This window comes from Dendrobates tinctorius, unplaced genomic scaffold (genome assembly GCF_039654945.1).
Source record: "Dendrobates tinctorius isolate UK_male_01 unplaced genomic scaffold, ASM3965494v1 ptg000062l, whole genome shotgun sequence".
Lineage (NCBI taxonomy): Eukaryota > Metazoa > Chordata > Amphibia > Anura > Dendrobatidae > Dendrobates > Dendrobates tinctorius.
The window spans coordinates 3,988,706-4,245,000 of record NW_027361730.1 but is presented as its reverse complement, the minus strand read 5'-3'; the positions used below and the strand labels follow the sequence as shown (position 1 = coordinate 4,245,000).

The 256,295-nt window shown below is 45.4% G+C and overlaps 2 protein-coding genes and 1 non-coding gene across 4 annotated transcripts; 2 read left to right on the top strand and 1 right to left on the bottom strand.

Moving 5' to 3' along the window:
* Positions 1-17,389: 17,389 nt before the first annotated feature.
* TNPO3 (transportin 3) lies at positions 17,390-87,385 on the top strand. Of its 2 annotated transcripts, none has more exons than XM_073579225.1 (23): positions 17,390-17,868; positions 18,743-18,943; positions 25,361-25,434; positions 25,524-25,680; positions 26,358-26,501; positions 30,166-30,341; positions 46,992-47,130; positions 54,573-54,719; positions 55,446-55,553; positions 65,550-65,641; positions 65,826-65,965; positions 66,329-66,520; positions 67,854-67,945; positions 71,996-72,060; positions 72,186-72,246; positions 72,739-72,879; positions 73,415-73,531; positions 73,652-73,746; positions 73,989-74,145; positions 82,087-82,254; positions 82,738-82,850; positions 83,114-83,207; positions 86,726-87,385. In XM_073579225.1, the coding sequence occupies exons 1-22, from the start codon at positions 17,755-17,757 to the stop codon at positions 83,172-83,174; spliced, it is 2,754 nt and encodes a 917-aa protein (XP_073435326.1). In that variant the 5' UTR covers positions 17,390-17,754; the 3' UTR covers positions 83,175-83,207; positions 86,726-87,385. The 2 variants fall into 2 exon arrangements, with proteins under 2 accessions (XP_073435326.1, XP_073435325.1); XM_073579224.1 differs by having other exon boundaries at positions 71,984-72,060.
* A 12,624-nt stretch (positions 87,386-100,009) lies between these two features.
* On the bottom strand, positions 100,010-174,317 carry IRF5 (interferon regulatory factor 5). The gene is made up of 9 exons (XM_073579226.1): positions 174,018-174,317; positions 140,085-140,325; positions 139,475-139,664; positions 139,310-139,350; positions 131,197-131,230; positions 128,966-129,271; positions 127,444-127,833; positions 106,106-106,224; positions 100,010-102,195 (listed from the first exon to the last, which is right to left on the bottom strand). The coding sequence occupies exons 2-9, from the start codon at positions 140,256-140,258 to the stop codon at positions 101,950-101,952; spliced, it is 1,500 nt and encodes a 499-aa protein (XP_073435327.1). The 5' UTR covers positions 140,259-140,325; positions 174,018-174,317; the 3' UTR covers positions 100,010-101,949.
* TRNAQ-CUG (transfer RNA glutamine (anticodon CUG)) lies at positions 129,443-129,514 on the top strand. The gene has a single exon. It is a non-coding gene; the product is annotated as a tRNA-Gln (tRNA).
* Positions 174,318-256,295: the final 81,978 nt, after the last annotated feature.

Here is a 256,295-nt window from a genome sequence, read left to right as displayed (position 1 = left end):
TTCATCTGGTTTCAGAAGGTCTCTGCGTTTGGCATTGCAGATGCCTTCTTAATCATTCTGATGCTTTGACCCAGTGGCAACCTCCGCAGGATTCGGTTTGTCTCCAGTCTGTGGAGAGATTTTTTCTGGCTCTAGCATTAATCTATGATGACCCTGACCGAGTCTCCTTAGCTGAGTCCATGTTGCGTCGCCTTCAGTAGGGGAATCGGTCAATGGAGATGTTTAGCTCCGAATTCCACAGATGGGTAACTGATACAAAATGGCCGGGCGCTCAGAAGCCAATTTCTTCAGGGCCTTACTGAAAGGTTGAAGGATACTTTTGCAGTGTATGAAACCCCTGAGTCCTTAGAGGCTGCTATGTCATTGGCTATACGTGTTGATAGACGCCTTCGGGATAGGTGGGTAAGATCACCTTCTCCGAATCCTCTTTTTTGGGTATTGCCCCTTTGCTAAGGGAGCGGTCCGGCGGTGAACCAGTTCTGGGGAAGGTGGAGGAACCCATGCAGTTAGGGGGTGCCTCTGCAACATACATTTCCCCGCAGATTCCCAAAAAGAAGGAAGTGTGTTTTCTTTTGTGGAAAAAAGGCACATTTTATTGGGGCCTGTCCTTTGATGCCTAAGCAAAAGGAGACTCGTTTAACCCTTGGTAGTCTGGAGTTTAATAAGCAAGAGGTGCATTTATTGTCAAGCTGCAGTTCCCGGTTTGTCCTGACAGCAGAGGTGGTGCTGGAGAGCAAAACCGAGATTTCTGTGTTTGTTGACAGTGGAGCTGGAGTCAAATGATTGATGCTGAGTTTGCTAGAACTCATGGGCTGGCTTGCTGTACTTTAGCAAAACCCATTCCCATGTTGGCCATCGACTCAATACCACTTGCACAGAAATCTCTGACTCAGATTGTACATAATGTAAGACTGAGGGTGGGGTCGGTTCATTTTGAGATAATTCCTTGCTATGTCCTGGACGGTCTTCACACCCCAATTGTGTTTCTCTGGTTGGTGAAACATAATCCGTTGGTGGATTGGCAAGTCAGGGAGATCGTTGAGTGTGGAGATTACTGCCATGAGAACTGTTTAAATATTTCTCTTTCTACAGTCTTTACAATAACTTTACCTGTATTTTTGTATGGTTTTGATGTCGTTTTTTCTGAGAGGGGTGTCAGGATTTGCCTCCACACCGTAAATATGACTGTCCCATTGACCTGACCCCCAAGATAAATTTCCAAAGTCCAGACTGTATAATCTTTCTGGCCCTGACAGACAAGCCATGAAGGATTTCAATGTGGAATGTCTGGATAAGGGACATGTGCGACCCTCATCTTCACACGTGGCAGCAGGGTTCATCTTTGTGAAGAAAAAAGATGGTGGGCTACGTCCCTATTTAGATTTTCAGGAAATAAATCTGATTACCATCCGAGATCCACACGCTTTTCCTCTGATTCTGTATCTGTTCAGCCAGGTTGTATTAGCTAAGGTGTTCTCCAAGTTGGACTTAGCCTGGTTAGAATCAGAGAAGGGGATGAATGGAAAACGGCATTCAATTCCCCTCAGGGTCACGTTGAGAGTCTGGTCATGCCTTTCGGTCTGACCAATGCACCTGCAGTTTTCCAACATTTCATTAATGATATTTTCCATCATTTGGTGGGCAGGTTTGTGGTGGTCTATCTGGACAATAATTTGGTTTACTCACCGGATTTTGAGACACATTGGGGGCATGTTAAACAAGTGTTGCAAATATTAAGGGATAACATACTATATGCCAAACTAGAAAAATGTGTTTTCGACGTCGAGGAGGTACAGTTTTTGCAGTACCCGTTGTCATCTTTGGATTTTCAGATGAATCCGGAGAAGGTCCGTGCTGTCCGTGATTGGGACCGTCCCGAGAACCTGAAGGCTCTACGTTTTCTGGGCTTCACTAGTTTTTACCGGAAATTCATCTAAAATTATTCTGCAGTTGTGAAACACCTTACTGACATGACAAGGAAGGGGTCTGATTTTTCCAAATGGTCAGATGCCACCCTGCAAGCTTTTTCCTCCTTTGAGCTGTTTTGCCACGTCCCCTATACTCAGTCAACCCAAACATACTTCAAGAAGCAGCCAAAGTGGATGGAAACAAAGCACTGGAGAGTTCTGAAGTGGCCAGAAATGGGTCCAGACTAAATCCCATTGAATCCTTGTGGAGAGATCTTAAATTTGCTGTTGGGAGAAGACACCATTATAATATGAAAGACCTGGAACAGTTTGCAAAAGAAGAGTGGTCCAAAATTCCAGTTGAGTGTTGTAAGAAGCTTGTTGATGGTTGTAGGAAGCGATTGATTGCAGTTATTTATTGCAAAGGGTGTGCAACAAAATATTAAGTTGAGGGTGCCAACAATTTTGTCTAGCCCATTTTGGAGGTTTTGTGTGAAATTATGTCCACTTTGCCTTTTTTTCTGTTTTTTATTGTGTTGCTCCAATACACCCAAAGGAAATAAACATGTGTATAACAAAACAGGTAATTGCAAATTTCATTTTCTGGAACAATTTCAAGGGTGCCAACACTTTCAGCCATAACTGTAATCTTTTAACCCCTTCCCGACCAGTGACGCCACATAGGCATCATGAAAACTGGTGCCAATCTGACCAGTGACGCCTATGTGGCGTCATGACTTTAAAGCCCCCCTGCGGGTCGGGTGACCGGGGTCACTGAAAGGTCACCCGACCCGCAGATCCAGGGGGCTTTGTTCTTCACCACAGGGGGCGTGGCTTCACCCCCACGTGGTTACGATCGCTCTGATTGGCTGTTAAAAGTGAAACAGCCAATCAGAGCGATACTAATATTTCATCAATGAAAATTGATGAAATATTGCAATCCAGCCATGGCCGATGCTGAAATAGCATCGGACATGGCTGGAGACACTAAGTTAACCCCCCCTGCCGACTGACGGCGCCAATTGGGCGCCGCCACCGACTGACGGCGGCGATCGGCCGCCGCTGTCACAATCTGCACCCCTCCACCATCCGATCCCCCCCACGATACTCATTAACCCCCCCTGGCCGTCCCGGTGTCCCGCCGTCCGGCCATCCCAGTCCATGGGAGCCGCCATCTTGAAAAATGGCAGGCGCATGCGCAGTGCACCCGCTGGCATTTCCCGGCGGCAGATTCATTTTTTTTTTTATTTTGATCACTGTGATAAACTCTCACAGTGATCAAAATAAAAACAAAAGTAAATCACCGCCCCTCTTATCACCCCCCCTATTTTTCAATTAGGGTTAGAAATAGGGTTAGGGTTAGAAATAGGGCTAGGATTAGGGCAAGGACTAGGGTTAGGGCTAGGGTGAGGGCTAGGGTTAGAGCTGGGATTAGGGTTAGGTTTGTGATTAGGGTTAGAGTTGGTATTAGGGTTGGAGATAGAATTGAGGGGTTTCCACTGTTTAGGCACATCAGGGGGTCTCCAAACATGACATGGCGCCACCATTTATTCCAGCCAATTTTGCGTTCAAAAAGTCGAACAGTGCTGCCTCCATTCCGAGCTCTGACGTGTGCCCAAACAGTGGTTTACCCCCACATATGGGGTATCAGTGAACAAGAACTTTGGGGGTCTAATTTCTCCTGTTACCCTTGGAAAAATTAAAAATTGGGGGCTAAAAAATAATTGTTGTGGAGAAAAAATTATTTTTTATTTTCACGGCTCTGCGTTATAAACTTCTGTGAAGCACTTGGGGGTTCAACATGCTCACCACACATCTAGATTAGTTCCTTGGGTGGTCTAGTTTCCAAAATGGGGTCACTTGTGGGGGGTTTCCACTGTTTAGGTACATCAGGGGCTCTGCAAACATAACATGACGCCCGCAGACCATTCCATCAAGTTGACATTTCAAAACGTCACTACTTCCCTTCCGAGCCCCAACGTGTGCCCAAACATTGGTCCCCCCACTTATGGGGTACCAGCGTACTCAGGACAAACTGGACAGCAACTTTTGGGGTCCAATTTATCTTATTACCCTTGTGAAAATAAAAAATAGTGGGCTAAAAATCATTTTTTTGAGGGAAAAAAATATTTTTTATTTTCACGGCTCTGCGTTATACACTTCTGTGAAGCACTTGGGGGTTCAACGTGCTCAACACATATAGAAAAGCTCCTTAGGGGGTCTAGTTTCCAAAATGGGGTCATTTGTGGGGGGTTTCCACTGTTTCGGTACATCAGGGGCTCTGCAAACGTAACATAATGCCTGCAGACCATTCCATCAAGTTGACATTTCAAAACGTAACTACTTCCCTTCCGAGCCCCAACGTGTGCCCAAACAGTGGTTCCCACCCCACTTATGGGGTACCAGCGTACTCAGGACAAACTGGACAACAACTTTTGGGGTCCAATTTATCTTATTACCCTTGTGAAAATAAAAAATAGTGGGCTAAAAATCAGTTTTTGAGGGAAAAAAAATATTTTATATTTTCACCGGTCTGCTTTATAAACTTCTGTGAAGGACTAGGGGGTTCAGAGTGCTCACCACACATCTAGATAAGCTCCTTAGGGGGTCTAGTTTCCAAAATGGGGTCACTTGTGGGGGAGCTCCAATGTTTAGGCACACAGGGGCTCTCCAAACACGACATGGTGTCCGCTAACGATTGGAGCTAATTTTCTATTCAAAAAGTCAAATGGCGCTCCTTCCCTTCCGGGCCCTGCCGTGCGCCCAATCAGTGGTTTATGACCACATATGAGGTATCGGTGTACTCAGGAGAAATTGACCAACAAATTTTAGGATCCATTTTATCCTGTTACCCATGTGAAAATGAAAAAACTGAGGCTAAAAGAACATTTTTGTGAAAAAAAAGTACTTTTTTTTTTTACGGATCAATTTGTGAAGCAGCTGGGGGTTCAAATTGCTCATTATGCATCTAGATAAGTTCCTTGGAGGGTCTAGTTTCCAAAATGGGGTCACTTATGGGGGAGCTCCAATGTTTAGGCGCACAGGGGCTCTCCAAACGCGACATGGCAAACGCTAAATATTCCAGCATATTTTCCATTCAAAAAGTCAAATGGCACTCCTTCCCTTCTGAGCTCTGCCGTGCGCCCAAACAGTGGTTTATGACCACATATGAGGTATTGATGTACTCAGGAGAAATTGCCCAACAAATTTTATGATCTATTTTATCCTGTTACCAACGTGAAAATTAAAAAATTGATGCTAAAATAAAATTGTTGGAAAAATTAAAACGTCCATTTTTTCCTTCCACGTTACTTTAGTTCCAGTGAAGCACCTGAAGGGTTATTAATCTTCTTGAATGTAGTTTTGAGTAGCTTGAGGGTGCAGTTTTTAGAAAGGTGTCACTTTTGGGTATTTTCTGCCATATAGACCCCTCAAAGTGACTTCAAATGTGAGGTGGTCCCTAAAAAAAATGGTTTTGTAAATTTTGTTGTAAAAATGAGAAATCGCTGGTCAACTTTTAACCCTTATAACTCCCTAACAAAAAAAAATGTTGTTTCCAAAATTGTGCTGATGTAAAGTAGACATGTGGGAAATGTAATTTAGTAACTATTTTGTGTCACATACCTCTCTGGTTTAACAGAATAAAAATTCAAATTTTGAAAATTGTGAAATTTTCACCAAATTTCCATTTTTTTCACAAATAAACGCAAAAATTATCGACCTAAATTTACCACTAACATGAAGCCCAATATGTCATGAAAAAACAAACTCAGAATTGCTAGGATCCGTTGAAGAGTTCCTGAGTTATTACCTCATAAAGGGACACCGGTCAGAATTGCAAAAAATGGCCTGGTCATTAAGGTCAAAATAGGCTTGGTCATGAAGGGATTAATGTGTTTGCTTCACACAATATTAATGTCCAACTCATATAAACACAGCACACAATATCCTCTGGATCGCAGCCAGGCACATATCCTCTTGATTACAGTCACTAAACACGCTAGTCCTCCTCTGACAAGTTGCCATGGGCAACTACACTGCTGTGTTAATGTCTCTTTATCCAAAGAATTTCACAGTACACAATATCCTTTAGTTTACAGTCACTAAACACGCTAGTCCTCCCGACCTGTTGCAGTGGGCGACTGCACCACCGTGTTTCTGTGCTACTCCCAGCTATTCACAGGAGATGACATCCTTCAGTTTATAGTCACTGAACCTGCTAGTCCTCCTTTTACCAGTTGCTGTGGGTGACTACACCACCGTGTCAATGTTCTACTTACAACATTACACAGTCCATGATATCCTTCAGTTTAAACACACTAGTCCTCCTCTGACCAGTTATTGTGGGCAACTGCACCACTGTGCAAGCTGTGGGTGCCAGACGTCTCAGCTCCCCTGGCTGTTTGGCTCCGCTGGCCTGTGATGCCTCCCACAGGTGGAGCGCTGCAGAGCCGACTGCTCTGTTCTCCTCCAAACACCAGACTGACACTGACTCTGACACACCCAAACCCTTTCCTGCAGGGCTTTTAACAAAGAAACCCGTGGCCTTCAGCCACATGGAAAACCCGGCCTGGAGCGAAACGGGCTGCACGACTATCATCCTGCAGTATGTTTCAAAACATAACAGCCAGAGCATGTTTTCCCTACATCTGCCTCGGAAACTAGCATGTCCAAGACCACACTTATTTTTATTACTTCTAGTCTGCATTGCAGCCACTGTTACGCCCTTGACTGCCATGCACTCCTATGGACTTCATACGCCGGCACAACCTGGGGAGAGCACACAGTGACCCCTACCTGTGACATTGGTCACTGCTTCACCATTGCAATCACAGCTATACCTGCGACTGCAATGCCCCATCATGGCCTCACTACACCTCCGTGTGCATCCTGGGGAGAAAAAACAGCGACCCCTACCTGTGACACCGATCACTGCCTCACACATCATTTGGGAGCCGTACAAAATAATCAACTTGAAAATTGTCCTGCTATATTTGGTCAATTACCTCAACCCTAATGTGATGGCTGGAGCTGTGTCACGGGTGTATCAGATGCTACAGACAGTCGCTCTGCATCTGGCTGCAGAAGGTCTCTGCATTTGGCATTGCAGACGGCTTTTTAATCCTTCTGACTTTTGGACCCAGTGACCACCTTCCTCCAGCTCAAATTGACACAGTTGGACCTGGGGGTTTATAGATTCTCTAATACACATAGCTAGAATTGTGGATTGCAGAAAATGGCATATTCAATGCCACGAGCAACTCTCCATATAACATAGAAACATGAGAGAACATTTGGGAGCTTAAATCTCTAGTAGAAGATAAATGTGGATAGTATTGAAAATAAATTCAAAGTCTTGTTTTATAACAAGGTACAAAATGATGCTTTATTTATAATCACATAGACAAGACTTATTAGTACAAACTATTTTTACCACATGAATCAAGTATATCAAACAATTAAAATGCGGGCAGTGACACAACCATGAACCAGCAATACAGGCCAATCAGTAAATAGGGTAAGGGAAACAAAGAACAGTAACCATGGTTGCAGCTGTTAGTTTTCTTGTGTATAGTCAGGTAAGGGGAAAGAGGAATGAATACACCATACACAGCAAATCCGACAGCCTCCAATATAATAGTAAATATCTATAGGTTTATCTTATGGTATATAGAGTGCTATGCAGTCGCAAATGCTGTGTATTGCATTGAAGGACTCATTCAGGCATAGTAGCCAAGCACACCCCTAAAACATAGCCAATGTGTATGTAAGGACCTCTTACCCATGATTTGTAAAGCCTGTATACTGCGCAGGAGCCCCAACGCACGTTTAGCACTTGCTTCCTTGTGGGGCAGTGTTTATAGATTCTCAATATCCTATATAGAAAATACCAAAAAAAGAACAAACCAATCTTATATTGATGAATATAAACCATAAATATATAAGCCCAAAAGAATTTATTCTTCTTGATTTTAATTCATTTTAATAAAAGGTTCTCTGTTTTTAATGTGATATTTTGTGTCATTATGCCTCTCATATACTAATAAATACAATTATTTTTTAATGAATATTCTTTTGGGCTTATTTATTTAGAGACTCCCAGTTTGCTTCAGGGAATCGCCGGTGATATTCACATTTTCCCCTTGTGGAGGCTTGGAGCTATAGCAGTTGGCTTACTTCCTCTCTGGTGCAGTTGGGTGTTATCTCTCTGGAGTTAGCTCAAGCTAAGTTGCTTCCCCCTTGTTTGTCTCCCTTCTTGTCTTTAGTGTACAGTGGGGACTGACAACTGCTCATCACCCCTCTTCCCTATTCAGGGCCTAGCTCTAGGGATGTACAGGGCTTAAGTTCCTGCTAGCGATTGGTGTGGAACCAATATAGGGACCGTTAGGGGAGACAGGGTGCTATTAGATCTACCTAGGGGTCTCCACTTCCCCTTGCGTTTGAGTTTCCTTCCCCTTGTGTTGCACTTAGTCTTCCCACACTGTGCGTGACAAGCTGCATCTCTTTGGTGCGACGTTAGTTGGTATTGATGATGTTGCTATTCACAACTGCTTTTACACGTTTGCATTGCTCTGGAGTGAAGTTATCTGTTTGCAATGATAAGCTTTGGAAATAACTCTCAGCTGAAGGCTGGGTCTGAAGCATATACATCACATAGGATACACTAAGACTGGAGCATATACATCACAAATAAAACACTGGGGTTGGAGCATATAAATTACATAGGATATACTGGGGCAGGAGCATATACATCACATAGAAACCACTGGGGCTGGAGTGTATAAATCACATAGTGAACACTGGGGCTGACACATGTACATCACATAGAATACACTGGGGTAGGTGCATATACAGTGGGGAAAAAAAGTATTTAGTCAGTCAGCAATAGTGCAAGTTCCACCACTTAAAAAGATGAGAGGCGTCTGTAATTTACATCATAGGTAGACCTCAACTATGGGAGACAAACTGAGAAAAAAAAAAACCAGAAAATCACATTGTCTGTTTTTTTTTCATTTTATTTGCATATTATGGTGGAAAATAAGTATTTGGTCAGAAACAAGCAATCAAGATTTCTGGCTCTCACAGACCTGTAACTTCTTCTTTAAGAGTCTCCTCTTTCCTCCACTCATTACCTGTAGTAATGGCACCTGTTTAAACTTGTTATCAGTATAAAAAGACACCTGTGCACACCCTCAAACAGTCTGACTCCAAACTCCACTATGGTGAAGACCAAAGAGCTGTCAAAGGACCCCAGAAACAAAATTGTAGCCCTGCACCAGGCTGGGAAGACTGAATCTGCAATAGCCAACCAGCTTGGAGTGAAGAAATCAACTGTGGGAGCAATAATTAGAAAATGGAAGACATACAAGACCACTGATAATCTCCCTCGATCTGGTGCTCCATGCAAAATCCCACCCCGTAGGGTCAGAATGATCACAAGAACGGTGAGCAAAAATCCCAGAACCACGCGGGGGGACCTAGTGAATGAACTGCAGAGAGCTGGGACCAATGTAACAAGGCCTACCATAAGTAACACACTACGCCACCATGGACTCAGATCCTGCAGTGCCAGACGTGTCCCACTGCTTAAGCCTGTACATGTCCGGGCCCGTCTGAAGTTTGCTAGAGAGCATTTGGATGATCCAGAGGAGTTTTGGGAGAATGTCCTATGGTCTGATGAAACCAAACTGGAACTGTTTGGTAGAAACACAACTTGTCGTGTTTGGAGGAAAAAGAATACTGAGTTGCATCCATCAAACACCATACCTACTGTAAAGCATGGTGGTGGAAACATCATGCTTTGGGGCTGTTTCTCTGCAAAGGGGCCAGGACGACTGATCCGGGTACATGAAAGAATGAATGGGGCCATGTATCGTGAGATTTTGAGTGCAAACCTCCTTCCATCAGCAAGGGCATTGAAGATGAAACGTGGCTGGGTCTTTCAACATGACAATGATCCAAAGCACACCGCCAGGGCAACAAAGGAGTGGCTTCATAAGAAGCATTTCAAGGTCCTGGAGTGGCCTAGCCAGTCTCCAGATCTCAATCCTATAGAAAACCTTTGGAGGGAGTTGAAAGTCCGTGTTGCCAAGCGAAAAGCCAAAAACATCACTGCTCTAGAGATCTGCATGGAGGAATGGGCCAACATACCAACAACAGTGTGTGGCAACCTTGTGAAGACTTACAGAAAACGTTTGACCTCTGTCATTGCCAACAAAGGATATATCACAAAGTATTGAGATGAAATTTTGTTTCTGACCAAATACTTATTTTCCACCATAATATGCAAATAAAATGAAAAAAAAAACCAGACAATGTGATTTTCTGGATTTTTTTTTCTCAGTTTGTCTCCTATAGTTGAGGTCTACCTATGATGTAAATTACAGACGCCTCTCATCTTTTTAAGTGGTGGAACTTGCACTATTGCTGACTGACTAAATACTTTTTTTCCCCACTGTATCACATAGGATACACCAGGGCTGGAGCATATACATCACAAAGAAAACACTTTGGCTGGAGCATATACATCACATGGCGAACACTGGGGCTAGGGCATATAAATCACAGTGACCACTGGGGCTGGAGCATATACATCACATAGATGACACTGGGGATGAAGCATATAAATCATGTAGGAGACATCAGGGATGGAGCATACGCATCACATAGTAGACAATGAGCTTGGAGTATATACAATAAGAGACACTAGGGTTGGAGTATATACAATAGGAGACATTTGGACTGAAGTATATACATCATATAGGAGACACTGGGGCTGGAGCATATACATCACATAGGTGACACTAGGACTGAAGCATATAAATCATGTAGGAGACACCAGGAATGGAGCATATACATCACATAGGAGACAATGAGCTTGGAGGATATACAAGAACACTAGGGCTGGACTATATACAAAAAAAAAAAATCTGATTACTGGGCAGAAAGTACTGTATCTCCTAACTAATAACTAAATCATCCTATCAAAAAACGAAATATTAAAATAATAATTGACAAATCTTTATTACACACAACAAAAATTCATTATCATAAAAACACAAGAGTCCTAAGGTAGTACATGATTAGACAGCACATGGTACATATGGGTAAAAAAGTGGTATCAATTCATACTGTATCAAAGGTCTTTTATTGCATAATTATTCTCATAAAAGCTGTCTTTAGATCATATATACGAAACTTCAGAAAAAATACCCTAATAAAAAGTTATAACAAAATGTCATATTATAAAAATTAGAGACCTTATTATACCAAATAAGCACCTTTAATGGGAGAGGGAAAAGAGGGTAGATTTATATATCTCAATTGGTGTGCCCCATGAATAAGGGGGTTTCTACACAAGGTCTGTTGGTACTGAATCTGTGGCATGTTTAAGGCTTACATGTCTTGTTGTGAGGGCTGCCCTGCACTATTTGAGCATGTGATGCACCTTATTTTTGCAGTTTTTATGCAAATAATTATGCAATAAAAGATCTTTGATACTGTATGAATTGATACCAATTTTTACCCAAATGTACCATGTGCTGTCTAGTCATGTACTACCTTAGAAACCTTGTGTTTTTATGATAATGAATTGTTGCTGTAATAAAGATTTGTCAATTATTTTAAATTGAGTTCTCCAGTTTTTTGATAGGATAATCTGGAGGATATACAATAGGAGACATTGGAACTGCAGCACAAACATCATATAGGAGACACTCGGGCTGGAGTATATACAATAGGAGGATTTGGGTCTGGAACATATACATCACAAATGGGAAGCTAGAGCATATACATCACAGGAAATGATGGGGCTGGAACATGTACATTCACGGGAGACATTGGGGCTGCAAGTGCTGACTTCATCAGCATTACACGCTAATTCTGCCCACAAAGTAGATCCAGGCACTGGTACTGACCAGTCAGGGTGTAATCCTTCATTGCATATGCCACAGCATTCAATAGGGCAAAAAATTATTAAAGAGCCGGCGGCCAGCAAAACGCATCCGCCAGCTAGAGCACAGTGGAGGTTCCCCAATGCTCAATTAGACTAATGTTGGATGAACCTGCCAATAATGACAGATTTGGCAGACTGTCTAATGACTGATTATCGAGAAAGATGTTGATCGGATATGTCTGATTTTGAACTGCCAATTGGAATGTTCCCCTAGAGAGAAACCGCTGGATGACGTGTTAGGCCAGGATCACACATGCGAGAAACACGGCTGAGTCTCGCATGTTAATATCCAGCACTCGGATCAAGCGTGCGGCCGCATAGCAATACATTGAGCCGCCAGGCTCCGCTCCCGAGTGCAGGTGGCAGTGCCAGGTATTAACATGCGAGACTCGGCTGTTTCTCGCATGTGTGATCCCGGCCTTGGTTGGGCTCTTCTGTATGGAACAGTCAGGTGAAGCACCGTTTGGCTGTCATCTAATGTGTATGGTGGGCTTTAGTCTGTATGAGTTTGGTTTCCCCCAACATAGAGATCACACTGTGATAAAGCAGACACCACTAAAGGGCTATGATATACAGGAGCTTCTAACAAAATTAGAATATCATCAAAAAGTTAATTTATTTCAGTTCTTCAATACTAAAAAAATGAAACTCATTATATAGTAATTACAAACATCTATTTCACGTGTTTATTTCTGATAATGTTGATGATTATGGCTTGCAGCCAATGAAAACCCAAAAGTCATTATCTCAGTAATTTAGAATACTTTATAACACCAGCTTGAAAAATGATTATAAAATCTGAAATGTTGGCCTACTGAAATGTATGTTCAGTAAATTCTCACAATACTTAGTCTGGGCTCCTTTTGCCTTAATTTGCCATCAATACGGCGTGGCATGGAGGCGATCAGCCTGTGACACTGCTGAGGTGTTATGGAAGCCCAGGTTGCTTTGATAGCAGCCTTCAGCTCGTCTGCATTGTTGGGTCTGTAGTTTCTCATCTTCCTCTTGACAATATCCCATAGATTCTCTATGGGGTTAAGGTCAGGCGCGTTTGCTGGCCAATCAAGCACAGTGATACAGTTGTTTTTACACCAGGTATCGGTACTTTTGGCAGTGTGGACAGGTGCCAAGCCCTGCTAGAGAATGAAATTTCCATCTCCAAAAATGCGTTGGTGTAATAAAGACCTTCATTTTATACCACTGAGGATTTTTCTTTCCCACAAGTGCAGCCCAGGTATGTGATCTCTGCACTAAAGTGAGCGGCCATCTCCTGCCTCAGTAGTCAGGAAATTTGTCTGCACTGTATGCAAAATGTAACCCTTAATTGCTCAACCCTAGTGGAGAAGGAAGGTAATTCCTCTGATGAAATATATTATAAAGTTGCTTATTTTCATGTGTAATATTGATTTATGAAAGAAAATTGATGAGGACGGTTCCCAGCAAGGCCATAACATGAAAGTGACGATGCAGATGACTGGCATGCCACAGATGGAGTGGGACATCTGTGCACTCAGTATGGGATGGATGGAGCAGCCTTTCCATCACGAGCCTCTCTGCAAGGATCCACCCTGAGCCCACGGCGCACACAGGCCACTCAGCGCCACCCTGAGCCCACGGCGCACACAGGCCACTCAGCGCCACCCTGAGCCCACGGCGCACACAGGCCACTCAGCGCCACCCTGAGCCCACGGCGCACACAGGCCACTCAGCGCCACCCTGAGCCCACGGCGCACACAGGCCACTCAGCGCCACCCTGAGCCCACGGCGCACACAGGCCACTCAGCGCCACCCTGAGCCCACGGCACACACAGGCCACTCAGCGCCACCCTGAGCCCACGGTATACACTGTCCACTCAGCGCCACCCTGAGCCCACGGCACACACAGTCCGCTCAGTGCCAGGCTAAGCCCACGGTATACACTGTCCGCTCAGTACCACCCTGAGCCCACGGCACACACAGTACGCTCAGCGCCACCCTGAGCCCACTGCACACACAGGCCACTCAGTGCCACCCTGAGCCCACAGCACACACAGTCCGCTCGGTGCCACCGAGCCCACAGAACACAGTCCGCTCGGTGCCACCCTGAGCCCACTACACACACAGGCCACTCAGTACCACCCTGTGCCCACGGCACACACAGTCCACTCAGCGCCACCCTGAGCCCACTGCACACCCTGAGCCCACGGCACACACAGTGCACTCAATGCCACCCTGAGCCCACTGCACACACAGGCCACTCAGCGCCACCCTGAGCCCACGGTATACACTGTCCACTCAGTGCCACCCTGAGCCCACGGCACACACAGTCCACTCAGTGCCAGGCTGAGCCCACGGTATACACTGTCCGCTCAGTACCACCCTGAGCCCACGGCTCACACAGTCAGCTCAGTGCCACCCTGAGCCCACGGCACACACAGTCCACTCAGTGCCAGGCTGAGCCCACTGCACATACAGTCCACTCAGTGCCAGGCTGAGCCCACTGCACACACTGTCCGCTCAGTGCCAGGCTGAGCCCACTGCACACACTGTCCGCTCAGTGCCAGGCTGAGCCCACTGCACACACTGTCCGCTCAGTGCCAGGCTGAGCCCACTGCACACACTGTCCGCTCAGTGCCAGGCTGAGCCCACTGCACACACTGTCCGCTCAGTGCCAGGCTGAGCCCACTGCACACACTGTCCGCTCAGTGCCAGGCTGAGCCCACTGCACACACAGTACGCTCAGCGCCACCCTGAGCCCACTGCACACACAGGCCACTCAGTGCCACCCTGAGCCCACGGCACACACAGGCCACTCAGTGCCACCCTGAGCCCACGGCACACACAGGCCACTCAGTGCCACCCTGAGCCCACGGCACACACAGTCCGCTCAATGCCACCCTGAGCCCACTGCACACACTGTCCGCTCAGCGCCACCCTGAGCCCACGGTATACACAGGCCACTCAGTGCCACCGAGCCCACGGTATACACAGGCCACTCAGTGCCACCCTGAGCCCACGGTATACACAGGCCACTCAGTGCCACCCTGAGCCCACTGCACACACTGTCCGCTCAGTGCCACCCTGAGCCCACGGTATACACAGGCCACTCAGCGCCACCCTGAGCCCACGGCGCCAGGCTGAGCCCACTGCACACACTGTCCGCTCGGCGCCAGGCTGAGCCCACTGCACACACTGTCCGCTCGGCGCCAGGCTGAGCCCACTGCACACACTGTCCGCTCGGCGCCAGGCTGAGCCCACTGCACACACTGTCCGCTCAGCGCCAGGCTGAGCCCACTGCACACACTGTCCGCTCAGCGCCAGGCTGAGCCCACTGCACACACTGTCCGCTCAGCGCCAGGCTGAGCCCACTGCACACACTGTCCGCTCAGCGCCAGGCTGAGCCCACTGCACACACTGTCCGCTCAGCGCCAGGCTGAGCCCACTGCACACACTGTCCGCTCAGCGCCAGGCTGAGCCCACTGCACACACTGTCCGCTCAGCGCCAGGCTGAGCCCACTGCACACACTGTCCGCTCAGCGCCAGGCTGAGCCCACTGCACACACTGTCCGCTCAGCGCCAGGCTGAGCCCACTGCACACACTGTCCGCTCAGCGCCAGGCTGAGCCCACTGCACACACTGTCCGCTCAGCGCCAGGCTGAGCCCACTGCACACACTGTCCGCTCAGCGCCAGGCTGAGCCCACTGCACACACTGTCCGCTCAGCGCCAGGCTGAGCCCACTGCACACACTGTCCGCTCAGCGCCAGGCTGAGCCCACTGCACACACTGTCCGCTCAGCGCCAGGCTGAGCCCACTGCACACACTGTCCGCTCAGCGCCAGGCTGAGCCCACTGCACACACTGTCCGCTCAGCGCCAGGCTGAGCCCACTGCACACACTGTCCGCTCAGCGCCAGGCTGAGCCCACTGCACACACTGTCCGCTCAGCGCCAGGCTGAGCCCACACACTGTCCGCTCAGCGCCAGGCTGAGCCCACTGCACACACTGTCCGCTCAGCGCCAGGCTGAGCCCACTGCACACACTGTCCGCTCAGCGCCAGGCTGAGCCCACTGCACACACTGTCCGCTCAGCGCCAGGCTGAGCCCACTGCACACACTGTCCGCTCAGCGCCAGGCTGAGCCCACTGCACACACTGTCCGCTCAGTGCCAGGCTGAGCCCACTGCACACACTGTCCGCTCAGTGCCAGGCTGAGCCCACTGCACACACTGTCCGCTCAGTGCCAGGCTGAGCCCACTGCACACACAGTCCGCTCAGTGCCACCCCGAGCCCACGGCACACACTGCCCGCTCAGTGCCAGGCTGAGCCCACTGCACACACTGTCCGCTCAGTGCCAGGCTGAGCCCACTGCACACACTGTCCGCTCAGTGCCAGGCTGAGCCCACTGCACACACTGTCCGCTCAGTGCCAGGCTGAGCCCACTGCACACACTGTCCGCTCAGTGCCAGGCTGAGCCCACTGCACACACTGTCCGCTCGGTGCCACCCTGAGCCCACTGCACACACTGTCCGCTCAGTGCCACCCTGAGCCCACGGCACACTGCCCGCTCAGTGCCACCCTGAGCCCACTGCACACACTGTCCACTCGGTGCCACCCTGAGCCCACTGCACACACTGTCCACTCGGTGCCACCCTGAGCCCACGGCACACACTGTCCACTCGGTGCCACCCTGAGCCCACGGCACACACTGCCCGCTCAGTGCCACCCTGAGCCCACTGCACACACAGTCCGCTCAGTGCCACCCTGAGCCCACTGCACACACAGTCCGCTCAGTGCCACCCTGAGCCCACAGCACACACTGTCCGCTCAGTGCCAGGCTGAGCCCACGGCACACACTGTCCGCTCAGTGCCAGGCTGAGCCCACTGCACACACTGTCCGCTCAGTGCCAGGCTGAGCCCACTGCACACACTGTCCGCTCAGTGCCAGGCTGAGCTCACTGCACACACTGTCCGCTCAGTGCCAGGCTGATCCCACTGCACACACAGTCCGCTCAGTGCCAGGCTGAGCCCACTGCACACACTGTCCGCTCGGTGCCACCCTGAGCCCACTGCACACACTGTCCGCTCAGTGCCAGGCTGAGCCCACTGCACACACTGTCCGCTCAGTGCCAGGCTGAGCTCACTGCACACACTGTCCGCTCAGTGCCAGGCTGAGCCCACTGCACACACAGTCCGCTCAGTGCCAGGCTGAGCCCACTGCACACACAGTCCGCTCAGTGCCACCCTAAGCCCACTGCACACACTGTCCGCTCAGTGCCACCCTGAGCCCACTGCACACACTGTCCGCTCAGTGCCACCCTGAGCCCACTGCACACACTGTCCGCTCAGTGCCACCCTGAGCCCACTGCACACACTGTCCGCTCAGTGCCACCCTGAGCCCACTGCACACACTGTCCGCTCAGTGCCACCCTGAGCCCACTGCACACACTGTCCGCTCAGTGCCAGGTCCGTGGGGACGTCCTGCTACCACTGCGGATATGAGCTGTGCCGGGGGGATTCGGGCTCGGCTCCCACCAGCTTCTCCCCTACACAATGAGTAACACTTGCTTCCGCTTTCTTAGTTCCGTACAGCTGGGGGGCGTTGATGAGCGACGGACTGACAGGAAGTGGCTGCTGACGTACGTCCTGCCCGGGAAGCAGCCGCCTTCCTGAGGTGCTGGAGAGGTGGGGAGGCTGCGTGTGACGGGTGAGAACACCCCGCTGCTGCTGTGTGGGGCCCTGTTTGGCTCCTGCTCTCTGCCATCTCCGGGGAGAGCAGGCGGAACGTCGCCGCGCTGAGAACGAGTTGCTGGTCGGACACGTTGCTTGTGCACAATCCCAGTTCCGGCCGAGGAAGAGGATGAGTCGTGGGGAGCGGCGGCTGTAAGACACTACGAGATCTAGCGTGCACGCTGAGCTATGGAGAAGCCGGCCCTGCAGACCGTGTACCAGGCCGTGCAGGCGCTCTACCACGACCCGGACCCCAGCGGGAAAGAGAGGGCATCGCTCTGGCTAGGAGAGCTGCAGAGATCGGTGAGAGGCCTCATGGACTATTCCTGGGGGACAGGGGATCCGGCGTGCAGCGTGCTCAGGATGGCTGCTCTCACACTGGGAGAGCTGGCATGTGGGCACCCTGCAGCCAGACACGTAGAGTGGAGCCCCTGGGGATGGCCTCCTGGACTGGGCAGATGTCTGTCCTGGTCCTCAGGGGGACGCGTCACTGCTGACAGGCGGTGGTACCGGACCAGACGAGCTGTCAGAGGACATAGATGCGATTTCAGTCGTCACATCAGGCTGGCAGAGCTCCGCTCGCCCCTCATACAGAGCACCGACCCCCCAGCCACTATGTGGTTACATGGGATCAGCCACCATCTTTCTCCTGTGGAAGTGTCTAAAATGTGCCCGTTTGATCCAAGCATTCATCACCGATAGGGTCCAAGTAAAGGAGACTGTAATTGCCGACCTCCCTGTCTCCTGGCATCTGTGGGTCAATATGGACCTGTTGATCCATTTGACACCTTCCTGGCTCGTACACCAATGATAGATCCCACATTTACCTGCCGCTGTTGTGGTAGCCCTCGATGTGAGTGATGTTTTCTTCGCCATGATGTGGTAGTGCAGCCTCAGGATCGGGCCCTGTGAAGGTTATCTTGGGGTACATATTCTGCACTATTTTCATGTTCCTCATTTGCTCTCCTTGGTGTTTTATAGATTTCTTCCAGTCGTTCTCCTTTGGGACATGTTTCCATTGGGTTTATTCACAGTTTTTCACAGCCTGGTCCGCGGAATAGCGACATAGATAAGGCAGAAGTCAGTCTGTCAGTCATTCTATGGCTCAGTAAATCATGTACAGTTGATAAAGCATGCAGGAAATGTTGTCTGACTTTCTTTACTGTCTCGTTCACAGGTGTTTGCTTGGGAGATCTCGGACCAGTTGCTGCAGATTCACCAGGATGTGGAGTCTTGCTACTTTGCAGCACAAACCATGAAAGTGAAGATTCAGACCTCTTTTTATGAACTGCCCGCAGACTCCCATGCTTCCCTGCGGGACTCCTTGTTGTCCCATATACAGAACTTGAAGGACATGTCACCTGTCATTGTAACTCAGGTACAGTTCTATGCACCATAGTCTGGAAACATAAGGGAAAGCTGTAGACTTCTGGCCAGTCTGTGCTACCATTTCTCACAATATTTTGTCAAGTGTGATAAAATTCCTATACCCTAGTTCCCACAAATACAAAGAAGGTCTGTCTATTGCAGCGCACATTTTCCTTTTCTAGATTAGGTTTCCTTTTCACCCACTTTGAAACAACGAAAACTGCAGAAATAATTGGAAATCTCTTCTTTTTTTTCTCCTTCTTGACGCCCAAATACTGTTCCACAGGCTGTGTTAAGATGGTGGTAAATTCTGGTCCATATATATACCACAGTGCACATACTGATTGCGGATCTCCCTATCCAGACTTACAGCCGCACAGGCTTATATGAGGCCGTGAGGTGGGGTTGGAAGGCCCGCTTTCAGTACCCGCATTACGGACCATGAAATATGGCAGTCTGAATTCTGCCTTAGAGGACAGTCAGATGGTCTTATAACTTGGACGAGGATCATAACGCAATGCCGGGAATGGACGTTGGCTTTCACCAAGCCGAACATCACGGCATCTATTTTTGTGCAGCTGCAACACTTGGGTCAGGAGAGCTAACGGCCAGTCGCAGCATTGCGATCCTCATCCGAGTTATATGGCCATGCGCCTCTTCTCTTTTACTTTTATTTTGTATTTTTGTCTAAACACTTGATTGGTTCAGGAAGCTGTAGCAGTGTCTTACATGGCAGCATCAAGTACCCAGAACCACAGGCTAAAAGTGTTATATCATGGTGTAATGAAGCATTTTTTCTCTTTATCACATCTGTCCATCATATACCCCTATATAATCGCACTGCCAACGGCACTGCTCATGTGCTAGTTACCAGTGCTTTGCACAGTGTTCTTGCAGGCTGCTGGTGGACGTCTGGTCACGGTTTTCCTATAAAGCTGCCATATTCCGGACTGAAATCGTATAAAAAGCAGGAAGTGCAAAAGGAACCAAACGTGAACAATACTATTTCATCTGCCAAAAAAAAAAAATGAGACAGGAGAGGAACAGGGGGATACAGAAGTTGAGTGGTGGCTTAAAGCCAAGGCAATTGAGGCACTATGGATTGGCATGGAATAGGTATGTAGTACTATAATGTAAGTAACATTGGTTACATATTAATGAGTCATGATAATACAAAAATATTATAAGCTGGAATATTCCTTGGGTATTAAGCCATAAGATTCCTGAAAGTTAAACGTGGCCTGAAGTATGTAATAAAGTGATAAGTGCAAAATCATATAAGGACCAATAATCTGGCAGCAGTGAAATTATATAATAAAAATTAGACGCTAATATTATCATAGTGAGACCAGGCGTGTAGCAGCAATAAGAATTCTTGATCAGGTACAGACACTAATGAATTATAATATAAGCCAGACTCCCAACAGCAGTGAAAATACATAATCAGGCTTCCTGGAATCTTCTGTATTATGGCTTAATACCCAAGGAAAATGCCAGCCTCTAATATTTTTGTATTATCACGACTCATTAATATGTAACCAATATTACTTACATAATAGTACTACGTACCTATTCCATGCCAATCCATGGTGCCCTAATTTTCTTGACTTTTAGCCACCACTCATATTTTCTATCCCCTTGTACCTGTCCCGCCCCCCTTTTTTTTCGGTATATGTAATAAAAATGTATTGTTTTATATATTTTGGTTCCTTGTGCACTTCCCTCGTTTTATATGATATTGCTATACATTAGCGTGGAACATACAACAGTCCTATATAGGGTACTCAAGTTAAAAGCGAGAGAGCTAATTCATTAACAACTGATTTTATTATTTTGTTACCGTACCAGAGACAAAATCTTTTGTTTGTGCTTCATATTCCGGACTAGCGGATTTGGCCCTGCGGATCCACAGCAGTTTCTGCTGCAGTGTACAGTACCATTATTCTTTATGGGAAATGGAAACCGCAGTTCAGATGCTGCGGAATTTTCCGCGCGGATTTTCTGCGGTTTCTAAACCGCAGAAAGAATTGACTTGTCAATTCTTTATGCGGATTCCGCAGCGGTTTACCATCTCCTCCATTGTGGAGATGGTAAAACCGCAGGCCAATCCGCAGATAAACCGCAGGTCTTTTGACCTGCAGATTTATCTGCGGATTTTGAAAATCCGCGCGGATCAATCCGCAGCAGATTCCGCAGCGTGTGCACACAGCCTAATACAGCAGCAAAGTGTTCTCCAATGCTGGTGTGAAATGTTTTCCAGCTTACAGAAATTTGTTTGCCCTGAATACTACGCAGCAAACATTCGGTAGTTTTAGGTACAGGTGCTTCTCACAAAATTAGAATATCATCAAAAAGTTAATTTATTTCAGTTCTTCAGTACAAAAAGTGAAAGTCCTATATTATATAGAGTCATTGCAAACAGAGTGATCTATTTCATGTGTTTATTTCTGTTAATGTAGGGAAATGTTAGCACAGCCGTGGTGGAGGTGCCAGTCAGTAGGTTCCCAAACCTTTAGAGTATATATCAAGTACTGAGCACACTCATGGGGTTGTGATGCGAAAAATTATATTTAATTCATACAGTAGTCACTAGTAACATTACTGTTACTAGTGACTACTGTATGTATTAAATTAAATTTTTCACATCACAACCCCATGAGTGTGCTCAGTACTTGAAATATATTTCTGTTAATGTTGATGATTATGGCTTCCAGCCAATGAAACCCCAAAAGTCATTATCTTAGTAAATTAGAATACTTTATAACAGCAGCTTGAAAAATGATTATAAAATCTGAAATGTTGGCCAACTGAAATGTATGTTCAGTAAATGCACTCAGTACTTGGTCTGGGCTCCTTTTGCCTTAATTTGCCATCAATGCAGCGTGGCATGGAGGCGATCAGCCTGTGGTACTGCTGAGGTGTTATGGAAGCCCAGGTTGCTTTGATAGTAGCCTTCAGCTAGTCAGCATTGTTGGGTCTGGTGTCTCATCTTCCTCTTGACAATATCCCATAGATTCTCTGAAGGATTAAGGTCAGGCGAGTTTGCTGGCCAATCAAGCACAGTGATACTGTTGTTTTTAAACCATGTACTGGTAATTTTGGCAGTGTGGACAGGTGCTAAGCCCTGCTGGAGAATGAAATTTCCATCTCCAAAAAGCTTATCGGCAGAGGGAAGCATGAAGTGCTCTAAAATGTCCTGGTAGACGGCTGCGCTGACTTTGGTCTTGATAAAATACAGTGGACCAACACCAGAAGATGACATGACTCCCCCAAACCATCACTGATTGTGGAAACTTCACACTAGACCTCAAGCAGCTTGGATTGTGTGCCTCTCTACTCTTCCTCCAGACTTTTGGATCTTGATTTCCAAGATCTAGTGTGAAGTTTCCACAATCAGTGATGGTTTGGGGAGCCATGTCATCTTCTGGTGTTGGTCCACTGTATTTTTTCAAGACCAAAGTCAGCGCAGCCGTCTACCAGGAAATTTTAGAGCACTTCATGCTTCCCTCTGCCGACAAGCTTTATGGAGATGAAAATTTCATTCTCCAGCAGGACTTGACACCTGTCCACACTGCCAAAAGTACCAATATTTGGTTTAAAAACAATAGTATCACTGTGTTTAATTGTCCAGCAAACGCGCCTGGCCTTAACCCCATAGAGAATCTATGAGATATTGTCAAGAGGAAGATGAGAGACACCAGACCCAACAATGCAGACGAGCTGAAGGCTGCTATCAAAGCAACCTGGGCTTCCATAACACCTCAGCAGTGCCACAGGCTGATCGCCGCCATGCCACGCCGTGTTGATGGCAAATTAAGGCAAAAGGAGCCCAAACCAAGTATTAAGTGCTATTACTGAATATGCATTTCAGTAGGCCAACATTTTGGATTTTAAAATCATTTTTTCAAGCTGGAGTTATAAAGTATTCTAGTGTTTGTTTTTTTTGTTGTTTTTTTTTGTTAAACATCTTTCTATTGAATTTTAAATGCAAACAAGAAAAGCGAAGAAAACTGTAAGGTGTATGTAACAGAGCATTTGATTACAAGGAAATCATTTGGTTATTAATCAATTACAGGTTGTATGGCATTTGATTTCAATCAGAATCTCTTTTCGTGTACAAAGTATTCTATTTACTGAAATAATGACTCTTGGGTTTTCATTGGCTGTAAGCCATAATCAAGATTAGCAGAAATAAACGCTTGAAATAGATCACTGTTTGTAATGACTCTATATAATATGAGTGTCACTTTTTATATTGAAGAACTGAAGTAAATAAACTTTATGATGATATTTAGTGATGGGCGATTAGCATCGTTGTTCGCGTCTCCCCGAGCATGCTCAGGTGATCGCCGAGTATTTTGGCGTGCTCTGTGATTTAGTTTTGGTCGTCTCAGCTGCATGATTTGCGGCTGCTTCACAAGCTGAATACATGTGTGGAATTCCCTAACAAACAGCAATTCCACACATGTATTCAGCCTGTCTAGTAGCCGCAAATCATGCAGCTGAGACGACGAAAACTAAATCTACGAGCACGCCAAAATACTCGGCGATCACCCGAGCAACGAGTATACTCGCTCATCACTAATGATATTCTAATTTTGTGAGATGCTTTCATCTTCTGAGAATAAATGAGGCTATTCCACTGATTGCAAGGAAAGAATGGTGGAGAATGTCCTGATACTAAATGAATATATGGACACAGCTAAGGACACTCCCAGATTATTTTTCATGACCAGAAGTATGTGGACACCCTTATAATTGGTAGGTTCTGGTGTTTCAGCCACACCCATGACCTTGCGTGTGGCCTAGGATGTCACCATTCCATCATAATTAGCTCATGAACTTTCTGCTGCCGCTGCCCCAGATAGCTGCAAGTACTGTTGTAAAGTAGGAATGTTCAGATCGGGACTGACGCGGCATTTATTATCAAGTCTCATCCTGATGCATCAGTAGAACTGTCATCAGGAGATACATTAATTATGTTTTCATGGCACAATGCCAGGCATCAACTAGAGTAAGTGGAATACTTCTAGGGCCCGATTTTACCAAATCAATTTCATCTCAATCTGGCGTAACTTACTTTGAAAAGTTGCAAAATTCTTGCACAAAAATGTTGACTTCTGGTGTTTTCACATTAGTTTCTCCGAGCTTCCCCAGAATGTCTGGAAAGGAGCACAGTAAGGGCATGATCCCGCAGCTTGTCAGCTTCATGACGAGCTGTGGTGCTCTGTACCCCAGAACTCTTGCTTTCGTGGTGCATGTAACGCACACCACTCATCAGATGTTCCCAATTCATTAAGAGGCATGCACATCTCAATGAATCGGATGCATCTGATTCCTGCACATCCCATCAGCGAGACCGGAAAGTATATTGCCAGTCTTAATGAATCATGGCTATAGTGTATTTTCAGGTATCATTTTTGTTATGATTTTTGTAATTGCAGCAAAACCGCCACAGTTTTCTACAACAGTGGTGCCAAAGACAGTTTCTGTATTAACACCCTTATTGCAGATGTAGTGGAAAAGTAAAGCAGTCTTCCTTGGTAACCAATGAGTTGCTCCTTTAATTTTCTGCAGAAATATACGGGTCCTAACAGACTTGTAGAAGTGCCATAATACGCAAAACGTCCGACGTCCATAACGCACCCCGCTTCCTCACGCTCATATTACAAAAATAAAACTAAGATTTTATGGACGGCGAGTGCCACTTGTATTTTCTTACATATTCCAGTTTCGGCCACTTAGTCAAATTCAGCACCACATGTTCCATTTTCCATAGTGTCTGTCCTATTCCTGACAGGTAGGTGTCCCGGTAGTACCGAATTTGTTCTCTTATCAATTCCTGTTTTTATTTTCAACGGGCCTTCGTATGAGCTATGGGCAAATGCTCTGTTTCTCCTTTTGAACTAGTTTTGTACAACCACCAGTTTTATCATTGGAGTTATGTGGCACATGCCAGGCATCCCATAAACTTCTAAGAGAAGGGCAAATATTCTACTTGGTTAAGGATATGTCCTCTAACGCCGGTGGGAAAAAAATCCTACTACAATAGCGCAGCATCTCTTAACTCCTGTCCTCCAAACCAGGCAGCACCTCAGCAGTTGGTGTCCTCTCTTTAAGGCCATGGTCACATTAGTGTATAGCATTGGATGCGAGATGCTAATGACTCTTAGCTCCAGCTCTGCTGACTCTCATGCCATCGTGCTATAAGAGCTGACTGTGACCTGCTCCAGAAGCATAGGATATTATGACTGCATTTGGGGCACAACTCTGTATTAATACCTATTATTTGGGAATGAGAACAACCACCACACAGATGCTCAGTGGTTCACGTCCTTTTGTCCTGTCTGGAATATATTCTCTGCAACACTCCACATTGCATTTATGATTGGTAAGAAATTAAACTATGTTTGCTTTTGTCGTTCAGCTGGCTTTAGCAATAGCAGATCTGGCCCTGCAGATGGCTTCTTGGAAAGGCTGTGTGCAAACACTTGTAGAAACGTAAGTACTTGCCACTGGCCTGCTCTTTATGAACACATCTGTCCTTCACAATGATGTCTTGTTCCTCACTGAGCTGATGTTTCCTCCAGGTATAGTAATGATGCCTCATCATTACCCTTCCTCTTGGAGATCCTGACTGTGCTGCCTGAGGAGGTGCATAGCCGATCCCTGCGAATCGGTGCTAATCGTCGTTCTGAGATCATTGAGGACCTGGCGTTTTACTCGAGCACTGTGGTTTCTCTTCTGGTATGGAAATTCTTTTCATTGCTGTGTTGATGTAGGTTCCGCCCGGTAGGATGTCAACACTACGTTGAAAAAAAAAAAATCAGCATTTCCTATAATCTTTTGGAATTGTTATTTTGTATTTATATTCTGGTATACCATCTCTCATTTTGAGGGGTGAACATGTTTCTTGAATCTGAATTTGGCCCACTTTACTGAGAATGTATGTATTGTGTGTGAGGCTTTTAAAGTACAAGCCAGTCATGCGCGTTATTCCCATCCCATAAAGTTATGGCATATCACTAGATTTTGCCATCTAGTGACTGAATGGATTGCAAGTGGTGTAGCCTTCATCCCCCGTATGGTGGTGTGCCAGTGTTTGACCCACCATTCACCAAAAAGTGTTGGCAGCTTTTAGCATACCATCACTTTTTTTTTTAAAAGGGAATGCCCCCTTAATTTGGTGTTGGAAGGGTTTTGCTGTTGGTGGTCCTAGCAGTGAGTAGGGTAGTTCCCCACAAGAATGAAATACCAGTCTGTTTATATCAATGATATTTGGACCTTTAATTTTCCATTTCCTTCCTGGTAATTATTGCTTGGTCTCGATATGCATTTATTGACCGTACCGCTTGTTATAGCTTCGCTCCTTCTTTTATATGCATCGATGCATGATAACTGGGTTTTTTTTTTCTACTCCTTAGATGAACTGTGTAGAAAAATCTGCTGGCAATGAGAAAATGCTGATAAAAACCTTCAGATGTTTGGGTAGCTGGTTTAATTTGGGGGTCCTAGACAGCAATTTCATGGCAAACAATCGACTATTGCTGCTCCTCTTCCAGGTCCTGGTAAGTAATGACAGAGACCCATTTAATGCACGGGCTTGTCTGCTTTAGTGCTTTAGCGTGATGGCCCTCCTCACTCACGTTTTAAGCTTCCTCTTGATGCTTCTATCAGTGACAACTCCTGACACACAGCTCTGACGGAAGGCTGACCTACAGTTGTGGCCAAAAGTATTGACACCCCTGCAATTTTGTCAGATAATACTCAGTTTCTTCCTGAAAATGATTGCAAACACAAATTCTTTGGTATTATTATCTTCATTTAATTTGTCTTAAATGAAAAAGCACAAAAAGAATTGTCCTAAAGCCAAATTGGATATAATTCCACACCAAACATAAAAAAAGAGGGTGGACAAAAGTATTGGCACTGTTCGAAAAATCATGTGATGCTTCTCTAATTTGTGTAATTAACAGCACCTGTAACTTACCTGTGGCACCTAACAGGTGTTGGCAATAACTAAATCACACTTGCAGCCAGTTGACATGGATTAAAGTTGACTCAGCCTCTGTCCTGTGTCCTTGTGTGTACCACATTGAGCATGGAGAAATGAAAGAACACCAAAGAACTGTCTGAGGACTTGAGAATCCAAATTGTGAGGAAGCATGAGCAATCTCAAGGCTACAATCCATCTCCAAAGACCTGAATGTTCCTGTGTCTACCGTGCGCAGTGTCATCAAGAAGTTTAAAGCCCATGGCACTGTGGCTAACCTCCCTAGATGTGGACGGAAAAGAAAAATTGACAAGAGATTTCAACGCAAGATTGTGCGGATGTTGGATAAAGAACCTCGACTAACATCCAAACAAGTTCAAGCTGCCCTGCAGTCCGAGGGTACAACAGTGTCAACCGGTACTATCCGTCGGAGTCTGAATGAAAAGGGACTGTATGGTAGGAGACCCAGGAAGACCCCACTTCTTATCCCGAGACATAAAAAAGCCAGGCTGGAGTTTGCCAAAACTTGCCTGAAAAAGCCTAAAACGTTTTGGAAGAATGTTCTCTGGTCAGATGAGACAAAAGTAGAGCTTTTTGGGCAAAGGCATCAACATAGAGTTTACAGGAGAAAAAAAAGAGGCATTCAAAGAAAAAAACACGGTTCCTACAGTCAAACATGGCGGAGGTTCCCTGATGTTTTGGGGTTGCTTTGCTGCCTCTGGCACTGGACTGCTTGACCGTGTGCATGGCATTATGAAGTCTGATGACTACCAACAAATTTTGCAGCATAATGTATGGCCCAGTGTGAGAAAGCTGGGTCTCCCTCAGAGGCCATGGGTCTTCCAGCAGGACAATGACCCAAAACACACTTCAAAAAGCACTAGAAAATGGTGTGAGAGAAAGCGGAGACTTCTAAGGTGGCCAGCAATGAGTCAAGACCTGAATCCCATAGAACACCTGTGGAGAGATCTAAAAATGGCAGTTTGGAGAAGGCACCCTTCAAATATCAGGGACCTGGAGCAGTTTGCCAAGGAAGAATGGTCTAAAATTCCAGCAGAGCATTGTAAGAAACTCATTGATGGTTACCGGAAGCGGTTGGTCGCAGTTATTTTGGCTAAAGGTTGTGCAACCAAGTATTAGGCTGAGGGTGCCAAGACTTTGGTCTGGCCCATTTTTGGAGTTTTGTGTGAAATGATCAATGTTTTGCTTTTTGCTTCATTCTCTTTTGTGTTTTTTCATTTAAGACAAATTAAATGAAGATAATACCAAAGAATTTGTGTTTGCAATCATTTTCGGGACGAAACTGAGTATTACCTGACACAATTGCTGGAGTGTCAATACTTTTGGCCACAACTGTATGTCCTCACTGTGAGTTCTGCTTCCTTTAGGCTTCCATTGAAAGTAGTACTCAGTGCTGTATGCTCAAAGGGGTCTAATGAACTTCTTGTTTTTGCTGTGTGACCTTTTGTTGTACCTCTCACCCCCATAATAAAAAGCTCTTCATCCTCTTCAGAATCGCTGGGTAGCAAAGAAGATTGGGCTAGACCTCCCTACTGTGCTGTCTGCCAGCACTCTCTGCATCGCGCTGTCTGCTCTCACTTCCCTTCAGGCAGTGCTGCTTGCTCGCGAGTTTGCATTGGCTACAGTCCAATCCGGACACAGTCAAACTGTTCTTGAGGTGTCTCATCCCTAACAAACACTATTGAGTAAACCATAGAGTAACAGGTACAAGGACAAAGAGATCGCACCAGGGAGCACAACATGCTGCTCTGACTGAGGACGAGCATGTCCTGAGACAGTGTATATAGGGAGCGCGACCTGACCCTCATCAGATATCCGTATTCAGCCAGTACAGAGCTGAGTACGAAACCATGTGTAAGACAGCGCTTACGGAGTGTGTTGGGGGCACTCACTTAGCAACGAGATGAGAGCACACGGGCACGTTTTCTCCACAAAACAGTCTATTCGGGTTTATTTTTACTCGGCATAAACCACACCCGTAGGCCATGTTACACATCACAGACCTAACTCATAGTCCAGAGCACTTCATAATACACAACATTATATTGCAGACTCTGAACACGCCGGAGTCCTCTCCTCTTCTTGTTACCGTAGGAGACTGCACGCCGAACAGTTCAGTAACATGCACGGAACATCACAAGCACCAACAGTCTGTGAAGTTACCTTACAGGAGCTCATGCTCCACACGCTGACTCCTGTCAGTCGTCTCTCCTGGGGAAAGCTGCCTTACTGGGATCACCGTCCTTGTGCCCAGGGCACTCCCGACAGTCCAGGCCCACAGAAGGAACAGTAGCTTCCCCAATGCAATGCCGTCACAGACTGTGTACATGCGGCCTCTCCGTGTGCTCCTTAGACTTTCCAACACAGGCCTTCAGGTCCATGACCTCACCATGTGCTCCAGGAATCCGATCCTACTCCCAGGATCTTCCAACACAGACCATCCAGGACTTTACACTCTGACCATTCAGATCCATACACTCTCCACCTTGTGACCAGACCCTGGTCACATTATGTACCTGTAACTACCCCCACAGGTGGGGGGTGTTTGTGTGGTTAGTCATTCCCCAGCCCAGCTCTCTGACTAACCCTATAAGCCCCCCTAGTAAACAAGCATAAACACTTGTGGAACTACAAGTCCCAGGGCAACTACATTTCGGGCTTACAGCGCAGACTTCCTCTGCGACCCATACCGGCCATTTACAGTAATGCCAGTCCCCTATCTCACCATCACAATTATGCCTCCGTGTGTATCCTGAGGAGCACATACAACGCCCCCTAGCTGCAACAGGGGTCACTGCCTCACACATGGTACATATGGGGAAAATGATAAAACAAACTTAATGCATTAAAAATGTCTAAAATTGCTTGGGTTATTTGAAGCGATAAAATGATGAGTTACTCTTTAAGGTTTACTGACCCCATTGACCTCTGTTGGGCAAATGCATTATAGATACACTTGGGTTGTACGTTGGGTGCTTTTCCCAGCATATGGATGAAGTGTATGGCCAGGACCTAAGCTTGCTATAATTTTTTCTAGTCTCTGACGGATGCTGACTTTGTTATACAGCACCTGATGTAGCTTACCTTTATACCACTGACATGGAGAGTTGTGTGCTTCATAGGTCTCTTATTGTGATGGCCGTGACCCAAAAATATCAGATTTCCTTTTTCGCTGTAGCCTTTACTTCTGATCACATTGAGGTGTCTTGTGTTTGCAGCAACAAGACCAGACCCCTTCCAATCTTCACGAAGCTGCTTCGGACTGTGTCTGTTCTGCACTCTACGCTATTGAAAATATTGAGATCCACCTGAACCTGGGAAGGCAGCTCTTCCAAGGAGTGCTCACACTTGAACCAGCATATCACATGGCGGTGGCCCGAGAAGACATGGACAAGTAAGATACAGAATACAGTAACAGGCTGGGTGTTGACTTGGTGAAGGAGTAATGTAAAGGTGACTTAGCAGATGTAATATATAAAATAACGATCTGTGTACATTACAAGTGTGATAACCAGCCATTTTATGAGCTCACTTCTGTCCTGGCAAATCTGCACTACTGTCCGATCCTTACGGGGGTTGCCTGGGTTGTGTCGCTCTTATGCATTATGCGGAGTGGCCATCTCTCATCTTCAGATGCTCCAGCTGCTTCTCAAAGTAAGGTTACAGCAATGACATGATTGCTGGTATAGTTTTCTTTTTCTTCCACGTCTAGCATTTGGTTATTAGCAACTCTCCACAATATCTCAGCATTTGGACTAGAAGTGTGCTATAATGAACCCAAAAGGGCGTCTGATTTGGTAGCTCAGAATGTCGCTTCGCCAGTGTGTCCAGTGAAATGCGATGACTTTACTACTGTCTAAATGTGCCGACCAGTTTCACTGCTGTTCATTATTGCAGGAATACCCACATCAGTAAGGATCTTTTCATACTGCGTCACCTGTGTGCATCCAAGGTTTCCCGTGCATAGCAGCCACAGTGTGAAGTGAAAGAAGCTCCATTAGAGAATTTCTGCACCTAAGGGGAATCCGTCAGTTGGATTTCACCCCATATGTGTGTCAGCTCCAGAAACACCTTTACATGGCCAGGCCATTCCTCCTCTACTGTGAAATCGGCATTTGAATTGAAGCGCAAAGGGCTATGATAGATCTGAAGCCTACGTCAGTCCAGCTCTACTCCCTACCCACTGACCCCTCTTCTTGCTTGACTGACAGCTCCTTTGCCTGAAGTTATGCTGCATAGAGGGTGTCAGTCAGCAGGAGGAGGCGGGGTTGGGCAGGATGGAATAGAGCTGGATTGACAATGGCTACAGGTTTACAGAAAGTTAGTCAGCCTCATTTGCATAACCATTCATATGTTGGTTTCTCAGTAAAGCCCCCGTTACACACTGCGATATCGCTAGCAATATCGCTGTAAAGTCACCGATTTTGTGACGTTGCAGCGATATTGCTAGCGATATCGCTGCATGTGATACTTACCGCCGACCGGCTCCCCCGCTGGTTATCGCTGATCGCGCGAGAAGCTCCTGGACCATTCCTCGTCGGTCACTTCCTGCTGGGCTTCCTGCTGTGACGACGAGCGACGCGTGGAGCCGGACGGGAGGAAGCAGGATCGCCGCGTCTGACAGGTAAGTAGCGATCCCCGTCCCCAGCGATGTCGCTGGTGAGATCTGCCTGTGTGGCAGCTCACTAGCGACCACCTAGCGATGCACCAGCGATCCTGACCGCGTCATATCGCTGGTCGGGATCGCTGGTGAGTTGCTAGGTGTAACGGTACCCTAACTAAGAAAGGGTCTGGCCATGTAAAGCTATTGCTGGACTTGTTTTTGAAAGTGTTACAAGCAGTTAGGGGAGGTGAAATCCTGCTGACAGATTCCCTTTAATACACAGCTTTAAAGCGGTTTTCTCACTTAGAGTAAAGTGGACACCAAACACTGAAAGGCAAATAAAACAGCGCAGCTCTGGTCACTGTTTTGGCTATGTGACTTCACTACTGCAGCTAAAACACAATGACCAGTGCAATGTAAGAGCCGGTGAGGGGAAGGAATAGCTGGCTTTATTTTACATGCCTTCCATCATTTGGGCTCCACCTTGCTCAAAATCCATTTGTTTTAATGCACCTATTGAGTTTAATTTGAACAAGGTTGATCTAAAAAAATGGATCTTAGTAGTGCCTGCTGGGATTTTTAATGAGAAGTTTACTAGTCCATTTGTAAAAACCATTCATGTGAACTATCGTACTGCCTTGCATTGGTCCATTTGCTGTCTACTCTGCTTTGCATACAAACAGCACAAAATACTCTTGTCTGTGTAAGCCCTTAATTCTACAAAATCGTGTTCCCAACACATCTGTTAAAGGGGTTGTACACTTTTTTCAGTTAGATTTTTGTGCATGTTAACTCTTTTATCATGTTTGAAAGAAGTAAGTTCTGGTGAAGATTCAGAATTTGAGACCCCCAATTATTTCAGCTCTTGGAAGCTTTATTTGCAAAGTACATCTATCATAGTCTTTGTCTTGATCACGTCTATTCCCAGTCAAGACAAAAATTGGCAAATTCTCTTTGACGTTTAGAAATAAAGTAAAATTACAAAAAATGTATATAATCTATGCTAAAGCTGGCCAAACACGAGTTAAGGAGTTCTTCAGGAATAGAAAAAAAAATAACCAAGATAAGGTCATATTTTCCTATATACATTTACAGTAATTAGCAAATCACAATATTTTTCTATGTATCTAGTGAGCACTGTAGAATAAAATTGTCCGCCATTCCGTTACACTAACGGCCCGGTCACACTAAGCGACTTACCAGCGATCCCGACACCGATATCAAGGTGTCAGGATCGCTAGTAAGTTGCTATGTGATCGCTGGTGAGCTGTCACACTGACAGCTTCACCAGCAATCAGCACAGCGATGCCGAGCGTCCGGCATCGCTGGCCATCGCTGTAAAAAATAGAGTCAAAATAAAAAATATAGTTATTCTCACCTTCCGACGTCCCGTTCAGCCATCCTGCCTCTCTCCACGCTCCGGTCCCAGTGATCCTTTGCACGAATGACCGCGAGATTTTATCTTTTTTTATTATTTTTTACACCTGATTGCTGGTCTCCCGCCTGTCACACACAGCGATGCTTGCTAGCCAGCGGGAGACCAGCAGGGCTGTGGAGTCGGTAAGCCAAACCTGCAACTCCGACTCCGACTCCTCAATTTCTCTTACACCGACTCCAACTCCGACTCCACGACTCCGACTCCGACTCCCACACATATTGCTTATATTTAAGTGAAAAATTTATTGTAGTACAATGTGAACCTCAGACATTTAATCATTTTTATGATCCCATAATCAAGATATTTAGATAGAACAGAATATATATTGGTGTACTACCCGGTTTTCATTCTTTTTGGTACAGATACGATATGGATAGACAGATATGGATAAATGGATAGATAGAGCAGATTTCTAATCTGCTTTTGCTATTGAAAACATTATCTATGAGCTCAAAAACCTTTCAGGTGATGCGGTTTTTTAAAAAGATGATCAGCTTTTGCAGCTGAAAAACGTATCCTCAAAAAACACAGGAAAAACGCTGTGTGTGAATGTAGCCTTAGATCAGGAATAGAACAGCCATTTATAGGACATTTCATAACTTTCCCAAATTCCTATGAAAAAATATTCAGCACATCCTGCATTGAATTACTGTACCCAATTTATTATATATTTTAGGAGTCGGAGTCGGTCCATTTTATACCGACTCCAACTCCGACTCCGACTCCACCAAAATGAGCACCGACTCCGACTCCACGACTCCGACTCCGAAGCCCTGGAGACCAGCGACCAAAGAAATGTCCAGAGGTTTCTTCCAGCGATCAGCGATACCGGCAGGGGGGCCGCTCGCTGATCGCTGTCACACACAGCGATCTCGCTGGTGAGATCGCTGTTACGTCACAAAAGTTGTGACTCAGCAGCGATCTCGCTACCGAGATCGCTTAGTGAGACGGGGCCTTAACAGAAACCTGTCCTAGAATGTCAAGACTTGTTTCTGTGAGCATGTCCGTAGCAAGCTCCACTGCAGTGATTTGGGCATAACATATACCTTGTATTGTCATTCAGAAGACAAAGTAGTGAAAGCAGCTTCCTCTTATCTTAGCACCCCTGGTATATTCAATATTAGATCAGAAAGACAAGGTGGACAGCAATGTGAGCAGCCTCTTCTTACCTCAGCATTTCTGGTATTTCCAGTGTTAAATCAGAAAGGGAGGGATGACAGCAGTGTGAGGTGCCTCATCTTACCAAAGCACTCCTTGTGTATCCAGTATTCGATCAGAAAGACAGGGTGGACAGCAGTGTGAGTAGACTCTTCTTACCTCAGCACTCCTGATATATCCAATATTTAATCTGAAAGGTAGGGGGGACAGCAGTGTGAACAGCCTCCTCTTACCTCAGTATCCTTGAGAATCTAAGAATTATGACAAATCTGGTGGACAGCAGTGTAACAACGTTCCTCTTACCTCAGCACCCCTGGAATCTCCAGTACTAGATCAGAAAGACAGGGTGGATAGCAGTGTGAGCGCCCACTGTCTACATCCGCCTCCTTGGTATCTCCATTATTAGATTAGGAACATAGAGTGGTCAGCAGTATACGTAACCTTTATATACCTCAGCACTCCTGGTATCTCCAATATTAAATCAGATACACAGGGTAGACAGCAGTGTGAGCAGCTTCTTCTTGCCTCAGCAACCCTGGAATCTCTAATATTAAATCAGAAAGACAGGGTGGACAGAAATGAGAGGTCTCTTCTTACCGTAGCACTCCTGGTATCTCCAATATTAGAACTGAAAGACAGTGTGGACATCAGTGTGAGCAGCCTCTTATTACCTCAGCATTTAAGGTATTTCCAGTATTAAACAGAAAGATAGGGCTGACAGCAGTATGAGTAGCCTCTTCTTACCTTAGCACTCCTGATATATCCAGTATTACATCAGAAAGTTTTGATGGACAGTGTGAGCAGCCTCTTCTTAACTCAGCACCCCTGAGAACTCAAGAATTAGATAGACATGGTTAAACGAGCTTTTTCTTACTTCCAGCACCCCTGGAATCTCTACTATTAAATCAGAATGACAGGGTGGACAGAAATGAGGTCTCTCCTTACCTTGGCACATCTGGTATCTCCATTATTAGATCAGAAAGACCGAATGGATAGCAGTGTGAGCAGCCACTTCTTACCTCAGCACTGCTGGTATCTCCAGTATTAGATCAGAATATTCACTTGGAGAACATCTTCCTCACAGACCCCTGTCCTAACATCTAGGATAGGGTTTCTGTCAGTGTAACAAGTCGGACACCATTTTAATTTTATAGTGATTAGCTCCCTAGACAAAACAATTGTGATTTGCTAATTAAAGGTATTTCTTTATCGCCTTATTGGGGGACACAGAATACCATGGGTGTATGCTGCTGCTGCTAGGAGGCTGACACTATGCAAAACAAGAAACTTAGCTCCTCCCCGGCAGTATACACCCACCGACAGGCACCAAGCACCTCAGTTTGTGCTTAGTGTCTGTAGGAGGCGGACCGGGATCTCCCCAGATCCGCATTTAATCCTTTTCTTTTCAGGTTTTAGTTGTGTTTTTTAATGATTTCCCCTTTCTTTTTCAGATACAGCATCAGGAAACGGGATGTGAGTTCATCCTGCTTTTCCTATTAATGCGGCTGAGCGAGCAGTGTGGTGTCACCCACATCGCAACTCTCAGGACCGCAGGCAGGACCTTCCCCTATCACCCTCGTGTGCTATGGGCTTATAACGGTGGCCGGTCCTAGCCGAGTACCCTCCTCACCCCTCTCCCGGGACAGGGCTGAGAGGAAGACGGCGGTCGCCAGCGGTGACGTTTCCCCTACCATGAGCCGTCTTCTGCACCTTACGGACATAGTGCGGGTACTGAGGATCGTTTCTCCCAGCGGCCTGCCGGCTATCGTGGGCCCCTGCGGTCATCCTCCTCAAGGACGTCAGGTAAGCGGATCCAGATGTCCCCTCCAGCCCCGCTCTCAAATATGGACCCTAGCCCTGCAGCGTTACAGCCAGTACTGCGCTGTATTAAAATACAGCCCTGCACCACGCTATCAGGATCAGTACCCCTTTTTGAATTTCCCTCCAGTTTTCCTTCACCAAGCGCTGTTAGACGCGCTTATCATCGGGTGGTTCAGCGGTGGCCTCCACAGGCAGCATCCTACCCGGTGGCTGCCCTGTCCCTGTGACTTTCCTATCCCTGTGGCCTCCTGGTCTCTGTGGGTCCTGTCCCTGTGGTTTCTTTGCTCCGGGCGCGCCGTCGCTCATGAGGGCTGAGGGAGCACTTTCACTTTCGTTTTCAAAAAAAAAAGTTAAGGAAGCTTCTCCCCTCTCCCTGCGCGCGTTTTCTTCGCGCACTTTTACAGCATATCACAGGGCTGTTTTCACTTCAGCCCTGTCAGTGGGACGTTTACCGCGCCCCCTCCTCGGTCCTCTTCCAATCAGGGCTTGGCGATTAAACCCCGCCCATCGCTAGCGTCTCTTCCTGCCTCTCTCTTCACAAGATATCTTCCTGGGGGACACAACGCTGGTTTTTCTGCACCTGAACTTCGGTAGGCTCGGCGCTGCTTCAGCTGACGCTAGAATTAGCTCCCATCCGCAGTTCCACATCAGGCAGTGTTTCTACCCCTTTGACATATGCCCAATCCTGCAGGGGCTCTCTGCTCTAGGACCCACTGTTATTCACTACGCCTGCGCGCGGCATAAAAAGAAGTGGGTATCAGGTCAGTCGTCTCCCTTCTGTTCGCCCTGCAGCCCTTCCTCCATGTCTGCCCCTCAGGAGCACTCCGAGCCCCGGGTTGAGAGCACCCCACCCCCTGAGTGGGCCGTGGCGGTCTCAGTCGGTCTCTGATCTCACGAAAGTGTCTCAATCGCTGGTCCAGGTCTTAGAGCGGTTACCCCAGCTATCTGCAGCCACCTGTGCGCCAACCGCCTCTCACGGTGAGTCGCCAGCACCTGACCGCGACCCTCAGAAGGACAAGCCGGGTAGGGGCTCTAGGAAGCGGGTCCTGTCTGGCTCTTCTTCCAGTCCGCAGGGTCCCTCCGCTTCTCCCAGGCTACGCTCTTTGTCTCCATCCTCAACAGACGATCCTAGGTCAGACGATGATTTCCAATCTGGATCTGACTCAGAAGCGGACAACATAGCTAGAACTCGGGATATGGTAGATAGTCTCATATCGGCTATATTCCAAACTCTCAAGATAAAGGAGGATAAGGCACCCCCTCAGGAATGCCCTGTTTCCTTTAAGAAAGCGAGGCCTCATCTCGAACCTTTCCTAATCACAAAGAGTTCGACACTTCCTTAGCCAATCACTGGCAACATCCTGATAAACGTTTTTCAGGCCGCAAGTACTCAGATGTACTATATCCCTTCGATGCAGACCTAGTCACGAAATGAACCAAAGCTCCTGACGTAGATCCACCAGTTTCTCGGATTTCCTCTAAGACGGTTCTTTCCCTTCTGGACGGAGCTTCTCTTAAAGATCCAACAGACAGGCAAATAGAGTTGTTGGCTAAGTCAATTTTTGAGGCATCCGACGCTCCCCTCTGTCCTATCTTCGCCTCCGCTTGGGTGGCGAAGGTCATTTCAGCTTGGGCAAAGATTCTGCGCAAATGCATTTCAGCAGCAGCCCCTCAGGACGAGCTGGCGGATTTAGCAGACTAATTTAGTCATGCGGGCAAATACCTTTTGGCTGCCTCCTTGGACGCGGCTGGGTGCGTAGCAAGTGCTAACAGCAACATAATAGCCATACGCCGCATTCTTTGGTTGGAGTCATGGAATGCGAATCTCGGATGCCACTGGTGGAAAGAGCATTTCCCTTCCCCAGTCCTGCCCTAAGAGGTTCTTTAACAGGAAGGCTTCTCGGCCATTTAGGTCCTTTCGCCCCTCCTCTCCCGCAGAAGGTTCATCCTAGCAGTACCGGCATCCTGCTTCCAGAGACCGGAGAAAGCCTTCTTATAAGCCAGCTCCCCGCTGGAGATCCAGAGGTCAGCCCTCCAGGTCCTCAGGCTCCCGATCCGGCAGATTTTCATCTAAGTGACGGGTCACCCCCACCTGGAAATCTTTCCAGGGTGGGAGGCAGACTTTCCTCTTTCAAAGACGCATGGTTATCCATTATCGACGACGCTTGGGTCAGGGAAATCATCACATCCGGATACAAAATCGAGTTTTCTTCTCCCCCAGTCGCTTCTTTCTGTCTCGATCCCCAAGACAGCGATCACAGATTCCAGGGTTCCTTCAGGCCGTCTCCTCCCTCGTTTCCGCAGGGGTCATCGTTCCCGTTCCTGCAAACGAACGGTTTTTAGGGTTCTACTCGAATCTCTTCGTAGTCCCGAAAAAGGACGGCTCTCTTCGTCCAATTTTGGACCTCAAGTTGCTCAATAGCCACGTGAAGATCCGGAGAGTTTCTCTGCTCTGTGGACATACAGGATGGCTACCTCCACATCCCCATTTCTCTGCGGCATCAGAGATACCTCTGCTTTGCGATTCAGGACAATCTCTATCAGTTCACGGCCCTCCCCTTTGGACTAGCCTCCGCTCCCCGTTTCTTTACGAAGGTGATGGCAACAGTCACGGCCATCCTTCGATCCAGAGGGATTCTTATCATCCCTTACCTGGACGATCTCCTGATCAAGGGTTCGTCCCACCAAGACTGTCTTTACAGTCTTCAGATAACCTTGGATGCCCTCAGCCGCCTCGGATGGATAGTCAACGAGGTGAAGTCCATCCTGCGCCCTACCCAACGTCTGACCTTTTTGGGCATGGAGTTCGACACGAATCTAGCCCGGGTGTTTCTACCGAGGGACAAGTTTTCAACCCTTTCCAAAAGGATCCAGCCTCTACAACTCTCGAGGATCAAGTCCCTTCGGTCCTGCATGAGGGTCCTGGGGAAGATGATAGCTTCCATGGAAGCAGTGCCCTTCGCACAATTCCACTCTCGCCCTCTCCAACTGTTCCCCCTGTCAGTCTGGGACAAGACCTCGTTTTCTCTGGACCGCCCCATTCTTCTTCCGCTCAGGGTCAGACAATCGCTGACTTGGTGGACATTGCCGGCGTCAGTTCTCCGTGGAAGGTCTTTTCTTCCGCCTCGGTGGCAGGTCTTCACCACCGATGCCAGTCTCCTAGGATGGGGGGCGGTTTACCATCAGAAATCGGCCCAAGGGCGCTGGAACGCCTAGGAGACTCTTCTGCCCATCAACCTTCTGGAGATCAGGGCAATCCTCCTTGCTCTCCTTCGTTGGCAGCATCTCCTCGTAGGCAAACCAGTCCGCATTCAGTCAGACAACGCCACGGCTGTGGCGTACAAAAACCACCAGGGCGGTACTCACAGCAGGCAGGTAATGTCAGAAGTGGCAAGGATGCTGCGCTGGGCAGAGCGTAACGTTGCGGCGATCTCCGCTGTTCACATTCCAGGGGTGGAAAATTGGGCAGCCGACTTCTTGAGTCGCCAAGGTCTAGCGTCAAGCGAATGGTCCCTTCATCCCACAGTCTTCACTCAGATATGCCAGCGTTGGGGCACCCCGGACGTCGATCTCATGGCATCTCAGATGAACAACAAAGTTCCTCACTTTGTAGCCAGGTCCAGGGATCCTCTAGCCGTCGGTTGCGACGCCCTAGTAATTCCGTTTTCCCAGTTCCAGCTGCCTTACCTGTTTCCTCCCCTTGCCCTCATTCCTAGAGTGGTCAAAAAGATAGTCAGAGGGCATTCCAGTCATCCTAGTGGCTCCAGACTGGCTGAGACGCCCTTGGTACGCGGAGTTGGTGAACATGCTCGTGGACGTCCCACGAAGGCTTCCAGACCGTACAGATCTTCTCTCGCTAGGCCCTCGTTACCACCAGCATTCTCAGTCTCTGAGTGTAACGGCATGGCCGTTGAAGATGCAATTCCGAAGGATTCAGGGTTTTCCAGCTGGGTCATTCAGACCATGATCAAGGCTCGGAAGCCATCTTCCTCCCGCATTTACCATAGGTACTGGAAGGCCTTTTTCCGTTGGAGCGATAACGAGGTTCTTCCACTGTCATTCTCCATTCCATCCATTCTTCGTTTCCTCCAATCTGGTTTGGATGCGGGCCTATCCCTCAGTACTCTCAAAGGCCATGTGTCTGCCCTAGCAATCCTCTTCCAGAAGGATCTAGCTTCCTTACCGCAAGTGAAGACTTTTCTCCAAGGAGTCGCCCATGTGGCTCCTCCTCATCATTCTCCGATAGATCCATGGGATCTCAATCTTGTTCTTGGCGCCCTCCAGAAGGCACCATTCGAACCAATCCAGGACATCCCTCTGTCTTTCATGGCAGGTGTCTTTTCTAATCGCCATTACTTCCATCAGGAGAGTTTCTGAGCTGGCGGCCTTATCCTGTCGTTCTCCGTACCTTATCCTCCACCAAGATAAGGTTGTTCTCAGGCCAGTTCCTTCCTTCCTTCCAAAAGTGGTATCTCCCTTTCACATTAACGAAGATATCGTCCTTCCATCGTTTTGTCCTACGCCTGCTCATCCTCTGGAAAAGTCACTCCACAAACTGGACGTAGTGAGAGCCTTGCATGTTTACCTTGCCAGGACCGCTTCTTTTCGCCAATCTGATTCCCTGCTTCTCATTTCTGAGGGTTGCCGGAAAGGTTTTCCTGCCTCCAAATCCACAATTGCTCGCTGGATTCGGTCTACCATCCTGGAGGCCTATCGACTTCAGGAGAAACGGCCCCCTCCGGGAGTGAAAGCCCACTCCACCCGGGCTGTTCGGGCTTCTTGGGCTGTGCGACACCAGGCTTCGGCCTCACAACTTTGCAGGGCCGCGACCTGGTCGTCTTTGCACACCTTTGCGAGGTTCTACAGGGTTCATACCCAGGCCTCGTCTGATGCAGCTCTTGGTAGGAAGGTTCTGCAGGCGGCGGTCGCGCACCGGCCGACCTAAGCCCTTCCTTCTGTCGTTCCTTTTATTGCTGTTTCCACCCTCGGGACTGCTTTGGAACGTCCCATGGTATTCTGTGTCCCCCAATAAGGCGATAAAGAAAGAGGGATTTTGGGTTCTTACCGTAAAATCTCTTTCTTGGAGCCTTCATTGGGGGACACAGCACCCTCCCTATTTAAGTTGTACCGTGCTGGGTCTTCGAGTCCCTTGTTGGGTTGGTACATATGTTCATTGTTTTTGGTTGCTTCTCCTACTGCTTTTTCACCAACTGAGGTGCTTGGTGCCTGTCGGTGGGTGTATACTGCCGGGGAGGAGCTAAGTTTCTTGTTTTGCATAGTGTCAGCCTCCTAGCAGCAGCAGCATACACCCATGGTATTCTGTGTCCCCCAATGAAGGCTCCAAGAAAGAGATTTTACGGTAAGAACCCAAAATCCCTCTTTTTAATGATATTTCCATTAATTTAATTTCTTCTAATTTCTGATTACACCTTTAAAGTTCGCAGAACTTGTGACTTAAGTTGTATCAGGCAACAATCTTACGTGTGTTGTATTTTGACCTCTTATTGAGGATCAATAAATGCAATCTATCATGGCCCGTCAAGGTCTTTGAGGAGATAAGGCGCCATTGCCATTAGTGTCTTATTCCCTGGACCTATTGAAATATTAAGTGGCTGTATTTGAGAGAGTCTGCGGAGATGGTGGTGGAGAATGAACATCTTGTGCCTAATCAGCCTCCTAAACATGTCAACCAAATAGTCATTACTACAAGCTTTCTAGCTGGAGTAGTCTACCATACATATTCACTGGCATAAAAAATGCCACTCACTACCACCCACTGCAGCTTTTTTTCTGCAAATGGAGGATTGGACATAATATTCAACATATCGAAGACGTTGTCAAGCGACTGAACATTGGAGGACAGTCGCCCCCATTCGATTACATCCAGTTATGGTTATGATGCATCTGCTCATGCAAGTACAGTTTCTAAGCTCTTCTCTGTGATGATGGTATATTAATATCATCTAAAATTGTTGGAGATATTTAGTCTTTTAGTTTCATTTAGTCCTTCGTTAACTAATGCATCAATGGTAACGTGAAATCTAGCAGATGGTTTGGTTGTCTGCCAGCTGACTCAGGCGTTTCTTAAGCCCCATTCATTTGTCTACTTCCATATTATGCTGGGCGATGGCATAGGGTCTTAGTCATCCAATTTGAGAATGTGAGTGAGAAAAATCCTCTTCTATTCTTTTGTGGTGATCAGCAATTTCATGTAGTGAGAGAACAGGAACAAGTGGACGCCTAGGTTGGCGTAAACGGGACGGCAGCTTTCATAATCCAGTGGTAATCCACGTGCAATGCATTTCTTCTCTGTAATAGTTTCGTATGACATCCTGCATGGAAGATACCTCAATGGTATGTGCTGGCAACATACACGACATTTAGAGCGCAATCTGAGCTGTGCAGTGCACACATGGTTGGTTTCACGTTTCTCTATGGAAAGATAAATGCAGTCACCCAGTTGCAAGCTTAAAGGAATTGTCCCCATTTAGAAAGCTTTTCCTGGTTGTGAAGAAACAAATTGCCCTTTACTTTCCCTCTTGTGGTGCAACACAATTTCTTTGCCGCTGCTGCAGTGACATGAAGTCTGAAGCGCTGCAGCCAATCATTGTGCTCAGCGGGTCTGGTCGGTCTGCAATGTGGACATGATGCCACCCCTGCAGCCAAATAACAGAAACTAGGTTGGCAGTGGAATCACTGAATCACTGTGCTGGACCTCCGGAGTGTAAGAGTAACAGATTGTGTTTTGTTGGTTTTTTAAACTATAAATATCAGGAAAACTTTTCTGGTAGTAACTTTATATACTAAATGGTTTCTATTATTTGGAAGCAGATGTTAGCCATCATGTTGTCTCATGCATCTTTACCAAATAGTGATGAGCACAAGTGCGCGCCTGTGGGTGTCAGGCAATCCCCGCATGTTTTGTGGCGGTCTAACAGCTGCGAAACATGCGGCCACGGGGACGCAAGCATGTCACTCGAGCACCCGCAATACCCGGTGCATACCCAGCACCCTAACTCAAGTAACCCACACTTGTGCTTATCACTTCCTATGAGTTATGGGGTTGGTTTATTAACTTTCCGTTTATGTAATACTTCCACACCACATGTTTTAGGTCACTGAGTAAAGTCTCCATACACTAAAGTGTAAACTTGGCCAAACCAGCCAATTTTGGTTATACGGGCCAAGTGTCTTCTGTGTATGAGGGTGTGATGACTTTCTCTCACCATTCCCCCCCCCCCCCCCCCCGTCCGCAGATATCTGAAGGTAAGAGGGATCATGCGTGTTGGATTTAATCATGCTTGATCCTTTTGTTTTCTGGGAGGTAGGCCGCTATCGGAGGTTTTTGGCAGCAGCTTATTTTCTGGTACACAATGGTACACGTGTATGCTCGGAGTAACAGACTGTGCATGTGTATAGGGGAGTTAGGAAGAATAGCTGTCAGAAAAGTGCATGTTGCAAAGAGTATGGGCATCTTACAGAGGACCTGTTACCAGGTCAAAAATGGCCAACTTTTGCACTTAATCTTATTCTGGCTATCTGTCCTGCCTGAGAATTTTTATTTATTTTTTTTCGAAGGAATTTTATTTTTATTCATTTTACTCATTTGTGTTGCGCCATTATTTCCACAGCGCTTTACAGACATTATTGGCACTATCCCCATTGGGGATCACAATCTAAATTCCCTATCAGTATGTCTTAGGAGTGTGGTGGGAGGAAACCGGAGAACCTGGAGGAAACCCACGCAAACATGGGGAGAACATACAAACTCCTTGCAGATGTTGTCCTTGAAGGAATGGACCCTTTTATCTAGTGTGCCCAATGTCCTAAATGCTATTATCGTAACTACCAAGGGTGAGTTACTCACAGGATAATTAGGCGGAGGAGCCTAAATTCACGCCCCCAGAGAACCCTTTGAGCCATCTCCCCTTGGAAAGACTATAAAAATTCACACTAAATAAAATGGCCAATATCTTTGGAACTGTATGGCAGAAAACACCACACAAAAAGCACAATACTCGGCCCTAGCGGGAATAAAGTAAGCGCAAAACGCTAACACTTGCCAGTTTTGAACTGGTGACAGGTTTCTTTAAAGGGATAATCTGATATGAGCAAGTTCTCACCTCTCCACAGGTCCCACCACTGGGATATCTCCGGTTAATGCTTTAGATAGTGAAGGGCATGGTGGCGGGCATGTGTTCTCGGGCCATCAGCATATTGAAATCTGTGGATAATTGATTACTTGCCCAGATGAGAATAGCTTTCTAACTGATTAATAATCAGAAGAGCTACTAAAAGATGACAGTTTCCTCTAAACTGTGATCTAGAAGTATGCTGATTTCTCTGGTTAGCTATGATAAAAAGATGCTTCTTCAGCCAACTCGCTTGTGCAGTCTGTTGCTTGTTGAGTGCATGGAGCGTGTACGTTCCCACTTTCCCTACCACCTTCCTTGCCCTTTTGTGGCAAAACTTGCGCTGCCTTGAGTGTCTGCTATTCACAAGCAACCTTAGATGTGCTCAGCACAGACGACATCAGCCACATGATCCTTCCAGAGCGCAGGCAGCACATCAATCATTCAGGAATGCAGCTTCTGTTCAGCTTGTATTGCTAGAACCAGGGTTGGAGGACAACTTATGTTTGGGTTCACATCTGCAGGATATAATTGTGAGGCAGCATGACTGCGGCTCTGATATGTGTAATATCTGTGGCCAATGGTTTCATCCATTATAAGTTCATGCTTAGAACATACAACACTGCCCTTCACCTCTCCAAACAAACCTATTTCAACACCCTCATCACCTCACTGTCCAATAACCCGAAACGTCTTTGACACTTTTCATTCCCTGCTCAACCCAAGAGTGTACGCCCCAACCACAGAGCTTCGAGCTGACGATGTGGCCAATTACTTCAAAGAAAAAATTTATCATACCCGACAGGAAGTTATCTCCCAATCACCTCATACCATGCACTGTCCTCCCTCCCCCACTGCATCTAGCTCACTCTCTGAGTTTGAACCAGTCACAGAAGAAGAAGTAAGCAGGCTCCTTGCATCTTCTCGCCCAACCACTTGCACCAGTGACCCATTTCCGTCACATCTGCTCCAGTCCCTTTCCCCTGCTGTCACCCCTCACCTAACTAAAATATTTAACCTCTCTCTCTCTCTTCTGGTATCTTTCCCTCCTTATTTAAGCATGCCATCATACATCCACTACTTAAAAAACAATCCCTCGACCAAAGCTGTGCCGCTAACTATAGACCTGTCTCTAATCTTCCCTTCATCTCTAAACTCCTGGAACGCCTGGTCCACTCCCGTCTGATCCGCTATCTCTCTGATAACTCTCTTCTCGACCCTCTCCAATCCGGTTTCCGCTCTCTACACTCTACTGAAACTGCCCTCACTAAAGTCTCTAATGATCTACTAACAGCTAAATCTAACGGTCATTACTCCATGCTAGTTCTCTTGGATCTCTCTGCAGCATTCGACACGGTGGATCATCAGCTCCTCCTCACTATGCTCCGCTCCATCGGCATCAAGGACACCGTTCTCTCCTGGTTTTCCTCCTATCTCTCTGACCGCTCCTTTACTGTATCTTTTGCTGGCTCCTCCTCCTCTCATCTTCCCCTTACTGTTGGGGTTCCTCAAGGATCGGTTCTAGGCCCCCTCCTCTTCTCCTTGTACACTGCCCCTATTAGTCAAACAATCAGTAGATTTTGTTTCCAGTACCATCTCTATGCTGATGACACCCAATTATACGCTTCTTCTCCTGACATCACGCCAGCCTTTCTAGAAAACACCGGCGATTGTCTAAACGCTGTGTCTAACATCATGTCCTCACTATATCTGAAACTGAACCTGTCAAAGACTGAACTGCTTGTGTTTCCTCCCTCAACTAATGCACCTATACCCGACACTGCCATTTCCGTGTGTGGTTCCACTATTACTCCCCAGCAACATGCCCGCTGTCTTGGGGTCATACTTGACTCCGAGCTTTCATTCACCCCCCACATCCAATCACTGGCTCGCTCTTGTTATCTGCATCTCAAAAACATTTCTAGAATTCGACCTTTTCTTACCTTTGACTCTGCAAAAATTCTTACTGTTTCTCTTATTCATTCTCGTCTGGACTATTGTAACTCTCTTCTAATCGGTCCCCCTCTTACCAAACTCTCCCCTCTCCAATCTGTCTTGAATGCTGCAGCCAGGATCATATTCCTCGCCAATCGTTACACCGATGCCTCTACCTTGTGTCAGTCCTTACACTGGCTACCCATCCACTCCAGAATCCAGTACAAACTTATTGCCCTCACCCACAAAGCACTCCATGGCTCAGCACCACCCTACATCTCCTCCCTTGTTTCAGTCTACCACCCTACCCGTGCCCTCCGTTCTGCTGATGACCTGAGGTTAGCATCCTCGATAATCGGAACCTCCTACTCCTGTCTCCAAGACTATACACGTGCTGCGCCAATTCTTTGGAATGCACTTCCCAGGTCAATACGAGTAGTCCCCAATCCCTACAATTGTAAGCGTGCCTTGAAAACTCATTTATTCAGACTGGCCTACTGCCTCAACACATTAACCTAACTATCCCTGTGTGGCACAGTCAAAAGTTTTACCATAACCAGGTTCCCCGCATCATGTTCCCACATGCTTTATGCATCCATTAGCCCTCTGTGTCTGTACTGTTACACACTTAACGTTATGGCTGGTCCATACAATCAGGGCAATTGTTACCACCCACCTTTCGTGTCTCCCCTTTTTCCCTCATAGACTGTAAGCTTGCGAGCAGGGCCCTCATTCCTCTTGGTATCTGTTATGATCTATGTGATTATTGTTATGCTGTAATGTCTATTGTCTGTACAAATCCCCTCTGAAATGTAAAGTGCTGCGGAATATGTCGGCGCTATAGAAATAAAATTTATTATTATTATTAGGAAGCTTTGCTTCTCCTTTTAAGTAATACATGGCGTGTGTAAATTTCCACAGGTTAATTCTCTTTTATTTTTTTCCTGTACATTTCAGGGTGTTAAACTATTGCAGGATGTTTACAGAACTGTGTGAAACCTTTCTAGAGAAGATCGTTTCTACTCCAGGTCACGAGCTGGGAGACCTCCGAACGCTGGACCTTCTCTTGATTTGTGCTGGTCACCCACAATATGAGGTAGTGTGAGTGCCATCAGGGTCCTAAAAGGTTGTCTTGTTACACTGAGCAGTAAATGGTTATCAGATTATTTGCTTTCAGATGTCCCTAGAAAAGTACATAAAAATGACTTGTAATGTTTGAGCCCCAAATACAATGCCAAGGCTGTGTTCACATGACATTGGTTATCTACAGTCAGCACATGCACATCGAAGACTTCCATCACATGCCCCGAACATAAAGTACTCTTAGGTCTCCATTCATCTGGTGACACCAAAATAACTGCAGTCTGACGTACGGCATTCTGCTACGTGGTGAAATAACTTACTGGTTGTATAGAATTAGTGCATTTAGTTATCCTACACACTATGCAGCTAATGTCTCCTTAGGCCTGTTTCACACATCAGTTTTTTCCGTCAGTTAAAATCCGCTAAAATGGCGGACAACGGATCCGTTCCTGTACTGACAACAACGTTTGGCACCGGACCGTTATTTTAACGGATCCGGGGAAGGAAGAATTTTAAAGGAACAGAGAGAGAGAATTTTTTTCAGACGCCAGAAATGAGTTTAGGGTTAAATTTCCGACACAGGCATTTCTCACGGGCATGTGCAATAGAAAATGCGGATCCGGCCGGGGAAAAAAACGTTTCATTGTCTGTCCTGTCCGCTCTGCGGACGGCAAAATCTTGGCGGATCCGTTAAAAAAACGGATCGAACGGATGACCATCCGTCAAGATCCGCCGTTAATACAAGCCAATGGGGGGAAAAAAAAAGGATCCGCCAAGAAAAATGGCGAATCCGTTTTTTTTGCAAAACGGCGGATTTTGACTGATGGGGAAAAACGGATGTGTGAAAGAGGCCTTAGGGAGTAACAACAAGAGAGAAAAAGTAGCAGGCAAAACACGGGGATCACCATATAAACATTACAAACATCTTTATTAAAGTTACAACACTGCAAAATTAAAAACATCATGCAATAACAAATAAGCTGACGGTAGGGCTATACTCTTGTCACACCACCAATTTCACATCAAAAAATTCAGAGTCATAGTGAATGCCCTGGAATAACACTATTTAAAGCAGCTATAGTAGACACCTATACTGGTAAGCACAACAGGAATGTATTAGTAGAATTAATATATACCCATCAAGTGCTATCATGCAGACCAAAGGGAAAATAAGTAAAAAATCCACCTGGAGCCAAGAGTGCAGAAGCTTCTATATGGCTGAATAGAGCCAGCTCCAAAAAAAGGCCAAGAATAAGAAGATATTCCCAAAAACAGAGGGATGTGCTCATCAAGGTAGCGGTGTCCAAAAATGGATACTAAATCATCATATTAATTGAAAACAGGCCATGGTCAAACCCTCATATTGGAGAAGATCCTGTAGGCAATGGAAGCTGTGCTGCAGGTGACAGTGGTGGAGGAGACAAGGGCACAGGATGGCTCCTTAGGCCGAAACAGTTCAACTTTTTCTTTATAGCAATCCCCAAAATGCAATTGTTTCATGTTTCTGTTCCAATCGCTTCTTTGTTTGACAATCAAATTACCACAAAATCACATAATGGGGTAGGTAAAGCAACTGTTTTTCTTCAGCGCTACCTAAGTCTTCTGTATCTAGTTTTCTGTAATAATCTGATCGCTTAGCGAAGGTGCTATTGCAACAGCAACATTACAGTGATTGTGTATTTGGGATGCGACATATATGAACCACAAGCAGAAGCATCACAAGTATCCTGGCGCTGTTTTATAATAGTCTATATGGAGTGGTATCCTCCCTTGTCACCTTTAAGTGTAGGAGTGCCATATCCTGCATGCAAGTTAGGCCTACACGTTGTAGGCTTCAACTGTGGGGAGCAAAGCACAGCATGAACATAGCTTATATTTAAAGGGGCATTCCCATCTCCAAGATCCTATCCCAATGTGTGTTAGATGTAATAATATTAGCAAATACCTCTAATTAGAAATGTAGTATAGTTTTTCTGGTTCCCTGTCTCTTTAGGCTGTGTGGCAACGTTGCGTTTTTTAAGCGTTTCCGCCGCGTTTTTGCCGGGGCGGAAACCCTTAAAAAGCGCTAACAAAATGCATCCCATGCAATCCTATGGGATTCCGCAGTTTCTGTGCCAATGCTGCGGATTTTTCCGCTGCGGAATAGCATAGCGGAAAAATCCACAGCATGTCCATTAATTTTGCGGAATCACGGCGATTCCGCCGCCATAGGATTGCATTGAAACGCTCATTTTACGCATGTGGCTATGCCCACCATTCATAAAGTGAGCGCTTCATGTGCGGATGGTACCCAGGGTCTGGATACCATATTCCTGTAAAAAATAGAATTAACCCCTTCTTGACCAAGCCTATTTTGACCTTAATGACCAGGCAATTTTTTGCAATTCTGACCAGTGTCCCTTTATGAGTTAATAACTCTGGAACGCTTCAACGCATCCTAGCAATTCTGAGATTGTTTTTTCGTGACATATTGGGCTTCATGATGGTGGTAAATTTAGGTCAATAATTTGTGTTTATTTGTGAAAAAAATGGAAATTTGGCGAAAAGTTTGCAAATGTCACAATTTTCAAATTTTGAATTTTTATTCTGTTAAACCAGAGAGTTATGTGACAAAAGAGTTAATAAATAACATTTCCCACATGTCTACTTTACATCAGCACAATTTTGGAAGCAAATTTTTTTTTTTTTTAGGGAGTTATAAGGGTTAAAAGTTGACCAGCGATTTCTCATTTTTACAACCAAATTTACAACACCATTTGTTTTAGGGACCACCTCACATTTGAAGTCACTTTGAGGGGTCTATATGGCAGAAAATACCCAAAAGTGACACCATTCTAAAAACTGCACCCCTCAAGCTACTCAAAACTACATTCAAGAAGATTATGAACCCTTCAGGTGCTTCACAGGGACTAAAGCAATATGGAAGGAAAAAATGGACATTTTAATTTTTCTAACAAAAATTTTTTTTTAGCATCAATTTTTTCATTTTCACATGGGCAACAGGATAAAATGGATCCTAAAATTTGTTGGACAATTTCTCCTGAGTACACCGATACCTCATATGTGGTCATAAACCACTGTTTGGGCGCACGGCAGGGCCCAGAAGGGAAGGAGCGCCATTTGACTCTTGAATGGAAAATTAGCTCCAATTGTTAGCGGACACCATGTCATGTTTGGAGAGCCTCTGTGTGCCTAAACAATGGAGTACCCCCACAAGTGACCCCATTTTGGAAACTAGACCACCCCAGGAACTTATCTAGATGTGTGATGAGCACTTTGAACCCTCAAGAGCTTCACAGAAGTTTATAACGCCGAGCCGTGAAAATAAAAAATCATTTTTTTCCCTCAAAAAATGATTTTTTTAGCCCGCAATATTTTATTTTCACAAGGGTAACAGGAAAAATTGGACTCTGTTGTACAGTTTTTCCTGAGTACGCTGGTACCCCATATGTGGGGAGGAATCACTGTATGGGCACACGTCGGGGCTCGTAAGGGAAGTAGTGACGTTTTGAAATGTCGAATTGATTGAATGGTCTGCAGGCGTCATGTTACATTTGCAGAGCCTCTGATGTGCCTAAACAGTGGAAACCCCCCAGAAATGACAACATTTTGAAAACTAGACCCCCTAAGGAACTTATCTAGATATGTGGTGAGCCCTTTGAACTCCAAAAGTGCTTCACAGAAGTTTATAACGCAGAGCCGTGAAAATAAAAAATGATTTTTTTCCTCAAAAAATGATTTTTTAGCCTGCAATATTTTTGCACCTCTTTCTTGTGTTCAATACTTTTTCCTTGTGTCAGTTCTCATTATTATACTACTTAATTTATAGACATCTATGATTTGATTCCTTTGCCTGTGTGGATTGGATAGGTTTCTACTGACATCTGGTTAGAATTTCATGTCAATAGCGCCTTTAGAAATGCATCTACTGAAAAAATTGGTGACGAGTTCAATACTTATTTCACCTGCTGTGTGAGTAGCAGTCACATGCTGCTAATGATATGCCCTTGGTTAATTGTTCATCAGCAAGTGTGAAAAAAGCATAAGTCGTGTCAGTTTGGTCTGGAACATTGAGACATGTTAACGCAATGTAAGGAGGAAAAAAAAACCAAAACATCAGTAATAATCTTAACCCCCTAACGTCTGTCATTGGACGCCTTCCCCTTTTTGGTGCGGTTTCCGGCGATGAGCCCACACCTTTTCCGGCATGACAGCTGATCTATACAGCTGGCATGTGCCCGCAACAGCTGCGGGTGGAATCGTGGATTCTCATGGATTCACCCGCGGCTGTTAACATGTTAAATGCCGCCGTCAAACTCTTGACAGCGGCATTTAACATGCAAGCGCAGGAATCGCGTCATTATCTCCTCCCATCGGCGCCCGTGTCACATGACCGCGGGTCGCCGATGGGTTGGCATGACAAACCGGGGTCAGCAGAAAACCCCTGTGTTTGTCATTGCTGGATCGCTATCAGCGCCACCTGGTGGTCGGTGCTCATAGCAAGTGAGAATATCTGCTACATAAAGCAGGCTGCAGCCCTGCTCAATGTAGCAGAGGTGATTGGACAGCTGCTGCTTCAAGAGACTATTGAAACAAGTAAAAAGTAAAAAAAAAAACATACATATACACATATATAATGTTCAAATCACCCCCCTTTCGTCCCGTTCAAAGTAAAACCATAAAAAAATTAAAGATACACCTATTAGTCATTGCTGCGTTCAGAATCGCCCGATCTATCGATATATAAAAAGTGTTATCGGTAAACGGCGTAGCAAGAACAAAAATCGAAACGCCAGAATGTTTTTTTGCTTACTGCAACATTGCAGTAAAATGCAATAATGGGGTCAGTCGGTACACAAAAAATAAGCCCTCACCCAACCCGAGATCACGAAAAATGAAGATGCTACGGGTCTTGGAAAATGGCATCTTTTTTTTTTTTTTTTTTTTTTTTAACATACTTTGGAATTTTTTTTTTCACCACTTAGATGAACAAGAACCTAGACATGTTTGGTGTCTATGAACTCCTAATGACCTGGAGAATGATAATGGCAGGTAAAAAAGCCAAACAAAAAAAACAAGTGTGGGATTGTACTTTTTTTTGTAATTTCACCGCACTTGGAATTTTTTTTCCCCCTTTTCTGTTACATGACATGGTGAAACCAATGGTGTTGTTCAAAAGTACAACTTGTCCTGCAAAAAACAAGCCCTCACATGGCCCTTTAGACCAAAAAATAAAAAAGTTATGGCTCTGGGAAGAAGGGGAGCAAAAAATGAAAATGCAAAACCGAAAATGCCCCTGGTCGTTAAGGGGTTAAAGAAGCAATTGTTGCTGTCTATCAATTTCTATAGCTGCTGTCCATCAATCTCTCAAAAACATTCAAGAGGGTGGGCAGTCTTCCCAAGAGTAAAAATCCCTGAAAATTCAAAATTCAAAGATCAAACTTTGCAATGCTCAGAGAAATTGTAAAAATCTCAGAAATACGGCTCAACCTCAGCATGATAAATGTTCAAGTTGGTCTCAGTACAATTACAAAAACACTGCACAAGTATGGCTTGCTTGGATGGATTGCCAAGAGAAAGTCTCTTCTTTCGGATAATTACGTGGCAGTACACGTTGTAAAGTTGTATCTGAACAAACCACAAGGCTTCTAGAACAATGACCCCAATTCATTATGACTGGCGTTTTGTACTAATGAGGGGCCAAGAATAAGTTGTGCCAAATTTATGAACAGGTGCATGCCACTTCATGAGTTTAGCGTATCTTATTGGTGACTTGCACCTCGCAAAAAATGTTACTCCAATCAGGAACTGATAATGCTGATAGTATTTAGCTATTTTTCAATTAATTTGACAGGTGGACGTGGTAACACCCTGGCTCTTCCACTTTTCCGCCCATTTTGGTGTTGCTGCTTGAAACCATTGTGAAAACGCCAAAAGTCGCAAAATGTTTGTGTAAGCAATTTGCAGCTTTTCAAAGTGTTTTACACCAGATTTGTTTCGTAGACACTTTAATAAATATCCTCCTATGTCCCTTGGACAGATGAAACCAGAATGGAGATATTTGGCATTAATGCCCTGTGCAAATTTGGCAAGAACCAGATACAACATATCAGCTCAAACCCCTCATACCAACTGTATAGAGGATAGGGTTGATTTGGGCTTATTTTGTAGCCCCAAGCTCTAGGTACTTTGCAGTCATTTATTCGGCCATGAACTCCCCAGTGTACCAACATTTTCTAGAGTAAAATGTGAGTCCAGCTATCCAAAACTGAATCCTGCAACAGGACAATGATCCCAAGCACAGCAGGAAATCTGTGTAAGAATGGCTGAAAAGCAAAGAATCAAGTTGTTGCAATGGTCCAGTCACAGTCCAGACATCCCCCTAATTAATATGCTGTGACGCGACTTTAGGTAAGCTCGGCATAAACAAAAGCACACAAATGAGTTTAAAAGGGTTGTCCATACAAAATGAACTTTTCCCTAGTGGCTTGATGTGCTGACAAACAACAAAGGAAACTGTAGTCACATCCCAGCACTTGCCAGGATCCAGTGTAGGCTACACCATGCTTTGCGTTAACACCGGCAGGAAGGAATTTGTGACTATTAAAGCCTGCAGCAGAACCTGTCATTGACTGCCTCATTCAGATGACTTCTGGATGGTGAATTCACTAATGACGCGCTGTGTAAGTTGCCAGACCATGGAGGCCGATCATAGGTCCCAGCGGTCCTGTTTCTAATTTGAACAGTCACAACTTTCTGCTGGTGTGAACAAAGACCACAGAGCGATTGCCCTGGATCCTGATAGATACCCTGAGATGAATCATAGAATCCTAGAATGTTAGCGTTGGACGGGACCTCCTGGGTCATCTGGTCCAACCCCCTGCTCAAAGCAGGAATCACTAAACCATCTCAGATAGATATCTGTTCAGCCTCTGAAGACTTCCATTAAAGGAGAACTCACCACCTCTCCTGGCATTCTGTTCCACACAAGGGAGTATTACTTGTTTTTTAACATTAAGCCACCATCGAAATGTTTTTGTCCTGACAACACCTTTAAGACACACTGTAAAGAAGAGTGGACTTAAATTCCTCCAGAATGATGTGCTAGACTGATAAGTCATACAGAAAATGATCACTTCACAGTTATTGCAGCTGTAATTGGTTCTACAAGCTACTGATTCATGGGATTTCAAACACTGCTTCTGCAATTTGACCTACTTTCTGATAATGACACTGTAATTTGTCAAGTGGTGTTTGTCTTCTGAGATTGTATTTACCCAATCTCAATCCTTTCTGAGGACCAGATGTTGTTTCTTATGTCCTGATATGTAAAGCCACAGAATTCAAAGAGGATGTCCTTAGTTTTTTTCTCAAGAACATAAATCTAAATTATAATCCATCTATATAATAATGCAGAAGTTCTGTTTTTACATTGCTATTTTTTTTCTCCTGCAGGTAGTCGAAATCTCATTTAACTTTTGGTATAGACTTGGAGAACATCTTTACAAAATAAATGACGCTGTTCTACACAGCATCTTTAAGCCTTACATCCAGAGGCTCCTGCATGCTTTAGCCCGACACTGTCAGCTTGATCCAGATCATGTAAGTAACATTGTTAGGTAACATATCAGATGATGGATTGTCTTTGTGAAAGACAACTAATGCTTGTATCACTATGGCCATCCTGTATCTAAGCTGGCCATAGATCAATGGTGGGCACATTATGCACTCATGCGCTGCACAGCTTGCTTGGAGAGGGGTGGGAATGTGTAGACGTGCAGCTCCCTCCATGTTTTTAGAGAATTGCTTGTGACTTTGGCAACATAGTAGAAACTGAAAAATCTCAAACTCCAAATACGGTTATGAAAAACAGCCCTTTGTTTGTTCTGGCAGAACAGGAGAGCATTCAGTCGTAGGGTCGAAAATATGGAAACGCCTTCAGTTTCTATTCTTCTATATCTGCATTAGGCAAGTGTAGAGATTATGACCCCTCTGTACTCTACAATTGGCTCAGTCCACAGGAGGTTTCCTCCCTGTCCATACACCTTAGTAGGCAGCGACTGGAGGAGAAATGTGCTGTACCTGATGCTGACACCCCATTCAATTTCAGGAATTGCTTGTTTCCACTGCGATATTATATAAATTAGTGACCTTAGCAATACTGTAAAAATGTATTCTAATGGGGAGCAAGAGTTCAACCTTCTGTTGTCTTGAAGTCACAGGCAATAGAGCACCTTCAGATCACAAATGATCTAGCGTCAAGGCAAGTGCTAGCTTTTAGACAGTGTTATGTTTTGTGAAACACGTTACTTTATTTTGCATTTCCAGGAGGGAGTACCGGAGGAGACGGATGATTTTGGAGAATTTCGTATGAGAGTGTCTGACCTAGTGAAGGATCTGATCTTTTTGGTGGGCTCTGTGGAGTGTTTCGCTCAGGTGTGTTTATATGCTTCACCCAGTGATATTTATGTACTTATATGACCATAATATCTTACTCTGTGCTAGTGTTAGCTATCGCTGCAGTCAAAATTATTCAGTCTCCAAATTAGGTTTATTAGGAAAATTTACAAATGGAGATGGGTGGACACCTGGATGTTCGGGTCTGGTGAGTTTGTCAGAACACTTACAAAAAGTTCGGGTACCAGAACAGTACCCAAACATCGCTTCTGATCAGCAGTAAAATCATCACCACCGGTCATACAGCCGCGGTTCCCACGCTGTCAAACAACACCATGAGTGCGCAGCTGTGTTTGTAGGTATAGTAGTCCCGTCAGCCAACACAATTGACTGGATGTAAACTTTATACTTCCAATCACAGCTGCGCGCTCACGCTGTCATTTGACAGCGTGGGAACTGCAGCTGTCTGACCGGCGGTGATTATTTCAGAAGCAGTGTTTGCCGTGCTGTCATGTGCACATCTGCTGTTTTGTGTGAAGTCTGTGTATGGTGTCCATGCCCGAACAGTAGGTGTTTGGTACGAACGCTGAACTTTACTGTTTGGATTCACCCATCTCTACAAATACACAATAAATCAGCTAAAAGAGTGTACATAGGGAAGTACAGCAAATATAACAAAGGGTTTCGCCAAATTTTGCACAAACTTCCGGCAGCGCCAGGTGTTGATGCGAGAGACTCGTGCGAGTCTCTTGCATCACACACGGTCGTGTGATCCCAGCCATAGGATGAGCTCCACTAGAGATCAGTACTTTATGTACAAAAATACTGTGGTATTTCAGTATATAATAGTATAAGCAATGAAATGATCACACATTCAAGTTTTTAAATGTATACAGTACATTACAAAAATATGTTTAAATCATAATTCCCTTACAAATTTTAAAAAAATAGATTTTGTATTGCCTTGTCCCTAAAAGTCAGATCTATCAAGACATAAAATTATTTTACCATGTTAAATGCCGAGAAGAGTTGAAATGCAAGAATAACTTTTTTTTGTGGTCGCTACACTTTCCAAATAAAAAAAAGATAAAAATTTTGTATGTTAAGGGAAATTGTTGGCAATCAAAGACATACAGGGAGATTCATCATTATTCATTATTAACCTCTTAACCCTGAAGCTTGTTTTCACCCTCCTGACCAGACCAATTTTTTCAATTCTAACCACTGTCAGTTTGAGGTCATAACACTGGAACACTTCAATGGATCCCACTGATTCTGAGATTGTCATGCAAAAACATTGTACATCATGATGGTGGTAAAATTTCTTTGGTATGACTTGCGTTTAATTGTGAAAATTTGACAAGCGTTTTGCAATTTTCAAACTTTTAAATGTTATGCCCTCAAGATCAGATAGTCATGTCACAAAAAAGTTAATAAAAAACATTTCCCACATGTCTACTTTACATCAGCACAATTTTTGAAACATTTTTTTGTTAGTAAGTTAGAAGGGGTTAAAAGTTAACCAGCAATTTCTCATTTTTACAACATTTACAAAACCATTTTTTAGGGACCACCTCACATTTGAAGTAACTTTGAGGGGCCTATATGACAGAAAATACCCAAAAGTTACACTATTCTAAAAACTATTTTGACTCTGGGTGTTTTCACTCAGCAACATCCACTATTGCAAACTGCCGTTGTAGTGATCAGCTCATGCTTCTGAAGACATGCACCCGTAAATTGGGTGGTCTGTCATCACTACAGAAATGCTAAATGTGGTTTACGCACACTGTGGGGCTCAGAAGGGGGGGGGGGGCATTTGGATTTGGGAGCACAAAATTTGCTGAATTTCTTTTGGAGGGCGAGAAGTAATTTTGCTTTTCCAGAGCCTTTGTGCTACCAGTAACGTGTAAGCTCTCAATAGTTCCATTAACAGATGACTGATCTGAGTAGGGACTTGCTTTTTTGTGGATTGAGTTGAAGCTTTTATTGAGAACCTTTTTGCATAACATTTAGGATCACATTTATCAGGGGCTCGAAATTGAGCACCTCTGGGTTTCCATCTAAATCTGAGTGATGTGACAGATTAAACCCCTGAGGGATCCATTCTCTATAATGAGGCAGCAGAGTTACTCTGGACTCCATCTGGCCTCTGTTCAGTGGTGTCCTTCTTTTCAGAAGTGCACAAATCTGTGGTTGACTGTGCTTTTATGCTCCCCTAAAAAGATGGTCACCGCCGGATCACAGGTCCTATGGGGTCCACAGTGCCTCCATCTGCCTCATTATAGGGAATCTTCTGCCTGGGGTTCTGTCTGAATCACGTATTTTAGAGATTTACATGGAAACCCTGGTGGAAGCGTTAAGAGCAGAGGGCAGGATAAATGTCTGCCGAACCTTATTGGATCTTTGGGAGGCAGAATGAACAAATCAACAACAGGTGAAGAATTGGTTTTATTTAATTTTTTATGCTGTTCCTTGTGCTGTATAAGTGATTAGACGACTTTATTCTTCGAGTCGGTGCGATTACAGTGATACCAGATTTATTGCGGTATGTGACGTCATCCTTACACTGACAGATCACTGATCTGATACTCTGCGATGCTTCTGCAGTGCAGGGCATCAGAGCAGAATCTGGCATGGAGGAGGCGTGTCAGTTCCTGCTCTGGGCAAAAGCTGACTGGCCATCTTGCCTCCCGGGGTCACTATGGAGACCATCAGCACAACGCAAACGCATCGCGTTGTGCTGATGAGAGGAGACAGCGAGTTTACTCCCTCTGTGATGCTCTTCGATGTCGCTGTCAGTATTGACAGCAGCATCAGAGGGGTTAAACGTCCACGATCAGTGCTAGCACCAATTGTGGGCGTTGCTGCAGGGTGTTAGCTCTCACATAGATCTGACACCTGCACCCAATCGCTTCGACACTCAGCGTGAGCCCGCGTGATCGCGGCGCCTTATTTATACTTGGTTTGCAGGAATGCATCTCCCGCGGAGCCGTATATATAAGCCGCTTGTCGGGAAGGGGTTAAAGTGCTTGTCCTGTACTTTAACCAAGCTTATTAGTGGGCCCGCCCAGGTTGTTGCTAGCAGTTCCTGGTTCACCACACTCCTCCGTAATGCTGCCAAGCCCCCATACTTGTTTTCTGGCTTCCTTTTCTGGTGGAGTTAGGTGACCACTGCAGTCAATCGCCATGTGTTCCAATACTTTAAAAACAACATAGGTTTTCAGACCGAACACCTTTTATTTATTGTGCTGGAACATTGGCAAGGCTTCAGAGTTTTACTAAAAGCAGTCTGTTCAAAAATAAATTCTACCTCTTTCTCCTTTGAGACGTTTTGGAAAATGCCCTACATAGCATTTTTATCCTAAGCTAGATTCATTACTACAATATATCCATCAGTTGAATAATCTTACCCACTGCCCAGAGGGATAGATACTGGTACACCCGGAGCTGTCGGGGCCTTTAAAGGGAATCTGTCAGTAGGATCAATCCTTCTAAGGCACCTACATGGGCATGCGGAAAGGGTACCGTTACACCTAGCGATGTACCAGCGATCCCGACTAGCGATATGACGCGGTCAGGATCGCTTGTGCATCGCTAGGTGGTCGCTAGTGAGCTGCCACACAGGCAGATCTCACCAGCGACATCGCTGGGGACGGGGATCGCTACTTACCTGTCAGACGCGGCGATCCTGCGTCCTCCCGCCCGGCTCCACGCGTCGCTCGTCGGCGCCACAGGAAGCGCAGCAGGAAGTGGCCGACGAGGAATGGTCCAGGAGCTTCTCGCGCGATCAGCGATAACCAGCGGGGGAGCCAGTCGGAGGTAAGTATCACATGCAGCGATATCGCTAGCAATATCACTGCAACGTCACAAAATCGGTGACTTTACAGCGATATTGCTAGCGATATCGCAGTGTGTAACGGGGTGCTAAAAGCTGGAAGAAAACAATAGGGTCTTAACTGATTAAATGATAGGACGGGTGGGTGAGAGAATTGATCACCTGACTCAGGTTGTGTGACCACAACCACAGAAATCACTTAAACTGCTGCAGATCCACATGGAAGTATAATGCAATGTGGTGGGAGGAGATGGGGCTAATCCTGTTCTGCCTATTTGGATGAAGGACAATGGATGAAGCCAATGAAGGATCAGATAGGTTTGAAGTTTTGTCCTGATCAAGGTGTGTATACCTCGAAACACACTGACAAACTGCATTTTATCAGATCCTTTGTTGGCTCCATCCATCTTCCTTCATTCGAATAGGCAGTGCAGGATTAACCCCATCTCCTCCCAACACATTGCATTGTATGTGAATGTCGGTCATAGGAAGCTGAATAAAATGATATATTGTTATCTGCAATCCTATGGCTTATTCCAGAGAAATCTACGGTTTTCTCAGATGTTAATGGACTCTTCCAGGCTATGGGGAGGGATGCTGCCTGGAAAATAACTCCACCTCAAGATTTTATTTTTTCATAAAAGGGTCATTTATCAGTGTGAGACATGTAACACAGAAGGGAAGTGAAATTTGACTTCTTGAAAACACATTTTTTTGCAGCTCTCTGAGCTCTGCTGTATTGTAACAATGGAAACTGAAGCTGAGAGGAACCTGCAGATGTGTCAGATATAATCACCCACAGCTCTGCAGTGCGATCAGTAGAGCAGAGAGCGGCCATTATACATCACACTGGTAACTCCTCCTCCTATATATAATAAGTTCTGGAGGCAGAGTTATCTTCCAGGCAGCATCCTCCCCATGGCTTGGAAGAGGTCATTTATATAAAGTGATAAAAGGTGATTTATTCACAACAACACATCTGATATGACATACAGGGATCACTCTCCTCAGCAGTCCATAGCCTGTGTGCCCATATTAATAGTTTACATAGGTCAAATGTTCTGACAGATTCCCTTTAATGTTCATCTCTTCCATTTTGACTGATAGTCCATTGAGGGGAAGGACTTCACATCTGTGAAGACTGTCAATGTCTGTCCAGCTCTAGACATAGGAGAATATTGCATCGTGACTTTTTAAGGGGTTGTACAAGTTTCCCTTTTTACTTTTTCTTCATGGGTTTGCACTGTCTGAAAGTAACTGAGCCTTTTTGTTCCCCGTCATTTCTTATGTCTCATGGATCCTGCCCCGGTCTTTGTTGATATGGCTGCTGCAGTTATATTTCTCAAATATTGGGCTCAGTGCTAATGCCGAGTTAGCCTGCCGAGACCACTGTCCACAGTGATTGGCTGCAGTGTTCACCTGTTAAAGGGAATCTGTCCCCATTTTTTGACATATCATGTAAAGACATCATTCAATTATGTGTTACATAAGGATTATATTAGTACTTTTGATCCCCCCTGACCCCGCACCTTTGATGCATAAAAACCTTTTTTTTATCACTCTTGCGATGCATGTAAATCGCTGCGGTCCGGACCGATGGGCGTGGCTTATTCTCCTCCCCCCCGGCTTGCTGGACGTAATTTCATCTGTGAATATCACAGATGTCATTGAGTATTCGCGCCTGCGCATTGAAAAGGCTGCTCGCGCTTGCGCAGTATGCTTTGCCCAGCTGGCAAAGCATATAATCAGTACTGCGCATGCGCCAGTATTTTCCCCTGCCGTCTATGATCCGGAAGTCTTCTCATGCAAGACACACACTTTCTGACGCCGGATACCTGAGTAAAGCCCTGCGCATTGCACCGGAAGCTGAGGAAGAAAATCATCTATTGAACTATTTTCTTCCTCAGCTTCCAGTGTAATGCGCAGGGCTTTACTCCGTCATCCGGACCTCGGCGATTTACATACATTGCAAGAGTGATAGAAAAAAAGGTTTTTATGCATCAAAGCTGTTGCAATTTCTAACGTTTTATTTTGAAAAAATATCTCTGTAAAGCTTCTATTTATCCCAGTGATTCTTATTTTTGTTTTTTTATTCCATTTTAAATTCGAATACATCACTTTGGGGTGGTTTCCAATATATAGGGTCCCAAAGTGATCCAGTGAGGGGTGCAGTATTTAAGACTGTTATTTCCTGTGAATGTGAAATACCTAATGGATTAAAAGAAAAAATGTAATTTAATTGTTTTTTCCAACAAAAATATTTCACTTGCCCCACATTTTCACTTTCACAAGGGGTAATTGGACCCTGTTACTTACTACTAGAGATGAGTGAATTTGTTCGGATTTTGTTCCTGAATCTGATTTTGACATATTCAGGGCATATTCGAACACTATCTGTGCCGAATGTATATCTTATGATCGGTTCCGATCATTTTCGGTAATTTTTGCTCCTAATGACTGTAATGACGTTTGGCTGTGTTCGATGAATATTGAAAAAACAATATTCGCTGCCAATCGTATTCGGAAACAAATCAAAGCAAATTCGCTCCTCTCTACTTACTACACAATTTCTTCCAAATGTGGCAATATCCCATACATGATAGGAAGTTGTCTTTGCACATGGCAGGGTTGGAAGGGAAGGAGGAGAATTTTTAGAGTGCGATTTTGACTCAAGTAGACTGCTGATGCCATGTCACGTTTGCAGATCTCTTGAGGTACCACAAGTGCAGAACAGTTTCCCCATCCCCACCCACCTACAAGTGACCAACCTTAAGAAATTCATCTGGGAGGTGTGATGAGAATTTGTAACTCCGAGAGGGGTTATGGTTGAAAATCTTAGGCATAATTATGTAATTTGTCACTAACATGACGGACCCCATTTGTGGTTGTTCACCACTGTTTGGGCATATGGCAGGGTTTGGGAGAAAATGAGAGCCTTTTGGCTTTTAAGTACATTATGGAAGCCATGTTTAGAGCCTCTGATGTGCCAGGTGTAGGAAAAACCCCACAAGTGACCCCATTTTGGGAATTAACAAAGCTCAAGGAATTCATCAAGTGGGCAGTGAGTACATTGAACCCACGGGCGCATCAAGACATTTTTATATCATTGGGACATGGAAATAAAATTTTTTTTACCAAGAAAATGTTATTTGAGCTGCATATTTTTCATTTGTGCAATGGGTGATAGGAGAAAAAGGAATCTACAATTTAAAGGGCTTTTCCCACATACAATTGATTTTAATCAGTAGATCTTGGAATAATAACAACTTTACACAATTGAATGTGTTTAAAAAATAAAATGTTCCTGTGCTGAGATAATTTTATACATGTGCCCCTGCTATGTACTATGTAATGGCCGTGTCTGACTGTACAGGTTTCAAAATGTGACTCTAGGTTAAGCACCTGTTCACACTTCACACTATGCTTATGCTTGGATGTGACGGTCAGTTTTTGAAATTTGTATTCATTTGCCTTCTGACTGAGCACTCCACCTGTTAGCTGCAGGCGTTTTTAATCAAACCAGGGCCATTTCCCCTCCACAGAGATATAGACTTCAGTCCTAACAGACGATTTTTCATAGGTTCCCATTCAGATGGAGACTACAGTTTTAGTGAGGATTGGCATAGAATAGGGACCTGGAAAACGAGAAATGCCTTAACGTGGCTTCCAGGTACACATAACTTGGCCATTTTATGCGCTAAACTCTCTCAATTTTTCATACTTCTAATGCAGTAATGCAATTCATTATTCATTTTTCATGTTTGCATGGTTTGGCGCTACAGTGTGCTTCCTTTTTTGCTTGACTGTACAGTAACATGGTCTGATCATACCACATCTCCTGGGCAGAGGAGAACACAAGAGATTATACAGACAGGACAGCACGGGATCACAGCTGATTCTTTCTTCAAGATAAAATATTGTTTAAAAACAGGCAGGGAAATATTTTACTCACAAAAAGAATCAGCTGTGACCCCATGGTGTCCTGTCTGTATAATCTTTTGCTTCCTTCCCTGACCAGGAGCTGTGGTGTGATCAGACCATATCCCTGTACGGTCAGACACAGCCATTACACAGTACACAGCAGGGGCACATTTATAAGATTCTCAGCACAGGGACATTTTTATTTAAACACATCCAATTGTGGAAATTACTATTATTCCAAGATGTATTGATTAAATTGTACTCTTGTTCGTAGGAAAACCCCCTTTAAGCAATCTCTACCAAATGCGGTGATACCCCAAATGTGGTGATACCCCAAATGTGGTTAGACATGGTTCATCCAGACAACAGGGCTCAGAAGGAATGAAAGCAAATTCACTTTTGGAGTGCAATTTCTGCTGGAATAGTTTCCGGGTGCCATTTCCAGAGCCCCAATATGTCAGGACAGCAGAAAGACCCTCTAGTAATGCCATTTTGGAAATTGCACCCCTGAATGAATCTTTGGTTGCGACTATTTTGGCCTCATACGCTTTTTTCCTAGACAAAAGCAAGGAATTTATGTTGCAAAGTGAAAACTGCAAATATACTACTTTAGTGCCAATTACTTTGTGCCAGGCTCATGCTTCTGGAGATTTGTAACTATAAATTAGGTGATATAGACAAAAGCCCTGATGGAGCCATTCACTATGATGAGGCACGTGAAGTTTTTTTGGATTCAGTTTGGCGATGTCCCAAGGTGTGCATAAAGACGAACACGGGTTTCATCTAAATCTTATTTGGGGATTCCGACGGCAACACCGATGTAAGTGCTTAGTGTAGGGTACAGGATAAATGTAAGCCAAATCTTACACTGCGTTTTGGGAGGCAGAATGAACAAACAATTATTCAACTCTTAATGAACTAGGGTTTTTTTTCTCTTCTTATTCTACTTAGTCTCACCATAAGACTTGAACATTTCATACGCTGATCTGATGCATTATAATATTACTTTACTGCAGTATATCACACCCATCATTGCTACACTGACACTTGGCATATCGCCTCAAGCAGGGTCTGAAATGACAACTATAGTTGACAGATCTTGAGGCCATTATTTGACTTAGGACTGCCCTGGCAATTGCACACTGACAATGATTAAAGATGGAGCTGCGTTCCTCTGTTAATCCTTTACTTGCTGCTATTTCTGTTAACAGCAGCATCTAGGGGTTAGCTACACAAGTCGTGGCACGTATATTCATCTGACCCCCATTGCAATTTTAGAAATTGAGCACTACATCCTTATAGTTCAGACTTCTAATGACTTCAGTAAAAAGGCATATTAGCGGTCATTAAGGAGTTAACTATCATGGAGCAGATTGTTGCTTGTAAGACTGGCACACTTTATTAGGTCTTAACGCCTGGCTACTGGGTGGACCCAATTATCTGAGGTTTAGAAATTCCCGTGTCATCTTCATGGATCTATTCACTTTGAGAGAACCATTAAAGGGAATCTGTCACCCCATTTTTTGAGTATCAGCTGCCGGCACCGCCATCAGGGGCTTATCTACAGCATTCTGTAAGGCTGTAGATAAGCCCCCGATGTAACCTGAAAGATAAGAAAAATTAGTTAGATTATACTCACCCCGTGGCGGTCCGGGCCCGGTTTTGGTCCGATGGGTGTTGCGGTCTTGTCCGGCGCCTCCCATCTTCTAAAGGTGATGTCCTCTTCTTTGCTGCCTGTTGTGGCTCCTGCGCAGGTGCACTGCTCTGCCCTGTTGAGGGCATAGCAGAGTCCTGCAGTGCGCAGGCGCTGGGAGAGGTCCGGTGCCTGCGCACTGCAGTATTCTGCTCTGCCCTCAACAGGTCAGAGCAGTGCGCCTGCGCAGGAGCCACAACAGGCAGCAAAGAAGAGGACATCACCGTTAGAAGATGGGAGGCGCTGGATCGCGACACCCATCGGACCAAGACCGGACCGCCCCCCGGTGAGTATAATGTAACTCATTTTTCTTATCTTTCAGGTTACATCGGGGGCGTATCTACAGCCTTACAGAATGCTGTAGATAAGCCCCTGATGGCGGTGCCGGCAACTGTACTCGGAAAATGGGGTGACAGATTCCCATTAAGTGCCCCTACGATAACAAAAACCAGGCTTTTGTTAGTAGCCATGTTTACATATGGTACCTCCTGTCATGCATTGTAGGAGGACTTTAGGTGTGTGCTTTGTGGATGAGCATGCTGTTTATTTATATTTCTTTCCATATTTTTTTTTCTATCTCTAGCTGTATTCTACCTTGAAAGACAGTAATCCGCCATGGGAAGTCACGGAGGCCGTGTTGTTCATCATGGCTTCCATTGCCAAAAGTATAGACCCGTAAGTGTCCCAAGACGACTGGCCAAAAATAGAGAAACAAGCTGGTTAATGTATAATAATGCCGTGTGGAAATAATTAGGACCCATAGCCAAACACGCTATTAAAAATGTAGCTCTTTTCCCCCCAGATCTTCTATGTATCGGCCAACTTTGTGCCCCACTGCTTAAGTTCCTTTTTATTTCAGGGAGAAAAATCCAACTTTAATGGAGGTGTTAGAAGGAGTGGTCCGGCTCCCTGAGTCCGTGCATGTTGCTGTGCGGTACACAAGCATTGAGCTGGTAGGGGAAATGAGCGAAGTCGTGGATAGAAACCCTCAGTTTCTTGGTGAGCATTTGAGCCTGTTTTACTTCTATCTTTAATTTTTAGATTTGTTTTATCAGTGTATTATATCAAATTATCTGTATAAATATGTTGGTGCTTATTCATTGGAAAAGTTATATGGAATTTAACATGCACCCTCTGTTACATACCATTTAATTTGCTTTACTGGGTATTCCCATCTCCAAGATCCTATCCCAATATGTAGTGGTAGTAGTATTTGCTAATATTATTATTATTACACATACTACATATTGGGATAGGATCTTGGAGATGGGAATAGCCGTTTAACTTCTTCCACAGCTTTTATTGACGCATATGTTTTCAACATACTAATATTAACCGTTTCTGAAACCTTTCTTGTTCTAGATCCTGTGCTAACTTACCTAATGAAAGGCTTATGTCAGCCTTCCTTGGCTTCCCCCTCTGCCAAAGCCATCCAGAATATTTGTTCTGTGTGTAGAGACCACATGGCGCAGCACTTTAGCGGACTTCTAGGGATTGCAAAATCTTTGGATTCCTTCACTCTACCACCTGAGGCTTCTGTGGGACTTCTAAAAGGTGAGTTGATAAAAGTTAACGAATGTATTTAAAAAAATTATCCATTTTTCATCCATCTTGCCATCTGTATGTCGTCTGTTTTATATATCAAGAATTCAAAATATAATAAAAGTCCAAAATGTAGGTATGTACATGTTAATAATAGCAATGTGTCTGTAAAAACAATGGTTGCCATGTGGATAACATCTGTATGATATCGGTGTTTTTGGTAGCACACTTACTGAGCTTTATGGAAGAGTCTTAATTCCAAAAACTAATCAAGCTAGTATTTTTTATTTTATTTTTAATATGCAGACCATTGGTCCATGTACTATCCATTTTGCATCATGATTGCAAATACGCTCTACTAAACAACTGTTGAGCATATTGTAACAGTAAGATTCAACATAACTTTTTTTTTTTTTCCATGTGACTCCATTTGAGTCTAGTTGTTCGGCAATTATTTTTTTTAATGTATTTGAAGAGTACCTATCACTAGACTGGGCTGACCATTTATTTAAGCACTGGGTTAGTGCGAAGAGCGGCATTTTATAGGATCCCACTTTGCATGTCAGGATCCCTCAAAACAAACGTTTGGGGCCTGGCCTTTTCAAGAAAGTTCGGCTCTTTTTGGAGGCCAATGGGTCCACTTGTAAGCAGCTTTGCTAGTAGGTGATGTGTTGTTTTTTTTTTTGGGGGGGTGAACATAATCTTTCTGGGGATAGCCTGTCTTAATGAATAAAAAGGGTAGCCCCAGACAGGTGGTGGGCTCTCTGAGTTCATCAACTTGCACAGTGTGATAAATGAGTGTGAACCTTATATATCACTGATATTTACCCTTGCAGAATCTAGTTAAAGCCTTTAAAAATGACTTTCTTGGCCTTTGATATGATGTCCTATTCTGTGGATGTTATTGATATTCAATCTCTGGGTTCCTACTTCTGGCAACCCCACTAATCGGCAGATTGATCGGCCACTGGAGTTCTGCTTTTCCTTCAGGTTGTCACTTCAGTGAGGTGTATGAGTTTTTCACCTTTCACCAGCCACAGTACTGTTAATTTTCTGGTGCCCGTGTCTGATATTACAGCTCAAAATCTAGCGAGCTGTGCTTGGTGAAAAATGAAGAAATCGTAGAGCTCGATGCAGTGCCATAAGACCATCGGTTGATCAGTGTCAGGAGTCTGACGCTCACAGGTCTGATATTGATACTGTCCTCTAATATATAGTAATATATAGTAGAAACAATGCAAGACCTCAGTCAAAATATGGATGCTTTGTATTTCATGTTATTTATGGCAGGACATAATAGTATTTCCATGCTCACACCCATTTCCATCTCATTATCCCACTGTAGGCACAGCATTAGTCCTGACACGTCTGCCTCTGGATAAGATCTCGGAGTGCTTAAGTGAGCTGTGTTCTGTCCAGGTTGAATCACTTAAAAAGGTGAGAAATTCTGTCCTATATCTTTATAATTGGCATTCTTTCTCATGTAATTCAGAAGAAATGATTGATTTGTATGAAACTAGCAAACTTTTCACAAATATTCAGGGTGTTATATGTAGGGGTCAAGAGCGCAAGCAGAGAAATATTTTGGGTGTGGTCTTAAAGTGGTTTTGGCATCCAGTCTCACCAGTAAAAAACATTCAAGACACCTGACACTAAATCAGCTGCCAATTCTGATAATTGGCTATATTGTGATTGTTTGCTTATGGTTCTAAGGAAAGTGGGCGTGTCTGTCTGTGGGGCGTGTGTGTCTGTCTGTGGGGCGTGTGTGTCTGTCTGTGGGGCGTGTGTGTCTGTCTGTGGGGCGTGTGTGTCTGTCTGTGGGGCGTGTGTGTTTCTGTCTGTGGGGCGTGTGTGTTTCTGTCTGTGGGGCGTGTGTGTTTCTGTCTGTGGGGCGTGTGTGTTTCTGTCTGTCTTTGGGGCGTGTGTGTTTCTGTCTGTCTTTGGGGCGTGTGTGTATCTGTCTGTCTGGGGGGCGTGTGTGTATCTGTCTGTCTGGGGGGCGTGTGTGTATCTGTCTGTCTGGGGGGCGTGTGTGTATCTGTCTGTCTGGGGGGCGTGTGTGTATCTGTCTGTGGGGCGTGTGTGTATCTGTCTGTGGGGCGTGTGTGTATCTGTCTGTCTGTGGGGCGCGTGTGTATCTGTCTGTGGGGAGCGTGTGTGTCTGTCTGTGGGGCGCGTGTGTGTCTGTCTGTGGGGCACGTGTGTCTGTGGGGCGCGTGTGTGTCTGTCTGTGGGGCGCGTGTGTGTCTGTGGGGCGCGTGTGTGTCTGTCTGGGGCGCGCGTGTGTCTGTCTGTCTGTGGGGCGCGCGTGTGTCTGGCGCGTGTCTGTCTGGCGCGTGTCTGTGGGGCGCGAGTGTGTCTGGCGCGCGTGTGTCTGGCGCGTGTCTGTGGGGCGTGTGTGTCTGTCTGTAGGGCGTGTGTCTGGGGCGTGTGCGTGTGTCTGTGGGGCGTGTGTGTGTCTTTGGGGCGTGTGTGTTTCTGTCTGTCTGTGGGGCGTGTGTGTATGTATCTGTCTGTGGGGCGTGTGTGTATCTGTCTGTCTGTGGGGCGCGTGTGTGTCTGTCTGTGGGGCACACGTGTGTCTGGCGCGTGTCTGTGGGGCGCGTCTGTCTGTGGGGTGCGTGTGTGTCTGTCTGTGGGGCGCGTGTGTGTCTGTCTGTGGGGCGCGTGTGTGTCTGTCTGTGGGGCGCGTGTGTGTCTGTCTGTGGGGCACACGTGTGTCTGTGGGGCGCGTCTGTCTGTGGGGTGCGTGTGTGTCTGTCTGTGGGGCGCGTGTGTGTGTCTGTCTGTGGGGCGCGTGTGTGTCTGTCTGGGGCGCGTGTGTCTGGCGTGTGTCTGTGGGGCGCGCGTGTGTCTGGCGCGTGTCTGTGGGGCGCGAGTGTGTCTGGCGCGTGTCTGTGGGGCGCGCGTGTGTCTGGCGCGTGTCTGTGGGGCGCGAGTGTGTCTGGCGCGTGTCTGTGGGGCGCGCGTGTGTCTGGCGCCTGTCTGTGGGGCGTGTGTCTGTGGGGCGTGTGTCTGTGGGGCGTGTGCGTGTGTCTGTGGGGCGTGTGCGTGTGTCTGTGGGGCGTGTGCGTGTGTCTGTGGGGCGTGTGCGTGTCTCTGTGGGACGTGTGCGTCTGTCTGTGGGACGTGTGCGTCTGTCTGTGGGGCGCGCGTGTGTCTGTCTGTGGGGCGCGCGTGTGTCTGTCTGTGGGGCGCGCGTGTGTCTGTCTGTGGGGCGCGCGTGTGTCTGTCTGTCTGTGGGGCGCGCGTGTGTCTGTCTGTCTGTGGGGCGCGTGTCTGTGGGGAGCGCGTGTCTGTGGGGCGTGTGTGTCTGTCTGTGGGGCGTGTGTGTCTGTCTGTGGGGCGTGTGTGTCTGTCTGTGGGGCGTGTGCGTGTGTCTGTGGGGCGTGTGCGTGTGTCTGGGGCGTGTGTCTGTGGGGCGTGTGCGTGTGTCTGTGGGGCGTGTGCGTGTGTCTGTGGGGCGTGTGCGTGTGTCTGTGGGGCGTGTGCGTGTGTCTGGGGCGTGTGCGTGTGTCTGTGGGGCGTGTGCGTGTGTCTGTGGGGCGTGTGCGTGTGTCTGTGGGGCGTGTGTGTGTGTGTCTGTGGGGCGTGTGTGTGTCAGTGGGGCGTGTCTGTGAGGCGTGTGTGTGTCTGTGGGGCGTGTCTGTGGGGCGTGTCTGTGTGTCTGTGGGGCATGTGTGTCTGTGGGGCGTGTGTGTCTGTGGGGCGTGTGTATGTGTGTGTGTCTCTGTGGGGCGTGTGTGTGTGTCTGTGGGGCGTGTGTGTGTGTCTGTGGGGCGTGTGTGTGTGTCTGTGGGGAGTGTGTGTGTGTCTGTGGGGCGTGTCTGTGGGGCGTGTGTGTGTGTGTGTCTGTAGGGCGTGTGGGCGTGTCTGTGGGGCGTGTGTGTCTGTGGGGCGTGTGTGTCTGTGGGGCGTGTGTGTGTGTCTGTGGGGCGTGTGTGTGTGTCTGTGGGGCGTGTGTGTGTGTCTGTGGGGCGTGTGCGTGTGTCTGTGGGGCGTGTGCGTGTGTCTGTGGGGCGTGTGCGTGTGTCTGTGGGGCGTGTGCGTGTGTCTGTGGGGCGTGTGCGTGTGTCTGTGGGGCGTGTGCGTGTGTCTGTGGGGCGTGTGCGTGTGTCTGTGGGGCGTGTGCGTGTGTCTGTGGGGCGTGTGTCTGTGGGGCGTGTGCGTGTGTCTGTGGGGCGTGTGCGTGTGTCTGTGGGGCGTGTGCGTGTGTCTGTGGGGCGTGTGCGTGTGTCTGTGAGGCGTGTGTGTGTCTGAGGGGCGTGTGAGTGTGTCTGTAGGGCGTGTCTGTGTGTCTGTGGGGCGTGTGTGTCTGTGGGGCGTGTGTGTCTGTGGGGCGTGTGTGTCTGTGGGGCGTGTGTATGTGTGTGTGTCTCTGTGGGGCGTGTGTGTGTGTGGGGGGCGTGTGTGTGTCTGTGGGGCGTGTGTGTGTGTCTGTGGGGCGTGTGTGTGTGGGCGTGTCTGTAGGGCGTGTGGGCGTGTCTGTGGGGCGTGTGTGTCTGTGGGGCGTGTGTGTCTGTCTGTGGGGCGTGTGTGTGTGTCTGTGGGGCGTGTGTCTCTGTGGGGCGTGTGTGTGTGTCTGTGGGGCGTGTGTGTGTGTCTGTGGGGCGTGTGTGTGTGTCTGTGGGGCGTGTGTGTCTGTCTGTGGGGCGTGTGTGTCTGTCTGTGGGGCGTGTGTGTCTGTGGGGCGTGTGTGTCTGTCTGTGGGGCGTGTGTGTCTGTCTGTGGGGCGTGTGTGTGTCTGTGGGGCGTGTGTGTGTGTCTGTGGGGCGTGTGTGTCTGTCTGTGGGGCGTGTGTGTCTGTCTGTGGGGCGTGTGTGTCTGTCTGTGGGGCGTGTGTGTCTGTCTGTGGGGCGTGTGTGTCTGTCTGTGGGGCGTGTGTGTCTGTCTGTGGGGCGTGTGTGTCTGTCTGTGGGGCGTGTGTGTCTGTCTGTGGGGCGTGTGTGTCTGTCTGTGGGGCGTGTGTCTGTCTGTGGGGCGTGTGTGTCTGTCTGTGGGGCGTGTGTGTGTGTGTGTGTGTGTGTGTCGGGTGTGTGTGTGTGTGTGTGTCTGTGGGGTGTGTGTGTGTGTGTGTGTGTGTCTGTGGGGCGTGTGTGTGTCTGTGGGGCGTGTGTGTGTGTGTGTCTGTGGGGCGTGTGTGTGTGTGTCTGTGGGGCGTGTGTGTGTGTGTGTCTGTGGGGCGTGTGTGTGTGTGTGTGTCGGGCGTGTGTGTGTGTGTGTGTCTGTGGGGCGTGTGTGTGTGTGTGTCTGTGGGGCGTGTGTGTGTGTGTCTGTGGGGCGTGTGTGTGTGTGTGTGTCTGTGGGGCGTGTGTGTGTGTGTGTGTCTGTGGGGCGTGTGTGCGTGTGTGTGTGTCTGTGGGGCGTGTGTGTGTGTGTCTGTGGGGCGTGTGTGTGTGTGTGTGTGTCTGTGGGGCGCGTCTGTGCATGTGTGAGTACACTGCATTTTCTGATTTTTCTGCTCATTTTACTCAGCTTCTCTCACAGGATCCTAATAATGGTATATCGTCTGACCCGACACTGTTTCTGGATAGACTGGCGGTCATCTTTAGGTAAGTTTGCCATAAGACATTTATTTAGCTCATAGTAATATTTTGATGATAGAAGATATGAAAAGGTAAAGGATTCTACTGAAACTGATGCTAAAACCTGTATTTTTTTATTTTTTTTATTTTAGGCATACTGCACCCACCGTGGAAAACGGGCAGACTCATCCATGTCAAAGAGTCATTCAAGAAGTAAGTACCCAAACTGGGGCTGTTATCAACCCATCCAAGGGATTTTCCTGATGACCCAGCATGTTCCTGTTGGAACTGGGACACAGCGGTGTGAAATAAAAGAAGGCAGTAGCTACTCTATTATAGCAAGTCAAGCTAACAAAATGTACGAAAATATATCATTTCTTTACGAATTATCTAAAATGAGCAACATTCATTGAAAAGCAACTAAAAACTGCAACAAAGTGTGAAATCACCACCTTGTCTCCACATAATATCACAAGTGAAGACCAAGCCTTCTCTCCAGACATAAGGAAGCTAAGAAATACACAAGAATTAATAGGGTACTACCGCCAAAAGCCTATAACTCACATAGGCTTTTTATATTGTGGCTGCTTGACATGTTATCACATGGAGACCTGTGCCATTTTTTAACAGTGTTTGGGTGTGTAGCACTGCATCTCTTCAGTCCGGTGGTGCCTACTACACAGCTGATATGTCATCTATTCTCAGATATGGCCTGTGATGTCAGAAACATTAAATAAGCATCGGGCAGACAATCGTATTGTGGAGCGGTGTTGTCGATGTCTCCGCTTTGCTGTTCGGTGTGTCGGGAAGGGATCGGCTGCTCTCTTGCAGCCACTTGTAACTCAGGTATCTTACAATGTACTGCAGCCATAATGGAATAGTGGATTATATGCACTGATCTATATGCAAGAGTAGACCCCCACTGGTCTGTGCGATGAAAGGCCCTCGGGTACTTTTGTTATGTGCTTTTCCTATATCACCAAGAAAATGCTAAGACTGTGGATTAAAGTCCTTTTTGTTGCTATACCAGCTTTTCCAACATTAGCTCAAAGCTGATGGTGATCAGAAGAGGGTGGTTTCTTGCCTCTTGAGGCCAGTGGGTGGTCTACACTATTGAACTTCTACTGATTCTGTCCATATGACGTGTTGAAAAGAAGGTTCTAACTAGATCATCAGTGCAGACATTTTAGTTTTTCAAGACCCTGTATTCATACAACAGTGCGCGCATGCGTCACTATAATGTTCCGTGACACTTATTGTATTTTTCTGAAATCTACTGAACTTCAGCATTGAAAACAGTTGAATCTATATTTGTACATATGTTATTGTGTCTACAATTCCATTTATCTCTTTGTACATTAACCCTGTGTTTCCTCACTAGATGGTAGATGTGTACCAGATGCACCAACACTCATGCTTCCTCTACCTAGGCAGCATTCTGGTGGATGAGTATGGGATGGAGGAAGGTTGTCAACAAGGTTTGCTTGATATGCTGCAGGTACGTCTCTTCCCAGAGGATAGAAAGATCTGCTTTCCTTCTGCAGCAACCTATTTCCATACAAGCATTGTCTCCTTGTAATGTGAAATTACCTGTCATTTTCCTTATGTTTAATACCAGGCTCTATGTGTTCCCACCTTTCAACTACTTGAGCATCCAAATGGGCTCCGCAATCACCCAGATACAGTAGATGATATGTTCCGGCTCTTAACAAGGTAATGTATGTAGGAATCCTCTTATCAGCTGATTGAGCGCATATCACTTACGCCACATGCTGTTCAACAATTTTTATCATTTTTCTCTATTCCGTTTTGTTTGGCCGAAGTTATCAATTGCTTTCTGATTGTGAATTAATGTCCTTCACTCCAGGTATTAGGCTCATTTAATTTTGTATTCGCAGTATCCTCTTTCGAGTTCTTAGCATTCATCATGTCACCTTGTGTATGTGCTCCCTTAGGTTCATCCAGCGGTGTCCTGTTGTCCTGCTGCGCAGCCAGGTCCTGGTGCATGTTTTGCAGTGGGCCATCGCTGCCACAACACTAGACCATCGAGATGCCAATTGTAGTGTCATGAAGTTTCTCCGTGATCTTATCCACACTGGGGTGTCCAATGATGTAAGTCTTACTATGTGCTGGATGGTTTCTGTAGGTGGAGGAGCCTTGGTGTTAATTCATTGCTCATGAAGATAATTTAGGGCTTCTGTAGTAGAGGTGATGACTTTTCGAAAAGAAAAATAATTTTTAACTAATTTTTAGGCTGGGATCACACGTAGCGGAATTCCCACGGAAGTTACCGCGAGAATTCCGGAAATCCATTCCGCGGGAAAATTGCATTTTAAATTCCCACGATTTTCCCGTAATTAGCTTGCAGAATGCTAGCGTTTTCCAAGCGATCTGTAGCATCGCTTGGAGAACTGATTGACAGGTTGGTCACACTCGTCAAACAGTGTTTGACGAGTGTGACCAACTTTTGACTATTGAGGCTGCCTATGCAGCATCAGTAGTAAAAAAAAATCTAATGTTAAAAATAATAATAAAAAAAAAAAAATCGGGTTATATTCACCTTCCGACGTCCCACGTAGCGTCCCCAGGCCTCTGCAGGTCCCGTTCCCAGTGATGCATTGCGGCAATGACCTTTGATGACGTTGCGGTCTCGCGAGATGCGACTACAGCAAAGGTCATCGCAATGCATCACTGGGAACGGGAGCTGCCGCGTGTATCGCTGAAGCCTGGTGACGCTGCGCGGGACGTCGGAAGGTGAATATAACCCGATTTTTTTATTTTTAATTCTATTTTTTTACAGGGATATGGTACCCACAGCCTGGAGGACAGTCTCCTCTCCTCCGGACCGTGGGTACCATCCTCAAATGTTCTGCTTACTTTTCGCATGGTGGGCACAGCCACATGCGGAATGTAAGCAGAACAGTGCATTTCTATGTGGGCGGAATCGCCGCGATTCTGCAAATTAATGAGCCTGCTGCGTATTTTTCTGCGATGCGATTCCGCCGCGGGAAAATCCGCAGCATTAGCACAGCATTGCGGAATCCCATAGGATTGCATGGGATGCTGTTTTTTTGCGACAAAATTGCGCGTTAAACGCAGCAAAAACGCGAAAAAACCTGAACGTGTGAATGCAGCCTTAAGTACAGTAATTAAACAGAAAAATGTACCTTGTAAATGTGTACATAGTACACATGAGATAATACAACTATAATGTATTTCATGTCTAAGGATGGTTTCACACTATTGCTGTTTGTTCGGCTGCAGGTCTCCCGACCTGAACTCCACAGTCTGCTCCCGAGCTCATTTGTAAACCTGTACTGCTGAATCTGACGGTTTTACAGCAGGGCACATAGACTGAATGGAGGAGGGCGAAGCTATAGAAAATAAAAAACCATTGCAGTCAGCCAAGAAGTTTAGTTTTTTTCTTTCTCCTGTCACAGTTCTACTCCACAGCTGAGTGATTAAATTAGTTTTCTCTATTGCTTCATTGGGGGACACAGAGACCATGGGTGTATGCTGCTGCCACTAGGAGGCTGACACTATGCACAAAAAAAGGTTAGCTCCTCCTCTGCAGTGTACACCCCACCGACCGGCACTAATTTCTTCAGTTTAGCTTAGTGTCAGTAGGAGGTGGACACGGGTCTTTCATTAGACCCATATCTACCTCAGTGTGCGTCGTTTCCTTTTCAGGTTTTCCAGGAGGTATACAGAGTGAATAGTCACATCTGTAGTTCCACAAAGAGACTGAGTATGGCGTGTACTGCCACCCCGTAACCTCACAGCTCTCCGATGCAGGACCAACAGCCTTCTCAGGCAGCTGCCAACACGGGTACGTGTCAGCGATCCAGATGGTCCTCGTCTCCCGTCTCCCACCCACTCGCCTACCAGAGCCTGTCGGTTTGGATAAGGCGCGGACATACTTCTATCCTGGACAAGCAGGAGGTTCAGGTTCTTTTATTCATGGCAGGTTACGGGTCCGGGACAGGGTAAGTATAGGGCCCCCATTCGCAGCCTCCTCAGACGGCGCCGTTCGCTGTTTCAGGAATTCTTTAGGAGCGGTTGCTGCAGCAATGCTGCGGGCCACCCCGCGCCTCCAGGCAGCCGCCGCTTTTGCCCCACAGCCCACTTTCTTCTTCCCGTTCCATGTTTCAGTCAGCAGCGTTCTTGCTGCGTCACCTTTGCGCCGCCCCGCACTGACAGACGGCCGCCGCCGCATTTAATTTAGGCCCCGGCTTCATTTTGGGCATACTCCAGCGTCGCGGCCACGCCCCCGCCGTCATTCTCAGGCGGGCTTCCTTCCCGCTCGTTCTAAGCCCGCACCGCCTCTTCTCCTGCTCCTAAGCGCCCGGAGGCGGCTCTCAGCCCTCATTTTCCAGCGGGCGGTATCTTGTTCAGCGCGGTGGTTAGCTCCGCCCATCATCCTCATGAAAAGCGCGCTTCCTTCTCATACTCCTCAGCCGGCCGCCATTTTTCAAGCCTGTCAGCCGGACACTGCACTCTGCTGCGGCCCTGCAAATCCAGACGAGCCGTGCAGCATCTCTTACTGGGGTTATCCACAGGACAACGAACCGTGAGTAGCTCTGCTTCTGCAGACTGACACCCTCCTCCCTGTCCCCCAACCTTCCGGCACTCCTTCAGTGACTGTCTCTCATTATGTCTACCTCTAAGCCTGATCATGCTCGCCCCCCTGCTCCCACGGGCACTTTAGTCAAGTTCTTTGCATGTTCCTCTGGCAAATGCAAACTTCCTTCAGGTCAGTCCACTCCCCTCTGCCTCGACTGCAGCAACCCCATTCAGTCCGCTGCCCAGGAGCCCCCTATGGCTACGCATGAGAGTGAATCCCCTATTCCTAGCTGGGCTTCTTCTCTATCTCAATCAGTGGCGGATCTTACTAAGGTGTCTCAGTCCCTAGTGGCCGTTCTTGATAAGTTGCCCCTGGACACTTCTGCAGTATCCAACAGGGTACAAGACGCTCCATCTGAGCCAGCCAGCATGAGCCGCAAAAGACCCAGGCAGGATCTCCGGCCGGAATCCTCCCCTCGCTCCATCCCACCACATAGTCCTTCCCAGCAGTCTCCTTCCCGGGCCTCTTCACCCGAGTCAGGCGAAGCGTTCTCGGATGCGCCATCCAAAGAGATTTTAGAGCTGAATTCAGACCATGACGCGGACATGAAGGTTACAGTACAAAACCTCATTGCAGCGATTAACCACACCTTCGAAATCACAGCCTCCCCTGCGAAACCCTCAGACCAGGAGGTTTCGTTCAGACGGGCAGAAACACCTTCCAGAGTCTTCGCTTCGCACTCTGAGTTTGGCAAGCTCCTTACCAGGGAAAGAGAAAATCCGACCAGGAGCTTTCAAAGAGGGAAGCGTCTCGGCGTGCTGTATCCATTTTCTCAGGAGCTCACCGACAACTGGTCGGCTTCCCCCTCTGTTGACGCTCCTGTGTCCAGACTTTCTAACAACACGGTCCTCCCGATTTCAGGTGTGGCGTCTCTTAAAGATTCTAACAGGATCATAGAATCTCTAGCAAAGTCAGCATTCGAAGCGGCTGCGACGGTGCTAAGTCCAGCCTTCGCTTCCACTTGGGTAGCGAAGGCCATAGCTACTTGGGCGGAGGATCTCCGCAAGGGCATTCTGGATAAAGCCCAACCAGAGCGATTGGCCGAGCTAGCCAACCAGATCTTCCATGCAGGGGATTATCTGCTCTCGACCTCCTTGGATGCCGCGTCTTGCGCAGCTCAAGCGTCCAGCCAACGTGGTTGCAATCCGGCGTACAATTTGGCTCAAGGCTTGGCAGGCGGATTTGTCCTCCAAAAAGTCCCTTACCAATCTGCCTTTTCAGGGAGCGCGTCTTTTCGGATCCCAGCTGGACCAGATTATTAAAGACGCCACTGGAGGCACTAGCTCTCTTCTCCCCCAGTCCAAGCCTCGTAGACCTCCTCCAAGGCGTCAGTTTCGGCCCTTCCGCCGCTTCGCGACGGCGGAGACATTTTCCAACCAACAAAGGCCGCAAGCCTGTCAGGATAGGAAGGTGGTTTCTTTTAGGCCCACCCCCTCTTGGCGATCTCACACCTCCCAGGGCAGATCCTCCAGGTTCAGAACTGGACGGTCCACTTCAGCATGACTATCATCGAAGCCCCGAGGCGCCTCCCCAACTGAGCGGTCCTTTTCTTCAGAGACGTCTGGCTTACCTCAGTAGCAGACGCTTGGGTCAGGGAGGTTGTATCCTCAGGATACAAGATAGAGTTCGTTTCTCGGCCCCGGGATCGTTTCTTCGTGTCCCGACCTCCAAAAGACCCTGCCTTAGTTACGGGTTTCTTTGCATCTATCGACTCTCTCCTCAGTTCCGGGGTGATTTTGCCCGTTCCCGAATCAGAACGATTCACAGGGTTTTATTCAAACCTGTTTGTAGTGCCGAAAAAAGACGGTGCAGTTCGGCCCATCCTGTACCTCAAGTTACTGAATAAGAGAGTCCGCCTATGACATTTCAGGATGGAGTCTATTTGTTCAGTAATCGCTTCCATGGAGGCGCAGGAATTCATGTGCTCAATAGACATTCAAGATGCCTATCTGCATGTTCCCATCTTTCCCGGGCATCAGAAATTCCTGCATTTCGCGATTCACCAGGACCACTACCAGTTTGTTGCCCTGCTGTTCGGTCTCGCCACCGCACCCAGAGTATTTACAAAGATCTTGGCGGCGTTGTTGGCCTTGTAGAGAATCAGAGGTCTTGTCCTCTTTCCCTACCTCGACGATATTCTAATCAAAGCTCCGTCTTTTCACCAGACTCGCCAAAGTCTTACCATCGTCCTCGACACCCTGTCCAGTTTCGGGTGGCTCGTCAACAAAAGGAAGTCCTGCCTGGTTCCGCCACAACGTCTTGTGTTTCTAGGCCTATTGTTCGACACCCGTCGATCGAGGGTTTTTCTCCCAGAAGAAAAGATAATCTCTCTGCAGTGAGATGTACAATCGCTGCAGAGCACACAGCTTCCATGTCTCCGGGCAGCCATGAAAGTCCTGGGAAAGATGGTGGCAACGACCGAAGCGGTTCCCTTTGCCCAATTTCACTCCAGACCGCTTCAATAGGCCATCCTGTCTTGGTGGAACAGGTCTGTTCTTTCCCTGGAGCGTCCAATTCGCCTTTCATACAGGGTCAAGCAGTCCCTCAATTGGTGGCTGCAGTCACCTCTCATCTCTCTGGGCCGGTCATTCCTTTCGATTCACTGGCAGATTGTGACAACGGACGCCAGCATCCTCGGCTGGGGGACAGTGTTTCGCAATCAAGACTGTTCAGGGTCGGTGGTCAACTCAAGAGACAGCTCTGCCTATCAATGTCCTCGAGATTCGGACGATCTATCTGTCTCTCACTCACTGGGAAACGCTTCGCAAGGATCTGCCGATCCGGATTCAGACAGACAATGCCACAGCGGTGGCATATGTCAACCACCAAGGGGGGACACGGAGTTCCTCAGCTCTAGCGGAAGTGTCCAAAATTCTTCACTGGGCAGAGGTTTTAGTCCCAGCAATATCCGCGGTGCACATTCCCGGCGTGGACAACTGGGCCGCCGATTTTCTCAGCCGCGAGGGTCTCGCGGCGGGAGAGTGGTCCTTACATGCGGACGTCTTTCATCAGCTTTGCTGTCGTTGGGGGACTCCGGACATAGATCTGCTGGCGTCTCGCATGAACAGGAAGGTCCCACAGTTCGTATCCAGGGCCCGAGATCCTCTCCCAGTGGGCGCCGATGCTATGACCATTCCCTGGTCTCAGTTCAAGCTCCCCTACCTGTTCCCTCCCCTTCCTCTTCTTCCCAAGCTGTTGAAGAAAATCAAAGCGGAAGGGGTTCCAGTCATCCTCATCGCTCCAGATTGGCCCAGAAGGTATTGGTTCGCGGACATCGTCAACCTTCTCGCGGACGCCCCCTGAAAGCTTCCAGACAGGGCAGATCTGTTGTCTCAGGGTCCGATTTGCCACCCCAATTCTCGGCCGCTCAATTTAAAGGCGTGGCTGTTGAGACCGCAGTTCTGAAACGATCAGGTTTTTCGGATCGGGTTATTCACACCTTGATCCGGGCTAGGAAACTATCGTCTTCCAAGACTTATTATCATACATGGAAGGCCTATTTCTCTTGGTGCGAGGCCAATGACATTCCTCCTATGTCCATTTCTCTCCCTTCTGTCCTGGCGTTCCTCCAGACAGGCCTTGACGCGGGCCTTGCCCTCGGCTCTTTGAAGGGTCAAGTCTCAGCGCTTTCCATTCTGTTCCAGAAGACATTGGCCTCCCGTCCACAGGTCAGGACCTTTCTTCAGGGAGTGGCTCATGCTTCACCTCCGTACCGCGCGCCTGTGGATCCATGGGATCTTAATCTGGTTCTCGAGGTTTTACAGGGTCCACCCTTTGAACCTCTCAGAGACGTTCCCCTATCCCTTCTCTCCTGGAAAGAAGCCTTCCTTGTGGCCATCACCTCCATCCGGCGCGTGTCGGAATTGGCGGCCCTTTCTTGTCGCCCCCCTTGGTGCTCCACCTGGATAAGGTGGTCTTGCGGCCCCCACCTTCCTTCCTAAGGTAGTGTCCACTTTCCATCTGAATGAGGACATTGTTCTCCCGTCCTTTTGTCCGGGTCCAACTCACCCTCTTGAGTGCTCCTTGAACAAGCTAGACCTGGTCAGGGCGATGAAGGTCTACCTGGCTAGGACGTCTTCCTTGCGGAAGACTGACTCTCTTCATCATTCCAGATGGTGTGCGGAAAGGTCAGCCGGCCTCCAAGGCTACTATTGCTCGCTGGATCAGATCGGCAATTTTGGAGGCCTACCGGGTCAAGCATCGAGTGGCCCCTCCTGGAATCAGAGCTCACTCTATCCGAGCGGTGGGTGCCTCCTGGGCGGTGCGCCACAGTGCCTCCACGCTGCAGCTTTGCAAGTCTGCAACATGGTCTTCCATCTACACGTTTGCCAAATTTTACAGGGTCCACACCTACGCTTCGGCGGACGCCAGCCTAGGCAGAAGGATCTTGCAGGCAGCGGTGGTGAGTTCTCAGACCTAATGGAAGTTTGCTTCTCCCTCCCCAGGGACTGCTTTGGGATGTCCCATGGTCTCTGTCCCCCAATGAAGCGATAGAGAAAACAAGATTTTTGGGTTGCTTACCGTAAAATCTGTTTCTCTGAGCCTTCATTGGGGGACACAGCACCCTCCCATGTTCTGCAACTCCTGTTCTTATGTTGTTGGTTACTTACAGTTGAGTATGTCTGTTCTGTTCAACTATTTTGTTACTTCTCCTACTGCTTTCTCACTAACTGAAGAAATTAGTGCCGGTCGGTGGGGTGTATACTGCGGAGGAGTTAACCTTTGTTTGTGCATAGTGTCAGCCTCCTAGTGGCAGCAGCATACACCCATGGTCTCTGTGTCCCCCAATGAAGGCTCCGAGAAACATTTTATGGTAAGCAACCCAAAAATCTTGTTGTTTTTCACAACAAAACATCTCGAGCAGTGTTTTCTTAGGCAGCAACCCATCCTTGCACATTACTAGGGCAGGTTGCAGCTTGAAATGTGTAATTACGGCCAAGTTTGGATTAGAAGGCCCCATTTGTGTGGGTCCTTTCTCGGAACATGTATGATAGCCTAAACAAGAAAATTCTGTTCACTGCTTTTTCGAGCCAGTGCTCCATTCATTCGTTGTGAAAACAGAGCGCTGTACCGAATTATGAACTGTAGTCCCAAAGAGATTGAATAATGTGGAGGTTCACATGTGTGGCTACTGCTATATTCCAATGGGGCAGCTCAGAGCCCTGTTCGCGGGATCAGTGGGGACCCCCACGGATCGTAAGTTACCATCTTGTAGATATAAGCTTACATTTTTGGAATATTTTAGGGACTGTAAATACTATTTTTTTTTATCGATAATGACTTTAGGAAATCTTAAATGCAGATTATTGTACACCCATATCCATATAGTAAAGCTTTCAAGTGAAAATGGGATGTTTTGTAACAAGGAATGGGGTTGGATCCTATCAGGGAAGATTTTCAAGCCTTGTCTCCTCTGTCTCAATTTCCAGCATGAAGAAAACTTTGAGGTACGGAAGGACCTGATCCAACAGGTGCTGGGCCAGTTTGGGCAACAACTGATTAGTCAGCTTCTACATTCGTGCTGTTTCTGCCTCCCACCTTACACCTTGCCTGATGTGGCTGAAGTCATCTGGGAGATCATGATGTATGACAGGCCGGTAAGGAAAACGTTCTCTGTGGATCTCATTGGTCATATTAGCTGATTGCCTTCGAATGAATGACTTTGGCTAGTGCTGTAATTCAGTGGAAGACAATTTTGATGGACTCTCATGTGTTGGAAAAATGCATACATGCAAAATCACATGTTTTTGCTGTGTTTTTTGCGTGTTGTTCATAATTTGCTGCTTTTTTTTTTTTTTTAATGCGTCTACCGCTTTGTTAGTATCGATGAAAAACACTGAAAGAATTGAAATAATGCAGATTTGAAACTGCTTTAAATCTGCATGTGAAAAATAAGCTACGTGTATGAGATTTCAGAAATCTTATTCACTTTGCTGGGACATTAAAATACTGCATTTCTTTGCTGCAAAAATGTGACGTGTGAACATACACTAACTGGGCAAGTTTCTTTCCTAAATTCTTGGTTTGTAACTTGCATATTCTGAATCCGAGCGAACCCATTTTTTGATTTCTCCTTTCAGACATTTTGTAGGTGGCTGGAAACATCGTTGAAGAGTTTACCAAAGGAAATGTCGGGGGGTGCTATAACAGTGACGCATAAACAGTTAACAGATTTCCATAAGCAAGTCACAAGGTGAGACAGATTACTGGGTGACCATGCATTAGACAATATGTGCAGAATTATCGCAAAGATTAACCAAAGACCAGGTCTCATGTCAATCAGACGACCGATAGATCAAGGGGCCTCCATCTGAGAAACGTTTGCGTTGTCATGTTATTTCCACATCACACTCTTGGAACCTTCTACCTTTCTGCATTTTCTGGCCTGTGTATGGGCGATTCTGTGACCCACACCTTTGTGCCCGGTAACTACTGACTTTCCTTTGTGTGTTCCAGTGCTGAGGAATGTAAACAGGTGTGTTGGGCTCTGAGAGATTTCACCAGGTTATTCCGATAGCAGTGCTCCTACGTCACCAGCCTGTCTGTCACGGTGAGTTGTTTGCTTTGGATCCCAGGTTGAATTTTAATGCTGGTGGGAACAGGTGATTCATATCTGGTACAACCGCCTGCTCGAAACTAGCTCCTGTTTGACACATGCCCGTCTGAAGCTACTCTGTACATGGATTTGCCTAATTGCCATAATTTGGCAGAATGTATTTCCAGGATCAATTACAATGTGCATCTCAGGAGCTTCCCCTGAGAACAGAAGCCTGACCAGGTCTTTTCATTCCATCTATGCACATGGCAGCACCATTGTCCGAGTGCTGTTGTATTTACCACTCAATTTGTGCATAGCAGAGTTCATTTTTTCGTGAGGACTTCAGCCTAAAACAAAAAATAGTGCTTTTGTCTCTTAAAGGGAACCCATCATGTTGAAAATGGTATCTAATCTGCAGACAGGATGTTCTAGAACAGGAGTGATGGACATTTTTGTGAGAGAAATTTCAATAGAACTTTTTTTATTGGTTACCTGGCGTTTGTACACAGTGGGTGGTCGTACTCTGTGACTGACAGTCGTCCCTGTATGACTGTGCATGTAGAGATAGTTGTCAGACACTGAGTAGGACCACCCTCTGGACTCGTATGTATACAAACACCAGGGATTTCAATGAATAAAATACAAGTTACACTGACTCTTTTCCCACAAACCTATATTTCATTCTGCTCAGTTTGTCCTTCGTTATACCTTGCAGGCCATAGATTGTACTGCAGTTACAACTTGTCAGGTTCCCTATAGGTCTAAATGACTGCTCCTGAGCTGCAGAGGTATACACCAAGTCTTATGTACCTCTGAGACAGATTCCATTTAAAGAAGCACTCCCATCATGCTCTTAATATATTGCAATCATCGCATTATGCTGCACTGTCTACTCAGAATTGTTCATTTTGCCTTTTTACCCAGCTAATTCTTCTTTTCTTTGCTCTGTATAGAAACAGGAAATCTCTTGTCCCTGCACTTATCATTCCCCTCTTCAGCTCCTGACCCAGCTGCTCCCTCCTGCCAGGGACTTTTGCAGTGACTTATGACTCATACAGGGAAAATTGACCTCCTGTTATTACTTAGAGCTTAGAAGGACTCAGCTAGTCAGTCTTTTAATCACGTGATGTCATAGACCTAATGGAAAACACAAGAATTATCTGGGTAGAAAGTCAAAATGAGTAATTGTAAGTACACAGTGCTATATAATATGGTGACGGCAATATATTAAGAGGATAAAAAGTTTGATGGGAGGAGGACTGCTGCTCTAATGGAGTATTCCAGCAACAAGCATTTATCACCTATTCATTGCCAAACCATCCACACAGCTGTAGCAACCCGTAACATTTTTGTTTTTTGGGATATGGGACTGTGAGGGGCTTATTTTTTTGTGCCTTGAGCTAACGTTTTTTACTGATACTATTATGGGTCATACCAGCACAAAGCAAAAAAAGTGCACTAAAGTCTCATAAAACTAAATCCTTTATTAAAGCAAAGCTAATAAATAACAGATAGATAAAAAACAGAGTAATGCAATGGAGGACCACATAAGCAAATATATAGTAAAGCTTATACGTTATTTGGTATAATTCCCAGTGCCTGCAGTATGTATCACTATGAACAATACAAGATTAAATATATAATTAAAAAGCACTTCCATCTTGTGATGTATAATAAGAACTGATTGCTGTTGCCACGCTCCTGTATTTTTATCTATTTGTTTTTTATGAAAGTAAAGCTAATAAATATTTAGGTTTATGAGACTTTAGCGCACTACTTTTTTTGCTTTGGTTGGTATAATTAGCATTATTCTAAATGTACTCAGCTTTTTGTTGGTTCCAATTATACCATTTTGGGGTAGATACAATGTTTTGATCACCTCTTATTGTAATGTTGTGGTAGCCAAAAAAAAAAAAACAATTCTGGCATTTTTTCCCCCAATTACACAGCTAACGGATTGGATTAATTTACTTTTATATTTTGAAAGATCAGCGATACCAAATATGTTCATTTTTTTATTGTTTTATTTGGAATGGGGCAAGGCATGGGGAGGGATTTGAACTTCAGTGTTTTTGTTGGCTTGCACAGGAGGATTGTAATGCCAGGCACGGGTGTCATTATCAGACCCCTGGCTGTTATGACAACCCATCGTCGTGCCCCCCTGCCGGTGTGTTAAAGGCCGCTGTTAAGAGATTGACAGCAGCATTTAACAGGTTAATAGCCAAGGGTGCAGCTGTGCTGTTAACCTGATAAATGCACATGATGGCTGACTAAACCAGCCATCATGTGTGGAGAAAGATGCGGGCTCAGCATGAGTGCCACATCAAAGGCAGGGACACAACATATAACATAAATCTACATCATATGTGAAGGGAGTTAAAGTATATTTTCTTTGCAGCGCTGGTGTGTTTCAGGAAAATATATGCCTGGCTGCCATGCTCTGGCTTGCTGATTCATGGTGCCCGCGGTTTGGAAAGCCTGAATCAGGTGACAAACCTTCACCTTTGAAGGGAACCTGTTTCTGTGACAAGTGTGATAAGAAACTGCTTTTGATTTCTTGCTGGTGCCTTGGGCTGTCTTACCCAACATGTTCTTGATGGATTGCAGGATCTTTAATGGTGCGCTGTAAATTCACAATCATAGAGTATTGAAGCCCAGGACCAAATAAAGTTTACACACCTTGATTTTATCAGGTTGATTTTTTTCCACTGACTGTTTCTATCACCACTCCATTCCTGTAACTGTTGTAAAGCATCTCGCTCTATTTTTTTTTTTTAAAGGGAACCTGTCACCCCCCGCAGGCGTTTTTAAGTAAAAGAGCCACCTTGTGCAGCACTACTGCTGCATTTTGTCAAGGTGGCTCTTTTATTTAGCGTCCCTTCCACCGCCGAAATAATCGTTTTTAAAATTGGTCAGACATACCTGATATTTGTCAGGGGGGCAGGGCTTACCCCCTGGACACACAGCCTCACATACGTCAGTCATGTCCAGCTTTTGAATTTGGCGCCGCCTCCTTAGCGTTCATTTCTTTTTCTCGTGCCTGCTGCACCGCTGGCCTGCTTAGCTCCACCCCTACTGGTCACAGGCCCTGCTGGCACCACTGCTTGCTGAGCTCCGCCCCTACTGGTCACATGGTGCTGACGTCATCACAGGTCCTGCTGCACCACTGAAAGAATATTACAGTGCAGGTGCAAGAAAAAGAAATGAACGCTGAGGCGGCGCCAAATTCAAAAGCTGGACATGACTGAAGTATGTGAGGCTGTGTCCAGGGGGGAAAGCCCTGCCCCCCTGACAAATATCAGGTATGTCTGACCAATTTTAAAAACGATTATTTTGGCGATGGAAGGGACGCTAAATAAAAGAACCACGTTGACAGAATGCAGCATTAGTGCTGCACAAGGTGGTTCTTTTACTTAAAAACCCCTTCCGGGTGGTGACAGGTTCCCTTTAAGGATAAGGCAGAATTTTGATTCCAGTACATTTAAGTAGTCTCCATATGTATAATGACTTTCTTTTCTTGTTCCTCTCAGTGAAGTCAGGTTACCCAGGCCACTAAGACGGCACCTTCCGAACAGAGAACCATTGTGGATTGGCTTCTATACCCCATAGTGTGTGATGCCAAATGGGGGACGCAAAGCAAGGGCAAACACAGACCAGAAAGCTTTGTGGATGGCGTCCCCATGTAACGTGTGCTGAAGATAATGTAAAGAACTGGGAAAAATCATAAAAGTTAAACCCCTTCACTTCTGGTCAGAGGAAAATGTTCCCTGTAGAACTGTGGTTTCCACAGTAGTAAGAACCTCGGTGAGCAAACCGTGCCAGAAGTGTACTGATATCCCAATCCCCCACAGTGCCACATTGTCCTAATATTCGGGGGTGAAGGGGTTCTCCAGGCAATGCTGTGTGCCCAAGTGCTACATATGCATTATGGGAGGGATTGGGGAGGGGAGAAGACGGTGGGGTTAGGAGGGTGTAGAGCTTTCCTTGATGGACTTGTTTTAAAATAAAATAAAATACAAGAAAATACTTAAAAAAAATTGTAATGGATAAGAAAAAAAACAAAAAAAAAAAAGCAAGCCGTCAGATGAGATCATCAGTTGGCAGAAATAAATTTGCGTGAATGCAAAAAAAAATATGCAGCTAAACTTTCTGTGAAAAGAAAAAGTGCAAATAAAACTTGCAAAAATGAATTTTATCTTGTGTGGCAAAATATGTGCTTCATGGGTGTTTTGTGAACTGTTTTCTCATATGGAATTGCTACTAGAGCCATGGACATAATGATGCCGCTGTATAGAGGGCACGTTTTTAGCCCAGTGTGGGTTAACTTCCGCATGTAAGTACTGTCCAAGTGCATTATGGCCAGGGTGAGGGGTACATGGACGTTTTTCTTTTTTCCTCCAACAATGGGATTGGAGCAGGAAAGTAAAGGCAGCCCTACTCAATTACATTTACCTGCGATTTGCATATAAACACAACCATAAGCCCAATTTGTGCCTCTATACCAGTGATGGCGAACCTATGGCACGTTCCAGAGAGGGCACGCAGAGCCCTCTCAGCCTCGCCTCACTGTTCCGGAGCTGCAGCTTCCTGCCTCACACACATTGAGCGGCACAGCCGCGGAGCTGAATGATGTCATCCAGCCGCGGAAGTGAGAGGAAGGACGCTGCCGACGCGCGGAGAGGTGAGTGTGGCCATTGTGGTGTGTGTGTGTGTGTGATGAGTGTGGCCGGTGTGGTGTGTGTGTTTGTCAATGATGGGGAGAGGGCCAGTGATGGGGAGGAAGAAATGATGTAGGTGGTGGAATGGGCAATTTCTACATGAAGGGAATCGTGATGGGGCATTTGGCACTTTGTCATAATTGGGTATTAGGTTGCAGTTTGGGACTCTGTCTCAGAAAGGTTCGCCATCACTGCTCTATACCATTCTAGTTTGTGAGTCAGTCGTATGGTTAAATATCTACAGCAGCCCCACCATGCAGCGTGATAACCCCAGGTGGGCACATGGTGCAAGCCATAAATCCCTGTCCTCATTACACTTAGTATTGTCATCCATTTTGCATGGCTGTGTCTGCTCTTCCTCCATAAGTGATGCTGCCACCTATTTTCTCCCAAGACAAAGGAAACATACGGTAAGTACAAAACCTAGAAATGGCATTAGGGGACACAGAGTGGGAACACAACCCCTAATCTTGAGTAATGCTGTGAATATATGGAGGTATATGGGGTAGTTGGCCCTTGATTAGTTGCATCATCATCATTAGTTGCATCAAGGGAACTGAAGGTAACTGGACACAGTCACTGTAAACAATGTTTCTGTTTGTTTTCACTTTCACCCCAATAATCCTTCACTTTCTGCTAATTCCCCTAATCCCTACTCCTAGTAAGGAACTGTTCATCTCTTCTTCAATCCTCCCCATCCACCTCACCTCCGCCTCAAAACTGTTCCTTAACATACAATCCTCTGTCTCCAAACACAGACAGCCCCCTCATGCCCTCTCCTGCTCCCACCTGCTAACACTTTCTCTGCTCCTTCTCACTGCTGGTGATATCTCTCCAAATCCTGGTCCTCCTCACCACATTCCCACAGTCATTTCTACCTCCCATCCACGCTCTATCACAACCTTCCGTAACCTCTCCAACCTTATACCCATTCACCCAGCCCCCGCTTCCCCAGTCCCACTAACAGGAGCTCTGTGGAACGCTCGCTCTGTCTGCAACAAGCTTTCCTACATCCATGATCTTTTCGTTACTACCAAACTCTCCTTCCTCGCCATCACCGAAACCTGGCTCACCCCTTCTGACACAGCCTCTCCTGCTGCACTTTCGTATGGCGGCTTCCACCTTTCTCACACCCCCCGCCCCAGCAGCAAACATGGTGGAGGAGTTGGTTTTCTCCTGTCAGATACCTGCTCCTTCACCCCAATCCCACTGCCACCCTCTGTTACCCTCCCTTCCTTTGAGGTGCACTCTGTGCGCATCTACTCCCCCTCCAACCTCCAACTGGCTGTCATCTACCGCCCCCCAGGGCCAGCCACCACCTTCTTTGACCACTTCACCACCTGGTTACTTCATTTCCTTTCCGCGGACATCCCTACTATCATCATGGGCGACTTCAACATCCCCATTGACACTTCCCTCTCAGCTGCCACTAAACTTCTATCTCTCACTTCCTCCTTCGGCCTCACTCAATGGTCTTCTACAGCCACCCACAAAGATGGCCACACACTGAACCTCATCATCACCCGCCTCTGCTCCCTATCTAACCTCTCTAACTCACCTCTTCCTCTCTCTGACCACAACCTGCTCACATTCTCTTCCCTCTTCACTCCATGTCTACAATCCCCACCCCACAAACTTTCACACCCTCGCAGGAATCTTAAACACCTTGACCTACACTCATTCTCCGAATCCCTCCTCCCTCTTACAGATATAAGTTCCTTACACAATGCGGATGACGCTGCCGCTCTATATAACACCACAATAGCTGTAGCTTTGGAATCCGCTGCCCCACTTACACATACCAAAACTCGCAAAATCAACAGACAGCCCTGGCACACCAGCCTGACCAAAGAGCTGAGGCGAGCTTCCAGGGCTGCTGAGCGCAGATGGAAAAGATCCCACTCCAACGAGCATTTCATCGCATTCAAACAGTCCCTCACTACTTTCAAGACCACACTCGCCACAGCTAAACAAACCTACTTCTCATCTCTCATATCCTCCCTGTCTCACAACCCTAAACAGTTATTCAACACCTTCAATTCTCTCCTCCGCCCCCCAGCACCTCCTCCCTCCCCACTCATCTCAGCTGAAGACTTTGCCTCATTTTTCAAGCAGAAAATTGATAACATCAGGGACAGTTTTGGTCAACAACCCCCAGAGCCCTTCCTCCCGACTTCCCAGCCCTCCACCTTCAAAACCAACTTCTCCACCATTACAGAAGATCGACTCTCCACTCTACTCTCAAGATCACATCTCACCACCTGTGCACTCGACCCGATCCCATCCCACTTCATCCCAAACCTCACCACAGTCTTCATCCCAACCCTAACCCATCTCTTCAACCTATCACTAACAACTGGTGTTTTCCCCTCAAGCTTTAAACATGCCTCCATCACACCTATCCTCAAAAAGCCCTCTCTTGACCCATCCTCTGTATCTAGCTATCGCCCTATATCACTTCTCCCATACGCCTCCAAGCTACTGGAACAACACGTCTACCTTGAACTGTCCTCCCATCTCTCTTCTTGCTCCCTCTTCGACCGCTTACAATCTGGCTTCCGGTCACACCACTCCACTGAAACTGCCCTTACTAAGGTCACCAATGACCTCTTAACTGCCAAGAGCAAGCGACACTACTCTGTCCTCCTCCTCCTGGACCTGTCGGCTGCCTTTGACACAGTGGACCATTCCCTATTATTACAGACCCTCTCATCCCTCGGCATCACAGACTTGGCCCTCTCCTGGATCTCATCATACCTAACAGACCGGACATTCAGCGTCTCCCACTCACACACCACCTCCTCACCTCGCCCCCTATCTGTCGGAGTCCCACAAGGTTCAGTCCTAGGGCCCCTGCTGTTCTCTATTTACACCTTTGGCCTGGGACAGCTCATAGAATCTCATGGCTTTCAGTATCATCTTTATGCTGATGACACACAGATCTACATCTCTGGACCAGATACCTCCCTACTAACCAGAATCCCTCAATGTCTGTCCACTATTTCATCCTTCTTCTCCACTAGATATCTGAAACTCAACATGGACAAAACAGAATTCATCATCTTTCCCCCATCTCACGTGACCCCCCCTACGAACCTATCAATTACAGTAAATGACTGCCCACTCTCCCCAGTCCCACAAGCTCGCTGCCTCGGAGTAATCCTTGATGCTGATCTCTCCTTCAAACCACATATCCAAACCCTTTCCACTTCCTGCCGACTTCAACTCAAAAATATTTCACGCATCCGTTCATTCCTCACCCAAGAATCTGCAAAAACCCTAGTCCATGCCCTCATCATCTCTCGCCTTGACTACTGCAACCTCATGCTCTGCGGCCTCCCCTCAAACACTCTCGCACCCCTCCAATCTATTCTAAACTCTGCTGCCCGACTAATCCACCTGTCCCCCCGCTATTCCCCAGCTTCTCCCCTCTGTCAATCCCTTCACTGGCTCCCAATTGCCCAGAGACTCCATTACAAAACCCTAACCATGACATACAAAGCCATCCACAACTTGTCTCCTCCATACATCTGTGACCTCGTCTCCCGGTACTTTCCTGCACGCAACCTCCGATCCTCACAAGATCTCCTTCTCTACTCCCCTCTTATCTCCTCTTCCCACAATCGCATACAAGATTTCTCTCGCGCATCTCCCCTACTCTGGAACTCTCTACCACAACATATCAGACTCTCACCTACCATCGAAACCTTCAAAAAGAGCCTGAAGACCCACCTCTTCCGACAAGCCTATAACCTGCAGTAACCACCGATCGACCAAACCGCTGCACGACCAGCTCTACCCTCGCCTACTGTATTATCACCCATCCCTTGAAGATTGTGAGCCCTCGCGGGCAGGGTCCTCTCTCCTCCTGTACCAGTTATGACTTGTATTGTTTAAGACTATTGTACTTGTTTTTATGTATACCCCCCTCACATGTAAAGCGCCATGGAATAAATGGCGCTATAACAATAAATAATAATAATAATAATAAATAATCATCTTCAAGAACTGACTATTCTCGTTGCCTATTACAGGTGCTTTTCACAAAATTAGAATATCATCAAAAAGTTTATTAAAGTTCTTCAATACAAAAAGTGAAACTCATTATAGAGTCATTACAAACAGAGTGATCTATTTCAAGTGTTTATTTGTTAATGTTGATGATTATGGATTACAGCCAATGAAAACCCAAGTCATTATCTCAGTAAATTAGAATAATTAACAAAAAACACCTATAAAGGCTTCCTAAGCATTTAAAAAGGTCCCTTTGTCTGTTTCAATATGCGCCACAATCATGGGGAATACTGCGGACATGACAGATGTCCAGAAGGCAGTCATTGACACACTCCACAAGGAGGATAAGCCACAAAAGGTCATTGCTAAAGAAACTGGCTGTTCAGAGTGATGTATCCAAGCATATTAGTGGAAAAAAAAAAGTGATAGAAAAAAGTGCATAAGCAAGTGGGATAACCGCAGCCTTGAAGGGATTGTTATGAAAAGGCCATTCAAAACTTTGGGGGAGATTCACAAGGAGTGGACTGCTGTTGGAGTGATTGCTTCAAGAGCCACCACACACAGATGTATCCAGGACATGGGCTACAAGTGTCGCATTCCTTGTCTCAAGCCACTCATGGACCAATAGACAACGCCAGAAGTGTCTTACCTGGGCCAAGGAGAAAAAGAACTGGGCTGTTGCTCAGTGGTTCAAGGTGTTGTTTTCAGATGAAAGTAAATTTTGCATTTCATTTGGAAATCAAGGTCCCAGAACCTGGAGGAAGAGCAGAGAGGCACACAATCCAAGCTGCTTGAGGTCTAGTGTGAAGTTTTCACAATCAGTGATAGTTTGGGGAGCCATGTCATCTGCTGGTGTAGGTCCACTGTGTTTTATCAAGAACAAAGTCAGCGCAGCCGTCAACCAGGACATTTTAGAGCACTTCATGCTTCCTTCTGCCGACAAGGTTTCTGGAGATGGACATTGCATTCTCCAGCAGGAGCTGGCATGGATCCACACTTCCAAAAGTACCAGTACCTGGTTTAAAAACAACAGTATCACTGTGCTTGATTGGCCAGCAAACTCGCCTGACCTTAACCCCATAGAGAGTCTGTGGTATTGTCAAGAGGAAGATGAGAGCCACCAGACCCAACAATGCAGACGAGCTGAAGGCGTATTGAGTGCGTTTACTGAACGTACATATCAGTAGGCCAACATTTTGGATTTTAAAATCATTTTTCAAGCTGGTGTTATAAAATATTCTAATTTACTGAGATAATGACTTTTGGGTTTTCATTGGCTGTAAGCCATAATCATCAACATTAACAGAAATAAACACTTGAAATAGATCACTTTTTGTATTGAAGAACTGAAAAAATTAACTTTTTGATATTCTAACTTTGTGAGAAGCACCTGTATATACAGTGCCTACAAGTAGTATTCAACCCCCTGCAGATTTAGCAGGTTTACACATTCGGAATTAACTTGGCATTGTGACATTTGGACTGTAGATCAGCCTGGAAGTGTGAAATGCACTGCAGCAAAAAAGAATGTATTTCTTTGTGTAATTTTTTTTTTTAAATTGTGAAAAGTTTATTCAGAGGGTCATTTATTATTCAACCCCTCAAACCACCAGAATTCTGTTTGGTTCCCCTAAAGTATTAAGAAGTATTTCAGGCACAAAGAACAATGAGATTCACATGTTTGGATTAATTATCTCTTTTTCCAGCCTTTTCTGACTATTTAAGACCCTCCCCAAACTTGTGAACAGCACTCATACATGGTCAACATGGGAAAGACAAAGGAGCATTCCAAGGCCATCAGAGACAAGATCGTGGAGGGTCACAAGGCTGGCAAGGGGTACAAAACCCTTTCCAAGGAGTTGGGCCTACCTGTCTCCACTGTTGGGAGCATCATCCGGAAGTGGAAGGCTTATGGAACTACTGTTAGCCTTCCACGGCCTGGACAGCCTTTGAAAGTTTCCTCCCGTGCCGAGGCCAGTCTTGTCCGAAGAGTCAAGGCTAACCCAAGGACAACAAGGAAGGAGCTCTGGGAAGATCTCATGGCAGTGGTGACATTGGTTTCAGTCAATACCATAAGTAACGTACTCCACCGCAATGGTCTCCGTTCCAGACGAGCCCGTAAGGTACCTTTACTTTCAAAGCGTCATGTCAAGGCTCGTCTACAGTTTGCTCATGATCACTTGGAGGACTCGGAGACAGACTGGTTCAAGGTTCTCTGGTCTGATGAGACCAAGATCGAGATCTTTGGTGCAAAACACACACGTGACGTTTGGAGACTGGATGGCACTGCATACAACCCCAAGAATACCATCCCTACAGTCAAGCATGGTGGTGGCAGCATCATGCTGTGGGGCTGTTTCTCAGCCAAGGGGCCTGGCCATCTGGTCCGCATCCATGGTAAGATGGATAGCACGGCCTACCTGGAGATTTTGGCCAAGAACCTCCGCTCCTCCATCAAGGATCTTAAGATGGGTCGTCATTTCATCTTCCAACAAGACAACGACCCAAAGCACACAGCCAAGAAAACCAAGGCCTGGTTCAAGAGGCAAAAAATCAAGGTGTTGGAGTGGCCTAGTCAGTCTCCTGACCTTAACCCAATTGAAAACTTGTGGAAGGAGCTCAAGATTAAAGTCCACATGAGACACCCAAAGAACCTAGATAACTTGGAGAAGATCTGCATGGAGGAGTGGGCCAAGATAACGCCAGAGACCTGTGCCGGCCTGATCAGGTCTTATAAAAGACGATTTTCATTAGCTGTAATTGCAAACCTAACAGTACCTATCCTATCCTGTGCCTTATATATTACAGCCCTCATGTAATAGTGCCCATCCTGTGCCTTATATAGAATCATAGAATCGTAGAGTTGGAAGGGACCTCCTGGGCCATCTGGTCCAACCCCCTGCTCAAAGCAGGATTCGCTAAATCAGCCCAGTCAGATGTCTGTCCAGCCTCTGTTTGAAGACTTCCATTGAAGGAGAAATCACCACTTCTCGTGGCAGCCTGTTCCACTCATTGATCACTCTAACTGTCAAAAAGTTTTTTCTAATATCTAATCTGTGTCTCCTCCCATTCAGTTTCATCCCATTGCTTCTAGTCTTTCCTTGTGCAAATGAGAATAAAGTTGATCCTTCTACAATGTGACAGCCCTTTAAGTATTTGTAGACAGCTATTAAGTCTCCTCTCAGTCTTCTCTTTTGCAAACTAAACATTCCCAAATCCTGCAACCTTTCCTCATAAGACAGGGTTTGCAGACCGGTCACCATTCTGGTCGCTCTTTTCTGAACTTGCTCCAGTTTGTTGATGTCTTTTTTTAAATGTGGTGCCCAAAACTGGACACAATATTCCAGATGAGGTCTGACCAAAGAGGAGTAGAGGGAAATAATGACTTCACGTGATCTAGACTGTATGCTTCTGTTAATACATCCTAGAATTGCATTTGCCTTTTTTGCTGCTGCATCACACTGTTGACTCATATTCAGTCTGTGATCTATTAGTATACCCAAGTCTTTTTCACATGTGCTGTCACTTAGCCCTATTCCTCCCATTCTATATATGCTTTTTTCATTTTTATTGCCCAGATGTAGTACTTTGCATTTCTCCCTGTTAAAAACCATTCTGTTAGTTGCTGCCCACTTCTCCAGTTTATTTATATCTTTTTGAATCCTCTCTCTCTCTTCTCTAGTATTAGCTATCCCTCCTAGCTTTGTGTCATCAGCAAATTTAATCAGTTTACCCTCAATTCCTTCATCTAAATCGTTGATAAAGATGTTGAACAATACAGGGCCCAGGACAGAGCCCTGTGGTACCCCACTTGAGACATTCTTCCAACTGGATGTGCAGCCATTTACGACCACTCTTTGGGTCCTATCACTAAGCCAGTTATGAATCCACCTAACAGTTGCCTTGTCCATTCCATACTTAGTCATTTTTTCAATAAGGATTGTATGAGAGACTTTGTCAAATGCTTTGCTGAAGTCAAGATATACTATATCTACAGCATTTCCTTGATCCACCCAATCAGTAATACCGTCATAGAAGGAAATTAAATTAGTCTGACATGACTTATTAGTTACAAACCCATGCTGACTCTGTTTAATCACTTCATTCTTTTCCAGGTATTGACATACATGTTGTTTAATAATTTGTTCAAAGATCTTTCCTGGTATAGAAGTCAGACTCACCGGCCTATAGTTGCCTGGGTCCACCTTCTTCCCCTTTTTGAAGATAGGAGCAACATTTGCTCTTCTCCAGTCTTCTGGCATTTCTCCTGTTCTCCAAGAATTTTCAAAGATTATGGAGAGGGGTTCAAAAATTTCTTCTGCTATCTCCTTCAGTACTCTGGGGTGTAATTCATCTGGACCTGGAGACTTGAATTCATTTAGGTTAGCTAAGTGTTTCCTCACTATCTTTCTGTTTATAGATATCCTGGATTCTTCTATTCCCTTAATAGGACAGTGAATAACAGTTGATGTTACATTTCCTTTCTGAGAGAAAACAGATGCAAAATAGGAATTTAAAAGTTCAGCCTTCTCAACATCCTGTCTTACCATTTCATCATTTTCATCCTGTAAAAATCCTATAGCATCTTTGACTTTTCTTTTACTTTTGACATATCCCCAAAATCCTTTATTATTGCTTTTGACATCTCTTGCAAGCCTCAATTCATTTTCAGCTTTAGATAATCTGATTTGTGCCCTGCAGGTTCTGCAGACAGCATTATATTCTTCTTTAGATATGCCTCCCTCTTTCTATTTTATAAACATTTTTTTCTTCCTTTTTAGCATGTGCTTAAGTTCTGTGTTCATCCATCTTGGTTTCCTTAAATGCTTCCTATTCTTCCCTCTTTTTGGAATTGTTAACAACTGTGCTTTGAGAATTTCATTTTTCAAGATTTCCCATCCTTCCTGGACATTTTTGTCTTTAAGGCTATCCAGCCATTGGATCCCTCCAATTCTCTTTCTGAATCCTTTAAAATCTGCCTTTCTGAAATCTAACCTTGACGTCTGAGTCTTCACAGGTCTTCCGCCTCTAGTTATCCAAAATTCTAAAATAGCATGGTCGCTACCTCCTAGAGTCCCAGCCACTTTTACCTCCTCAACCATTTCCTCCCTGTTTATAAGGATTAGATCCAAGGTAGCAGTTCCCCTTGTTTTCTCCCTTACCTTTTGGAAGATAAAGTTGTCAGCAAGAGAGGATAAGAATTTCCTTGACCTGTTAGTTTTGCCTGAGAGAGATTCCCAACAAATGTCTGGATAGTTGAAATCTCCCATGACAACTGTGTCATATTTTTTGGAGAACTTGGCCATTTGATGCATAAAGAGTTCATCCATATCTTCAGCTTGCACAGGCGGCCTGTAGTAAATGCCTACAATGGTGTCCTTTCCATTGTTCTGTCTGTATTCTTACCCAAACAGTTTCCACAGAACTCCCAGTCTCTGAAGCTTCAATCTCTGTGCAGATATACGCGTTTCTAACATACAATGCGACACCCCCTCCTCGTTTATCAAGTCTGTTTCTTGCAAATAAGTTGTATCCTTCTAGTCTTGTATTCCAATCATGTGTATTGTCCCACCAAGTTTCAGTGATTCCAATGACATCATATTTCTTTTCCTGTGTTAGTAGTTCCAATTCTCCTTGTTTGTTGCCCATGCTTTGTGCATTAGTATAGAAACATTTTAGTTTGTGATTGGTTTCTCTTTCTCCAATATTTTTATTAATTAGATACTTTTGTCTTTGTTCTTCCTTTCCACTTCTAATAGCAGAGTTCTCAATAGCATTTGTCAGGTGTTTGGCTTTTTCTGGTCTTTTGCTTCCCTTCCCATGTTGTTCTAGTTTAAAGCTCTCCTTACAAGTGTAGCAAGGCGACTTCCAAATACATGCTTTCCAGTCTTCGTAAGGTGCACCCCATCTCTAGCAAGTAGTCCATCGTATAAGTAGTTCACTCCGTGATCCAGAAATCCAAATCGTTGCTGACGGCACCATCGACGTAGCCAGTTGTTCACCTGCAGAATCTTATTCCACCTCCTTGTTCCATGGCCATCCACTGGGAGGATGGAAGAGAAGACCACCTGCGCTCCCAGTTCTTTCACTTTCTTGCCTAAGTCTTCAAAGTCTCTGCAGATGGTTTCCATGTCTTTTCTTGCGGTGTCATTTGTCCCCACATGTAGTAGCAGGAATGGGTAGTCATCTGTAGGTCTGAAGAGTCCTGATATCCTGTCAGACACATCTTTAATTTTTGCACCTGGAAGACAGCACATTTCTCTTGAAGTTTTATCCGGTCTGCAGATAGCGGCCTCTGTTCCTCTCAACAGGGAATCCCCCATGACCACCACTCTCCGTTTCTTCTTCACAACATTTTTCTTTCTCCATCCAGGAGGACTCTGAAGGCGTACAAGGTTGCTGTTTGTTGGCAAAGTCTTATCCTGATGTATTTCTTCATCGTTTTCCTGCGTGAGAGCCTGGTACTGGTTTCTGAGCAGTATGGGTGCTGACTGCCTCCTGATCCTCTGGGTCACATGTCTCCATTCCTCTGTTTCTTCAGGTGCACTTCGAATGTCTTCTCTTTCTGTAACATGAAGAGATAATTCTGCTCTGTCCAAGAACTCTTCACCTTCCTTAATGATCTTCAATGTAGCTAACCTCTCTTCGAGATTTTGCAACTTTTCCTCCAACAAGGACACAAGCTTGCATTTGTGGCATGTGAAGTTTGGCTTTTCCACTGGTAAGACTGTGAACATGTAGCAAGAAATGCAGCTCACCAAATGGCTCCTGGCCTCTTCCATCTTGAGACGGTTTTTCCGATTTCCTCTTTTCAGCTGCAACGGCCAAAACCCAGTGATCGTTGAGCTCGCGGAGACTCTTCACTTATCCCAGAAGGCACTGGGAATATGCAAATGATCTCAAGACTCTTCCCCTGGTTTTTGTTATTCCACAAAATATTAAACCTAGGGGTTGAATAATAATTGACCCACACTTTTGTTTAAAATTTAACTGAGCAACATAACTTTTTGGTTTGTAAGATTTATGCATCTGTTAATAAATCCTGCTCTTGTGTGAAGTTTGAAGGCTCTAACTTATTTGCATCTTATCAAACCTGCTAAATCTGCAGGGGGTTGAATACTACTTGTAGGCACTGTACAAGCTCTGGTGACCAGGACGGCACCAAGCAGTAGTTTCATCTTATGGCTGTGTAACTTATCTATGTGTTATATATTGTATGTATCAAATGTCTAGGAATTCTACAATATGCCTTGGATAAGGACTCATGGAGTGGCAACAAAGGCAGCGGCTAATCGTTGGTGAATGTGATTTTGTAGAAGAAAGGGCACTGTTTCACATTCAGAACCATGTGGCTATTGCATTGTTTTGAGAGTAAGGCTGTGTGCACACGATGCAGATTTGCAGCGGATTTTACCGCACAAACGTTGCATATCCGCATTGTGATGTACAGTAGCCTTAAAATCAATGAAAAAAAAAAAACCCGCTGTGCAGACGCTGCAAATTTTTCAGTGCGGTTTTCCTGCGGTACAAAATCCACAGCATGTTACTACTTTTGTGCGGTTTTCCATCTCCCCTGTTACCAAATCCGCAGGGGGAAAACCGCACGAAAAATGCAGGTCATTTGACCCGCGGATTTCTTCCATTCTGCGCGGAAAAATCCGCAGGGCCAAAAAGTACGTCTGCACTCAGCCTAAAACAACGGTTTCCATACAAAATCAAGTGGTGGTCTGTTAATGGAAAAACAAAATATGGAGGCTTTCACCTGGTGGAACAAACACTGTAATACCATAGAGCATTGCAGCATATAATTTATAAAGCTAAATGTGGCAAAAAAAAATTATCGCTTGCACCACATGTGTTAGACACTTGTCTGGAAAAGTAACATGACTTAACAGGCAACAAAGTGTGTCCACATTGTGCCTCATCTCTGGAGCAAAGCAAGCCAAGTCCTAGGAGGTGAAAACGTAGGATAGGCAGCCTTAGAATACACCAAACCCCATTAACGTCTGATAAATCGGGCACTCATAAAGACTGTCTAAAATTTGTGCAGTTTAAAAATTGGACAGCACTATCAGACACTGGTAATGGAAATCATTTGTTCCTGTTATATTTTGTGTCAATTTGCACATATAGATGAATAATTGGTGAAAAAAGAGTCAGTGTGTAAGGCTGTGTAGTCAGTAGGTGCAGTAATTCTCAGAATGCAAGCCAGGTATATGGTTAAACATCTAGAAAACAAAATGGACATTCTTGTGCATTGATATTTGTAAAATAAATCAATGCTGTAAAAACACCACATGAATAGCAAGTTATGAACGTTTATATACAATTTCTCACTTGACAGTCGCTTTCATAATAATAAACTTCCCCTTTGTATAGAAGTGCTGGGCCTTTTCTTAAAGCTTAATGGTAACCGGTCAGCTGTTTTGCCGCTATAAGATACGGCCACGGCCTTTTAAGGGCTTATATGCAGCATTCTATAATGTTGTAGATAAGCCCCTGATCAGACCTCCAAGAGAAGAAAAATAAGTTTTATTATACTCACCCCATGGGGGGGGGGGGGCGGTGCGGTGCGGTCCAGGCCGATGGGTATCTTGGTCCGGTGTCTCCCATCTTCTTGCAATGCCGCCTTCTTGTTGCTTCATCGCTCCCCGGCATTGCATTTCTGTTGAGAGCAGAGCAAAGTACTGCAGTGCGCAGGCGTCGGGGGCCTCTCTGACCTTTCCTGGTGCCTGCGCACTACAGTACTTTGCTCCACCCTCAACAGGGCAGATAAGCACGCCTGCGCAGGAGCACAATGCTGGGGAGTGATGAAGCAACAGTAGGGCGGCATCGCAAGAAGATGGGAGGTGCTGGACCTGCGACACCCATCGGACTGGACCGAACCCCCCCCCCCCCTCCGAGTGACAATAATAAAACTTATTTTGTTATCTTTTAGGTCAGATCGGGGGCTTATCTAAAGCATTATAGAATTCTGTACATAAGCACTGAAAGGCGACCAAAACTGCTGACAGGTTCCCTTTAAGTGACTTGGACAGAGCTGCAATACCAAATAAACACTTCCCACAAATCCCATTCATTTAGCCTACACCCCATTGCTCTGTAAATCAATGTGGGTATCACCCCCCATCTTAAAGGGAATATGTCAGCATGATTTCACTCACACACTATGTATATAGCTTTTCCAAAGACCTGGCCAGTCCATTTCTTCATTACAAAAATAAAAAATTATTCAGTGGATATACAAATGAGTCTGTAGATCTGAAGGCTCTGTCACTCCAGCTCTATTCCCAGCCCAGCGTTGCCTCCCTCTGCTTGACGGATGATAACTCTTTTGCATGACATCACACAGCAACGAGGCTATTGGTCAAGCAGGAAGAGGATAGAGCTGGAGTGAAAGGTTTTAGTTCTACAAATAGTTATTTAGCCTCATTTGCACATTAATTCAAAGGCTGATTTCTCAGTAGTGAAGGTCTGGACTGGCCCTGTAGAAGTACTGCTGGACTTGTCTTTGAGAAACCTACATGTACACAGTTTGGTCTGTGAAATCTTGCTGACAGTTTGTTTAGATGTATAAAAACATCCTCAGCGGAAGGCAACAAATTTACAATGAAGTAAAACTGTTACCTACATCCGTATTCTGTTCCCCTTCTATTTTCTACATGTGTATTGTATGACCTCTATACTACAAAAATACAGAATTTCACCATTAGACAGAGCATAGACCAATGTGATATTTTTGCACACCAACATTTTGAAGGATAGACAACCTAAACATCAAACAGTTATATTTGTCAAGAGTTTCTGTATTTCATTCTTTTCCCCTAAAGAAGAGTGTGAGACCTTCTCCCTGAGGTTTCCTACAGTTGAAGCAATAAAGTATTATTATTCTGGACAAACGTGACTTCAACACCCAAATCTCCTCCTCCCCAATAGATGAAGACAATTCTGTGATTTGATGTTCTTCATGGTCAAACCCATCTAGTTTCTTGAACCACATTCTTCTCCATCCAGCAGTCCTGTTACGGCATGTTTCCTGTATGCATAGGCCATGGGCCAGAGTCTACATTTACAGCAGCATTTGCTCCTCCATCTGGGACCATAGCTTGGGCCTGCTGGCTTTGCCACAACTGATGAAGTTCCTTAAATTGCTCCACCATCTTATCCTTTAGATCTGGATGTGAGATTTGAAGCTTTATACTATCTGCAGACCAGGAGATTTCCCCAGTGAAGATTTCAGACAGCAAGCGAGCAGCTACAGGAATAACCTACAAGATGAATAATGAAAAGTCATGAAATGGAGTAAGATAGTTACTAATCAACATTTATTAAAAAAAAAAAAAAAGAAAGGACTCACCCACCAGGATAACTGGATAATGCCATGTTAAGGCATAAGATGTCAGAGAGGCGTGCTTTGGTTAAATCCCTTCCCCCTCCTTATGAGCCCATGCAGATGATGTTCTATGTGGACCATCAATATACTGTAGTGTTCAAAATAATAGCAGTGTGTTCAAAAACTTGTTAATCACAAAATCTTTACACTAGTTTTTATTTCCAGCATTGGAAACATTGTACACTGATTTCTAATTCAAAAAATGAAGAGAAATCTATAATTTTAACTACTTTACAGGAAACAAAAAATGAACATTGGGCGGTTTAAAAAAAAAAAAAAAAAGTGTCTACATTTGTCTTTCCAAACTCACAATATGTACTTATTTTGTGGATTTAGCATTCCTGGGAATCAAACCTAAAATTTTGTTGTATACCCACAGTTTTTTTTTTTTTTTTAAAAACTGCTTCACATCTATGTTGCATGGAGTCAACCAACTTCTGACACATCACTGTTCTTCCAGCCCAGGATGCTTGGACTACATCCAACAATTTATTTGGTATTTGTTGGCTTTACCTAAGGCCTCTTTCACACATGTGTGGTGACAGTTTTCACACGTACCGGAGACACTGACACATGTAGACCCATTCAAATGAATGGGTCTGTGCAAATATCAGTGTGGTACCACACGTAGACTTGTCCGTTTTTTCAGCAAAACGTCCCGCAGACTGGGAACACACATTGATGTCATCCGTGTGACACGCATCTGTGCCGGGGAAGAAGTGCTATAGTAAGTGCTATTCCACGGTGGCAGGTGCTGAAGACTGTTTCCATCATTCTCCTCTGCTGTGCCGGCAATCAGCGCGAGCAGAGGAGAATGATGAAAGTTATATTAGGCTGTGTGCACACGTAGCGATTTTTAAGCGTTTTTGCCGCGATTTTCGGCGCGAAAACGCTTAAAAATCGTGTACAGAACGCACCCCATGCATTCCTATGGTATTCCGCACATGCTGTGCTACTGCTGCGCTTTTTTCCGCGGCGGAATCGCATCGCGGAAAAAATCGCAGCATGCTCATTCTTTTGTGCGGAATCGCAAAGAATTGCTGCGATTCCGCACCCATAGGAATGCATGAGAATCGCTTACTTCCCGCATGTGGCTATGCCCACCATGCGGGAAGTTAAGCGTCTCATGTGCGGTTGGTACCCACGGTGTGGAGGAGAGGAGACTGTCCTCCAGGCCCTGGGTACCATCCCCCTGTAAATAAAAAATAAAAAATCGGGGTATATTTACCTTCCGATGTCCCGCGCTGCATTCCCGGCCTAGCGTTCCCAGTAATGCCTTGCGGCAAGGCCCTGTAATGACGTATCTCGCGTGACTCTAGCGGTCTCGCGAGATCGCTATAGCAACGTGAGACTACGTCATCACAGGTCTCGCAAGGCATTACTGGGAACGCTGAGGCCCGGGAATGCATCGCGGGACGCCGGAAGGTAAATATACCCAGATTTTTTTTATTTTTTTAGCATTTTAACATCCTATCTTTTACTATTGATGCCGCATAGGCGGCCTCAATAGTAAAAACCTGGTCACACTTGTCAAACACTATGTTTGACGTGTGACCAACCTGTCAATCACTTTCCAAGCGATGCTTCAAATCGCTTGGAAAGTGCTTGAATATCGCACGCGAAAATCGCGGCAAAATCGTGATCAAAATTGCGGCGAAATCGCGCAGAAAAAAACATGCGATTTCTGGGAAGGAGTCCGGTTTTTAGTGAGCGTTTTAAAACGCTACGTGTGCCCACAGCCTTAAAGTAAGAACTATGACAGCAGGTGGAGGCTTTTGGGACTATTACTCCCATCATCCAACACCTGCTGGTGCTAGGAACAGTGACAGCGGGAGCAGATGATTGGGGTATTCCTCACCTGCTGCCTGCAATATAACTAAATGAATGAAAAACCCGGCATGGGTTCCCTTTATTTTCTTTAACCAACTAGGAAAAACTCACAGCGGGGGGGCTATAACACTCAGCTGTCAGCACAGCTGGTTAACAAGAATAGATGGGTCCCCACGCTGTATTTTTAATTATTTAAATACATTTTTAAAAATGTGTGGTGTCCCCCCCCCCCCCCCCCCATTTTTGACAACCAGCTTTGCTAAAGCTGACAGCTGGTATTCTCAGACTGATAAGGGGCCATTGATATAGACACCCCCCCCGACCCCAGGAAAAAAAGTAGCTGCCCAGAAAAGGCGCATTTATTAGATGCACCAATTCTGGCACTTTGGCCGGCTCTTCCTACTTGCCCTGTAGCAGTGGCAAGTGGGGTGATAGTTGGGAGTTGAGGTCACCTTTGTATTGTCAGGTGACATCAAGCCCCGAGATTCGTAATGGAGAGGCATCAATAAGACACCCCCATTACTAATCCTATAGTCACAGTGTAAGAACACTCATCAGAATAAAGTCCTTTGATTGAAAAAAATGACAGACTCCGTTAATCTCAAACCATACTTACAACCTCGCCTAATTCCACTGAAACCCTCGTTCTCCTGTAATAAAAATAAAAAATATACCATACCTGTCGGTCGTTCTGTCCCACGCCGTAATAAACGTCTGGGGGCTAAATAGTTTTCAACCTGGACGGTGCCAAGATGTGACCATCCCGGCTGAAAACCACTGGTGAATGAGCTGCTGCGAGCGCAGCAGCATTGACCTGCGGTGACACCATCGAGGTTCCCAGCCGTCCTGAACTGGGGTGACCTCAGGACCGTGGGAAAAAGTCATTGATGAGGTCACCGCAGGTCAGTGTCTTCACAGCAGATCACCGTGAAAAATTCTCTGTGAAGACACTGACCTTGAACTGCGGTGACCTCATCACTGACTTTTTCCCACGGTCCTGAGGTCACCCCAGTTCAAGCCAGCTGGGAACCTCGATGATGCCACCACTGGTCAATGCTTCCCCATTTCTCTTTAGACCAGTTGATGTGTTCTTTGGCAAACTGTATATGCTTCAGTACATGCCTTTTTTTTAAAAAAAAAAGTGGGGACTTCTTGCTAAGAGATTAGCTTTACATAGGCATTTTCTGTCACAGTACTCTCAGGTAACTTGCGACTGTCGCTGATCATTGGCTGAGCGCTTTTGCCATTTTGACTATTCTTCCATTAAATCAAATGGTAGACTTCAGTTTTCTTCCACATCTCTCTTGTTTGATTTTACATTTTAATGCATGGGAGATCATTTTAGCTGAACAGCCTATCATTGTCGGCATTTCTTTAAGTTTTACCCTCTCCAATCAATTTTTTAATCAAAGTACACTGTCCTTCTGAACAATGTCTCGAACAACTCATATTTCTCAGGCTTTCAAAGGGGAAATGCATGTACAACATGTCTTGGCTTCACCCTTAAGTAAAGGCCACCTGATTCACACCTGTTTCTTCACAGAATGATTGACCTCACTAATCTCAATACTGCTATTATTTTGAACACACCCATTTTCAATTTTTCTAATACACGCTTCAAAACACGCAGATCATGAACACTGAGTGTGTTGGTTTTATTAGAATCTACATGTGGTAATATAACTTATACCAAAAAATGTGATTAATCTGGTTAGTCATATTGGACTATTATTATTTTGAACACTACTGTATATTGTCAACCGTTTACTTGTAATACGTCTCTTCTGCAGTGGTGGCTCCAAGGAAAAATAAATCGCTGGCTGAATCTTCGGTCAAAATCAGCCGGTGGCCACGGTGGCTGGCTGAGAAGGGACAATCTCTGTAATAGTCACTATGAAGTGAGGAAATACACAGATTTTCATAGGCTGTTAAGTATAATCTAACAAGTTCAGTACCTGCACAGTGATTAGCTTTTTCTCTTTGGGTTTTCGATCTGGCCATTCCTCCCCAAAGCAGAAAAATATCTCATATGGGGGCAGTACATTGGTCTGTCCTTTCTGGCATGCAATAAGCTCTGTGGACATAAAAGAATAAATAAATCACTAAATATCTATATGTATTCTTCTAGGCCTGAAAATAAAGTTTTACTACAGTAATGGCAGAGAACAAGTCACTAGATTCATGCTGCCCAAAGCACAGGCAACATGAATCAGAGCCTGGGTGCACGACTGCAGCCAGGTATGGTTTTCTTTGAAATGCAGCCTTGATCAAGTGTGTTGACTGGTCTTCCCCGTGTGTATACAGTATCAGGGTTTTCAGACCGGTTTCTCTAAAGCACCGTAGTAATGATTCGATTCATAAACCCTATTGTTCAGGTAGTATGAAGCTAATTACATATTCCCCATAACCCCTTCCAAACATTGGATTTTGGAAGTATCCTTACGTCCAGGTCACTAGGTACTTGGAGATACTTACCAACATTGGACGTATGGATAAGTCAAGTCGATTTTGCGCACACGAGCTGAGCACATATGATCGTCGCTCGGTGTCTGCTGATTCAGACAGCTGACACCTGGGACTCAAGTGCCAGGAGCGGTGCCCTCATCCCTCCCGGCACTTTAAGCCCCTAAATGCTGCGATCTCAGCATTTAGCAAGCGGGCAGAGGGAAGAAAGCCTCTCTGTCCTTGGATCGTCATCACCGCGGGGGGCTCAACCGTTGCCATGGTGACCCGATGGGGTCATAACTAGAGATGAGCAAATTTGTTTGGATTCGGTTCTTCACAAAAATAGGAATAGAAAGCAATCAAAAATTGTCATGTGCCTGAAAATAGTATCAATAATGCTAACATGTCCCGCAAAAAACAAGCCGTCAGAAATATGGAAAAATTATCTCTCAAGCTAGTTTTTGCAAAAAAAAAAAAAAAAAAAGAAGCATCTTTTAGGGTGTGACAGAAGCCATATGTAAAAAAAACAAAAAAGATATAAATCTGGTATTGTTGTAATCGCACCAACCCGCAGAATAAAGTAGTCTAATCATTTATACCACACGAGAAGCAGCATAAAAAAATAAAACCAATTCACCTGCGGTTGATTTGTTCATTTTGCCTTCCAAAGATCGCAGTAAGGCTCGGAGCACATTTATCCTGCGCTCTGTGCTGCGTGATTACACTGGGATTTCTATGCAAGTCTCTGAAATATGTGATTCAGATGGAGGCATTGTGGACGATGTCTGGCTTCTGGTTCGGCCACAGTTTTGTGCATGTCTGAAAAGAAGCACACGGCTGAACAAAGGCCAGACTGAGTCCAGAGTAACTGCTGCCTCAGACTGCGGATACCGTGTGTCTGAAACAGTGCCTTCCCCCCAATTCCATCATGAAACACATACAGGCCTAGATGGGTTGAAACAGGTCGGTCACAGAGTTTGTTAATTCCATACACAGAGAAAGGCAATTACATTTCGCAAAGGGCTCATCGCCAAGAGCGACAAGCAAGCTGGCCAATGAGCGGTTACGAACCTTTACCCCTCTCTACACTGCCACTGTGACTTAATAACAAGGATTTTTTTTTAATTATTGTTTTTATTAGCAGCACATACATCGATGTAAAAGGGAGGGAGGGTGGGACAACAGCTTCCAGGGGTCAGCCGGGGGGAGAAAGAGAAGCCACTGACCCCTGGCACCTGAATTTAACCCATGTAGGTGTGGACGGACGCCCCTTCCTCTTTACTACCATTGGTCAGTTGGGCGTCCCAATTAGAAAATCAGCTATGGGATTTGGGCACTGAACAGCATTCCTCCAGCTTTGTTTATAGTGGGATCCGCAGTCAGAGGCACATTCCTTATTTAGTACCGGGCCTGCCAGTATAGTGAGTGGATCCCTTTGAGGTTTCATCTAAATCACATCACTCGGAGATTTTGATGGAAACCCCGATCCGATACAAGTGCTCAGCGTAGAGCGCCGGATAAATGTGATCCCCCAACGTTATGTAAAATGTTCCCAATAAAAGCTTCAAATTAATCTACACAAAGCAAGTCCCCTCTCAGGTCTGTCAACAGTCAATGGAAAGGGGGCTTCCATGCTACAAAGCTTCTGGAAAACAAAATGGCTCCTCGCACCCCAAAAAAATCCAGCAAATTCCGCGCTCCCAAATCCAAATGCCCTCCTCTCTTCTGAGCCGCAGACTGTGACTAAACCACATGTAGCGTCTATATGTTTGGCATTTCTGTAGCGATGACAGCCCGCCTAATTTACAGGTGTATGTCTCTACAAGCATGAGCTGGGCACAATGTACTGGTCCCTACAACGGCCATTTGCAATTTTCACTCATATCCCACTACTGCTTGTTTCTAGAAAACATCCAAGGAGTGAAAATAATCACTACACCTGTAGATACATTCCCAAAAGGGTATAATTTCCAAAATGGGGTCACTTGAAGGGGAATTCTTGTTTTTCCAGCACTTAGGGGCTCTGTATATGGAGTCTGCAAACTATTCTAGGAAAATTTGAGCTCCAGGAGGCAAATAGCGCTCCGTCTCGCCGTGTAGCCAAGCTGTACTGTACAGCCACATATGGGGTATTTCCACATTCAGAAGAAATTGTGGGACAAATTTTGGTGACTTTTATTCATTTCCCAGTGTGAAAATGTAAAATCGGGGGCTAAAACTAAATTTTGGTAGTAAAACTAATTATTTTTTTCTTCACAGCCCAATGGTATAAAATTGTGTGACACCTGTGGAGTCAGTATGATCACTGCAGCCCTAGGTGAATTCATTAAGAGGTGTAGTTTGTAAAATGGTGTCTCTTATAGGGAAGGGGGGGTGTGGTTCTGCTGTTCTGGCACCTCCGGGGCTCTGCCAATGTGACATGGCACCCTCAAACCAGTCCAGTAAAATCTGAACTCAAATATGGAGCTTCCTCCCTTCTGAGCTGTGCACTGTGCCTTAAAAGTATTTTTCGATCACATATGGCATATTGGCGTACTCAGGAGAAATTGCACAACAAATTTTCAGGTTCATTTTCTCCTGCTATTCTTTTTGGGTGAAATTTTTTTTTCCTTCATTTTCACAGGTTAACGTTGTAAAATTCTGTGAGGCACCTGTGGGTTGAAGGTACTTACGAAAAATCTAGATAGATTATTTGAACGGTCTAGTTTCCAAATGGTGTCACTTAAGGGGTTTCCTACTGTTCAGGCACACCAGTGATTCTCCAAACAGGACATGACACGGGCAGGCCATTCCATCAAAGTTTGCATTCCAAAACGTCACTCCATTTCTGAGCCCTGTTGTGCGCCCAAACAGTAGTTTACCCCCAGCTATGAGGTATCTGCATGTTCAGGAGATATTATGAAAATAAAAAAAATTTGTTTTTAAAATAAAAATGTGATTTTATTTTCACGGCTCTACATTATTAACTTCTGTGAAGCACTGGGGGGGAATTCAAGGTGCTCACCACACACCAAGATAAATTCCTTGAGGGATCTAGTTTCCATTATGGTGTCACTTGTGGGGGTTTTCACTGTTTAGGCACATCAAGGGCTCTCCAAGGGCAACATGGCATCAGCTAATTTTTCCAGCAAATTTTGTATTCAAAAAGTCAAATGGCGCTCCATCCCTTCCAAGCACCCAAACAGTGGTTTTCCCCCCCACATATGAGGTATCGGCAAGCTCATGAGAAATTGCACAACAGATTTTGGGGTCCATTTTTTTCCTGTTTCCCTTGTGAAAATAAAGAAATTTGGGTCTAAAGTAACATTTTGTGAAGAAAAAAAGCTAAATGTTCATTTTTTTCATCCATTTCTTCCACATTCCAAAACTTCATGTCAAGCACCTAAAGGGTTAATAAACTTCTTGGATGTGATTTTTAGCACCTTGAGGGGTGCAGTTTTTAGAATGGTGCAACTTTTGGGTACTTTCTGTCATACAGACCCCTCAGTCACTTCAAATGTGATGTGGTCCCCCCAAAAAAATGTTTTTGTAAATTTTGTTGAAAAAAAAAAAAAAAAAAAAAAGAAATAGTTTGTCAACTTTTAACCTTTATAACATCCTAACAAAAAAAAATGTTTAAAATATTGTGCCAATGTAGAGTTGACATGTGGGAAATGTAACTTATGACCTATTTTGTGTGACATAACTCTTAAGGGCAAAAAAAATTAAAAGTTTGAAAATTGTGACATTTTCACCAAATTTCTGTTTTTTTCACAAAGAAAGAAACACAAGTCATATCGAAAAATTTTTACCACTATTATAAAGTAGAATATGTCATGAGAAAACAATCTCTGTATAAGTGGGATCCGTTGAAGAGTTCCAGCGTTATTACCACATAAAGTGACACTGGTCAGAATTGTAAAATTTGCCCTGGTCATGTTGTTGAAAAGAGGCTTGGGGGCTGAAGGGGTTAAATGATCTTGCAAATGGAGTAACAGCATTGAGTACATTTAAATAGTTAAGGGCCTTTTACACATAGCGATATCGCTAAAGCGTCACCGATTTTGTGACACAACAGCGATATTGCTAGCGATTTTGCTACATGTGACACCTCAAACCGGCCCCTCCGCTGGATATCGCTGATCGCGCGAGAACGTCCTGGTCCATTTTCTCATCGCCGGCTTCCTGCTGGCGCCGACGAGCGACGCATGGACGCGGGCGGAAGACGTCATCAGAGCTGCGCGAGACAGGTAAGTAACGACCGCTGCTGCGTCACTGGTGAGATCTGCCTGTTTGGCAGCTCACTAGCGACCATTTAGCGATGCACCAGCGATCCTGACCGGGTCGTATGGTTGTCGGGATCACTGGTGCATCGCTAAATGTAACGGGACCTTTAGTCCCATTATTAAGTGATAACCTTTTCAGAGAATGGGAGTTCTAAAATGCTTCATAGAAACATAGCAGTACCTGCGCATGATCACAATATAATCCTACCTTCTAGGTGTGGTAGAGTTGGATCAGGGAGTTCCTAATCCCGCAGTCAAAATGTGGACACAAACAAAGCTGCCCTATTAAGGTTGTATGAAACTGATCTAAAAAGGTAAATACAGCATTGGGCAGAGAAAAGAAAAAGGGGGGGAAAAAAACAGCTAAATTCTAAATATAGATAACAATTACGCAAGAAACCTGCAAAAGCTACACAGGTTCATATTGACAAAGACTATGCAGGAAAATCCTAAATGCGTCGTGTTTTGGTTCCACACTACAAAGCTCAGATCGATAAAGGAATCTATCAGCATGATTTCACACCCAAAAGTATTAATGTACGCATTTTAACGCTTTCAGAGAAACACCCAACAATACCATTACAAGGTCAGTCCGCTCCTCCATTACAGAGAAATTAGTGTTTGAACTGATATGCTTAAGGACCAGTGTATATCTGAAGCCTTTGTCACTCCAGCTCTAGTCCCCACACAGTTACTCCTTTGCCTGAAATCACACAGCATAGAGGGTGTCAGTCAAGCAGGAGGTGGCGGCGCTGAAAAAAAAAAAAAAATAGAGCTGGAGTGACAGATTTCAGATATTTAGCATCATTTGCATATCAATTGAGATGCCGATTTCTTAGTAACCGTGGAACAGACTGGCAATGTAATTACATTTCTGGCCTTCTCTTTGAAAGGGCTACGTGCGCATATAAATAGATTGGGGTGGAGAAATCCTGCTGACCGATTCCCTTTAAGTAAATGCATCAGTACAGTATGCTTCATTGTAGTGTATACTCTCAATATGTATTTTCAGAGTTTATTACTCTTGATTATCATTAGAAAATCCAGTATGGTCGTGTAACTCAGACGACAATACGGAGGTTCAATAGAACAGGGTGTTATTTTTCTGGCAGAATCCATTCATTTTTATAACCTAAAATATAATGTTTGCACAAATCATCAGATTTGACTAGGATATAGGTCTGACCATTGCTCATCGTCTTGCTTTTAAATATATGATCAGTAAGGATCTGATTCATTTGTTAGACAAAACTTCCTTCCTCTAGGTCAGCAATATATCTAAAAACTAACTGCAGCATAAATATACAGGTAGGAGAACCAAAATGCATATCTAAAGCAAACATCGTAGGTAAAATACAAAAATATCAGCCGCATTACATGGCTTACAAGTATTATCTACTCTATAATCGTCTAATTCTGTCTGTCTGTAACGGAAATCCCGCGTTGCCGATTGGTCGCGGACGCTCAGCGACGCGTGATTTCGGCTGCGAATTGGTGCGGAATTCGAACGCGCGCCACAGCTACCGTCGGGAGATCTGCGACGGTTGCCGCGGGTCACAGCTGCAGCCACCGCCATCAGGGGTAATGCTGTAGATAAGCCCCCGATGCCCCTTTCTGACCTTTCCCGGTGCCTTCGCACTGCAGTACTTTACTGTGCCCTCAACAGGGCAGATAAAGTACACCTGCGCAGGAGCCGAGGGAGAAGCAAAGAGGAGGACATCATCATATGACGATGGGAGGCACCGGACCGCGACACCCACCGCCCCCGCCGAGTAAAATCTAACGTGTTTTTCTTATTTTTCAGGTTTCATCGGGGGCTTATCTACAGCATTACAGAATACTGTAGATAAGCCCCTGATGGTGGTGGCCCCAGCTTATGGGGCAAAAATGGGGTGACAGATTCCCTCATATATACCCGATGCGTTAAATTTGGGCCACCATCTAATACATTTTATTTCTATAGTGCCGGCATATTCCGCAGCACTTTACATTTGAGAGGGGATTTGTACAGACAATAGGCATTACAGCATAACAATAATCACATAGATCTTAACAGATACCAAGAGGAATGAGGGCCCTGCTCGCAAGCTTACAGTCTATGAGGAAAGAGGTAGACACAAAAGGTGGGTGGTAACAGTTGCCCTGATTGTTTGGACCAGCCATAATGTTAAGTGTGTAACAGTACAGACACAGAGGGCTAATGGATGCATAAAGCATGTGGGAACATGATGCAGGGAACCTGGTTATGGTAAAACTTTTGGCTGTGCCACACAGGGATAGATTAGGTTAATGTGTTGAGGCGATAGGCCAGTCTGAATAAATGCGTTTTCAGGGCACGCTTAAAATTGTGGGGATTGGGGACTAATCGTATTGACCTGGGAAGTGCATTCCAAAGAATTGGCACAGCACGTGTAAAGTCTTGGAGACGGGAGTGGGAGGTTCTGATTATTGAGGATGCTAACCTCAGGTCATCAGCAGAACGGAGGGCGCGGGTAGGGTGGTATACTGAAACAAGGGAGGAGATGTAGGGTGGTGCTGAGCCATGGAGGGCTTTGCGGGTGAGGGTAATACAGTCATATGTTAAAGTTTGGGCACCCCTATTAATGTTAACCTTTTTTCTTTATAACAATTTTGGTTTTTGCAAGAGCTATTTCAGCTTCATATATCTAATAATTGATGGACTCGGTTATATTTCTGGATTCAAATGAGGTTTATTGTACTAACAGAAAATGTGCAATCTGCATTTTAACAAAATTTGACCGATGCAAAAGTATGGGCACCTCAACATAAAAGTGACGTTAATATTTCGTAGATCCTCCTTTTGCAAAAATAACAGCCTCTAGACGCTTCCTGTAGCTATTAATGAGTTCCTGGATCCTGGATGACCATTCCTGTTTACAAAACAATTCCAGTTCAGTTAAGTTTGATGGTCGCCGAGCATGGACAGCCCGCTTCAAATCATCCCACAGATGTTCAATGATATTCAGGTCTGGGGACTGGGATGGCCATTCCAGAACATTGTAATTGTTCCTCTGCATGAATGCCTGAGTAGATATGGAGCGGTGTTTTGGATTATTGTCTTGCTGAAATATCCATCCCCTGCGTAACTTCAACTTCGTCACTGATTCTTGCACATTATTGTCAAGAATCTGCCGATACTGAGTTGAATCCATGCGACCCTCAACTTTAACAAGATTTGGCCACACAGCCCCAAAGCCCCACCAAATTTTACTGTGGGTAGCAAGTGTTTTTCTTGGAATGCTCTGTTTTTTAGCTTCCATGCATAACGCCTTTTTGTATGACCATACAATTTAATCTTTGTTTCATCAGTCCACAGGACCTTCTTCCAAAATGTAACTGGCTTGTCCAAATGTGCTTTTGCATACCTCAGGCGACTCTGTTTGTGGCGTGCTTGCAGAAACGGCTTCTTTCGCATCACTCTCCCATACATCATCTCCTTGTGCAAAGTGCGCTGTATTGTTGACCGATGCACAGTGACACCATCTGCTGCAAGATGATGCTGCAGGTCTTTGGAGGTGGTCTGTGGATTGTCCTCGACTGTTCTCACCATTCTTCTTCTCTGCCTTTCTGATATTTTTCTTGGCCTGCCACTTCTGGGCTTAACAAGAACTGTACCTGTGTTCTTCCATTTCCTTACTATGTTCCTCACAGTGGAAACTGACAGGTTAAATCTCTGAGACAACTTTTTGTATCCTTCCCCTGAAAAGCTATGTTGAATAATCTTTGTTTTCAGATCATTTGAGAGTTGTTTTGAGGAGCCCATGATGCCACTCTTCATAGGAGAATCAAATAGGAGAACTACCTGCAAGTGGCCATCTTAAATACCTTTTCTCATGATTTGATACACCTGGCTATGAAGTTCAAAGCTCAATGAGGTTAGAAAACCAATTTAGTGCTTCAGTAAGTCAGTAAAAAGTAGTTAGGAGTGTTCAAATCAAGAAAATAAGGGTGCCCATACTTTTGCACCGGTCAAATTTTGTTAAAATGCAGATTGCACATTTTCTGTTAGTACAATAAACCTCATTTGAATCCAGAAATATAACTGAGTCCATCAGTTATTAGATATATGAAACTGAAATAGCTGTTGCAAAAACCACAATTGTTATAAAGAAAAAAAGGTTAACATTAATAGGGGTGCCCAAACTTTAACATATGACTGTAAGTTTATACTGAATTCTGGAGTGGATGGGTAGCCAGTGTAATGACTGGCACAAGGTAGAGGCATCGGTGTAACGATTGAGGAATATGATCCTGGCTGCAGCATTCAAGACAGATTGGAGAGGGAAGAGTATGGTAAGAGGGAGACCGATTAGAAGAGAGTTACAATAGTCGAGACGAGAATGAATAAGAGAAACAGTAAGAGTTTTTGCAGAGTCAAAAGTAAGAAAAGGTCGAATTCTAGGAATGTTTTTGAGGTGCAGATGACAAGAGCGAGCCAGTGATCGAATGTGGGGGCAAAGGAAAGCTCAGAGTCAAGTATGACCCAAAGACAGCGGGCATGTTGCTGGGGAGTAATAGTGGAACCACACACAGAAATGGCAATGTCTAGTTATGAGATAACCAGGATCCACGTAAACATTACCGCATTACTCCATCACTACAGTTCTACCTGCTTGTGCCATCTTTACAGCATTATGCGTTACCAAGCACTTCCAGTATTTCATATCCATCTTGCATCACTGTCAATGAGGCAGGTGAAGTAAGAAATCCTTTTAAGATTTTTCATAGAGAGTTACTGCAGACTTATATCTTAAGACCGGACAACCCCTTTAATTCAAATGTGCTGTCAGGTCTCAAGAACAAATCTAAAACTTTTTCTTTTTAATATTTTGATATTTTCTTAATTTTCTAGATCTCTATATTTTATCAGAAATCTTACAAATGTCACACTTGCCACCAGGCCTAATATTAGAATCCCATTTCTATTATTTACGGAACTGCATGTGTTGCGACAGTGAAACAGATGCGACACATGCAGCTGCGGTGCCGGACAGCTGATCAGCAGGAGTGATCCAGGTAGCCGGGTTCCCTCTGCAGCTTTTTCAGTAAGCACTGTAGCGGAACAAATCAGCTCATCTTTAGTCCTTAATCCATCTAGCTATAGTACCCCTCGTTAGCTTAAGGCCTTTCCTAAATCCCTGGGATGACACAAATAAGGACTCACTTTTTCTCCACTGTCTTGAAGTGGATAAGTATTGTATCAAGCCTCTCCTAACATAACACGTGAAGCTTCCATTCCTCCGCATTTTTCGGGTCACTAAAAAAGGAGGGGAGAACCATCTCCTGGCTTCTATGAAACTTTGAGGCTACCTTCGGAAGATACGCTGGGTCTGACCTTCGAATAACCCTATCATCCGAAACCTGCATGAACGGGTGGTTAATAGATAAAGCCTGTAAATAACTGACCCTGCGGGCTGATGTTGGGGCCAACAATATCACAGTTTTTAGTGTTAGTACTCTATCTGGTAACTCATCCAAGGGCTCAAAGGGAGATTTTGTTAGCACCTCTAGGACCAGGTTTAAGTCCCAAGGTGGCATCTTTGAGGCTGGTATTGGTCTTGACCCATGACATGCTTTAACCCCTTTCATACGTTGGGTGTAAGTTTATATCATCATACTTCCTCCCTTTGATGTGGGCTCCAGCGCTAAGCCCACATCTTTCCTGGGACATGTCAGCTGTTTTGAACAGCTGACATGTGCCCAGAATATAGCAGAGAGTGGAATCGCGATCCACCCGCGGCCATTAACCCATTAAATGCTATTGTCAAACGCTGACAGCGGCATTTAACTCGCACTTCCGGCAATTGGGCCGCAAATCCACCCATCGGTGACCCCCGTCACATGATCGCGGGTCAACGGTTTGTTGGCATGACAATCAGAGTTCTCCTGGAAACCTCTATTGTTGTCAGTGCCGGCTTGTTGTGAGTGGTCGGCGCTCATAGCAAGTGAGTAATTCTGCTATATAGAGGCGATCTGATCATCGCCTCTATGTAGCAGAGCCAATCCGGTTGTGGCTGCTTCTTGTCTCCCATGATGGAGATTATTGAAGCATGCCAAAAGTAAAAAAAAAAACAAAAAAAACAAACACATATTTGGTATCGTCGCATTCTGAATCGCTCAATCAAAAATAAAAAGGATTAATCTGATCGCTAAACGATGTAGGGAGAAAAAGTCAAAACACCAGAATTAGTTTTTTGGTCGCTGCGACATTGCATTAAAATGCAATAATGGGTGATCAAAAGATCATATCGGCACCAAAATGGTATCATTAAAAACATCAGCTCGGCACGCAAAAAAATAAGCCCTAACCCAACCCGGGATCACGAAAAATGGAGGCGCTATGGGTATCAGAAAATGGCGTTTTGTTTTTTTTTTTTTTTTTTTCAAAGTTTGGAATTTTTTTTTTCCTTCACTTACATAAAAAAAGAACCTAGACATGTTTGGTGTCTATAAACTCGTAATGACCTGGAGAATCATAATGGCAGGTCAGTTTTAGCATTTTGTGAACCTAGTAAAAAAAGCCAAACAAAAAAACAAGTGTGGGATTGCACTTTTTTTTGCAATTATGGGCACTTGGAATTTTTTTCCCATTTTCTAGTACATAGCATGGTAAAACCAATGGTGTTGTTCAAAAGTACAACTCGTCCCGCAAACAAACAAGCCCTCACCCGGCCATATTGACAGAAAAATAAAAAAAAGTTATGGCACTGAGAAGGAGGGGAGCAAAAAAGGAAAACGCTAAACTGAAAAAAGCTTGGGTCTTGAAGCGGTTAATGAACCTAACTATCCATCTATCCGCCGCTAGGTTATAATTATATAGAGCTGCCAAAGCAGATACCTGCACCTTAAGGGTGTGCTAGTGGCTAGGCCCATCTCCATACCCTTTTGAAGAAACTCCAATATAGCCTTAATCGAGACCTTACCCCCCCATGGTCTGTCCCGAACTAGCCCATGTCCTGCCATATATCCTAGTTGTACTTTTTGAATTAATAGTGCCCCCTCAAAATCCAGGCCGTCAAATGCAGACCAGACCTCTGAGGATGAGACACTGGGCCCTGCCTGAGGAGACCCGGTGTATCCAGAGATCTGACAAGGACATTCTCCTCATCCATGAGAATCATGGCCCCTTGGGCCAAAAAGGAGCAATGTGGATGACCTTCGCTTCCCTTCCCCATCTCGAATCTTCCTCAGGACTAACACTAACAGGGGGAAATGCATAACCTAGCCTGAAATCCCAAAGAATCTGTAGAGCATCCTACGCACATGGTTTTTCTCTTGGGTTCAAAGAGCAGAAGATCTTTGTTTTCCTGTTGCTTGTTGGCAAACAGATCTATCTCTGGCTGACCCCATCGATCCACAATCTGCTGAAATACTAGCAGATCTAGTTCTCATTCCCCCTTGCTTCAGGGTATTCCGGCTGAGGCAAATCGGCTCCTTTGTTTTCCTTCCCTCTTATGTGCAGTGCGGTTAAACTCTATATCTTTCCATGAACTGGAGAATTGACTCTGATAGCAGCATCAAGGGTGGAGATCTGTAACCCCCCCCCCGCCCAATGATTGATATAAGCAACTGTCGTCCGGTTGTCTGACATTACTTGAATGTGCTGTCCCTTTAGATGGGGAAGGAACTCCACTACTGCTCTTTTTACTGCCAGTAGCTCTTTCATATTTGAGGAATAGCCCACTTCTGTCTCTGAACAGACTCCCTGGACTATGCGATCTGAGATGTGCTCCCTATCCTTCCGAACTTGGATCCGTCACAATCACGTCTGTTACCTGGTAGGACCACGAGATTCCCTGCGATAGATTCCTCGAGTCCATCCACCAAGCCATGGAATCGATTACTCTTTAGAAAGAATAACATTCCCTGCTGAACAGCCTCTCCTTCTAGGACATCCTGTTGCAAACTCCTGGATTGAATCTGGGTCCACTGAACCTCTGGAACACAGGAAGTCATTGTTCCAAGTCGTGACATAGCCTTCCTCACAGTCATAACCGGGTTGGTAACTGCTGCTGATACAAGGGTTATGATCCCGTTCTTATTTTCTTCCAGTAAAAGACAAGTTTATTCTTCAGAGTCCACAATAAGTCCTTAAAAAGATTGAACCCTTTGGTGCTGCAATTTCAACTTCTTCATATTTATCATTCACCCTAGCTAAGTTCATTTGGAGCTGCCTCAGCTGGTGACTGCAGTCCTCCATTGACCTGCCGACTACTAAAAAAAATCGTTCAGATAAGGTACTAATAACACATTCTGTTAGCAGAAATGTACAGTCACTTCCAGAATTATCTTCATGAAAATCCTTGGAGTCATGGATAGACTGAAGGGTAGTGCTCTGTATTGGAATTGCCTGAGATACCCATATGTACTGCTACTCTCAAGTACTGCTGGTCTCTCTGATGGATTGGGACATGGTAGTATGCGTCTTTAAAATCGAGGACATTCATATAGCAGCCTGGGAACAATATCTTTATAGTTGATTTTATTATTTTATTTACTCCATCTTGAATGGTCTGTAGACCAGAAATTTGTTCAGACTCCGTAGGTTGACAATAGTCCCAAAGGACCGATCAGGTTTCCTCATCAGGAAGAGGGGAGAATAAAAACCCTTCCCCTGCTGCTGAACTGGATACCTCCACCACAACCTGTTTCTGCAGTAAGCCCAACACTTATGCCTCTAGGGCCAGTTGTTCTTTCAGAGTCCTGTGGGACGAGATCTTGAAGTTGTGCCTGGGAGTGGACTTGAACTGTAGTTTTAGTCCTGATTTTATTATATTCAGGAACCAGGTATTGGAAGAGATTTTCTCCCAGGCAGGGAGAAGCCTGTCACTTAGAGGGCTTTCAGCTCTCTGAAGAGGGACCCCCAAACATGAAGCCTCTGCTACTTGATTTCTTCAACTTCCACCTCCCTTGTTCTCTAAGGGTTTTCCTGTTCTACTTCCTCTTACGAAAGGAACTTTTATACTGTGGAAGGGAAACATCGGGGAACCCTTCCTTCTGATCGACTGCTTTATCTATGACATTATCTAGTGCCTGGCAGAATAGATATTTCCCTTCACATGAGACTGAGCACAGTCTGGCCTTAGATTGGGCATCCACTGGCCAGCTCTTGAACCACAAAGCTCTGCGAGCCGCATTAGATAGGTTTGTTGACCTAGCCGCCAACCTGACCGAATCTGCTGAGGCGTCAGCTAGGAAGGCAGCCGCTCCCTGCATCAGAGGAAGGTTTGCCAAGATCTTCTCCCTAGGGGTGTTGCTATTGATCTGGTCCTCAAGCTCCTGTAGCCACACCATCATGGACCTGGCTGTGCAGGTTACCGCTATTGCCGATTTTAACGACCCTGCTGATGATTCCCATGTCTGATTCAAGTAAACCTCCGCTTTCATGTCCAGGGGGTATTTAAAGTGAACCTGTCAGCAGGATTGTGCACAGTAACCCACACACAGTGTCAGGTCGACGCCGTTATATTGATTAAAATGATGCCTTATTTGATGAAATCAGTCTTGTGATTGTTCTTTAATCTTTATTTTCAAAGGCGGGGTTGGTGTATGTGTGCTCTGATTAGATATTCATAATGCAGACTGCTGACAGGTCACTGATACCTGAGTGACCTGCCCCCTAGTTTGCATAATGAATATCTGTATATACTTAAAAAAAATAAAAAAACGCTTCTGCAGGCAGGTGCCAGCTGGCTCTGCAGCAAAATCGCATTTTTTCGTGGGCCAATAATACCTTTTATTCAGGTTATTCAGCTAGGGGAAAAAAAATCAATTTGATCTGCCATCGGTGTCAAGCTGTGATCCAATAGCTGCTACTGCACATATGCCAGCGGCACCATCTTACTGAAGAAAAAAAAATATTCCTCCTCTTTCCGAGCTGCTACTGCACCGCTGGCAGCAACTCTGCGCAGGCGCCATTTTCAAATTGATTTTTTTTTCCCCTAGCTGAATAATCTGAATAAAAGGCACACAAAACATGCGATCTTGCTGCAGAGCCGGTGCCATGGCTGGCACCTGCCTGCAAAAGCGTTTTTGTTTTTTCAGCATATACACATATTCATTATACAAACTAGAGGGCAGTGACCTGTCAGCAGGCTGCATTATGAATATCTAATCAGAGCACACATACACCAACCCCGCCTTAGGGCACGAGAGTGTCATTAACACAAAACTGAAAATAAAAATTAAAGAAGAATCACAAGTCTGATTTCATCAACCAAGGTATCATTTTAATCAGTGTCATCAGTATAACGACGCCGACCTGACACTGTGTGTAGATTACTGTGCACAATCCAATGTAGACTTTTTTGCCGATTTTGCTACAGCTACATCGACTTTAGGAGTCTTCTATGTGTACTACTACTTCTTCAAATAAATATCTTCTCTTTGACGAAGATGGTAGTGGACCCTTCCTCTCTGGTCTCTTCTATTCCTTACCAATGATCATTTTGATTTTATCACAGACCAGGAAAGAACACCTTTTTCCTCTGTTCCAGACCCCAAACATGATGTCCTGGACTGTTCTAGGGGCCTTAGGATCAGCTATGCCCATAGTTGACCCAATTGCTCTAACCAGCCTGTCCGTGGCCTCTGCTGGAAAACAAGGCCTAACCCCCATGTCTCTAGCAGAGGAGGAAGAGTGGGAGGAGCCAGAAATCCAAATCCTCCCTATCCTTTAATGTTACTGATCCCTCAGACTCAGATGACTGCAGTCTTGATTTTTCCTCCCCTTTCTGTTTCATTAGGTGTTTTAATGAATCTTAGACGTCTGGTCTAATTATGGACTTTAGGTCCATAGCAAACATGGGGGTTTCCTCCGAGACGGTTCGATGTATGGAATCAGGACAGTCTTCTAATATACAGTGCCTTGCAAAAGTATTCGGCCCCCTGGAACTTTTCAACCTTTTTCCACATATCATGCTTCAAACATAAAGATATCAAATGTAAATTTTTGGTGAAGAATCAACAACAAGTGGGACACAATTGTGAAGTTAAACGAAATTTACTGGTTATTTTAAATTTCTGTGGAAATACAAAAAATGAAAAGTGGGGCGTGCAATATTATTCGGCCCCTTTACTTTCAGTGCAGCAAACTCACTCCAGAAGTTCATTGTGGATCTCTGAATGATCCAATGTTGTCCTAAATGACTAATGATGATAAATATAATCCACCTGTGTGTAATCAAGTCTCCATATAAATGCACCTGGTCTGTGATAGTCTCAGGATTCTGTTTGAAGCACAGAGAGCATCATGAAGACCAAGGAACACAACAGGCAGGTCTGTGATACTGTTGTGGAGAAGTTTAAAGCCGGATTTGGATACAAAATGATTTCCAAAACTTTAACCCCTTCCCGACCCATGATGCCTACATAGGCGTCCTGAAAACTGGTGCCAATACGACCCATGACACCTGTGTAGGCATCATGGTATAAATCACGTTCCTGTCGGTCGGGTGATCAGGATCACTGAAAGGTCACCCTTTGTGATTCACCCCGGGGGGTAGCTTTGCTCCCCTGTGGCTATGAGCGCTCTGATTTCATGTTGAAAGTGAAACAGCTAATCAGAGCGATAGTAATAGCATCAGGCATGGCTGGAAAGTAATAGAAATAGCATTGGGTATGGCTGGAGACACCGATCTGACCCCCCCCCTACTGACTGACGACAGCGATTGGCCGCCGCCATCATCTGCTCCCCCGCCTTCCGATCACCCCCCTCCCCCCCTGGTACCTTCCGAATCCCGCTGTGGCTCCCGCCGCCATCCGTGATGGGCGCCATCATCTACCAAAATGGGAGGGCGCATGCGCAGTGTGCCCGTCGAATCTGCCAAACGGCAGATTCCATTCATTCATCTTGATCACTGTGATAGATCCTATCACAGTGATCAAAATAAAAAAAATAGTAAATCACCCCCATAGGTAGGGACAAATAATAAAGTAAACAAAATATTTTTATTTTTCTATTAGGGGTAGAATTAGGGTCAGGGTTGGAATTAGGGTTTGGCTTGTGGTTAGGGTTGGGAACTTGGGATTAGGGGTGTGTTGGGGTTATGGTTGGGATTAGGGGTGTGTTGGGGTTAGGGTTGTAGTTAGAATTGAGGGGTTTCCACTGTTTAGGCACATCAGGGGGTCTCCAAACGCGACACTGCTCCACCATGGATTCCAGCTAATTTTCGTTCAAAAAGTCAAACGGTGCTCCCTCCCTTCCAAGCCCCGATGTGTGCCCAAACAGTGGTTTAACCCAACATATGGGTTATCACTGTACTCAGGAAAAATTGCACAACTTTGGGGGTCTAAGTTATCCTGTTACCCTTGGTAAAATAAAAAATTGGGGGCTAAAAAATCATTTTTGAGGGAAAAAAATGATTTTTTATTTTCACGGCTCTGCGTTTATAAACTTCTGTAAAGCACTTGGGGGTTCAAAGTGCTCACCAGAAATCTAGGCAAGTTCCTTGGGGGTCTAGTTTCCAAAATGGTGTCACTTGTGGGGGGGGGGGGGGGTTTCTCCTGTTTAGGCACATCAGTGCCTCTGCAAACTCAACATGACGCCCGCAGAACATTCCATCAAAGTCTGCATTCCAAAATGGTGCTCCTTCCGAGCTCTCCTATGCGCTCAAACAGTGGTTCTCCCCCACATATGGGGTATCGGTGTACTCAGGACAAATTGCACAACAACTTTTGTGGTCCAATTTCTCCTGTTACCCTTGTGAAAATAAAAAATAGCGGGCTAAAAAAATCATTTTTGAGGAAGAAAAATGATTTTTTATTTTCACTGCTCTGCGTTATAAACTTCTGTGAAGTACTGGGGGGTTCAAAGTGCTCACCACACATCTAAATAAGTTCCTTAAGGGGTCTAGTTTCCAAAATGTCACTTGTGGGTTTTTCCCCCACTGTTTAGGCACACAGGGCCTCTCCAAACGCGACAGGGTGTCCACTAACGATCTAAGTTAATTTTCCATTCAAAAAGTCAAATGGTGCTCCTTCTCTTCCAGGCCGTGCCATGCGCCCTAACAGTGGTTTATGACCACATATGAGGTATCGGTGTACTCAGGAGAAATTGCCCAACAAATTTTATGATCCACAAATAAACGCAAAAATTATCAACCTAAATTTACCATTAACATGAAGCCCAATATGTCATGAAAAAACACAATCTCAGAATCGCTAGTATCCGTTGAAGCGTTCCTGAGTTATTACCTCATAAAGGGACACTGGTCAGAATTGCAAACAATGGCCAGGTCATTAAGGTCAAAATAGGCTGGGTCATGAAGGGGTTAAACATCCCAAGGAGCACTGTGCAAGCGATCATATTGAAATGGAAAGAGTATCATACCACTGCAAATCTACCAAGACCTGGCCATCCCACTAAACTTTCATCTCAAACAAGGAGAAGACTGATCAGAGATGCAGCCAAGAGGCCCATGATCAATCTGGATGAACTGCAGACATCTACAGCTTAGGTGGGACAGTCTGTCCATAGGACAACAATCAGTCGTACACTGCACAAATCTGGCCTTTATGCAAGAATGGCAAGAAGAAAGCCATTTCTCAAAGATATCCATAAAAAGTGTCATTTAAAGTTTGCAACAAGCCACCTGGGAGACACACCAAACATGTGGAAGAAGGTGCTCAGCTCAGATGAAACCAAAATCGAACTTTTTGGCAACAATGCCAAACAATATGTTTGGCGTAAAGGCAACATAGCTCATCACCCTGAACACACCATCCCCACTGTTAAACATGGTGGTGGCAGCATCATGGTTTGGGCCTGCTTTTCTTCAGCAGGGACAGGGAAGATGGTTAAAATTGATGGGAAGATGGATGGAGCCAAATACAGGACCATTCTTGAAGAAAACCTGTTGGAGTCTGCAAAAGACCTGAAACTGGAACGGAGATTTGTCTTCCAACAAGACAATGATCCCAAACATAAAGCAAAATCTACAATGGAATGGTTCACAAATAAACGTATCCAGGTGTTAGAATGGCCAAGTCAAAGTCCAGAATCTGTGGAAAGAGCTGAAAACTGCTGTTCACAAACGATCTCCATCAAACCTCACTGAGCTTGAGCTGTTTGCCAAGGAAGAATGGGCAAGAATTTCAGTCTCTCGATGTACAAAACTGATAGAGACATACCCCAAGCGACTTTCAGCTGTAATCGCAGCAAAAGGTGGCGCAACAATGTATTAAGTTAAAGGGGCCGAATAATATTGCATGCCCCACTTTTCAGTTTTTGTATTTCCACAAAAATTTAAAATAACCAATAAATTTCGTTCAACTTCACAATTGTGTCCCACTTGTTGTTGACTCTTCACCAAAAATTTACATTTGGTATCTTTATGTTTGAAGCATGATATGTGGGAAAAGGTGGAAAAGTTCCAGGGGGCCGAATACTTTCGCAAGGCACTGTAAGTGCTGGGTAAATATTCCCTGCACAGAATACACTCCTTATTGCTCTGCTTGGTGCTACATTTCAGGGGCCTTTCCTAGTGTGTAAAAAAAAAAAAAAACATAGAAAAGAGGGGGACCTATTTAATATGGTGAACGTAGATCACTCACCATTCAGCATATCAATCTAGGGTACCGGAGATGAAGGCTGGATAGGTTCAGAAGAACGTTCTCCCCTGGAGGTGGGCTCATGACCTTCCTTACTTTTCAGGCTGGTCTTGCTGCCTGCCCGACTGCGACTGATGCATCTCCCAGTAGATGGCACTGCTGCGTCGGCTGCTGTTGTAGCTACTGCTGCTGTGGTAGCTGCTGCACATCCGAGCTCAGAACTGCCGCAGAAAATGCCACCATAATCCTGGGCCCATCCCCCTATATACCGGGATGGCCCAGGCACACCTCCATCTGGCCCCATACTTCGGGTTGTTGAATCCGGCACGCTGTGGGTATGGAGCCTCAGCCAGCCTTGCGCACGCGCAGACCCAGATGACCGCCGTAGCTTATGGCTCGCTATGTCATTAGGACGCGCTGGATATCTGCCTCGCTTTTTGGGGGGGCCTCGCTTTCTGGCACACTTGTTGCAAGAGAGCATCGGGATTCCACCAGCACACCCCGCACGTACGCAGCCCCAGAAGTGAGTCCCGACGCACTCCATCAGTCCCGGGATCTCGTGTCGGCCAGAAACTTTGCATGAAGAGGTCTCTGCCTGCACGGCGTCACACTGACCTCCTGGCCAGTGGTACCTCACCCTCTGGAAGGCATCCCGTCCTTGAACCCCTCCAGATTCTGGGTAAGTCCAAATACCTTTCTTTTCAGGTTCCCACAAGGACAGGAAACCAAAAAAAAAAACAAAAAACAAAAAAAACACTGATGCGGAGGACAGGTATCGCCTTTTTATTCAGTAGGTTTCCGGTCCTTGATGGGAGGATACCCTCTTTCAGGTGGTGCTGTCATTGAAGAAGCAGAAACTACTTTTATACAATTCAACAGGGTCAGAGCATGTTTATTGTGGCTTATGCCCACATGGTTGTTGAAAACAAGAAGTTTAAGTCTAATATTAGACAGAGTGGCCTTTTATGAAAATTACAATTTTTTATGTTAAACAATAAGTGATATGATGAATATATATTTCTAAATAAATTTACCCCACATTTAATCAATGTCATTTTCTAATGACCTATTCCTTTTAGGCTATGTGCACACGTAGCGGAACTCTTGCGGAAATTACCGCGAGAATTCCGGATTCCATTCTGCAAGCGTAATTAGCTTGCAGAATGCTAGTGCTTTCCAAGCGATCTGTAGCATCGCTTGGAGAACTAATTGACAGGTTGGTCACACTCAAACATAGTCTTTGACAACTTTTTACTACTGAGGCTGCCTATGCAGCATCAGTAGTAAAAGATAGGATGTAAAAAAAAATAAAAAATAAAAAAAATATATAAAAAAAAATTGTTATTTTTACCTTCTAGCGTCCCGCGCAGCCTTCCCACCTCTCTCCACGCTCCCGGTCCCAGTAATCCTTTGCGTGAATGACCGCGAGACGTCGCGTTCCCGCGAGATCACGACATCATTGCGGTCATTTTAGCAAAGGATTACTGGGACCGGGAGCGTGGAGAGAGGCGGGAAGGCTGCGCGGGATGCCGAAAGGCAAGAATAACAATATTTTTTATTTTAATTCTATTTTTTACAGGGATATGGTACCCACAGTCCCGAGGACAGTCTCCTGTCCTCCGGTCCGTGAGTACCATCTGCAAATGTTCTGCTTACTTTTCGCATGGTGTGCACAGCCACATGCGGAAAGTAAGCAGAACAATGCATTCCTATGGGTGCCGTATCGCCACGATTCCGCTAAATTAATGAGCATGCTGCGTTTTTTACCGCGAAGCGATTCCGCCACGGAAAAAACCGCAGCATTAGCCCAGCATTGCGGAATCCCATAGGAATGCATGGGATGCTTATTTTTCGCGGCAAAATCTCGCATTTAAAACCGCTGCGAAAACGCGAATAAAACGCAACGTGTGAACATAGCCTTAAGCTCACAGACAGCCCTGCTTCTTGTTATCCAAAATTTGCATTTGCCACGAACATGGTTTACAATTTCCAAACAGAAGCTTAACGCTCACCATTTAGGAAGTTCTCTAGGCTGAATACTTTGATTCTTTTTTCTCGCTCTATGGGGTTGGGTCCAGCTAAATTGTTTGCACATGGTCCAGACCAGAAGACTTTGCACTGGCACAAACGAATGGCATAAATATCCTGACCTTGCAGGGTAAGAATAAGTCCTCGGTCCATAACATCCAATAGATGGTTAGTGTAGAACTTCTGCTTTTCATTGCTGATCTCATCAGTTCCAGGGAACCGAACCTGCTCCAGAGTAGTAGGACCAAACAATTCTACTTGCTCTGGTGTTGGCTCAAGGTTACTGTAAAAAAGGCGGCAGCCATGAGGGTTACTGACAGTCATTGCTCCGGCTTGCTTCCCTCGGTATAGGAACTTTATTTCCAAGTCTGTCACTGCAACAAGAAAGTAAACGTAAAAGAGGCTTCACCTAACATTCTCAGGCTAAGACACTGCAGAGGGACATATGTAATTTCTTCCCAATTCTATTATGTGTCATATCAGCACTTCTGAGCCTGCAGCGTTCATGCCACACCAATGACATCATGCCGGGTATATGTAGTGCAGCAAACCACAGCCACAACAATGGGGGAAAAAATGGAGCAAAGGCTAGTGTGGGAGCTTTATATAAGGGGTTCTGCCTTGCGGTCTATAGCTATATCTAGGAGGTCTTCTTTGTGGTCCGCTTCCATTTTCATGTCAGGTAAAGGAGGAAATTTAAACCTTTTCATAATTCAAATACAAATAATCAGGGATCCATATTAGTATATGTCATTATAGGGTTAACACTAAACTCCAGAGTCACTCAGTTGGAACTTTTGATCACTAAAGCAAATAAGAACTGTGTCCCACCTCACTGCTTTACTAGCAAGACCCTCGGTCCAAATTATGCATCCATTATGTCTACAGTGTGAGATTGCTTGGTTCATTCAGGAATAAAGATGTCAGAAGGGGGCTTCTACAGTCCGCATTGTACAATAATAGACACACTTTGCTAAAGGAGATATGTAGCATTCAATGTGGCTAGCGAGATCGCTGATTTTGTGATGCGCCAGCGAGACCGCTGTGTGAGACGGGGATCAGCGACCGGCCCCCCCTGCCGGTTATCGCTGATCGTGCTCGATTGGCCTGGGCCATTTTTGGATCACTGGTCTCCCGCTGGCCAGCACGCATCGCTGCGTGTGGCAGCGAGAGACCAGCGATCAGCGACGCTGGACGCTGGTTTCTAATGTAATCATCGGGTATCCAGGAGTCGTGCGGCTCTTAGATACCCGATGTTTACATTAGAAACCAGCGTCGCTGGTCCTGATCGCTGGAGGGGCTGTCTTGTGACTGCTCACCAGCGATCAGCCTAGCGATGTCCCAGCGATCCCATCATGTCGGATCGTTGGTGGGATCGCTGGGACATTGTTATGTGTAACGGGGCCTTTAGTCATACATGTATTTTTTAAAAAAGAAAATATTGCAATTATTAACATTTATTGCTGAAAATATTGTTACGCGCAGTGGGTGCATGTTTCTACTCACATGGCAGCATCTGGGGACTAATAAGCAACTCGGGTATTCCTTGCTCAATGGGCGCTGACATCACCCCTTGTATAGGAAGTGCTGGATCTTGAGCTGGCTCCATATTCCTTGCAGGTACTAGTTCCGACAGAGGAAGGACTACAGGTTGTGATATCATGCCTTGGGGAGATAATTCCACGCCAGGATACCCTCCAGGGGCAGTTGGTTTTCCAACAGAATCTGTTTGGGGCAGGTTATGCTGTAATAAGTTTGCGCAGGGGCTAAAATTGGGCTCTGCCTTAGGCCAAATGTATGGCGGCAGTGGATCTGTATGATAATAAATGAAAAGTTAAAAAAAAAATTGCAGCACCAAGGAATTATTGGAATTACTTATGACTATCATCTAAGTTACAAGAAACTGCACTTTTGTATAGCTTTATGCTTCAAAGAAGATTATGCTCAATTTACTTCTTCACATACAAGCAAATCAAAATGTCTGGTTCCATGGTGTAATGGTTAGCACTCTGGACTCTGAATCCAGCGATCTGAGTTCAAGTCTCAGTGGAACCTGTAAAGTTAATTTCAATACAAGCAAATCAGTTATGACAGTAATGGCTCCTGCACATGACCACTTAAAATCGGATGAGTTTTATTCATGGTTTTGATGGTTAGCACTCGTACCTACAGTATGTTATTCGTGGAGGATTGGTGCTGCCGACACAATAGGAGGATTGTGGGGAGGATTGGTGTAGACACAGAATGCAGCGGGGAGTGGGATTTGCGCCTATACAGCAGGGGGACCTGTGAGTAGACAGTATGTTAGTATGAGGAGTAAGGGGGACCTGTAAGTACACAGTATATGGGAGCGAAGTCGATGTGTGAAGAGACAATGTGGCAATATGGGCAGTCAAGGGGACCTGTTAGGAGACAGTATGGGAGTGTGAAACATGTGAGGAAACAGAATGAGGAAATGGGTGCAGAAATTGTATGGAGGAGCCAATATGAGGAGGAAGATGTTTGACGAGACTATCGAGGGGAATAGTGTGAGGAGACATTATGGGGGGAGAAAAGTGTGAAGGGGTACAGAATAAAGACTGTGTACAGAGAAAGGGTGGCATGGGGGGCATAGTATGCAGAGGGAGGGGGGTGGTGGGAGTATGATGAAAGGGCACAGTGCTAAGAGTGTGGGGCCAAGTATGGAAAGGAGAGGGCAGTGTGGCCATAATGTACCTTAAAAGGGAAATTCTGGCGTCATTTTGTACACAGAAAACAGTGAGGGGCCATTATTTATTCAGGGGCGTAGTGTAGGTCAGAATTTTTTTTTATTCAGAATCATTATAATCACTGCTATTTTTAAGGTCACCGGGTTGAGATGTGCTGCAGAAGTCCAGAGAAGATGGAAGTCTGCAGAGATGAGATGTGGATATGAAAAGTTATCATGGCAAGATGAAGAAAATAGAATGAGTCCAATCAAGTTTTGTCACTACTGTGTTTCCTGTGTGATCTGATGATGGCTAATAATAATGGTAAGATGATATTGGGAGTTAAGGACATACTGGGAGTTTTAGGCTCACGTGATACAATTGTATATAGGGCTGACCTGACATTACAATTTATTGCTGTACTGAGCTTGGTTATCTACTGATGTACTGCTGGTGGTTCTGGTAATGTATTTCTGTACTGATGGTGGTCAGGTTGACTATATTCATGTACTGATAGTGGTTATGTTAATATATTCATGTACGGATGGTGGTTCTGGTGATGTATTTTCTGTACTGCTGGTGGGTGTGGTTATGTATTCTTGTGGTGTTGTGATGAATCTGCAGTCATTTTTTATGACGGCAGACTTTTGAATTCTCACAGTGAATGCATTGCACACTGTCAGGATTCTCTGATGCTGACAGTAAATACATGCAGTTAAGTGGTCACATGACAACTACTTAAGCCGCTTGAGCGGAGGAGGGGTGAGGGTGTCGCAAAATTGAATTCTTGCTCCAGATGCCTGAAAACCTAGGCACACCTCTGGGATGACATCCAAGTGTGGTTCAATCTTCATGGACTGACTGAATGTAGAAGGTGGAGACATGGAACCCACTTTGATCAAACTTTGATTAGCGTAAATCGAATCATTTTTCCTTAGATGGAGAAAAAACGGTTGTGTGACCCTAGCCTTATTGTGCTACAACCTCTCTAAAAGTATGCGCCAACATGCTTGTATTGCTTTACTAATCCCCAGTTGTTCCTGCACTTACCGCTTATATCCAGCATTGGGAAAATGTTGTCAATCTGAAAGTAGAGAAATGATGCATATGAGTAAAGTATGCAGCTACGACTATACATAATAATGAGGGCAGAATAATTTGCAAATTTTGAAGAAACAAGTGTGCACTAAAATACTTTCTTCTTGACCACTCCTGGAACAAATACCCTTCACAAATTAATTCTGTTTTTCTCCTTCGTCTCATTGGGGGACACAGGTACTGTGGGGTGTATGCTACTGCCACCTGGAGGCTGACACTAAGTGAACAAAAAAAGGTTAGCTCTTCCTCCGCCGCATACACCCTCACCCCAATTGCGGGCGGAATCCAGTTTTATGCTTAGTGTCCCTTGGAGGCACACACGTCTGGTTTGCTCCAGACTTTCTTTTTTTCTTTTTAACTCTTTTTCTATGAAGATGAGACAGGGGCGACGGACCCTATTGAAAGGGTCCGATCTCCCCAAACCATCAACTGGCGAGCACATGTTGAGTATCGTCTCCACATACCCTCTCCCGCACAGTGGGACATATCTGGGCCGTTTTCCCCAGACTTTTGTTTTTTTTTCCTCTCTATGAAGATAAGACAGGGGCAACGGATCCTATTGAAAGGGTCCGATTTCCCCAAACCATCAACGGGCGAGCACGTGCAAGTGTCCCTCCACGTATCCTCTCCCGTGACGTGGGACATGATGCCGGACTTAGCCCTGTCCACCCCTAGGTATTGAAACCATGGGCTGTACAGAGGCACAAGACTAGTCTGTGCGGCCCCCACTGCTCCATCAACGCTAGACGGCGGTGCTGCAAGGCGGCGGATGGTCCCTCTCCTCATCCCTGGAAGGATAACGGAGCTAGGGTGCCTGTACCACCCCCTTCCCTCTACCTGATCGGCGAGGTCGTCATGCATGGGATGGCCTGGGAGGGCCCTGCGGCAGCGTCCAGAGGGCTGGAGCCCTTAGCGTCATTCGAGGTGCAAAGGCAGGATGTGCAGCACTGAAGGACAGGCTCTTCCCCCCCCTCCGGTGGTGGGCCTGACGCCGGGTCCCGATGCCGGCTGCGCCCTCGGTATGTGGCGGCCTACCCGCTCGCCGCCATCCCTTGGCTGGCGGATGCTAAATCCAGCCCGCGGCTTCGGCCGGTGTTAGGCCGCGGGCAACGTAATTTCCGGCGGCCCGCCCTCCGTGACTTGGGCAGGCGCGGAGTAATTTGAGCCCCTGGCTTCACTCCAGGGTAGGCCGCAACCGGAAAGGACGCGTCAGCCTACCCACAAAGTATGCGCAGCGCATAGAGGAGCAGCACGCGGCAAGAGCACGTGGGGGACACAGGACCGGGGTAAGTGCGACCCTGACCCTAGAGGCCACGCTACGTATAATCAGGGGGTGCCCTCCTCCCCCCCTCACCCTCCAGCAGGACAGTATTATAGCATGGCAGACAGTATGGCCGGGAAGGAGAACACGCACATGTTCCTATATGCATCTCCTGTCGGGCCATGTTTCCGCAGGCGCAGAGCAACAAATTATGCGAAGCCTGCGACTCCGAATGCGCCCAGGAGCCCTCCCCTGCAACCAAGCCCAGTGGTCCAGATCCTCCGGAATGGGCCCTATCACTACCACAGTCTATGGCATCGCTCACAAAGGCGATCGAGTCCCTTCATGCCCCAGTTAGGGGCAAAGATAGTGGTTCGCCTGTCTGGGAGGGGTCATCCACCTCACAAGAGCCTCCGGCCTGCAGGGGGTCACTCTCACTCCAGGCAGGCGCAAAGGAAAAGAACCCATATGGCTTCTCCTGGCCCATCCGGTGCCTCGGTATCCGTGAGTTCGGCATCTCGCTATCCTTCACCAACAGTCGAGAGCGGGCAGAGTTCAGATTATGATGCAGACAAACCCCTGGACCTAGGTACACCAGGGTGTCGGGAAACAGTTGACAGCCTCATCGAAGCTGTCAATCAGACTTTGGGGATTGAGGATGACGTCTCCCTGGCCTCAGGTCATAAGGTATCCTTTAAGCGGGCTAAGCGACTGCATAGAGTATTTTGCACTCACCCAGAGTTCGAGGACATAGTGCAGCATCACAGGGAACGGCGTTTCTCGGGTCAGAAGACGCTCGAAGCAAGATATCCGTTTGCCCCGGAGCTCTGTAAGAAATGGGCGGAATCCCCAGTGGTGGATCCACCAGTGTCACGCTTAGCCTCTAAAGCCCTGTTGTCCGTACCTAGTGGTTCTTCCATTAAGGACCCCACTGATCGGCTCATAGAGAGCTTGGCTCGCTCAGTATATGAAGCATCAGGATAAGCACGCTCTCCCTCGTTCGCGGCAACATGGGTAGCCAAGGCCATGATGTCATGGTCAGAATCATTGAACAAGGCCCTGCAGGATAGGGACCTGCCTACAGAGGTATCAGAGATCGCGAGTCAGATCGCTATGGCTGGTGATTACTTAATGAATGCTTCCTTGGATGCGGCAAATTGCGCGGTACTTGCGGCCACAAACGCAATTTCCATTAGGAGGGCCCTATGGTTAAGGATGTGGCGGGCCGATTCAACTTCCAAGAAGTCCTTGACTTCCCTGCCTTATCAAGGTGGCCGCCTATTCGGGGAAAAGTTGGACCAGCTCATCTCCAATGCAACAGAGGGTCAAACCGCCGTTTCGCCAGCCTCAGGCACGGTTTCAGGCATTTCGCAACCCCGGGTGGACGGCAGCGGCCAGTTCCGCCGCTCCAGCTCGCTCCAACCAGGATAGGGATCGACAGGTCTCATATAGAACCAACCAGTTGGGCAGGATGCGTGCTCGCCAGCCCAGGTCGAGGGGAACCAGGTCCCAGATACCCTCAGCTAAATGACTCGGAGCACTTTTTAGCCGACGTCAGCAGCGTAGGCGGCCGCCTGCTCCGGTTTCGCCACATCTGGGTCACGGTAGCACGCGACTCAGTGACGGAACTGGTGTCCTCGGTGTACAAGATAGAATCGTTTTGGAGGATACCTGACAAACTTTCTTTCCCAACTTCCCAAAGTGGAGGCCTGGGCAAAGGCGTTGCTAGGAGCCGTCGAGTCACTCCAGCACAACTGAGTCATTATTCCCGTACCAGAGCACGAGAAGGCTCAGGGTTTTTATTCCAATCTGTTCGCAGTCCCCAAAAAGGACGGGACAGTCAGGCCGGTTCTGGACCTAAAGCTCCTGAACAAGTTCATCAGGATCAAACATTTCCGAATGGAATCTCTCCTTTCAGTTATATCAGCCATGGAGCAAGGGGAATACTTGGCCTCTATCGACGTCCAGGATGCCTACCTAAACGTCCCCATTTTTCCTCTGCATCAGAGGTTTCTACGTTTCGCCATCAATGGCCGACATTTCCAGTTTGTAGCACTGCCCTTTGGGCTAGCCACCGCCCCCAGAGTGTTCACAAAGGTAATGGCGGTCGTCATGGCCATCTTGCACTCTCGGGGCATAGTCGTCTTGCCATACTTAGACGACCTCTTGGTGAAGGGCCCCTCATTTCGGGCATGCGAGGAGAACGTCAGCATCACGCTGGATACCCTCTCCCGCTAAGGGTGGTTGGTCAACAGGAAAAAATCATCCCTTGTCCCAGCCCAGAGGATTTTATTTTTAGAGATGATTTTCTAAACCTCACGAGGGTTGGTAATTCTCCCTCAGGACAAGGCTCTAGTGCGCCGGCAAGGAGTCCGGAAGCTTCTACAACCAGTCCCTCACACCCTTCAGTTTGGGATGAGGGTACTAGGGAAGATGGTGGCGGCAATGGAAGCGATTCCGTTTGCCCAATTTCATCTTCGCCCCCTGCAGCACGCCCTCTTGTCATCTTGGGACAAGAACCCGTTCACGCTCGATCGTCGGTGCTCTCTGGTCAGACAGTCACTACAGTGGTGGACGATCAGTTCCTCCCTTCTTCAGGGGAAACCCTTTGCCCCAGATCAGTGGCTGGTGGTCACAACCGACGCGAGCAGTTTTTCGCCACCACACGACTCAGGGGCAATGGTCGCAAAAGGAGGCACGCCTCCCGATCAACTTTGCTGGAAATACGAGTGGTCCGGCTGGCGCTGCAACATTTTCAGCACCTTCTAGCAGGACGTCCCGTCCGGATTCAATCGGACAACGCCACGGCGGTAGCTTACGTAAATCATCAAGGGGGCACTCGTAGCAGGGCAACCATGCGCGAGGTGGGACACGTGCTTCACTGGGCCGAGAGGAACCATTCGGTAATTTCGGCGGTCCACATACCGGGCGTGGAAAATTGGGCGGCGGACTTCCCTAGCCGGCAGGGTGTCGTGTTCGGGGAATGGTCTCTGCACCCCGAGGTCTTCCAGCAGATTTGCCAACGGTGGGGAACACCGGATGTGGATCTGATGGCCTCTAGGGTGAACGCCAAGGTGTTCGTGTTCGTCGCTCGGTCTCGGGACCCGTGAGCGATCGCCATGGATGCGTTGGTTCTGCCATGTTTCGCCTTCCATACTTGTTCCCCCCGCTGCCACTACTTCCGAGGGTCATCAAGAAGATCAAAACAGAAGGAGTTCCAGTGATTCTGCTGGCCCCAGACTGGCCCCGTCGGGCATGGTACGCAGATATAGTACAGCTGCTCGCCGACGTCCCATGGCGACTGCCAGAGCGCCAAGACCTTCTGGCCCAGGGCCAGATCTTCCACCCAAACTCAGGTTGCCTGCGTTTGATGGCATGGCCGTTGAATCTTGGATTCTGACCCAGGCGGGGTTTGACTGTGAGGTGGTTGCTACAATGGTTAGTCCCCGGAAGCCTACCTTGGCGAAAATTTACAATCACACCTGGAAAGTCTTCTTTGGTTGGTGTCGAGATCGTGGTTTTTCTCCACTGACATTTTCTATCCCCAACATCTTGGCTTTTCTCCAGTCGGGCTTAGACTCAGGGTTGGCCCCGAGCTCCCTTAGGAGACAGATATCGGCCTTGTCCATCCTCTTCCAGCGGAAAATCGCTACCAATATGCAGGTGAGGACGTTCATCCAGGGAGTCTCCCACTTGGTACCTCCCTATAGAGCGCCCCTGGATGCCTGGGACCTTAACCTGGTCCTGAGTGTGCTCCAGGAAGCTCCATTCGAACCTCTTCAAGACATTTCCTTGTCGTACCTTTCCTGGAAGGTGGTATTGCTTGTAGCCATAACTTCGATTAGGCGAGTCTCGGAGTTGGCGGCCCTATCCTGCCGAGCACCGTTTCTCACCTTCTACAAGGATAAGGTGGTTCTCAGACCAACTCCCCCCTTTCTGCCGAAGGTCGTTTCCTCATTCCACATTAATGAGGATATGGTCTTGCCCTCGTTTTGTCCATCGCCAGTACACCGTGTGGAAAAGGTTCTTCACACATTGAACCTGGTGAGAGCACTCAGGAGGTACGTGTCGCGGACAGCACCCTTTCGCCAGACGGACACGCTGTTCGTGCTACCCGAGGGGCGCAGGAAGTGACTCACAGCCTCGAAATCGACCATAGCCAAGTGGATCCAGCTAACTATTCAGGAAGCCTACCACACCAAGGGTGCGCCGGTTCCAACAGGGATCAGAGCACTCTACTCTGGCAGTGGGCGCCTCTTGGGCGCTTCGGCACCAGGCTTCGGCGGAGCAGGTGTGCAAAGTATCAACCTGGTCCAGGCTGCACACGTTTACTAAACATTACAATGTCCAAACTCAGGCTTTGTCAGATGCGAGCCTGGGTAGAAGGATTCTCCAAGTAGCGGTGGTGCACCTTTAGACATGAGGTGCATGTAGCTTGGATCGGTGAGTCAACTTCCCACCCAGGGACTGCTTTAGGATGTCCCACAGTACCTATCCCCCCCAATGAGACGAAGGAGAAACATGGATTTTTGTGAGAACGCACTGTAAAATCCTTTTCTCCAAGATGCTCATTGGGGGACACAGCACCCACCATGATAGCCAATTGGCTCTTGTTTATTTAACTAATATGCATTTTTGTTGATGTTAGGGTGGTCCCTATCCAGACATATTGTTATCTGCATTAAGGCTGATTTGTTTTGTGTTCTCCTACTGCTGTTGCACTAAACTGGCTTCCGCCCGCAATCGGGGCGAATGTGTATGCGGCGGTGGAGGAGCTAACCTTTTTTGGTTCACTTAGTGTCAGCCTCCAGGTGGCAGTAGCATACACCCCACAGTACCTGTGTCCCCCAATGAGCGTCTCGGAGAAAAGGATTTTACAGTGAGTTCTCACAAAAATCCATGTTTTACAGACATTTAACCCCATAAAAGAGGAAGACGGCTCGCTCTAAAACCCTATCGGTACTCTGCGATTGTGATCGTGTAGTACCGATGGCTACCATGGCAACCTGAGGCCAAGGAATGGCCTCAAAGTGTGCTAGCTATAATGGTCTGTTAGGAAGTTAGCAACATTTTAGTGTGGGGGGGGGGAAGGTAAGTTTTCATTCCACTTTGTTAATTCATGTAAAAAACCTGAAGTTATCAAATTTCCTAAAGGCAGTTTGGAATACAATGAGGGGTGCGGTTTTGTAAATTTTATCAGATTTGGGGACTTTCCAATATACGTGCCCTTTAAAGTCACTTAAAACAATGAATGGCACCCTAAAATTAAGATTAACTTCATTGAAAAAGAAAAATTGCAGCTATACTTTGAACCCTTCTAACATCCTAACAAAATAAAAAAAAGTTTTGAAAAATGATGCTGAAGTAAACTAGGCATTTGGGAAATATTGTTTTACTTTTTTTTTTTTGCATAGTATGACCTATCTGGCTAAATGGGATAAACATTCAAATTTTGAAAATGGCTAATTTCACAAAGTTTTCAGCAAATATCAGTTATTTTCACAAATAAATGCAAAACAAATTGCCTGTAACAAAATAAATTGGGTCATGAATAAACAAAAACAAACAGGATATGTTGATACATGCCAGAGTTATTACCACAAAGTGGGCTTGGTCACTAACGGGTTAATAATGCTGAACTAGTAATATTAGAACGCTGAAACTGAGCCTCAGTGTGGCCGTCCGTCTCAGACCCTGTAGACATTCGCCGTGTCCCTTTTCTATTTTGGGGGTGTAGAGGATTCATTCTTCATCGCGGATCCGGTTCAGGTTTAATTGCTATTGTCCGTCTCTGGTATGATAGCCATTTCAGGAGGACAGCCTCCTCATATTCCTTTGCATCAGGGACAATAGTGGCAACAGTTTCACAGAGGTAGCAGGCATCATGATTTAGTCAGAGCTGTACTAATTACATTAACCCTTTTTTATTTTACTTATATAGCGCCATTAATTATACATTGCTTTACAGACATCAACATTGTCCCCATTGGGGCTCAATCTAGATTCCCCATTAGTATGTTTATGGAGTTTGGGAGGAAACTGAAGAACCCAGAGGAAACTCTCCTGAACTTATTTTTTTTCCCCCTTTGGTACTTCAGATTTTTCTTTTTCTACTACCAAGAACCGTAACTTTTTTTTTCTTTTTTGTCTAAATAGCCACATGAGGTCTTGATTTTTGTGGGACAAGTTGTAGTTCAATTTACAATAGGATGTACTATGAAAAAAAAAAAATCAAAGTAATGTGAAACTGAATTTTTTTTTTGTGCGAGTTTTGTGCTTACAGCACTTACTGTGGAGTAAAAATAACATGACAACGGTATTGTGCAGGTCAGCACGGTTACAACGGCACCAAATATATTCAGTGAAATATGGAAAAATATCAATAAATATAAAATGATTTTTTTTTAATGTTTTGTGTTTCCATTTTCTGAGAGCTATAGCTTTTTTGTTTTTATTGACCCCATTTGAGGTACATATAATGTTTTGACTGCATTTTGTTTGGATGGGTTCTGTGGCTAAAAAAAAAAAAACTTCATGTCTGACATACACAATACACAGTACATTTTGTCTTCTTTACCATACAGGTCAAATAACTTAAAATTTTGATAACTTGGACTTTTACAGATGCAGAGATCCCAAAAGTGCTTATGTTTGGATTGTAAAAAGGGGCGATTTAAAATTTTAGGCATTTATATTTCTTAAGAACTAAAAAATAAAATGTAAACTACTTTTATTCCCTCTAGGGGACATGAGCTTGCAATCCTTTGAGCATATGTACAATGTGCTGCAATAGTTTAGTCTTACCTCTTCCTCATCATCACATCCATATTCATCCACCAAGGGTTCTGCAAAAACAATATTATGCGAGTAGTTATAGAGCAGTACATAGTATGACCAATGAAAATGGAAAGCAGTAGGAATGAATGGAATACAAGTGGATGGAAATATTGAGAATGAAAAGTCTGGCACCTTCAGTTTGTCCTGGGAGATCGCAAAGCTGGTAGATCTTGAATGGTTGCATGGGAGTTTCTTTGGTGCCATCATACAGGAGCTTGAACTCTCTGCTCTTGTTCAGGGCACAGCGCAGGTTTGCCTTCCATTTTGCAGGGTCAGGCTCATCTTTTCCCTCTTGATATTTCCCAGTTTCCACAGCCCAAGCCTTTAAATAGGATAAACAGAAGCTCAACTGAAATGGATTACATACAGCCACAACTCTCTGCAATGAAAGTTTCCATACTTCCTTATTGAAGAGCTCTACGTTAATAATGATATTGGCTCACTTCACAAATCAAGTTTTCCTTTTCCTATGCACTATGGAGAAAACATTCTGTTCATTCTTTACTGCTAAGAAATATGCAATATAATGTTCTATATACATACAGCTAAAGGGCTCTTTTAATGCTTTATGTCACACACTACCTGGCATGATCAATTATAAATTCTTTTTACTCCATGATAGAGTACAAAAAACATCAAAACGTCATGTTGTTGCTAGACTAAAGAATATATATTTATACACAAAATCTGTGAAAATTGCCGTTCTATTCGGTACTTCCTCATCTTCCAGTGTCGCACCCACCTTAAATATAGTGTTTTCCTCATCTTGCGCTGGTATATGACGCGTTGCGTGACGCCAAGGGATCCTAAACAGCTTGTGATCCGGATCTTCCCAGTGTAAACCTGGGTATTTTCCACTGTCCACCTGAGCCACCAACCATGGCTTAAGACGAATACGTCGATGGTGCGGGTTCATGTCCACGTGGGCTTGTTAAAGTATCAGGATAGAAAAGGCAGTAACAGCCACATCATCGCTTGGTGTCCTGAAAGCAACAGAATACAATCTGAGCCTTCAGCCTTTCGCACTAGTCTATAAACCATGTCACCTTCAAAGAGTAGAAATTATTTAGAGTCTTGTAATTTAATGAAGTCCAAATCCAAGTTGAGAGCTCTATCTATCTTTCTAGGGATGCGTGCTTTCCTCTTCACCCTCACACAGATAAAATTATACCATTCTGGAATCCCGCAACCATTGCATGCTAATAAAAATACAACTTTCTAATCTTCCTCATCCTTACAGAACTGAAGAGAAGATAGAAATCATGGAGCAAACAATTCTTTCTATAAGAAATATCTTTAGTGGGTTTTCTTTTAACTAATACATACATTTCAGTTCTTGGATCAGCAATCATTCGATCAACTCCTAGTCATCTCACTCCCTCCTACATGTGCCATCTTGCCTGGGTTTTGGACCACCCGTGACAGAGAAAATGCCAGGCTGCTCAGGTCACCCCCACTGTCCAGACTTATAGAAACATACAGGCCATTAACACCCAGAAACTTCTGAAGAACTTGCAGTCTTCATTGGCCCCTATCTCCTCCCTCTCATGTCCTGATTCTGCATTGAAGCATTACAATGAAACACTTCAAAGTGCCCTGGATGAATTTGCACCCCCTATAAATAGAACACCACAACACAGACGGCGACAACCCTGGCACACTGTGCAAACACGTTTCCTGCAGCGGTGCTCCAGGTGCGCCGAACGTCTGTGGAGAAAATCCAATCTACACGAAGATTTCATCCATTTTAAGTTTATGCTTAGAACATACAACACTGCCCTTCACCTCTCCAAACAAACCTATTTCAACACCCTCATCACCTCACTGTCCAATAACCCAAAACGTCTCTTTGACACTTTTCATTCTCTACTCAATCCAAGAGTACAGGCCCCAACCACGGAGCTCCGAGCTGACGATCTGGCCAATTACTTCAAAGAAAAAATTGACCAGATCCGACAGGAAATTATCTCCAAATCCCCTCATACCATGCACTGTCCTCCCTCCCCCACTGCATCTAACTCACTCTCTGATTTTGAACCAGTCACAGAAGAAGTAAGCAGGGTCCTTGCATCTTCTCGCCCAACTACTTGCACCAGTGACCGATTTCCGTCACATCTCCTCCAGTCCCTTTCTCCTGCTGTCACCCCTCACCTAACTAAAATATTTAACCTCTCTCTCTCTTCTGGTATTTTTCCCTCCTCATTTAAGCATGCCATCATACATCCACTACTTAAAAAAACCATCCCTCGACCAAAACTGTGCCGCTAACTATAGACCTGTCTCTAATCTTCCCTTCATCTCTAAACTCCTGGAACGCCTGGTCCACTCCCGTCTTATCCGCTATCTCTCAGAAAACTCTGTTCTCGACCCTCTCCAATCCGGATTCCGCTCTTTACACTCCACTGAAACTGCCCTCACTAAAGTCTCTAATGATCTGCTAACAGCTAAATCAAATGGTCATTACTCCATGCTAATTCTCTTGGATCTCTCTGCAGCATTCGACACTGTGGATCATCAGCTCCTCCTCACTATGCTCCATGCCATTGGCCTCAAGGACACCGTTCTCTCCTGGTTCTCCTCCTATCTCTCCGACCGCTCCTTTACTGTTTCTTTTGCCGGTTCGTCCTACTCTCACCTTCCCCTTACTGTTGGGGTTCCTCAAGGATCGGTTCTAGGCCCCCTCCTCTTCTCCTTGTACACTGCCCCTATTGGTCAAACAATCAGTAGATTTGGTTTCCAGTACCATCTCTATGCTGATGACACCCAATTATACGCTTCTTCTCCTGACATCACGCCAGCCTTTCTATAAAACACTGACGATTGTCTAAACGCTGTGTCTAATATCATGTCCTCACTATATCTGAAACTGAACCTGTCAAAGACTGAACTCCTGGTGTTTCCTCCTGCTACTAATGTACCTATACCCGACATTGCTATTTCTGTGTGTGGTTCCACTATTACTCCCCAGCAACATGCCCGCTGTCTTGGGGTCATACTTGATTCCGAGCTTTCCTTTGCCCCCCACATTCGATCACTGGCTCGCTCTTGTCATCTGCACCTCAAAAACATTTCTAGAATTCGACCTTTTCTTACTTTTGACTCTGCAAAAACTCTTACTGTTTCTCTTATTCATTCTCGTCTCGACTATTGTAACTCTCTTCTAATCGGTCTCCCTCTTACCAAACTCTCCCCTCTCCAATCTGTCTTGAATGCTGCAGCCAGGATCATATTCCTCGCCAATCGTTACACCGATGCCTCTACCTTGTGCCAGTCATTACACTGGCTACCCATCCACTCCAGAATTCAGTATAAACTTATTACCCTCACCCACAAAGCCCTCCATGGCTCAGCACCACCCTACATCTCCTCCCTTGTTTCAGTATACCACCCTACCCGCGCCCTCCGTTCTGCTGATGACCTGAGGTTAGTATCCTCAATAGTCAGAACCTCCCACTCCCGTCTCCAAGACTTTATACGTGCGGCGCCAATTCTTTGGAATGCACTTCCCAGGTCAATACGATTAGTCCCCAATCCCCACAATTTTAAGCGTGTCCTGAAAACGCATTTATTCAGACTGGCCTATCGCCTCAACACATTAACCTAACCTATCCCTGTGTGGCAGAGCCAAAAGTTTTACCATAACCAGGTTCCCAGCATCATGTTCCCACATGCTTTATGCATCCATTAGCCCTCTGTGTCTGTACTGTTACACACTTAACATTATGGCTGGTCCATACAATCAGAGCAACTGTTACCACCCACCTTTCGTGTCTCCCTCTTTCCTCAGACTGTAAGCTTGCGAGCAGGGCCCTCACTCCTCTTGCTATTTGTTATAATCTACTGTATGTGATTATTGTTATGCTGTAATGTCTCTTGTCTGTACAAATCCCCTCTGAAATGTAAAGTGCTGCGGAATATGTCGGCGCTATAAAAATAAAATTTATTATTATTATTAAAATGCCCGCTTTTGCTATTGCACTTTACGCACTGCTTTGGGTCAGATGACGTCACATGAAGAGCCGTCTGGTGTTCAAAGGACCATAAGTGAAGCAGCCAAGGTCAGAGCGGCTGCTGTAGGATATGGCCATCTGGCATATTTGAACTATAACTTATAGAACTTACCTTAATTCTTGTAACCTTGTTTATACATATGCTCTAGTATACCTGAAATGAACTATGAAAGGGGTATGGGTAAACATTTTAGAAATCTGATCCCCCTAAAAGGAAGGTATAAAATATGCTCTCCACACCCCTAAGTGTGGATCAGAATGGATCAACATTTAGAACAAATTGTGTAGAATCACATAAGCATAATATTTTTTTCTAAGAAATTATTTAAGCTATTTGAAAAACTCTTAACTGCTCCCACTGTGACCAAGTTCCTGAATTTGGCTATCCCACTGATTATAGTGCTCATTGGAAAGAGAGCTGGTCTCTTCAGGAATTTTTTTTTATTTTTTAGTTTATTTTTTTTTTTACATGTGCCATTTATAAAATTTGTACAAATTAATCATGTCCTTCCTTAGAGGTCTCTTATCAAGACAAAATAGATTAAAATTATTTTATTCTTTTTCTATAACTTAACCCCTTTACCTCCCAAGGTGGGTTGCACCTTCATGACCAGGCCAATTTTTAGATTTTTCATCAGTGTCACTTTATAGGGTAATAACTCTGGAACGCTTCAATGGATCCCACTGAATCTGAGACGGTTTTCTCGTGACATATTGTACTTCATGTTAGTGGTAAAATATATTCGATATAACTTACCTTTTATTTGTGGGGAAAAAAAAAGGAAATTTGGAGAAAATTTGGAAAATTTAGCAATTTTCAAACTTTGAATTCTTATGCCCTTAAAATCAGAGATGTCAAACAAAAGTTAATAAATAACATTTCCCACATGTCCACTTTACACTAGCACAATTTTTGTAACAATTTTTTTTTGTTAGTAAGTTATAAGCGTTAAAAGTTAACCAGCGATTTCTCCATCAAAATGCACAAAACCAATTTACTTTTTTTTTTTTTAAGGGACCACCTCACATTTCAAGTGACTTTGAGGGGTCTATATGATGAAAAATCCCCAAAAGTAACACCATTCTAAAAACTGCACCACTCAAGGTGCTCAAAACTAGAGATGAGCGAATTTGTTTGGTTTTTGTCCCCGAATCTGATTTTGACACATTCATGCCATATTCGAACACTGTTCATGCCAAATGTATGTCTTATGATTGGTTCCGAACATATGTGGTAATTTTTACTCCCTTTGACTCTAATGACGTTTGGCTGTGTTCGACAAATATTGCAAAAATATTCGATTCCAATCGTATTCGGAACCAAATCCGAACAAATTCACTCATAGCTGTCAAAACCACATTCAAGAAGTTTATTAACCCTTCAGGTGCTTCACAGGAATTTTAGATGCAATTTTTTTTTATTTTCACAAAAGGTAAAAGGGAAAAAAATGGACTCCAAAATTTGTTGTTAAATTTCTCCTGAGCATGCCGAAAGCCCAAATGTAGAGGAAAACCACTGTTTGGGCGCGCAGCAGAGCTCAGAAGGGTAGGAGTGCCATTTGACTTTTTGAATGCAAAATTTGCTGTAACAATTAGGGGACGCCATGTCGCGTTTGAAGAGTCCCTGATGTGCGTCAACACTGGAAACCCCCCACAAGTGACCCCATTTTGAAAACTAGACCCCTCTCAAGGAACGTATTTAAATGTGTGGTGAGCACCTTGAATGCCCAGGTGCTTCACATTAGTTTATAACGCTGAGCCGTAAAAATAAAACAAAAATGTTATTTTAGCCCCAATTTTTTTTTTTCACAAGGGTAACAGGAGAAATTGTACCATGCAATTTCTCCTGAGTACGCCAATACCCCATATGTGGGGAATAGCCATATTGGAGTTCAGATTTTGCAGGACTGGTTTGAGGGAGCCATGTCACATTGGCAGTGGCGCCTCAGGGGTTCAACAACAGAAACCCCTCATATGTCAACTCATTCCCCAATTAATTCATCTAGAAGTGTAGTGATCCATATTCACACCAGATCTGCCTCTCCGAATTCTATACCACTGGGAGGTGAAGAAAGAATAAATTACATTTTTACCACTAAAATCTTGCTTTAGCTCCAAGTTTTTAATTTTTCTAAGGGCTAACAGGAATTTTTTTTTACAACAAACTGAGGTCCATTCCCCAAACCCCCCGAGTCCACCAACACCCTACATGTAAATCAGGAAATATTTTGCAGGCACAGTGCAAAGCTCATAAGGGAAGAAGCACCACACTATAGTGCAGATATTACGGTTATGGTTTGCGGGAGCCATAACCCACTGGCAGAGCCTGAGTTGCCAGAAGAGCAAAAACCACCATAAGCGACCCCCTTTCACAAACTACACCTCTCAACGAATTCATCAAGGTGTGCAGTGATCAATATTGACACGACGAGTGTGTCAGAATTTTATACCATTGAGCAGTGAAGAAAAATAACTACATTTTACTACCAAAATTTTGTTTTAGTCCCAGATTTTACATTTTTATGCATGAAATGGGTAGAAATTGCACCATAATTGTCCCACAATTTCTACTGAACGTGGCAAAGCACCATATGTGGCTGTACAGTACTGCTTAGCCATACGGAGTGACTCGGAGCGTTATTTGCCTCCTGGAGTGCAGATTTTCTTTGAATAATTTGCGGACTCCATATACAGGGCCACTAATCGCTAGAAGAGCAGAATCCCCCCCCCCTCAAGTGACCCCATTTTGGAAATTATACCCCTTTGGGAATTTATCTACAGGTGTAGCGATGATTTTGACTCAATGGGTGTTTTCAAGAAATAAGCAGCAATGAATGTTGCTGAGTGAAAATTGCAAACTGCCGTTGTAGTGACCAATACGCTGTAATGACCAGTATGTTGTAGTCACCAGTACGTTATGCCCAACTCATGCTTCTGGAAACATGCACCCGCAAGTTAAGCGGGCTTGCATCGCTTCAGAAATGTCAAAACATGTGGACGCTAAATGTAGTTTAAGTACACTGTGGGGCTCAGAGTGGAGGAGGGCATTTGGATTTGGGAGCAGAGAATTTGTTGAATTTCTTTTGAGGGGCAAGGAGTAGAGATGAGCGACTTTGCCTTTTTTCGGGTCGAGTCAAGTTTCATGAAATCTGACTTTCTAAAAAGTCAGGTCGAACGAAATCGTCCGATAATCGTGAAAAGTCGAAGGCCGACTGAAACACGAAACCCAATGCAAGTCAATGGGGAACCAAGGTCGGCAGGGAGTGGAGGACAGGAAACACACCTACAGTGCCCATTTTAATGCCAAAAACATCAATTCTTATTACTTAAGCTTGTCAACCTTAATTTACTTTATAATAATAGTTAGGCATTGAAAACTGGTGGTTATTTGGCTAAAGTTGTGGGGGGGTAGGGCTGGCTCCAGATTTTCGTGGGCCCAGGGCCAAAGAGTGTCAATGGGCTCCTTTAACACATGCCACAATTCATGATCCTCTGATACGGCAGAGAAATAGCGGTAAAGTACAATGAAAAATGCTTCACTTCTTACATCTCATGACTGATATCCATTTTAAATTCTCCAACAGCTCCAAAAACGGAAAGTATATTACTCCATACAGTATTATGGCCACCGCATAGTGCGCTATACAGAGTAATGAGGCCCATATATTTCTCCATACAGAATCATTGGTCCTATATAATGTTTGAAACAGTACATGATGAGCTCTACATAATGCTACAGTATATGTTGGTCCTCATGGATGAAGCTCCACTGTGTTATGGGCCCAAATAATGCTCCATATATAATGGGCCCCATTTCTAATGCTCCAGTGCATAATGGGCCCTGTAAATGCTGCTCCAGTGTCTGATGTCCACCTCTGGAATGCTCCAGTGTATGGTGGGCCTCATATAATTCTCCAGAGAATAGTGCTCCCCAAAAATAGCTGTCCCAACATTGAAAACAATTAAATAAGTCTCCTCATTAGGGAATCCCTGTACTAGTCTGGACTCCTCGTCGTCCCCAACTTCCATCTCACTGCACTTGGACTGTTTAGGTAGAGAGCGTACAGACGTGATGGCATCGCGCTTTCTGACCAGAATGTCACCGGCAGTGGAGCAGGGAGAGGTAAGTATTTCAACTTTGCAAGTGCTGTGATCCTGAGCAAGCAGGGGGGACCCACTCGTTGGCGACGGCACTGGCACAAGGCCCCTCATAGTACGCCTGTGTGTCTGACGGCGGGTATGCACCCCCACCGTCAGAGACACTTGATTCTACTATGAGGGACCTTGTTCCAGTGCCGTTGCCAAAGAGTGTGCCCACCCACCTGTCCAGGGCAACGGTACTCGCACGGGTGCGTGCGTCAGGTGGTGACCCCAGCCCTGTGGGGGGGAGGCAGCCCAGTTAGGTAGGTGGAAAAATTGGCATATGTTGATGTTGGACATTCAGCAGCTGCACTATTGGAGAAGTCCGCGGAAGAGGAGGACAAAAGCAAGCCATTTTTCTGGCAACCTACGTGTCAGCAGCGGAGGGTGGGACAAAATCCTTTGAAACCCATGCATGGTTCATTTTAATGAAGGCTAGATCATCAACATTTTGGGTCGACAGATGGGTCCTTTTTTCTGTCAGGATTGATCCAGCAGCACTGAAGACTCGTTCAGATAACACACTAGCAGCAGGGCAAGCGAGCTCCTGTAAGGCATATTGTGCCAATCAGGCCAGGTGTCAAGTTTACTGGCCCAATAGTCAAAGGGGAATGACCGGTGAGGGAGAACATCGATATGGGAGAAGTAGTTTGTTACCATAGTTGACAACTGCTGTCTCCTGTCACTTTCGATCGATGCAGTATTACCAGTCGTGTGAGCGGTACTTGAAAAATCAGTCCACAACATGGTCATGTAACCTGTGTCCAATGCAACTTCGGCTGTGTGCACCACGAACACCTTTTCCATGTAGCCCCCTACGGCTCGTTGGAAAAACATCACCGCCGCTGTGTGCTGGGAATGCCTCAAACAAACGGTTTACCAGAGTTGCTTGTTTGTTTGCCAATATTAGCTCTAGGTTCTCCTGTGGCATTAAGTTGTGTAATTTGCCTTTGTAGCATGAATCGAGGATGCTGGCCAGCCAGTAGTCGTCACCCCTCATCATTTTGGCAATGCGGGGGTCCCTTTTTAGGATCTGCAAGGCATAATCAGATATGTGGGGCAATGTTCCAGGTGTCAATGATGCACTGCGAGTGCTGGGTGGAGGAGCACTTTATGGCAAATCCACATCCCTCCAGTCACGCACAAACCCTGTACCTGACCTTGCCACGCCAACATTTTTTCTTGCCCTGAGAAGCATCATCCTCCCCAAAATCATCATCCCCATCATCCTCCTCCACCTCCTCGAGACTTCCCTGAGCAGACAATGGCTGACTGTCATCAAGGCTTCCCTCCTCCTCTTCCTCCTCGGCTGCAGACGCCTGCTCCTTAATATGCGTCAAAGTTTGCATGAGCAGACGCATAAGTGGGATGCTCTTGCATATGATGGCGTCGTCTGCGCTTACCAGCCGTGTGCATTCCTCAAAACACTGAAGAACTTTACAGAGGTCTTTCAGCTTCGACCACAGCACACCAGACAACTCCATGTCTGCCTGCAAACTGCCTGCCCGTGTATCCTCCCACAAATGAATTACAACCTGCCTCTGTTCGCACAGCCTCTGAACCATGTGCAGGGTGGAGTTCCACCTTGTTGCAACGTCGATAATTAGGCGGTGCTTGGGAAGGTGGAGCAATCGCTGCAGCTTCTGCATACGACTGGAGTGTACGGGCGACCGGCGGATGTGCGAGCACAGTCTTCGCACCTTATGGAGCAGGGGTGTTAACTCCGGATAATTATTGCGGAAGCACTGCACCGCACCACCAGGTTCAAGGTGTGAGCCAGGCAAGGTATGTGTGTGAGTTTTGAAAGGGCTATGGCTGTCACAAAATTCCAGCTGTTATCACTAACTACCTTGCCTGCCTCAAGGTAGACTTCCCAGCCATGACTCAGTTTGTCGCTGAAAGTAGTCAGTCAGTACCTCCGCAGTGTGTCTGTTGTCGCCCAAACACATCATCTTCAACACAGCCTGCTGACGCTTACCACTAGCTGTTCGATAGTGGGACACCTTGTGTGCAACACTGGCAGCTGCGGATGGAGTGCTCGTGCGACTGCGCTCTGTGAACGAGCTTTCGCTTCTGGAAGAGGAGGGTTGAACGCCTACAGCCAATTGTTTCCTATACCGTGGGCTAGGCAGCACTGTCCCACCGCCGCTGTCCCCTGTGGATCCTGCATCCACCACATTAACCCAGTGCACAGTGATGGACACGTAACGGCCCTGGCCATGCATCTGTTGTGAGGTGCACCTTTCCACTCACTGATTGCTTGAGTGCATGGACAATGCGGTCTTTCACATGCACGTGGAGGGCTGGGATGGCTTTGCGAGAAAAGAAGTGGCAACTGGGTAGGTCATAGCGTGGTACTGCGTAGGCCATGAGCTCGCAGAAAGCTTTGCTTTCAACCAACCGGTAGGGCATCATCTCTAACGAGATTAGTTTGGCAATGTGGGCGTTCAAAGCCAGTGTACGTGGATGAGAGGATGAGTACTTTCTTGTCCTACTCAGTCTCTGGTAGGGTGAGCTGGACTTGAGAGCTGCATATGGTGGAACTAGCGGTGGACATGGCGGACTGAGAGAGGGTTGGTGATGGTGGTGTTGCTAATGGCCTAGATTCAGTCTTTCGTAGCAATAACATTGTGATTCCATGACTGCTTTGCCCTTGCGACGACACCTCGACATTTGCTGCTGGTGGTGTGCTAACCGGTGGGCTTACAGTGGGGGAAGCGATGTAGCGTTGCTGACTACCTTCATTCGGAGCAGGTGCACATGTGGTACGTGAGGTTTGGTAGTCCGTCCACGCTTGCAAGTGCATGGTGGTTAAATGTCTAAGCATGCAACTGGTATTCAAATTTCTCATGATTTTTCCCTCGGCTAAAGGTCTTTGCGCACTTCTTACAGATAACCTTGGCCTGATCATTAGAATTTTGTTCAAAAAAGTGCCACACTGCACTCTTCCTACTATGGAAGACATTTTGAGACCTTGCACGCTGTGCTAATTTGATCGTCTCGCCAAGCTGTCCTGCAACCCTTTTGGTTTTTGTAACACGTTTTTGGACTGCTACGGTCCTGCCAGATAATAGCTGTGGCGATGTCGTTGCCTGCTGCGGATCCTCCTCCTCCTCTTCCCCCCCCATTGGATGCCAATCTGGGTCAACAACTGGGTCATCCATCACCTCCTCTTCAATTTCATGTGCACCTTCCTCTGTGTCACCGTGTAAGGTGGTATAGTATGCGGGAAGGGGCACCTGAGTTTCATCAGGGTCTGATTCTACCTCAGTACACTGCGAGGACAATGTAGTGCTCTGAGTGAATGTACCAGCAGAAAAATCTAGCAGTGGCTGTGCATCAGTGCACTTCATGTCAGATTCATCTTGGACTGGGGAATTCACGATTTGACTTGCTAACCCAGGCATGGTATGTGAAAAGAGTTCCATGGAGTAATCAGTAGTGTGGCCTGCCACATCCTTCACTTTTGGTTTGGGTGAAGGACACAAGGAAAGGTGTTGTTCCTGACCAGGAGCCTCCAATGACGACTCAGTGCTTTTATTTTTTTGAAACTTCAGGAGAGGAGGCGAGAGAGCTGGAGGCTGTGTCAGCAATGTAAGCCAAAACTTGTTCCTGAAGCTCCGGCTTTAAAAGTGGTTTACCTACTCCCAGAAAAGAGAGCCTTCGAGGCCTTGTGGAGCCAGACGATGACGCAGGCTCAATACCTCCTGCCTTAGGTGCTATTGTGCTTTTGCCACAACCAACAGATGCAACACCACCATCGGGACCAGCTGGCAACCCCCCGCCCACTTCCATGGCGTCTTCCACCATACTTGCTCATTTTTGTGAAAATGTACCCAAAATACCACCAGCTATATGGTACTGTAAAAGAAGGTAGAAGGTGTATCTACTATTGGTGAGAATTTGAATCTCACTAGAGATTTGAGGACGCAGAACTATTGTCTCTGGCCCAGGAGAGATTACACCTCAATGTAACAGGCTGAAATTGGATGGTGTATGACAAGGTGGAGGGTGTCTATAGGATTGGCGAGAATTTGGATCTCACTAGAGATTTTAGGACGCTGACAATGATGCTCTCAGTCCAAGTATGGACGCAGGCAGCCTAATAAGCAGGACTACTTCACAGTGCACACATACAAAAGGGTGGAAAAATGAACGCTTGGTAACTGGGCAGAAAAGAGGAAGAAAAGTATTTTTGCTTTTAAAAAAGCAGTTTGCACAGCAGTGTGCAAATAGCAATGCAGCCATCAGGGAGCCTTATAAGGCAGCCTAATAACCAACAGAGCTGATGCACAAAAATAGAGCCTCCCCTGTCACTGCACACAAAGTGTTGTGCTTTAAGTGGAAATCGCTAACAGCAGAAGCAGTTTTTTTGGTTCTTCCCTGCCTATCGCTCTCCCTACAGAATCAGCAGCAGCTCTCCCTATGCTAAGATCGGCATAAGTAAGATGGTGGTCGGCGTTCACGCCCTTTTATAGCCCCTGTGACGCCACACAAAGCCAGTGAATCACTTGCATGCCCTTCTCAAAGATGGTGGTGACCGATGCCTATGTCATCGCGTTGCCCACAATGTGCATCCTCCATCATTAGATTCAAGCAGGGAATTTTTATGGATTAAACGTGCGCTACCAGACCATCACTCCTCACAAGTTGTGTGGTTAGTACATTTATTTCCCTACGCGTTTCAAAGTTAAAAACTTCTTCCTCAGGGGATGATATGTACAGACAGGTATAGACAACGCCGGTTTTATACATACACAATTCAAAAATTGGCGCCAATTTTTTTGAATTGTGTATGTATAAAACCGGCGTTGTCTATACCTGTCTGCACATATCATCCCCTGAGGAAGAAGTTTTTAACTTTGAAATGTGTAGGGAAATAAATGTACTAACCACACAACTTGTGAGGAGTGATGGTCTGGTAGCGCACGTTTAATCCATAAAAATTCCCTGCTTGAATCTGAAGATTTATGGCCACGGCGTGGTCATTTGGATGTGCAGCAAGCTGACCTTTGTTCCTTTATGCCTGATACTCTCCTGCAGAGGGCGAGTATAAATCATTGTCTTATATCTTTATTTTTCTCGGGTAATACCCTATTGCGCCCTTTTCTTTCAGTTTCTACCATCCTCCATCATTGGCAGAAAAAGGGCGCTGGAAGCATCTTTTGAAACGCGACTTTGGCGCTCTGGTCGCCAACCTCGTGGCCGACCTCACGCTATGGTCACGTTTTGTTTCATGAAACCCGACTTCAGCGAAAGTCGGCGACTTTTGAATATGACCGACCCATTTCACTCAACTCTAGCGTGGAGCCATTTCGCTTTTCTAGAGCCTTTGTACTACCAATAAGGTGGAAGCCCCTATATTTCCATTAACAGAAGACAGACCTGAGTGAGAGGTTTTCTTTTTTGTCGATCGAGTTGAAGTTTTTATTGGGAACATTTTACATAACGTTTGGGATTACATTTATCCAGCGCTCTATGCTGACCACTTACTCTGGGGTTTCTATCCAATTATCTGAATGACGTGATTCAGATGAAACCCCCGAGGGATCCATTCACTATGAGTTACTCTTCACCCAGTCTGGCCTCTATTTAGCATTCTCCTTTTTAGAGGTGCGCAAAATTGTGGCCGACAGCACGTTTCTGCAATCCTAAAAAGATGGATACCACCAGATCACAGGACCTATGGCGTCCACAGTGCTTCCATCTGCCTCATTATAGGGAATCTTCCGCCGGGGGTTCAGTCTACGATTATAGCAATACCAGATTTATATTGGTTTTTTTTTAGGTTTGGCATCTGTCACACAATAAGAGACGCTTTTTATTACAAAAACTAGTTTTTGCATCTCAATATTTTGAGAACTACAATTTTTCCATATTTCAACCCATAGAGTCACATCAGGGCTTGTATTTTGCGCTACAAGTTTATGTTTTTATTGGTATTATTTTCAGATACATGACATTGTGTGCGCATGTGTGTTTGGGGGGGCTGTGTCATTCCGCGTGTGGTAAAATTGATAAGTCAGTTTTCTTCAGATCAGTACTATTACAGAGATACCCCATTTGGATCTTTTTTATGTTTTGGCGCTTTTACACAATAAAAACTGAATATATGAAGTATTTGGACAATAATAAAGAACATTTACGGTACTTAACTTGCTTGGGTCACCATCTCACTAAATTCAGTGGTGGAAAGGCCGAGGCTCTACAGTGGATTTGCCACTAATCATGAGGTTGCTATGTATACCCACATGAGTATATTAAAAAAAAAAAAAAATTATATACCTTCAACGACCGCCGACACGCCTTTTAACGGTGGCAGTTAAGGGTACTTATTCCTCCTATAATAAGGTTATAGCACCCCCAAGCGTCGGAAAATCTCCTGGGTCTCGGCTATCAGGGGTTAGGGTTGTGGTGTTGGGGTTAGGGTTGGAGTTAGAATTGGGGGGTTTCCACTGTTTAGGTACATCAGGGGCTCTCCAAACGCGATATGGTGCCCGCCATTGATTTCAGCCAATTTTGCGTTCAAAAAGTCTAATGGCGCTCCCTCCTTTTTGAGCCCTGCCATGCACCCAAAACATTGGCTTTCCCCCACATACGGGGTTTCTCCCGATACCCTTGTGAAAATAAAAGTTTGGTTCCAATGTAAATTGTGTGAAAAGAAGTAAAAATGTTCATTTTTTCCTTCCACATTGCTTTAATGCTCATAAAGCACTTGAAGGGTTAATTAACTCCTTGAATGTGGTTTTGCGCACCTTGGGGGGGTGGCAGTTTTAGAATGGTCACTTTTGGGTATTTTCTGTTATATTGACCCCCCAAACTCACTTCAAATGTGAGGTGGTCCTTAAAAATAACATTTCCCACATGTCTACTTTACATCAGCACAATTTTGGAAACTTTTTTTTTGTTAGGATGTTATTAGGATTAAGGCTAAGTGCACACGTACCGGAACTCTCGCGGAAATTACCGCGAGAATTCCGGAATTCCATTCCGCGGGAAAATCGCATTTTAAATTCCCGCGATTTTCCCGTGGAAAAACTAGCATTTTGCAAGCGTATTTAGCTTGCAAAATGCTAGCGTTTTCCAAGCGATCTGTAGCATCGCTTGGAGAACTGATTGACAGGTTGGTCACACTCATCAAACATAGTGTTTGACGAGTGTGACCAACTTTTTACTATTGAGTCCGCCTATGCAGCATCAGTAGTAAAAGATAAAATGCAAAAAAAGATAAAAAATGGTGTTATTCTTACCTTCCGACGTCCCGCGCATCCGTTCCCAGTAATCCTTTGCGAAAATGCCCGCGATGACGTCAGTTCTCGCGGGATCGCGATGTCTCGCGGTCATTCGTGATGACGTTGCGCGAATGACCGCGAGACTTCGCGATCCCGCGAGAACGGACGCCATCGCGGGCATTTTCGCAAAGGCTTACTGGGAACGGGAGCGTGGAGAGAGGCGGGAATGCTGCGCGGGACGCCGGAAGGTAAGAATAACAATATTTTTTATTTTAAATACTATTTTTTACAGGGATATGGTACCCAAAGCCCGGAGGACAGTCTCCTCTCCTCCGGACCGTGGGTACCATCCGCAATTGTTCTGCTTACTTTCCGCATGGTGTGCACAGCCACATGCGGGAAGTAAGCGGAACAATGCATTCCTATGGGTGCGGGATCGCCGCGATTCCGCAAATTAATGAGCATGCTGCGTTTTTTTACCACAAAGCGATTCCGCCGCGGTAAAAACCGCAGCATTAGCACAGCATTGCGGAATCCCATAGGAATGCATGGGATGCTTATTTTTCGCGTTTTCTCGGCAAAATCGCACGGTTAAAACCGCCGCGGAAACGCGAAAAAAACGCCAAGTGTGAACTCAGCCTAAGAGTTGACAAGCGATTTCTCATTTTTCCAACAAAATTTACAAAACCATTTTTATTAACCATTTTGTGTGACACCACTCTGATTTAAGGGCACAAAAATTGTTTGTCTTGCAAAATTTTCAACATTTTTGCCAAATTTCCATTTTTTTCATAAATAAATGCAAGTCATATCGAATAAATGTTACCACTAACATAAGGTACAATATATTTAAAAAAAAAACAAAAAAAAAACACAATCAAAGAATCGGCGGGATCCGTTGAAGCGTTCTAGAGTTATTGCCTCACAAAGTGACAGTGGTCAGAATTGTAAAAATTGGCCTGGTCATTACGGTAAGTACCAAATTGGCTCTGTCACTAAGGAGATTATATATATATATATATATATATATATATATATATATATATATATATATACACACACACACACACATACACACAGATAGATAGATAGATAGATAGATATATCTCACAGTTCATTTTCATTAGCCTGAGGATCCGTTTCATCATGAATTCTCTGGGGATTCTCATTGTGCAGCCAAACAGCAATCAAACACATTGTATTATGAGTCTTACTCTAATTGACAGCTTCAAAAACATAACAGGAGCGTAGAATATTTCCTTTTTGTTGTTTGTTTCTATGACATTACTTCTGGTTCTTATTGTAGTGTTAGGATACAAACTGATGACAGGCTCAGCGGTTTTCCAGTACTTAACAACCCCTTTAAATTGGTGACCACCCCCCCAGGGTGGTGCCAATCAGCAGTTGATTGGCTGCAGTGGTCATGTGACACCCCCCCGCCATATGTTGATGTTTGGAGGAGCGGCACTGGTCCAGGAAGTATCAGCTTAAATTTTCCATCCACCCCAGGGCTATTCAGTAGTGGACAGACCATATATATTACTGACTTGTAGATTAGTTATCCATTATCATGAATCTACAAGTACAGCGGTATTCTGAAATTATTTAGCAATAATAAAATGTCCCCATAGCGAGTTAGATAGGTCCTGCTCATTTGGGAGTCTGCATAACCACATATTCCTTTATGAAGCTTATGCTGTAATACTAATGTAATACGGGAAATAGTTTATATAACAGCCTTGCTCCTCTTCTCACAAAGAACTGCTAAAGATAATTCTAGAAACCTCATACACATCATACAGTCATGAGACAACGTGCGCACACCATTCAGTCACCAGTAAAAAGGGACTTTACCACTAGGTCTCTAAAAATGGGACTGACGGAAATGAAACTGAACATCCTCTATTAGAAACCACATTACCCAGCAGGAGGTATGTGCATAACGTTACCACACTGTACAGACAATAGTAACTCTCCATGCTGGGTAGGCTGTAAAACATGCTAACTTATCAGAATGTCAAGACTTATTATTGAAAGTTATATTTAAGGTAAAACTCCATTTGATAACAAAAAAGTAATGCACAGGGGGACGGGACGCTTTGGAAAATTACAATTACGGTAGGTTCTTTAAGTACCAAAGCTGAAAATCTTCAGTGCCTGGCTTACGGTAACTGTTACAAAATCTCAGGGGAACAAGCCCTATTGGCACTGGCAACTGTAAGGCGTTTTCCGCCTAAAAAAATAAAAAACTGTAGTTTTCACCTATTAAAAATTTTAGGCACTCTCCAGTGAGAAAAAAAAAATATTGCAATGGCTATACCTTGATAAACAATTAGGACAACATGAATAGTGCCGTGTGCCACCCTCACAGTACCTGTATCCTGTGTGACACGGCTGCTGCTCCACCTGCCTTATGGGAGGTTACATCACACATCGGGGGGTTTGGCCAAAAGTGGAGATGATCGACTTGCTTGGGGCAACCCTAGTTCGTGGTTCAGGTCATTGCTCGCTGGCCATGGACAAGAGCTGTGTGAACTGTGGATGAGCTATGCAATCCACTCAACTTTAGGTAGCTACATTGTTTTTAACCCTTAAATTCACCCAAACACCGTGTGTGAACACAGCCTAATGAACAATACTGTTTGTTATCCATTCGGTCCTATAGCAGTTCCCGCTTCCTCCTTTCCCTATTTGCAACCCATAGGGAGCTGGTTCAGTTTATTTTAGTCCGCACATATAGAAATTATTCAGCTAATTTAGTAATGCACGACAGGCCATCACTCCTAATGTATCACCCTCAGTTGTATGTAAATTGTAAACTTGTTAGCTGAGGTCTCTCTCATTATGTTTATATAGTGACATTATATTTGATAACAATTGTGTCATTGTACCCTGTAACTTTTATAAGGTTGTGGAATATGTTGGCACAATATAAATATGATGACTAGTGCAAAACAATATTGTAAATTGGACAATAACTAAAGAACTTGGCCATAGTATGGCTCCATTTGGTAAAGAGCTCTAATATGGCTTCCACAGAAACATACCGTATGTTCCCACCCATTCACCTCCATTATAGTAAGTTGGGTGATGTGATCTGCCGTCTGACAACCAGTCCTGTAATGTCTAATGTCAGTCTCTGACTACCTGTAAAGTGCAGGATGACCTCATCGCCATACTCCAAACATGGCGAGAACATACAAAAGCTATGTATTTTTACACAGAATTTTAGTTCTGACAATATTTCTGCTTTACATAAAAGCATCACATAGGATATAGTGCGATTCTGCTGTATATACATCATAGGATACAGTGAGATTCTGCTGTGTATATATCTCACAGTATACAGATTCTGCTGCATATACATCACATAAAATACAGTGCGATTCTGCTGACTACACATCACAGAAGATACACAGTGGCTCAAAATGTATATACATCACATAGGATACATCAAAATTATGCTGTATATACATCACAAAGGATACAGAGATTCTGAATGTATATATTTATTTTACTTACAAGTGCTTCTCACAAAATTAGAATATCTTCAAAAAGTTAATATATTTCAGTTTTTCAATACAAAAAGTGAAACTCATACAGAGCATTACAGACTGATCTATTTCAAGTGTTTATTTCTGTTGATGATGATTATGGCTTGCAGCCAAGGAAAACCCAAAAGTCATTATCTCAGTAAATTAGAATAATTAACAAAAAACACCTGTAAAGGCTTCCTAAGTTTTTAAAAAAGGTCCCTTAGCCTGTTTCATTAGGTTCCACAATCATGGGGAAGACTGCTGACTTGACAGATGTCCAGAAGGCAGTCATTGACACACTCCACAAGGAGGGTAAGCCACAAAAGGTCATTGCTAAAGAAAAACCAATGAAAAGACAATGTGTACATATACAGTTGTGACCAAAAGTATTGACACCCCTGCAATTCTGTCGGATAATACTCAGTTTCTTCCTGAAAATGATTGCAAACACAAATTCTTTGGTATTATCTTCATTTAATTTGTCTTAAATGAAAAAACACAAAAAGAATTGTCCTAAAGCCAAATTGGATATAATTCCACACCAAACATAAAAAAAGAGGGTGGACAAAAGTATTGGCACTGTTCTCTAATTTGTGTAATTAACAGCACCTGTAACTTACCTGTGGCACCTAACAGGTGTTCGCAATAACTAAATCACACTTGCAGCCAGTTGACATGGATTAAAGTTGACTCAACCTCTGTCCTGTGTCCTTGTGTGTACCACATTGAGCATGGAGAAAAGAAATACAACCAAAGAACTGTCTGAGGACTTGAGAAACCAAATTGTGAGGAAGCATGAGCAAACTCAAAGCTACAAGTCCATCTCCAAAGACCTGAATGTTCCTGTGTCTACCGTGCGCAGTGTCATCAAGAAGTTTAAAGCCCATGGCACTGTGGCTAACCTCCCTAGATGTGGACGGAAAAGAAAAATTGACAAGAGATTTCAACGCAAGAATGTGCGGATGTTGGATAAAGAACCTCGACTAACATCCAAACAAGTTCAAGCTGCCCTGCAGTCCGAGGGTACAACAGTGGCAAAACTTACCTGAAAAAGCCTAAAACGTTTTGGAAGAATGTTCTCTGGTCAGATGAGACAAAAGTAGAGTTTTTTGGGCAAAGGCAACAACATAGAGTTTACAGGAGAAAAGAAAAAAAAAAAAAAAAAAAAGGCATTCAAAGAAAAAAAAAAGAAAAAAAACAGTCCCTACAGTCAAACATGGCGGAGGTTCCCTGATGTTTTGGGGTTGCTTTGCTGCCTCTGGCACTGGACTGCTTGACCGTGTGCATGACATTATGAAATCTGAAGACTATCAACAAATTTTGCAGCATAATGTAGGGCCCAGTGTGAGGAAGCTGGGTCTCCCTCAGAGGTCATCGGTCTTCCAGCAGGACAATGACCCAAAACACACTTCAAAAAGCACTAGAAAATGGTTTGAGAGAACGCACTGGAGACTTCTAAGGTGGCCAGCAATGAGTCCAGACCTGAATCCCATAGAACACCTGTGGAGAGATCTAAAAATGGCAGTTTGGAGAAGGCACCCTTCTAATATCAGGGACCTGGAGCAGTTTGCCAAAGAAGAATGGTCTAAAATTCCAGCAGAGCATTGTAAGAAACTCATTGATGGTTACCGGAAGCGGTTGGTCGGTTATTTTGGCTAAAGGTTGTGCAACCAAGTATTAGGCTGAGGGTGCCAATACTTTTGTCTGGCCCATTTTTGGAGTTTTGTGTGAAATGATCAATGTTTTGCTTTTTGCTTCATTCTCTTTTGTGTTTTTTCATTTAAGACAAATTAAATGAAGATAATAATACCAAAGAATTTGTGTTTGCAATCATTTTCAGGAAGAAACTGAGTATTATCTGACAGAATTGCAGGGGTGTCCATACTTTTGGCCACAACTGTACCCTAATGAAAATAAGTAAAAAAGCAGGGGCGTTAAATAAATAACATAGGGTATTTAGTAAACACTTTTTTGATTAAAAAAAAAAGCATAAAGCTGCCCCACTTCAACAAAGAATACCCATTTTTTTAATCAAAAAACAGTGTTTACTAAATACCCTATGCTAATTATGAATGCACTTGCTTTTTTACTTATTTATTTTCATTAGGGTATATGCACACATTGTCTTTTCTTTGGTTTTGCTTGTTTCTATGGCCAGTGTTAACATGCCTTTACATCATGCATGTTTTCAAGTCATACTCCGGCTCAGTTTTCTGTTTTTTTCATTGCTAAAGTAGCTGGCTGCCCACAGAGTGCTAGATCTAAGCATATTAATGGAAAGTTGAGTGGAAGGAAAAAAAGTGTGGTAGTAAAAGGTGCACAAGCAACCAGGATAACCGCAGCCTTGAAATGATTGTTAATAAAAGGTCATTCAAAAATTTGGGGGAGATTCACAAGGAGTGGACTGCTGCTGGAGTCATTGCTTCAAGAGCCAACACACACAGACATATCCAGGACATGGCTACAAGTGTTGCATTCCTTGTGTGAAGCTCCTGATGACCAATAGACAATGCCAGAAGCGTCTTACCTGGGCCAAGGAGAAATAGAACTGGAAGGTTGCTCAGTGGTCCAATGTGTTGCTTTCAGATGAAAGTAAATTTTGCATTTCATTTGGAAATCAAGATCCCAGAATCTGGAGGAAGGGTGGAGAGGCCATAATCCAAGCTGCTTGAGGTCTAGTGTGAAGTTTCCACAATCAGTTATGGTTTGGAGAACCATGTCATCTGCTGGTGTAGGTCCACTGTGTGTTATCAAGACCAAAGTCAGCGCAGCCGTCTACTAGGAAATTTTACAGCACTTCATGCTTCCCTCTGCCGACAAGGTTTTAGGAGATTCAAATTTCATTCTCCAGCAGGACTTGGCACCTGTCCACACTGCCAAAATTACCAATACCTGGTTTATAAACAACAGTATCACTGTGCTTGATTGGCCAGCAAACTCGCCTGACCTTAACCCCATAGAGAATCTATGGGATATTGTCAAGAGGAAGATGACAGACACCAGACCCAACAATGCAGACGAGCTGAAGGCTGCTATCAAAGCAACCTGGGCTTCCATAACACCTCAGCAGTGCCACAGGCTGATCGCCTCCATGCCACGCCGTATTGATGCAGTAATTGATGCAAAGGAGCCCAGACCAAGTATTGAGTGCATTTACTGAACATACATTTCAGTAGGCCAACATTTCGGATTGTAAAATCATTTTTCAAGCTGGTGTTATAAAATATTCTAGTTTACCGAGATAATGACTATTGGATTTTCATTGGCCGTAAGTCATAATCATCAACATTAACAGAAATAAACACTAGAAATAGATCACTCTGCAATGACTCTATGTAATATATGAGTTTCACTTTTTGTATTGAATAACTGAAATAAATTAACTTTCTGATGATATTCTAATTTTGTGAGAAGCTCCTGTACTTATACATCCCCATTAATTTCAGTGTCACATAGGATACAGAGACACTGAATGAAAAAAAAAAATATATATATATATATATATATATACACACACATACACAGTGGGGAAAAAAAGTATTTAGTCAGTCAGCAATAGTGCAAGTTCCACCACTTAAAAAGATGAGAGGCGTCTGTAATTTACATCATAGGTAGACCTCAACTATGGGAGACAAACTGAGAAAAAAAAAATCCAGAAAATCACATTGTCTGTTTTTTTTTTTCATTTTATTTGCATATTATGGTGGAAAATAAGTATTTGGTCAGAAACAAAATTTCATCTCAATACTTTGTGATATATCCTTTGTTGGCAATGACAGAGGTCAAACGTTTTCTGTAAGTCTTCACAAGGTTGCCACACACTGTTGTTGGTATGTTGGCCCATTCCTCCATGCAGATCTCCTCTAGAGCAGTGATGTTTTTGGCTTTTCGCTTGGCAACACGGACTTTCAACTCCCTCCAAAGGTTTTCTATAGGGTTGAGATCTGGAGACTGGCTAGGCCACTCCAGGACCTTGAAATGCTTCTTACGAAGCCACTCCTTCGTTGCCCTGGCGGTGTGCTTTGGATCATTGTCATGTTGAAAGACCCAGCCACGTTTCATCTTCAATGCCCTTGCTGATGGAAGGAGGTTTGCACTCAAAATCTCACAATACATGGCCCCATTCATTCTTTCATGTACCCGGATCAGTCGTCCTGGCCCCTTTGCAGAGAAACAGCCCCAAAGCATGATGTTTCCACCACCATGCTTTACAGTAGGTATGGTGTTTGATGGATGCAACTCAGTATTCTTTTTCCTCCAAACACGACAAGTTGTGTTTCTACCAAACAGTTCCAGTTTGGTTTCATCAGACCATAGATCATTCTCCCAAAACTCCTCTAAAGTTTGCTAGAGAGCATTTGGATGATCCAGACAGCCCCGGACATGTACAGGCTTAAGCAGTGGGACACGTCTGGCACTGCAGGATCTGAGTCCATGGTGGCGTAGTGTGTTACTTATGGTAGGCCTTGTTACATTGGTCCCAGCTCTCTGCAGTTCATTCACTAGGTCCCCCCGCGTGGTTCTGGGATTTTTGCTCACCGTTCTTGTGATCATTCTGACCCCATGGGGTGGGATTTTGCGTGGAGCACCAGATCGAGGGAGATTATCAGTGGTCTTGTATGTCTTCCATTTTCTAGTTATTGCTCCCACAGTTGATTTCTTCACTCCAAGCTGGTTTGCTATTGCAGATTCAGTCTTCCCAGCCTGGTGCAGGGCTACAATTTTGTTTCTGGTGTCCTTTGACAGCTCTTTGGTCTTCACCATAGTGGAGTTTGGAGTCAGACTGTTTGAGGGTGTGCACAGGTGTCTTTTTATACTGATAAGTTGAAACAGGTGCCATTACTACAGGTAATGAGTGGAGGAAAGAGGAGACTCTTAAAGAAGAAGTTACAGGTCTGTGTGAGCCAGAAATCTTGATTGCTTGTTTCTGACCAAATACTTATTTTCCACCATAATATGCAAATAAAATGAAAAAAAAACAGACAATGTGATTTTCTGGATTTTTTTTTTCTCAGTTTGTCTCCCATAGTTGAGGTCTACCTATGATGTAAATTACAGACGCCTCTCATCTTTTTAAGTGGTGGAACTTGCACTATTGCTGACTGACTAAATACTTTTTCTCCCCACTGTATATATATATATACACACATACACACACACATATATACGTACATACATCGAAAGGTAGCACAGAGACTTTGCTGAATTTAAATCTCATAGGATACATTGAGACTACTGCATTCATCACATAAGATACTCTGAACTGAAGCTACTGTATACATCAGGAGATATCAGCTCTATGTTACTGATCTATAACTTGTAACATGAACAATGTTTAGCCTTGGCATCTTAGGAAATGTAGTCTGTATTAGGGGAACCATAGAGAAGAAGGAATCATGCGCCCGACAATCCAGAAAATAACAAGGACTCTACATTATTCTTTAATAATGGCTTATAGTTTATCACACAAGCAAAACAAAAGAACATATCCAGGTGAAGTGTCGTTGGATGCGCTGCTGATAAATATATTAAACTAATATTTTCCTTAAACTATTTTAGCAGGTTTACAAAGTCAACGCGTTTCGAGGTCAACGCAGGACCTCTTCATCATGACAAAAACATAATGAAACAAAGAGGTTTTTGTTCTGATGAAGAAATCCTGCTTTGACCTTGAAACACGTTGACTTTGTAAACCGGCTAAAATAAAGTTTAGGGACACCTGGATATGTTCTCTCTCTAAAGTCCTGTGTACTTGAGTCCTGCAGCAGCTGATACATGCAATTGTTACATGTTGCTTAGGTGCATCACCACCAGGTGAGCAGATCCATGTTGGTTTCTGTGCTTGTTTTATAGATAAAACCCTATTTTGCTCTCACTTATGGAAGAAAGAAGATCACACCCCTAAAATGTATTGTTTTTCCACTTAGTTATTCAGTTAGTCCCAAAATTTTCACAAAAAGCGGAAAATAGACCCCAAAATTTGTTTTGAATATCCTTTGTGTGGTTAAAAACTGCTGTTTGGGCACACGACTGAGTTCAGAAGACTAAGAGTGCTATTTGGCTTTAGGAACCAAGATTGGTAAAGATTGCGGATACCACGTCGCATTGGCAGAGCACCTGAAATGCCAAAACAGCAAAAAACACAAGAGACCCCTGTGATGAAGGAGTTAACTGCTCCTACCCCCCCCAGGGCCTGTAAGCATATTGAAGAAAGCAGGATTTAGTGTTCCAATGCTGAATAGCAATGCCTTTTAGTATGATAATGAGATAAGGCCCAAAACAGAACTTCAAAGCTTAGGTAAGGAGCCACGCCAGCATGGGGCAGGAAGATGCCTGAGGGCTTCAATTAGAAGGTACCTGCCAGCTAGACACAGAAATACACATCCATTGTCTCTCCGGCTCCATCCTAGGATCATGGATTATGAGCACATCTTTCAAGTTATGGACTCATGAAAAATATCCAAGTGACCCTGAGGAAATCGCACATCTGGCAGTGTGACTCCTGAGTTGGTGAGGGTTCTGGGACTTGAGATACATAGATTGGCCCTCCACAGTGAGCCAATGGGGCCATGTTTGCTCTCCACACGACAGGCAAAACAAACCGCATTCACTGGTACCTCTCATGTCCTGATCCGATCATGCTGTTGAAAGTTACCCCCTTTCTTAGATAATGGGAATAAGTTCTGCAGAGAGCTAAAAGGTGGAGATTATTAGTCCACCCTCTGACACAGGGGGAGGAACCTAGCGTGTTTAAGAACTAGCAGTCCATGGCAGAGACAGACACACACACAGAAGAACCAGACGATGGTGATCTAAGAAGGAACTGGGGACAGACCTGCCAAGGGGAGCAGCGGCCCGTGCTTTGGGGGTCTGTCCGGCAACTAAGATTCTTGTACCTGTGGACTGCAGAGCTCCCGGCACCCACATGCACCCTACAATCTGGTAAATTGACCTCCAGCTTAATATCTCTAAGTCTTGTACCCTTATTGTTATATTTTACTCTGACTGCAAATCCACTAATTCCATTGTATAGCTTTCTGCATATTTCTGTAATTATCTAGTGCGCCCTTAAGGCAATTAAACTATAAAATTAATCTTGGGCTGATGCTTTTACTCTGATCACAAATCTTAGAATACCCAGCGGGTAACAGGACATCCTCCCCGGCGGCCATTTGCTCTAGGTGCAGTTCCCTTACTGACCTGAGAGACCAAGGGGGCGCCGGAAAGCTGTGCCTATGTAGTTACGTCACATTGGTGACGTGGGAGGAATGGGTGCTGTGTTGTGTCCTCCACAAGCCCATATCGGAAGCTTAAAGGGGTATTTCCATCTCCAAGAACCTATCCTAATATGTAGTATATGTAATATTATTAGCAAATACCTCCAATTAGCAATGCAGTATAGCTTTTCTGATTCTCTTTCTTCATGTGCAGGCATTGCAGGACCTTAGGTAGCAACTAGCTAACTATCGGTCACTATATCGGTGGTCGTAACCATGAATACCCAAGGTCCTGCAATAAGGAAAGAGACATAGCAAATCAGAAAACTATACTACATTTCTAATTGGATGTATGTGCTAATATTATTACATATTGGGATAGGACCTTGGAGTTGGGAACACCGCTTTTTTAACCCCTCAAAAAAAAAAAAAATCATCTAATGGTGTGATGAGCATTTTGAATTCAACAGGTGCTTCACAGAATTTTTGAAGATTGGCTTATGAATACAAAACTACACATTTTCCACTGAAATTTTACTCTGCTCAATTTTTCCATTCTCACATGGGTAATAAGAGAAACTGGACCCAACTATTTGTTAGGCAATTTCTACTGAACGCAGCAATGCCCGATATGTGGTTTGAGCACACAGTTGGGCTCAGGTGAGAAAGGGTGAAATTTAGCTTTTGGAATGTATTATTTTGCCAGAATAAATTGTCGGTGCCATTAAAAGAGCGAACCCCTGAGGCTGAGGTGCAAGACTAGCAAATTCCCTACAAGTGACCCCATTTTGGACACCACACTTCTCAAGAAGTTCAACAAGGGGTGTGATGGGTATTTTTTAGCTCACAGGTATCTCATAGAATGTTATAATATTGTGCGAAATAAAAAAATAAACTTTTCAACTACTAAAATTTTATATTAGCTGCATATTTTTAATTTTCACAAGGGTAATAGATAAAAATAGATCTCACAATTTCTCCCAAAGAAGTAGTACCCTATACATCATCGGAAACTATTGCTAGGCCACACATCATGCCTTACAAAGTTGGCGCACTGCTTGACTTTTGGAGATTTTGATGGAATTAATGGCAGGTACTAATTGCAGAGCCTTTAGGATGGCAAAACCAAAAAAAAATGTGCCCCCCAGTTTGGAAATTACAACCCATTAATTCATCTAGGGCTGCAGTGAATATTTTGGCCCCATGGGTGTGCCACTCTCCAATATCTCTGTTACTATGTTGCCATACATGTGGAAGCCAACTGCACGTTGTGCCACACTGTGGGAATCAGAAGGGAGGGAAGGTCATTTGGAATTATACTCTGGGGGCAGGTAGGTGACATCTCACTTTTCCAAAGCCTTTATACTACCAGTAAAGTGGGAAACCCCTTTTTTAAACTGACAGAATATGGACATTTTTTTTTTTTTTTTTTTTTACAGGAAGAGTTGAAATTTCTGTTGATAGCATTTTGGGTGTCGATAATTTTTTTTTTGTTTTTTAGGACTTTAAGTCTAGTTTCACATTTAACCTGTGTTTCTGGATAAGCACTTAAATCACGACTTCTGTCTAAATCACCCCCCCAAAAAAGGAGATTTAGACGAAACCCCCAGACGGAGTCGCTTTGGACCATATCTGGCCTCTATTCTGCGGTGTGCCATCTTCCCATATGCAGAAAACTGGTCGACCATACTTATGCACTAAAGAAAAAAACAAAAAAAACAACCCAAACACGCTTGAAAAGTCCAACACTGCCGGAACAGAGGTCAGACATAGTCCAAAGTGACTCATCATAGTAAATGGTTGTGTTTGAATTGCATTTTTGAAGATTTAGGCAGAAACCCCAAGGTAAGTGCTCAGAGTAGACAGAGATATGAAACCAGCCGTATACTGATTATTGAGAGGCAGAATGGCTGAGAACAGTATAATACAGAGGCAGAGACCCTGATCCCAGCGGTCACTAATTTATCTGTTGCAGATCTATCAGTTATCTGAATGCGGAGCGCTGTATAACCCCCCTCCACACTACTGATCGGCAGTTTTATGGGTACACTGTGCATAGGCAAAAAGCTGTCAAATCATTTGTGGTGTCAGGGTTATGCTGAGCTCATGAATATGGAGGACTAGCAGGTTTACTAGTCCACTAGTGATAAAGTCACTGTTTTATCAGCAGGAGATCAAAACTACAGCATGTTGCTTAGTTGGCGATACATTGCTGGAATCAGGATCTCTGTCTCTACATTACTATGCTGTCAGGTAAGGTGGCAAAAACCTGGTGACAGATTCCCTTTAATTCATTCAGGCTTCCATCATTTTTGTTGGGTAGAGTAATATTCTTCCCCTTAAAGAAAATAAGACAAAACATAAAACAGAACCCAGACAGGGCCTCCTCTTCTAGTTCAGCTGGTAACATACGAGCCATAGATGCTCCAGAAAAGGAAGTGCTGATGCAAGCATAGATATGAAGAGACATTGATGACTTCTTGTTCTGTCCTTCGGTGATAATAATTGTCAGACTTTATGGGACAGGTGTAAAGTTTATGACACTAAATAATTATTCCGTGAAAACCTCTTCCTAGATATATTTTTGTGCAGGTTTCTATACATCATGTATGTATGCCAGGGATTTGCATGTGTGACACCTACAGCTCTAAAATACTGAGCAGTTGTACTAACACAGAAGGGGATTTCTAGAGGGGCAACTAATAGAACCTGCAGAAAAAATTACAAGCACGTCACAAGTTTTAAAAATCTAAGTCATGTGCTAATTTTTTTTTTTCCCGGGGTCATATTTTTTATATTTTACAACTATTGAGTCATAGGTAAGACTAATTGCTACTTGCAGAGCAGTTATTCCACCTCTATAAAAAAAAAATTCTATTTGCACAACAGTTCAGTTACTTGGTTTCCACGATTCATTTTACAGGGTTTCATGATGAAATCTATGACGAGGCTGATTACAGTACACCTTCAGTTTCTGTCACAAACTGTACAATATTGATGATAAAAAAAATGCGACTTTTGGCTCTCACACCATTTTTGTGCAGTTCCGACGGAGTGGCTGCTGCTCGTCAAATTCATGACGACCGGCGGCGTTCACTACGTCACAAATCTTTCTCCAGCAGGGACCAGAGTGGGATTTGTGGTGAAGTATAGGTTTAAAAAACATCTCACTTAGGCTGTGTGCCCACGTTGCGTTTTTTAAGCATTTCCGCCGCAGAGGAAACGCTTAAAAAACGCTAGATAAAACGCATCCCATGCAATCCTATGGGATTCCGCAGTTGCTGTGCCAATGCTGCGGATTTTTCCGCTGCGGAATAGCATAGCGGTAAAATCCGTAGCATGTCCATTAATTTTGCGGAATCACAGCGATTCCACCGCCATAGGATTGCATTGCAACACTCATTTTACGCATGTGGCTATGCCAACCATGTGTAAAGTGAGCGCTTCATGTGCGGATGGTACCCAGGGTCTGGAGGAGATGAGACTCTCCTCCACGCCCTGGGTACCATGTTCCTGTTAAAAATAGAATTAAAATAAAAAATAGGGATATACTTACCCTCTGTCGGCCCCCGGAGTCCTCAGCGGCGCTGCCGGCAAGTTCCGTTCCCAGGCGTGCTTTGCAAGAATGACCTCTGATGATGTAGTGGTCATGCGACCGCGACGTCACAAAGGTCATTCTCGCAAAGCACGCCTGGGAGCGGAACTTGCCGGCAGTGCCGTTGAGGACCGGGATCGCCGCTGAGGACATCAGGGGCCACCAGGAGGAGAGTATATCCATTTTTTTTTTTTTTTTTAATTATTTTTAACATTCTATCTTTTACTATTGATGCCACATAGGCAGCATCAATAGTAAAAAGTTGGTCACACTTGTCAAGCACTATGCTTGACAAGGGTGACCAGTTTTCCAAGCGATGCTTCAAATCGCTTGCAAAAGCGCCAGCATTCTGCAAGCTAAAAACGCTTGCAAAATGCTTATGTTTTGCGGGAAAACGCATGCGAATTCAGCATGTGTTTTACCCGAGGCGGGGAGTTGCGGAAATGCTGTGGACAATTCTGCAGCATTTCTGCAACGTGGGCACATTGTCTTAATGTCTCAGGCCCTCAGTGTGAACATGTCCTTAGAATTCAAATACACGGAACCAATACTGCATCAAAGAAGAAATATTTAAAAGGTAACCTGTCAATAATAAAATACTGTCCAATCTGCCCACTGGTGGACACAGACAGAAAAAGGCTCCTGTGCAAGAATGCATGGGCCCTTTGAAGTGCAATAGTACTTGCTTTGGAGGTGGAAATGGGCCCCCTAACTTCTCAGGTCCATGTGTGTCTGCACAGGTGCATTAATGATATGTCCACCCTTGAGGCTATTATAGAGCTGGGGGAGCGGAGTAGATTGACGTGCAGTTATTAGAGCTGAGCGAACACAAATACTCTGGTGCTCGTTGCTCGAATCGAGCAATTCCTAATATAACGAGTATAATGGAAGTATAATGGGAGTCAATGGGAAAGCCAAGCCTGGGGGCAGTGAAAATATTCAAATGGAATGAGATCAGCATGGGGAAGACCCCTGGAAGCATCTCTGACTCCCAGATCGCTACTGAGAACAATGGTCTCACACTTTTACTCTACTTTAAGGAGTGGCAGTAAAACATTCCACAACAGATGAGAAATTGCATTTTACAGAAAAAAAAAAGTTAAGAAACATTTTTTTTCTGTATAATGACATATAGAAGGCAACATTTTTTAAAAAAAGGATGTGAAAAAAATAATTGAAATCAAAGTGGATTTTTTTTTACTACAAAATAGGAAATTTCAGTGTAATTTATGAACGAAGCAAGAAACAGCAAAAATAATGGACTCAGATACATCCTGGATTGGACATAAAGGAGGGCCTCACACACATCTGTTCAAATTGTCATATATTGGTACTCCTAGACTCAAAGGTTATGCACTTTTAAGGGTTATGTATCAAGGAAATCTATTACAGACCACGGAATAGTCTACGGGTGAGCAATAAGATACCGATAAGGGTATGTGCACATGTTGAGTAAAATTTTTGCATCTATTGGCAAGAAAAACAAAGCTGCAAAAACAAGAGTTTTTGGTGCGTTTTTGTTCAATTTGAGTGAAGTAAATGTTGAAAAACACAGGGCAAGAAACAGAGAATTGACATGCTGCACATTATTTTCAGCTCCAAATCTTAAAGTCAAAAATATAAAACGTGTGCATGGCACATCAGGTTTATCATTCACTTTGCTGGCATCAGGTTTTCCTTCAGGTTTTGTCACAAATCCATGAAGAAAAAAGCCAACAAATGTGCAATGTGTGCACACAGTCTAAATTTTTTAAGAAGTTTTTTGAGCAATGAAATACACCCAAGAAGATGTGATACCCTATGGGTGAGCAATATAATACCAATAAATTTTGTAAACAAGTTTTGAGAGATTTATTTACCAACAAAATGTACTCCAGACCATGGAATAGTTTATGGATGAGCAATATAATACTAATTAATTTTGAACAAGTCTTTTGAAGGCTCTATACCAATGAAATGTACTCAGGAACACATAATATTGTATGCTGAGACATGCAACCTGGCAACATTTTTAAAATTTACTATAATAATTATATATCACAAAAATGTACGTAGAACACAGAATAGTGTATGGATAAAAAATGTGAAGAAACAGGCAAACGCTATATATATATATATATATATATATATATATATATATATATATCAGAAAGCAAGTAACTACTATATGGATGAGTAATCTAATCCTGAAATGTTTTTCTCTAGTAACCTTCCACGACAGCAGTATCGGAGGATGTCTCCCCGCCCTAATGGGGTACAGGAAACACAGGAGAGGTTAAATATCCCTCCCCTTCCTACCACCACCAGTGTCATTCCTGTCCCCTATGGGGCATGAAGAGGTCCTAGATTTTGCTGCCATGGCCGGCAATCAGAAGCACTTTTTTACCTGTCCATGGCGGGCAGCCGGAGTCGGGGACTCCGCTCTCCTCCTCCGGTGGCTACTCCCGTCTCCACGATCCTCGTGCGACTCAGGACCCTTTCCCGCCGCCCACTGCGCCTCCTCGGAGGGGGGGGGGTAAAGCGGGGCGGTTTACGTGCGGCCGGGGTTTTTCTACACTTTATAAATTTTACACCGTAATGCAACAATAACCGTGTTAAACTGTATGGATTAATCATTGAATCCATTAAAAAAATAATATATATGTTGAACGAAAATATGACTGCATAAATATATCAACTAGACTTTCAAAATAAAAGCTATGCAGAACGTGCAAAGCCAGACAGAAATTAGGAGGCGAGTCATCCATAGACCCCTGAAAGGCAACAACTGGTGAGCCTATTTAAAATATTAAATATTACAATCACTTTACGTGCTACTGTCATCTGGTGGTGTGGAAAAGTGTGGGCTAATCCAGGCTTTGTTAATTTTTATAGGAGTGAGCCTGTCTGCATTCTCTGTTGACAGGCAAAAGTGCCTGTCTTATGACCACTCCTGGTGGCACTAAAAACCCGTTAGCAGAAAGGAAGCACAACACCTCCAAGGCATAGAGGGACAGATCATGCCAGGTGTCCAGATTTGAGACCCAATTGCTGAAAGCCGCAGAGGTATTAGGGAGTACACTGATTTGGTTGGCCAGGTATTGCTTGACCATCTGTAAAAACGTTTCCCTTCTTGTCAAAAATACCCAGTCATCAGGCCCTGGTTTTGGGTCTTGAAACAGGCCCACATCTTTGACAGTGTACCCCTGCCTCTGCTGGGTGACTCCCTGGCCTCTCCTTGGTTGGGCAAGGAAGTTTGCCCTCTGCCAATAGCATTGTCCACATATTTTCAACAATGGCCTTCTGGTAAAGCACCATTTTAGAAGACCTCGCCACTTTAGGAAGAAGAGATGCAAAGTTCACCTTCTAGCATGGGTCTAGAAGGGTGAACAACCAGTACTCTTTTTTGGCCAGAAACATTCAGCATCCTTTCACCCTACGATCCACAGGACCTCCTGATGTCACAATAAATCTGGAGCACTGATCAGCACAGGTGCGAACGATCCCAATGTACACTGGCAGAAAGTAGCCATGGACAGAACCTACTACAAGATCATACACAAATTGTGTTACCTTGGTAACCAAGTACAATAGTATCTATCATTATTCCAACACCCACCAATCACATTACACCAGCTTTCCAGGGCTCCAGAAGGGCATTTCTGCCCACAGTGGAGTATAGAGGCAGAATCGTCACCATAAGTAGTAATGATGTCCTAAAGCACGAGAAGTGCGGGACGGCTGAATAGAGACACTGACAACTTTGATGGCAGATTACTACATTCTATTTGCTAATAAAAAAATAAAAAATTCTAACAAGTTCTGTAGTGACCCCCATACTCCCCGCTCCCCCATACACCCCAGTATCCAAAGAACAGCCTGCAGTCCCACCATACATACGCCCCCCGCGGCTTCACCCCCACCATACATACGCCCCCCGCGGCTTCACCCCCACCATACATACGCCCCCCGCGGCTTCACCCCCACCATACATACGCCCCCCGCGGCCTCACACCCTCCCATACATACGCACCACAGCTCCCCCCACCATACATACGCCCCCGCAGCTTCACACCCTCCCACACATACGCCCCCGCGGCTTCACCCCCACCACACATACGCTCCCGCGGCTTCACCCCCACCACACATACGCTCCCGCGGCTTCACCCCCACCACACATACGCCCCCGCGGCTTCACCCCCACCACACATACGCCCCCGCGGCTTCACCCCCACCACACATACGCCCCCGCGGCTTCACCCCCACCATACATACGCTCCCGCGGTTTCACCCCCACCATACATACGCTCCCGCGGCTTCACCCCCACCACACATACGCCCCCGCGGCTTCACCCCCACCACACATACGCTCCCGCGGCTTCACACCCTCCCATACATACGCCCCCGCGGCTTCACACCCTCCCATACATACGCCCCACAGCTCCCCCCCACCACACATACGCTCCCGCGGCTTCACCCCCACCACACATACGCCCCCGCGGCTTCACCCCCACCACACATACGCCCCCGCGGCTTCACCCCCACCACACATACGCCCCCGCGGCTTCACCCCCACCACACATACGCCCCCGCGGCTTCACCCCCACCACACATACGCTCCCGCGGCTTCACCCCCACCACACATACGCTCCCGCGGCTTCACCCCCACCACACATACGCTCCCGCGGCTTCACCCCCACCACACATACGCCCCCGCGGCTTCACCCCCACCACACATACGCTCCCGCGGCTTCACCCCCACCACACATACGCTCCCGCGGCTTCACCCCCACCACACATACACCCTGTGGCTTCACCCCCTCATAGTCCCCCCATACATACTCCCCGCAGTTTTTTCCCCACGTCCACGCAGGTGGTACACTTTACACGCCGCCAGGTGACAAGTGGCCGCACCGTTAACCCCTTCCTGCCCCCGCTATCCCGCGGCCCGCAGAGAAGCTTTTACCTATCCAGGTGATTCACAGCGGTCCGCTCCACTAACAGGCAGAAGAAGGGGCGGCAGTGCCTATGATGCCCCTCCTGTTACTCATACTGCACGGAGTGGCTGCACACAATGAGAGGACGTGACTCCAACATTCAGAAAACTGCAAATAAACAAAAAAGCAGAAGCTACATGTGAAAGCAGAAGGAGAGGGAGCCACTTCCTGGTCCAAGCTTCTTGTCAGAGAGAAGTGGAGGAGGGCAGAGACTAGGTTACAGGTGAGAGACAACCCTCCCCTCCCATCCGGAAGTGGTAGCGCCCAAAACTGCGCGGCTGTGTAGTGACTGGTGCACATTTATGTATACAACCGTGTGGTGACACCAGTGTAAGTGTGTGCAGCCTGTGTGGTGATTGATGTAGGTTTATATATGCAGCTGTATGGTGACTATTGATACAGGTGCATGGGCAGCCCATGTGGTGACCAGCGTACAGGCGCGTGGGCAGCCCATGCGGTGACCAGCGTACAGGCGCGTGGGCAGCCCATGCGGTGACCAGCGTACAGGCGCGTGGGCAGCCCATGCGGTGACCAGCGTACAGGTGCGTGGGCAGCCCATGCGGTGACCAGCGTACAGGTGCGTGGGCAGCCCATGCGGTGACCAGCGTACAGGCGCGTGGGCAGCCCATGCGGTGACCAGCGTACAGGCGCGTGGGCAGCCCATGGGGTGACCAGCGTACAGGCGCGTGGGTAACCCATGCGGTGACCAGCGTACAGGCGTGTGGGCAGCCCATGTGACCAGCGTACAGGCGCGTGGGTAACCCATGTGGTGACCAGCGTACAGGCGCGTGGGCAGCCCATGTGACCAGCGTACAGGCGCGTCGGCAGCCCATGCGGTGACCAACGTACAGGCGCGTGGGCAGCCCATGCGGTGACCAGCGTACAGGCGCGTGGGCAGCCCATGCGGTGACCAGCATACAGGCGCGTGGGCAGCCCATGCGGTGACCAGCGTACAGGCGCGTGGGCAGCCCATGCGGTGACCAGCGTACAGGCGCGTGGGTAGCCCATGCGGTGACCCGCGTACAGGCGCGTGGGCAGCCCATGTGACCAGCGTACAGGCGCGTGGGCAGCCCATGCGGTGACCAACGTACAGGCGCGTGGGCAGCCCATGCGGTGACCAGCGTACAGGCGCGTGGGCAGCCCATGCGGTGACCAGCATACAGGCGCGTGGGCAGCCCATGCGGTGACCATCGTACAGGCGCGTGGGCAGCCCATGCGGTGACCATCGTACAGGCGCGTCGGCAGCCCATGCGGTGACCATCGTACAGGCGCGTCGGCAGCCCATGCGGTGACCAGCGTACAGGCGCGTGGGCAGCCCATGCGGTGACCAGCGTACAGGCGCGTGGGCAGCCCATGTGGTGACCAGCGTACATGCGCGTGGGCAGCCCATGTGGTGACCAGCGTACAGGCGTGTGGGTAACCCATGTGGTGACCAGCGTACAGGCGCGTGGGCAGCCCATGTGGTGACCAGCGTACAGGCGCGTGGGTAGCCCATGCGGTGACCCGCGTACAGGCGCGTGGGCAGCCCATGTGACCAGCGTACAGGCGCGTGGGCAGCCCATGCGGTGACCAACGTACAGGCGCGTGGGCAGCCCATGCGGTGACCAGCGTACAGGCGCGTGGGCAGCCCATGCGGTGACCAGCATACAGGCGCGTGGGCAGCCCATGCGGTGACCATCGTACAGGCGCGTGGGCAGCCCATGCGGTGACCATCGTACAGGCGCGTCGGCAGCCCATGCGGTGACCATCGTACAGGCGCGTCGGCAGCCCATGCGGTGACCAGCGTACAGGCGCGTGGGCAGCCCATGCGGTGACCAGCGTACAGGCGCGTGGGCAGCCCATGTGGTGACCAGCGTACATGCGCGTGGGCAGCCCATGTGGTGACCAGCGTACAGGCGTGTGGGTAACCCATGTGGTGACCAGCGTACAGGCGCGTGGGCAGCCCATGTGGTTGTAGAAAAAAAGGAGGGGGTAGGGAGCACCACTAAAGGGCAAAATGATCAATTTTCAAAAATATGTAAGGGGTGCTGCACAATGCGCAGGCAGAAGCATATTTCAAACAGGAGAACAAAGAACCCAGCATATTAGGCGCACACCCAAGACAATAGAGGTATATGAAAAAATGTATATCAATTTTATTGGAAGACAGAAAAAAAAACATAATAAAAGCATTTAAAAGGCAAAGCACACCCCCAGATGTCCCAAGTAAGTCTAACAATAAGTACTAATAGACAGAAACCATATAGTTGAAAAAACAAGATGTCATGACCCAATGACCCCAAATCTGGGCGTCCCCAGAAAAACAATAACTAACATACAAACGCTCAATCCAAGTGGCCTCAGAAAAAACCAGGGGGCCCTGTAAGTAGCCCTGTAAGGGAGGGAGTGAGATGAACATCCACTATAGGGAAAAGAGAAAAAAATATACCAACACTCCAAGAGACCTAATGAAGGTCAAAGGGTACTGTAGGTAACCCTGGTAGAGTGGGAGCAAAAAACCATCCAGGATAGGTAGGAGGGCTGAACTGGAGGAAAATGCAGGAGGCAGAAATTATATGCCAAAATATGTAAATGGGAAAAGTGGAATCACCATGGAGAGCAGTCCAGCATGGAGCATCAGGGGTCAGGCCGTCAGAGGAAGATAGTCCCAGGACAAGGGAAGTGTGGGGAGCCCCACGTGTAACACTGCTGGGTGCAGCTTCGTCAGGGGAAGTCTTTTATTATGCAACCCTTGTGGTGTCCAGCGTACAGGCGCATGCGTAGCCCTTGTGACCAGCGTACAGGCGTGTCATGTGGGCAGCCCGTGTGGTGACCAGCATACAGGTGCGTGGGCAGCCCATGTGGTGACCAGCGTACAGGCGTGTGCGCAGCCCTTGTGGTGACCAGCGTACAGGCTTGTGCGCAGCCCTTGTGACCAGCGTACAGGCGTGTCATGTGGGCAGCCCGTGTGGTGACCAGCATACAGGTGCGTGGGCAGCCCATGTGGTGACCAGCGTACAGGCGTGTGCGCAGCCCTTGTGGTGACCATTGGTACAAGCGCGTGCATAGCCTGTGTGTGGTGACCAGCGTACGGGCGTGTGCGCAGCCCGCGTGATTTCAGCTGTTTACTCAGCAGAGTCCGTGCACCGGAGGCAGGGAGGAAAGCATGACGCCAGGGAATGGGACAAGGTGAGTATGTGGTGTTTTTTTTTCCTTATGTGTACGGGCTATTTAGGAGGGCATGGCGAGGCTATGGGGGTGACAACATGGTGCTGCACATGAGGGGGGTGACAACATGGTGCTGCACATGAGGGGGGGTGACAACATTGTGCTGCACATGAGGGGGGTGACAACATGGGGCTTCACATGGGGGGAGACATGGTTCTGCACATGGGAGGGTGACATGTTGCACATGGTGTTGCATATGGGGACGACATGCTGCACATGCGGAGGCTGTGGGGGCAACATGCAATGTATAGGGAGGCTGTGTGGGGCTTATGCCACATATGGGGGAGGCTGTGTGGAGCTTATGCCGCATATAAAGAGCTGTTGGGGGGCTCATACGATATACAGAAGGGGCTGTGCTTGGGTTCAAATGATATATAGTATATAGGGGGATGTCAGCATATTTAATTCTGCTCAATATACAATTCTGATACAATTAATATTAATAAAATTATCAGTAATATAAAAATTATAAAATATCGATATTAATATTGAGCAGAATTAATTTTGGCCTATTGGTTCGGCCCTCCACAACAGTCACAGTCTTTCATGTGGCCCCTTGGGAAAATTAATTGCCTACCTCTGCGATAAATGCTACTGCGCAGGCATGGCCGGTGCCATCTTAGTGGAGACCATTTTTCTTTTTGCTCTAGCAAGATGCCTGCACAGTAGCAGCTATTGGCGATCTGATAGATGCTACTGCGCATGCGCCGGTGGCGTAATCTTGGAGGAGACAATTTATTTTTTTCCAGCATGATGGCGCCGCCTGCGCAGTAGCAGCTACCAGACCGCCGATAGCTGCCACTGCGCAGGCGCGGACGGTGCCATTTTCAGGCTTTTTTTTTTTAATTATTTTATTTATGTATACCACCAAAACCAATAGTTAAATACACATCATAGATACGATCATGCTGCAGAGCAGGCTCTTGCCTGCAGAAGGTGATTTTTTTCTTTTTTTTTTAAATGTATATAATATTCATTATGTAAACTAGGGGGCAAGTCAATGAGGGATCAGTGACCTGTCAGCAGTCTGCATTATGAATATCTTAACAGAGCACCACATGAAGACCTCCCTCCAGCCGCCCCGGGGCACGAGCATATCATTAAAGGGAATCTGTCACCTACTTTTGGCGGGCTAAGTAAATGAGGTCTGTCCGGTCCGATGGGCGGTGTTTCCGATCTTTGCCACCTCCCCATCCTTGGCCGCCGTCCGCAGTTTTTTCTTGAATAGGAGTAGGTGTCCACCATCTTTCGCATGTGCGCCAAGCATTCTTGGTGCAAAGCCGAAAAGCCTGACTGCGCATGCGCCGGTTAACTAAGCCCCGGAAGTATTTTGCTGTGTTCCGGGGTCTAGTTAACTGGCGCATGCGCAGTAAGACTTTTCGGCTTTGCCCGCAGTTGGGCAAAGCATACTGCGCGTGCGTGAGCTAAGAATGCTTAGCTCACGCGCAAAAGATGGCGGACTCCTATTCATGGAAAAACTGCGGACGGCAGACAAGGATGGGGAGGCGGCAAAGATCGGAAACACCGCCCATCGGACCGGACAGACCTCATTTAAATAGCCCGCCAAAAGTAGGTGACAGATTCCCTTTAACTAAAAACTGAAAATGAAGATTAAACAACAACCACAGGATGGATTTCATCACCCAAGGTATCATTGTAATCAGTATAACGGCACCGACTTGACACTGTGTGTAGGCTACTGTGCACAATCCTGCTGGCAGGTTCTCTTTAATACTAAAGTTCTGACAAATGCAGCGGCTCACATGCTAAACATTAGGGGAAGCAGAGCATTTGCCAGTGCATATTTTTACACTCATTTTTCTAATACAGAAGGCCGTAACACCTTTTATTCATATATTGCACTCATGAACAGAACCATCCAGAAAACACACCTTTATCAGGTCGCGCTGATTCATGTTTAGATAAAATGACATCACACAAAATGACTTCTTATAAAACAATGCAAATATTTTTCTACTTGGGTCAGGCTCTCGACTATGCAGTTGCACATGGCTTTCCCATATTGTGCCAATCTCTTCCATAAAAAGAGATGACATAAAAGCCTCTTCCTGTTACATGAAGTTCAGGTTTGACACATCTGTGCCCCAGCTGAGCCAAGCTGAACCCACACCCATCCTGTATTAGCATGTACTGGTGAACAGGTCATCTAAATTTAGCCTAGAACAAGTGAATTGCTTTGGATTGTAAAGGAGCGTGCAGTTCGTAATGTGAGAGTACATGTATTTCTGTGCAGTGGTGCCATCAACAGGGTCACACTACATAATATTGAAGTGGATCTGTGAAGAAAACTGGTCTAAAACGCTGTGAAAAATGTGTCCTTTGGCATAGTCCTGCCAATTTTGGATAGCTCTGCCAAAATGGGAGTAGCAGGGATGGGACGTGGTCATACCTCCCAAATTTTGAAGAACAAATTTGACCACGCCATGGCCACACCCCAATCCACGGCCATGTACCATTTTTCTCCCAGGAGGGCAGGAGGAGGTGTCAGAGGGGCGGTGACAGTGAGGGAAATTCAACAGACGTCAGAGACTGTAGGGAGTAGACTCAAATCCGGGACTGTCCATTGTATCCAGGACAGTTGGGACTAGGGATGAGGGGATGGGGTCTCTGGTCTAGCGTCCAGGTCAGCGCTATCTGGCAGATTGACGGGAGGCCGCAAATTTCCAACCTTCCAGCTTCCCCGGTACGGCTTTTGATTAGCCAGGTCTGGTGCAACTTCATTTGTGCATCCTGCTCATCTCTAGTTGGGACCTATGGATTTAATTTTTGTTCCTTCATTCACAGTCCGAGCCGCCAGAACGTTCTCATCTTTATGTATCGTCACTATTCAACATCTGGCATTTTTGTGTCTGTGGATGAAATCTCTGGCCTCTGTGGTCTGAATATGCTGTGGAACTTTGCAGTTTTGGCGTACTTTTTTCCTCTAGGCTTCTTCTGGAAAAAAAACCAGCCTGACAAAAAAAAAACCCGCTGCTGCATTTTTAAGTGCAGAATCAAAGATTTTCTGTACTATTAAAAAAAAAGAATTAAAAACTCTGCTTCAGATCTGCAGTATATTTTTTACTTTTTAGTTCAGGATATTTGTGTATTTTGCTTTTTGTTTTCTCTGGTTAATGGTCATGTGTTAATATGCACTTACATTGTGCATACACATTAACTTACTTTTCTCAGTTCAGATTTGTTTTTTATTCATTTCATTGTGCATTCAGTGCATATATGGGTGTGACCACCCTCTTTCTGAGCTGGGAAAGCCATCCAGTCTGGCCTAAACTGTTACTAGTGGTTCAGCCGCTCGACCCTTATTCACATTCACGCCACTTGGCAAGTGAAAAGGTTTTAAATACTAGAGTAGGGACTGTACCACAAGGGTTGCCGTGACGTGGCGGGATGGCTTGTGCATTATTTTGATCAAAATTATGTTTACTAAATACCCTTATTATTATTACTACCTTTATGCATTATTTGCAGTATATTTTTTACTTTTTAGTTCAGGATATTTGTGTATTTTGCTTTTTGTTTTCTCCTATTAAAAAAAAAAGCATTAAAAACTCTGCTTCAGATCTGCCCCAAAATCACATCAAATAAGTGGAAAATGCATAAAGAAATGCAGTAATCAAATAAGGTTGTTATTGCATGGTATGGTGAGGACACCTACAGAAAAAGCAACAACGAATGCATTTACACTATGGGTGAACACGGCCTCAGCATTCCAGTTTTATAACGTCTTTTAATGGGTTAATAGAGAAAAACTATCACTCCATTTTTTTGAGATTTATTTCCACAAATCTGATTGCTATAGTGTGCAGGTCACTGTGATTACAGGGACACCCACTATGTCCTTATTGTTTGATAATTGGTGATTTTTGTTATTTAAAAAAAGCATTACAAGTTACATTTTTTTTCATTATCAAGTGTTTTTCATTATTATGTTTTAGTAATTTTATAGAATGAAAAAAATCTGTTACTCTCCCTCTACAATACAAATACATACATTGTACGTAGCAGTGTATTTCTATTAGAATTTGCCTGTGGAGTCAGAGCCTGCAATACAGATCAAGTACATAAAACTCTTCCCAGGACATCATAAGAGCTTTGTGGCTCACTAGCTTCAGGGTATGTGCACACATTGCAGATTCTGCTGCGGACCCGGCCTTGCGGATCCTCCTGCGGTGTAAAGTACCATTATATTCTATGTAAAACAAAAAACGCTGTGCACATGCTGCGGATTTTTTTGCGCAGATTTGCTGCAGTTTTGAAGCCGCAGCATGTCAATTCTTTGGATTCCGCAGTGTTTTTACACCTGCTCCATTATAGGAATCTGCAGGTGTAAAAAATGCAGGGTAAGGCTATGTGCACACGATGCAGATTTGCAGCGGATCCGCAGCGGATTTTACCGCGCAGAAACGTTGCATATCCGCATTGTGATGTACAGTAGCCTTAAAATCAATGAAAAAAAAAACCCACTGTGCAGACGCTGCAGATTTTTCCGCGCGGTTTTCCTGCGGTACAAAATCCGCAGCATGTTATTTCTTTTGTGCGGTTTTCCATCTCCCCTGTCTCCAAATCCGCAGGGGGAAAACCGCAGTGGAAAACCGCACAAAAACCGCAATAAAACCGCAGGAAAAATGGAAGAAATCTGCAGGAAAAATGCAGGTCATTTGACCTGCGGATTTCTTCCATTCTGTGCGGAAAAATCCGCAGGGCTAAAAAGTCCGTCTGCACTCAGCCTAAATCCGCACAAAAACTACAGGAAATCACTAAATCCACAGGTAAAATGCAGGTCATTTTACCTGCGGATTTAGAAAAATCCGCGCAGAAAAATCCACAGCAGAATCTGCAACGTGTGCACATACCCTAAGCGTCTGCCTGTAATGTTAAGCTCGCAGGTTTGAGACCTGGGAACACTCACAGGAAACCAAAGAAATTTTTGTAATTGACCATTATTTTACTACTTTTATAGGAATTAACACCGCAAAAATGGTAGCAGTATTTACCTGCCCAGGTCTCCCAATTAATGAAGCAAACCCATTGTCATGTCCGCCATGTCTGTTATGCCGCAAGGTGCCTGGAGCAGTGTGCATGCGCGCCTTACCTCATGGCTGCACGCTGTTGCTGGGTAACCATCCGTCTCTGTCTGACTCTGCAATCCGCTGTACTCCTGGAACCCCTGATCATGTGACCTTTCCTATGTTCCACCCCTGCTCTGGTTCTGCAATCCGCTGTATTCCTGGAAACCCCTGATCATGTGACCTTTCCTATGTTCCAGCCCTGCTCTGGTTCTGCAATCCGCTGTATTCCTGGAACTCCTGATCATATGATCTGCTCTATGGTTCTACCCAGGCTGTTCTAGCGATGCTCTCTATGATCCTGGAGGATCTGAACCCAAAGTCCCTCCCTGGTCCTGACCCGGAAGTACTGGTGCTATGGTGCTATATCAGACCGCCCCTCCCTATGGTCAGGGCCTGAGTATTGTGTTGCTTCCCTGCATGGCTGCTTGGTCTGCTGTGTCGCTCCCTCTATTCTGTGCCCCTGCACTCTGCCCTGTCGTGCGTCTCTGCACACACTCTGTGCTTGTACTCTGTCTCTTGTCTCGTGCCATGTCTTATTTTCGTCCGTTGTGCCATGTTTCGTCCTTGTCCTGCTTGGACTTGTCCTTCCGGTGTTCTCTGCCTTGCCTGTTTCTGCCTATGTTCCCCTCCATGCTCCGCTCCCTGCTTTGCCTTGCCTTGTTTCTTGCTTTGCCTTGTCTTGTGGCTTCGTGTGCCCTTTGCATGCGCCTGGCCCTTCTAGCCTCCTGTTTGTGCCTCAGCCGTGCCCACCTGCTTGTGCCTCAGTCGTGCGCATCGGTCAGTGACAGCTGTGTCGCCTGCTATGCCTCAGCCGGGTTCGCTGGAGTCTTGCCCGTCTGTCAGTGCTGCAGCCTGTCCAGCTAGCCAGTGCCCCAGCCGTGCTCTCTGTGTTTCCTTGCACCTCACGCTGTTTCTGCACTGTGCTCTACGTGCTCTCTAAAGCATGCGCAGGCCCTCGCCTGCTCCTTGGCATACCTCCCCATGCTTCTGTAAAGGTACGTGCAGGTCTTGCCATGTACCCTGGCGTGCCCTCTGCACGCGCAGGCCTCTGTCCTTGTACCTGTCCCTGGCGTGTCCCTCTGCACGTGCAGGCCTCCGTCCTTGTACCTGTCCCTGGCGTGTCCTTCTACACACGCAGGCCTCTGAAACTCTGTGACCTCGCTTATGTTTCATATCCTGTTCGTCCTGTTGCCACTCAATAGTGTCTCCCTGAACCGGCCGTCTGGACCAGCTGCCGTGGTGGCTCACCCCCTTGGTCTTGCCCCTGACACTCCCTGTACAGGGGGTGGGTTCTCACTAGGTCAGCTCGCCCTAGGTGAGTGGGTGCCACAGTCCAGAGGGTCCACTCTAAGAAGAAAAACGACTCAGCGTAAGCTGACGCTCATCACACCCATATAGTGAAGTGTCTGACTTACAGCCTATTAGTGATACCCATGCTATTACATTAGGCGGGCTGCCCAGCACTACTTAAGTGCACCCCATGAGAACAGATACTCTACAGTCCAAACTCGCAAATCACGTCAACTGTGCCCTCAATTGCAAGTCCTAACACAAAAATTAAAAGCAAAGCCACAAAAAGAGGCAACACACCTAATCTAATAGTATAGACATCACTAATAGGCTGTAAGCCGGACCCTGTGCATTACCTGTGTGTGACCAGCGTCCTGTACAAGACGCTTGTCACGACTGCGGCCGCAGACACGGCCCAGCAGGCGCCTCCACGCCGAAGGCGAGGGGCGAGCATCCCCCGGGGACTCAATATGGACCCTCTATACCACAGAGGGGGACCCGGGCCTACCCGAACTAGGGAAGGGCAACGACCGGGATTCTGTGGCAGCTGAGCATGTGGACAAAGAAGACACGTAGGACTAGATACCACCGCACAACTTCAAGTATCAAAAACGTAAAGTTTACTAAAGTAAAGTCATAGTACATAGATGAAACAGGACTATGCCAGGCTCCCGATTCCACACCTCACAGAAGGGTACCACCCAGTGGACCCCAAGGCACCAACGGATCACCGAGGCACACATAGGCGGGACATCGGGACACAAGCAGGACATAAGAGTACAAGAGGTCATAAGGACATCAGGACACACGAGTCACCGGCAGACATCAGACATGAGTCGTTTGGTTCCGGACATCCAACATGACTTACCGGCACCACTGCAGTCATCAGGCTCCAGGCAGCGGTCATCAGGTTCCAGACTGCGGTCATCAGACTCCGGGCATCGGACCTAGGAAGGAACTCAAGCTTGATGGTGCTAGAACCGCAGGATTGCTGGGCCTGCATGGAGCTAGCACCGCATGGTAGTCAGAGCACAGGGTAGTAGATGCTCAGCAGGAACACCGGTTACAAGAGTCTGAGTCACTGGGTACGGGACTCCAAACACAGAGGGATTCCAGGAACATAACACAGTAGACAGTTCAGACATTGTCAGGTACAGGATCAAGGATTCAAGCCTGGATACACCACCTCCAGGCCAGGGCAAATTTAGACGGGGTCAGGTACAGGACAAGTACAGAATCATGGATTCAGGCCCGGATATACCGCCTCCGGGGCAGGGCAAGGGAACAGGACAAAGCAGGAATCCCCCTCCATTAATTGGTAGGTTGTGAGTGGTTGTCACCTTTACTATATGGGTTTGCTGAATTTTTGGAGGATATTTTATTCCTGTTTTTTGTGGCTTTGCTTTTAATTTTACAAGTGCTTCTCACTAAATTAGAATATCATCATAAAGTTATACAAAAAGTCATAAACATCAACATTAACAGAAATAAACACTTGAAATAGATCACTCTGTTTGTAATGGCTCCATATAATGAGTTTCACTTTTTGTATTGAAGAACTGAAATAAATTAACTTTTTGATATTCTAATTTAGTGAGAAGCACATTTATAGGAACAAAAAAATTGTTTTCTTCTACTCCATACAGGGACCATAGAAATACATGGTTATAGATACAATGTATTTCAATGGACACATAAAACCGGCTTTTGGGTTCATTGCCTGCAGTAGAGGTCACGATTACCAAATTCTCCTATCTACATCATTAAGCTGTGGCTCATTATTAGAGCTAGAGCTTGCGAAGATAGAGTTCGAGTCCCGGGGAGACAGAACAACAGGAGGGAGATGCAGTGAATATATAATTTAATTTATGCACAGAACAGAGATGCGTCCACACCCCATGAGGAGGAGCTACAGAGCGATGAATACGTCAGGGAGAAGAGAGAATCATAGAATCAGAGGTGAGTACAGAAGCCATGAAAAATAGCTGTGACGTGATTCAAACTTTTGCGATTGTCCGAACGCCTTTGCTATACATAGCAGTGCTTCAGCACTATGTATAGCAAAAATCATGATCTCCTATGAATGCTGGCCACAAGCTGATGTTCAGTGGAGATTCACAATGACAGGCATGGGGGTCTGCTTCAGTCCCCGGCTATCAAGCCATCAGCGCCCCGCGGTCACGTGACAGGTGCCCATGGGTGGGATTTGTGACGGGCTTCTGGCTGTGATTGACAGTGGGATTTCACAGGTTAACAGCTGCGACTGTTAAAGCCACTTGATGGCTGATTAAATCAGTCATCAAGTGCTGGGAAAGATACAGGCTCAGCATCGGAACCCTCATTAAAGGCATGGGCAATTCCTTTTGATGTAAATATATGTCAAAGGTTTTGAAGTAGTTAATGAATTTGGCACATCTTGGTACAAAAAGCCAGTCTTAATACATTGAGTTCAAACTGTATACATTATTTAATAGATCTCTTAAACCACACATGTCAAACTGTGGCCCGTGGTGATGGTGATTATAGTTGGCCCGTGACGCTGGCACTGTCCCCTCTCATTGGCATTGCACTTTCAACTGTATCGGCATACTAGATTTCGTGCCCAGTGTGTTGAGCAGTAAAGATTTGCAGAAGACAAACTGCAGAGACTGGAGCAGCAGGGGGGACTGAGGTAGAGGTTTTTGTTTGTTTGTTTGTTTGTTTTTAATGCGGGGCCTATTATACAGTATGGAGGACTATGAGAAGCCCATTATACAGTATGGAGGACTATGAGGGGCCCATTATTCTGTAAAGAATGATAAGGAAACATTTCATTTGTAGAAATGTTTTTTCATACATAAGGTTGGCCCTTGACTTTGTCCTAGTTTTTAATTTTGGTGCTCTGTATATTTGAGTTTCACATTCCTATCTTAGACCATGTCAGAATGGCGGTATACGTCCAAATTCAGATTTCTGTGAAAAATGGCCTTGTACAGATCGTGACACATGGACTGACCACATACCCGAACCCAAAAGCTTCATTGGTATATATGAGGGTATTGATTTTGCGTCTGGAGACCAGTGGCAAGTCTGTACATCATGGGCCATGTTTTATGGTTGTCTGAATTCAGTCAAATACTGATATTAATATGAGCTTTTGTGAGTTTTGCCAAAGAAGGAAAGAGCTAATGTTTCCAAGTGTATTCAGTTTCTGTCCGCTAACAGCTGCTGTTTGTACTGAGTCCTGTGGGTTCTCAGCAGTAGGAGGGGCATTGAGGAGCTGTCAAACAAAAGAATCCAGCAGCACACTGTAAGCGATACAATGTACAACCATTGAATATATGACATTTGCACTTCATCACTCCTATATAGTATACTGTATCTAGAATCAAGGTATTTAGTGCATAAATTGTCCATTCATGAGAGACCACCAGCTATGACAAGGTGTACCTTTCTTTGATTGGACCCTAAACCTAATATATATCAAACCTGCCTCTCCTGGGCTAAAAGTCTACAAATTTAAAGGGCGCGTAGGATCCAGCATTAATTAAAAACGGCCTAAGGCGGCTGCACACTGGCGTATGACGATCTTCCAAATTTCATCCAGAAAACACAGACAATTCTTTTCCCAATTTTAATCAGATTTTCATCCATGTGCCGTCTGTGCGTCCACTTCTAAATCTGTGTGACGTCCGTCTGTTTTTCATGTGTGATCCATTTTCATACAATGACATTAAATCATGTACATGATCAAATACAGTTTCCTACCTTAACAACAAAAATCTATCTGTAAAAATCAGACGCCGCTCTGATCGTCTGTTTGGGATCCAATTTTTTCATGTACCCATAGATTTAAGTGTGTGAGTCTCATTTGGGTCTCTGATAAATGTAGTGCATGTTGCACTTGATTTTTCCAAAGCGTTTGATACCGTGCCACACAAGAGGTTGGTACACAAAATGAGAATGCTGGGTCTAGGGGAAAATGTGTTTAAATGGGTAAAGTAACTGGATTAGTGATAGAAAGCAAAGGGTGGTTATAAATGGTATGTTCTCCACCTGGGTCGCTGTGACCAGTGGGGTACCGCAGGGGTCGGTGTTGGGACCTGTTCTCTTCAACATATTTATTAACGATCTGGTAGAAGGTTTACACAGTAAAATATCGATATCTGCACATCATAAAAAACTATGTAAAGCAGTCAATACAAGAGAAGATAGTATTCTGCTACAGATGTTGGTCGCCCTCCCAGGGCTGGTGGGGTACTTGGTACCGGGCCCGCGGATCTCCAAGAGGGGGTTTTTGTCACTGCAGCCGTGACCCGGTCCGTGGCCCTGGGCGCCCATTGTAGACAGCGAAAATGTTCATTGCATGTGTGGGCAATGGTTGAAATTTGGTATAGGAATGATTCGTGATGCCACCTGTGGTGTTCGGCAAGGAAGATGTTAAGCCGGCGCTGCAGACAGATCCTCTGGGACAGATGGTGTGGTGCAGCAATGATGTTGTGGCCCTCCACAGGTAGGGCAGTAGTCCCAGGGCAGTGTAGGTGAGGAGATAGAAAGGAGACGTAGATGGTGCAGTGCCAGGCACAGAGATGTAGCAGTGCGGAGTGTGTTGGCGCAGGAATAATTGGAGGACACCAGGGCATGTAGTTCCAAAGCTTTACTCACAGTCTGTTGTGCATACAGGTGCCCGCATCCGTGCCGTGTCCTCCGGGTCAGGAGCTCAGCCACCCTCCAGGCAAGATGAAGTACTCCCTTCCAGCACTCCGCCAACATGTGCCTTTTCTGAACGTCTCCCTTTTTGCGCCTATAGTGAAGTACTCTCAGTACTGAGTTACACTGGAGTTCCTCCTGTCAGATGTTCCTATGAACTCTACTTGTACGGCAGACAGCTGTAGCTTGCTTCGGGGACTCCTTGCTACCTAGTCCCGGCTCACTCACGTTGCTGTTGTGCCCCCAAGTCTTGTGTGGGAATAAAGTGGTGACAACTTCTCCGGTGTCTGCTGCAGGACCATTAGTATCCATACAACATCGGGGACCGGACCCCGGCCTTGCGCTGTGAACTTGGGAAGGGTTCTGCTCTAACCCTAATCCTCAGTCCTCCTTTTCTCCTTACGTTCCGTTCAAAACTATCTTTCTTATAAAGAGTCAGTCTTTTCATCAATGTCTCTTTCCTGTGCCAGCAGACCCAGGTCACTGAGGTCCGCTGCAGCACTTCCTTCGTCCATCCCTCTCCGGGGATCTTCTCTCTCCTTCTGACCCTGTCAGACTGACTAAATCCTAAACTCTTCCCAATCTTTTGGTGCAGACTAAGCTCCACCCACCTCCCAGCACTCTTCGTGTTCCAAGCAGGGAGCCACCAAATGGTGCTTTGCTACACTACTATGTTATGTGGGATGCAGGTGTTGGAGTGTGGTCAGGTGTCCCCACCTTACCTGGATGGTGGGGTACCACACCTCAGGAGGAGGCGTAGTACCTCTGTGGCGACTGAACCCTTAGGGGTGCCACAGATGGATCTGGATAAGTTGGAAACTTTGGCCAGAAGGTGGTCAATGATAAATGTAAGGTTATACACATGGGGTTACCTTGACACGGTGAAGCAGCTTGGTATACATTTTTCTGCAAAAAACGTATCGACTAAATACCCTGTATTTGTTATCCAGCACTTGCTGATTACTGTCATATATTTTACTGCAGAGTATTTTTGCAAATCTGTTTTCTTGTTGTGTCTCAGTTAGTGGGTGGTGTGAACGTTGTCTTACCGACTTGTTCACACTTGTGCATGTCACATGTTTTTAATCCGTTTTTTCCTTGCCTAGCATGGTTTGAGAGACCCCCACCCCTCTCTTGTGTGGCATGCACAAAAGAGCTGTCTTGCACCACAAGCCCATACTAAGAAGCGCCTGTCCGCATCCTGTTCATTTTAGACACTGTTCAGATGTTCAGGTTTTAAATACATTAGATAGGGTCTGCTTCAATACGGGTTACCTTGACGCAGTGAAGCAGCTTGGTATACATTTTTCTGCAAAAAAAGTATCGACTAAATACCCTGTATTTGTTATCCAGCACTTGCTGATTACTATCATATATTTTACTGCAGAATATTTTTGCAAATCTGTTTTCTTGTTATGTTGTGTGGGATGCAGGTGTTGGAGTGTGGTCAGGTGTCCCCACCTTACCTGGATGGTGGGGTACCACACCTCAGGAGGCGGCGTAGTACCTCTGTGGCGACTGAACCCTTAGAGGCGCCACAGATGGATCTGGATAAGTTGGAAACTTTGGCAGAAAGGAGGTTGATGCGGTCAATGATAAATGTAAGGTTATACACATGGGAATAAGAAATCAATATCACCATTAACATAGTAGCATAGTTAGTAGGGCCGAAAAAAGACATTAATTAGTCCATCCAGTTCAGCCTATAAAATTCTATCAGAATAAATCTCCAGATATACGTCCTTCTAAAGAACCTAACAATAACTGTGAGATACAATATTGTTAAGCTCCAGGAAGACATCCAGGCCTCTCTTGAACCCTTCGACTGAGTTTGCCATCACCACCTCCTCAGGCAGGGAATTCCAGATTCTCACTGCCCTAACTGTAAAGAATCCTCTTCTATGTTGGTGGAAAAATCTTTTCTCCTCCAGACGCAAAGAATGCCCCCTTGTGACCAGCAAAAAGCAGCCGACAGCAGAGCAGGGACTAAAGGGATGCAATTTCAAAAGTTCATGAACCCAGATGAACAAAAAAAAAACATAAGAAAAGGAACAGCATCCGATCCAGGTGAAAGTCGTATCAGATTTATTCTGTCAATATAAAATACAACGTTTTGGCCATATTGTGGCCTTTTTCAAGTATAACAAATAGCACAAATGGTGGCCTTTTATGGTGTGGCACAGCCAATCACCACTCCGGTTACACCCATCACATATAATCATACATTAAATGCATATAAATACATCAATCAGATACATACATATTCAATATAGCAGCCTAACTGGATAATATCGATGATCATCATATCCTTATTAGGAACATTACAAAGATACACCAATGGTAAACAAAAAATCCCCAAATGAACCCACCAATAGTCACCGTGCATCCAAATATCCATGGAGATGACGCACCAATCAACAACAGTAGTACATATCCCTGAAAAATCCATCAATCCATATTCACATGATAATGGCGCCAACCCCAGAAGCCAATTACAAGAGGACTCACATGTCTATGTAACGGGAGACTTCCCTCTCGTCTCCATATACATGTCATCATCAGCAAGAGCCGAGCCACGTCAGAGGCGCAACCCCATGACATGCACACCCAGGCCACGGCGCCAACGCCGTCCACCCCAACAGGCACGATCATGTGATGCGCCCAACACACAGCACCGCGCTTGCGCAGTGCCATGCATGGGACGCAACCACACGAACCGCTCATCAGAGGGACCGCGCACGCGCAGCAACACCCAGGGGCCGCAGTCACGTGGGACGCCCCTCACAAGCCCCGCGCCTGTGCAGACGGTCAAAAAATAGTGCAATACCGCACTGTATTGAGATAAATAAGTGAGTCCACTGAAACAGGCCAAAGTTCCCCCAATTTCTAATACATGGTTATATAAAGGGCATCACCAATCAGGCAACTACATCCATAGTAACTTTAAAAAAAAAAAAATATTTTGTAGCGCCTCAGACAATGGATCACCATATATCATATATAACAAAACAGGAGGAACCCAATAAATATCGGGGATAAACAGAAAAAAGAGGGCACGGGGAATGACAGGCAACAAAACATAAAGAATGCATCATCTTCACAATTCAGGACTGTTCAGTCCCCGTGTCCTCCAATCAATGCAGAATATGAAACCTATAAAAACACAAAAACTTTTTTTTAAAATGACCATTAAAAGCCACATATATATATTCATCCATGTCAAAGGATAATGACAAAAGGATAATGGCAAAGAGTGAGGGATTAGGTGAGACAAGTATAAAGGTTATAATCAAGGTTTAAACCCCTCGGTTGCAACGTGTCCAGAGTCGATATCCATCTCAACTCTTTCTTTTTCAACATTTTCACCCTATCTCCCCCACATCTTAATATGGGAACCCAATCTATTACCCTGAATCGCAACTGATTCACAGAGTGTCTACACGCCAAGAAATGCTTCGGAATTGGCAACTCCACTAGTTTGGTCCTAATGGTACTCTTGTGCTTACTAATACGTGCCCTAATCTCCATGGTAATCTCTCCTATATACATCAGCCCACACGGGCACAAAATCAAATAAATCACATAACTCGAAGAGCATGTGTACCTCTCTTTTATCAAAAAATTTTTCCCGGTCCGCGGATGATCATCCAAGATGGGAAATTACCCATTTTGGGAGGGCATAGTGCTCTTTGTACACAGATTTTAGAAGAACCAATATCCAATCTATCCTTACGATTGTATCCACGTCTGTAGGAAAGCAATGGCCTATCCCTAAATTCTGATATATGTGGCAAACCCTTCTGTAGAAGGCTCCAATGATTGTTCAAGATGCCTCCAATCTTGCCACTAACCGGACAAAACTTTGAAACAAAAGGAACATATCTTGTAGATACCTTATCACGTTCACGGCTGGAATCCTCCGCCAATAGATTCAGAGCCTTAAGCCCCCGTTACACACTGCGATATCGCTTGAGCGATACCGATTTTGTGACGCAACAGCATCGTCATTAGCGATCTCGCTAAGTGTGACACGCAGAAACGACCGGCTCCCTGCTGCGATGTCGCTGATCGTGTGCGAACGTTCAGGACCCTTTTTTGATCGCTGGTATCACGCAGAGCAGCATGCATCGCTGTGTTTGACGCCCCTTTTCAACGACGAGCGACCTCGTTGGCGATTCAGAACTCAGCAACGTAGGCGTGATTAAATGATTTGGTAGTAACGCCTCCTTAGCGCCAATTGGTTGTCGCAATAGCGACCTCATAATAAATGACTGTGTAACGTCGCACCCAGAACATTGATCGTCTGGGTTGTGTAGCTGGTATTCCTGTAGCGGTGCCGTGCGAGTCACAACAGCGTTCATAGCCCCAGTTTGAGTCACTACTGCGTGTTTTCATTGTCTTCAGAATTTCCAGGATTTTGCTGTCTTAGCAAGGTAGGTTCTGATAGGGGTCTCATTTTAGAATTTGTTTTTTTATTTTAATTCCACAGACATCTTTTCCTTTTTTTTTTTTTTTTGTTGGGCAGCCATTTAATTTTCCAAACCGCACCAGCTATTCTTTGTTTGAATGGGTTTTCTTTTTATTTGGAGTATGAGCCGCCATTTTGCTTTTCCTACCAGCCGCGCCCGTCTCTGCCATTGTTCTTTGTTTTCATTGTTTTTTTTTTTTTTTTTTTTTTTTGTATGGCCAGCCATTTTAAATTAACAGCCGCACCATTGCCTCCGCCATTGGACTTTTTCTTGTTATGATTTCCCATTAATATTTATTTTAACTATTTAACTATTTGTTATATGTAATGGTATCATTTTCACATGTGGTGTTACGTTCATTTTTTGTAGTTGGTTGTCCTATTTTCTAAACTTTAACGTTTATTTTGCAGTATACACAGCATTAATATGAACACCGCGGAGCGTGTGATTGTTGCTGCTGCGTTACTGATGCAACAGAGGCGATCAAAACGAAAGCGTCGCATGTGGACCCGAGAATGGCTGCAGCAGAGGGATAAATTCTCACATATGCAATTGGTACGAGAGTTGAAGGAGAAGAATCCACAGGACTTCCGTAACTATCTTCGTATGTCAGCGGAATCCTTCCAACTCTTACTGGAGACTGTAAAGCCGCTAATTGAACGTCAGGACACAGTTATGTGTGCTGCTGTCCCGGCTGACGAAAGATTGGCAGTGACGCTGCGATACCTTGCCACTGGACGTTCTCTGCAAGACTTACAATTTTCTGCTGCTGTTTCGAGGTCTTTGCTCAGCAGTTTAATCCCAGAAACATGCAAGGCTATAGTACAAGGTCTACGTAGCTACATGCCTTTTCCAAAGACGGAGGCAGAATGGCAAAAAATATCATCTGACTTTGAGCTCATTTGGCAGTTCCCTAATTGTGGTGGGGCGTTGGACGGAAAACATGTACGGATCACGCAACCACCAAACAGCGGATCCTATTATTACAACTACAAGGGCTATTTCAGCATAATCCTGATGGCCCTTGTCAATGCAAATTATGAGTTTTTAAACGTTGATGTAGGCATGAATGGGAGAGTTTCGGATGGTGGAGTTCTTGAGCACACAATTTTTGGTGAGCGCTTGACTAACGGTGACCTGCACTTGCCTCCCAACAGTCACACAAGAGGCAACCTAAATTTTGTTTTTGTGGGAGATGAGGCCTTCCCCCTGCATTCAAACCTTGTTAAACCATACCCGCAAAAAAGCCTGACGCCAGAAAGAAGAATATTTAACTACCGTTTGTCTCGGGCACGACGTGTTGTGGAGAATGCCTTTGGCATCATGGCCAACCGATTCAGAGTGTTCCACACACCCATAAACCTGAAGCTAGAATCCATTGACGCTGTGGTGTTGGCATGTTGCATTCTGCATAATTTCCTAAGACGCCGTGATGCTGTTGCGTACATTCCGCCAGGATTTGTGGACACAGCCGACCAAAGCAACGGTGAAGTGGTGCTTGGCGACTGGAGGGAAAATGATCTCGCAATTGCTGGATTACAACCAGTTATATATGGCAGAACAAGGGATGATGCGAAGGACTGCAGAGAAAAATACTGTACATATTTTAACGGACCTGGTGCTGTACCTTGGCAGCATCTTATCTAGTGGACAAAAGATGACTGTTTTTTTTTCCCATGTCATTAATTGTAATTTTGTTGTTTTTTATTGCTTTATGTTAAATAAAAGCTATTTTTCACTGTCAGAACGCTTTTGGGTTCTTTCATACATTAACGTCGGGATGGGCAAAGGGGAGTGCTGTATATTTAAAAATATGACTGGTGTTGGTAAAGTGACAACACGTGTTCGAAGACCCCTCTAAACTTTAAATAAAGAAATGTTAACCTAGATAATATTATTGACTTTAATGGCAAATAACCAAATTTTTTCACATAGAAATTAGACAGGGTCTGCAGACAGAGTCTTCTAATAGTAATAAGTCTTTCTAATAAAAAACCTTCCCCCTTCCGCAGCTTCAAAAGTATTGACAGATAAATAGCAAAATGATCTTCGCAATACAATTAGCAGCCTTCATTTCTTTTTTAAAATTTGATCGCTGTAACGTCACGTTATTACTAATTTGTGCGACGACACTCTAACGACGCCCGATCGTGAATCCTCAAGTATAGACAGCAATATTTTGACGCAGTTGCGTCATCGTTTCCCACCTGAAGATGACGCAGCTACGTCACCGCTGGCGACCGCACGCCGTGATGACGTCACGTCGCCCTGGTGGGCATCTCACATGCGACGTCGCGCACAATTACAGAACCCAAATATGGCGTCCAGGTGAGCTACACCTTGGGGTGATGTGGAGGTTCGGTACCTCATTACCCAGATAGATGTAAGGGACTATGACTGTGTCCATCATACCACACATCCTATGCGGCACAAGAATAAGGTGCTGCGTAGGATCAGAAAGGGCCTATCTCAGCAGTTTGGGATAGAAAGGACACCGACGCAAATTCGAATGAAAATAGCGGATCTGCGATACCGCTCGAGGGACAGAATTGCCAGCATCCGGCTACATAATGTACGAAGTCGTGGTGAGTGGTATTTGGCCTTTTTTTTTCAGTTTTTAAAGCTGCATAAAATGCAAAACCCAAATGTGTAATGTGCAATGTTAGTAAAACAAGGAGAACACACTCCAAAGCAATTAACCCCTTACTACCATGAGAAGTACTATCCTGTCCATGGGCCGTGGGACTGTATTCACGTGGACGCGATAATACGTCATAGCGAACAACAGCGCACACTTGGTGATCCACGCTGATCGCGGCCTGGTTGTCAGCAGATTTTCACTGTAGACACCCGGCGCGATGTGATAGGGGCATTGACGGACCGCCCCCTGACACGTTAACCCCTTGCACACTGCGATAAAATACAATCGCTGTGTATCTTTGGTTAAAAGGGAGGCATCATTAGGGAAGTGGCTCCATCCGTGGTTCCGTTTGCCCCCCCCAACGCCAGCGCAATGTGCATCGCAGTTATGGGGGTGCCCAGTGCACTGCCAGTGAAACATCGCTGATCAGTGGGTAAATCAAATTTGTAATAATAAATATTATTGATCCAAATGTGTACTTAAGTTACAAATTTGTTTCCTTACCATGTAGGCCCACCCTCTACAGCTGCTACTACATCGCCCCAAGCAGCACCGGCAGCAAGGACTCCAGCGCCACCGTCCACGCCTGCACCACCATCCCCACGTGGTACATCTCCAATGGCCACCCCATCTCCTGTTCTAACCCCGCCTCAAAATTTACCCTCAACCTTTTCCTCCCCCGATGCTGTCTTTTCCCCAGCATCACTCAGGGATACAGCTGGTGTATCATCCTACGGTAAATATAGCAAATAATATCAATGCTCCACGGAGGTTTGAAATTATATTTCTATATTGAAAGGATGATGGCCTGTTGTCGTTAATTTTTTTTTCTTTTTGTTTGTATCATTTCATAGCCGCTGAAGCCCAAGGTTCGGGGTGGGCAATTAGCACCACCTCTGAAGAAAGTGGGGAGCCACCAAACCGTGAGTGTTTCAACACAAAACTACTACCTGTTGTTCCATATTTTTATAGAGTTAGCAATAACTTCAACTCTTGCCTCAACAGAATTAAACACCCTTGTGCATGACCTTGTGGCCTCGCACCAGAGGATGGTTGATGCCATATTAGCAGCAACACAGCAGCACAGGGAGATGCTGGGGAGGTTGGTGGCGTATTTGGAGCAGGACCGCCGAGAATAATATATTTTTTTGTTTGTTTGTTTTGTTGTTTTTTTACTGTTGGTCTGTTAAACCAAAAAGGTTTAAAAAGGTTTATAAAAATATTCTGATTCAAAATTCCCTCAGCAGTGTTTACTTTTCTACCAAAAAAAGGTTGTGCTTACATGCACAGTTGATGGAAGTTACAAACATAAACACTTCCCGTAACGCATTAATGTAACCAGAACCATGAAAGTGTATGGGGAGAGAGTAGACCACAATTAAGTAAGAATAAACAATTTTATTAACATAACGAATAATTAACTACATTAACGGTGGCCACTTTTTTTCTAAACAAAAAGAATAAGTTAACAAAACACCACACTATTCACAACTGTTGAAAATATGGGTCTGAGTCTGGAAAACGTTGCCTTGGTGGAGTGTAAAAGAAATTTTGCGACGTTCCATTACTATGATTTGGTGTAATGTCGAGACCCCTTCGCATAGCTGACTCCAGTGGTTCATGAGTTTGTGGCAAGGCGTAACACGGTTGAGGATGTGTGTCTCTAAGGGCTGTTGTGTCGCACAGTTTCCCCGTTGCCGCTCTGCTCAATGCTTCCATAATTATCCTCTCAGCGTGAACACGCTGACTTTCTTCCAGAGTCTTAATTTTGTCATTGACGTAATGTGCAATTCCGGTTATTACCGGTTGTGTTTGCTGGAGTGTTAACACTTGTTTTGCTATTTGTACGAATTCTGCTGTATCTGAGCTGGGGGACTTTCTTTTTCTTGATGCACACTGCAGTCGCCGAGGTAAAACCGAAAGGGCAGTTTCGTTGTTTTCCTCCTCCCTGGGCATAGTCTGGCTGTTGTTTTCCGGACACTCTGTAGTTGATGACATGGCTTCATTGGGCACCTGCAGTAGCAGTAAAAGAAAAGAACATTAACACAAAGAAAAAAATTATTTTTAAACCATGCTAAAAAATGCAATATCTATTGTACACACAACACTAGGTGGAAGAAAAAAGGTACTTACATCTCCTGTGGGTGAATGTGACTCGATGTGTGGCTCTTCTGCCAAAATTGATGACATGCTTCTTGGTACCTCCTGGTCTCTAGTGAAGTACAATAAATCATAGTACCAAAGCTTAGGTACATAAACGTCCTCTGTTCCTGCACCTGATTTTAAGCTTTTTTCCACCTTGTTAAGTTCTTTCTTAAACACGGTGCGGAGGCCTTGAATTTTTTTTTTTACTACTGCTTCATCAACAGTCTCTGTAGGATTGTGACATCTATACAGCTCAATCATAGAATCATAGAATCGTAGAGTTGGAAGGGACCTCCTGGGCCATCTGGTCCAACCCCCTGCTCAAAGCAGGATTCGCTAAATCATCCCAGTCAGATGTCTGTCCAGCCTCTGTTTGAAGACTTCCATTGAAGGAGAACTCACCACTTCTCGTGGCAGCCTGTTCCACTCATTGATCACTCTAACTGTCAAAAAGTTTTTTCTAATATCTAATCTGTGTCTCCTCCCATTCAGTTTCATCCCATTGCTTCTAGTCTTTCCTTGTGCAAATGAGAATAAAGTTGATCCTTCTACAATGTGACAGCCCTTTAGATATTTGTAGACAGCAATTAAGTCTCCTCTCAGTCTTCTCTTTTGCAAACTAAACATTCCCAAATCCTGCAACCTTTCCTCATAAGACAGGGTTTGCAGACCGGTCACCATTCTGGTCGCTCTTTTCTGAACTTGCTCCAGTTTGTTGATGTCTTTTTTAAAATGTGGTGCCCAAAACTGGACACAATATTCCAGATGAGGTCTGACCAAAGAGGAGTAGAGGGAAATAATGACTTCACGTGATCTAGACTGTATGCTTCTGTTAATACATCCTAGAACTGCATTTGCCTTTTTTGCTGCTGCATCACACTGTTGACTCATATTCAGTCTGTGATCTATTAGTATACCCAAGTCTTTTTCACATGTGCTGTCACTTAGCCCTATTCCTCCCATTCAATATATGCTTTTTTCATTTTTATTGCCCAGATGTAGTACTTTGCATTTCTCCCTGTTAAAAACCATTCTGTTAGTTACTGCCCACTTCTCCAGTTTATTTAAATCTTTTTGAATCCTCTCTCTCTCTTCTCTAGTATTAGCTATCCCTCCTAGCTTTGTGTCATCAGCAAATTTAATCAGTTTACCCTCAATTCCTTCATCTAAATCGTTGATAAAGATGTTGAACAATACAGGGCCCAGGACAGAGCCCTGTGGTACCCCACTTGAGACATTCTTCCAACTGGATGTGCAGCCATTTACGACCACTCTTTGGGTCCGATCACTAAGCCAGCTATGAATCCACCTAACAGTTGCCTTGTCCATTCCATACTTAGTCATTTTTTCAATAAGGATTGTATGAGAGACTTTGTCAAATGCTTTGCTGAAGTCAAGATATACTATATCTACAGCATTTCCTTGATCCACCCAATCAGTGATACCGTCATAGAAGGAAATTAAGTTAGTCTGACATGACTTATTAGTTACAAACCCATGCTGACTCTGTTTGATCACTTCATTCTTATCCAGGTATTGACTTAAATGTTGTTTAATAATTTGTTCAAAGATCTTTCCTGGTATAGAAGTCAGACTCACCGGCCTATAGTTGCCTGGGTCCACCTTCTTCCCCTTTTTGAAGATAGGAACAACATTTGCTCTTCTCCAGTCTTCTGGCACTTCTCCTGTTCTCCAAGAATTTTCAAAGATTATGGAGAGTGGTTCAGAAATTTCTTCTGCTATCTCCTTCAGTACTCTGGGGTGTAATTCATCTGGACCTGGAGACTTGAATTCATTTAGGTTAGCTAAGTGTTTCCTCACTATCTTTCTGTTTATAGATATCCTGGATTCTTCTATTCCCTTAATAGGACAGTGAATAACAGTTGGTGTTACATTTCCTTTCTGAGAGAAAACAGATGCAAAATAGGAATTTAAAAGTTCAGCCTTCTCAACATCCTGTCTTACCATTTCATCATTTTCATCCTGTAAAAATCCTATAGCATCTTTGACTTTTCTTTTACTTTTGACATATCCCCAAAATCCTTTATTATTGCTTTTGACATCTCTTGCAAGCCTCAATTCATTTTCAGCTTTAGATAATCTGATTTGTGCCCTGCAGATTCTGCAGACAGCATTATATTCTTCTTTAGATATGCCTCCCTCTTTCCATTTTATAAACATTTTTTTCTTCCTTTTTAGCATGTGCTTAAGTTCTGTGTTCACCCATCCTGGTTTCCTTAAATGCTTCCTATTCTTCCCTCTTTTCGGAATTGTTAACAACTGTGCTTTGAGAATTTCATTTTTCAAGATTTCCCATCCTTCCTGGACATTTTTGTCTTTAAGGATATCCAGCCATTGGATCCCTCCAATTCTCTTTCTGAATCCCTTAAAATCTGCCTTTCTGAAATCTAACCTTGACGTCTGAGTCTTCACAGGTCTTCCGCCTCTAGTTATCCAAAATTCTAAAATAGCATGGTCGCTACCTCCTAGGGTTCCAGCCACTTTTACCTCCTCAACCATTTCCTCCCTGTTTATAAGGATTAGATCCAAGGTAGCAGTTCCCCTTGTTTTCTCCCCTACCTTTTGGAAGATAAAGTTGTCAGCAAGAGAGGATAAGAATTTCCTTGACCTGTTAGTTTTGCCTGAGAGAGATTCCCAACAAATGTCTGGATAGTTGAAATCTCCCATGACAACTATGTCATATTTTTTGGAGAACTTGGCCATTTGATGCATAAAGAGTTCATCCATATCTTCAGCTTGCACAGGCGGCCTGTAGTAAATGCCTACAATGGTGTCCTTTCCATTGTTCTGTCCTTGTATTCTTACCCAAACAGTTTCCACAGAACTCCCAGTCTCTGAAGCTTCAATCTCTGTGCAGATATACGCGTTTCTAACATACAATGCAACACCCCCTCCTCGTTTATCAAGTCTGTTTCTTGCAAATAAGTTGTATCCTTCTAGTCTTGTATTCCAATCATGTGTATCGTCCCACCAAGTTTCAGTGATTCCAATGACATCATATTTCTTTTCCTGTGTTAGTAGTTCCAATTCTCCTTGTTTGTTGCCCATGCTTTGTGCATTAGTATAGAAACATTTTAGTTTGTGATTGGTTTCTCTTTCTCCAATATTTTTATTAATTAGATTCTTTCGTCTTTGTTCTTCCTTTCCACTTCTATTAGCAGAGTTCTCAATAGCATTTGTCAGGTGTATGGCTTTTTCTGGTCTTTTGCTTCCCTTCCCATGTTGTTCTAGTTTAAAGCTCTCCTTACAAGTGTAGCAAGGCGACTTCCAAATACATGCTTTCCAGTCTTCGTAAGGTGCACCCCATCTCTAGCAAGTAGTCCATCGTATAAGTAGTTCACTCCGTGATCCAGAAATCCAAATCGTTGCTGACGGCACCATCGACGTAGCCAGTTGTTCACCTGCAGAATCTTATTCCACCTCCTTGTTCCATGGCCATCCACTGGGAGGATGGAAGAGTAGACCACCTGCGCTCCCAGTTCTTTCACTTTCTTGCCTAAGTCTTCAAAGTCTCTGCAGATGGTTTCCAGGTCGTTTCTTGCGGTGTCATTTGTCCCCACATGTAGTAGCAGGAATGGGTAGTCATCTGTAGGTCTGAAGAGTCCTGATATCCTGTCAGACACATCTTTAATTTTTGCACCTGGAAGACAGCACATTTCTCTTGACGTTATATCCGGTCTGCAGATAGCGGCCTCTGTTCCTCTCAACAGGGAATCCCCCATGACCACCACTCTCCGTTTCTTCTTCACAACATTTTTCTTTCTCCATCCAGGAGGACTCTGAAGGCGTACAAGGTTGCTGTTTGTTGGCAAAGTCTTATCCTGATGTATTTCTTCATCATTTTCCTGCGTGAGAGCCTGGTACTGGTTTCTGAGCAGTATGGGTGCTGACTGCCTCCTGATCCTCCTGCTTCTCTGGGTCACATGTCTCCATTCCTCTGTTTCTTCAGGTGCACTTCGAATTTCTTCTCTTTCTGTAACATGAAGAGATAATTCTGCTCTGTCCAAGAACTCTTCACCTTCCTTAATGATCTTCAACGTAGCCAACCTCTCTTCGAGATTTTGCAACTTTTCCTCCAACAGGGACACAAGCTTGCATTTGTGGCATGTGAAGTTTGGCTTTTCCACTGGTAAGTCTGTGAACATGTAGCAAGAAATGCAGCTCACCAAATGGCTCCTGGCCTCTTCCATCTTGAGATTTCTTAAAAACGATGAAAGATGAGCCAAAATTCGGTTTTTCCGATTTCCTCTTTTCAGCTGCAACGGCCAAAACCCAGTGATCGTTGAGCTCGCGGAGACTCTTCACTTATCCCAGAAGGCACTGGGAATATGCAAATGATCTCCTCAAGACTCTTCCCCTGGTTTTCCGATTTCCTCTTTTCAGCTGCAACGGCCAAAACCCAGTGATCGTTGAGCTCGCGGAGACTCTTCACTTATCCCAGAAGGCACTGGGAATATGCAAATGATCTCCTCAAGACTCTTCCCCTGGTTTTCCGATTTCCTCTTTTCAGCTGCAACGGCCAAAACCCAGTGATCGCTGAGCTCGCGGAGACTCTTCACTTATCCCAGAAGGCACTGGGATGAGCTGCTCGTATGCCTCCCTTTTTTTATTCCTGTCGCTATAATCTTTAGATTTTATTTTCCACAGACACGGCAGGGTGCGATACTTTTCGATAAGTTCGCCGATGAATTCTTGCTTTTCTGCAGACATCTGTAAAATACAAAATATTGTTATATAAGGTTATTGAAATATTACAAAAGGAATAAAAGAAGCGCAAACATTGAATGGAAGAAAATAAAAAGATGGAGCATACATGAAAACGCTGGCAGTAAACTCAAATGGCAGTGTCGGGCGCGGCCTAACTAAAACTACGGAGGAGCGTGCCAGTGCAATGCCAGAACAATAGGAGAAAATAAAAAGATGGAGCATACATGAAAACGCTGGCAGTAAACTCAAATGGCAGTGTCGGGCGCGGCCTAACTAAAACTAAGGAGGAGCGTGCCAGTGCAATGCCAGAACAATAGGAGAAAATAAAAAGATGGAGCATACATGAAAACGCTGGCAGTAAACTCAAATGGCGGTGTCGGGCGCGGCCTAACAAAAAATTTGTAAGAGTGCAATGCCAGAACAATAGGAGAAAAGGAAAAGATGGTCCATAAATCAAAAAGATTTCAAACATCAAAAATGGCGGGTGTGGGCGCGGCAGCCAAAATAGAATGGGAGACAAAGAATAACAAAAGGGTGAATACATTAGCGATAAAATTTATAAATAAAATACACATATGTACATATGTACATCTAATATAAATCAGCAATCTATGCTTACCTTTAAATACAGTCCAAATTTACAGAAAACAAGAGAAAATAAACGCAGTAGCGTCCCCGATGGTGGTGTCAATTGGAAGGAAAACAAAGCTAAACAATAACGTAACTCAATAGCGCTCTGTGCTCTGGAACAAATTATGGAAAGCGCAAATAAGTTAGATTTTTAAATAGTGATCGCAGTAGTGGCCGCCAATCGGAGCATTGGGGCGTTGTGAAATACATCACCCAATGAGAACAATGATAGCGCAGCTGTGGCCACCAATCGGAGCGGAGGGGCGTGGAAAGCTAGCGCTGAAGGACGCCTACACAAAGTCTGAATCGTTACTGTGGACAGCATATGACACGGTACCAACGATCATGGTGGTCGTTTGTAAAATCGCTAATCGCTGATGCGTCGTTATGTAGATCGTGCAATATGACTGCTTACTAGCGATGCACAAACGATCTTGGTCAGGTCGTATCGTTGTCGTAATTGCTGGTGCGTCGCAACATGTGACGGTACCCTTAGCCTTATAATATTTAACCCTATCAATCGGATAGCCCCTATTGACAAATTTTGTACACATTTGATCCAATCTCATGTCCAATTTATCATCCTTCACAATCCTCCGTACTCGCAACATCTGGCTCCATGGAAGTGACTCTACCATCCATCTAGGATGATTACTATCATACACCAGGAGACTATTTCTGTCAGTTTCCTTCGTAAAAAGATCAGTATACAGAGACTCACCTTTCTTACAGACCAGTGTATCCAAAAATTGGACCTGATCCACAGAGTGGGTCAATGTAAACTTCAGCTCAGGAAATACGCTGTTCAATTCGTTTTGAAAATTCAAAAGATCCTGCAAACTCCCATCTCAAATGCAAAAGATGTAGCGCCACCAGGCCTAGACATGGCCCCAGTAGATGGAAATTTACACATGCTGGTACTCGAATACCGCCATATAGATGTTGGCATAAGTGGGGGCCACATTGGACCCCATGGCGGTACCCCGCAACTGTAGGTACTTGAATAATCATCCCCAAAGAGGAAAAAATTCCTCCTGAGGAAGAAACCTAACAGTGCCAGGACCAGTTGTTCACACTCGGGAGCCACGTCCGAGCCTGCCAGCACCACACCGACGGCCTCCAAACCTCTGTCATGCTCAATGGACGTGTATAGAGAAACTACATGAAATGATGCAAGCACCATATGGGGAGTAACCTTGACATCACTAATCTTCTGCAAGAAATCATTTGCATCCATAATATAGGACCAGGCAGAGATAGCAAAACGCCGCAATACTTTATCAAGAAAAATGGAGACCTTATTACAAAGTCATCCCCTCTCGGAAACTTTGGGGCGCCTGGGTGGGTTCTCCAAATTCTTATGTATTTTTGGTAACATATACAGTATTGGTGTCTGAGGGGCATCAACCACTAAATATTCAGATAGCTTTTGATCAATGAGTCCATTCGACAAAGACTCATCAACCAAAAGCCGCAATTCATTCAAGAACATATGGCGGTATTCGAGGACCAGCATGTGTAAAATTCCATCTACTGGGGCCATGTCCGGGCCTGGTGGCGCTACATCGACGATGTCTTTTGCATTTGGGATGGGAGTTTGGATGATCTTTTGAATTTTCAAAATGAATTTAACAGCGTATTTCCTGAGTTGAAGTTTACATTGACCCACTCTGTTGATCAGGTCCAATTTTTGGATACACTGGTCTATAAGAAACGTGAGTCTCTGTATACTGATCTTTTTACAAAGGAAACTGACAGAAATAGTCTCCTGGTGTATGATAGTAATCATCCTAGACGGATGGTAGAGTCACTTCCATGGAGCCAGATGTTGCGAGTACGGAGGATTGTGAAGGAGGATGATAAATTGGACATGAGATTGGATCAGATGTGTACAAAATTTGTCAATAGGGGCTAGCCGATTGATAGGGTTAAATCTTATAAGGCTAAGGCTCTGAATCTATCGCTGGAGGATTCCAGCCGTAAACATGATAAGGTGTCTAGAAGACGTGTTCCTTTTGTTTCAAAGTTTTGTCCAGTTAGTGGCAAGATTGGAGGCATCTTGAACAAATATTGGAGCCTTCTACAGAAGAGTTTGCCACATATATCAGAATTTAGGGATAGACCATTGCTTTCCTATAGACGTGGATACAATCTTCAGGCTAGATTGGTAAAATCGGATATTGGTTCTTCTAAAATCTGTGTACAAAGAACACTATGCCCTCCCAAAATGGGTAATTTCCCATGTTTGGGATGTGTGTTGTGAGTTCATTTTCTGGTCTACCAGTTGTGAGTTCTTCCAGGCTCACTCTAGTGGTAACAGGAGGTAGTGACTCTGATTTAATCAGTGGAGATCTGCCACCTGATAAGGAGGATGGCGATTGGACCTCAGGAATCTCAGACTGGATTTAAGACAGCCGACGCCGTATTCTGGTGCTGGTGATTTCTTCTAGCTTGTCAGGTCTTGGTTCTCAGCTCTGTTCCAGTCAGCTCAAGCTAAGATATTCTGCTAATGTTCACACTTGATTTTGTTGGTCTATTCAGTTTTTTGTGTGGTCAGCCAGCCCCGGCTGGGGCTGTGCTGAATTTCCACTCTTATTTATCTGTATTTGCCAATTTGCTTTTTGTCCCTTATTAGATTGACTTCTTTTTGCTCTGTCTCAGAATATTTCAGAGTGCTGATATAGTGGGAGAAGACTTCAGGGTTAATTTTGTTATCAGAAGTGTTGAACATTATTTTTGTAGGGTTTTTGGCAGATTACAGACAGTGTCTTTCCTTTCCTATCCTTTCTAGTTAGTTTGGGCCCCATCATTTGCGCAGCCTATTTTCCTGCCTGTGTTTGTGTTTTCATCTTGTTTCACCGTCACTACATGTGTGGGGGCTGTCTTTCCTTTGGGGTCTACTCTGGGGCAGTTAGTTTACCCCTTTTCTTGCTTTAGGCTTATTTAGTCCTCCGGCTGTGATGAAGCATCTAGGTTCATCGTAGGAACGCTCCACGGCTGCTGCTAGTTGTGTGGTTAGGATCAGGGATCTGCAATCTGCATAGTTACCAACCTCTCTGGTTTTCTGTGACTTAGCTTGTTTTGTTTTTTCCTCCTCGGTGACCCATTCATAACAGATGTGCATGTTGTGGTAACATGCTCAAGGGTGACAGTTTTAATCATCCGCGGACCGGGAAATTTTTTTTTATAAAAGAGAGGTACACCTGCTCTTCGAGTTATGTGATTTATTTGATTTTGTGCCTGTGTGGGCCGATGTATATAGGAGAGATTACCATGGAGATTAGGGCATGTATTAGTAAGCACAAGAGTACCATTAGGACCAAACTAGTGGAGTTGCCAATTCCGAAGCATTTCTTGGAGTGTAGACGCTCTGTGAATCAGTTGCGATTCAAGGTAATTAAGACGTGGGGGAGATAGGGTGAAAATGTTGAAAAAGAAAGAGTTGAGATGGATATCGACTCTGGACACGTTGCAACCGAGGGGTTTAAACCTTGATTATAACCTTTATACTTGTCTAACCTAATCCCTCGCTCTTTGCCATTATCCTTTTGTCATTATCCTTTGACATGGATGAATATATATATGTGGCTTTTAATGGTCTTTTTAAAAAAAAAAAATAAATTTTTGTAGGTTTCATACTCTGCATTGATTGGAGGACACAGGGACTGAACAGTCCTGAATTGTGAAGATGATGCAGTCTTTGTTTTGTTGCCTGTCATTCCCCGTGCCCTCTTTTTTTTCCCCTATTTTCTGTTTATCCCCGATATCAAGGAAGGAATCAATATCACCATTACACACTGAACGGTAAATCACTGGGTAAATCTGACATGGAGAAGGACCTGGGGATCCTAGTTAATGATAAACTTACCTGGAGCAGCCAGTGCCAGTCAGCGGCTGCCAAGGCAAACAGGATTATGAGGTGCATTGAAATAGGTCTGGATACACATGATGAGAGCATTATACTGCCTCTGTAGAAATCCCTGGTTAGACCGCACATGGAGTACTGTGTACAGTTTTGGGCACCGGTGCTCAGAAAGGATATAATGGAACTAGAGTGATTACAAAGGAGGGCAACAACATTAACCCCTTCCTGACATCAGACGTACTATCCCGTCCATGGGAGCCGGGCCCCTATTCCCATGGACGGGATAGTATGTCTAGCGCGATCAGCGGCGCCCACGTGGTGAGCGCCGCTGATCGCGGCCGGGTGTCAGCTGATTATCACAGCTGACACCCGGCACTATGTGTCAGGGGCGGTCACGGACCGCCCCCGACACGTTAACCCCTTGCACACCGCGATCAAACATGATCGCGGTGTACCGGGAGTTAAAGGGAAGCATCGGCAGGGAGGGGGCTCCCTCCGTGCTTCCCTGAGCCCCCCACGGCAGCGCAATGTGCAGCGCTGCTGCGGGGGACTCCTTTCCTCCAGGCCCCCGGATCCAAGATGGCGACGGGGGCCTTCGGGGGCCTGGAGGAAGCTGGCTTCCTCAGTGCCTGCAAAGCGCAGGCATGAGGAAGCCTTGTGCACTGCCTGTGACAGATTGCTGATCTGTCACAGTGATCTGTGATGTGACAGATCAGCGATCTGTCACAGGACAGTGATGTCCCACCTGGGACTATGTAATAAAGTAAAAAAAAAATTAAAAAAAAATGTAAAAATAATTTTAAAAAAATCGCCAAATTAGTAAAAAAAAAAAAAAAATATTCCCCAATAAATTCATTTTTTGAAAATAAAAAAACCCCAAAACAATAAAAGTACACATATTAGGTATCGCCGCGTCCGTAACGACCCGCCCTATAAAACTGTCCCATTAGTTAACCCCTTTAGCGAACCCCTTAAAAAATAAAAATAAAAAACGAAGCAAAAAATGATGATTTATTATCATACCGCCAAACAAAAAGTGTAATAACGCGCGATCAAAAAGACGCATATAAATATCCATGGTACCGCTGAAAACATCATCTTGTCCCGCAAAAAAGAGCTGCCACACAGCATCATCAGCAAAAAAATAAAAAAGTTATAGCTCGCAGAATAAAGCGATGCAAAAATAATTATTTTTTATATAAAATAGTTTTCATTGCATAAAACCGACAAAACATAAAAAAAGACCTAAATGAGGTATCGCTGTAACCGTACTGACCCGAAGAATAAAACCGCTTTATCAATTTTACCGCACGCGGAACGGTGTAAACGCACTCCCCCAAAAGAAATTCATGAAACGCTGGTTTTTGCTCATTCTGCGTCCCAAAAATCGGAATGAAAAGCGATCAAAAAATGTCACGTGCCCGAAAATGGTACCAATAAAAACGTCAACTCGTCCCGCAAAAAATAAGACCTCACATGACTCGGTGGGTCAAAATACGGAAAAATTATAGCTCTCAATATGTGGTGATGCAAAAACTATTTTTACAATAAAAAGCGTCTTTTAGCGTGCGACAGCTGCCAAAAATAAAAACCGCCATAAATAGTAAATCAAACCCCCCGTTATCACCCCCTTAGTTAGGGAAAAATAATCAAATTAAAAAAATGTATTTATTTCCATTTTTCCATTAGGGTTAGGGTTAGGGCTTGGGTTAGGGCTGAGATTAGGGTTAGGGGTGTGTTGGGGTTCGGGTTGGAGTTAGAATTGGGGCTTTCCACTGTTTGGGCACATCAGGGGCTCTCCAAATGCAACATTGCGTCTGATCTCAATTCCAGCCAATTCTGAGTTGAAAAAGTCATATGGTGCTCCTTCCCTTCCAAGCTCTGCCATGCGCCCAAACAGTGTTTTACCCCCACATGTAGGGTATCAGCCTACTCAGGACAAATTGCAAAACAATTTTTGGGGTCCAATTTCTCCTGTTACCCTTAGGAAAATAAAAAATTGGGGGCAAAAATATCATTTTTGTGGAAAAAAATGATTTTTTTATTTTCACGTCCGAGCGTTATAAACTTATGTGAAGCACTTGGGGGTTCAAAGTGCTCACCACACATCTAGATAAGTTCCGTGGGGGGGTCTAGTGTCCAAAATGGGGTCACCTGTTGGGAGTTTCAATAGTTTAGGTACATCAGGGGCTCTCCAAACACACATGACACCCGCAGACCATTCCATCAAAGTCTGCATTCCAAAATGGCACTGCTTCCCTTCCGAGCCCCGACGTGTGTCCATACAGTAGTTTTCTCCCACATATGGGGTGTCAGCGTACTCAGGACAAATTGGACAACAACTTTTGGGGTCCAATTTGTCCTGTTACCCTTGGGAAAATGAAAAAATTGGGGACTAATTGATCATGTTTGTGGAAAAAATACGATTTTTTTATTTTCATGCCCTGGCATTATAAACTTCTGTGAAGCCCTTGGGGGTTCAAAGTGCTCACCACACATCTAGATAAGTTCCTTAGGGGGTCTAGTTTCCAAAATGGTGTCATTTGTGGGGGGTTTCCACTGTTTAGGTACATTAGGGGCTCTCCAAAGGCAACATGACACCCGCAGACCATTCCATCAAAGTCTGCATTCCAAAACGTCACTACTTCCCTTCCGAGCCCCGACGTGTGCCCATACAGTAGTTTTCTCCCACATATGGGGTATCGGCATACTCAGGACAAATTGGACAACAACTTTTGGGGTCCAATTTCTCCTGGTACCCTTGGGAAAATAAAAAAATGGTGACTAAAATATCATGTTTGTGGAAAAAATACGAATTTTTTATTTTCACGCCCGGGCGTTATAAACTTCTGTGAAGCACTGGGGGGGTTCAAAGTGCTCACAACACATCTAGATAAAAGTTCCTTAGGGGGTCTAGTTTCCAAAATGGTGTCATTTGTGGGGGGTTTCCACTGTTTAGGTACATTAGGGGCTCTCCAAAGGCAACATGACACCCGCAGACCATTCCATCAAAGTCTGCATTCCAAAACGTCACTACTTCCCTTCCGAGCCCCGACGTGTGCCCATACAGTAGTTTTCTCCCACATATGGGGTATCAGCATACTCAGGACAAATTGGACAACAACTTTTGGGGTCCAATTTCTCCTGGTACCCTTGGGAAAATAAAAAAAATGGTGACTAAAAGATCATGTTTGTGGAAAAAATACGAATTTTTTATTTCCACGCCCGGGCGTTATAAACTTCTGTGAAGCACTGGGGGGTTCAAAGTGCTCACCACACATCTAGATAAGTTCCTTAGGGGGTCTAGTTTCCAAAATGGTGTCATTTGTGGGGGGTTTCCACTGTTTTGGTACATCAGGAGTTTTCCAAACGCGACATGGTGTCCGATCTCAATTCCAGCCAAAAACGTCAAATGGCGCTGCTTCCCTTCCGAGCTCTGCCATGCACCCAAATAGTGGTTTACCCCCACATGTGGGGTATCAGCGTACTCAGGACAAATTGCACAATAACTTTTATGGTCCTGTTACCCTTGGAAAAATAAGAATTGAGGGTGAAAAGATCATTTTTGTGGAAAAAATATGATTTTTTAATTGTATGGCTTTATGTTATAAACTTCTGTGAAGCCAATGGGGGTTCAAAGTTCTCACCACACATCTAGATAAGTTCCTTAGGGGGTCTAGTTTCCAAAATGGTGTCATTTGTGGGGGGTTTCCACTGTTTTGGTACATCAGGGGTTTTCCAAACGCGACATGGTGTCCGATCTCAATTCCAGCCAAAAACGTCAAATGGCGCTGCTTCCCTTCCGAGCTCTGCCATGCGCCCAAATAGTGGTTTACCCCCACATGTGGGGTATCAGCGTACTCAGGACAAATTGCACAATAACTTTTAGGGTCCTGTTACCCTTGGAAAAATAAGAATTGAGGGTGAAAAGATCATTTTTGTGGAAAAAATATGATTTTTTAATTGTATGGCTTTATGTTATAAACTTCTGTGAAGCCCATGGGGGTTCAAAGTTCTCACCATACATCTAGATAAGTTCCTTAGGGGGTCTAGTTTCCAAAATGGTGTCATTTGTGGGGGGGTTTCCACTGTTTTGGTACATCAGGGGTTTTCCAAACGCGACATGGTGTCCGATCTCAATTCCAGCCAAAAACGTCAAATGGCGCTGCTTCCCTTCCGAGCTCTGCCATGCGCCCAAATAGTGGTTTACCCCCACATGTGGGGTATCAGCGTACTCAGGACAAATTGCACAATAACTTTTAGGGTCCTGTTACCCTTGGGAAAATAAAAATTGGGATGAAAAGATCATTTTTGTGGAAAAAATATGATTTTTTAATTGTACCGCTGTACGTTATAAACTTCTGTAAAGCCCTTGTGGGTTCAAAGTTCTCACCACATATCTAGATAAGTTCCTTGGGGGGTCTAGTTTCCAAAATGGGGTCACTTGTAGGGGGTTTCCACTGTTTAGGTACATCAGGGACTCTCCAAACGTGACATGGCGTCCAATCTGAATTCCAGCCAATTTTGCATTGAAAAAGTCAAACGGCGCTCCTTCCATTCTGAGCTCTGCCATGCACCGAAACAGTGGTTCCCCCCCACATATCAGGTATCTGCGTACTCAGGACAAATTGCACAATAACTTTTGCAGTCCAATTTCTCCTGTTACCCTTGGTAAAATAAAAACAATTGAACCTGAAGTATTTTTTTTATGAAAAAAAGTTAGATGTTCATTTTTTTTAAAATATTCAAAAAAATTCCTGTGACGCATCTAAAGGGTTAATAAACTTCTTGAATGTGGTTTTGAGCACTTTAAGGGGTGCAGTTTTTAGAATGGTGTCACTTTTGGATATTTTCTATCATATAGACCCCTCAAAGTGACTTCAAATGTGATGTGGTCCTAAAAATAAAATGGTGTTGTAAAAATGAGAAATCGCTGGTCAACTTTTAACCCTTATAACTTCCTAACAAAAAAAAATTTTGGTTCCAAAATTGTGCTGATGTAAAGTAAACATGTGGGAAATGTTAGTTATCAAGTTTTTTGTGTGCCATATCTCTGTGATTTAAGGGCATAAAAATTCAAAGTTGGAAAATTGCGAAATTTTCAAAATTTTCGCCAAATTTCCGTTTTTCTCACAAATAAATGCAAGTTATTTGAATGAAATTTTACCACTAACATGAAGTACAATATGTCACGAGAAAACAATGTCAGAATCACCGGGATCCATGGAAGTGTTCCAGAGTTATGACCTCATAAAGGTACAGTGGTCAGAATTGTAAAAATTGGCCCGGTCATGAACGTGCAAACCACCCTTGGGGGTGAAGGGGTTAATAAAGGGGATGGGGGAACTGCAATACCCCGAGAGATTAGCAAAATTAGGATTATTTAGTCGAGAAAAAAGACGACTGAGGGGCGATCTAATGGTTATGTATAAGTATATAAGGGGATAATACAAATATCTCCCCGAGGATCTGTTTATACCAAGGAAGGTGACGGTCACAAGGGGGCATTCTCTGCGTCTGGAGGAGAGAAGTTTTTTCCACCAACATAGAAGAGGATTCTTTACTGTTAGGCTATGTGTACACGTTGCGGATTGGGCTGCGGATTTTTCCGCTCGGATTTGGCAAAATCCGCAGGTAAATCCGCAGGTCAATAGACCTGCGGTTTATTTGAGGATTAGCCTGCAGTTTCACACCTCTACAATGTTAAAGGTGTGAAACCGCTGCAGATTCCGCACAAACAATTGACATGCTGCGGATTGTAATCAACAGCAAATCCGCGTGGAAAAAAACGCAGCGTGGGCACAGCGGATTTAAAAACCCATAGGCTAACATGGTACTGTACCATTTCAGCAGAACTGCTGTGGATCCGCAGGGCCAAATCCGCTGCGGATCTGCAGCAGAATCAGCAGCATGTGCACATACCCTTAGGGCAGTGAGAATCTAGAATTCCTTGCCTGAGGAGGTGGTGATGGCGAACTCAGTCGAGGGGTTCAAGAGAGGCCTGGATGTCTTCCTGGAGCATAAGAATATTGTATCTTACAGTTATTAGGTTCTTTTGAAGGACGTAGGTCTGGGGATAAATTCTGATGGAATATAGGCTGAACTGGATGGACAAATTTCTTTTTTCGGCCTTGCTAATTATGTTACTATGAAATAATTTTGTCACAGACAGTCTGACCGAGAAAAAAAATGTTTATCTGAACAGCACTATTCAATAACATGGGTTAATGTGCTATCCGTGTGCTATCGAATTAAAAATTGGATAGCACACATTAGATTTATACACTCGTGTACATGAGCCCTTGATAGGAGTGCTCAGCTAAATTTGGAGGCAGTCACCAAATCCAATAGTATATGGTGTTTATTCTGTCTGGCGTTGTTGGTCAGTTTTCTGTAGTATACTTAGGAGCCTATCAATCGGGGTTGGTAGTCAGAGATTAAGAATACGCTTTTAAATAGGATTATGCAATGGGTCTGTAAGTACCCCAGCCTCATCAAGTCTAAAATTCATTCAATATTCTAGGCACTTTGTATTGTGAAGTCTCGTGAACAGATCTTCTTTAAACCCTTGCCTGTATTATGCATTGTTGAAATCAATATTTTTTTAGTAGCTCCATTTTGCACTAGTTTACTCTCCAGATACTTGAAGCGTATCTGTCCATTCTAATATATCGCCATAAATAAGGGCAGCAATTTACAGATATGGGTGAATGTTGATTTTAGCCAAAGCAGCACAAAAAATTTGTTGGCAAATTCTGGCCAAGGAAAAATACAGCAGACCTGTATTTGTAGCATGTTTTTTTTATCATAGGATACCTTTATTATTTGTAGTCTCCAAAATGATGTATTTATTGATTTATTTTTTTGCTGTATTTGATCATAATATGTCATTATTACAGTTCGGCTACGATCACATGACTATTTAGGGATTCCAATTTTGTGGTACATTTTTAGTAGTGGAGAAATGGAAATCTTGTCCAAAAAGAATCTGCTGCATAGCCAATACAAACGGAAATAGAGGGGTTCCATAAAATGTTATTTTTTAGAACAGAAGAAAAAGTGCATCATGCAGGACAGTTTTTTTTGTTCCGTTTTTTTTTGTTGTAAAAACTGACAAATAACAGAACAACGGAGTCTATAATAATCAATTGGGTTCTTCTAATACATTACCATTTGTATCACTACGCAGCAAATTTGTTTAGACATTAATTTAATTTGTCTTTTCCCAGAAAAAGTCATTTATTTGAAATAATGACTACTTTAATTAACCTAAATTTACCATAAACATGTATACTCACCTCAACGCCCAATCCACTGTAGCAAATGTCCCCTGTAAATTAATTCAACTAATAAACAACCATATTCCTCACCTGTCCAAAGACAAGATAATCCAATTGGCCCGCAACGCATCTAGCTCTGCTACATATAGATGGCAGTCTGCATTGTTGCATGATGCGACTATACAACCTGCCATCCAGCAGAGACATTGAGCTGCATGTGCTTGCTGAGCTCAGTACCTCGCTGTGAACTGTGAAATATATGTGAGTAGAGTTGAGCGAAACGGGTCGAACAAATTCAAAAATAGCCGACTTTCGCTAAAGTCGGGTTTCGCCGATCGAAACCCGACCATAGCATGAGGTCGGCCATGAGGTCGCCGAGCGACAAAGTCACGTTTCAAATAATGCTTCCAGCGCCTTTTCTCAGCCAATGATGGAGGACGCACGCTGTGGGCAACGTGATGACATGCACAGCGGCCAGCACCATCTTAGAGAAGGGCATTGAAGTGATTGGCTGGCTTTGTGTGGCGTCACAGTGGGTTTAAAAGGCCGTGACCGCCGACTGCCATCTTACTTCTGCCGATCTTAGAATACGGAGAGGAGTTCCTGCTGCTGATTCCGAATAGGGAGAGCGTTAGGCAGGGAAGAAGAAAAAAAAATTGCTTCTGCTGATAGTGATTTCACTGTACAGTTAGTGTGCAGTGAAAGGGGAGGATTTTTGTTGTGTGCAGCAGCGCTGGTGGTGATTAGGCTGCCTTTTAAGGCTACCTGCTAGCGGCATTGCTGTGTGCAAACTGCTGTTCAAACTGCTTTTTTCAAAGCACGCCAACTTTTATTATTTTGTTCTGGTGAGTTACTGAGTGTTCATTTTTTCACACACCGTATAGCGGTGTACGCTCCTCACACACTACCGTGTACCGGCTGGTATCACGGACAAATAGAAGCTATCTGGGTGTGACTCTGGAAAAACAAGCCGAGGAGATTTTCCATTTTTCCAGACCTACATCTTATAGAGCTGTCCGCTTTTCAAACAGTGAAGCTATCTGTGTGTGATTCTGGAAAAACAAACCTAGGAGATTTTCCATTTTTCCAGACCTACACCGTATAGAGCTGTCTGCTTTTCAAACAGTGAAGCTATCTGTGTGTGACTCTGGTAAAACAAACCGAGGAGATTTTTCATTTTTCCAGACCTACACCGTATAGAGCTGTCCGCTTTTCAAACAGTGAAGCTATCTGTGTGTGTGACTCTGGGGAAAAAAAAGCCAAGGAGATTTTCCATTTTTCCATACCTACACCTTATAGGGCTGTCTGCTTTTCAAACAGTGAAGCTATCTGTGTGTGACTCTGGAAAAACAAGCCGAGGAGATTTTCCATTTTTCCAGACCTACACCTTATAGAGCTGTCCGCTTTTCAAACAGTTTCGTATATCTGCTGTTTGGTAACAGTCAAAACTAGACAGAGACAGCGTGTGTCAGTCCGTATACAAATAGACAGAGATTGACAATTTTCCATACAGACACCGTATAGCGGTGTACACTCCTCACACACTACCGTGTACCGCCTTGTATCACGGACAAATAGAAGCTATCTAGGTGTGACTCTGGAAAAACAGGCCGAGGAGATTTTCCATTTTTCCAGACCTACACCTTAGACAGCTGTCTGCTTTTCAAACAGTTTTGTATATCTGCTGTTTGATTACGGTCAAAACTAGACAGAGACAGCGTGTGTCAGTCCGTATAAAAATAGACGGAGATTGACAATTTTCCATACACACATCGTATAGAGCTGTCCGATTCTCAAACAGTATATCTGCCGTTCGCATTACAGTCACATCTATACAGAGTCAGCGTGGGTGTGACACTCCGTAAATACATATACGGAGATTGTTAGTTACACAAAAAACGTATACAGCTGTACACTTCTGATACAGTTCCGTATATCTGCTTGTTGGATTATGGTCAAATACATACTGTGAGAGCATCTGTGACTAACAAAATATATACGTAGATTTAATTTTTTTAATACACCTTACACAGGTGGACGCTCCTCATACAGTACCATCTCTCTGCTGGTATTTTTGGTACATTTTCCCAAACATCAGGAAGTATGGTGGAAGAGGCCGCGGACGTGGGCAGGGGGGCGCAGCAGGTACTGATGGTGGTGGTGCATCGGCTGGTTCTGGCAAAAGCACAATAGCAGCTAAGGCAGGAGGTGTTGAGCCTGTATCATCATCTGGCCCAAGAAGGCCTGTAAGGTTCCCTTGTCTTGGAGTAGGAAAACCGCTTTTAAAGCCGGAGCATCAGGAACAGGTTTTGGCGTACATTGCCAAAACAGCCACCAGCTCTATTGCCTCCTCTTCTGAACGTTCAAAACCTGCAAGCACGGAGTCGTCAGTGCAGGGTTCTGGTCAGGAAAAACACCTTTCCTTGTATTCTTCACCCCCACCAAAAGTTAAGGATGCGGCAGCCCACACTTCAGATTACTCTATGGAGCTCTTTTGACATACCATGCCTGGGTTATCCAGTCAAATCCTGAATTCCCCAGTCCAAAATGAATCTGACATGGAGTGCACTGATACACAGACTCTGCTAGATGATTCTGCTGGTACATTGACCCAGAACACTACATTGCCCTCCCAGTCTATTGAGCCAGAATCTGACCCTGATGAAACTCAGGTGCCCCTTCCCGCCTACTATACCACCTTACAAGGTGACACAGACCTCAAAAACATTTCTAGAATTCGACCTTTTCTTACTTTTGACTCTGCAAAAACTCTTACTGTTTCCCTTATTCTTTCTCGTCTCGTCTATTGTAACTCTCTTCTAATCGGTCTCCCTCTTACCAAGCTCTCCCCTCTCCAATCTGTCTTGAATGCTGCAGCCAGAATCATATTCCTCACCAATCGCTACACCGATGCCTCTACCTTGTGCCAGTCATTACACTGGCTACCCATCCACTCCAGAATTCAGTATAAACTTATCACCCTCACCCACAAAGCCCTCCATGGCTCAGCACCACCCTACATCTCCTCCCTTGTTTCAGTATACCACCCTACCCGCGCCCTCCGTTCTGCTGATGACCTGAGGTTAGCATCCTCAATAATCAGAACCTCCCACTCCTGCCTCCAAGATTTTACACGTGCTGGCCAATTCTTTGGAATGCACTTCCCAGGTCAATACGATTAGTCCCCAATCCCCACAACTTTAAGCGTGCCCTGAAAATGCATTTATTCAGACTGGCCTATCGCCTCAACACATTAACCTAATCTATCCCTGGGTGGCACAGCCAAAAGTTTTACCATAACCAGGTTCCCCGCATCATGTTCCCACATGCTTTATGCATCCATTAGCCCTCTGTGTCTGTACTGTTACACACTTAACATTATGGCTGGTCCATACAATCAGGGCAATTATTACCACCCACCTTTCGTGTCTACCTCTTTCCTCATAGACTGTAAGCTTGCGAGCAGGGCCCTCATTCCTCTTGGTATTTGTTATAATCTACCGTATGTGATTATTGTTATGCTGTAATGTCTATTGTCTGTACTAATCCCCTCTGAACTGTAAAGTGCTGTGGAATATGTTGGCACTATAGAAATAAAATTTATTATTAAATTTATTATTTATAAGGTAAAGAGGAAGGTGCAGATGACTTTGAAGAGGAGGTGATGCATGACCCAGTTCTTGACCCGGATTGGCATCCATTGGGGGAGGAGGGTGGCGCTGGCAATAGTTCAGGTAAGGAGAAGGATCCGCAGCAGGCATTGACATCGAAGCAGCGGTTATCTGGCAGGCCCGAAGTTGTCCAAAAACGTGGACCAAAAACTAAAAGAGTTGCAGGACAGCTTGGCCAGACGGTCAACTTAGCACAGCGTGCAAGGCCAGAAAATGTATACCATAGTAGGAAGAGTGCAGTGTGGCACTTCTTTGTCCAAAATCCTACTGATGAGGCAAAGGTTACCTGTAAGAAATGCGGAAGTCCTTTAGCCGAGGTAAACAACTCAGTAATTTGAATACCAGTTGCATGCTTAGACATTTAATCAACATGCACTTGCAAGCGTGGACGGACTACCAAACCTCAGGTAGCACATGTGCACCTGCTCCGACTGAAGGTAGCCAGCAACGCTCCATCGCTTCCCCCACTGTAAGACCACCGCCACCGTTAAGCACACCACCAACACTAAATGTGGAGGTGTTGTCCCAAGGCCAAAGCACACAGGGAATCACAATGGTTTTGCAGCACAACACTGAATCTAGGCCATCACCACCAATACCATCACCAACCCCCTCTCACTGCGTCCGGTCCTCCGCTACATCCCCCATATGCAGCTCTCCAGTCCAGCTCACCCTACCAGACACTCTGAGTAGGACAAGAAAGTACTCATCCTCTCATCCGCGTACACTGTTTGAACACCTACATTGCCAAACTAATCTCATTAGAGATGATGCCCTACCGTTTGGTTGAAAGCTTCGCTTTCAGCGAGCTCATGGCCTACGCTGTCCCACGCTATGACCTACCCAGTCGGCACTTCTTTTCTCGAAAAGCCATCCCTGCCCTCCACCGGCATGTGAAAGACCGCATTGTCCATGCACTAAAACAGTCAGTGAGTGGAAAGGTGCACCTCACAACAGATGCATGGACCAGTAGGCATGGCCAGGGCCGTTACGTGTCCATCACTGTGCACTGGGTTAATGTGGTGGATGCAGGCTCCACAGGGGACAGCGGCGGTGGAACAGTGCTGCCTAGCCCACGGTATAGGAAACAGTTGGCTGTAGGCTTTCGACCCTTCTCCTCCTCCTCCATCAGCGAAAACTCGTCCACCGAGCGCAGTCGCACGAGCACTCCATCCGCAACTGGCAGTGTTGCACACGAGGTGTCCCACTATCGAACAGCTAGTGGTTAGCGTCAGCAGGCTGTGTTAAAGATGATGTCTTTGGGCGACAACAGACACACCGCGGAGGTACTGGCCGACTACTTGCAGCAACAAACTGAGTCATGGCTGGGCAGTCTACATCTTGAGGCAGGCAAGGTAGTCAGTGATAACGGCCGTAATTTTGTGGCAGCCATAGCCCCTGCAAAACTCACACACATACCTTGCCTGGCTCACACTTCGATAATTATTCAGAGTTAACATCCCTGCTACATAAGGTGCGAAGACTGTGCTCGCACATCCGTCGCTCAAACGTCCACTCCACTCGTATGCAGAAGCTGCAGCGATTGCTCCACTGCCCCAAGCACCGCCTAATCATAGATGTTGCAACAAGGTGGAACTCCACCCTGCACATGGTTGAGAGGCTGTGCGAACAGAGGCGGGCTGTAATGCATTTGTGGGAGGATACACGGGCAGGCAGTTTGAGTGAAGACATGGAATTGTCGGGTGTGCATTGTTCAAAGCTGAAAGAGCTCTGTAATGTCCTTCAGTGTTTTGAGGAATGCACACAGCTGGTAAGCGCAGACGACGCCATCATACGCATGAGCATCCCACTTATGCGTCTGCTCATGCAAAGTTTGACGCACATTAAGGATCAGGCGTCTGCAGCGGAGAAGGAGGAGGAGGGAAGCCTTGATGACAGTCAGCCATTGTCTGGTCAGGGAACTGTCCTGGATGAGGTGGAGGAAGAAGAGGAGGAGGATGAGGGGGATGATTATTTTGGGCAGGAGGATGCTTCTCAGGGTTCAAGAGAAAATGTTGGCGTTCCAAGGTCAGGTACAGTGTTTGTGCGTGACTGTAGGGATGTGGATTTGCCAGAAAGTGCTCCTCCACCCAGCAGTGGCAGTGCAGCATTGACACCTGGAACATTGGCCCACATGTGCGATTATGCCTTGCGGATCCTAAAAAGGGACCCCCGCATTGCCAAAATGATGAGGGATGAAGACTACTGGCTGGCCAGCATCCTCGATTCACGCTACAAAGGCAAATTACACAAGATCATGCCACAGGAGAACCTAGATATAATATTGGCTAACAAACAAGCAACTCTGGTAAACCGTTTATTTGAGGTTTTCGCAGAACACAGCAGCGGTGCTGGTTCTCCCACGAGCCGTAGTGGGCACAATTGAAGAGGTGTTCGTGGTGCACACAGCTGAAGTGGCGTTGGAGACAGGGGTTTAATGACCATGTTGTGGAATGATTTCTCAAGTACCGCTCACACGACTGCTAATAAAGTACTGCATCGATAAAAAGTGACAGGAGACAGCAGTTGTCAACTATGGTTACAAACTACTTCTCCTCCCATGTCGATGTTCTCCCTCACAGGTCATTTCCCTTTGACTATTGGGCCTCTAAACTGGACACCTGAATTGGCACAATATGCCTTACAGGAACTCGCTTGCCTTGCTGCTAGTGTGTTATCTGAAAGAGTCTTCAGTGCTGCTGGATCAATCCTGACAGAAAAAAGAACCTGTCTGTCGACCCAAAATGTTGATGATCTAACCTTCATTAAAATGAACAATGCATGGGTTTCAAAGGATTTTGTCCCACCTTCCCCTGATGACACATAGGTTGCCAGAAAACTGCCTCGCTTTTGTCCTCCACTTCCTTGGACTTGCCCAATTTCACCCTTGGCAGCAGCTGAATGTCCAGCCAATACATCAACATATGCCATTTTTTAAACCTCCCTAAGTGGGCTGCCCATCCACCCCCAATGGCTGGGGTCAACACCTGGCGCACCCGGGCAAGTGCCGTTGCTCTGAACAGGTGGATGGGCCCACTGATGGCCGACAGCTCTGGCACAGGGCCCCTCATAGTACAATACAGTGACTCTGACGGTGGGGGGCCCACTCGCCGTCAGACACACCAGCGTACTATGAGGGGCCCTGTGCCAGTACCGTCGACCACGAGTGTGCCCCCCCTGCTTGGTCATGGCCACAGCACTTGCAAGTTGCCTCTCCCTGCTCCACCGCTGTGTAGTCTGTGCAGTTAAATCCTTCACAGGGACGGCCACTAGAAATTTGGTGTATTGATCGATGATGGTTAAGATGTAGCTATGGCCTGTCCTGCTGGCCTCTGCCTTCAGATGTTCAATGGCTACCATTTGTAATGGACGTCAACTTACAAGCGGATGCCGTGGTGCTTTATGATCACCTTTCACAGTTGTGATAGGCACAGACGTTTGACATTCCTGCCACCATTTTTCAATGTCTCCTCTCATGCCAATCCAATAGAATCGCCTACGGCCTGTGGCTTCTGTCTTTTGCACTCCAAAATGACCAGACACATCATGATAGGCAGTGAGGACAATGTCTACATCTCTCCCTGTGATCACAATTTGATGGAAATGAGTAATGGTGATGTGATCCACGCTACTGCAATAAAGCAATCCTTTCTTCACAAAGAACCGTTTTCTGTTGTGAGTTCATTTTCCCCTTCACCATTGAGGTCTGATGAACTCCCTCTTCTGGTGAAGGAAGGTAGTGAGGCTGATTACCAAGCACCTGGGTATGATGATGATGACTGGGTGACGGGAATTGCCTTGCTGGTGATCTCTCTGAGGGATTCTAGGAGACCAGTCTGATTCCTGCATTTGTGTTTTGTTTTGTTTTGCCTTGTTTTTCTGAATTTCTGCCATTCCCTGCTGGGGTGAGTTGAATTCCTTTTTGCTGTCTTCAGAAAATACCAGAGTGCTGATATAGTCTTTTTGAAGCCTAGCGTCTTCAGGGCCTTTTTCCCTATCAGCCTGTTGGCCCTTGTTTTGATAGGGTTTTTGGCGGATTGCAGACAGCAGCTTTTCTATCCTGTCCTTTTTAGTTAGCTTGGGCCCCATCATTTGCTCAGCCTAGCTTTCTATCTGTGTGAGTGTTTTTTCATCTTGCTTCACCGTCATTATATGTTGGGGGCTGCCTATTGCTTTGGGGTCTGCTCTGGGGCAGTTTAGATTTCCCTTTCTATCTTTAGGCTATGTAGTTCTCCGGCTGTGATCGAGGGGTCTAGGGCACCATAGGAATCCCCCACGGCTACTGCTAGTTGTCGTTGATAGGTTCAGGGGTCTGCAATCCGATAGCTGCCAACTTTTCTGGTTTTCTGGACTTAGCTGGTATTTCTGTTTTTGCCTCCTACGGTGACTCATTCTGTCATGTCGGACGCTGTTCACACCACAGCGTCCAGCAGGCAGAGGTAGTTCCACCTCCATCCACTATAGCCTCAGTGGCGCCAGCTTGATCTTCAGGCTCTCGGGGGTTAATCTTGCTGGAGACCAGGTTGGATGTTTTGTCACGCCCACGGTCTTTAAATAGTCATGCTAGCCAATGGGCGTCACCGATTTATAGCTTGTGTTCCGTACCAAGTGGTTCCGGTCTGGAGTGGAGGTGTTGAAAAGAGAGAGATTCGTATCTGGTGGCGTATGATCCGTTGTTATCCTTTCTCCTTCCCATATTTGTGTTTAGTTGTGCCCTGTTCACATTACTGTATATTCCTGTGTGCGTGCGGCGCAGTGCAGTTTAAGTTCTCCTTGTCTGTCATAATTTGTGTGGGGGCTTTGGTGGTGTGTCTCCTCACAGGGTGGAGGGTTAAGTGCAGGACTGAGCAGGAGATAAGGAAAGGTTGGAGGCTCAGGCATTTGCACCATCAGCAAAAACCCTGGGTTGAGGGTCAGACAGGGTTTCCCGTAGTTAAAGGGACATCACAGGGGCCCCGGGTATTTCAGCCTTAGTTGAACTAAGCCCCGCGTGACACATTCATAACAGAATCACCAGCCATACCGCAGATCCTAGGGTACTCAACAGCAGGAAAGAATTGTAAAAAAAAAAAAAAAAGCGTGTATATTTTTTCCTCTATATCTCTGAGGCCGTAGGGGGAATTTTTTTTCTTCTCTCAATGGAGATAAAGCAAATGTCTGATCGTGTGGAGCAGCTCGCTGCTGAAGTGCGGGGAATTTCCGCCTACCTTGCTCATTCTCATGCTGCTGAACCAAAGATCCCTACTCCTGATGTGTTTTTTGGGGATCGGTCTAAATTTTTGAATTTCAAAAATAATTGTAAATTATTTTTTGCCTTGAAACCTAACTCGTCAGGGAGCTCCGCGCAGCAGGTTAAAATTGTCATCTCTTTGCTGCGTGGCGATCCCCAGGATTGGGCGTTTTCTTTGAAACCAGATGATCCTATTCTGACTAATGTGGATGCATTTTTTCATGCCTTGGGGTTGTTGTATGACGAACCTAATGCTATTGATCAGGCTGAAAAGACCCTGTTGGCATTGAGCCAGGGTCGAGATTCTGCAGAATTGTACTGTCAAAAATTCCGAAAGTGGGCGGTCCTTACTACCTGGAATGATAATGCCTTGGCAGCTCTCTTTCGGAACGGTTTGTCAGAAGCCGTAAAAGATACTACGGTGGGATTTCCTGTTCCCTCTGGTCTTGACGATTCTATGTCATTATCCATTCAGGTTGATCGGCGTTTACGTGAACGCAGGACTGCACGAGAGGTGTTGCCACCTGTTGAACAAGTGTCTGAACCTATGCAATGTGATAGAGTTTTGTCCAGGGAGCAACGTCAGGAGTTCAGAAGGCGTAATAAGCTGTGTTTTTTTTGTGGAGATGCCTCGCATATTATTTCTGTCTGTCCTAAACGAGAGAAACGTTTTGCACACACGTTTTCTGTGGGTGGTGTTCAACCTAAGTTTCTTCTGGCAATTACTCTGATCTGCTCCCTGTCCACATTTTCCACCAAGTCTTTTGTGGATTCGGGAGCAGCCCTGAATCTAATGGACTTGGATTTTGCTAAACGTTGTGGATTTCCGATGACACCTCTGCGGACGCCTATCCCTTTGAGGGGGATTGATGCTACTCCTTTGGCGAAAAATAAACCTCAGTTTTGGACCCAGGTGGTAATGCGGGTCGCCCCAGACCATCAAGAAAATTGCAGATTTTTGGTGTTGCATAATTTGCATGATACTATTGTTCTGGGGTTTCCCTGGTTGCAAATTCATAATCCAGTTTTGGATTGGAAATCTGTGTCTGTGGTGAGTTGGGGTTGTCGGTGTGCCCTTAGTGAGGCTCCGGTTTTTTCCACCTCTCCTCAGTCGCATGATGTTCCTGACTATTTGGCGGACTTTTATGATGTATTTAGTGAGAATGAGTCTGCGTCTTTGCCTCCTCATAGGAGTTATGACTGTGCAATTGAACTGAGCCCGGGGTGTAAATTTCCCAAGGGTCGGCTCTTCAATTCATCTGTACCCGAGCACGAGGCTATGCGATCCTATATTAAGGAGGCGTTGGAGAAGGGTCATATTAGACCATCCTCTTCACCCTTAGGTGCTGGGGTTTTTTTTCGTGGCTAAAAAAGATGGTTCATTAACGCCTTGTATTGATTATCGTGCCCTCAACAAAATTACTATTAAATATCAGTATCCGTTACCCCAGATTTCGGATCTATTCTCCTGAGTTAAAGGTGCTTGCTGGTTTACCAAGCTTGACCTCAGGGGGGCGTATAATCTTATCCGCATTAAGCATGGGGATGAATGGAAGACGGCGTTTAATTCTCTGGAGGGACATTTTGAGTACCTGGTGATGCCTTTTGGGCTCACTAATGCCCCTTTTGTCTTCCACTGCTTCATGAGCGACATTTTCTGAGACTGTTGATAAATTTTTGATTATCTATCTTGATGATATTTTGATCTTCTCCAAGGATTGGGATTCTCATGTGGAACATGTTCAGACTGTGTTCCGGATCTTGAGGGAGAATTCCCTGTATGTCAAAGGATCGAAATGCTTTTTTGGGGTACAGAGGATTTCTTTTTTGGGATTTATTTTGTCTCCGTCAACTATTGAAATGGACCCGGCCAAGGTACAGGCCATTTATGATTGGGTTCAGCCCACTTCTTTGAAGGCCCTCCAGAAGTTTTTGGGTTTTGCTAATTTTTATCGGAAATTTATAGCAAAATTTTCTAGTATTGCCAAGCCATTGACTGATCTGACTAAGAAGGGTGCTGATGTGTTGAATTGGTCTCCGGAGGCTGTTTCTTCCTTTCAGGAGCTGAAGCGAAGATTCACTTCTGCCCCGGTTTTGCGGCAACCTGATGTCTCACTCCCGTTCCAGGTAGAGGTGGACGCTTCTGAGATTGGTGCAGGAGCTGTTTTGTCCCAAAAGGATCCTGTAACATCTAAAATGAATCCTTGTGCTTTCTTTTCCCGAAAGTTCTCTCCATCTGAACGTAACTATGATGTGGGGAATCGGGAACTGTTCGCCATGAAATGGGCATTTGAGGAGTGGAGACATTGGTTGGAGGGAGCTAAACATCAAGTCGTGGTCCTCACTGACCACAAGAATTTGATTTACCTGGAGTCGGCCAAACGCTTGAACCCTAGACAGGCTAGGTGGGCCTTGTTTTTTACACGTTTTGATTTTGTGGTCTCTTTTCTTCCTGGCACTAAGAATGTCAAGGCTGACGCTCTCTCTAGGAGCTTCTTTGCTGATTCTCCTGTGGTGACCAAGCCTGCTACCATCTTAGGCGAAGGGGTAGTTCTTTCTGCCATCTCGCCCAATTTGAGACGTGCTCTGGAAGAGTTCCAGGAGGACAAACCTGAGCGTTGTCCCAGGGGAAAGTTGTATGGTCCTGACCAGTGGAAGAAGAGGGTGATGTCTGAAGTTCATTGCTCAGCATTGGCTGGTCATCCAGGTATTTTTGGTACTAGAGATCTGGTGAGTCAGTCTTTTTGGTGGCCCGCCTTGTCTCATGATGTCAGGAATTTTGTGCAGTCCTGTGGGACTTGCTCCCGGTCTAAACCTTGTTCTCGCTCTAGTGGGTTGCTGATGCCTTTGCCAGTCCCCAGGAGGCCATGGACCCATATTTCAATGGATTTCATCTCTGATATGCCTGTCTCTCAGAGAATGACTGTTATTTGGGTGATTTGTGAAAGGTTCTCTAAGATGGTTCATCTTATACCACTCCCTAAGTTGCCATCTTCCTCTGAGTTGGTGCCCCTGTTTTTGCAACAGGTGGTTCGCTTGCACGGGATTCCTGAGAACATTGTATCTGACAGAGGAGTTCAGTTTGTGTCTAGATTTTGGAGGACTTTCTCTTCCAAGCTGGGAATTCAGTTGTCCTTCTCCTCTGCTTTTCACCCTCAGACCAATGGGCAGACGGAGAGAACAAACCAGACCTTGGAGTCGTATTTGAGATGTTTTATTTCCGCTGATCAGGATGATTGGGTTTCATTTTTGCCCTTGGCCGAATTTGCTTTAAACTTTGGGTTTCATCCTCGATTTTCTTCAGGGCAGGTGGAGCCTTCTGCCTGCCCAGGTGTTGAGACTGTGGTGGAGAGAATGCACCAGATCTGGGACCAAGTGGTGGATAAGTTATCTCTCTCCTAGGAAAAGGCCCAGCGGTTTTCCAACCGACATAGGACCATTGGTCCCCAGTTTAAGGTTGGTGATATGGTTTGGTTATCATCAAAAAATATCGCTATGAAGGTGGCTTCTCCTAAGTTTAAGCCTAGATTTATTGGACCTAATAAGATTTTGGAGATTATTAATCCGGTCTCTTTTCGTTTGGCTCTTCCTGTCACATTTAAAATCCATAATGTGTTTCATAAGTCCTTGTTGAAGAGGTTTGTTGAACCAGTAGTTCCTGGGGTGGCACCTCCGGACCCTGTATTGGTTGAAGGTAACATGGAATATGAGGTAGAGAAGATACTTGATTCCCGTCTGGCTAGACGGAGACTCCAGTATTTGGTTAAGTGGAAGGGTTATGGTCAGGAGGATAATTCCTGGGTCTCTGTCTCTGATATTCATGCCAAAAGATTGGTGCGTGCCTTTCATCGGGCTCACCCTGATCGCCCTGGTGGCGTGGATGAGGGTTCGGTGACCCCTCCTCAAGGGGGAGGTACTGTTGTGAGTTCATTTTCCCTTCACCATTGAGGTCTGATGAACTCCCTCTTCTGGTGAAGGAAGGTAGTGAGGCTGATTACCAAGCACCTGGGTATGATGATGATGACTGGGTGACTGGAATTGCTGACTGGATATAAGGCAGCTGATGCCCTTCTGCCTTGCTGGTGATCTCTCTGAGGGATTCTAGGAGACCAGTCTGATTCCTGCTCCTCAAAAGCTAAGTTTTCTGCACTGCTTTTTGCATTTGTGTTTTGTTTTGTTTTGCCTTGTTTTTCTGAATTTCTGCCATTCCCTGCTGGGGTGAGTTGAATTCCTTTTTGCTCTGTCTTCAGAAAACACCTGAGTGCTGATATAGTCTTTTTGAAGCCTAGCGTCTTCAGGGCCTTTTTTCCCTATCAGCCTGTTGGCCCTTGTTTTGATAGGGTTTTTGGCGGATTGCAGACAGCAGCTTTTCTATCCTGTCCTTTTTAGTTAGCTTGGGCCCCATCATTTGCTCAGCCTAGCTTTCTATCTGTGTGAGTGTTTTTTCATCTTGGTTCACCGTCATTATATGTTGGGGGCTGCCTATTGCTTTGGGGTCTGCTCTGGGGCAGTTTAGATTTCCCTTTCTATCTTTAGGCTATGTAGTTCTCCGGCTGTGATTGAGGGGTCTAGGGCACCGTAGGAACCCCCCCACGGCTACTGCTAGTTGTTGTTGATAGGTTCAGGGGTCTGCAATCCGATAGCTGCCAACTTCTCTGGTTTTCTGGACTTAGCTAGTTTTCCTGTTTTTGCCTCCTACGATGACTCATTCATAACAGTTTTCGCTGTCTCCACAGACACAGTAATTGAGGGTCTGCATCGCCTCTGCAACATCTACCGGGAGGTTTTCCCGCGATGAGTAATTCCCAAATTGCTGCTAACACTCAACTTTCCGTCTGTACTTGTATCCATGTAGTTTCCAGTAGCGGACAGTCTGGATTGGCTTTCTGAGATTGAAATATATACGAGGATTTAAAAGTACCACAACACTGTAGACTGTTGTACGCTTCGACTACCTTTCCCTATTTCTACTTTTTAAATTCTGGTGTAATACATAGTGAGCCTGTGAGTGTCTGTGTCTGACTACGGAAGTATATACGGAAATTTACAATTACCCCTAGACTGGATACACCTGGAATGTGCTGATACAGTACCTTTGTTCAAAATTTTGTATTACGGTATCATCCATAGTGAGTGAGCGTGTGTTGTTTACGCCTTCTATATATACGGTGAATCGGAGATACCAATTTTTAAGCTATACTCGATACAGCTTGTATCTTGTTATACAGTACCTTTGTTCAACATTTAGTATTACGGTCAAATCCATACTGAGTGAGCGTCTGAGAATGACTACGGGACTATGTATACAGAGATTTCAATTATACCCTATAATATATATGTGACGGGGTATACGACAGAGCAAGAAGGGACAACAGGCCGAGGGATGATCCAACGAGATTTATTAAGGCAGGGAGCATACAACATCAAATATCCATAATGTCCCTGGAGTCCATGAGAAGTCCACATTAAGTCCACACAATGGAAACAAATCCGGGCACCTCACGATAGTCCTTGTGCCAGATGGGATAACAATAATCCTTGCAATAGTCAACATGATTCCACACAATCCCACGGACGTCACGAGCTGGCCTCAACTCAGTTCGTGACTCCTTCACGTCTGCACTCAAATCACAACTGATCTTAAAAGAAGAATGTATTGTCAGGGCTCCTGGGATCAGCCCATCTGAAGGGGGGTAGGGGTCACACCTACTATTCAATGGTTTGGTCCATCAGAAGATTCTAGAAATGTAAGGGCTCCACTGAGTCTACAGGATGTGTATTGTAGGTTATCTTCTGCTTAGGAAAACAATAGCCAAAGTTCCACTAGCTGTTGACACAAGCCTAAATTAGATTATGGTCCAGGTACATCACAAGACATTGCAAAGTATTGGGGGAAGGAGACATGGTTAATTTACAGCAAATACAACCAGAGAAAAGTTAAATGACATATTATACAAAATACAGGACAGGGCAAAGCTACAAATCATGACAATCCCTTCCCCTCCCAATTTGTGTACATACTAGGGACCTCTACAGGTCGCTTGTTAAGTACACACAGGCATGGCTGACCAGACTCAGGGCTCCTCCTGCCGGGACAGTCTATCTGCATTTTGGTGTTGGCTTCCTCTTCTATACTGTATGGTAAAGTTATAGGGCTGCAGTGCCAGGCTCCATCGTAGTAAGCATCCATTGTCCCCAGAGACTCGGTTCAGCCAGGTGAGGGGATTGTGATCAGTAATGACAGTGAATTATCGTCCATACAGATATGGCCTTAGATTCCTAAGGGCCCACACAACAGCCAGACATTCTTTTTCAACAGTTGCATAGGCCACTTCTCAGTCCAGCAGTTTCCTGCTAAGGTAGGCGATGGGGTGTTCGTCCCCAGCTGCATTCACCTGGCAGAGGACAGCTCCCAGTCCATAAGCAGAGGCGTCCGTCTGCACAATGAATCTCCTCTTGTAATCTGGAGCAGCCAGAACAGGGTCGCAGCCCAGGGCGTCCTTCAGCCGGTTAAAAGCCTCATCGCAGGCTGGAGTACAGATCACCAGCCGGGGCATCATTTTCTTGGTCAGGTCGGTAAGAGGCTTGGCCACAGTGCTCCGGCTGCAGTCTTTCCTCCGTTTGCTGTGGGGATACTTCCTCAGCGTCATCTTGCAGGCGAACTCCTTCCAAAGCTTCAATCAGCTGCTCCTTGGAGAGTCCCTTGTAGCTGACTCCCAGTTCACGGGCCTTTGTTTGTAGGTTCACCGCAGTCCAGTTCTTGTACTCTGCGGTGCTTGTTCCAGATGTTGATGGGCCATTGTCCTCCATTCCTTCTGCTCTGATCCCAGCGCTGCCAACCAGTTTGTGACGGGGTATACGACAGAGCAAGAAGGGACAACAGGCTGAGGGACGATCCAACGAGATTTATTAAGGCAGGGAGCATACAAAGCAGTGGCGTAGCGTGGGGGGGGCGGGGGGGGCGGTCCGCCCCAGGCGGCACGTGTGTGGGGGCGGCGCGGCAGGAGCACATGTATAATATGTATAACACTGACCCCCAGCAGCTGGTAACGTTGCTCCAGCACAGAGCTGCTGTGATCTACTAAGCGTCCTGTCTCTTCATCACAATGCTGCTTTATCGATTGCTCTGCCTTCGTTTACATGCGCCTGCTTGATTCAGCTCGATTGCTCACGTCTGGATCTGTGTACAGCGTGGGACAGGGAATAACAAGAGCACCGATAGCTGCTTTTTCCGGTAAGTGGGTCCGGGGCTCCCTGGTTTAGGGTATATTCCCAGCAAGTGATGTATTAGGGAGGTTTGCAGCCGTCAGTGGGAAGCTGAAGATGCAGTTTGGGCTCTTGTTGTAGTAGCTGGACCTGTGCCCGGTACTTAGAGTCAGGGTGCCCGTATGCCCCAGGCTTGTGCCCTGTCTTGCTAGCAGTTTTGCCATGTACTTACATTGCACTGGCAGATTTGCATTCTGGGCAGCAGTGTGTGTGGTATTAGGGGGGCTGGTGTGCTGGCTGAGTGGTCTTCAGTCTGGGGGCGAGTGGCATAATGTAAGGGTTTCACCCAGTGGGGCTTACTCTGCCTTTTCCTTTGGACCTTAGTAGATATGATGTTCACACCATTCCCTGTATATATTCATGTTGTGTGATTCCATCATTCTGCAAATGTACATTTTCCCGCTTGTGCCACTGCAGCGTCATCTAATGAAAATAAACGGTAAGTGCCCCGTGCGTGGCTCGGCGTTGCCCATGAATGTGCACGTGGGGTGAATCATTGTGCACCGCTCACCTAATTTGTCTGTGTGGTACAGGCACAACACTGGATCCACAATGCAGCTCCAACCACTACGACCACTAGTTCCAAGGCTCGTAAGTGTTGGAGCTGAAGGTATACTGCTAAGTGAAGAAGACAGCCTTGCTGCATAGACTTGCACTGTCAGTGGGTGTAATGTGTCCAGAGACTGGTTAAAAAATTAATTTTATTGAAACGACACGTTTTGGAATTGATCTAACTCCTTTATCAGGTTACATTAAACAGAATGTCAGCTCTGATTTAGAAATAAGTATTTATATAACATGTATTGATAAAGGGCAGAGGTGTCATCCTGTTTAAATGTACATGATGAAGGAGTTGGATCAGCTCCAAAAGGCATTGCTTCATTAAAACTTTTAATCCTTTCTCTGAACATCTCACATCCACTGGCAGTCGTCAATCGATGCCGAAATATTTTTTTTTCTTCACTTCAAGGTTAACTGCAGCATCATTATCAAAGAAATCTATGTCTCAGCTGCCCTGACATTCACACTGGTGATTTTGGGACTCTTATTCTTGAGATTAGTGGGGATCCTTAAAGTTAGACCCCCCCCCGCAATCATATTATAATTTATCCTGTAGGAAGGTCATAAATGTGTATTGGAAAACGCTTTAGGGAAAAATGTGTTTCCTTCATGCACCTGCTAGTGTCCGCATATTGAGGCAAATAAGGTGTCATTGTTGACTTGTGATGGTTCAAACTTCACTATAAATTTCTGAATTCATTCAGTCATGAAGAATATTTTTAAGTACAACAAGTACATCACATGGATAAGACAGAATATTTCAGTGCTTCTGGTGACAATAAAAGGACGTTTGATACTCTGATTCTCTCAAGTCTTTATCGAAATGCTGCAGAACCAGTCTAAGGGATCTTCCACACATCCTCACAGTTCAGGTACCAGAAATAACAGTACCAGAGATATCAGTGTATGTGTGTGTGTGTAATACATGCACCACCCGTGTGCTACATCAGTGTTACACGTACCAGTGCCTGGGAAGCAGCAGTACTGTTTTCGCTGTTCCCTGGTGCCAGGTGCTGACGACCGCTCTCATCAGTCTCCCCTGCTCTGCTGCCGATCAGCACTAGCAAGGGAGAATGCTGATAGTTGCTTTGAACTGATAATAGCGAGAGCAGGGGTGACTGACGGGACTACTCCTCCCATAAGTCTACATCTACCGCTAATAACAGTGAGATCAGGTAGCAGCTGATGGTGTTAGGGGCTGGCGGAACACAACAAATAATAAAGATGGTATAAGGTGCGTTCGCAGCCCGGGTTCCACCGTGCAGAGTAATGCTGCTCAGTAATGGCGGAAACTATATGGTGTTGTACTAACTAGACACCGGTGGGTTAACCGCTGACCCGGTGTGTACAAAAGCGGGCTCTGTTACCTCACAGAGCCACACTACCGGTAAACATAAATGCTGAAGCCTGTTCAAGCTCACAGAGCTCGGCAATGAGGAGCGCTCTGCAAATGGTCACAGAACTCAGCCCCAAGGACATGGGCTTAGAGTCCCTCTAGACCTGCAAAGCGAGCGGCGCCTCAACTGCAAGGCCAGCAGTAGATGCACTACAGATATAGCGTGCAAGTGTGCGCAGCACCGCTCTGGCGGACACCAGTAATCGACCTGGGTTGAGCCAAGATAATAAAACAACTTTACCCAAGTTTCGAAAATAATTTGTACTTTCTGTTTTTTTTCTGTCACATTATTAAAAATTATTATTAAAAAAGCCACTAGGTCTTCATCCAGCATCATCAAGCTAATACATATATATAGAGAGAGAGAGAGAGAGAGAGAGAGAGAGAGAACTGCAAGAAGATGAAAGTCTTGAAATTTAGAAATAATAACAGCAGAGTTAGTAGCAGACTAAAAATTAGATCTCTGAGTGTAGTGTGGGCTCTTCGGATGCTTCCGGATTATCAACGACCAAAGGGGCGGCAAATTTTTCGACCGCCCCGGGCGCCACAAACAGTTGCTACGCCACTGATACAAAGTCAAATATCCATAATGTCCTTGGAGTCCATGAGAAGTCCACAATAAGTCCACACAATGGAAACAAATCCGGGCACCTCACGATAGTCCTTGTGCCAGATGCGATAACAATAATCCTTGCAATAGTCCACAGGATTCCACACAATCCCACGGACATCACGAGCTGGCCTCAACTCAGTTCGTGACTCCTTCCAGGTCCGCACTGAAATCACAACTGATCTTAAAAGAAGAATGTATTGTCAGGGCTCCTGGGATCAGCCCATCTGAAGGGGGGTAGGGGTCACACCTACTATTCAATGGTTTGGTCCATCAGAAGATTCTAGAAGTGTAAGGGCTCCACTGAGTCTACAGGATGTGTATTGTAGGTTACCTTCTGCTTAGGAAAACAATAGCCAAAGTTCCACTAGCTGTTGACACAAGCCTAAATTAGATTATGGTCCAGGTACATCACAAGACATTGCAAAGTATTGGGGGAAGGAGACATGGTTAATTTACAGCAAATTCAACCAGAGAAAAGTTAAATGACATATTATACAAAATACAGGACAGGGCAAAACTAAAAATCATGACAATATATACTTGCTATCTTGTTATCCAGTACCTTTTTTACAATATTTTTTATTATGGTCAAACCCAGACTGAGTGAGCGTTTGAGGGTGACTCCGGAAATATATACCGATATTTCAAACTTGGCCAACACTGTATACAGCTGTACGCTTCTGATACAGTAACCTTTTTAGCTATTTAGATTCTGGTGTAATCCATAATGAGCCTGTGAACGTCTGTCTGTTACTCCGGCAATATATTAGGAGCTTTAAGATTACCCCAACATTGTATACAGCTGTATGCTTGTGTTACATTACCCATTTACAGCTTTTCATATTCTTATGTAATCCATACTGGGCCTGAGAGCATTTGTGTCTGCCTCCTGAAATGTATATGGAGATTCAGAATGTTTACACTATACTATATATACCTTGTATCTGGTGATACTGTACCCTTTTTCAACTTTTTATTTTATTGGGTAATCCATACTGAGCCTGTGAGCGTGTATGACTCATGAAATATATACGGAGATTTACTGTTATCCCTAGACTGTATAGAGCTGTACGCTTCTGATACAGTACCATATATCTGCTGGTATTTTGGGTCCATTTTCCAGAACATGAGACAGTATGGTGGAAGAGGACGCGGGCGTGGGGGGGCACTGGTACTGATAGTGGTGGTGTATCTGCTGGTAGTGCCAACAACATAATAGCAGCTAAGGCAGGAGGTGTTGAGCCTGCGTCATGGTGTAGCTCTGGAAGGCCTGAAAGGCTCAGTTTTCTGGGAGTAGGTAGACCGCTTTTAAAGTCGGAGCATCAGGAACTGTTTTTGGGTTACATTGCTGAAACAGCCTCCAGCTCTATCGCCTCTTCTTCTGAAGTTTTAAAAAATGCAAGCACTGAGTCGTAACTGCAGGCTTCTGGTCAGGAACAACCCCTTTCTGTCATGATCTCAGTGCGGGTTAGGATCGCACACTTGGGGTTAATGTCCAGAACCAGTGCTGATTACTTGCACTTCTGGGGTTAAAGGTTGTGATCCCAGTGCAGGCTTACCTGCACACCTGGGGCTTATTATTGTAGCCTCTCCCTGGTTCTGGGAAAGCTTTTTATAGCCACAGGAAGCTCCTATTCCCGTCAGTTATACTTTCGCCCTTGGCTGAGTGTGTTGACCCCTGAGTGTTTGTGCGGTGTTCTTGTTTGCCTGATACTTTGGTTACGACTCGGTCTGTTCTCTGGATACTGCTTGTTGGATTCTGCTTGGTACCTTCTATGTCTGTTTGGCTTTGACCTCTGCCTGACCCTGACTATCCGTTATGTCTCACCCCTGATACTTTACTGCTATCTCTGTGTATGACCCGGTTTGTCTGTCTTTGAGTATTCCTGTATAGTATTCTGCCGATCTCTGGCAGCAGGACGCTAAGCCCCTCCCCTTACAGTCACATGACCGTAGGTCCTTCGCTGCTTGGTAAACTGCAGCGTCCCCAGGTCCTGTTCTGCCTGAACTGTCCAGCCGTATTGTACCCCGGGCCCCTCTGCAGTGTGGGTGAGTCCCTGCTCAGCGGTGGCTGCACGCCGACCCTAACAGGACAGTGACACTTTCCTTGTGTCATTCACCCACACAAAAAGTGAAGGATGTGGCAGCACACACTTCAGATTACTCGATGGAGCTCTTTTCACATACCATGCCTGGATTAATTAAAAATGTGGCCCATCATATACTGGAGCATTCCAGATGGGGGACATCAGACACTGGAGCAGCATTTACGGGGCCCATTATAAGCAGTGAAGTATTTGTCATTGTACTATACCTATATTTCTGTGCCGTATCGGAGCATCATGAGTTGTGGTATGTGTTAAAGGGGCACTGACACTCTTTGGCCCAGGGCACACGAAAACCTGGAGCCAGCCCAACTCCCCAACAACTTTAGCCAAATAACCCCCAGTTTTCAGTGCGTAACTATTATTATTAAGTAAATTAAAGTTGACAAGCTTCAGTAGTAAGAATTGAAATGGGCACTGTAAGGGTGTTTACTGTCCTCCACTCCCTGCCGACTTTGATTCCCCATTGACTTGCATTGGGTTTTGTGTTTCAGTCGGCCTCCGACTTTTCCCTATAGTCGGCCGATTTCGTTCGACCCGACTTTTGCGAAAGTCGGGTTTCATGAAACCCGACTCAACCCTAAAAAAGGCAAAGTCGCTCATCTCTATATGCAAGCACACATATTTATATCTTGAAGAATATTTCCTTAAAAACCTGTGTGTAAATGGCATAGAAAATTGCTCTATGTGAAAGCTCATGTTAAAACCGCTTTGCAAATGGATCGGATGTCATACGGATGCTCCGTGGAAAAAATCGCATTGTACTCTCATGAAAATTGCATGACACTTATCTCACTTTTCTGGAATGATAGTGGACATTTTTTTTTTTTTTCAACGGTGATGGGTATAAACCCTTAGAAACGTGATAGGCAATAATGAGATCTGTCATGTTCATGAATATCCATTTCCATTGTCAGTTGGAATATTTAACCCCATAACGACCGTTTAACGGCGGTAGTTAAGGGCACTTAAACCACAGTGCTGTGGAAAAAGTGTATAGCTCCCCCCAGAGGTGGATTTTCTCTTTTTTTTAATGTAACAGTGAGTACTGTCTGGACTATGGGGCCATTCTCGGGGGGGGGTTGTTATATGCTATGTGGTGCTGTGTCATATACCATGTGGTGCTGTGCTATATATCATGTAGGGCTGTGCTGTATACCATGGTGCAGTGCTGTATACCATGGTGCAGTGCTGTATACCATGTGGTGCTGTGCTGTATACCATGGTGCTGTGCTATATACCATGTGGGGCTGTGCTGTATACCATGTGGGGCTGTGCTGTATACCATGTGGGGCTGTGCTGTATACCATGTGGGGCTGTGCTATATGCCATTTGGTTCTGTGCTGTATACCATGTGATGCTGTACTATATACTATGTGGTGCTGTGCTGTATACCATGTGGTGCTGTGCTATAGACCATGGTACTGTGCTATATACCATATGGTGCTGTGCTATATATCATGTGGTGCTGTGCTATATACCATGGTGCTGTGCTATATACCATATGGGGCTGTGCTGTATACCATGTGGGGCTGTACTATATACTATGTGGTGCTATGCTGTATACCATGTGGTGCTGTGCTATAGACCATGATACTGTGCTATATACCATATGGTGCTGTGCTATATATCATGTGGTGCTGTGCAATATACCATGGTGCTGTGCTATATACCATGTGGGGCTGTGCTGTATACCATGTGGGGCTGTGCTATATACCATGTGGGGCTGTGCTATATACCATGTGGTTCTGTGCTATATACCATGGTGCTGTGCTATATGCTTTGTGGGGCTGTGCTGTATACCATGTGGGGCTGTGCTATGTACCATACGGGGCTGTGCTGTATACCATGTGGTGCTGTGCTATATACCTTGGTGCTGTGCTCTATACCATGTGGGTCTGTGCTATATACCATGTGCTGTGCTATATATCATGTGGGGCTGTGCTATATACCATGTGGGGCTGTGCTGTATACCATGTGGGGCTGTGTTGTATACCATGTGGGGCTGTGCTATATACCATGGAGCTGTGCTATATACCATGTGGTGCAGTGCTGTATACCATGTGGGGCTGTGCTATATACCATGTGGTGCTGTGCTGTATACTATGTGGTGCTGTGCTATATACCATGGTGCTGTGCTATATACCATGTGGTGCTGTGCTATATACCATGTGGGGTTGGGCTATATACCATGTGGTGCTGTGCTACATACCATGGTGCTGTGCTATACCCCATGTGGGACTGTGCTATATCACATGTCGTGCTGTGCTATATACCATGTGGGACTGTGCCATATACCCTGTGGGGCTGTGATATATACCATTATACCATGGTGCTGTGCTATATACAATGTGATGCTGTGCTATATACCATGTGGTGTGCTGTGCTATATACCATGTAGTGCTGTGCTATATACCATTTGGGGCTGTGCTATATACCATATGGTGCTGTGCTACATACCATGTGGGGCTGTGCTATATACCATGTGGTGCTGTGTTATATACTATGCGGCTGTGCTATATACTGTGTGGCTGTCTTATATACCATGGGGGGGTACATTATAAATTATGTTCTATGTGGGAGGCTGTGTTATATAATATGGTGACCTACATTATATTCTATGGGGGGCTATATTATATTTATAATTTTCTATGGGGGTGATTGCATCTATGATGGGGCTACATTATACTATATGAGGAGGCTACATTGTATTCTATGGGGGCTGCATTATATTCTATGGGGGCTTCATTATACTTTATGAGGGGGCTACATTATATTCTATTGGGGCTTCATTATACTATACAGTTGTGGCCAAAGGTATTGACACCCCTGCAATTCTGTCAGATAATACGCAGTTTCTTCCTGAAAATGATTGCAAACACAAATTCTTTGGTATTATTATCTTCATTTAATTTGTCTTAAATGAAAAAACACAAAAAGAAGTGTCCTAAAGCCAAATTGGATATAATTCCACACCAAACATAAAAAAGAGGGTGGACAAAAGTATTGGCACTGTTCGAAAAATCATGTGATGCTTCTCTAATTTGTGTAACTAACAGCACCTGTAACTTACCTGTGGCACCTAACAGGTGTTGGCAATAACTAAATCACACTTGCAGCCAGTTGTCATGTATTAAAGTTGACTCAACCTTTGTCCTGTGTCCTTGTGTGTACCACATTGAGCATGGAGAAAAGAAAGAAGACCAAAGAACTGTCTGAGGACTTGAGAAACCAAATTGTGAGGAAGCATTAGCAATCTCAAGGATACAAGTCCATCTCCAAAGACCTGAATGTTCCTGTGTCTACCGTGCGCAGTGTCATCAAGAAGTTTAAAGCCCATGGTACTGTGGCTAACCTCCCTAGATGTGGACGGAAAAGAAAAATTGACAAAAGATTTCAACGCAAGATTGTGCGGATGTTGGATAAAGAACCTTGACTAACATCCAAACAAGTTCAAGCTGCACTGCAGTCCGAGTGTACAACAGTGTCATCCCGTACTGTCCGTCGGCGTCTGAATGAAAAGGGACTGTATGGTAGGAGACCCAGGAAGACCCCACTTCTTACCCCGAGACATAAAAAAGCCAGGCTGGAGTTTGCCAAAACTTACCTGAAAAAGCCTAAAATGTTTTGGAAGAATGTTCTCTGGTCAGATGAGACAAAAATAGAGCTTTTTGGGCAAAGGCATCAACATAGAGTTTACAGGAGAAAAAAAGAGGCATTCAAAGAAAAGAACACGGTCCCTACAGTCAAACATGGCGGAGGTTTCCTGATGTTTTGGGGTTGCTTTGCTGCCTCTGGCACTGGACTGCTTGACCGTGTGCATGGCATTATGAAGTCAGAAGACTACCAACAAATTTTGCAGCATAACGTAGGACCCAGTGTGAGAAAGCTGGGTCTCCCTCAGATGTCATGGGTCTTCCAGCAGGAGAATGACCCAAAACACACTTCAAAAAGCACTAGAAAATGGTTTGAGAGAAAGCACTGGAGACTTCTAAGGTGGCCAGCAATGAGTCCAGACCTGAATCCCATAGAACACCTGTGGAGAGATCTAAAAATGGCAGTTTGGAGAAGGCACCCTTCGAATATCAGGGACCTGGAGCAGTTTGCCAAAGAAGAATGGTCTAAAATTCCAGCAGAGCATTGTAAGAAACTCATTGATGGTTACCGGAAGCGGTTGGTCGCAGTTATTTTGGCTAAAGGTTGTGCAACCAAGTATTAGGCTGAGGGTGCTAATACTTTTGTCTGGCCCATTTTTGGAGTTTTGTGTGAAATGATCAATGTTTTGCTTTTTGCTTCATTCTCTTTTGTGTTTTTTCATTTAAGACAAATTTAATGAAGATAATAATACCAAAGAATTTGTGTTTGCAATCATTTTCAGGAAGAAACTGAGTATTATCTGACAGAATTGCAGGGGTGTCAATACTTTCGGCCATAACTGTATGATGAGGCCTACATTGTATTCTATGGAGGGGGGCTACATTATACTATATAAGTGGCTGCATTATATTCTACAGGGGGCTGCATTATACTCTATGAAGGGGCTGCCATATATTCTGTGGAGGGGCTGCATTATACTATATGAGGGGGGCTGCATTATATTCTATGGAGGTTACATTATAGTGTTTGGTGGGTCTGCATTATACACTGGGGTGGCCGCATTAAACTCTGTGGGGTGGCTGCATTATGCTCTATCGGGTGGCTTCATTATACTTTATCGAGGACTATGGGGAATACATTATACTATATGAAAAACTATGGGGTGCATTATACTATGGGAAGTGAATTGTACTACATGGATGACTGGCGGTGTATTATACTATATGGAGCACTATGAGGAGTGTATTATACTATATGGAGGACTGAGCAGTGTATTTTAATATATGGAGGACTATGAGGAGTGTATTATCCTATATGGAGGGCTATGAGGAGTGTATTATACTATATGGAGGACTATGGGGAGTGTATTATACTATTTGGAGGACTATGGGGCACATAGGGGTGTAAACTGTAGATGTGCTGCTGAAAACATGATACTGTATGGTGATCTGTTAGTGATCCATTAGTGATTGTTCTGTCCCCATCATTCTTTCTCAGATGGTGGAAAGAGGCCAGGAAACAAGTGTTGAACGACTTCAATATTGTCGATCACACTCATTTAGCGACCTGAACTCAGCGCATGTAAATACAATCAAAATGCTTCTGTGTGATGTGCAATATGTTAGCATTTGGGGCCCCATTTTAAACTTTGCCTAGGGCCCCACTTTGCCTAAAACTGGCCCTGTCAGGGGCTCTCCAAACGCGACATGGCATCCAATCTTAATTCCAGCCAATTCTGCATTGAAAAAGTCAAACGGTGCTCTTTCCCTTCTGAGCTCTGTCGTGCGCCCAAACAGTGGTTTACCCCCACATATGGGGTATGGGTGTACTCAGGACAAATTGCACAACAACTTTCTTAGTCTAATTTCTCCTGTTACCATTGTAAAAATAAAAATTTGGACGCGAAAAGATCAAATGATTTTTGTTTTCATGGCACTACGTTATAAACTTCTGTGAAGCACTTGGAGGTTCAAGGTGCTCACAATGTGGCGCCCCCAAGAGTATGGCCGCCACAGTGGCTTTGCCTTCCTCCAGGAAGGGTAATGCCAAGCTTGGAGTCAATGAAGGGTCTCTCTCGCAGTTAATCTATACATGCAACACAGTTCCACTCCAGGCCAGCAGGGGGGACTCTGAACCGGGATTGAGGGGGAGGAGTGCTCTCTGAGGGCCAAGAGGAAGGAGTGGTTAGTTAGTGTGAGGAGGGTGAAGTGTGCAGACGTGGGGAAGAAGCGTGGAGATCGAGCAGAGAGGAAAGGCTCATCTCCAGTGAGAGCACATGAACTGGAGCCTGGTCTCCACGGTTGTATGGATACTAATGATCCTGCAACAGACACCAGAGGAGTAGGAGGCTGTAAATGCACTACCCCCATCTAAGACTCGGAGGCACAACAGCACGGAGTGAGCCAAGAGAGGAATAGCGGCTACAGCTGTCTGCCATACGAGGAGTGAGAGTAGAAGAGAATTGAGAGGAACTTCAGTGTAACTCAGTACTAGGAGTACTTCACTCAAATAGGCGCTAGGAAGGAGACTGCACAGCCCATCTGTTGAGAGAGAATCCCTGAGTTGCTTCCAGGCTAGCCTGCTCTGGTACCATCTGTAACCAGGACCCTGGACTGCATTTATCAAGTAAAGGTACAGAAATTGCACCCCGCTGTGTCTTCGTCTACTGCCTACCCTTCCGTCACCGCTACATCCCCGTGCCAACCACATCTACACTGCCCTGGGACTACAGCTTCACCTGTGGGGAGCTTTTACGTCTTTGCTGCCCCATACCATCAGTCCCCGTGGATCTGCATTCAGAGTCGGCTTAACACCTGCCTTGCCGAACACCACAGGTGGCGTCACGAACTATTCATTTAACCACATTCCACTATTTCAATTTCCCCATTACTTGGGCACCCAGGGCCACGGACTGGGTCACCGCTGCTGTGACACATCCCGCTGACACCGGCCTGGTACCGAGTACCCCACAGCCCTGGGAGGGCGACCCAACCACATATCTAGATAAGTTCCCTAAAGGGTCTAGTTTCCAAAATGGGGTCACTTGTTGGGGGTTTCCACTGTTTAGGCACATCAGGGGCTCTCCAAACGCAACATGGCGTCCGATCTCAATTCCAGCCAATTCTGCATTGAAAAAGTCAAACGGCGCTCCTTCCGTTCCGTGCCCAGCCATGCGCCCAAACAGTGGTTTAGCCCCACATATGGGGTATCGGCGTATTCAGAAGAAATTGCACAACAAATTGTGTAGTTCATTTTCTCTTTTTACACTTGTGAAAATTAAAAAAATTGGTTCTGAATAAAATGTTTGTAAAAAAAAAAGTTAAATGTTAATTTTTTCCTTCAGTTCCTGTGTAGCACGTAAAGGGTTAATAAACTTCTTGAATGTGGTTTTGAGCACCTTGAGGGGTGAAGTTTTTAGAATGGTGTCACTTTTGGGTATTTTCTGTCATATTGACCTCTCAAAGTGACTTCAAATATGATGTGGTCCCTAAAAAAATGGTTTTGTAAATTTTGTTGTAAAAATGAGAAATCGCTGGTCAACTTTTAAACCTTATAACTTCCTGACAAAAAGAAATTTTGGTTCCAAAATTGTGCTGATGTAAAGCAGACATGTGGGGAATGTTATTTATTAAGTATTTTTTTGTGACATATCTCTCTGATTTTAAGGGCGTAAAAATTAAAAGTTTGAAAATTGCAAAATTTTAAAATTTTTCTCCATATCTCCGTTTTTTTATAGACGCAAGTCATATCGAAGAAATTTTACCACTAACATGAAGTACAATTTGTCACCCGAAAACATTCTCAGAATCAGCGGAATCCGTTAATGGGTTCCAGAGTTATAACCTCTTAAAGTGACAGTGGTCAGAATTGTAAAAATTGGCCTGGTCATTAAGCTGCAAATTGGCTCCGTCACTAAGGGGTTAAGGTTGCTGAGAATTTTTCCACTGAGTGTTAACAAAGAACGTGGGATAGCGTTCGAAACTCAGCACTTTATTTTCTCCAACCTGCTGTCTTTCGGCCATTGTTTAAAGGATTTTCCAAGAAAGAAAATTTTATTTTAATCTAGGAGCTGGAACAATACCTTTCTCAATTTTTTCTCTTATTAAGGCTAGTGTTTGTTTTAGCAGAGCCTAATATTGAACTGTGCAGTTATTTCCAGTAGTTTCCCTTACCGTATCTACATATTCATCTTGATTTTCTACATTCTGTGGAAAGCCATATTTGTGCATGACTAGTGTGAACTGGCAGCTAATATCTGTAGGATGAGAAGCCGGGCACTCTATTCTGAAACTCTAAATCGATCTGAGTGGATTGATCCATCTGCACTGTTCTGTGGTTTTGTCAGTTCAGACACTGAATGGCAGGTCACGACAGGTTTTACACTGCCAGCTGTGATCAACCCATGTACCATTAGACTATGCATTGCAGGCTGACTCTTCATGCTGGGGCCTGCAGAGGTATTCCTATGATGATAATGTAAAAGGTTTTCTTGGTGCAAAATAGTTGATTCACAAAAATGGCATACAGACAGACAAGTGTAACAAAAACAGGGCTCTTTGTTATTCCTGCATTGTATTCACCTCCCACGGGCTCTGCCATACCTTTCAGACACTAAATATTCACTTTATCTTTTAGAAATGCATATCTCTACATCTCAAATTCTTTACTAATTAATTTCCTAATATATATTTATAGAGGCCACAAATCCCCACTACAGATAAAAACAAAGTTCCAACCAATCAATCACCACAGAATTTCCTATCTATTTACATAATGTATTGCCATGTACTACAAAGCAAATACGTTGCTCTGTTTTGTTTCAATAGCCTCTATGCAGGCATATGGCTAATAGCAACAGACCACGCAGTCACCATTCGGCCCTGAGTTGGTATCCCAGTACAGGTCCAGGATGCAATTACAGTTTAATATAACGGTGTAACAGGGAGCTGCCAGCTCTCTGCTCCACAATTCAGCCCGTGTGTCGGAGTCTCCCAGCAGTAGGCACAATTACATCACAACCTGCTGCACAAAGCTTCAGTCCACACACTACACAGACCGGAGCAGTGCATGAAAGGAAGGGGGCAGGCAAGTCGTTTTTTTTTACATTTTGTAAACGGCCCCATAATGAGTGGGAGGAAATTAAGGTGACCTCATATTGAGGGATCAAGTCACTGTGGGATCTTCATATTTGAATGTGACCATACATTAGAGGGATCTGTGGTGGCCATCATACTCTTTGAGGGGTGCTGTGGCTCTATCATACTGTGTTGGACAGCTCTGGGTATACCATATTGTGATTTGGGTTTATCATACTGTGTGGGAGGCAATGGGAACATTGTACTGAGTGTGGGGGACTGCAAGGACATCCTGTGTTGGATGTCACTGTGGGGTCTAATATTGTATGTGGGAAATGTTGAAATATCTTACTGTTAGCGGTCACTGTGGGGTCATCACATTCTGGGGGAGTTACTGTAGGGTCTTCATATTGTTTTAAGGCTAAGTGCCCATGTTGCAGAAATGCTGCAGAAATGTCCGCAGCATTTCTGCAACTCCCTGCCACCAGTGAAACGCATGTGAAATTCACAAGCGTTTTCCCGCAAAACGCAAGCGTTTTTAGCTTGCAGAATGATTGCGCTTTCCAAGCGATTTGAAGCTTCACTTGGAAAAGTGATTGACAGGTTGGTCACATTTGTCAAGCATAGTGCTTGACAAGTGTGACCAACTTTTTACTATTGATGCTGCCTATGCAGCATCAATAGTAAAAGATAGAATGTAAAAAATGGATATTCTCACCTTCCGACGGCCCCAGATGTCTTCAGCAGCACTCCTGGTACGTTCCTGTCATGATCCCAGTGCAGGTTTTGACCTGTAAGTCATGGGTTAAGTTGCCAGATACATTTGCTGGTGACAAAAATGAATTTGGAGCGTTTAAAGAGGGCTGTAAACTCTTTTTCTCCTTGAGACCCGTTCCTCTGGGGATGAGAAACAGAGGGTGGGGGTGGTTATGTCCCTGCTTAGGGGGGCCCCACAAGCCTGGGCATTTTCTCTTTCCTCTTCTGCCCCGGAGAGAATGACTGTGGATGCGTTTTTTGAGGCCTTAGGGCTTATTTACGATATGCCAGATAGAGTGCGTTTGGCTGAGGAGAAGGTGAAGAGTGTCTGTCAGGGAAACCACTTGGCCGAGTGGTTCTGTTCGGAACTTAGACATTGGGCAGCCGAGATTTCTTGGAGTGATTCCACCCTTCGGGGGCTGTTCCGTAGAGGCCTGTGTGAACATTCTGAAGGATGCCCTGGCACTCCATCTTCCACCTGACTCCCTGGAGGATGCCATGACCCAAGTGGTTCTCATGGATCGCAAACTGCGGGCAAGAGGTGTTATGCAACTTGAAACATCATTATTCTCCAGTGGAGTTGAGACACAGACTCCTCCGGTGGCTATGGAGGTGAGCGCTGTCACCTGTGATGAGAAGGAAAGAAGACGCCGCCGGGAGAAGCAGTTGTGCTTCTATTGTGGGGAATCTGGACATTGGAAGAAGGACTGCCCCTTCTGTCCGTTATCCTACAAGGTGGCGGGAAACGACTAGGTCTGGGTAAGAGTCGAGGAGGCTACCCAGACCTTCAAGTACCTTTTTCCTCACTTGCAAAAATTGTGCATCAGGTGGAACTGGAACTTGGTGATGGTCCTGTTCAGACTACCGCCTTTGTTGACTGTGGCTTTGCTGTTAACCTGATTGACGCCTGGATTATGACTCTTAATAAGATAGGGATAGACAGGCTTCAGGACTTGTGGCAATTAACTCGTCCTCTCTTACCCGGGACGGTATCTGTTTCAGGTCTGAACTTTTTCTCTGAAAGTGGGTTCCACTCATGTGGAAAAATTAATTTGTCTTGTGTTAGATAATGTAATGTCACGTGTGACTGGATACACCGCCTCCAGCTGGGCGAATTTCTATAACACCCGTGAACTTGGATACACCGCCTCCAGCAGGGCGAATTTAAACAGAGTTAAGGGAAACACCGGGGAAACCATTACAATGGAGGGCCCTGCAATAGGGAACGGGGATGTGGAGACCTCCTGAGTCAGTGTCCCTACACTCCTCACGATCTCTAGGCAGGTTCCGTACCTGGCGACGAGCTGGATACCTCAAATCCCTAGCTCGCCCTGCACCTATCCCTTTCTAGTGAACTGGACGGTGCAGAAACTAATCACACCACTGCACTAATACACACACAAGGAAAGTCACAAACAGGGAAAAACACCACTTAGCTTTGCTCTGTTGCTATTGCTCCCAGCAACAGAGTACAACACCAAAGTTCAGCTTCACCCCTGAAACTCGACACATGAATTCAGCTTCCGCCTGAAGCTATTACACCAGAGCTCCCCTGAGCTGCCAGGAACTCCTCTCTGTAGTTCCTTCCTTCACCAGACTTGGTTGTAAATTAGCAATATCACCAACAGTGAGTGAGACCACCTGCAACTCCTTTATAGGTAGGAGCTAGGGAATCACACCTGCTTCATAATCACGTGCAATAACACTAGCGGCCACCGGGGGCAGCTAAACTAAAGTAACCAGAGTGTAATGACCCTAATGGCCACCGGGGGCAAAACTAGAACTGAAACAACCACAGTGTAATGACCCTAATGGCTGTCATGATCTCAGTGCGGGTTTGACTCGCACACGTGGGGTTAATGTCTGGAGCCAGTGCTGATGACTGGCATTTCTGGGGTTAAAGGTTGTGATCCCAGTGCAGGCTTACCTGCACACCTGGGGCTATGATTGTGGCCTCTCCCTGGTTCTGGGAGAGGCTTCTTATAGCCTCAGGACGCTCCCATCCCCGTGAGTTATACTTTCGCCCTTGGCATTGTGTGGTGACCCCTGAGTGTGTTTGTGCTGTGTTCTGGTTGCTTGATTCTCTGTGTACGACTCGGTCTGTTCTCTGGACATTGCTTTGGATTCTGCTTGGTACCTCCTATGTCTGTTTGGTTTTGACTTCTGCTTGGCCCTGACTATCCATTCTGTCTCATCCCTGGTACTTTACTGATATCTCTGTGTATGACCTCCGTTTTGCCTGACTCTGAGTATTTCTGTATAGTGTCCTGCCATCTCTGAAAGCAGGACGCTAAGCATCGCCCCCTTGCAGTCACATGACCGTAGGTCCTGTGACTGCTTGCTAAACTTCAGCGTCGACAGGGCCTGTGCATCTGTACTTTCTGGCTGTATCTGACCTCGGGCCCCCTACAGTGCGGGTGAGTCCCTGCTCAGCGGAGGCTGCACGCCGGCGCTGACAGGATCCTGACATTATAACTGACCGTTAAGTTTTTGGTGTTTATTTTTTCTTTCTCTGCTGAGAAATATTGATCTCATACAATCTCTTGCTGAGCAAATGAAAAATCAGATGTTTCAGGGTTTATCTCTGGAGTAGCAAGCTCTGGCTTGTTCTCAGCAGCAGGTTTCTGAGACAGTGCGGGGGGCTTTTGCTGCTTGGTCTCTGGGGGCTGGGGCGAGTGATGTTGTTTTGGTGTCCCCAGAACCACCTGTTAAACTGCCTGACTTCTTTTCTGGGAACAAAAAGGAGTTCAGGGTCTTCATGGAGGGGTGCAAACTCTTCTTTAGTTTGAGGCCACGTTCCTCTGGGCACGAAAGTCAGAAGGTTGGGGTCATTATGTCTCTGTTAAGAGGGTCCCCACAAGCTTGGGCTTTCTCCCTTCCTCTCACTGTCCCTGAGAGAGGGTCTGTGAATGCGTTTTTCAAGGCCCTCGGGCACATATATGATGAGCCGGACCGAGTGCGATTGGCAGAGGACATGGTGATGAGTGTCTGTCAGGGGAAACACTCGGCTGAGTGGTTTTGTACAGAATTCCGCTGCTGGGCCGCAGAGGTCTCTTGGGACGACGCCGCACTCCGAGGACTCTTTTGCAGAAGCTTGTCTGAGCGGTTACAGAATGCCTTGGCATTACATCCCCCACCTAACTCACTCGAGGATGCCATGACCCAGGCCGTCCGGATGGACCGCAGGCTGCGGGCCAGGGGGGTGATGCAGGCGGAGACTCCATTGTTCCCTAGTGGAAAAGAGACTGTTTCTGTGCCCATGGATGTAGGGGCTCTCTCCCTGAAGGAAAAGGAGAGACAACGCCGGAGAGAAAAGCAGTTATGCTTCTACTGCGGTAAAACGGGACATTGGAAAAGGGAGTGTCCTGATTGTCCATCCTCAACCCGGTCGACGGGAAACGACTAGGTAGTCAGCGGGGAGACTACTCAGACCCTCAGGTACACTTTTCCTCGTTTTCTAAGGTGTTGCTTCATGTGGAACTGTTAGTGGACGATTGCTGTTTTCCCTCTACAGCTTTCGTGGACTGCCGATCATCCATCAATCTCATTGACTCCCAATTGGTCACACGCTATAAGATAGGGACAGTTAGACTTAAGGTTCCAATCAATGTGGTGGCCATTGACTCCTCCCCCTCACTAAAGAGGGAATTCTCTTTATGTCTGACTTGTTTTCGCTCAAAGTGGGTGCTACCCATGTGGAAAACTTAAGTTGTTTGGTTCTGGACAATCTACCAGCGGGATTGGTGTTGGGCATGCCCTGGTTACAACGCCATAACCCAGTCATTAACTGGAAAATGGGGGAGATTGTTCAGTGGGGGTTTAATGATTCGATGTTATGTGATAAGTCTGCACTATTGGTTGAACTTGTTAAATCTGTATCTGTGTCATCTGTCGAGCTGGAAGGTATTCCGGAGTACCTGAAAGAATTCAAAGATGTGCTCTCTGAAAGCAAGGCCGAGACGTTGCCGCCACATAGACCCTTGGACTGCGCTATCGAGTTAGTCCCGGGGGCTAAATTGCCTAAAGCCCGTCTGTTTAATTTATCTGGCCCTGAGCGCTTGGCCATGAAAGACTACATTGCTGAGAGTCTTCGCAAAGGACACATACGTCCCTCAGTCTCACCTGTGGCGGCAGGGTTTTTTTTTTGTAAAGAAAAAAGATGGTGGTTTATGTCCCTGCTTCGATTTTCGTGAGCTCAACAAGATTACTGTACGTAATACGTACCCCCTTCCGTTGATTCCCGATTTGTGTAACCAACTTTCAGGGGCAAAATGGTTCTCCAAACTGGATCTTCGGGGGGCATATAATTTAAGGGTCCAGGAGGGGGATGAATGGAAAACCGCATTCCTCACGACCGAGGGACTGTTTGAAAATTTAGTCATGCCGTTTGGTCTTACCAACGCCCCAGCCATATTTCAGAATTTCATCAACGTGGTATTCTCGGATCTCATTGGTCGTTTTGTTGTTATTTACTTAGACGATATTCTGATATACTCTCCCGACAGTAAATCTCATCTGAATCAAGTACGAACCGTTCTCCAAAGACTGAGGGAAAATGATCTGTATGCCAAATTGGAGAAATGTGTGTTTTTTTGTTCAAGAATTGTCTTTTTTGGGATTGTGTCCTGTGAGGGTTTTCGCATGGACCCCAAGAAGGTGCAGGCCATTGCGGATTGGGTGCAACCCCGAGAAATTAAGGGTCTTCAGCACTTCGCCAATTATTACCGCAAATTTATTCGGGGGTTTTCACAGGTGGTCAAACCACTCACAGATCTTACTTGTAAAGGTGCAGATGTGAGAAATTGGTCTTCGCTCGCAAAAGAGGCCTTTGCGACCCTGAAAAGAAGCTTTATGTCTGCTCCCGTGTTAGTACAGCCAGATCCGTCCAAACCATTCGTCGTGGAAGTGGACGCCTCTGAGGTGGGGGTGGGGGCGGTGTTGTCCCAAGGGCCTGCCACTCCAACCAACCTCAGGCCATGTGCTTTCTTTTCCAAGATGTTTTCTGCTGCGGAAAGAAATTACGATGTAGGCAATAGAGAGCTTCTTGCGGTCAAATTGGCGTTTGAAGAATGGAGGCACTTTTTGGAGGGGGCCAGTCACCCGGTTACGGTGATCACGGATCACAAAAATTTGTCATACATTGAGTCTGCTAAAAGACTAACGCCCAGACAGGCCCGTTGGTCACTTTTTTTTCCCGTTTTCAGTTTACAATTACATTTTGTCCAGGGTCGAAGAATGTCAAGGCTGACGCCTTATAATGCAGTTTTCAGCCGGTATCGCCCCCTGAGCCACCATCCTCCATTCTTCACCCTGGGGTTGTGATAGCAGAGGTCTCATCTGAATTGGAACGGGAGATTCAGGGGGCCCAGTTGCGGGCCCCGGCGGCCAACTTCGCCTGAAACTCTTGCAGGAGATCCATGAATCCAAGCTGAGTTCTCACCCTGGTATTTCATCCACGCGTCTGGCGGTGGCTAGGATCTTTTGGTGGTCTACCCTTGGTTTGGACATAAAAAAATTCATTGCAGGTTGTAGGGTCTGCGCTCGTTCTAAAAGCTCTCATAACCGGCCGGCAGGGGAGCTGATGCCCTTGGCCGTGCCCGAAAGACCATGGACTCGCTTATCCATGGATTTTGTTACCAATCTTCCTCCATCTAAGGATAATACAGTAGTATGGGTAGTGGTGGACAGGTTTTCTAAGCAGGCTCATTTTGTACCCCTGTCCGCACTACCGTCAGCTGAGATGTTATCCAGGTTGTTTGTGCAGCATGTGATCCGGTTGCATGGGGTACCCCTGAATGTGGCGTCTGATCGTGGTGTGCAGTTTGTGGCGTGCTTTCTGCAAAAAATTAGGGATGTCTCTTTCCTTTTCGTCTGCATACCATCCTGAGAGCAATGGTCAGATCGAGCGCACTAACCAGTCCCTGGAACAGATCCTCAGGTGTCTAACCTCTGCTAGACAGAATGACTGGTGCGATGCACTGCCGTTGGCTGAATTTGCCTTCAATAGTCTGGTGAGTCAATCCACGGGTATAACTCCTTTTTTGATCAATTATGGGTTCAGTCCTCATTTTGGTGAGTTTTCTCATCTGAACTCGGGGTGTCCCGGGGCTGAGGGCTCTGTTCAGCGATTACAGAATATGTGGGCAGAAGTTCAGAGGAGTATACAGTGGGGAAAAAAAGTATTTAGTCAGTCAGCAATAGTGCAAGTTCCACCACTTAAAAAGATGAGAGGCGTCTGTAATTTACATCATAGGTAGACCTCAACTATGGGAGACAAACTGAGAAAAAAAAATCCAGAAAATCACATTGTCTGTTTTTTTTTCATTTTATTTGCATATTATGGTGGAAAATAAGTATTTGGTCAGAAACAAAATTTCATCTCAATACTTTGTGATATATCCTTTGTTGGCAATGACAGAGGTCAAACGTTTTCTGTAAGTCTTCACAAGGTTGCCACACACTGTTGTTGGTATGTTGGCCCATTCCTCCATGCAGATCTCCTCTAGAGCAGTGATGTTTTTGGCTTTTCGCTTGGCAACACGGACTTTCAACTCGCTCCAAAGGTTTTCTATAGGGTTGAGATCTGGAGACTGGCTAGGCCACTCCAGGACCTTGAAATGCTTCTTACGAAGCCACTCCTTCGTTGCCCTGGCGGTGTGCTTTGGATCATTGTCATGTTGAAAGACCCAGCCACGTTTCATCATCAATGCCCTTGCTGATGGAAGGAGGTTTGCACTCAAAATCTCACGATACATGGCCCCATTCATTCTTTCATGTACCCGGATCAGTCGTCCTGGCCCCTTTGCAGAGAAACAGCCCCAAAGCATGATGTTTCCACCACCATGCTTTACAGTAGGTATGGTGTTTGATGGATGCAACTCAGTATTCTTTTTCCTCCAAACATGACAAGTTGTGTTTCTACCAAACAGTTCCAGTTTGGTTTCATCAGACCATAGGACATTCTCCCAAAACTCCTCTGGATCATCCAAATGCTCTCTAGGAAACTTCAGACGGGCCCGGACATGTACAGGCTTAAGCAGTGGGACACGTCTGGCACTGCAGGATCTGAGTCCATGGTGGCGTAGTGTGTTACTTATGGTAGGCCTTGTTACATTGGTCCCAGCTCTCTGCAGTTCATTCACTAGATCCCCCCGCGTGGTTCTGGGATTTTTGTTCACCGTTTTTGTGATCATTCTGACCCCACGGGGTGGGATTTTGCGTGGAGCACCAGATCGAGGGAGATTATCAGTGGTCTTGTATGTCTTCCATTTTCTAATTATTGCTCCCACAGTTGATTTCTTCACTCCAAGCTGGTTGGCTATTGCAGATTCAGTCTTCCCAGCCTGGTGCAGGGCTACAATTTTGTTTCTGGTGTCCTTTGACAGCTCTTTGGTCTTCACCATAGTGGAGTTTGGAGTCAGACTGTTTGAGGGTGTGCACAGGTGTCTTTTTATACTGATAACAAGTTAATAGTGTAAGGAAATGCAGGTAATGAGTGGAGGAAAGAGGAGACTCTTAAAGAAGAAGTTACAGGTCTGTGAGAGCCAGAAATCTTGTTTGCTTGTTTCTGACCAAATACTTTTTTTCCACCATAATATGCAAATCAAATGAAAAAAAAACAGACAATGTGATTTTCTGGATTTTTTTTTCTCAGTTTGTCTCCCATAGTTAAGGTCTACCTATGATGTAAATTACAGACGCCTCTCATCTTTTTAAGTGGTGGAACTTGCACTATTGCTGACTGACTAAATACTTTTTTTCCCCACTGTATCTAGGTCTCAGGGCAGGTATAAGTTTTTTGCGGACAGGAAATGAACACCAGGGCCCACGTTTCAGGTTGGAGACCACGCGAAACATTAAGTTGAAGGTTCCTTCAGCCAAGTTGGGACCCAAATTCATTGGCCCATACAAGATTGTGGAAAAAATCAATCCAGTGGCGTATAGGCTGTGCCTTCCACCCGCTTTCAAGATCCCTAATGTCTTCCACAAATCTCTACTGAAACCTTTTGAAGCAGTCCGGGGAGACTCCGAGTCCGCTGCTCCTCCAGTTTTGGTCGAGGGGCAGGTGGAGTACGAGGTTGGTCATATCGTAGATTCCAGGTTGGTACGGCGGTCGGTACAGTACCTGGTTCATTGGAAGGGGTATGGACCGGAAGACAGGTCCTGGGTACCGGCCCGGTTGATGCATGCTGATTGCCTGGTGCGGGCTTTTCATGCTAAGCACCCGGGCAAGCCTGGGGGTACTGTCATGATCTCAGTGCGGGTTTGACTCGCACACGTGAGGTTAATGTCTGGAACCAGTGCTGATGACTGGCATTTCTGGGGTTAAAGGTTGTGATCCCAGTGCAGGCTTACCTGCACACCTGGGGCTATGATTGTGGCCTCTCTCTGGTTCTGGGAGAGGCTTCTTATATCCTCAGGACGCTCCCATCCCCATCAGTTATACTTTCGCCCTTGGCATTGTGTGGTGACCCCTGAGTGTGTTTGTGCTGTGTTCTGGTTGCTTGATACTCTGTGTACGACTCGGTCTGTTCTCTGGACATTGCTTTGGATTCTGCTTGGTACCTTCTATGTCTGTTTGGTTTTGACTTCTGCTTGGCCCTGACTATCCGTTCTGTCTCATCCCTGGTACTTTACTGATATCTCTGTGTATGACCTCTGTTTTGCCTGACTCTGAGTATTTCTGTATAGTGTCCTGCCATCTCTGAAAGCAGGACACTAAGCCCCGCCCCCTTGCAGTCACAAGACCGTAGGTCCTGTGACTGCTTGCTAAACTTCAGCATCCACAGGGACTGTGTATCTGTACTTTCCAGCTGTACCTGACCCCGGGCCCCCTACAGTGCGGGTGAGTCCCTGCTCAGCGGAGGCTGCACGCCGGCGCTGACAGGATCCTGACAATGGCCACCGGGGGAAAAACTAACTTTAAGCAAACAGCTTAAAGGAAAAAAAAGGTTACTTGTGCAAAATCTGTCATATTCCAACCTGGATCATGACAGATAACTTGCATGCAGGACTGGTACGGGAGATGCCTTGGCTACAACGCCATAATCCTACCATTGATTGGGTGACGGGAGAGATCACTCAATGGGGTTGTAAAGATAAATGTTGTAACCTGGGTCCTCTTGATAACTCTGTTAAAACCGTATCTGTGTCGTCTGTCGGTCTGGAAGGTATTCCGGAGTACCTGAAGGATTTCGAAGACGTATTTTGCGAAAGTGAGGCTGAGGCGCTGCCACCACATAGACCCTATGATTATGCCATTGATTTAGTACCCGGAGCCAAGTTAACTAAGGCTCGATTGTTCAATTTGTCTGGGCCTGAGCGCCAAGCCATGAAGGAGTACATAGCTGAGAGTCTCCGCAAAGAGCATATCAGGCCTTCTGTGTCACCTGTGGCAGCAGGATTTTTCTTTGTGAAGAAAGATGGTGGTTGCGGCCGTGCCTTGACTTTCGGGAACTTAACAAGATAACTGTCAGGAACACTTATCCACTTCCCCTCATCCCAGACCTATGTAACCAGTTATCTGGGGCCCAATGGTTCTCCAAATTAGATCTCCGGGGGGCCTACAACCTGATAAGGGTTCGGGAAGGGGACGAGTGGAAAACTGTGTTCCTCACATCAGAGGGACTCTTTGAAAACCTGGTTATGCCCTTTGGGTTAACTAATGCCCCCGCTATTTTCCAGAACTTTATCAATGTTGTGTTTTCTGACCTGATAGGCTGTTTTGTTGTCTTTTATTTGGATGACATTTTGGTGTATTCCCCAGACAGTCAATCTCACAACATCTACAGTCAGTTCTCCAGAGACTCAGGGAGAACCACTTGTTTGCTAAATTGGAAAAATGTTCGTTTTTCGTACAGGAACTGTATTTTTTGGGGCTGATTGTATCTTGTGAGGGGTTTTGTATGGACCCTAAGACGGTGCTGGCGATCGCAGACTGGGTTCAGCCTCCTGATCTCAAGGGGCTCCAGCTCTTCTTGGGATTTGCAAACTATTACCAGAGATTCATTAAAGGTTTCTCTCAAGTAGTTAAACCACTCACAGATCTTACTCAGAAGGGGGCTGATGTAAAAAATTGGTCGGAACTCGCTAAGGAGTCCTTCTCAGCTCTTAAGAAATGTTTCATGTTCACCCCGGTTTTGGTCCAGCCAGACCTGTCCAAACCATTTATTGTGGAGGTGGATGCTTCTGAAGTAGGGGTGGGGGCAGTGTTGTCCCAGGGTTCGGCCACCCTTACTAATCTCAAACCCTGTGCCTTCTTCTCCAAGAAGTTCTCATCCGCCGAGAGAAACTATGATGTAGGCAATAGAGAACTTCTTGCTGTCAAGCTGGCATTCGAAGAATGGAGGCACTTTTTGGAAGGGGCAGCTCACCCTATCACTATTATCACTGATCACAAAAATTTGGCATACCTTGAATCTGCTAAGAGGCTTACTCCTAGACAAGCCCGTTGGTCACTTTTTTTCACGCTTTCAGTTCTCCATTACTTTTTGACCATGGTCCAAAAATATTAAAGCAGATGCCCTGTCCAGAAGTTTTGACCCTGTGTCGCCCCTCGAGCCGACTTCCTTCATTCTTCCCCCAGGGGTGGTAGTGGCTGGGGTCTCATCAGAGTTGGAACAAGAAATTTTGAGGGCTCAGGCCCTAGCTCCGACGACCAGGCCAGGGGTTAAATTGTTTGTTCCAGATTTATTGCGGCCTAGACTTCTGCAGGAGTTTCATGAGTCTAGGCTGAGTGCTCCTCCCGGTATCACGGCCACTAGAGAGGCAGTAGCCAGGGTTTTTTGGTGGCCTTCACTGGGGTCCGATGTCAAGAAATTCATTGCTGCTTGTGGAGTTTGTGCCCGTTCCAAAAGCTTGCATAACCAGCCGGCTGGGGAACTCATACCTTTACCGGTTCCTGATACGCCATGGACTCATCTCTCCATGGATTTTATTACCGGTCTTCCACCTTCCAGGGGCAATAACGTGATCTGGGTGGTGGTGGATAGGTTTTCAAAACAGGCCCATTTCATTCCCTTGGCAGCACTACCCTCAGCAGAAACATTGTCAAGATTGTTTGTGCAGCATGTGGTCCGATTGCATGGGGTACCCCTCAATGTTGTGTCTGACAGAGGTGTGCAGTTTGTTGCCAAATTTTGGGGGGCATTCTGTATGAAATTGGGCATCTCACTCTCCTTCTCGTCGGCATATCACCCGGAGAGTAATGGTCAGACGGAACGCACCAATCAATCCCTGGAACAAATTCTCAGGTGTCTGACCTCCGCCAGACAGGAGGATCGGTGTGATGCGTTACTGTTGGCGGAATTCGCTTTTAACAACCGGGTGAGTCAGTCCACCAACATGTCCCCATTCCTAATCAATTATGGGTTTAATCCTCATTTTGGGGAGTTTTCACGGGTGGATTCCAGTTGTCCAGGGGCAGAGGGGTCCGTCCAGCGATTAAAAAACCTCTGGTCTGAAGTCCAGCGTAATATCTCTCGGGCCCAGGGGAGTTACAAATATTTTGCTGACAAAAAGAGGGCCCCGGGACACATGTTTCAGGTGGGGGAGAAGGTTTGGCTTTCCACATGTAACATCAACTTGAAGGTACCGTCAGCTAAATTGGGACCAAAGTTCATTGGTCCGTACGAGATTGTGGAGATAGTCAACCCGGTGGCATATAGGTTGTGTCTCCCCGCCTCCTTAAAGATATCCAATGTGTTCCATAAATCTCTGTTGAAACCTATGGGGTCTGTCAAGGAGGACTCCGAGTCTGTTGTTCCTCCAGTGTTGGTGGAGGGTCACTTGGAGTATGAGGTCGGACATATTGTGGACTCTCGGTGGGTGCGCCACTCTTTGCAGTACCTGGTCCACTGGAAGGGATATGGACCGGAGGATCGCTCATGGGTCCCTGCTCACTCTGTACATGCATTTCGCCTGGTTCGGGTTTTCCATGCCAAG

Coding starts and splice junctions, on each gene's coding strand:
- IRF5 (XM_073579226.1), bottom strand. CDS start 140,258: ATGAACCCGCACCATCGACGTATTCGTCTTAAGCCATGGTTGGTGGCT. Junction 139,665..140,084: donor AGGAAAACACTATATTTAAG/GTGGGTGCGACA, acceptor TCCTATTTAAAG/GCTTGGGCTGTGGAAACTGG. Junction 131,231..139,309: donor GATGTGATGATGAGGAAGAG/GTAAGACTAAAC, acceptor CTCTACTTTCAG/ATTGACAACATTTTCCCAAT.
- TNPO3 (XM_073579224.1), top strand. CDS start 17,755: ATGGAGAAGCCGGCCCTGCAGACCGTGTACCAGGCCGTGCAGGCGCTC. Junction 55,554..65,549: donor CTGTGGAGTGTTTCGCTCAG/GTGTGTTTATAT, acceptor TTCTATCTCTAG/CTGTATTCTACCTTGAAAGA. Junction 65,966..66,328: donor TAGAAACCCTCAGTTTCTTG/GTGAGCATTTGA, acceptor TTCTTGTTCTAG/ATCCTGTGCTAACTTACCTA.